We start from the raw sequence: 288,358 nt of genomic DNA on the forward strand, positions 1-288,358 counted from the left end.
TTTATATTTAATATCAAAACAGTCAAGGTTAATTAAAACCATCGATTGCAAATTGGAGTGAAAGCAAATATGAACACACACAAAAGTCTCTGTACACCTGTATAATCAGAGGTGCAGGCCAAGGTACTATGATATGCTAGTAACATACAGCCGGCAAAGAAATCATGAAGGGATTAAGAGATACCTGCAGTTAAAAGTTAGCTAGTTGAAGTTTATTTATTGCTCAGAAAGGAAGTCTTGAGCTGTTGCATTTAACAAAACAACATTTATATATTCCATGCATTACTACCATCCCTAGGCATGAAATGCTTACTGGTGACACCAACCAGTAGGTGAACCATGAGTCCCAGCGAAACTCATGCTGCTGCACCAATGCCACCCTTCCAGCCCCTAGAGAAGGTGCTTTGTGGCGTGGCCTGGAGATTTCCACCCCACCTCAAAGGGCAGGCAAGCTCTGTCTCACCTTGCATCCGTCAATATCTGAAACCAACCCAGGCATGGGAGGCAGGCTGTGCCTTTCAGCCTGCATCCTGCGACCAACTCTGACATTTTCACTATCGGCAATGTAGTAAAAATGTATCCTAAAAGCCATTGTATGTGTCTTAAGCAGCACATAGTACTGTAAGAGCTGCGCATGCCTGGAATGAGCAGACAGTAACCCTAAGATAAGGTTGATAAGCAAACCGCTGGCAACCAATCAAAAGTAACACGCTGGCTGAGGAATGCAAAGCTAAGTGATAAAACTGTAGCCTGAAGTTGACTCTCCTCTTTGGGGCAAATTGGACTAGCCTCCAGGGGGCGAAACTAGCATTTTGTGCAACAAACTGGCGAGCTGGCAGGAGTCCCTTGGACCACCCTGGGGTCAAACGACAGAACCGGCAAAGGTGCCTGTGGGGCGCGCCGGACCGCCTTTGAGGTCTGCCACGGCACCAGAGAACGGGGGTCGGGACACCCAGGAGGTTAAAGGCGTGGACTCCATTGATTGAGTCGACCAGGCTGAACGGGTCTGAAGAGACGGCACTAGGGTGCTGGGCAGAGTAAGTACTTGATTTCCCTTCTGTCTTTCTGTTTGAGTTGCCTTCGGAGCGTCTGAGGTTTGTCAGACTCTGTGTAAACGTCTGAGGTTTGTCAGACTCCGTGTAAGTATCGGAGGTTTGTCAGGCTCCGTGTATGGTTTCAAACAGAGGTAGGCACAATGGGGGCGGGTAGCTCCTGTTTAGAAAGCTCTGCCACTCCCTTGGGATGCATGCTAAAGAACTTTAGCAAAGTCAAGCGTCTGAGGTTTGTCAGACTCCGTGTACTAAGATGTCGAAAGGCAAGCTGGTTACGCTCTGTCAATTGGACTGGCCAGCATTTGGAATTAGTTGGCCAGACATAGGATCCTTTGGTGTAAATCCTGTAAATGCTGTATATAAAAATGTGGTGAATAATGGGCAATGGGATCAATTCGCCTATATTGATGGTTGGTTGAACTGGTGCGGAAAGAATCCCCCTTAGTTACAGAAGTGTAAATGTGTAAATGTGTTACTGGCAAAGGACCACAGGGGCAAGAGACCCCGGGTGGTGTCTGAATCAAGTAGTGAGAGATAAATTTGCCTCAGGGAAGGTGAGGTTATCAGCATTTGGATGAGTGCCAACCAAAATCCACTGAAGGCGAGAAAAGGTTGAATATAAAGTTCAATATTGTAGTCATGATGGTATGCTCCGAGGTGAAGCCCAAAGCCCCTGTTCCCCCCGATTCAAGCCCCACGGAAGGAGCTTGAAGACTGGGAGACCCTGCCCAAGGTGCCCTGAGCTCCCCCCGGTCTGATTCGGCCTGTTAGGTTGGGAGGAGAGGTTGTCGGGGGAGGGAGGGGGCCCTCCAGAGACAGTTTGTCTGCCACCGTATCCAAGTTTGTTAGAAGAAGCAAAAGCAGTTGAAAAAGTTGCAACTTCTGAAGAAAGAGATTTGTTTGATGACTTAAAGACTGTGGCAAAATCAAGAAACAAAGACAGAGCAAGTTCTTAAAATATCAGGGTCTGTGTGAGCTTATCTCTGTCAGCCTACTCAGAGCAGAGCCAAGGGGGACTTGCCTAACCCCCCTTCGCCGTGGCTGGTTTAGCCTTAGCAAGCAGAGAGGCTGGAAGGTGTCTGTGAGGACCTGACAAAAGAGTGAGATTTGCAAAAAAACAAACAAACAAGAAAAGCATCACAGCTGGAAAGCTGAGCAGCACTGCTCTGTTCTTATCTGTGGAGGAATCTAGAAGAGGTGGAAGGTTACACCTTCCCCATTCGAACTGATGAAGAGACACAGAGCTTTTGTTAAAAATATCCCTTCTTTATGGCCCAAAGCCTTCTTTGTTAGAGGCACTCTGCACATGGACTGGAACTTTAGACAGTTAAAGACTTGCCATAAAAAGTACGGTGAGGCTTGTCATAGCCTTAAACTCCCGTTGTTGTAGATTGTGTGTTTGTTTGTGATCAGCTCAGTGTACAGTTTGATTTGTAATTTCAACACTCAGATAAAAAGCTGCATTTGACTGAAAGAACTGGGTATATTTAGCCTTGAGAAGAGAAGACTGAGAGGAGATCTGATAGCACTCTTCAAGTACTTAAAAGGTTGTCCCAGAGAGGAAGGCCAGGATCTCTTCTCAATCATCCCAGAGTGCAGGACACGGAATAATGGGCTCAAGTGACAGGAAGCTAGATTCCAGCTGAACATCAGGAGAAACGTCCTAACTGTTAGAGCAATACGACAATGGAACCAATTACCTGGGGAGGTGGTGGGCTCTCCCACCCTGGAGGCATTCAAGACGAGGCTAGACAGCCATCTGTCAGGGATGCTCTGATTTAGATTCCTGCACTGGGCAAGGGGTTGGACTCGATGGCCTTGTAAGCCCCTTCCAACCCTACTATTCTATGATTCTATGATTTCCAAGGCTTTGATTTCATTTACCCTAATGAAGCATACAGATACAAATTTCTAGAGATTCATAGACTACAAAGGAAACAGCCTTCAAAAAGTTCAAAGAGAAACTACCAAAGTTAGTTTCCCTTTAAAAAGGGGGCAGCAAATTCTCTTAACTTAAGAGGTGAGAGAGAGAGAGTCCCCCACTCTCCCGTGATACTTCTAAGCCCAGCTGTGCTTCTGAAGCCTAAGAAAGTTCCTGCCCCATGTGTTCCAGCTCTTTCTCAAAATCTGAACTGTTCTGACGTTCCATTTGCTCAGAGGCAAACCTGACACGCTGCCAAAACTCATGCAGTGTGGAGTTGCCGATGCAAAAATGGTGGCTTGGAATTCTTTCCACATATAAGAACGCCCTTCCCTTGATTTTGATGGGCCCTGACCATGCAGTCAGAGGAGCAGTATAATGGTTAGATCTGCTCCACCATGCCCTACTATACAAAACAAATGTTTTCCAGTCATGGCGTTAGATTTTAATGATATGAAAAAGGTATAAAAGAAGGCAGAAGAAAGTAGCAGACAAAAAGGCTTAAAAAAGGAAGAAAGCTTATCCCAAATGTGTGTCGTTGAAGATCTAAGCAAGCGAGTCTCTGTCGAAGCAATGGCAAACAGCCTAACTTGCAGAGAAAACAAAGAGTTAAAACTGGTGCATGGCACAGAGAATTTGAAACATGATTTTAGGGATGGCGGAGAATTTCTCCCCGAAACTTCGGGGGGCCGAGCGCCAACGTGTTCGGCCCCCCAAACAAGTTTCGGGGAGAAATCCTCCGCCCCCCCCGCCCCCCGCACCCCCCCCGGGACGGGACTTACCTTCCCTGAATGTCCCTCCCGGCGGCGGGTCCGGCTGGCGGTTCGTCCGGTGTTCGAGCGGGGCGGGAGTGGCAGCCGGTCTTTCGACCGGCTGCCGCCCCCGCCATTGCAATGAAAGAAAAAAAAAAAAACGTCCCCTGATAGGCTACGTGACGATTCACGTAGCCTATCACGGCAAGATTTGCAAAGTCAGCCGTGATAGGCTACGTGAATCGTCATGTAGCCTATCACGGGTGACTTAAAAAAAAAAAGTGTGTACGGATAATGGCGGCCCCCATAGGGAGCCGCCATTCCCCTTCCTTATTTGGTCGCTGTAGTCTACGTCAATGTTGACATAGACTACGGCGAAAATAAGGGCAACGCTATTTGCGTTGCCCTTATTTTCGCCGTAGTCTACGTCAACATTGACGTAGACTACAGCAACTAAATAAGGAACGCGAATGGCGGCTCCCTATGGGGGCCGCCATTCGCGTACACGCTTTTTTTTTTTTTTTAAGTCACCCGTGATAGGCTATGTGACGATTCACGTAGCCTATCACGGCTGACTTTCCAGATCTAGCCGTGATAGGCTACGTGAATCATCACGTAGCCTATCAGGGGACGGGTTTTTGTTTTTTTTTTTACTTTCGTGTTCGCGGCCGGGCGAGGCGGGAAGCCTCCTCCCCGGCCTGAATTTTGGCCGGGCGAGGCGGGAAGCCTCCCCCCCCGGGCTGAATTTCGGCCGGGCGAGGCGGGAAGCCTCCCCGCCCGGCCTGAACTTCGCGGGGGGAGCAGCGAAGCGCTCCCCCCCACCGCGAAAAAGCTGCGAGAAAAGGTAAGTGACTTTCGTTCACCCCTACATGATTTGCAGAACAGGCAAGCCAAAAGATAAGTGTGCCTGTTACAAGAGGGAGGCTATAGTAGCCATAAAAAGGGGTGAAGCCCCCGTATGAAGCTTTAACAAAAATATTACCCACTAGAAGTGGACAATTAAAATAAAAAAGGCTTTTCTTAAATTGAAGCAAGCCTTAATATCACCGCCTGCTTTAGCCTTATCAGACCCCAGATCATGAAGTTTTTAGAGCTATGGTGCACATGAAAGCACAGAAAAAAGTGCCATTCCTGGACAAAGGAAAAGGCAATGCTGGCAGCCACCATGGGCGGAGATATAAACAGCAGCTTGAGAGCATAGAAGTGACCAGAGGGGGGGAGGCAGAAAAGGAAAGGGCCAACCGGGGCTCAATAAATGTGCGTATTGCCGAGAGAAGAGACATTGGAAGAAAGATTGTCCAGAGCTGAAAGAAAAGAGAAAAGAGACTCACCCTGAAGGCTGCCAAATGCTGGCAGGGTCCTCCAGTGGGGGGGAGTCTAGCTGAAGGGCCACCACCCTACGAACAAACGCTAGGGAGAATCCCAAGGTAAAAGTAAGGGTTGGTGGCGAGGACTGTAAAGCCCTAGTAGATACTGGAGCCACATTTTCTATGATCCCTGTGAAGCCCCCCGGCAAGAGAAAGTGGAAAGCATGTAACTATAGAAGAAATTAAAGGAAAAAAAAAACAAACTAAATTGCCCCTGTGTAAGCCCCTCCTCACGAAGACTGGAAATAACATACTGGAACATGCCTTCGTAGTTTCATCTGCATACCTGGTTGCCCTCTTGGGGCGGGACTTGTTAACAAAACTGCAAGCTAAAATCTTCTTCCGTGATAATCAGATTGTAGTACAGCTGCCAGCAATGCAGGGCTCAAATTATCGAATGGCCCTTCAAGCAATCAAGATTGTGTCAGAGGCCAAAGGGACTGAGATTTTAGAGAATGTTAATCCATGTGTGTGGGCAGACAGAACCCCTGCCCGACCAAATGCATAACACAAATTAAAATCTTCTTTAAAAAGGGAGAGCCCTGTGTGCGTGAGGCAGTATCCTCTGAAAAAAGCCACCTGTGCAGGCTTGAAGCCGCTCATTGAGAAGTTCAAAAATTATGGTTAGCTAATAAAGGGATCATCCCCCTTTAGCACCCCGATTTTGAGTGCGCCCGAGGCAGATAGCACCTCCTTCAGGTTGGACCAAGACCTGAGAACAGTGGCTGACTGCCCTTTGTGCCTCAAAAATGATTCAAAGATGCTTGAGCCCCCAGCTCAAATGAGAAGTCGCCCATGCGCTTACTATCCTTTTCAGAGATTTCAAATTGACTTTTCAGAGTTGCCCCAGACTCATGGCTATCGGTACCTGCTAGTAATAATAAAAGCAATTGACTGCACCGCTCAGACAGTAGCCAAGATCCTGTTCAAAAGTAATCCCTAAGCTCTTGTTACCTAAAGAGAGTGAATCAAATCAGGGGGCCCATTTTGTTGGACAAGTGACGCAAGTAGTGGCCCAGGCATAACAAACTAACTAGAAGCTACACCCCCCTTAGAAACCTCAATCTACAAGTCAAGTTGAGAAGATGAACCGCACCTTAAAGACAATGCTCATTAAAATTTGTTTAAAGATTAAGTTGAAAGGCCACAGGCCTTGCCAATCACCTTGACTCGAGTATGGTGCGCCCCCAAGGGAAGTATTAAATTGACACCTTTTAAACGTTCCACAAGTGCCCACCTCGGATATTACCTATGGCTGATAGCTTAAATGTGAATTTAAAAGTAAAAGTTTTAAGATTCAAGGTTATGTTACTGCTTTGCAGTCTGTTTTGTTTTCACAGGTTTGCGACACCGCACCAATCCTGGCCTTTAGATGCTCCAGTGCATAATCTCAATCCCAGCGATTGGGTGCTAATCCAGTCCTAGAAAGATGAACCACCTACCAAGAAGCAGAAGGGTCTGTTTCAGATCCTACTTACCACTCCCATTGCTATGAAAGTCGCCAAAGAAAAGAAGTGGATTCATCACACTGAATAAAGGCATCACCTGCACCAGAGAGGGTCACACCAGAAGCTGACCCACCTGAAGGTCACCGTTGGAATAATTAACCCCTGAAAGGACTCAAGTAGCTCTACAGAAAGAGGGTGCTCTCGTCTCAAGGGTTCCTGATGAATGGAACAATACTGAGTTCCAAAAGTTCAAAAAAAAAAGTGTTTTTGTTGTCAGCATTCTAGTAGCTAGAACAAAGGCGTCCCAGGCCTCACTTGCTGTTTAGAGAAAACCGTCAATGCCACAGCGATAATAGTTTGCGCCTTTAAGTGCGTAGTCCACCGCTGGACCAAAGAGAGTATAAATTTGAGAAAAGCCTTTTGAGGGGGGAATTGTAGTAAAAATGTAACCTAAAAGCCATTGTATGTGTCTTAAGCAGCACATAGTACTGTAAGAGCTGCGCATGCCTGGAATGAGCAGACAGTAACCCTAAGATAAGGTTGCTAAGCAAACCGCTGGCAACCAATCAAAAGTGACACGCTGGCTGAGGAATGCAAGCTAAGTGATAAAACTGTAGCGCGGAGGTTGCCCAGGGTCGACTCTGCTTTGAGCGTGAGCTCCTTTGTCGAACTGTTTGCAAACAATAAAATCGAGTTGGACCCAGCCTGAAGTTGACTCTCCTCTTTGGGGCAAATTGGACTAGCCTCCAGGGGGCGAAACTAGCATTTTGTGCAACACACACGCCATATAGATATAGCCAAATCTCCCTAACAACACGTCATAAACCAAAACCACCATCTAATCAGTGCGCTCTCTCTCTCTCTCTCTCTCTCTCTCTCTCTCCCTCCCTCCCTCCCTCTCTCTCTCTCTCACACACACACAGGCACACACACACACACACACAGGCACACACACACACACACTGTCACTGATTGGAGACTGCTGGGTTACACTCGGCCCTCATTTGGCGACTGGAGCTGTCATTCCCCAAGGCTCACCATTTCCCCCTCCCGCCTCCCCCTCCTCTCCCCATCCCATATCTTTTGTAAGTTGCTACAGTTTGGAAAAGGGCTATCTGCACTTCAGAAGGCATCAGAATGCCTCTGAAGATCCAAGTGGAACTGAGAAGCCTTGGCCATGAACTGCTTCACTTCGGGGCACCTCGGCGCTGTTCTGATCCACTTCGGATCATGGCGAGGCACCTCCAAAGCAGCCCACTTTGCTTCATTGTCAGGGTGGACACTGAGCCCATAGAATCCCAGAGTAGTTCTGATTCTGAGGTGGAGCAGCTGCTCCTGGGAGAGGAGCATGCTCATCTTTGTTAGGGCCAATAGCTGACAGAGATTCCTCTCACCGGCATTCCTGACATAGATAGCAGTCCCGGGAGTGAGAGAGTGTGGGAAGAAGACTTGCTGGACGCGCAATGCCGACGCAGGGAGCGGCGGCAAATGGAGGGCGTGGAATGGAGGCGTAGTGCCCGGTTGGCGCACAAACAACAGTTGCGCCTAGAGAATCTAAGGGAAAAGGGGAGGGACTCTCCCTGGCCCATAAGTTCAGGGTCTGCCAGTGATTCTCCTTTAAATGGGACCAACTGTTTCAACTTAGGCATAGGTACTCTGCTGCTCATAGTTAGTTGCTAACAGTAGAGTTGTTAAGTTGTAAAAGAGGAATAAAGCTTTGAAAAGAATCCCTTTGTCTGTGTCTGGAATTGGCTACTGGATTAGACTGAAAGAGGCCACCAAGGAGCCCTTGACAGTTATTTGGGATTCAGTCCAAAGATGTGCACAGCCTTATCCAAAACCATAGAGTCCAGACAATGCTTCAAAACAAATGAAGGCTCTCCCCCGGTCCACATAGTGTGTGCTGGTGTAGTGGGGTAGCTGAATGCGGAGGCAAGTTGCAGTGCTCAGAGGTCACTGACTGAGGAGGCACTTCACAGCAACCTATTTATTTTTATTTTATTATTAAATTTATTAATCGCCTATCTGGCTGGTCACCCAGCCACTCTGGGCGATGTACAGCATATAATAAAACAGTTTAAAACAAGAAAATTCTACAATAAAAACATTTTCTAAAATACCCTAACCCACCCCAAATGCCTGCCTGAACAACAATGTTTTTAATGCATGATGGAAGCTCATTAAAGAGGGGGCATGATGGAGTTCCCTAGAGAGGGAGTTCCACAGAGTGGGGGCCACCACAGAAAAGGCCCTCTCCCTCGTCCCCACCAGTCTAGCTGTCCTGGCTGATGGGACAGAGAGAAGGCCATCCAAGGCTGATCTTGTTAAGCGGCCTGTCTGGTGTTGCTGGAGGCACTCCTTAAGATAGGCTGGGCCGGAACCATATAAGGTTTTAAAGGTCAAAACCAACACCTTGAATTTGGCCTGGAAATCCACTGGTAACCAGTGCAACTCCTTCAGCACTGGAGTGATGTGATCTCACCGACTGCTGCCTTTAATCAGGCGAGCCACCGCGTTCTGTACCAGCTCCAGCTTCCGAACCATCTTCAAGGGTAACCCCACGTAAAGCTCATAACAGTAGTCTAAACGAGAGGAGACCAGGGCATGTACTACTGATGGGAGCAGATGGTCAGGAAGGAAGGGGAGCAGCCGCCGTATCAGATGGAGTTGATACAGTGCTGTCCGGCTCACAGCTGACCCCTGAACCTCCATGGACAGCTGGGAGTCCAAAATGACCCCCAGGCTGCGGACCTGGTCTTTCAAGGGTAGCCGTACCCCATTCAACACCAGGTCAACATCCGCTAGCCTCCTCTTGTCTCCCACCAAAAGTACCTCGGTCTTGTCAGGGTTCAGCTTCAGCTTATTCCTCCCCATCCAGACACTCACCATCTCCAGACATTTGGACAGGGATTCTATGGCCACCCTTGGTGAAGATTTGAATGAGAGGTAGAGCTGCGTGTCATCCGCATATTGATGACACTGCACCCCAAACCTCCTGATGATAGCCCCCAGCAGCTTCACATAGATGTTAAATAGCATCGGGGAGAGGATGGAACCCTGTGGCACCCCACAAGTAAGTGGCCACGGGTCCAAAACCTCCTCTCCCAGTGCTACCCTCTGGTACCTGCCGGAGAGGAAGGACCGGAACCACCGCAATACGGTGTCTCCAATGCCCAGCCCCTCCAGCCGGTCCAGGAGGGTACCGTGGTGAATGGTATCAAAAGCCGCTGAGAGGTCGAGGAGAACAAGGAAGGAGCATTCACCCCTATCCAGAGCCCTCCTCATATCATCTACCAAGGCGACCAAGGCCGTTTCTGTCCCATGCCCAAGCCTGAAGCCTGACTGAAATGGGTCTACATAATCAATTTCTTCCAAGTGTGCCTTCAACTTCACCACCACCACCCACTCAATCACTTTGCCCAAAAATGGCAGATTTGAGACTGGGCGAACGTTGTTCAGAACTTGAGGATCCAAGGAGGGCTTCTTTAAGAGCGGTCTTCTCACTGCCTCTTTGAGGGCTGATGGCATCACTCCCTCCTCAAGGGAGGCATTCACCACCACCTTGATCCCCTCACCCAGTCTCTCTCTGCAGCCCATAATGAGCCAAGATGGGCAAGGATCAAGTAAGCAGGTGGTCAGCCGTACAGATGAAAGCACCTTGTCCACTTCATCAGGAGGAAGAAGCTGGAACCGATCCCACAAAACCGGTTTGCCACAGGCTGCTTCTTGGTGAGGGCGTTTCGGAGCCACCTGATCTAATGCCCCAGTGATTGCGGCATTCCAGCCACCCACCAGGGTCTCGACCGAGTGGCCATTGGCATGCCCCAGAGAATCCCCAAGTGCGTTCAGGAATCCATTTGGATCCATAAGACGCCTGGGGCGGACCATTTTAATGGGTCCTCCACCCCTGCGGAGGGGTTGTGGAAGGGAGAAGTCCAACGTCACCAGATAGTGATCTGACCATGACAAGGGGGTAGTGGATATACCCCCGACTTCCAGATCACTCCCTGCTTCTCCAGAAACAAACACAAGGTCTAGTGCATGACCGGCTACATGGGTGGGTCCAGTTAGAATATGGTGCAGCTCCCAGGAGGCCATGGTCTCCATGAAGTCCCGAGGTGCTCCTGTGAGGATGGCCTCCGAATGTACGTTGAAGTCCCCCAACACCAATAAGTTAGGGGACTGTACACACACATCACCTCAAGCACCTTGGCCAAGGAGTCAGTCATGCAGCGGGGTGGACTGTACACGAGCAGAATCCCCAAACTGCCCTTCGGGCCCAACCTCCAGTACATGCACTCAGCAATCTTGGTCTCCCGGATAGGGGGTCTGGTGAAGACCAAGGACTCTCGGTAGATAACAGCCACTCCCCCTCCCCGATCCCCAGCCCTCAGCTGCTTTGCATACGAAAATCCAGCTGGACACATGGCTGCAAGGGTAGGAGCAGCAGCCTCGGCCAACCAGGTCTCCGTAACACAAGCCAGGTCTGCACCCTCATCCAGGAGAATGTCATGGATGAGGGAGGTTTTCTGGGTAACAGACCTGGCATTGCAGAGCAGCAAACGAAGGCCAGAAGATGGGGTCACGCCTCCCCCAACCATCCTTTGGCTTGGGACAGGCCCGGAGCAGGGGACAGATATTACACATCTCTCCCTTGTTCCCCTTACCTGGCATGGCCTGCCCCTAGCGCTCCGCCAGCGCCTGCCTCCCAGCCTCGGTATGTTCTGGCCCCCAACACTCCCCCCACTGCCTCCATCAGGTGGACACATGCCCCCTCGCTCCCGCCTATCAGGCAGGCTACCCACCCCTAAAAACACAACAAAATCCCCCAGAGAAAAACAAAACAAAACAGAACAAAAACAAAAACAAAATTAAAAATCCCCTTAAAAATAATGCCAGGCCAGAGTCCACAGGGAAGGCCTGGTGGTGGTGGTGGTGGTGGTGGCGGCGGCGGCGGCGGCGGCGGCGGCGGCGGCAGCAGCAGCAGCAGCAGCAGCAGCAGCAGGCCCGCCTCTTCCCCGGTGGTGGTGGTGGCCTCTCCTGCAGGCCCTGGCTCTCCCAGACCACCTCAGCCAGCCAGCTTATGTAGCCCCTCCAGGGAGGGGCAGGTGGAGCAGCACAGCTGGCTCAGTACCTGGGGGCCTGGTCCTGCAGGGACTGGCGGTCTGCCAGGCGGAAGTCTCCAGGGAAGGCCTGGTGGTGGCAGCGGTGGCGGTGGTAGCCCATCTAGCCCACAGTACCTCTGGTGAGGACAATCCCCCTCCCTGAAGCCCACCCCCTGTAGGATAGTGGAGAGAGGAATCCCTGCTGTTATCTCCAGTGATAGGAGATAACAGTGAGGATCCCCCTTAGCATGCAGTTTAGCCTCTCCTAAATCTGGTGCCATGGGAAGGGCCAGGGCCATCTGGGAAACTCTGGAGTGCCAAGCTGGGACCCCGGGTGGGATATATTTGGCCATGGTCCTGAGATTCAACAGCCCCTAACCTCCAGATCTGCCTTCCCAAACCTGCTGCCCTCCAGATGTGTTGGACTACAATTTTCATAATTCCCATGGCCATGCTGGCTAGGAATGATGGGAGTTGCTGTCCAACACATCTGGTTAGGGGGCTTCTGTGGGTTGGCATCTTAACCATCCTCCAGCCTCTAAGCCCATCTGCAACCTTTTCTGCTCCCATTCCCCGAGGAGGAATGTATGTGGCCAGAAGAGAGTTTGTGGTAGACACACTGATAACTTACTCATTACATTGTACCACCTCTGCATGGATTTTAATTACAGGCCATTTGGGGGACACCATCTTGGCTAAAGGCATGAATATCAGGAGCACAGGAGATATTTTATGCACCAAGGTTTTCAGGCACGGTGCAAGAGGGTTCCGGGAGCTGCCTTTCATTCTGATGTTGACATCGTTGGTCTCCAAGGAAAACTGAGAGCAAAACACCTCTTGAGCTTTGGCAAGACTCAGAATAGATCACTATGTTTATGATAATGATCAGGGGATGCTTCACAGCTGCAACTTCATGGATTCTCTGAGTGCCTCGAGGCGAGGTGCAGAACTGCAGAAAAACATGTTTTTGAGAAGTCACACAGGCAGCTCCATCTTCTGGTTGTCCAGGGGGAAAGGTGAGCCTGGCCTGGCCTGTATGCGAAAAACTCACACAAAAGAGCCAAGAGCAAGAACATCTCTTTGGATGAATACCAGTGCTTGGCAACACGTGGCCCTCCAGATATTCCTGGAATGCACGTTCATCAGCCCTAGCTGGCATAGCCCATGGGGAGGAATGATGGGAGTTGCAGTCCGAGAACATCAGGAGGGCCACATCTTCCCCATTCCTTACGCGCCAGAAATACAGTCAGGATTACCAGTAATCAAACAAGAAATGGTGGCCGCCATACAACTGAAGGATCTCCCCCTATTAGGGCTTCCAGTGAGCTCATCAGAACTGTGCATCATCTTGTTTGGGAAGAACTAAATTATATTCAACAAACTGGTTAGTTACAAACACAGTTTGCAGAGAATAATGAAATGTAAAGATAGGTTTAAGGTAACTAACTTTATTATTTGAAACATCCTGGGTGTTACATCTTTGATCTTTTCAAAACTTCCTTAAATACTGTGTTCTTGGTGTCGACTCCAGGGAAGCCACTGTAACGTCCTTTTTCTGGTCCATCAATCCCTTTATTCTTAAGGTTTACCAGTGAGCGCATGCTACCCACACCGAAGCAATTTCAGAGACATGGGCAACATTATGCATCTAGAGTAGGGATGTACGAATTCCTTACCTGGTTCCGGTGAGGGCATCCATTGGGGGTGGGAGGCAATCTTTTCCTCCCCCAGGAATCCTCGATGGGGGGAAGGGCGATCCAGTTCTCCCCACCGGAATCCTGCCTGGCCAGCTCCACTCCGCAGCCAGTCCGCAGAGCTGCTGGCTGGGGTGATCCACAGCGGGGCCTCCAGCCACTGCCAGGTTGGTGCGGACACAACTGGCGTCCTGCGTAGGGGACATCATTTGCGTCCCTACGGTAGCCCCCCTGCCCCCGGACCAAACTTACCTGGGGCGGGTCTTCCTGGCTCCGGCGGCTCCGGCAGTGGTTCAACGGCGGCGGCAGCGGTCGGTCGTCCAACCGGCTGCCGCCACCACCATTTCCAGTAAAATAAACAAAACAAAAACGTGATAGTACATCAAGATTTACGTAGCCTATCATGGCTAAGTTGTTTTTTAAAAAACAACGTGATAGGCTACGTAAATGTTTTAAAAAAACCAACAACAACGCGCGTACGCAAATGGCGGTGGCCACGGCCGCTGCCTTTTGCGTTCCTTATTTTGGCATGTCTTAGTCTATGTAAATCTTGACGTAGACTAAGGCGTGCCAAAATAAGGAATGCAAATGCCGGCGGCCATGGCCGCCGCCATTTGTGTACGCATGTTGTTGTTTTTTTTAAAGTCAGCCGTGATAGGCTATGCAAACATTTACGTAGCCTATCACAGCTGACTGCAGGGATGCAAACGGCAGCGGCTACAGCTGCCACCATTTGCGTCCCTGCTAGCCAATGGCTGGATGTCCGGCTGCTGGCGGAGCTGGCCGGTGGCTCCGCAGAATCCCTGCGGAGCACAGCCGGCCGGCCAGGATTCCGGGGGGGGGGACGGAGCGCCTCCCCCCCATCCAGGATTCTGGGGGGAGGGATGGAGCGCCTCCCCCCCACCATCAACATAATCCGTGAAAGGTAAGTGCCTTTCGTACATCCTTATATTCCGCGTGGTGGCGGGGTGGTGGGAGGCCATTCCGCCACGGATTCCAGGGGGCCGGATTCTTTAGAATCCAGCCTTACTTGAGTCTGTGGCAGAATTCTCTGACATCCCTAATCTAGAGTGAGCCATACTGCTCATCATTCTGCGGTCGTGATGGAAGCACAGAGGTACGTCCATTGGTGCATGCCCAGCAGCAAGTGCAGCCGCATTCTCGTGCTCGAGGATTTCACCCACGTGCCGGTACTCAGTAGCACATGGGCAAACATTGAATATCAGTTAGTGAGTGACTCCAGCAAGGTGCAGCCCAGTGTGCTTTTCTCTGCTCGTTCCAGGAGAGCCATTGTGGCCTCCTTGGTATCAATGATGAACAGTTGGCCGTAGCTTGGAGGCTCATCTGACCGCAAAGTGCTCATCAGAGTCTGTCCAGTCTTGAGTGGTGCATACCAGGAAGCAAAGCCTAGAACTGCGAAATCCAGAACTGTGAGTGGGGGTAGTGAAAACGTTCTGTCATGGCAGCTAGGAGGTGATGATTCAGCATTGAAAAGCCAGGCGTTGCAGTGCTCACAAACCTTAACGCCGTTGCCGATATTGGAACTGTGCATGTTGGTTGCAGGATGCAGGCTGGAAGGCACAGTCTGCTGCCTCCTATGCCTGGGCTAGTTTCAGATATTGATGGATGCATAGTGGGACAGTGCTTGGCTGTTGTCAAAAGGCCGAGGAGTTGCCTGCATATGCAGGCCCTTCCTGGTGGGGGTGGAAGCATCCAGGCTGGGCCACAAAGCGCCTTCTCTAGGGGCTGGAAGGGTGGAATTGGTGCAGCGGCATGAGTTGTGCTGGGACTCGTGGTTCACCTACTGGTTGCTGTCACCAGTAAGCATTTCATTCCTAGGGATGGTAGTAATGCGTGGAATATATAAATGTTGTTTTGTTAAATGCAACTGCTCAAGACTTCCTTTCTGAGCAATAAATAAAATTCACCTAGCTAACTTTTAACTGCAGGTATCTCTCAATCCCTTCATGATTTGTTTGCCGGCTGTATGTTACTGGCATATCATTGTACCTTGGCCTGCACCTCTGTTTATACAGGTGTCCAGAGACTTTTGTGTGTGTTCATATTAGCTTTCACTCCAATTTGCAATAGATGGTTTAATTAAACTTGACTTTTTGATATTAAATATAAACATTTATAGTACAGGATTAGAGAAAATAGCCTAATTCTTTTCTTCTTCTTCTGTTTAAGATTTATACAGAAACTCCTGACTTTGAATTATAGTGAAAATCGTTGTTATCCGTGGAATCCACATGTCAAGAGCCTTCCAATGATGTGTGTTTCAAGAGAATCTCTCAACAGGGAGGCAGTCGAAAACAGATGGCCAACCTACTCCCAACTTGCAAATGGAGACATACATACACACACACATGCACACACATGATTTTCTAGTTTTCAGAGCAGCTCTCTTCTGAGCTGGTGTCATGGGCAGTTGCCAGGTCCCCTGTGCCCTGTCATGGTACACTGCTGATATCCACCCTGAACCCCCTCAATTTCCCCCCTGTCCAGTGGTGGCCTCCACAATTGTATCTCTGTGTGTCATGCTCTCCCCACTCCTGACAAACACATTTTCTCTCGGGCACCCTGTGCTCTCTCAAGAGCATTTTTATGTATTTGTGCCCCCTCCTTGCCTCTCTGGTTGCCCTTTCACTCTCCCTCCCACTGACATTCCATTCTCTACCTTTGTGGCCCCTTTCTCTCCTATTGTGCCCTTTCTCTCTCTGGACCCCTGCACCACCCTTCTCTCTCTCCCATCAGCCTCTGATGCAGGGTGTTCTGCATTCTGAACTCTTCCCCCAGGTGCTGCCTGACCACCACAACTCCTGTTGCCAGGGAGGGAATTAGGGATTATGAAAAGCCTGCTCATTTTGCGGATTGTCAGGCACCTTCTATTCCATCATCCACCCATTGACAGAGTCTGATTTTTCTTAGTTTCATGACTCATGATAAGCTAGAGTTCTCCATGGCAGGAGAGAGGTGTAGGCAGACAACAGAGGAAAGCCATCCAAGCTATCACCACAAGAGCAATTTCAGAGACTTGGGGAACATAATGCATCTAGAGTAGGGATGTACGAATCCCTTACTTGGTTTCGGTCGGGGCATCCGCTGGGGGGGGGGAGGCAATCCACTCCTCCCCCTGGAATCCTCGCTGGGGGGAGACAATCTGGTCCTTTCCCCAGAATCCTCGACGGGGGGGAGGCGATCCGGTCTTCCCCGCCGGAGTCCTGCCCGGACAGCTCCGCTCTGTGGCCAGTCCCTGGATGCGCCGGCCAGGTGATCCTCAGCCGGGCCACCAGCTACTGCTGGGCTGGTGCAGACACGACTGGCGTCCTGCATAGGGGACACCATTTGCATCCCTACGGTAGCCGATGATAGGCTACGTAAAGATATACGTAGCCTATCACGGTAAAGGCAGCCATGCAAATGGCTGCTGCTACGTCACTGGCGGCCGCAGCAGCCCAGCAGCTGCCGGCCGGTAGACCAGCCGGAGCTGCTGCCTCTGCATTCACCTCAGGTAAGCTCTGTTCCAGGGGGATTCTGCATGATGGCAGGGAGTGGGAGGCCAATCCACCACGGATTCCGGGGTGCCGGATTCTAAAGAATCTGGCCTCACTCGAGTCCGTGGTGGAATTCTCTGACATCCCTAATCTAGAGTGAGCCACAGTGTTCATCATTCTGCGGTCGTGATGGAAGCACAGAGGTACATCCGTTGGTACACGCCCAGCAGCAAGTGCAGCAGTGTCCTCATGCTTGAGGATTTCACCCACCTGTCGGTACTCAGTAGCATATGGGAAAACATTGGGTAATCAGGTAGTGAGTGACTCCAGCAAGGTGCAGCCCAGTGTGCTGTTATCTGCTCGATCCAGGAGAGCCATAGTGGCCTCCTCACTGTCAAGGATGGCCGTAGCTTGGAGGCTCATCTGACCGCAAAGTGCTCATCAGAGGCTAAACTGAGCCTTGCACCCTGAAAACAAGTGCACTGGGGCCTTGCGGCTGTGCAGTCTTGAGTGGTGCAGACCAGGAAGCCCAGCCTAGAGGCCTGTTTTGCTTGCAAACGCCCTTCAGGAATTGCTTGCCCAGAAAGGAGCAATCAGTGCCAGTGTTGCGGGTGAAATCCGGACCTGTGAGTGGGGGTAGTGAAAACTTTCTGCCATGGCAGCTAGGAGTTGATGATTCGGCAGTCAAAAGCCAGGCGCTGGCATGCTCACAAACATTAACGCTGTTGCCAATAGGGAAACTGTCAATGTTGGTCGCAGGATGCAGGCTGAAAAGCACAGCCTGCCTCCCAGGCCTGGGCTGGTTTCAGATATTGACGGATGCAAGGCGGGACAGAGCTTGGCTGTTGTCAAAAGGCCGAGGGGTTGCCTGCATCTGCAGGCTGATTGAGGTGGGGTGGAAGCAACCAGGCTGGGCCACAAAGCGCCTTCTCTAGGGGCTGGAGGGGTAGAATTGGTGCAGCGGCATGAGTTGTGCTGGGACTCGTGGTTCACCTACTGGTTGCTGTTACCAGAAAGCATTTCATGCCTAGGGATGGTAGTAATGCGTGGAATATATAAATGTTGTTTTGTTAAATGCAACAGCTCAAGACTTCCGTTCTGAGCAATAAATAAACTTCAACTAGCTAACTTTTAACTGCAGGTATCTCTTAATCCCTTCATGATTTCTTTGCCGGCTGTATGTTACTGGCATATCATGGTACTTTGGCCTGCACCTCTGTTTATACAGGTGTCCAGAGACTTTTGTGTGTGTTCATATTTGCTTTCACTCCAATTTGCAATAGATGGTTTAATTAAACTTGACTTTTTGATATTAAATATAAACCTTTATAGTACAGTATTAGAGAAAATAGCCTAATTCTTTTCTTCTTCTTCTGTTTAAGATTTATACAGAACCTCCTGACTTTGAATTACAGTGAAATCGTGGTTATCTTTGGAATCCACATGTCAAGAGCCTTCCAATGAAGTGTGTTTCAAGAGAATCTCTCAACAGGAAGGAAGCCAAAAAGGGATGGCCAACCTACTCCCAACTAGCAAGTAGAGAGATACACACAAATGCGGACACAAACGCCCACACACAATTTTCTATTAATCAGAGCAGCCCTCTTCTGAGTCTACATGGTGTCCATGGGCAGTTGCCCAGTCCTTGTGCCCTGTCCTGGCCCACTGCTGATGTCCACCATGAACCTCCCTCAATTTCCCACCCTGTCCAGCGGCCGCATCCACAATTTCTGAGTGGATGGAGTAACCATGCAGAAAGGTAATAAAACGGGCAAAGGTGAAAGCACAGATAAGCAGACAGAGGTCAAAACACAGTTGGGCAGTCAGATATCTTACACAGCCCATAAGCAGAGTTAAGAAAAAAGCAAAGGTTCAGTAATACCAAGCATGCATCACAGGGCAAGGTCCACAATGCAGGACAGAAGCCACAGAACATGAAGGAACACCATTGTTTCTAGCACTGGCTAGGCAGACACTGAAGTCTTTTAACCCCAAAGCCTGCTGAGCCCCACCCAGAGCTTGGCTGCAGTACAGTAGAGCTCTCTGGTCAGAGCCCTACTCATGAGGAGGCACTTTCTCCTGAGGAGACCTTCCTTGTAGTTGGGCACTTCTTACAGGAGCCCTGCTGATTGCCCTCTTTAGGTGATGATACAAACTGTGACTGATGCTGGGGGGGGGTGTTGCTCAGCCTCTGTTTCCAAGCAGAGCTCCCCTCTTGCTGTGGGGATGGACCCATGGTCCTCTCCCCCGAGGGCCCAGGCTCCCCCAAGTCTCCTGATATACATGGTTCAAAGACATCACCCTGTCTCTGGGAGGTCTACATCTGAGGAGGAGAAGTCCAGCAGGGTCATGCCATCCCCCGACTTGGCCACCATGTGGAAAGACAAAGCTGAGCTGGGGGCAACTGGGGTGCTGACATGTGTAGGAGTAACTCGCACTGAACTCAATAAGACTTACTTCTGAGTAGACATGCACAAGATTAGTTCTCCTCTCCATTTTAGCCTCACAACGTCAACAACAACGCTGGATGTGGAACTATAAAGCTTAGCAGGGAGAATAATACCTCGTGCAGGGCTCCAGACCGGCATGGTCATTTTAAAAGGTGTTTTCTTTTTTTAAAACAGTGTTGCTTTAAACCAAGAGTGCATCGCTCAGGCACACCTAGGGCAGCCTTCTTTTGGGAAGCCCCTAGGAGGAGGAAATGTAATTACTGCATGTCTCAGGGCAGGGGAAAAAAATCATAAATAGCTACGAAAAATAGCCTTTCTTGCGGAAGTTCTGCAGATTCATGGAGATGGCTGGGCACTGGAATTACGGTTGTCAGTACGGATTTAAATTTCGTAATTTTCGGAGCAGGAAAGGAGAATTCCAGGGGCTTGTGAACGATGGAACGGAGCACTGGCCGCAAACTGTGGAAGTCAAGCAGCACGGAAGGTACACAATTCTTGTATCCCTAAACCTGTGCTCTCTCAAGAGCATTTTTCTGTATTTGTGCCTCTCCCACCCCTTGCCTCTCTGATTTCCCTTTCTCTCTCCCTCCCTCTGACATTCCATTCTCTACCTTTGTGGCCCCTTTGTCTCCTATTTTGCCCTTTCTCTCTCTTGAGCCCTGCACCACCCTTCTCTCTCTCCCATCAGCCTCGGATGCAGGTTGTTCTGCATTCTGAACTCTTCCCCCTGGCGCTGCCTGACCACCACAACTCCTGTTGCCAGGGAGGGAATTAGGGATTATGAAAAGCCTGCTCATTTTGCGGATAGTCAGCCACCTTCTATTGCATCATCCTCCCATTGACAGAGTCTGATTTTTCTTCGTTTCCTAACTTCTACGAATTTGCATGGGCAAAATGCCCCGCCACGCACAAATTCCCCCCAAATATGCATTTTAACTGCCTAGCCTATGGGGAAAATGTGCATTTTTAGGCAGGTTTTTTTTTTTAAAAAAATGTGACTTTTTTTACAACAAAATTTGGACAAAACAGTCGAAGATTAGAAACATGGTTCCCCAAATCTGCGGAATCGACCCTCCAGGGGAAAAGCCCATCCGCTGTAGGGTTCATTAAAATCTGAACTCATTTAGTTCTATTGCAGATTCCTCCAACATTCCTACTCACAAGTGTCTCTGCCAGCCTGTCAAAAAATGTTTTTAAAAAACAGCTGGGAAGGGGCAAGGATGGGAGATCATGATCATGAATGCAGGCTTGGGCAGTGGCCAGGGTCGAGGCTAGAGTACCAACTGCACCCATTCCAGAGATGTCAGATCTGATCAAGGTGAGACATGCCTAAGTTACACCCTGTTTGGGCTGCAGTAACATCCAGTATGTGGGGCTGCCTTTGGTAGAGACGGGTGAATGAGTGAGACTCGAGAGTGCTCAGATCTTCCAAATATTGTATCATCGATCATCACATTTCCTGTTCACGATGTCTGCTCACTCTGCAGGAACAGGAAAAATGCACAAATCAAGCAGCAACTGAATGTGAAATGTGTACACATTTCCCAAACTTTGTACCCATTTCCTGATTTGTGAAACTTTCCTCCATAGACTAAAGTGGGGCTGATTCAGTCTCCACAAAAATTTGCACAAATCGAACTGGGGAAGTTGCTCAAATTGAACATGAGCAGACATCTGCCATTTGCAAACATTTTTGCCAGACGTGGTTTCTGTCTGGAACCAAGGATGGGTTCACAGCTCCACTGAAATCAGAGCTGCCAGCCTCCACTGGCAGCTGCCCAAAATCTCAGACTGAGAATGTCAGGATCTAATGTTTAAATGTCCTGGGACCAAAAACTGAGCACAAGACTATCCCATGTCAAATCTCTCTCTGTTCAGGAGACTGTCCCCTTCGAAAAAAACAATTCCCTTCAATCAAATCATCATTTCTGTGGAGTAAATGTGTAATGACCATAGATGACAATGCGAAGCAAGGAAATGGAAGTACCAAATTAAACTCCTGCATTCTTTGAGAATAATTCTTAATGACAACAAGTGCATGAAACCGTCACAGCAAGCAGAGCAATCAGAGTACACTAACGGCAGTAACAAACATCCATTTAATGTCTTGCAGTCAGGGCTTTCCATGTGCACACAAGCTGCAAAATACTGGTACACTGCAGCTGTTAAGGGCCACTCCTTCAACAGATGCATTACTTGGACAATGTCAGTATGGTATAGTTCCAGTCTCAACACTACCTCAGATGTGGATGGCGGTCACTGGCAGAGTGATAGCCCCAAGGCTCAGCTTTGCCTGTCTCCTGTAACAGAAACACCGAAACTGTGCAACTGAATCTATAAGCACATCAAAAGGCTCTGATAACTAAGATCTCACCAAACCTGTATGTCCTCCAAACCTACATCAAATATTCTCCCACAAGTCTAGTTCTATGGATCAGATGCCCTAGTTTGTTTTGAACATGACATGCTCCTTCGTATTCAGATCAGGTCTCAGTACAATGATGTAGCACTTGGGAAGAAAGATGCAGCCCAACAGCCCAGCACTGGAGGCCAAGATTGAGAAGACCTGCACGGCCACCATGTATTTCCCCTTGGTGCTCAGGTAGGAGGGTACAAAGGACAGCCAAACACTGCAGAAGACCAGCATGCTGAAGGTGATCAGTTTGGCCTCATTGAAGGCCCCAGGCAGCTTCCTGGCGAGGAAAGCCACTGTGAAGCAGATGGCAGCCAAGAAGCCCATGTAGCTAAGGGCAGTATAAAAGAAGACAACAGATCCTTCGTTGCATTGCAAGATGTTCTGTCCAGGCTGGGAATGCATGTCAGAGTCAGGGAATGGGGCAGAGCTCCCCAGCCAGATGGTGCAGATGACAACTTGGACACTAGAACAAGAACTGACAATGGAGTTTGCAAAACTCTTCCCCAGCAATCTCTTCACTCTGTTTCCTGGTTTTGTGGCCAGGAAAGCCAACACCACCGTGATGGTTTTGGCCAACACCGAAGAAACGGCAACTGAGAAGATGATGCTGAAGGCTGTTTGTCGGAGAAGGCAAGTCACTTTCCTTGGCCGCCCCATGAACAGGAAGGAGGACAAGAAGGAAAGCATGATGAAGATGAGGAGAATGTAGGACAGGTCTCGGTTGTTGGCCTTGATTATTGGAGTTTCTTGGTATTTCATGAAGATTCTTAATACGAAGCCCGTGGATAAGGACAAGAATAGAGCAAAGGAAATCAGGACAATCCCCAAAGGTTCTTCATAGGTGAGGAAGGATATCTCCTTGGGGACACATTGATCTCTGTCTGTGTTTGGATGCTGATCTTCCGGACACTTGTTGCAATGGTTGGCATCTGAGAAGACGGAGAGTGAGTTCAGCAGGATTTACATCCACTGTACCTCCAGAAAAAATGTGCAGTTGGGCAAGGAGAGAGAAAAACATTCCCTCACAGAGGACCTGTTTTGTGACCAGACCAGTCTATGGCCTCATCACCAAGCGAGGACCTTAGTAGTCGCAGGGCCAGGAAAGGTACTGTAATATCTCTGTGTGGCATTAGAGAGTGTCAGTCAGAGAGGAACAGAGAAGAGTGGGATAGGTGGATTGATAGGATGACTTGGAATAAACACAGCTCCCTACCTGGTTTAAATATGGAAAAGTGAGGGTATTTATCCCAAAGTTGTTTGGGGTAAGGGAGTCTCTGTGAGGTTTTCCTGTTCTTATCTTCATAATAATCCTGTAAGGCATGTAAAGCTACCTGGTAGCTGAGTGGGTTGTGATTTATGTATTTACTCAACGTATGCCCCACCTTTCTAACACAAGTCGGTGCTTGAGGGAGGCCTGATGATGTTTGAAATCTGGAGTAGTAAACTTCCATAAAGCTTTCTTATTTTTTAATCAAGTTTTACTAAAGAGGTTCTTAAAAAATGGAAGACTGAATCAGCATTCAGCAGGGGAGTACTCTGATCACCAGAAAGTGGGGGTTGCACCATTTTCACATCCCCTTTTCTGCCAGGGCCCCCCTGCTTTCCTGCCAAAGGATTGCAGCACAGTGCAGAGAATTCTCTGAGTATAATGGAGAAAGCTCAACCATGTCTGTACAAGCTGCCCTGTTCCAATCATGGAAAAAGGAGAGATTTTTTCAGGGGGGGGGGATTTATACCGGGAACAGTGTGCACTAAGCATCCCCCCTGCTTTGCACCCCAGAGGTTCAGTCCCATCATCTTTTCTTTCTAGTCATTTCATGGGATTAATGGTGGAGATTAAGAATAAACTGAAGCCAAGTATGGGTCAAAGTTCAAAAAGTCTTTAGCATCTGTTCCAAAGATGTATGAATATTTAATGTGTTAATTAAAATGCTTTTGAGACTGCACATGAGAACAACGATCACAATGGCCGCCGCCATTTCCAGTAAAAAAAAAAACAACATGATAGGCTATGTTAATGTTTACGTAGTCTATCACGGCTGACTTAAAACAACAACAACAACAATGTGCCTATTACGTTCCTTATTTTGGCACGGCTTAGTCTACGTCAAGATTTACGTAGACTAAGACGGTGAAAATAAGGGGAACACAAATAGCATACAACCGTAGGCGTGTTGTTGTAGTTGTTGTTTTTTAAGTCAGCTGTGATAGGCTACGTAAACATTTACGTAGCCTATCACGGCTGACTGCAGGGAAGCAAATGGCGGCGGCTACGGCCGCCGCCATTTGCATCCCTGCTAGCCAGCGGCCGGATGTCCAGCTGCTGGCAGATCTGGACGGTGGCTCTGCAGAATCCCTGCGGAGCGCAGCCGGCCAGCCAGGATTCCGGGGAGGGGGGAGGCACGGAGTGCCTCCCCCCCCCCCGATCAACATAATCTGCGAAAGGTTAGTGCCTTTTGTACATCACTAGCCCTAGGGAACTCCCATTCTTCTGATCTTGCCTACCTTCCTGAATGGAGATGGTTCCTTCCGCACATGGAGCGCAAGCATAGCAGCATGATGGCTCTCCTTCTTGGACCTCCTTGTAGTATCCACGGCGACAGCTCTCAGTGCATCTGGAATGAGGCCTGGTCTAGCAACAAAGAGAAGGAGCATCCAGGAAAACAGTGTTATGAATATTTGTGCCTATGGAAATGAGTCCTCCAATTTAGACAGGACCCAACAGGGTTTCTAGCGCTTGTGTCCCTAAATGAAGTAGAAGGGATCCCAGGTCCTTGTTTCAGGGAAGCACTATTTATGCATCACAACATGGCACAGACGTTTTTGGTCTGTTTGTTTCAAAATGTTTATGCCACCTATACTATATATATACTCAAGCCAACATAAAAACTGGAGGGAAAAGGTACAACAATGAAATAAACTAAAAGACAATCCTAGAATCATAGAAATTACAAGCAACAGCAATAAATGGAAAAGCTTCAAAATGTGGGCATGCAATGAAGGTGAACAATGGGGGATGGAGATGAGCTTTTTCTGGTAGGATAGGCACCACCATTGGAAAGGCCCTCTCCTCTTCCGTGTTTTGATCTTCAGTGGCAGGGTAGAAGGCAAAGGAAGGATCGGAGGCCTCATGGCACAGCTGGAGACAGAGAGGCACTTTAAGGAGCGGGGTACCTGATGGATTTATATCCCCCAAATAGGGATGTACGAAAGTCACTTACCTTTCCACAGATTATGCTTATGGTGGGGGGGAGTCGTTCCGTCCCTCTCCCCAGAATCCTTGACAGGGGGGAGGTGATCCGGTCCTCTGCCCTGGAATCCTTGACGGCCGGCTGTGCTCCATGGCAGCTTTGTGGATCAGCCGGCCAGGCCCAGGCCAGAGCCGTCCGCAGCCGGATTTCTGGCCTCGGAGGGCTCTTGGTTAAAAAAAAAAATGTGTACGCAAATGGCGGCGACTACGGTCTATGTAAATAAAAACCAAAATGACAAGACTGCAAATGGCGGCGGCAGTTAATACTTAAATATGTAAGTATTTACGTAGGCTAAAATGGCGAAAAAGAGGGAACTCAAATGGTGGCCACCGTAGCCGCAGCCATTTCCGTTCGCTGTTTTGTTTTGGGGGGTTTTCTGACCTGGCATGGTAGTCTACGTAAATACTTACGTAGCCTATCATGGCAGCCTGGCTGGACATACCTTTCTTCAGATGTGGGAGATAATTTGCTCTTTCAGATTGCAGGGATGCTAAATTGTCCTGGAAGGGTCATATCAGCAAGTGGTGTTATCACCCACCCTTCCTACAATGGCATGAGATGCGTGTGAAAGGGGGGGCATTATTTTACTCGAACCCTGTGCTTTTTAGGAAGATTCAGGTCTGTTAATGTAGAATACTGCAGAGATCAACCCTGAACCAGAAAGCTTTCATAATATCCCTCTATGGCTCCCCAGAACAGATGGGAAGGATAGGCTTCTCCTCACAAAATCTCACCTTGAGTCTGGCTCCAATGTGTCTTTCCCCAAGGGGGCGTTGTGTTACTTCTTACAGTCTGCCCCTTGTCTTGGCAAGGGATGTATGAAAGACTTACCTGATTCCACACTGGGGGATCCGCGGTGGGGGGGAGGTGCTCCGTCCTTCCCCCTGGAATCCTCCGGAGTTCTGGCCACGGCTGGGCTGCTGCGGCAGCCTGCGGCAGCCTATCACAGCAGCCTGGAAGGAAGCAAATGGCGGGAGCTAAGACGGCCGCCATTTGCGGCCACAGCGTAATCCCATTCGAGGATTCCGCAGGATGCCAGGGGGTGGGAGGCCCTTCCGCCACGGGTTCCACCACTTCTTTAACTCAATCCAATTCTATCCATAGTGGGGCCATAATTCAGCAGTAGAGCACCTGATTTACCGGCACAAGGTCCCAGGTTCAATCCCTGGCATCTCCTGGTAGGGCTGCAATAACTCCTGCCTGAAACCCTGGAGCATTACCAGTCAGTGTCAGCAATACTGGGTTAGACGAGCCTATATTTTTGGAGGCAGCTGCCTAAGTCGACCCTAGAATTCAGTATGACTTCGGAGTAATGAATAACTGACTAGATAGACATGTAGCCTAACACATGTCTGTCCAGGGGGTCGGGGAGGTGCCAACATAACTATGGTCACAGGCAGGGGTAGGTATGGCATTGGCGGATTAACACGCCAGCTGAGGAGTAGAGGGGCTAGACACCTTACAGCTGTCCCCTCTTCTGGTTCTTCCCCCAACCTGATGGTTCCTGACGGCCTTAGCAGTCTACCCTTGGGTCTGATGGTGCTGATGCTGAATGCCTGGTGGGCCTCAAATAAAATCTCCCTCATCCATGATTTGATGGTGGATGAGCGGGCTGACCTGGTATGTATTACTGAGACTGGGGTGGGGGAACTGGGAGGGGTCACTCTCTCCCAGCTGTGCCCTCCTGGCTACTAAGTGCAGCACCAACACCGACTCGCGGGTCGGGGAGGGGGGGTTGCCCAGGTCTATAGGATTTCAATCTCCCTCTCTAGGCTTCCTGCTCATTCGAGTGCAGATCTTGAGTGTCTTTACCTTGTGTTGGGTACGCAGGACAGCTTAGGGATTCTGTTGGTGTACCGCCCACCCCGCTGCCCATCAGACTCCCTGCCTGAGCTGGCGGAGGTGGTGTCGGACTTGGTGTTGAGGTCCCCTCGGGTGATGGTCCTGAGGGATCTCAACTTCCATTCTGAGGCCGCTGTATCTGTGGTGGCTCCTGACTTCATGGCCACCATGACAACCATGGGGCTGTCCCAATATGTCATCGGCCCAACGCATATTAAAGGATACACACTTAATCTGGTTGTCTTGACTGGGCAGGATGATGGTGATCTGAAAGTGGAGGAATTAACATCTGTCCATTTGGCATGGTCAGATCACTTCCTGTTGAGGTTTAGACTCCTGGCAGCCTTTCACCTCTGCAAGGGTGGAGGAACTGTTAAAATGGTCCACCCACAGAGGCTAATGGATTCCGATTGATTCCAGAGGGCTCTGGGGGTTTTCCTGCTGGTATGTCTGGTGCTCCTGTCAAAGCCCAGGTCACTCTGTGGAATGCAGAGATGACTCGGGCGGTTGACATGATCATGCCCAAGCGCCCTCTCCATCTGAGCAGAGCCCAGCCAGCTCCTTGGTATTAGGGATGGCAGAGAATTCAGAGAATTCAGCCACGTATCTCAGTGAGGCTGAATGCCAATGCATGTGGCCCCCTGAAATCCGTCATGGAACGAAGCCCCCCCCACCCCCCACCCCACGAAAGGTACGCGAAACGGAGAACCTACTTGGTGCTGTTTGCGCTGCTTTGCGAATGGCGGCCAGGGCTGCGGCCGCCATTTGCTTCACCATTTTCCTTGTGATAGGCTACGTAAATACTTACATAGCCTATCTCAGTTAATGCCGGGAACCCATATGCATCCCTGCGGAGCCCATAATTGTCTATGTAAATATTTACGTATCCCATCATGGTGAGAAAGAGGGATGCAAATGGCGGCTGCTACAGCAACCGCCATTTGTGTCCCTGCGCAGGCCAGCAGCGGCCGGATTTCGCTGTGGGCAACCCCGGCCGGTGGCTCCGCAGATTCGTTGCGGAGTGGAGCCGGCCGGCAAAGATATCGGGGGGAGGGACAAAGTGCCTCCCCCCCCACAGATGTCATGAAATGAAACTGGTAAGTTGTTTCGTACATCCCTACTAGGTATACAACTGAGCTGAGGGCAGTGAAGCAAGTGGGGAGATGGCTAGAATGCAGGTGGAGGAAAACTCGTGCTGAGTCTGGCCGAACACAGGGAAGAGCTCACTATCGAGACTACCCTGTGGCGGTGCGGGTGGCAAAGAGACAGTGCTTTTCCACCACTATTGCATCTTCTCAGTGTCATCCAGAGGAGCTTTTCTGAGTGGTTTGTGGCCTGTTACATTTTTGGCCAGGGAGAGACATCCTGCCTGGCCGACTCCGCTCCACGGCCAAGCTGCGGAGCCACTGGCTGTCTCTGCCTGCCTGCCTGCAGGGACGCAAATGGTGGCTGTCGTGGCCGCCATCATTTGTGTCCCGATATTGAGCCGTGATAGGCTACGCAAATATTTACGTAGCCTATCATGGCAGGGGGGAAACCCCCAGTGTACGCAAATGGCAGCGGCTACTGCCATTTGCGTATGCTGGGATTTTTTTCCCCCTGCCATGATAGGCTACATAAATGCTTATGTAGCCTATTACGGCAAGGGGGAAAAAACCCCAGCCTATGCAAATATCGGTAGCCACCACCATTTGCATACGCTGGGTTCCCCCCAGCCTGCCATGATAGGCTACATAAACACTTGCATAGCCTATCACGGCCTCTGCAGGGACGCAAATGGCGTCCCTGCGTTAGTCGTGATAGGCTACGTAAGTATTTACATAGCCTATCAGAGCTTGAAGAGGAGGAAGCGAGTGGCGGCTGCAGGACGGCTGCCATTCACAAAGCAGCATGGACGGGAGCAGGTAAGTGCTCTGGTTTGCACGTGTTTCATGGGGTGGGGGCGGCGGGGACTTTGTCCCGTGTGCCTTTCATGGGTTGGGGGGTGTGGGGGCTTTGTTCCGCAATGGATGTCAGGGGGCGAAATGCACTGGCATTTGGCCTCACTGAGATCCATCTCAGAATTTTCTGACATCCCTAATGCAGACAAGGTGCTTGGCCAAGTCCGATCGACCACTTGTGTGCTTGACCCTTGCCCTTCATGGCTTATTAAATCAAACAAGGAGGGGATGTCCGGATGGGTCCAGGAGGGTGTATATTCCTTTTAAAGTGCTGGCTGCTTTAAAAGAGTCGGTAATCAGACCACACCTAAAAAAGCCGAACCTGGAGGATGTTAATAATTATTGGCCAGTGGCCAACATCCCCTTCCTGGGAAAGGTGCTTCAGCGGGTGGTTGCAGGACAGCTCCAGACACTGTTGAATTAAACGGATTATCTAGATCCATTTCAGTCGGGCTTCAGGTCTGGTTTAGGAATGGAAACTGCCTTCGTCGCCCTGTGGAATGGCCTCTGTCTTGAGAGGGACAGGGACAGTGGGATACCATCTCAGCAGCTTTTGATGCCATTGACTATGATTTCCTTCTGCATAGAGTGTCTGGGCTGGGAGTTGGAGGCACTGCACTGCAGTGGTTCTGCTGCTGCTTGGATGGCTGACCCCTGATGGTATTGCTGGGGGATTACCGCTCTGTGCCATGGCAATTGTGCAATGGGGTTCCACAGGGCCCTGTTTTATCCCCCATGCTGTTTAACATCTGCATGAAACCGCTGGGGGAGGTTATCCGGAGGTGTGGGCTGAGGCGCCTTCAATATGCGCATGACACCCAGCTCTACCTCTCTTTCTCATCAAACCCAGCTGAGGCAGTGGCTGTTCTGAATTGGGTCTGGGGACGGTAATGGGCTGGATGAGGGCCAATAAACTGAAACCCAAATCCAGACAAGATGGAGGTACCGCTGGTGGGTAGTTCATCTGCCTGGCTGGGTGATATTCAACCTGTTCTGGAGCGGGTTGCACTCCCCCCAAAGGATCACGTTCATAGTTTAGGGGTCCTCTTTGACCCAGAATTGTCACTTGAGGCACAGGTGAACTCAGTGGCATGGAGCACTTTTTATCAGCTTCGGCTGGTATCCCAACTACGCCCTTATCTGGACAGAGAGAGCCTAGCTACAGTTATCCATGGTCTGATAACCTGTCGCCTGGATTACTGCAATACGTTGTACGTGGGGCTGCCTTTGAAAGCGGTCCAGAAACTTCAGCTGGAGCAAAATAGGGCACCAAGATTGTTAACAGGGACTGGCCAGTGAGCTCATATTACGCCACTACTTTTCCAGCTGCACTGGCTGCCAGTCCATTTCCATCCCCGATTCAAAGTGCTGGTAGTAACGTTTAAAGCCCTTAATGGCTTGGGGCCAGGTTATCTGAAGGATCGCCTCCTCCCATGTGTTCCTTCCTGACCAGACCCTGAGATCATCCTCAGAGGCCATTCTCCATGCGCCCCTGCCAAGGAAGTGAGGCCAGTGGCTGGCGCGAAGGGAGCCCTTTCTGCGGTGGCTCCCCAGCTGTGGAATGAGCTGCCTAGGGAGGTTCGCCTGGCACCTACGTTGCACTCCTCCTGGCGCCAGGTGAAGACCTTTTTATTCTCCCGGTATTTCAGCCTTTTAGCTTCCTAGTCTTTCAGCTCCAGTGCTTTAAATCTGTATTGTAAAATCTCTGCATTGCTGAAAGATTTCATTCTGCTTGTAGTGTTCTGTTGTGGTTTCAAGCTTTCATATTTTGCACTGTTTCATGCTGCACTTTGTAGTTTTAATTTTTGGGAACCACCCAGAGAGCTTTGGCTATTGGGCAATATAGAAATGGAATAAATAAACAAATCAAAGGCTTCCAGCACTGGCATACGTAGTGAGCTGGTTTGTGAGCAGAAAATCTGAACTCCACAGAGCTGAGGGCGAGTTGTCCTGAGTATCACAGTAGGGTTGGGCAACTCTCCCAACCCCATCCCCAGGTCAATTACATTCCCAGGCCAAATGTTCTGAGCAACTGTTGGGTAAGGGAGAAGCCACCCTACTCTTGTGAGTGTGTCAGCCAGTTGGTGTGAGAGAGGAGGGGAGAGGCATTGCTCATGGGTAGAAGGAGGCATCTAACAGGGAAGCTTGTAAGATCCCACTTGCTGGCTCCTTTGGTCGTCTTCTAAGGAGAAATAGGCAAGCAACCAGCCTAGAGAAAATTGTGCTCCTGGGACCCTAATAGAGATTCACGGTGCAAACTGCTTTGTCACCTGAAGGGAGGTGTGGATCTTCTTTGTACATATTTATTCTACAACCATTTTCGATCCAGAAACTGCCATCTTTTGCACAATTGGCATATTTCAGCTTGATAACCAAAAGACTTGATGACTGGAACTGACAGGATCAGGACCGCAGGTCAATACAGCATAGAAACACGCATCCATGGACCTTAAGGTCATCCTCAGCAGTCCTTCTCCGTGGGCCCCTGCCAAAGGAAGTGAGGCGGGTGACTAGTAGGAGGAGGGCTTTTTCTGCTGTGGCACCCCGGCTGTGGCATGTGCTCCCCAGAGAGGTTCTCCTGGCACCTACATTGTATTCCTTTCTGTGCTAGGTGAAGACCTTTTTATTTTCCCAGGCATTTTAGCATTTTAGCTTTCTAGACTTTTAGCTTTGCTGTTTTAAACCTGTATTTTAACTTCCTACACTGCTGCTAGGTTTTATTGTGGTTGTATTGTTATATTGTGGTTTGGAAGTTCTATATATTTAAAATTGTTTTATTGCAGGCCATTTGGTCTTAAGTTTTGTGAACCACCCAGAGTGCTTCAGCTATTAGGCGTTATAGAAAAAAAAAAATGAAATAAATAAATAAATAAATGTTTAGAAGCTGGGGTTGAGAAGGGCACACACAAGACAGGGTGGATATTCTTAGAGTTTAGAGATGTCACAACCCAATAACAGGAAACAAATCCTTTCCCCTACCTCATTAAAATGGCTGGGCCAGGCAATAGCTTCCTGCTTAATGGTGAGTTTCATGTCTGGAGATGCCTGTCTCTCCACACTCCCAATAGTCACTCTACCACGAGACTCATTGGGAAACATCACCCAATTCACGATATCAAAGTCAGCTGCCAGTTCCAAAGTCTTATCCAGATACAGTCCGCCCATGGAAGCATTTGAAAACTGGATGTCTCGTAAGGAAGTGTGAAGCTAGAATGACAGAGAAAACAGCACGGATTTAGAAATCATGCAAATGTAGTCCATATCTTAGGCCTCATCACTTTGAGCTGTGAACTTCCATGTTCAGTGCACATCCCATCTGGGTTCACAATGCCATTCTTTGGCTGTTCACAGTCACAACTAGAGTTGTCAGAATAATCCGCAATCAATTCAAAAGTCGTCATATTTAAGAGATGGCTTCTCCCAAGTTGCACAGATTAGGGAAACTTGCAGGACTTTTTTGTTGTTGTTTTAAGCGGGTGCGGGAGGTGGAAGTGCAGGTTAGTAAAAAGTGCACCTTTGCAAATGACCAAAATCCTCGTACACAAAAGTGCATCCCCTCTATGAACAGAGGGCAGAAGTAAAGATGCCTGATCATCTGCAGAGATTTTAAAACACATCCTTCCCATTCCTACTCATAATGAAGATACCAGGCATGTTCAGACATCATGCTAAGCAGCAATGGTTAAGGAATGTCTGCTCACCTTGGTGGCTTAGCGTGTCACGTGGGGGAGAAATCCGCATTCCTCATGCTTAGTAAGCCACCCCAACTAACCACCTCTCTGCAAAAGTGTTAAGGGGCCTGAGGTGACTTATCTTGTCATCTGGCGTGCTCCCAAGGGTTTCAACACTCTCTAGAGAACTTCCAGACCGTGACCATAGAGTCTGCTGGATAGAGTCTCTTCCACTGTGGGCAATGCTCTAACTGCCATGGTCTTTCTCTATGGCCAAGTGCTATTTTGGACCCTGGAGAGGCCACCAGGAGTGAATGCCAGAAGCCCTTTCATGCCACAGAAGATGGGATGCTCATAAAACACATCCAGAAGTTAGCCAGATAACAATGGAGAGAGGATGGTTACCAAAATGAAAACAGCATTGGTGGAAAAGGTCATATACCATCTGGGATGCCACAGCTCCAGAGATCAGAGAATGATCACCAAATCTTAATTTCTGAAACCACCCTTTCAGGTAGCAGAACTGGAGTTCAGTGCCTCCACCACCAGTGTAGAAGGCCGAGAAGGTTACGAGCGTTGACGGTAGAATCTTTGAATCATAGAATAGTAGGAATGGAAGGGGGCTAAAGAGCACTGCATCCAACCCCCTGCTCAATGCAGGAATCCAAGTCAAAGAATACCTGACAGGTAGCTGTCCAGCCTCATCTTGAATGCCTCCAGTGTGGGAGAGCCCACCACCTCCCTAGGTCATTGGTTCCATTGTCATATTGCTCTAACCATCAGGAAGTTTCTCCTGATGTTCACCTGGAATCTGATTTCCTGTTACTTGAGCACATGATTCTGTGATAGTGTTCCACTTATTTCCACCGTAGTCTACGTAAATGTTTACGTAGACTACACATGCCAAAATAAGGAACGCAAATGGTGGCTCACATTGGCGCCCCCATTTGCATTAGCGCTTTTTTTTTTTTTTTTTACAGTCAGCCGTGATAGGCTACATAAACGTTTACGGAGCCTATCATGGCTGACTGCAGGGACGCAAACGGTGGCGGCTATGGCCACTGCCATTAATATCCCAGCAGGAGAGGAGGTTCCGCAGCTGGAGGGACAGGACGCCTCCCCCCCAGCCAGAATTTCAGGGGGAGGGACGGAGCGCCTCCCCTCTACCGCGAAGCAAGCTTCGGGATCAGGTAAGGGACTTTCGTCCATCCCTACTGTGAAGTGCCTCCTCTGTCAGTGACCTCTGAGCACTGCAACTTGCCTCCGCATTCAGCTGCCCCACTACACCAGCACTTACTGTCTGGACCGGGGGAAAGCCTGACTGCCGACTAGGGCTGTGAATCCCAGCCCCACCTCGTTGACCTCTGCTCTGCCCCTGCCAACAAGACCCTGAAGATGCCTCATATTGGGCTTGCTTGCTTTGCAACACAGGGTGGTTCTGAGTTATTCAAATGATAGATGTTAATGTGTGTAGTGCTTTGCCTACTGTTTTTTGAAATGTGGACTGTGTCCTACTTTGACACACACTGCTTGCTTGAGCACAACACAAACACAAACACAAAAATGAATACACAAGTAGAGAGAGTGAGCGAGGAGCAAAAGAAAAGCAAATGCTGGACTACCTACAAGCAAGGCAGGAGGACAACAGAAGACAACATGGTTTTTAACTGTTCTTGTTGTTGTTTAAGGGAAATGTGATCAAAAATGGGAAAGGAAGGAATATGGGAAAGGAGGAGGGGGGCAGGTGGGGAAGAGCCAAGAAAAAGGACAGGAGTGTAGTGTGTGTGTGTGTGTGTGTGTGTGTGTGAAAAATCTAGACAGAATGAAGGTAAGCGCAAAGAAATCGAGAAGGGTGTCGTGGAAGTGAAAGAAAGAGTCAAGGGAAGGAAAAGGAAAGTAGTTTTTATTGTATTTCTCCTTTTTGAAAAAAACAGTCAAGAAAAGAATGAAGTGTAAAATGTATTAGAGAAGGGGGAGGGGAGAGACAAAGAACCAGGAACAGAAAGAGGGAAACTCAAACTCCGTACTTTTCAAGTGTTGGGTTTGTCAAATAAAGGATCTACGAAAGAAAGAAAGAAAGAAAGAAAGACAGACAGACAGACAGAAAGACAGAAAGAAAAGAAAAGAAAAGAAAAGAAAAGAAAAGTTGGATTTGGAAGGAAGACGAAAGTACAAGCACGCACACCATGTACGCACAACACGCCGTAAACCAAAACCACCAACTAATCAGTGCTCTCTCTCTCTCTCTCTCTCTCTCTCTCTCTCTCACACACACACACACACACACACACACACACTGAAATGAAAGCAGACTGAAGTCTCCAATGAGTCCACTCCAATTCTGCCCCCCTCCTCCACCACTGTCACTGTTTGGAGACTGCTGGGTTAAACTCTGCCCTTATTTGGCAATTGGAGATGCCATTCACCAAGGCTCACAATTTCCCCCTCCCGCCTCCCCCTCCTCTCCCCCTCCCATATCTTTTGCAAGTTGCTACCTTTTGGAGATGGGCTGTCTGTGCTTCAGATTGCATCAGAATGCCTCTGAAGATCCAAGTGGAACAAGATCCAAGGACATCCAAGTGAGCTGCCCCACCCGCCTCCACAGGGGTTAACTGCTGGAGTCCTCAGCACACATGGGCCCAGCAAGTAAACCATCGTCTCTTCACAAGGAGAAGATGGCGAGAGTGGGTGGTGTGCTGAGGCCTCATCCAGACAATACCAGCTGGTAAGGGCTTCCTTGACAGCCGACAGGGCAAGATGAGGCCTCAGTGCTGTATATACCCCTGCCACACATGCCATCTCCCCCTTGCAAGGAGGAGAGAGTGAGAATGTTTGGGGTGCATGTGGTGAGAACTTGGAGCCATTCACAGCTGCTCAGCCCCCAGCTCTGTCAGCTTGGGATGTTAGATAATTCCACCATGGATCCCGGGGAGGGGTGAATTCCAGTGAATTCGGCCCCCTAGAATCCATGGTGGAACAGAGCCCCCCAGCCCTCCACCCCACGAAAGCCCTGTGAAACAGAGCCTACCTGGCTGCAGCTCCGGCTCCAGCAATGGCTCCGATGGCTGCCGGGCTGCTGCGGCCGCAAATGGCGGCTGTCTTGGCAACTGCCATTTGCGAACCTATGCAAGCCCGTGATAGGGAACATATATATTTACATAGCCTATCACGGCTAAGGCAGGGATGCAAATGTCTTCCCCTACACCATTTGCGTTCCCGGTTTAGCCGTCATAGGATACATAAATATTGATGTAACCTATCATGGCTAAAGCAGGGATGCAAATAGCATCCCCTACGCCATTTGCGCCCCTGCTTTAGCTGTGATAGGCTACATAAATATTTACGTAGCCTATCACGGGCTTTTGTAGGAATGCAAATGGCATCCCCTACACAGGACGCCATTTGCGTCCGCACCAGCCTGGCAACGGCTGGAGGCCCCACTGTGGGTTGTCTTGGCTGGTGGCTTCACAGCCTGGCCTCAGAGCAGAGCCAACCGGGCAGGATTCCAGGGGAAGGAATGGATCACCTCGCCCCCGTTGAGGATTCCGTGGGGAGAAACAGATCGCCTCCCCCCCACCTGTGGAACCCAGCGGAGCCAGGTAAGCGGGGTTTCGTACTCCCCTACTGTCAGCGCCACATGGCTTGGCGAGCGGAGTCCAAGGGGCTGGGTGGGGGGAGTCTGCTGGCCTCCCAGGTGAAGGTGGGTGCTGGTGACATCCCTATTTACCATAGGCTGCACCCACCTGGTCATACCCCATCCTCCACAGCTAGCTTAAATTCAGAGGACATGTAAGAGGGGGACATTGCTGCAAACTCCCTGGGCACTTCATAAGACCGTGATCAGAGAAATGGATCCCAATGGGTCTTCTACAACAAAAGCATTAAGTTGACTGCAAAGTCAGGAGATTGTAGCCTGATGGTGCTTCAGAAAACAACACCAATGCTTCTCGATGGGCCTGGGCCTTCATTTGTAAGGGATTTTGGGAGGAGGGAAGCTACTTGAGCATGTAACGGTGGCAGAAAACAGGGTCTACTGCCTGCCTGCACTGCCATGTAGAGGGAACAAATATCTGCTCTAACCCACGTTTAGTCATCTTATCATGCGTCTTTATGGAGGTGTTGCCAAAGGAAAAGGGAATACCTGCCAGGGCTGCAGCCTTTGATGTTCCCGCCTTTCTCCATCACCCACCATCAACATCCGCTTGGGTCGGGATGAATATGCAGCATGTAAGGCATGGGCCACAGCCTGGATGCTGCTATAAGTTACGTAGCTGTCCTGAGACAGGGCTCTTTCAATCTCCTCCTGGGGCAGCGTCGCCTGATTCTCTTTCTCTCTGCAACCTGTCCAAATTTTCATCGACAAAACATGCATTGAACGAAAACACTTAAAAGTTTCATCCCAAAACAGTTCCAGAGAAGAGGACAATGGCTCATAGTAGTCATATTTTGTCATAATTTTAGTCTTCATTATGAAGGACAAAGAACCGTGGAGGAAATGGAAGTGAGAAGGTTCAAGAGACAAGTTGATGTTAATGTCCTGAAAAGCTGGCGTGATCCAGAGTTTTGCCCCAGTTGATTTCTTTTCGAGTGTTCTTTGTAGCAAAATCAATGGAAAACAGCCATAGTGGGAGTCCGCATAGTAAACAATTACCTTCACTTCATTCCCCAAGAAAGAAACATCGATTTGGAATATGTAACTTAAGAAATGTCGTAGTAGTCTTTTAGAGAAAGCGACACAAATTCCACTTCTGATCATCAGGGGTGTCAAGGCACCTAGGAACCTCTCCCCATTCTCAGTGTCTGGAGCAAAGAGACCGACCCACGTCCATCGGAAGAACAGGAGCAGCTGGACGATCCCCGGGTACTGGGTTTCTTCCTTCGGGGCCATGCGGTAGACAAAAGGGAACTGACTTCTGTCATTAGCAAGAGGGGTAGTAATGCCATAACTGATCTAGGGAGCAAAGTAAAGTCAGAGACGGTAGTTTAGTATCAGTTTGTTTTCTGGATGAAGGTCAAATAATTTTGGCTAAAATAGAAGGGTGATTATGTGCCCCGCATTGGGTTCCATAAAGAGGAAAAAAGGCAGGATATAAATGAAATGAATGAATGAATGAATGAATGAATGAATAAATAAATAGTATCTGAATCAATGCCTGTCAGTATGAGGAAGAATATGTGGACAGGGAGTGCAAAAATATCTCAAGCTCCATTTGTGGTGCAGCCCAAGAGGAACACTGGGGTCCTTTTCACCCATTCGAAATATTGTGGAGTGATACACTTCAGGAACCAGTCAATGGAGGTTAGACCTGCTCGCTGCCTTGCGTTAGGGAACTGAAAAGGGTAGATTTACACTTGCCCCCAACTATGTTCTAGATTCTGTTTGGGGAGCACACAGGATCCTTATTCAAGAATTAAAGCAATGAAGGGGCCACATGAGAACCAAAGAAACCCACTTTGTGTTTTGACATTGTAACAGGACCGAATCAGCCTTGGTTGCTCTGCTGGATGATCTATATCAAGAGAGGGACAGGGGGAATGCCACTCTGCTAATTCTGCTCCATCTCGCATCGGCTTTGGGTACCATGGACCATGGTTTCCTGCTGGATCGACGCTGTGGGAAGGGCAGCGGAAGATGTGGCTTACAATGGTTTCACTCAAACGATGGGGCTGATTTGAGGGAGTAATGTTGGGTGTCCATTTCTTGACCCCTTGGCAGTTGAGTTACAGGCTTCCACAGGGCACCATCTTGTCCCCAATATTGCTCAACATCTGTATGAATTCACTGGGAGTAGTCATGAGGGGATTTGGAAGAGGACGGAAGGCCTGTGGGTCACTTGTTCCCAAGTCCAGGAGATAGGGCCGTTTCCTCTTCTGGATGGGGCTGCACTCCCCTTCAAAGATCAGGTTTGCAATCTGGGGGGAGTCCTACATCCATCATCCCTGCAGGCCAAGTGGCCCATGCAGCTTGGAGTGTCTTTTGCCAACTTCAGCTGGTTCGCCAGCTACAGCCGGTCCTGGATGTGGTAGCTTGTTTACTGTGGTACAGGTGCTAAAAACCTGAAGACTGGATTACTGCCATGCACTCTATGTGGGGATGACAGTTGTCGGTAGGGATGAACGAAAGTCACTTACCTTTTCGAAGATGATTCCCAGTGGGAGGGAGGTATGGAAATCCTAACACAACTGCCTTTGCTCTGCGGGGACTCGCAGAGCTGCCAGGCAGGTGCATTCGCAGGCATGCAGAGCCTGCGGATGCAAATGGTGGTGGCTATGGTGGCCGCCCTTTGCGTTCCTGTTTTTTTGCAGTGATAGGCTATGTCTAGTACAGCTTCCGTGGTCTCCTGCCATCCCTGCCCCCAGGGATGCCTGGCCTCCCATCCCAGAGCTCCACCACTGCCATGACTCATCTCCAACACACACTCCAGAGAACCATTATGCCCATGAGGCACAGGGACTGAAGAGCGATAGCTGAGCCCAAGCAGGGCTCAGCTCATCTTTCTATGCACCTGGCCTCCGGTCCGCTCCCCATTCACACCTGTGGGATTTTGTAGATGCTCGACATGGAGGAAATGTGGAGGGAGAGGTCAGATTCAGCCCCTTCAATGACGGCCAGCAGGTGATTCTTCCTCCCGCAGCTGTAATGTGGCATGTTGCTTTCACCCCCAGCAAGGAGCTGCAGCATGGCGTAGGAGGTGGCTCTTCCGTCGAAGAAGGACTTGTAGATGTTGTAGCCCAGGGTGATGTTGGGTAAGAGCCTGGGGTTCCGGTTGATCTCCTGAATGGCAAACATGAAATACAGGATGTGCCAGTGCCTTGTAGGGTGGAAACTGCAAAAAATAAACAAAATTTAAATGCAATGCCTTGTGCTGTCGTTCTCCATTGAACGAAAACAAATCTCAGTTTCTTTCTTTTGTACCCTCAAATCCTATTTCATGCTTTTTCAATCCCAGTAGAGCCGATCATCACATAATGTTTGGACATTCATAGGGAGCAGCAAACATACCTGTGTGGCAAGGTAATTCAATATCCATTTACCTGATGAAAGGAAAGATGGAGATATTTGTACCACATTCCTTGAGAGGGGATGTTGGCAGATTGCAAGGATCAAGGACATAAGTGTCTGTCTGACTATACTTAGATAGGTAATCTCTCTCTCTCTCTCTCTCTCTCTCACACACACACACACACACACACACACGTCTCTTTTGTTAAGGCTTATCAGTAAAAACAATCATTCTGTCATGTAGAATCCTAATAGGGGTGGGGTATCATTCAGAATGGGTTCACTAATGTTTTTGAAAGTTACAGGTGCTCGTAATTGCTTTGTTTTCATTTTCTTTTCTGCATCATGCCATATTTTCTGGTGTTTGAGAGGGAAATCAATAGGGCCACAGCCATTTAAAAAAAAAAGTCCAAAATGTCTCTCCATCCAACGTGACTTGGGGATTATGTTTCAGTGACCTTGTTTGGATCAGAATTTGTGAAGAAAAAAAACATTTTTTTAAAGTCTAAAACATTGATGATTTCTGATTCCTCCTGTGTTGGGGATGGTGGAATATATATATTTTTAAAAAAATAACCCTTTTTAACATGTATGCAAGTCAATAGCCATAATTGTAGGGCTTGTTTTCATTTTGTTTTCTGCATCGTGCCATGTTTTCTGGTGTTTGAGACGGAGATCAGAATGGCAACAGCCATTAAAAAGAAAGTTCCCCAATTTGGTGACCATGGGCGCCGCCATTTGCATACGCGCGTTTTTTTGTTATTCACTCAGCCATGATAGGCTACGTAAACATTTGCGTAGCCTATCACGGTATTTTTTTAAAATCTAGCCGTTATAGACTACATAAATCTTCACGTAGGCTATCATGTTTTTTTGCTTTTTTTTTTGATGGATGTACATGTACATGTAGTGGGTATGTACTGACCAATCAAATGATGGTAAAGTAGGCTGGCATATTTAAAAGTAAGTAAATGCTTTGAAGTATTGCTTATTTCAGGTCTTCTGTGTGCACCCGTGTGGGCATGGGCATGCACGGGTCCACGGGGCTCCTTCTTCCTGCCTTTATAGTTCTATGTGTTTCAAGGGATTTCACTTATGGTTTGAGTTCAGCTTCACTCTCTCCTTTCCCCAAAATGATCTTTAAATCACTTCTCTTTTAGCTTTGCAAGCTTTTGTTACTGAATATCACTCATAGAGACTTAAAAGTGAGTAATATGGGGAGGGGATGTCATAGATTAACTGTGCCCTCTTATCCATGCTGTTTAAGTATGTATAAATAAAAATAAAAATGTTTTTTATTATTACCTACATAGACCTTATAGTGTATACAGTATTTGAAGTGTTAAGGGCTCGGGAACGTTGCCTCAAAGAAAAGCTGTGTCCCACTCACTTTTACTCACTGGAAATAACATCAAAGCGGAAACTGAAAACGAAGCACTCTTTAACCCTTCGGGAAGGATCACCATTTTTCCAGTCGGTAGTCACACAACCTGTAGAACCTTAAAAGAAGGGTTACAGACACTTGCTTTTGCCATCTTAGCTCACTGCAGACAGGATATTCAAAAAACACAGCCCCTCAGCTCAGCTTGGTGCCCCCGAATGCTCAATCTGCCCCCCAGCACCCCCCCTTGCTACCTGAAGGATCGTATCCTCCCATCTACACTTGCCCAGACCCTGAGATCAGCTTTCGCATTCTGACTTCAGAAGCCCCCGCCAAAGGAAGCAAGGTGGGAGGCTAGTAAGACAAGCGCCTTTTTGCCTGTGCCACTCCAGTTGTGGAGGAGAAAACTGGGGTATCGTATTCTCTTATAACCAGAGGTTGGGGGTGGGGGAGTCGATTCTATTCCTTATGTTGAGAAAATGCCTCAACAGACCAGTCTGAATATTTGTAGTGGAGGAGAAGGGCATTTGAGGATGGCCTGTGGCAATTTTGAAGTAGAACTGGTCAGAAATAGCTTTTTTCTAGGAGGTTTAATTTTGATAGGCGAGCTTCTGCAGTTTGACAGATTTTGTCTGGATTGTTTTCCCACAAGAGTTACATGGGCTACTTTGGAGGATCATTTCTTCTGTTTGTACAGTGTCTCTTGTAAAACAGTTTGTCCTCTTAGGAAGGAAGAAGGTGTAGAATATACAATGCCTCAGAAAGCTATACGGCATTTCAAGGTTTTTACCCCATTTTAAGACTGCATTGAAATAGAAAATAATTTCCACACCAGCCACTCAGCCAGTCTGGGATATTAAGTAGTCCTTAATAGCACGAAGGATGTTAATAGTCTTAACCCACGTTATATTCAGCGGGAGGAGTGGGGGAAGAAGAAGAGATCTACATATTAATAATCCAAGAGGCGTAGCTCGGTGCCGATGATCTGCCACCGTATAATTGATATACATGGATATAGACGGACAGAATTTGGAGACACATTATACAGATTCTTAATTCTCCTATCTCTAATAACCTAAATGAACAGATCACCAAAAAGATAACCAAGGGCTTTGGTTCACTGCCATCCCAGAAGACTTTTCTCCATTATAAGGAATCTATGCACAGAACACAAAATGACCTCAACAGGTGTTTGGCTTGAATCTCTTCTAACGCAGGAGCAACCACAGGCTTCTGCAGTCTTGATTCAGAGACTTGATGATACTGAGTGACAGGAACTACTCTCCTGCCCAGCAGAACGTGTTCCCCCAGTGACCCTATGTGATGCTGCCTACATCTGGTACTTCACCCTCTTCTTTGATGTCTCTTCAGAATAAACAAGGCCATGAAGCACTCATTCATGCAAGACATAATCTTTGACCAGCGGCAGCATTTCACGGGAGGTTTTGGGAAACTCCATTCCAAAGCAGATCGTGTCTGTGTAAGGCAGGAGTCCCTGTAACTCTGACCCAAGGACTCTTTCATTGTAATTTTTATTCTGATTTGAGAGGCCATATGCTGTATGCTCTGCTGACTAACTTCCCAGGGCATTCTGAGGAAAGATTGGTCATTCACTGCCTTGGAAATGTCAGCTATCTCAACAAAGAGGTGGCTAATTATTTCCTAATCATCATGCGTATGAGCGCTAAGCTGATTGTACGAGCTAAACTGAAGAAACTGTATCCCTGTGTCCTGATATTATCTCTTGTGTTTTATCTTGAATGGGTCTAACACCCATTACAGAAACACACACACACACACACGTGGTTTCTTCAGAAGTAAATCCCTCTGAGTGCAGTAGGATTTACAGTCACGTACTGTGGTGGATGAGGAAGAAAGATGCCTAGCCTTAGAACTATGGCCCTGTAATTATTCCAGACAGGGAACCTCTGTGCGGACATTTGCATTTGGACCACTCCCAAGAAAGAACCTCCCCAGCTCCAGCCTTTTTCTTAGCACAACATTTACTTTCAAAGAGGCTGCTGGTTCTTTTGGCTGAAACAATGCAAGGGAACCGCATGGATCTAGTCATACATGAGCGTACTGAACTAAATGATGCTTTCACTTTAATGAAGCTCCGAATTCTTCTTCAAAAAGGACAGAGTGGCAAAAGTCAGGAGAGCAATTTATCAGGGATGACCAGAGATACCAGAAAAGATGGACAGTCTCCCGTAAATGGGGACAACCGGAGTGTGGGTTTGGAAGCAGTACATCATCAGCATCACTTACGTGACAACCCTGGTTAAAGGGGACTCAGAGAAAACGTATGGTTTGTTGCAAAAGAAATACTGTGAAGACAGGACTCCGCTGATGAGGTAGTCTCCTGGCCGGTAATAATAAGATCCTAATTCTTGCTCTTTGTTCAGAGTGGTCAAGCAGTCTGTCTCCTGCAGTTGACCGGCCGCATAAGGAAGCAGGAGCAACAACAGCAGCACCAAAGAGATCATTCTGGCTTTGCCTCCCTCCTGCTGTTCCTCCTTTGTGACTGTTCCTTTCACCTCCACAGCCAGCTAATCAGGAGATGTAAGAATAGTCTTGAGAGATCGAGGCTGCAGTGTCTTTACAATGACATCCAATTCTGAGCCATAGGCAGCGATGGGAGGTGCTGTACTAAACTACCCCACATGGATGGCCATCTCGGCCTGTCTAAATCTGAGCCCAGGCTCTCGGGAGCACAGGAGATCTTTTATGCACCAAGCTTTTCAGGCATGGTGCAAGAGGGTTCCTGGAGCTGCCTTTCATTCTGATGTTTACATCATTGGTCTCCAAGGAAAACAAAAGGCAAAACATCTCTTGAGCTTTGGCAAGACTCAGAATAGGTCACTATGTTTTTGATAATGATCAGGGGGAGGTTCACAGCTGCAACTTCATGAATTCTCTGAGTGCCTCGAGGCGAGGTGCAGAATTGGGGAAAAACAAGTTTGTGAGAAGTCACACAGGCAGTTCCATCTTCTGGTTGGCAAGGGGGAAAGTTGAGCCTGGCCTGGCCTGTATGCAAAAAACTCACACAAAAGAGCGAAGAGCAAGAGAATCTCTTTGGATGTATACCAGTGTTTGGGAATGTGCTGCCCTCCAGATAGCACTGGACTGCAGGTTCAGCAGCCCGAACTGGCCTAGCCCATGGGGAAAAATGATGGGCGTTGCAGTCCGAGAACATCAAGAGGGCCACATCTTCCCCATTCCTTATGCGCATGAAGGCGCACACGACGTGGGGGCGTTTCCCAGCCCTGCCCCCATTGCCAGCCCTCCCAATTGCACTTCTTGTGCTGGATAGGCCAGCATGACCAGTGATCCAAGAATGAATGGTGGTCGCCATACCACAGAAAGATCTCCCCCTACTAGTACTTCCAGTGAGCTCATTAGAACTGTGCAGAATCTTGTTTGGGACATAGTAAATCATATTCAACAAACTGGTTAGTTATGAACCCAGTTTGCAGAGAAAAATTTAATGTAAAGATAAATTTAAGGTAACTAACTTTATTATTTGAAACATTCCAAGTGTTACATCTTTGAACTTTTCAAAACTTCCTTAAATACAATGTTCTTGGTATCGACTCCAGGGATGCCCCTGTAACGTCCTTGTTCTGGTCCATCAGTCACTTGATTCTTAAGGTTTACCAATGATCGCACACAACTCATGACAACATAGTGTTGTCCATGGCAGAAGAGAGGTGTTTGCAGACAACCATCAGCAAGAGGAAAGCCATCCAAGCGAACAAAACAGAAGCAATTTCAGAGACATGGGGAACACTGAGCCATAAACTTCATTATTCTGCCATCGTGATGGAAGCACAATGATACGTCCATAGGTATAGCAGATGCAACAGAGTTCTCATGCTCAAGGACTTCATTGACATTCCAGTTCTCAGTAGCTCATGGGTAAACATTGAGTAGCAGGTTAGTGAGTGACTCCAGCAAGGTGCAGCCCAGTGTGCTGTAGAGCCATAGTGGCCTCATCGGTGTCAAGGATGTACAGCTGGCCAAAGCTTGGAGGCGCATCTGACCGCACAGTGCTCATTGGACGGCAAAGTGACCCTTGCACTCTGAACACAAATGGATTGGGAGATTGTGGATGTACAATCTTGAGGGGTGCATGCCAGGAAGCAAGGCCTAGAGTACTGCTGTACTTGTGAACGTCCTTCAGGAATTTCTTGCCCAGAATGGAGCCATCGGTGACAATGTTGCAGATGAGAATGGGAACCAAGGGTGGTGGTAGTGAAAACTTTCTTCCATGGCAGCAAAGAGTTGACAATTCACACTCGAAAAGGAAGGCATCGCAGTGCTCACAACCCTTAACACAGTTGCTGATATCAAACCTGTCGAGTTTGGTTACAGGACGCAGGACGAAAGGCGCAGTCTGCCTCCAATGCCTGGGCTGGTTTCAGATGTTGATGGATGCAAGGCTGGCCAGAGCTTTGTTGACTCCCAGAGCCAAGGGGCTGCCTGCATATGCAAGCTTCTTGAGGCGGGGGTGGAATCATCCTGGCTGGGCCACAAAGCTCCTTCTCTAGGGCTGGAGGGGTAGAATTGGTGCAGTGGCACGAGGTATGCTGGGACTCATGGTTCACCTACTGGTTGCTGTTACCAGTAAGCATTTGATGTCTAGGCATGGTAGTAATGTGTGGAGTGCCGTATATAAATAGGGATGTCAGAGAATTCCGCCACGGATCTCAGTGAGGCCGAATGCCAGTGCATTCAGCCGCCCGAACACCGTGGGGGAACGGCCTGCCACCCCACCGTGGATCCCCCCCGGTACGAGACTTACGTGGGGAGGATCTTCCGTGTGGCGGCTACTCCGACGGCAGCTGCGGCGGTGGCAGGGGCAGCCGGTCTTCCGACCGGCTGCCGCCGCCATTTCCACTCTTGTAAAAAAAAAAGAAAGAAAACGACGTGATGGGCTACATAAAACTTTACATAGCCTATCATGGCTGGGTGGGTTTTTAGAAAAGCAAGACTGCGTACGCAATTGGCCATTTGCATACACTTTTTTTTTTTTTTCCCCCAGGGCCCTCCGTGGCCAGAAATCCGGCTGCGGACGGCTCTGGCCTGGCTGGGCCTGGCCGGCTGCTCCGCGGAGCGGCTGCGGAGCACAGCCGGCCGCAGATGATTCCGGGGGGGAGGAATGGATTGCCTCCCCCACTGGTGAGGATTCTGCAGGGAGGGACGGAATGCCTCCCCCCACACCATCAGCATAATCCGCGAAAGGTAAGTGACTTTCGCACATCCCTAAAAGGCCATTTTCTGAGATGTGAGATGGTGTAGTGGCAAGAGTGTTGGACTGGGAGTTGGGAGACCCAGGTTCTAGGACCCACTCAGACATGGGACCTCACTGGGTGACTTTGTGCCAGTCACATCCTCTCAGCCCAACTCACCTCACAGGGTTGTTGTGAGGATAAATTGGAGAGGAGGAGGATAATGTAAGCCACCTTGGGTTCCTTGGAAGAGGAAAAAAGGCGGGGTATAAGTGCAATCAATCAATCAATCAATCAATCAATGAAATGTAACAGCTTGAGACTCCCTTTCTGAGCAACGAATAAACTTTGACTGGGTTACTTTTAACTGTTTGTTGTTTTTTCGGTCAGTCGCTTCCGACTCTTGGTTACTTAATGGACCATCCCACGCTGTCGGCCATCGCCACCCCCAGCTCCCCCAAGGTCGAGTTCGTCACCTCCAGAATAGCATCCATCCATCTTGCCCTTGGTTGGCCCCTCCTCCTTTTGTCTTCCACTTTCCCTAGCATCAGCATCTTCTCCAGGGCATTCTATCTTCTCATGATGTGGCCAAAGCACTTCACTTTTGCCTTTAATACCATTCCCTCAATGGAGCAGTCTGGCTTTAATTCCTGGAGTATGGACTGGTTTGATCTTCTAGCAGTCCAAGGCACTCTCAGGATTTTCCTCCAACACCACAGTTCAAAAGCATCTATCTTCCTTCGCTCAGCCTTCCTTATGGTCCAGCTCTCGCAGCCATAGGTTATTCATCATCATCATGGCGATCACTCGTGACCGAGTAAGATTGTCTTCCAAAGACAGAGTCTATATGGATAACTCTTTAAAAGGATTAGACATTCATAGAAGATAGGTCAATCAACACATTAATCTCTAGCAGTGGGTCTGCAGGTGGCTATGAAGGCCGATTCTGGATCTACGCAGCCTCCCACACCGAGGACATAGGTTTCCAGCTGGAAGGTGGTCACAGTGAGGGTTTGCTTGACATGCCTTCCGCTGAGCTCGTTTCTCCCTTTCGCTCTGTACTCGTGCTTCTTCAAAGTCTTTAGCACCTTTAATAGAGGCTGACCTACAGTTGGAATGCTCATGAGTTAGAGCTTCCCAGTTTTCAATGTTTACGTTACCTTTTTTACATTTTCTTAGATTAGCTTTAAGAACATCTTTAAATCTCTTTTGCTGTCCACCAATATTCCGTTTTCCATTCATAAGCTGGGAAAAGAGTAACTGCTTTGGAAGACGATAATCAGGCATTCGAACAACAAGGCCGATCCAGCAAAGTTGATGTTGGAGAATCATTGTTTCAATGCTGGTGGTCTTTGCTTCTTCCAGTATGCTCACATTAGTCCATCTGTCTTCCCAATTAATCTGCAGTATTTTTCGGAGCAGAGGCACCGTTGGTGGAATTTTTTGAGAAGTTGGGAGTAGCATTTATAGATGGTCCATGTTTCACAGGTATACAGTAAGGGTGATAGTACAATGGCTTTGTAAACAAGCTTTTTGGTCTCCCTGTGAATGTCCCGATCCTCAAACACTATGCTTCATTCGGGATAATGCTACAGTCGCAGAGCTTGGGCAATGCTGAATTTCAGCTTTTGTGGAGAGACGGCTGCCAAGATAAGACAGGTGGTCAACATTTTCCAGCATCAAACCGTTAAGCTGGATTGATGGCACTACAGAGGGGTTGGTTTGTGCTTGCTGGTAAAGCACTTCGGGTTTTTTTGATGTTAAGTGCCGACCTGTTCATATGCTTCTGTGAAGATGTTTAGGATAGTTTGGAGACCTTTCTCTGAATGTGTGCAGATTATGTTATCATCAGCATATTGATGTTCTATGACACAGGATGTAATTACCTTACTTTTTGCTTTCAGCCTACTGAGATTAAAAAGTTTTCCATCTGTTCGATACATGATTTCTACACCAGTGGGAACTTTCCCTTCAACAAGGTGTAGAATCATGGTGATGAAGATAGCGAATAAGATCGGCGCAATGACACTTCTATCAGGGTGGAAACTGAACTGATAGAACCCCAGAGCAGTTCTGATTCTGAGGAGGAACCGCAATCCATGGGAGAAGAGCTCGCTCATCTCTCACAGGCAGAGCAGCTGGTAGAAATTCCTCCTGCCAGCATTCCTGAGATAGATAGTGACCCTGGCAGCGAGAGAGTGCGGGGGGGGGGGGCTTGCTGGGCGCGCCACACCGATGGAGGACGCAGAAAGGAGGCATAGTGCTCGTTTTGTGCGCAAGCGACGGTCGTGTCCCGAGGACCCAAGGGAAAGAGGGAGGATCTCTCCCTAGCCCATAAGTTCAGGGTCTTCCCATGACGCTCCTTCAAACGCGGGCCAACTGCCTAACCTGGAGCGTAGGCTACTCTGCTATCTTTCCCCAGTGCTGTTCCTTCCTTTGTCACTGGTGATTAGTATCTGAAAGAGTCATTAAACTGTAAAAGGATTAAAGCCTTGAAAGCAATCCTTTTGTCTGTGTCTTGAGTTGGCTATTGGAGTAGACTTTAAGAGGCAGCTAGGGCCTGAATACAACAGTATGTCTTTAACTGACAAAATCTGTCATTTCCCATAGTTAAGAAGTAAATCTTTCCTAGTTGCATTCCTTGTGACTACTAGGGATGTTAGAGAATTCCACCACGGATCCCAGGGGGGCCGAATTCCAGTTAATTCAGCGCCCTGGAATCCGTGGCAGAACGGAGCCCCCCACCCCCCCACCCCGCGAAAGCCCCATGAAACGGAGCCTACCTGGCTGTGGCTCTGGCTCCGCCGGTGGCTCTGGCCGCTGCCAGGCTGCTGCGGCCACAAATGGCAGCCGTCATAGTGGCCGCCATTTGCGTCCCTACGCTGGCTTGTGATAGGCTACATATATATTACATATATAGGGCAGTTGTATTCAGCCGCCACTGCCGCACCGCCGCTGCACCGCCGCCAGAGCCGCTGCCGCCAGGGACATTCGCACAAGGTAAGTCCCGTCCCTGAGGGGGGGGGCAGACTGTCTCTCCACCAATTTCAGGGGGCGAATGCGCTGGCATTCGGCCTCCCCGATATTCATTGAGAAATTCTCTGACAACCCTACACCCTGTTCATGCATCATTAACAGATTTCAATCATTTTTTATGTCAGCTAATTCTTCTTCAATAAGTGAAAAATTCCTCATTGCAGTTGAAAGAAATGGATTTCTGATACAATCATTGTCTTGGATTTCAACATTTGGGAAGTAATGATGAATTTTCTCTCCAAGCAATGTTAAATGGTCAACAATTAGCGAGCTTTTATCACATTTTAGCCTGCACTCAGCAGTTTTGGAAAACATTTCAATATTTCCTTCTTTCACTTTCCTTTTCCAAATTGCTGTTTTGTCTCTCATAGCACAAATTTTATCTACCGCTGTTAAGATACTGCTGTTACCACTTTGAAAAAAAAAAAAAGCGCATATGGAAATGGGGGCGGCCCATGGGCGCTGCCATTTGCGTTCCTTATTTTGGCACGTCTAGTCCTTCAACAGATGCATTATTTTAAGGATGGATGAATGTCCCTTACCTGGTCCCTCAGCTTGCTTCGCGGTGGGGGGGAGGTGCTTTGGTTGTCCCCCCGAAGTTCTTTGAAAATCTAGCCATGATAGGCTACGGAAATCTTTACGTAGCCTATCATGTGTTTTGTTTTGTTTTTTTACTTTACTTTGTAATGGTGGCGGCGCTGCCTCCACCAAAGCACCGCCAAAAGACTGCTGGGACCTGCCGCCGGGAGGGACATTCGAAGGAGGTATGTCCCATCCAGGGGGTGCAGGGGGGAGGAGAATTTCACCACCAATTTCGGGGGCTGAATGCGTTGGCATTCAGCCTCCCGGAGATTCGTGGAGAAATTCTCCGCCATCCCTACATTATTTGGACAATGTCAGTATGGTATAGTTCCAGCCTCAACACTACCTCAGATGCGGATGGCGGTCACTGGCAGAGTGATAGCCCCAAGGATCAGCTTTGCCTGTCTCCTGTAACAGAAACACTGAAACTGTGCAACTGAAGAGATAAGCACATCAAAAGGCTCTGATAACTAAAATCTCACCAAAATTCTATCTCCTCCAAAGCTACACCAAATATTCTCCCACAACCCTACTTCTATGGATCAGATGCCCTAGTTAGTTTTGAACATGATATGCTCCTTTGTATTCAGATCAGGTCTCAGCACAATAATGTAGCACTTGGGAAGAAAGATGCAGCCCAACAGCCCAGCACTGGAGGCCAAGATCGAGAAGACCTGCACAGCCACCATGTATTTCCCCTTGGTGCTCAGGTAGGAGGGCACAAAGGACAGCCAAACACTGCAGAAGACCAGCATGCTGAAGGTGATCAGTTTGGCTTCATTGAAGGCCCCAGGCAGCTTCCTGGCGAGGAAAGCCACCGTGAAGCAGATGGCAGCCAGGAAGCCCATGTAGCCAAGGGCAGTATAGAAGAAGACAACAGATCCTTCGTTGCATTGCAGAATGTTCTGTCCAGGCTGGGAGTGCATGTCAGTGTCAGGGAATGGGGCAGAGCTCCCCAGCCAGATGGTGCAGATGAAAACTTGGACACCAGAACAACAACTGACAATGGAGTTTGCAAGACTCTTCCCCAGCCATCTCTTCACTTGATTCCCTGGTTTTGTGGCCAGGAAAGCCAAGACCACTGTGATGGTTTTGGCCAACACTGAAGAAACGGCAACTGAGAAGATGATGCTGAAGGCGGTTTGTCGGAGAAGGCAAGTCACTTTCCTTGGCCGCCCCATGAACAGGAAAGAGGACAAGAAGGAAAGCATGATGAAGAGGAGGAGAATGTAGGAGAGGTCCCGATTGTTGGCCTTGATTATTGGTGTTTCTTGGTATATAATGAACATTCCTAATACGAAGCATGTGGAGAGGGACAAAAATAGAGCAAAGGAAATCAGGACAATCCCCAAAGGTTCTTCATAGGTGAGGAAGGTTATCTCCTTGGGGACACATTGATCTCTGTCTGTGTTTGGATGCTGATCTTCCGGACACTTGTTGCAATGGTCGGCATCTGAGAAGACGGAGAGTGAGTTCAGCAAGATTTACATCCACTGTACCTCCAGAAAAATGTGCCGTTGGGCAAGGAGAGAGAGAAACATTCCCTCAAAGAGGACCTGTTTTGTGACCAGACCACTATGGCCTCATTACCAAGCAATTACCTTAGTAGTCGCAGGGCCAGGAAAGGTACTGTAATATCTCTTTGGGGCATTAGAGAGTGGTTGTGAGTCAGAGAAGAACAGAGAAGAGTGGGCTAGATGGATTGATGGGCTGACTTGGAATAAACACAGCTCCCTACCTCGTTTAAATATGGAAAAGTGAGGGTATTTATCCCAGCATTGTTCAGGGTAAGGGAGTGTCTGTGAGGTTATCCCGTTCTTATCTTCATAATAATCCTGTAAGGCATGTAAAGCTACTTGGTAGCTGAGTGGCTTGTGATTTATGTATTTACTCAACTTATGCCCCACATTTCTACCAAAAGACGGTGCTCAAGGGACTCCTGATTATTTCTGAATTCCAGAGTAGTAAACTTCCATAAAGGTTTCTTATTTTTGAGTCACGCTTTACTAAAGAAGTTTTAAAAAACAGAAGACTGAATCAGCATTGGGCAGGGAAGTACTCTGATCACCAGAAAGTGAGGGTTGCACCTTTTTCACATCACCTTTTCTGCCAGGGACCCCCTGCTTTCCTGTCACAGGATCACAGCGCAGTGCAGACAATTCTCTGTGTATAATGGAGAAAGGCCCACCATGTCTGTACGTGCTGCCCTGTCCCAATCAGCGAGCGAACAGAGCGAGCGAGCGAACAGAGCAAGCGAACAGGGGGAGCAAACAGGAGTTGGCCAGGGGAGTTGCAGGGGTTGAAGAGACAAAGGAGACAAAGGAGACAAGGCTAAGAGGTAAGTGGGTTGCAGGAAGCCCAGGGGGCTGCCCTTTATCCTTCTGATTGGCTGTGAGCTCACCAGGTGCTTCTGAGAGCTCCAACTGAATTGGAGGGGTGTGGCCTGAGTACTCCCAGCAGCTGACTGGGCGGGAAGCTTCAGTCTGTTTCCCTCCTCCCAGCTGAGCAGAGCAGAGCAGAGCAAGCCACTCCAGCTGGTCCAGGGACTACAGAAGCAGGCAAGCTCCCAGAGAGTGAGCGACCAGAGCAAGTGGACAGGGGGAGCAAACAGGAGTTGGCCAGGGGAGTTCGGCAGGGGAGGTCAAGGGGGAGGCCCCTAACATTTTTTTTAATTATTTTAAATTTTTATTTTAACTAACTTTTTTCCATTTATTTGTCTTGTAACACACACTTTCACACCAGTGGGACTCTGCTTTTAACCTCTACTGAGTAGAGGAGCAGGCACAGGCTAGTCTAGAACAATCACAAAGCTAGACACAAAAAGGGAAAAGAAGCTATGGAAGGACAGGACTCTCCAGTGGTGGTGACCTGCAAGGTGTGTGCAATGTTTGTTTTCTTGCTGGAGAACAACATGGCCTACACCTGCAACAAGTGCAAGTTGATCACGCTGCTGGAGGAAGAAGTAAGTGGACTGGAGCGGCGACTGTCGACCCTCCGGGGAATAAGAGAACACGAAGAGTTCTTGGACAGAATGGGGGAACTACAGCAGCAAAGGGCAGACCAGAAGCTTGAAGAGCAACAGCAAGATGAGGCAGTGGGAAATGCTGAGGGGAAGAAAAATGGAATAGAGGATACTCCTTGGAAAAGGGTGACAGTTAGGAGAAGACGAACTAGATGCCACTCTGCACCAGTGGAAGCAGTGGAGCTGTGGAACTGATTCCAGGTACTTGCGGATGAGACTGGAGGACAGCCTGCAGAGGAAGAATCACAGGGGAACCTGCATGAGAGTGAGCAAGAGGCTAAAGGTCAGTCAAACAGAGGCGATGAAACCCAGGCCTACAAGAAGAAGAAGAGAAGACTGGTAGTAGTGGGAGACTCCTTGCTGCGTGGGGTCGAGACCCAAGTATGTCGCGAAGAGCCATGGACTCGCCAGGTATGTTGTCTCCCGGGAGGACAGATTAGAGACGTGACTGAAAGGTTGCCTGCACTCATAAAGCCCACTGACAGGTATCCCTTTCTTCTCATCCATGTGGGAACAAATGATACTGCCAGGCGGAGCTACGAAGAGATCACGTCAGACTTTGAAGCTTTGGGAAGGAAACTCAAGAACTTTGGGCCCAGATAGTTTTCTCATCCATCCTTCCAGTAGTTAGAAGAGGGATAGAAAGGGAACGAAAAATACTCCGGGTGAATGACTGGCTACGAAGGTGGTGCCGACGAGAGAGATTTGGATTCTGGGACCACGGGCTATACTTCCTGGAAGATGGGCTGTTGGCTAGGGATGGGTTGCACCTCACAAAGGATGGGAAGAATGTGTTTGGCCACAGCATGAAGAACTTCATCAGGAGGGCTTTAAACTGAATCCTACGGGGAAGGGAGATGTAATGTTGGGGGTAACGATGGACATAGGCGCATGCACTGCAATGGAGAGAACAGCTCTGATAGCACCCAATAATAGTCTTCAGACACATGTAGGAAGAAAGCCAGACTATGAAGCACATGGTCTTCGATGTCTATATACTAATGACAAGAGTATGGGAAACAAACAGAACGAACTTGAACTCTTAATACAAGAGGGAAATTATGACCTGATAGGTATAACTGAGACTTGGTGGGATGACTCTCATGACTGGAATACAGCAATGGAAGGATATAACTTGTTCAAAAAGAACAGGAGGAACAGAAAGGGAGGTGGGGTTGCACTGTATGTGAAAAATACATATCTCTGCACAGAAATACAGGAGGAGGAGCTTGGTAGCCCCATCGAGAGCATCTGGGTTGAAATCAATGGAGCAAAGAATAAAAGGAACCTGGTGGTTGGAGTCTACTACCGGCCACCCAATCAAGGAGAAGACAAGGATGAAACTTTTGAAAAGCAAATAGCCAATGTATTAAGGAAGCATGATGCAGTAGTAATGGGGGACCAATTTCCCCGATATTTGTTGGGACACAAATTCTGCAAAACATGGCCCCTCCAAGAAATTCCTGACTTGTGTGGCAGATAACTTCCTCCTACAGAAAGTAGAGGAAGGAACTAGAGGATCGGCTATCCTTGACTTGATCCTAACCAACAGAGATGACTTAGTGGATAAAGTAGCAGTTACAGGAACTCTGGGGGAAAGCGACCATGTTGTACTTGATTTCTTGGTTCTAAGGGAAGCAAAAGCCGAGTGTAGTCAAACGCGTACCCTGGATTTTAGGAAAGCTGATTTTCATAAACTCAGAACAATGATCAGTAAGGTCCCATGGCAAGTGATGCTAGCGAGAAAAGGAGCCCAAGATGGGTGGGAGCTTTTAAAAAAGGAAATTCTCAAGGCACAATCACAAGCAATTCCAACAAGAAGAAAAGGTGGAAGACAACAGAAGAAGCCAATGTGGCTTCACAAAAAGCTTAGGGATGACCTGAAAACAAAAAAGGACACATATAGGAAGTGGAAAGAAGGCCAAGTAACAAAGGAAGAGTACAAGCAGATAGCACAGAATTGCAGGGATGGCGTCAGGAAGGCTAAAGCTGAGAATGAGCTGAGGTTAGCGAGGGATGTTAAAAACAACAAAAAGGCTTTCTTCAGCTACGTGCATAGTAAAAGGCAGAGGAAAGAAATGGTGGTTCAGCTATTAAATAAGGATGGCAAAATGATAACAGATGACAAAGAAAAGGCAGAGGTGCTCAATTCCTACTTTAGCTCAGTCTTCTCCCAAAAGAGGGTCTATGACCCCCCTGGCAAAGGCGAAGTACAGGCTGAAGGGGCAGGATTGCAGCTTGAGATCGACAGGCATATGGTCAAGGAACACCTCATTACTTTGAATGAGTTCAAATCTCCAGGGCCAGATAAACTGCATCCTAGAGTCATAAAGGAACTGGCAGAAGAACTCTCAGAACTGCTGTCTATTCTCTTTGAGAAATCATGGAGGACGGGGGAAGTGCCAGATGACTATCTTCAAAAAGGGTAAAAAGGAGGAACCTGGGAACTACAGACCAGTCAGTCTGACATCAATCCCTGGGAAAATTCTGGAGCAGATCATAAAGGAATCCATCTGGAAGCACCTTGACAACAATGCCGTGATTACTCGAAGCCAACATGGATTTGTCAAAAACAAGTCCTGCCAGACAAATCTGATCTCATTTTTTGATCAAGTCACCTCCCTTGTAGACCGTGGGAATGCTGTAGACATCATATACCTCGACTTCAGCAAAGCTTTCGACAAAGTGCCCCATGATCTCCTGATGAGCAAACTAGCTCAAAGTGGGCTAGATGAAACAACAATCCGGTGGATCCACAGTTGGCTACAGAATCGGACTCAAAGAGTGCTTCTCAATGGGACCTTCTCAAGCTGGGGAGAGGTAATGAGTGGGGTACCGCAGGGCTCAGTCCTGGGCCCAGTGCTCTTCAACATTTTTATTAATGACTTGGAGGAGGAGGTGCAAGGAATGCTGATCACATCTGCAGATGACACAAAATTGGGAGGGATAGCTAATACTTTGGAAGGCAGAAACAAAATTCAAAGTGATCTGGATAGACTGGAGCACTGGGCAGAAAACAACAGAAGGACATTTAATAGGGATAAATGCCAAGTTCTGCACCTAGGAAAAAGAAACCAAATGCAAAGTTCCAAGATGGGGGATACGTGGCTCAACCACACTACAAGCGAGAAGGATCTTGGAATTGTTGTCGATCACAAGCTGAATATGAGCCATCAATGTGATGTGGCTGCAAAAAAGGCAAATGCTGTTTTGGGCTGCATTAATAGAAGCATCACTTCCAAATCCCAGGAAGTACTAGTTCCTCCCACTCAGCACTGGTTAGGCCTCATCTGGAGTACTGTGTCCAGTTCTAGGAACCACACTTGAAGAAGGATGCAGACAAACTGGAGAGGGTTCAGAGGAGGGCAACAAAGATCATCAGGGGACAGGAAACAAAGCCCTATGAAGAGAGACTGAAAGAACTGGGCACGTTTAGCCTTGAGAAGAGAAGACTGAGGGGAGATATGATAGCACTCTTCAAGTACTTGAAAGGTTGTCACAGAGAAGAAGGCCAGGATCAATTCTTGATCAACCCAGAGTGCAGGACGCGGAATAATGGGCTCAAGTGACAGGAAGCCAGATTCCGGCTGAACATCAGGAAAACCTTCCTGACTGTAAGAGCAATACGAGAATGGAACCAATGACCTGGGGCGGTGGTGGGCTCTCCCACACTGGAGGCCTTCAAGACGAGGCTGGACAGCCATTTGTCAGGGATGCTCTGACTTGGATTCCTGCATTGAGCAGGGGGTTGGACTCGATGGCCTTGTAGGCCCCTTCCAGCCCTACTATTCTATGATTCTATGATTCTATGAATCATGGAAAAAGCAGAGTGTTTTTTTTGGGGGGGGGCTTGATTTATAACAGGAACAGTGTGCACTAAGCATCCCCCCTGCTTTGCACCCCAGAGATTCACTCCCATCATCTTTTCTTTCCACTCACTTCATGGGATTAGTGGTAGAGATTAAAAACAAACTGAAGCCAAGTAGGGGTCAGAGTTCAAAAAGTCTTTTGTATCTGTTCCAAAGATGTATGAATATTTAATGTGTTAATTAAAATGTTTTTGAGACTGCACATCAGAACAATGATCACAATGAAGTACAGACCAGAAGAGTAAAACCTTGTAGAAGAAGAGCAACTAATAAAAAATAAAATTAGCATTCAGTCAAATGGAACAAGTCCTCATTACAATCACGCTATGTAATAGAACGGTGTCATGAGGTATTTCAGACTGAGCAGTAGTGAATGGCCCATGACCATAAGGGATTCCCATGACGTTTTACACTAGGAGCAACAGTCATTCATGAAGCCTTCTTTTCTTACCTACTCATGGAATGTTTTGCTAAAGGGGTTTAAGAGAAAAGAAGAGGGAAGTAAAATAGGGCTGTGGAGACTATTTGGCATATTCAAGGAGTTGCCCTAGGGAACTCCCATTCTTCTGATCCTGCCTACCTTCCTGAATGGAGATGGTTCCTTCCGCACATGGAGTGCAAGCATAGCAGCAAGGTGGCTCTCCTTCTTGGACCTCCTTGTAGTATCCGCGGCGACAGCTCTCAGTGCATCTGGAATGAGGCCTGGTCTAGCAACAAAGAGAAGGAGCATCCAGGAAAACAGTGTTATGAATATTTGTGCCTATGGAAATGAGTCCTACAATTTAGGCAGGACCAAATAGGGTTTCTAGCGCTTGTGACCCTAAGTGATTTAGAAGTGATCCCAGGTCTTTGTTTCAGAGAAGCACTATTTATGCATCACAACATGGTATGGACGTTTTTGGTCTCTTTGTTTCAAAATGTTTATGCCACCTATACTATACATGTACTCAAGCCAATATAAAAACTGGAGGGGAAAAGGTACGACAATGAAATAAACTAAAAGACAATCCCAGAATAACAGAAGTTACAAGCAACAGCAATAAAAGGACAAGCTTCAAGACATGTGCATGCATGACGGTGAACGATGGGGGAGGGAGATGAGCTTTTTGCTGGAGGATAGGCACCACCATTGGAAAGGCCCTCTCCTCTTCCGTGTTTTGATCTTCAGTGGCAGGGCAGAAGGCAAAGGAAAGATTGGACGCCTCATGGCACAGCTGGAGACGGAATGGCTTTTTAAGGAGGGGGGGCACCTGGTGGATTGAGAGACAGGGAATGGGGTACATGATGGATTTATATCCCCCAAATATGCTCAGCACCTTGGATAACTCTTTTATAGTTCTGGATGGTTCTTACTAAAACCCAGAATGGATCCACAGCCCCGCCGAAATCAGAGCCACGAGTCTCCACTGTACCAAACCACAGAATACATCAAATTAAATGAATAAAACACTACGTAAAAACCAACCATTCAACACAAAAGGATCACAACATGAAAATCCCATTCAAATAATTGAAAGGCCTCTTGAAACAGAAAGCACTTCCTGCTTGAGACTCATGGCAGACCAACATCTCCAGGGATGTTGCCACACCACAAAAGGCCTTCCTGCCAATTGTCACCAGCCAAATCTCAGCTGGCCTTGCCACTTGGAGCAGGCCTCATCAGATGCTCTAAGAGAACATTTCCAAGAGTCATGTGGAAGATGCCATTTCTACTAGGACTGCTAACCACATCAGTCTGAAGCCTGAATCCCTAGCGTGTCTGGGTGCTGTGGTGCAAAGCGGTGCAATTCCACAGCAGGTCAGGATCAGGCCAAAGAACTCCAATATGGGTTGCATCACTCTGAAGAGCTTTGGTGGTGCTTCAGCCCAATGCGGACAGCAACCCCAACCTGCTGTGTGAGCCCCTCATTCCTTACCTGGTCTCCAGGGAATCACATGCAGCCATCACTCTCTGAGATGGAGTTACCATTTCATTTCAAAATGGTGACTCTTCTTCTTCCAGTAAGATGAAACACCATTTTAAAAAATAAATAAAATGTGACTCCCTTGCAGATGCCAATGGGGGCAGGCACTCCCAACAGATCAACTTAAGGATTGGGGGTTCTGTGGGAGTGGCAATGACATTGTGGGGGGGTCACTTTTGGTGGGGGTTTCCCCCCTTTTGCTTTGGGACTCTAGATGTTGCTTCAGAACTGGAGAAGTAGGTCAACCCAGCTTCAGGGGTGGTTGAGGCGAGTTCAGGCTGATTGGAGTCCTCTAATTTGATGTCTGAATTAGGTTGGCTTGGCTGTGCAGAACCCTCATTTTTGCTACCCTTATCTTAGAGGGATCCAAATGTATCAGCACCTTAATCTGCACCCTGAAGCTGAGTGTGAGCAAAAGAATCTCTTTTAAAACAGGTGTAGTGCTGTCTCTCCTCCCCGCCCCAGTTGTGAACTGAGGGGTCACCAGAACTCTCTCCACTGCCTTCAGAGGAAGGCCCACCTGGCACCTCCAAGCCTCCTTTCAGACCTCTGCACTTCTTGAGTATAGAGGAACGTCCATCTTCCTGGGCTATTACTCCCAATTTGCTCTAGGGATGTACAAAAGGTACTTACCTTTCGGGGATTATGCTGATGGTGCGGGGGGAGGCGTTCCGTCCCTCCCCCTGGAGTCCTTGCCGGGGGGGAGGTGCTCCGTTCCAACCCCCCCCCCCAGAATCCTGGCTGGCCGGCCGTGCTCCGCAGCGATTCTGCGGAGCCGCCGGCTGGCTCCGCCAGCAGCTGGACATCCGGCTGTTGGCTAGCAGGGACGCAAATGGCGGCGGCCGTAGCCACCGCCGTTTGTGTCCCTGCAGTCAGCCCACCGTGATAGGCTACGTAAATCTTTACGTAGCCTATCACGGCTGATTTAAAACAAAAACAAAAAACGCGCGTACACAAATGTACACATTTGCGTTCCTTATTTTGACACGTCTTAGTCTATGTAAACCTTTACGTAGACTAAGACGGCGAAAATAAGGGGAACACAAATAGCATAGACGCTAAGCTATTTGCGTTCCCCTGATTTTCACCATCTTAGTCTACGTAAATGTTTACGTAGACTAAGATGTGCCAAAACAAGGAATGCAAATGGCGGCGGCCATGGCCGCCACCATTTGGGTATGCGCGTTTTTTGTTTTTGTTTTAAATCAGCTGTGATAGGCTACGTAAAGATTTACGTAGCCTATCATGGTGTTTTTTAAAAATCTAGCCGTGATAGGCTATGTAAATCTTAACGTAGCCTATCACGATTTGTTTGTTTTTTTAAACATGGAAATGGCAGCGGCTGCAGCCGGTCGGAAAACCGGCCACCGCAGCCGCTGCTGCCGCCGAACCGCTGCCGCAGCCACCGCTGGAGCCGCCGCCACCAGGAAGATCCGCCCCATGTAAGTCCCGTCCTAGGGGGGTGGCGGGCCGTTCTGCCACCGATTTCGGGGGGCCGAATGCGCTGGCATTTGGCCTCCCCGAGATCCGTGACGGAACTTTCGTACATCCCTAATTTGCTCCATCCGAATAGGATGATGGCATTTTGCAAATGGGTGGGGGTGGGAGGCCAGGCACAAGCAATAAATCCAAGCCAGATTATCTGCTATATAAATGGGATAGGGGAGAGAGGCATGAGAGAGGCAGGGAAGAACAAGAGCTGGAAGTCCAAAGGGTAGAGATAGATAAGGAGAAAGGCAAACTGTTTCCTGATGACTGGTGGAGGTGACAGTCCTGGGATATCAATGCATTGAGCTGTGAAGGAAGTACAGTAAAAGCTTTGTCCTCTGTGATGGATTAGTCCTTCTTTGGCCAATTTCAGAACTGGGAGATATTTTCCTCTTTCAGAAAGCAGGGATGCTATATTGTCCTAGAGGGCTTTATCAGCAAGAGGGGTCCTCACCCACCCTTCCTACAACTGCATGAGATGTGTGGAGGGGAGTGGGAGGCCCTTCCGCCATGGGTTTCACCACCTCTTTAACTCAATCCAATTCTACCCATAGTGGGGCCATAATTCAGCACTAGAGCACCTGATTTACCGGCACAAGGTCCCAGGTTCAATCCCTGGCATCGCCTGGTAGGGCTGCAATAACTCCTGATTGAAACCCTGGAGTGTTGCCAGTCAGTGTCAGCAATACTGGGTTAGACGAGCCCATATTTTTGGAGGCAGCTGCCTAAGTTGACCCTTGAATTCAGTACGAATTGGGAGTAAAGAATAACTGACTGGATAGACATGTAGCCTAACACATGTCTGTCCAGGGGGTCCGGGAGGTGCCAAAATAACTGTGGTCACAGGCAGGGGGAGGTATGGCCTTGTCGGATTAACAGGCCAGCTGAGGAGAAGAGGGGCTAGACACCTTACAGCTGTCCCCTCTTCTGGTTCTTCCCCCAACCTGATGGTTCCTGACGGCCTTACCAGTCTGCCCTCGGGTCTGGTGGTGCTGATGCTGAATGCCTGGTGGGCCCCAAATAAAATGTCCCTCATCCATGATTTGATTGTGGATGAGGGGCTGACCTGGTATGTATTACTGAGACTGGGGTGGGGGAACTGGGAGGGGTCACTCTCTCCCAGCTGTGCCCTCCTGGCTACTCAGTGAAGCACCAACACCGACTTGAGGGTTGGGGAGGGGGGGTGGCCCTGGTCTATAGGAATTCAATCTCCCTCTCTAGGCTTCCTGCTCATTTGAGTGAAGATCTTGGGTGTCTTTACCTTGTGTTGGGCATGTGGGACAGCTTAGGGATTCTGTTGGTGTACCGCCCACCCCACTGCCCATCAGACTCCCTGCCTGAGCTGGCGGAGGTGGTGTCGGACGTGGTGTTGAGGACCCTCGGATGAAGGTCCTGGGGGATCTCAACTTCCATGCCAAGGCCGCTGTATCCGTGGCGGCTCCGGACTTCATGGCCACCATGACAACCATGGAGCTGTCCCAATATGTCATCAGCCCAATGCATATAAAAGGACACACGCTTAATCTGGTTGTCTTGGCTGGGCAGGAGGATGGTGATGTGAAAGTGGAGGAATTAACATCTGTCCATTTGTCATGGTCAGATCATCACCTGTTGAGGTTTAGACTCCTGGAAGCCTTTCCCCTCTGCAAGGGTGGGGGCCCTATTAAAATGGTCCACCCCCAGAGGCTAATGGATTCCGATGTATTCCAGAGGGCTCTGGGGGGTTTCCTGCTGGTATGGCTGGTGCTCCTGTTGAAGCCCAGGTCGCTCTGTGGAATGCAGAGATGACTCGGGCGGTTGACACGATCATGCCCAAGCGCCCTCTCCCTCTGAGCAGAGCCCGGCCAGCTCCTTGGTATACACCTGAGCTGAGGGCAATGAAGCAAGAGGGGAGACGGCTAGAATGCAATGAGGCCGAATGCCAGTGCATGGAGCCCCCTGAAATCTGTCACGGAACGAAGCCCCCCTGCCCCACCACCCTGCGAAAGGCACGGGAAATGGAGCACCTACCTGGTGCCATTCGCGCTGATTTGCAAATGGCAGCCAGGTCTGCGGCTGCCATTCGCTTCACCATTTTTCCTGTGATAGGCTACGTAAATACTTAGCATCTTGGCTAATGCAGGGACCCCATTTGCATCCCTGCAGATGCCATGATAGGCTATGTAAATATTTATGTAGCCTATCATGGGGAAAAAAAGGGATGCAAATGGCAGTGCCAACGGCGGCTCCCATTTTCGTCCCCGCGCAGGCCAGCAGCAGCTGGATGTCGCTGCGGGTGACCACGGCCAGTGGCTCTGTGGAGTCATCGACGAGTGGAGCCGGTTGGCAAGGATTTCTGGGGGAAGGACAGAGCGCCTCCCCACCACTGTGGATGTCATGAAACAAAACAGGTAAGTTGTTTTGTACATCCCTACTTGGTATAAAACTGAGCAGAGGGCAATGAAGCAAGGGGGGAGATGGCTAGAATGCAGGTGGAGGAAAACTCGTCCTGCGTCTGACCGAACACAGGTAAAAGCTCACTATCGAGCCTATTCTGTGGTGGTGAGGGTGGCAAAGAGGAAGCGGTGAGGGTGGCAAAGAGGCTTTTCTTCCAGTATTGCATCTTCTCAATGTCATCCAGAGGAGCTTTTCTGAGTGGTTTGTGGCCAGTTACACTCTTGGCCAGGGAGAGACAACTGTGGGACACTCAGTTGCACTCTGTAACGAGGTTGCACGGCACTTCAAAGATAAAGTCGCTCAGATTTGTCATGGATTAGACACCCCGATTAATGCAGATCCATTGGTAGAGGTGTTCAGAGCTCCATCTGGTCCAGTTTTATTGGCTGGGTTTCAGATATTGAGGCCTGAGGATGCAGAGAAGTTGCTTGGCCAAGTCCGATCGACCACTTGATGCTTGACCCTTGCCTAGGGATGTACGAAAGTGACTTACCATTCCATGGATTATGTTGATGGTAGGGGGGAGGCATTCCGTCCCTCCCTCCAGAATCCTGGGCAGGGGGGAGGCGCTCTGTTCCTCCCCCTCCCGGAATCCTAGCCGGCCGGCTGCGCTCCGCAGCAATTCTGCAGAGCCGCCAGCTGGCTCTGCCAGCAGCCGGACATCTGGCCGCTGGCTAGCAGAGATGCTGGCTAGCAGGGATGCAAGATCCACCCAAGGTAAGTCTCGTCCCGGGGGAGGGGGGGCAGGCCGTTCCGCCACAGATTTTGATAAATCTGTATTTTAAAATCTCTGCATTACTAAAAGTTTTCATTCTGGTTGTAGTGTTCTGTTGTGGTTTCAAATGTTTAGGATAAACATAAAATAGTGGGTGCTATTTGCGTTTCCTTTTTTCCCACCGTAATAGCTGACGTAAATATTTGTGTAGGGTAAAACGGGGGGGGGGGAAGAAACACAAATGGCACCCACTACGCCATTTGCATTCCCCTTTTCTTTGCTGTAATAGCCTACATAAATATTTATGTAGGCTATAACAGTGAAAAATACGGAATGCAAATGGCAGCCACCATAGCCGCCGCCATTTGCGTACACTTTTTTTTTTTGGCTTGCCGTGATAGGCTACGTAAATGCTTATGTAGCCTATCCCAGCAGCTTCACAGGATGCAAATGGGGGCCGCTACGGCGGCCCACATTTGCATCCGCAGCAGCCCGTCCGCAGCCGGAACTCCGGTTGCCGACAGCCCTGACCAGCAGCTCCACGGAGCCACCATGGAGTGGAGCCGGCCCACGGAAGATTACGGGGGGAGGGAGGGAGTGCTTTCCCCCCCAAATGAATCCAAGCTGCGAAAAGGTAAGTGACTTTCGTACATCCCTACTATCTCCCCTATCCCATTTATATAGCAGATAATCTGGCTTGGATGTATTGCTTGTCTCTGGCCTCCTGCCCCCAACCATTTGCAGAACGCCATCATCCTATTCAGATGGAGCAAATTGGGAGCAATAGCACAGGAAGACAGACGTTCCTCTAAACTCGAGAAGTACAGAGGTCGGAGAGGAGGCTTGGAGGTGCCAGGTTGGCCTTCCTCTGAAGGCAATGGAGAGAGGTCTGGTGACCCCACAGTTGACAACTGGGGCAGGGCCGAGAGACAGCACCACACCTGTTTTAAAAGAGATTCCTTGCCTAACACTCAGCTTCAGGGTGCAGATTAAGGTGCTGATCCATTTGAAGCCCTCTAAGATCAGGGTAGCAAAAATTAGGGCCATGCACAGCCCACCCAACTTAATTCAGAGCTCAGTTTAGAAGTCTCCAATCGGCATGAAATCACCTCAACTGCCCCTGAAGCTGGGTTGACCCACTTCTCCAGTTCTGAAGCAACATCTAGAGACCCAAAGCAGAAGGGGGGAAATCCCCACCGAGAGTGACCCCCACTGTCATTGCCACCCCCACAGAACCCCCACTCCTTACCTGGATCTGTCGCGAGGGCCTGCACCCATTGGCCTCTGCAAGGGGGTCACCTTTCATTTATTTTTTAAAATGGCATTTCGTATTACTGGAAGAAGAAGAGTCACCATTTTGAAAGGAAATGGCAACTCCATCTCAGAGAGTGATGGCTGCATGTGATTCCCTGGAGACCAGGTAAGGAGCGAGGGGCTCACACAGCGGGGTGGGGTTGCTGTCCACATCGGACTGAAGCACCCCCAATGCTCTTCAGAGTGATCCAACCCATATTGAAGATCTTTGGCCTGATCCTGACCTGCTCCGGAATTGCACTGCATTGCACCGCAACACCCAGACACGCTAGGGATTCAGGCTTCATACTGATGTGGCTAAGAGACCTAGTAAAAATGCCAACTTCCACATGACTCTTGGATATGTTGTCTTAGAGCATCTGATGAGGCCTCCTCCAAGTGGCAAGGCCAGCTGAGATTTGGCTGGTGACAATTGGCAGGAAGTCCTTTTGTGGTGTGGCAACATCCCTGGAGATGTTGGTCTGCCATGAGTCTCAAGCAGGAAGTCCTTTCTGTTTCAAGAGGGCTTTCTATTATTTGAATGGAATTTTCATGTTGTGATCCTTTTGTGTTGAATTGTTGGTTTTTAGGTAGTGCTTTTATTCATTCAATTCCATGTATTCTGTGGGTTGGTACTAGGGATGTATGATAATCCCCTTACCTGGTTCTGCCAAGTTCCGCTGGGGGGGGAGGTGCTCAGTCCCTCCCCCCGGAATCCTCACCAGATTCCAGACTCCCCCCGGAATCCTCAGGTATCCGCGGAGCCGCCGGCTGGCTCCGCCAGCAGCTAGACATCTGGCCGCTGGCTAGCAGGGACAGAAATGGCGGCGGCCATAGGGACCACGGTTTGCGTCCCCGTAGTCAGCTGTGATAGGCTACATAAAGACTTATGTAGCTTATCACGCCGACAAGACTGCAAATGGCGGCGGCAGTAGCCGGTCAGAAGACCCGCTGCCACAGCTGCTGCCGATGGAGCCACTGCCGGAGCCGCCGCCACCCGGAAGATCCGCCCCAGGTAAGTCTCATGCTGGAGGGGATCCGTGGGTGGCAGGGGGGTGGCAGGCCATTCCTCCACAGATTCCGGGGGGCTGAATGCACTGGCATTCGGCCTCACTGAGATCCGTGGCGGAATTCTCTGCCATCCCTAGTTGGTACAGTGGAGATGGATGGCTCTGATTATGACGGGGCTGTGTATCCCTTCTGGGTTTTAGTCAGAACCATCCAGAACTATACAACAGTTATCCAAGGTACTGAACGTATTTGGGGGATATAAATCCATCAGGTACCCCACTCCTTAAAATGCCTTTCCGTCTCCAGCTGTGCCATGAGGCCTCCAATCCTCCCTTTGCCTTCTTCCCTGCCAATGAAGATCAAAACAGGGAAAAGGAGAGGGCCTTTCCAATGGAGGTGCCTATCCTCCCGCCAAAAGCTCATCTCTCTCCCCCATCGTTCACCGTTATTGCATGCACATGTCTTGAAGCTTGTCCTTTTATTACTGTTGTTTGTAATTTCTGTTATTCTGGGATTGTCTTTTAGTTTATATCATTGTCGTACCTTTTCCCCTCCAGTTCTTATATTGGCTTGAGTACAAGTATGGTATAGGTGGCATAAACTATTTGAAACAAACAGACCAAAAATGTCCATGCCATGTTGTGATGCATAAATAGTGCTTCTCTGAAACAAAGACCGGGGATCACTTCTAAATCACTTAGGGTCACAAGCGCTAGAAACCCTGTTGGGTCCTGTCTAAATTGGAGGACTCATTTCCATAGGCACAAATATTCATAACACTGTTTTCCTGGATGCTCCTTCTCTTTGTTGCTAGACCGTGCCGCATTCCAGATGCACTGAGAGCTGTCGCCATGGATACTACAAGAAGGTCCAAGAAGGAGAGCCACCATGCTGCTATGCTTGCGCTCCATGTGCGGAAGGAACCATCTCCATTCAGGAAGGTAGGCAAGATCATAAGAATGGGAGTTACCTAGGGCAACTCCTTGAATATGCCGAATAGTCTTCACAGCCCTATTTTACTTCTCTCTTACTTTTCTCATAAACACCTTTAGCAAAACATTCCATGAGTAGGTAAGAGGAGAAGGCTTCTTAAGTTACTGTTGCTCCTAGTGTAAAACATCATGGGAATCCCTTATGGTCATTGGCCATTCACTACTGCTCAGCCTGAAATACCTCGTGATGCTAGGGATGTATGAATCCCTTACCTTGCTCTGCTGAGGGGCATCCAAGGTGGAGGGGAGATGCTCATTCCCTCCTGCCAGAATCCTCGACGGGCGGGGGGGAGGCACTCGGTACCTCCTCCTGGAACCTTGCCCGGCAGGCTCTGCTCCATGGCCAAGCTGCAGAGCCTCCGGCCACCTCCGGCCAGCTCCGACAACCTGCAACTGGACATCCGGCCGATGGGCAGCCCTGCAGGGATGCAAATGGTGGCTGTCGTGGCCGTTGCCATTTGCGTCCCTGTATTGAGCTGAGATAGGCTACATAAATATTTACGTAGCCGATCATGACAGAAGGAAAATGTCACGCTTTGAAGAGGAGGTAGCGAATGGCTGCCGCAGGACGACCGCCATTCGCAAAGCAGCGTGGACGGGAGCAGGTAAGTGCTCCATTTCACACGCCTTTTGTGGGGGGGGGCTTCGTTCCGCGACAGATTTCAGGGGGGCAAATGCACTGGCATTCTTCTAGTATGATCCTTCGCTGAATTCTCTGACATCCCTACATAATGCCCTTCTAGTACATAGCGTGATTTTAATGAAGACTTGTCCCATTCGACTGAATGCTAAATTTATTTGTTATTACTTGCTCTTCTACAAGGTTTTATTCTTCTGGTCTGCACATCGTTGTGATCATTGTTGTGATGCGCAGTCTCGAAAACATTTTAATTAACACATTAAATATTCATACACCTTTGGAACAGATGCTAAAGACTTTTGGAACTCTGACCCCTACTTGGCTTCAGTTTGTTTTTAATCTCTACCATTAATCCCATGAAGTGAGTGGAAAGAAAAGACGACGGGAGTGAATCTCTGGGGTGCAAAGCAAGGGGGAAGCTTAGTGCACACTCTTCCTGGTACAAATCATGTCCCACAAATAAAACCACTCTGTTTTTTCCATGATTGGGACAGGGCATCATGGACAGACGTGGTGGGCCTTTCTCCATTATACACAGGGAATTGTCTGCACTGTGCTGTGATCCTGTGGCAGGAAAGCTGGGGGTCCCTGAAAGAAAAGGGGATGTGAAAATGGTGCAACCCATACTTTCTGGTGATCAGAGAACTCCCCTGTCAAATGCTGATTCAATCTTCTGTTTTTTTTTAAACCTCTTTAGTAAAACTTGATTAAAAAATAAGAAAGCGTTATGGAAATTTCCTACTCTGGATTTCACAGGTAACCAGATGTCCCTTGAGCACCATCTTGTGGTAGAAATGTGGGGCATAAGTTGAGTAAATACATAAATTACAAGCCACTCAGCTACCAGGTAGCTTTACATGCCTTACAGGATTATTATGAAGATAAGAACAGGATAACCTCACAGACACTTCTTTAGCCCGAACAATGTTAGGATTAATACCCTCACTTTTCCAACCAGGTAGGGAGCTGTGTTTATTCCCAGTTAGCCCATCAATCCGTCTAGCCCACTCTTCTCTGTTCTTATCTGACTGACAACCACTCTGTAATGCCCCAAAGAGATATTACAGTACCTTCCTGGCCCTGCAACTACTAAGGTCCTAAAGGCTTGGTGATGAGGCCATAGACTGATCTGGTCACAAAACAAGTCCTCTGTAAGGGAATGTTTGTCTCTCTTCCTGCCCAACTGCACATTTTTTCTGGAGGTACAGTTGATGTGAATCCTGCTGAACTCACTCTCCGTCTTCTCAGATGCCGACCGTTGCATCAAGTGTCCGGAAGATCAGCATCCGAACAAGGACAGAGATCAATGTGTCCCCAAGGAGATAACCTTCCTCACCTATGAAGAACCTTTGGGGATTGTCCTGATTTCCTTTACTCTATTCTTGTCCTTATCCACGGGCTTCGTATTAGGAATCTTCATGAAATACCAAGAAACTCCAATAATCAAGGCCAACAACCGAGACCTGTCCTACATTCTCCTCATTTTCATCATGCTTTCCTTCTTGTCCTCCTTCCTGTTCATAGGGCGACCAAGGGAAGTGACTTGCCTTCTCCGTCAAACAGTCTTCAGCATCATCTTCTCAGTTGCCGTTTCTTCGGTGTTGGCCAAAACCATCACGGTGGTGTTGGCTTTCCTGGCCACCAAACCAGGGAACAGAGTGAAGAGATGGCTGGGGAAGAGTCTTGCAAACTCCACTGTCAGTTGTTGTTCTGGTGTCCAAGTTGTCATCTGCACCATCTGGCTGGGGAGCCCTGCCCCATTCCCTGACTCTGACATGCATTCCCAGCCTGGACAGAACATCCTGCAGTGCAACGAAGGATCTATTGTCTTCTTTTATACTGCCCTTGGGTACATGGGCTTCTTGGCTGCCATCTGCTTCACGGTGGCTTTCCTGGCCAGGAAGCTGCCTGGGGCCTTCAATGAAGCCAAACTGATCACCTTCAGCATGTTGGTCTTCTGCAGTGTTTGGCTTTCCTTTGTGCCCTCTTACCTGAGCACCAAGTAGGGGTGAACGAAAGTCACTTACCTTTTCTTGCAGCTTTTTCGCGGTGGGGGGGAGCGCTTCGCTGCTCCCCCCACGAAGTTCAGGCCGGGGGGGGAGGATTTCCGCCTCGCCCGGCCGAAATTCAGGCGGGGGAGGAGGCTTCCCGCCTCGCCCGGCCGAAATTCAGGCGGGGGAGGAGGCTTCCCGCCTTGCCCGGCCGTGAACACGAAAGTAAAAAAAAAAAAAAAAAGTCCCCTGATAGGCTACGTGACGATTCACGTAGCCTATCACGGCTAGATCTGGAAAGTCAGCCGTGATAGGCTACGTGAACCGTCACGTAGCCTATCACGGGTGACTTAAAAAAAAAATAGCGCGTACGCGAATGGCGGCCCCCATAGGGAGCCGCCATTTGCGTTCCTTATTGAGTCGCTGTAGTCTACGTCAATGTTTACGTAGACTACGGCGAAAATAAGAGCAACGCAAATAGCGTTGCCCTTATTTTTGCCGTAGTCTATGTAAACATTGACGTAGACTACAGCGACCAAATAAGGAAGGGGAATGGCGGCTCCCTATGGGGGCCGCCATTATCCGTACACACTTTTTTTTTTTTTTTTAAAGTCACCCGTGATAGGCTACGTGACGATTCACGTAGCCTATCATGGCTGACTTTGCAAATCTTGCCGTGATAGGCTACGTGAATCCTCACGTAGCCTATCAGGGGACTTTTTTTTTTTTTTTCTTTCATTGCAATGGCCGGGGCGGCAGCCGGTCGAAAGACCGGCTGCCGCTCCCCCCCCGCTCGAACACCGGACGAACCGCCAGCCGGACCCGCCGCCAGGAGGGACATTCAGGGAAGGTAAGTCCCGTCCGGGGGGGGGGGGCGGAGGATTTCTCCCCGAAACTTGTTCGGGGTGCCGAACACGTTGGCGCTCAGCCCCCCGATGTTTCGGGGAGAAATTCTCCGCCATCCCTAGCACCAAGGGCAAATACATGGTGGCCGTGCAGGTCTTCTCCATCTTGGCCTCCAGTGCTGGGCTGTTGGGCTGCATCTTTCTTCCCAAGAGCTACATCATTGTACTGACACCTGATCTGAATACGAAGGAGCATATCATGTTCAAAACAAACTAGGACATCTGATTCATAGAAGTAGAGTTGTAGGAGAATATTTGGTGTAGGTTTGGAAGAGATACAGGTTTGGTGAGATCTTAGTTATCAGTGCCTTGTTGGTGTGCTTATAGCTTCAGTTGCACAGTTTCGGTGTTTCTGTTACAGGAGACAGGCAAAGCTGAGCCTTGGGGCTATCACTCTGCCAGTGACCGCCATCCGCATCTGAGGTAGTGTTGGGGCTGGAACTATACCATACTGACATTGTCCAAATAATGCATCTGTTGAAGGTGTGGCCCTTAACGGCTGCAGTGTACCAGTATTTTGCAGCTTGCGTGCACATGGAAAGCCCTGAATGCAAGACATTAAATGGATGTTTGTTACTGGCATTAGTCTATTCTGATTGCTCTGCTTGCTGTGATGGTTTCATTCACTTGTTGTCATAAAGAATTATTCTCAAAGAATGCAGGAGTTTAATTCAGTACTTCCATTTCCTTGCTTCTCATTGTCATCTATGGTTGTCACACATTAACTGCACAGAAATGATCTTTTTGATTGAAGGGAATTGGGTTTTTTGGAAGGGGACAGTCTCCCAAACAGAGGGATATTTTACATGGGATAGTCTTGTGCTCAGTTTTTGGTCCTGGGTGATTTAAACTTTAGATCCTGACATTCTCATCCTGAGATTTGGGGCTCCTGTCAGTGGAGGCTGTCAGCTCTGATTTCATTGGAACTGTGAACCCTTCCTGGGTTTCAGACAGAAACCACGTCTTGCAAAAATGTTTGCAAATGGCCAGATGTGTGCTCGTGTTCAATTGGCACAACTTCCCCAGTTCGATTTGTGCAATTATCCCTGGAGACTGGATGATCCCCACTTTAGTTTATGGAGGAAAGTTTCACAAATCAGGAGATAGGTACAAAGTTTGGGAAATGTGCGCACATTTCACATTCAGTTGCTCTTTATTTGCGTGATTTTCCTGTTCCTGCAGAGTGAGCAGACATCATGAACAGGAAAAGTGACAAGCGGTGATACAATATTTGGAATATCCTAGGAGTCTCGAGTCTCACCCATTCACCCGTCCCTACCAAAGGCAGCCCCACGTACTGGATTTTACCGCAGGCCAAACAGGGTGTAACTTAGGCATGTGTCACCTCAATCAGATCTGGCATCTCTGTAATGGGTGCAGTTGGTACTCTGGCCACTGCCCAAACCTGCATTCATGACCATGATCTCCAATCCCTACTCCTTCACAGCAGTTTTATTTTCAAAAAAAATCTTTGACAGGCCGACAGAGAGTCTTGTGAGTAGGGATGTTGGAGGAATCTTCAATAGAACTAAGTGAGTTCAGATTTTTGTGAACCCTACCAGCGAATGGGCTTTTCCCCTGTAGGGTGGATTCCACAGATTTTTGTCAAACCCCTTGAATTACAGCTGAAAGTCCTGACTTTGCTCCCATCTGGTTGTGTTCCTTTTCAACTTCAATGTGGTGGTGTACAGAGGCCAACTGCCAAAACAGTTATCCTTGTTCCAATATTTCTGTCCCTTACTGTATGTTTCAATGGCTGAGAAGGTGGATGAAGGCTGCAGCAGATAACAGACCTCCAATTGTCATGATATCCATGCCGTTGGATTAGAGCCTTTTCTGTGAAGACTGTGTGTTGATCACTGTGCACTGATCTCCACACATAAAACACATTCACGCACAGGCGTCTTCCAATCTAAACCCAACCAACCAAAAGTCCCATGGTGATTGGTGAATGGCAATGGGGGCAGGACTGTGAAATCCAGAAGCCCCTAGTCATGGACTGGCACATGGGCGGCGGATACAGATTCAGTTGTGCTGACTCAAGGACCTAGGCAGTTGAGTAATTTGGCAGCTGTATCCATGCCTCAGCAGTCCTATTCAGGATCCACTCTGCTCACCCCGTATGGGGAGGGGGCTAGAAACGGTGCCCTAAACATCGTCTGCCTCATCTTCTCCCTGACTGGGTTACGGCATCCAGTGGGGTCAGCATTTAGCAGTTGCAAAAGACAAACTTTGGAACATGGAATATACTGACACTGCTGGACAATACAGATAGTGAACACCCTGAATGCAGGACTGCCATCACTGCAAGGGAGCTGAGTGTCAAGGGCTACTTGGAGGCCTCTTTCAGCCTAATCCAGTAGCCAAGTCCAGACACAGACAAAGGGATTCTTTTCAAAGCTTTATTCCTCTTTTACAACTTAACAACTCTACTGTTAGCAACTAGATATGAGCAGCAGAGTACCTATGCCCTAAGTTGGAACAGTTGGTCCCCATTTAAAGGGAATCACTGGGAGACCCTGAACATATGGGCTAGGGATAGTCCCTCCCCTTTTCCCTTGGATCCAGAGGGCACAACCGTTGTTTGTGCGCCAACCAGGCACTACACCTCCTTTCTGCGCCCTCCGTTTGGCTCCGTTCCCTGCCTCGGCGTCGCACGTCCAGCAAGTCTGTTTCCCATGCTCTGTCACTCCCAGGACTGCTATCTAAGCTAGGAATGCCGGTGGGAGGAATCTCTGTCAGCTGTTGGCCCTGGGAAGGATGAGCACGCTCCTCTCCCGGGAGCGGCTGCTCTTCCTCAGAATCGGAAGTACTCTGGGATTCTATGGGCTCAGTGTCCACCCTGACATCATCCCTGCTCCCATGAGGCCCCCCCTCATGCTCCTCCCCTGGGGCCCTGGTTTTGTGGGGGTACAGCTGGTGGAAGCGCCTCAGCAGCAATGGTGCATGCACATTTTCCGTGGGTTCCCAGGATCGCTCATCAGGCCCGTAGCCTTTCCAGTCCACCAGATATTGCAGGCAGCAGCGAGAAAGGCGGGAGTCCAGAATCTCCGCGACCTCAAACTCCTCCTCCCCCTCTACCATCACTGGTGGTGGTGGGGAGCCGACTGCCTGATGAGGGTTGCCAGAAACCGGGGGGACAGCAAGGACCGATGAAAATCAGGATGGATCTTCATGGAGGGGGTGAGAGCCAGGCAAAAAGCAACAGGGTTAATCTGGGCTGTAATCTGGAAAGGCCCCGTGCGGCGAGGCGCGAGCTTCCTTGCGGGCGAGTGAGAGGGGAGGTAGTGGGTGGACAAGCAAACCCAGTCCCCCGGTTGCAAAGATGGACCTGGCTGGTGCTGCCGGTCTGCAGAGGCCTTGTAGGCTGTCTTGGCTTGCTCGAGGGAGTCCCGTAAGAGGTGGTGTACCGCTCGCAACTCCTCTAAAAAGTCATGGGCTGCCGGCACCAAAGAGGGAGCTAGGGTGGACGGGAAAGCCTTGGGGTGGTAACCAAAATTGGCAAAAAAAGGAGTTTGGTGGGTGGAAGCATGGCAGGCATTGTTATAAGCACATTCTGTGAGTGGCAGCAAGGAAAACCAGTCATCTTCAGTCATCTTGCTGGTAATTGACATAACAGCACAGATGTTGCTCCAGAATTGCATTGGTGCACTCGGTCTGACTGTCCGTCTGTGGATGACAGACGGAGGAAAGACGGAGCGTCACATGGAGCAACGCAAGTAGCTCCCTCCAGAAATGGGCAGTGAATTGGGCCCCCCTATCTGAAATGAGACCCTCAGGCCATCCGTGGAGGCGGAAAACATGCGCCAAGAACAGCTCTGCCATCTCCCTGGCTGTGGGCAACCCAGAGCAGGGGATGAAATGGGCCATCTTAGAAAACAAATCCACCACCACCAGAATGGTGGTCTTGCCATGTGAGGGAGGCAAGTCAGTGATAAAGTCAAGGGAGAGCATTTTCCCTGGTCCTGAGAGGGTAGGCAGGGGGTGAAGTAAGCCTGTGTGCTTGCCTGAGGGGGCCTTTGCCCGCTGGCAGGTTGGGCAGGAGGCGACATAGGACTTGACGTCCCAACACACACAAGGCCACCAATAATCCCTTGTCACTCCATGCAGGGTCTTGGTGATGCCAAAATGCCCAGCTATGGGGGAGTCATGGCACTGATGGAGGACCTTCTCATGGAAGGGTCTAGAATGCACATAGATCTGGCGGGAATGGTAAAGCAGGCCACCTCGCAAAGAGAAGGGGGTAGAGTGGGGGGGGCAGAGGCTAGCCCCAATTCCTCCACCTTTGTGCGAACAAAAGCATCCTGAGGCTGTGCAGAGAGAAAGAGCTCCTCCAAGAATGAGGCACTGCAGCTGCCTCCAGGCCTTGGGGGGGAAGAATCAGAGAAGGGGGGGGGATTTTCCTCACTCCCTGGCTGGAGGTCAGGCTTATGAGAAAGAGCATCCGCTTGTAGGTTGTCGGAGGCTATCACATGGCAAATCTTAAGGTGGAACCGAGAAAAAAAAGCAACCACCTAATCTGCCTCTGGTTTAAGGCATGGGCTGTCTGAAGATGTTCCAGGTTGTGATGGTCGGTTCTAACTTCGACTGGGTGCTGTGCCCCCTCCAGGAGATGACGCCAGGTCTCCAAAGCGGACTTGATGGCCAATAGTTCCTTCTCCCAAATGGTATAATTCCTCTCAGACATGTAAAGCTTCCTGGAGTGGTAGGCGCAGGGTTGCAGCCCGCCACCCTCCTAGATCTGGCTGAAAGAGCACCACCCCCACCATAAAGTCAGAGGCATCAGTCTGCACTATAAAAGGCTTCCTTGGGTCGGGATGTAAGAGGATCGGCTCAGAACTAAAAAGCTTCTTAAGTTCCTCGAAAGCCTGTTGTGCCGATGCCATCCAATGAAAAGGAGATTTCTTGCCCTTAAGGAGGTCCTTGAGAGGAGAAGTCAGCTGAGAAAACCTGGGCAGGAACTTTCTGTAAAAATTGGCAAACTGCAGAAAACGTTGCAAGTCCTTCTTGGTGGATGGAGGCTGCCAGGAGAGGACAGCCTGGACCTTTGCAGGATCCATCCTGAAACTGTCAGGTGAAATAATGTAGCCAAGAAAGTCCAAAGAGATTAGGTCAAATGCACATTTCTCCAGCTTGGCATAAAGATGGTTCTTGCGGAGGCACTGGAGGATGGCGGAGACATGAAGCTGATGGGCGAGGGGATCCTCAGAAAATATAAGTAAATCATCATGATACACAATGAGGAAAGTGTCCAAATAGTCCCAGAAGATGGCATTAATAAAACGCGAAAAAGTGGGGAGAGGTGGGGGCGAGCCCAAAAGGCATCACTAGGTCTTCATACGCTCCCTACCTGGTCCCGAAAGAGGTCTTCTACTCATCCCCCTCCCGGATGCGAATGAGATTGTAGGTGCCACGCATGTCCAAGTTTGTGATAATCTTGGCACTCCAGCATCTCAGGTATGAGGGGGAGGGGGTACTTGTCAGGGATGGAGACCAAATTTAGATTTCTGAAATCATGCACCGGGCAGAGTTCTCCAGATCGTTTGGCCACAAAGAAGGTAGGAGCGCAGGTGGGGGAGGAAGACGGGTGAATGAAGTGCATTTGAGATCGTTGTCCAAAAACTCCCGCAGAGCTCGCAGTTCCGGCTCTGAAACTGAATACAGCCGGCCAGCAGGGATGGTTGCCCCAGGAACGAGGTTAATGGCACAGTCAAAAGGGCGGTGGGGGGGAAACTGGTAAGCCTCCTTCTTGTCAAACACATCCCGCAAAGCTGCATACTTCTCTGGGAGGATCACGGTAGCTGAAGAATTGCCAGAAGCAGACAAGGAGGGAGAGGAAAGGGTTAAGGCCTGGCCTTGGACTGGTGCCTCCTCTGGGAGGCAATGCTCCCGGCAGTAGGGAGACCCAAACTCCACTTGCTGAAGCCCCCAAGAAATCTGAGGGTTGTGCTTAGAGAGCCAGGAAACATCCAGCATGATTGGGTATAAGGGAACCTTGGCTAAGTGAAGCTGAATCTGCTCAACGTGGGACTGGGCGCGCAGAGTGAGTGGAGCTGTACTCGGGGTCATCGCACCCAAGTGAGAGGACGCATATCGATGGTGCAGGAAGGGGCAGGGTAGGAATCTTGTGGAAGAGGGCGAAGGTCTCATCCATAAAACTGGTCGTAGCCCCCGAGTCCACTAAAGCGAGGGCCTCCACCCCACCCCACTGGGAGGAGCGGAGGTGAACATGCAACAGCAGATGGGACGGTGGGGTGGGGTGGGGAAGGCACCCACCTGGTGGGGAACTGACCTCCACACTGGAGGCCCCCAACAAACTTGGGGGGCAGTCTAGTCAGGCCAGGGGATGAGGAGGGGGAGGCAGCGGAGCTGTGGATTTAACTCAGCAGGTCTTGGTGAAATGCCCCAGCTTTCCACATGGAAAGCATCGGCACTCAGCTCGCCGACGCTCAAGCTCCTCTGGCGGCAGTGGGGCTCGGGTAGCTCCCAGCTGTATCGGGGTCTCCTCCACCCCAAGCACTGGAGTGGGGGGTGGGGGAGGGGCAGGAAACATGGGGGAATGGGAGGAGGGAAATCCTGGCCCCCGGCACCCCGCCGGGTCTGCCGGAGCCCCTCAGCCGACTATCTATCTGAAGGCAGGTCTGGATGAGGACCTCCAAAGTAGGCGGGCTGGGCATGCGCGCCAACTCATCTAAGATCTCGTTGTTCAAAACATCCAAAAACTGAGCCACTAGCGCAGCATCATTCCACTGTAAATCCTGCATCAGTAAGCGAAAGGTTGTCGCGCATCTGGAAACTGAGTCCTTGCCCTGCCGGAGGCAGTGAATCTCCCGAGAAGCCGTCTGCATGTGCAGAGGGTCAACGAAAAAATGGGCCATGGCTGTCATAAAGCCTTGATAGTCCCCGAGCAGGGGGTCATTAGTGAGCAGGAGCCCCGAAGCCCATCTAGCCGCCATGTCTGACAGTAGTTTAATGATGAAACCCAAACGAACCTGTTCCGTCTGGAAATCCTCAGGCCAAAGACACAAGTACAGCTCTGATTGGGCCCTGAAAATCTGAAAAACTCCTTTCTCACCAGAAAACTTATCTGGCAAAGCCACCGGGCACTTGCAATGGGAGGGAATCAGAGGTGGAGGGGGTTGAACCGCAGCCTGTAGATTTTGCATGGCAGCCATCAGTTGAGCCATCTGATCATGGAGCATCTGGTTCCCTTGTGCTAGAGCTTGCACTGCCAGGTCCCCAGCACCCTCCATAAGGCAATAGGAGAAGAGAGAGAGAGAGAGAGAGAAAGAGGAACGGGGACCAAACTGTCAAGGGCACCTTGGAGGCCTCTCTCAGTCTAATCCAATAGCCAAGTCCAGACACAGACAAAGGGATTCATTTCAAAGCTTTATTCCTCTTTTACAACTTAACGCTACTGTTAGCAACTAGATCTGAGCAGCACAGTACCTATGCCCTACGTTGGAACAGTTGGTCCCCATTTGAAAGGGAATCACGGGCAGACCCTGAACTTATGGGCTAGGGATAGTACCTCCCCTTTTCCCTTGGATCCTCTGGGCGCAACTGTTGTTTGCACGCCAACCGGGCCTTACGCCTCCTTTCCCCACCCTCCATTTGGCACCGCTCCTTGCGTCGGAGTCACGCATCCAGCAAGTCTGCTTCCCGCGCTCTGTCACTCCCAGGACTGCTATCTAAGCTATGAATGCTGGTGGGAGGAATCTCCATCAGCTGTTGGCCCTGGGAAAGAGGAGCGCACTCCTCTCCCAGGAGCAGCTCCTCTACCTCAGAATCAGAAGTACTCTGGGATTCTATGGGCTCAGTGTCCACCCTGACACTGAGACGTTTTAAGATTGACATAGCAGCACTCCAAGAAACTCGAAGAGCAGGAGAAGGATAACTGAAGGAAGAAAAAGGAGGTTACACCTTCTTCTGGAAAGGACTGCCTGAACAAGAACAACGAATACATGGAGTAGGCTTTGATATTAAAAATGATCTTATGAAGCTCTTGTCAGAAGTTCCTACTGCTGGCATTAACGAACGACTCTCAACCCTTCGAATAAAACTCACCAAAAACCAGCAGGAAACTATTCTAAGTGCCTATGCACCATCATTAGATGCTGATGAAGACATCAAAGAAAAATGTTACTCCCAACTGTACACCATCTTATCAGAGATACCTAAGGAGGATAAAATCCTCCTCCTGGGCAATTTTAATGCAAGAGTTGGGCGTGGTTTTGATTTGTGGCCAGGGACCATTGGGAAAGAAGGAGTCAGCAATAGAAACCAGAATGGAATTCGACTTCTGACTAAATGTAGAGAGAATAATCTCATCATTGCCAACGCACTTTTTGGTCTGAAAAATAAATTTAAAACATCATCGAAGCACCCCTGGTCGAAGCACTGGAATCTTCTAGATTATGTAATTGTCCATGCCAGAGACCGCTGTGATGTACTCTTCACTAGAGCCATGATGAATGCGGACGACTGCTGGACAGACGACTGATTAATTTGTTCCAAGATGAACATGAAGATTGTCCCTCAACATAGGCTCCAGGGAAGAAAACCAAGGCGTAAAATGAACCCCCAAGCCCTTCAAGACCCTGTTAAGTGAGCCTGCTTTCAAACAACCCTCAAGGAACATCTGCCTATGGAAACCCCTGAAAATGTCAAGGAACACTGGAATAAACTGAAGACTTCCAATATCGCAGCCTGTGAACAAACTATCGGATACCAAACTAAGAAACATCAGGACTGGTTTGATGAGAATGGTAGGGCGATTGAACATATTATTGATAAGAAAAGGAAAGCTTTCCAAATATGGCAAAAAGACATCAACTATGCCGCTAAGAAAAAAACCTATGTCAGTGCAAAGGCTGCGGTCCAAAGAAGAACTAGAGAACATAAGAACACCTGGTAGGTAAAGAAAGCTCAAGAAATCCAGCATTTTGCAGATGCCCATGACTCACGGGGCTTTTTTCATGCCGCAAAGGCCACTTACAGACCAACAAACTAGCTGCCTCTTAAAGTCTACTCCTATAGCCAACTCAAGACACAGACAAAAGGATTCTTTTCAAGGCTTTAATCCTTTTACAATTTAATGACTCTTGCAGATGCTAATCACCAGTGACTAAGCAAGGAACAGCACTGTGCCTGAAAATCTGGGTGCATAAAATATCTCCTGTGCTCCCGAGAGCCTGGGCTCAGATTTAGACAGGCCAAGATGTCCATGCCTGTGGTGTAGTTTAGTAGACCACCTCCCACCGCTGCCTTCGGGTCAGAGAGGGATGTCGTTGTAAAGACACTGCAGCCTCGATCTTGCAAGACTTTTCTCACATCTCCTGATTAGCTGGCTGTGGAGGTGAAAGGAACCGTCACAAAGGAGGAGCAGCAGGAGGGAGGCAGAACCAGAATGACACCATTGCTGCTGCTGTTGTTGCTCCTGCTTCCTTATGCGGCCAGTCAGCTGGAGAAGACAGACTGCCTGACCACTCAGAAGAAAGAGCAAGAGTTAGGGTCCTATTATTATCGGCCAGGAGACTAGTGGAGTCCTGTCCTCACAGTATTTCTATTGCAACAAACCATACGTTTTCTCTGAGTCCCCTTTAACCAGGGTTGTCACGTAAGTGATGCTGATAATGTAATGCTTCCAAACCCGCACTCCGGTTGTCCCCATTTATGGGAGACTGTCCATCTTTTCTGGTATCTCTGGTCATCCTTGATAAACTGCTCTCCTGACTTTTCCCACTCTGCACTTTTTGAAGAAGAATTCGGAGCTTCATTAAAGTGAAGGCATCATTTAGTTCAGTACGCTCATGTATGACTGGATCCATGGGGTTCCCTTGCATTGTTTCAGCCAAAAGCACCAGCAGCATTTTTGATAGTAAATGCTGAGATAAGACACAGGCTGGAGCTGGGGAGGTTCTTTCTTGGGAGTGGTCCAAATGCAAATGTCCGCACAGAGGTTCTCTCTCCAGAATAATTACAAGACCATCGTTGTGGCCCTTTCATAAGGGTGAGCAACTTTCTTCCTCATCCACTACAGTACGTGCCTGTAAATCCTACTGCACTCTGTGGGATTTACTTCTGAAGAAGCCAAGTGTGTGTGTGTGTGTGTGTGTGTTTATGTAATGGGCGTTAGACCCATTCAAGATAAAACACAAGAGATAATATCAGGACATAGGGATACAGTTTCTTCAGTTTAGCTCATACGATCAGCTCAGTGTACATATGCATGATGATTAGAAAATAATTAGCCACATCTTTGGTGAGGTATCTGACTTTTCCCAGGACAGTGAATGACCAATCTTTCCTCAGAATGCCCTGGGAAGTTAGTCAGCAGAGTATACAGCATACGGACTCTCAAATCAGAATAAAATTACAATAAAAGAGTCCTTGGGTCAGAGTTTCAGGGACTCCTGCCTTACACAGACACGATCTGCTTTGGAAGGGAGTTTCCCCCAAACTCCCCTGAAATGCTGCTGCTGGTCAAAGATTAAGTCTTGCACGAATGAATGCTTGATGGCCCTGTTTATTCTGAGGAGACATCAAAGAAGAGGGTGAAGTACCAGAAGTAGGCAGCATCACATGGGGTCACGGGGGAACAGGTTCTGCTGGGCAGGAGTGTAGTTGCTGTCACTCAGTATCGTCAAATCTCTGAATCAAGACTGCAGAAGCCTGTGGTTTCTCCTGCGTTAGCAGAGATTCTAGCCAGCCACCACTTGAGTTCATTTTGTGTTCTGTGCATAGATTCCCTATAATGGAGAAAAGGCTTCTGGGATGGCAATGAACCAAAGCCCTTGGTTATCTTTTTGGTGATCTGTTCATTTAGGTTATTAGAAATAGGAGAATTAAGAATCTGTATAATGTATCTCCAATTTTTGTTCATCTATATCCGTTTATATCAAATATACGGTGGCAGATCATTGGCACCGAGCTAAGCCTCTTGCATTATGAATAGATATAGAATCATAGAATCATAGAATCATAGAATAGTAGGGTTGGAAGGGGCCTACAAGGCCATCGAGTCCAACCCCCTGCTCAGTGCAGGAATCCAAGTCAGAGCATCACTGAGAAATGGCTGTCCAGCCTCGTCTTGAAGGCCTCCAGTGTGGGAGAGCCCACCACCGCCCCAGGTCATTGGTTCCATTCTCGTATTGCTCTTACAGTCAGGAAGGTTTTCCTGATGTTCAGCCGGAATCTGGCTTCCTGTAACTTGAGCCCATGATTCCGTGTCCTGCACTCTAGGATGATCAAGAAGAGATCCTGGCCTTCTTCTCTGTGACAACCTTTCAAGTACTTGAAGAGTGCTATCATATCTCCCCTCAGTCTTCTCTTCTCAAGGCTAAACATGCCCAGTTCTTTCAGTCTCTCTTCACAGGGCTTTGTTTCCTGTCCCCTGATGATCTTTGTTGCCCTCCTCTGAACCCTCTCCAGTTTGTCTGCATCCTTCTTAAAGTGTGGTGCCCAGAACTGGACACAGTACTCCAGATGAGGCCTAACCAGTGCTGAGTGGGAGGAACTAGTACTTCCTGGGATTTGGAAGTGATGCTTCTATTAATGCAGCCCAAAACAGCATTTGCCTTTTTTGCAGCCACATCACATTGATGGCTCATATTCAGCTTGTGATCGACAACAATTCCAAGATCCTTCTCGTTTGTAGTGTGGTTCAGCCATGTATCCCACATCTTGTAACTGTGCATTTGCTTTCTTTTTCCTAGGTGCAGAACTTGGCATTTATCCCTATTAAATGTCATTCCGTTGTTTTCTGCCCAGAGCTCCACTCTATCCAGTCACTTTGAATTTTGTTTCTGTTTTCCAAAGTATTAGCTATCCCTCCCAATTTTGTGTCATCTGCAAATTTGATCAGCATTCCCTGCACCTCCTCCTCCAAGTTATTAATAAAAATGTTGAAGAGCACTGGGCCCAGGACTCAGCCCTGCGCTACCACACTCGTTACCTCTCCCCAGCTTGAGAAGGTCCCATTGATAAGCACTCTTTGAGTCCGATTCTGTAGCCAACTGTGGATCCACCGGATCGTTGTTTCATCTAGCCCACTTCGAGCAAGTTTGCTCATCAGGAGATCATGGGGCACTTTGTTGAAAGCTTTGCTGAAGTCGAGGTATATGATGTCTACAGCATTCCCACGGTCTACAAGGGAGGTGACTTGATCAAAAAATGAGATCAGATTTGTCTGGCAGAACTTGTTTTTGACAAATCCACGTTGGCTTCGAGTAATCACGGCATTGTTGTCAAGGTGCTTCCAGATGGATTCCTTTATGATCTGCTCCAGAATTTTCCCAGGTATTGATGTCAGACTGACTGGTCTGTAGTTCCCAGGTTCCTCCTTTTTACCCTTTTTGAAGATTGGAACAGTGTTAGCCCTCCTCCAGGCATCTGGCACTTCCCCGGTCCTCCATGATTTCTCAAAGAGAATAGACAGAGGTTCTGAGAGTTCTTCTGCCAGTTCCTTGATTACTCTAGGGTGCAGTTCATCTGGCCCTGGAGATTTGAACTCATTCAAAGGAATTAGGTGTTCCTTGACCATATGCCCATCGATCTCAAGCTGCAATCCTGCCCCTTCAGCCTGTACTTCGCCTTTGCCAGGGGGGTCATAGACCCTCTTTTGGGAGAAGACGGAGCCAAAGTAGGAATTGAGCACCTCTGCCTTTTCTTTGTCATCTGCTATCGTTTTGCCATCCTTATTTAATAGCTGAACCACCATTTCTTTCCTCTGCCCTTTACTATGCACATAGCTGAAGAAAGCCTTTTTGTTGTTTTTAGCATCCCTTGCTAACCTCAGCTCATTCTCAGCTTTAGCCTTCCTGACATCATCCCTGCAATTCTGTGCTATCTGCCTGTACTCTTCCTTTGCTACTTGGCCATCTTTCCACTTCCTATATGTGTCCTTTTTTTGTTTTCAGGTCATCCCTAAGCTTTTTGTGAAGCCACATTGGCTTCTTCTGTTGTCTTCCACCTTTTCTTCTTGTTGGAGTTGTTTGTGATTGTGCCTTGGGAATTTCCTTTTTTAAAAGCTCCCACCCATCTTGGACTCCTTTTGTCATTAGCGTCGCTTGCCATGGGACCTTACTGACCATTGTTCTGAGTTTATTAAAACCAGCTTTCCTAAAATCCGGGGCATGCATCTGACTACACTCAGCTTTTGCTTCCCTTAGAACCAAGAACTCAAGTACAACATAGTCACTTTCCCCCAGAGTTCCTGTAACTTCTGCTTTATCCACTAAGTCATCTCTGTTGGTTAGGATCAAGTCAAGGATAGCCAATCCTCTAGTTCCTTCCTCTACTTTCTGTAGGAGGACGTTATCCACCACTCTCTCTTTAGATTTCTTTTTCTTCACCCCTCCTCACCCCAAATATAATGTGGCTTAAGACTATTAACATCCTTCATGCTCTTAAGGACTATTTAATATTCCAGAAAGGCTGAGAGGTTGGTGTGTAAATTCTTTTCTATTTGAATGCTGTCTTAAAATGGGGTAAAAACCTTGAAATGCCTAATCATTTTCTGAGGCAGAGTATATTCTACACCTTCTTCCTTCCTAAGAGGACAAACTGTTTTCCAAGAGACACTGTACAAACAGGAGAAATCATCCTCCCAAGTAGCCCGTGTAACTCAAGTGGGAAAAAAATCCAGACAAGATCTGTCAAACTGCAGGAGCTTGCCTATCAAAATTAAACCTCCTAGAAAACAGCAATTTCTGACCAGTTCTACTTCAAACATGCCACAGGCCATCCTCAAATACACTTCTCCTCCACTATGAAGATTCAGCCTGGTCTGTTGAGGCATTTTCTGAATATAAGAAATAGAATCTACCCCCCCAACCGCTGGTTATAAGAGAATATGATACCCCAATTTTCTCCTCCACGACTGGGATGCCACAGGAGAAAAGGCTCTTGTCATAGTAGCCACCCACCTTGCTTCCTTTGGAGGGGGCTGTTAGATAAAAAGTTCTTGCTTCCAGTTTAGAAGAAAAGGCTGCCAGGGAGGCAGCAGTGGATCCAACACTATTTTATTGAAACGTTTTGCAAAACGGGTGCAGAGCAGTCTGGACCCCGGGACACGTGTGCAAAAGCTTTTTATACCATATCACTTCTATTGTTCTTGCCAGTAACCAATGAAACAGTCAGTACATCAGCTTACCAAGTCAATAGCCAATAAACAGTCAGTATCAGCTTACCAAGCCGTTAGTCATGAGCGCGTCACTGTGGTTCCCTTCTTGCTCCGCCTACATTTTTCCCGCCACTCGGGCTCCTACGTGACTGAGGCGCCAACGGTTATGGAGTCTCTTTTTCTAACAATTCCCTCCTTTAAGTCTTTACTCACGTCTTAAAGCGTTTAAAACGGAGTCTCTTTATTGGTACAATAAAGCAAGAGCATCTGTTTTGACAGAGCGGTTTCTATCCATCGCTGGGATTAGCCTCTGACGCAGGGGATAATGCAACAACTAAATAATACTGTCTCTCTTACCATCACTACAAGCGAGATAAGGATTGAGGCTGCTAGGTGTTTCTATTTTCCAAACCACTTTTCTAGCCAGGCAGTCAGGGGGTTGTTAATCCCTGAATTCTCGGCTAACTCCTCAGATAAGGTGGTGAGACCTTGTAATGCTTTTGTTACTGTGCCGTCTGGGGCGGTGTTGTTAGGGATGAAAGTGCAACACCGCCCACCTAACATAACGCATACCCCTCCTCTTTCTGCTAACATCATATCAAGAACACGCCGATTTTCTCAGGCCATTTGGCTACTTCTGACCAATTAAAGGGCAATACTTCATACAACTCTAGACCCCCGCAATACCACCAGAGATCAGCCCGTGGGATTGGGAGGGAGTCATTTTTAAAGCTAGTGGAATTAACACCTCTCCATTTGTTTGTCAGGTTCCCTACTGGCTCCCCTCCCCCTATAAGATTTTGGGATATACATCCAGTATGGTTTCTTTGTTGCACAAAAGCGACAGGGGGTATAACACGATTTTCTAATTTGAGGGGAGGGTACAACTTATTGAGAGTCTGGCACTCCTCCTCTCCCCATGCGTTAGGGTGCTGGAACAAACGGATCACACAGGTGAGGAGGGAGGGAGTGTCTCATCCCAGAGGAAAAGGCAGTACCCTTGCTACCGATTTCCCTGCAGCACAAATAAAACAGTCAGACTTATTTAAGGAATTCGCGGTGTACTTTACCCATTCTAGCCACACATTATCAGTTTCTTCTGTTATTGGCACCCCTAATCTGGCTTTCCAGGGGCACTTCTCTATCTCTGGGATCTTTATTAAGGGGGGCAGACGTGGGGCTACAGGGGTTAGCCTGGCTTGCTGTACAACTTGCTTAATGGTCTGATGGACCCGTGGCAGGCTCCATCGATCTAATCCCCACTGCCCTCCCTTAGTGAGGCAGACTTTGGCCCCTTGTGGTAATTGGCTTTTCCGAGTACCAGTATAATAGGTGTAGGGTTTGGTTAATTGTATCTCAAAAACCTTCTTTCCTAAGCAAGTGATAGACTTCATGGATTTGTAGTATTCTGTCCCTAGAGAAGTTCTGAAGACTGTGTTTCCCCCTTCTTGGCAACAAGATTGTTTTGATCCCATTACTCCATAGGTAAGCAATGTTAGGATCCACAGCCACTTCATTTTAGCAAGAGTAGCTATTCTATCAAGCCCGATTAAGTCGGATCTTGGCCTTTCTTAGGTTCTGGGATTCATAGACAAGAGGCAACTGTGGCTCCTGGGTGGCTTCTTCGCCTGTGTCCCTGGCAGCTTCCTGGGGGGTGCCAGGGAGCAGAGGACCGTTGCCCGTGTCCTCCTGTTCTCTCCGGGTGACAGGAGGAGGCGGGGTCATCTAAATGGCTTCAACCGGCTGCAATGTGTCCATTTGCTAGAACCTACAAGTTTTACACATGAATGACTGATTGGTCCCACTAGGTAGGGTCCTTCTCACCCCTCCTTTAAAGCTTCTTTATTCCACTTTTTCAGCAATACTTCATCTCCCCGTTGGAAAAGATGGATGGGAGCATCTAGCGGCAATCTCTGGAATGGGACAGAGTAGGCTCGTAGCTGTGAAAGAACAGACTGTAGAGAAGTTAACTGGCCCCTTAACTTTTGCTCTCCCATTTCCCATTTGACCTCTTCCCTCCTTCCACAGTGTACCCGAGGTGGGAATCCAAACATTAGCTTGAAGGGGGACAGCTTTATGTCTTTTCTTGGCATTTTTCGAAGCTTTGTCAAGGCTATTGGCAGAGCCTCAACCTCAGTGAGTTTTACCCCTTGCTGGAGCTCGGTTAGAGTCTCCTTAAGACTCCGATTGGTTCTTTCAACTTGCCCACTTGCCTGGGGTCTCTAGCGGCAGTGTAGGTGCCACTCTACCCCCAGGGCTCGTGCCAACCCTTGCATAACAGCTGAGGTGAAATGTGAGCCCTGGTCGGATTCTATAACTTCAGGCAAGGACAACCGGGGCACCACCTCCTGCAACAACTTAGCAACTACAGTTTTTGCCTGACAGTTCCTGCATGGGAACGCTTCTACCCACCCCGTCGTTTGACACACTATTACAAGCAAATACCTGTAACCCCTACACCGTGGCATTTCAGCAAAATCAATCTGTACCCTCTGGAAGGGATAGTACGCCCATGGTCGCCCTCCTTTTGGTGGAGGGGGTGCCCTGGGGGAGTTAGTTTTCTGGCAGACCTTGCAGGTTGCGGCTAGTCGATAGGCACGTACAGTTAGGCCAGGAGAGACAAATAGCCTCTTGCAATAGTCCATCATAGCTGATGCCCCAGGGTGTCTAAGAGAATGATGCACTTGTTCTAGGATAGCTCCCTGCAGGGTCTGTGGGAGAAGCAGTCTTTCATCCGTCATCTGGATCCATTCATCATCGCGGGGACTCACTTTGTGTTCTTGTGCCATTTGCAACTCAGAGGGGGAGTATGTGGGGCGCTCTCCCCTTCTGGGTAAGACAAGGGATGTCCCTTGGATTCCTTCCTTGGCTGCTCTCTTTTGCGGCCTCATCTGCCCTTTGATTTCTCCGCTTCCACTTTTCTTCTCTCTCCCTTCCATGGGCTCGGACGTGGATAACAGCTACTTGCAAGGGTAGTTGGAGAGCATCTAGAAGGTCCACTATTAAGCCGTCATTGGCTACTGGGGATCCATTTGCTGTAAGGAATCCCCTCTCTTTCTGCAGTTGCCTGTGAGCATGCACAACGGCAAAGGCGTTTTTGCTGTCGGTGTACTCGCTTCCCTTTGCCTGCCTGCAGGGCTCTTGTTAAGGCTACCAACTCAGCGGACTGGGCGGAGAAATGAGGAGGCAGTCGTTCTTCGTGTACACTCTCGTCTTGAGTAACGACAGCCGCTCCTGTGTAACACTTTCCACCTAACATGTAACTACTAGACCCGTCTACAAACAGATCTTCGGCTCCCTCGATTGGTTCATCTTCAAGATCTGGCTGGCCTTTGGTGTCTAGGTCTAGTACTTGGAGGCCATCATGATCTGGGAGCCCCGGTCTACTGGTGCCCTGTATTGTCAGCAGCAGTGTGGCGATATCGACTTGGATTTGGTATGGCCAGGGCAGGTGGCGACACAAGGGCAGCTTCGAGACTGAGGAAAGACTTATTTATTTCTTTTTAGTCCATTTTCATTTATTTCATGTATCTTTTTGCAGCGCCTCATACTGCGGTCGCGCCGTCTCCCCATCCATGTAGACAAGAGGGTGGGCATCTGGCTGGGGTTGAGGCACATGGAGATCCACCCAGGAGGAGATTTTACATCTCACAGAGTTGCATCAGGGCAGGGCCCCTAGAGGTCTTCATCACCAATGCCCTCAACGGCGTAGTTGCCATGGAAGCTGTTGGCCCCCATGTCAGCAGAAGAGCTGGAATGGCTGATGGCACGCAGACTGACGGAGCCCAGTTTGCTTGAGACCTTTGCAATAGACTCCCTGCTTGCATCAGGAGAATCCAAAAGAGGGGGAGCCTTTACTGCTTGCTGGCTGCTTAGTCAATAAGTCCCTTCTTAACAATGCCACCGGACAGGAGGGGGTACAGACAAACGCGTGTTTTAGGTGTGTTTTCCTAACCTTGGTGAGCAAGGGATGAGAAAGGGGCACTCGGGTTGCCCTTCTCTCGACCCCCATTATGGTGGTAGATCCCCCACTTCCCGTTGGTGGCCTGCTAAGGGGGAGGATGGACAAGGCGGCCCCTGTCTGCCCTAATCTCTTGTTCATACAATACTCTTTGCTAGTCCTCTCTACTTTCTTTCTCTTTCTGTTTTAGGGCTTCACAGTCTCGCTTCCAGTGTCTCATCTTTTTACAGAAGGCACTGATCTTTTCCTAAGGGAGGCCCTTTTCTGTTCCCCTTTCCACCCTTCTTAACCCCTCCTTGCTCTGGCCTGAGAGCGGCAGTGAGGAGTTTTGCTTGCCTCTTGTCTTTCATAAACTTCCTGAACTACCTCTAGTAAAACACTTAGGTCAGCTGCCAATCCTTTCTCAACCTTTTGCAACTTCTTTCTGATATCTTGGCAACTATTTCCCATGAACTGAGTTGTGAGAATCCTTAAATTATTTGGGTCATTCAAGTCAACATCAGTATACTTGACGAAGGCTTCCCTTAGCCTTCAGAGGAACACGGCAGGAGGCTCATTTTTGTCTTGTTTTAAAGTCAGAACTTTTTGCAAATTGGGGGCCCTCCGCGCGGCTTGTCTCATGCCGGCTAAAATGAGCTGAAAATACAGCATGCCTCTGCCTTTGTGCAGCGGTGGCTAGTCTCCGATCAGGCTGTCTTAAAGGCAACACCGCTGCTATCTCATCTTCGGTCACAAGGGGGAGCTCCTCCCTAAGTTTGGCGCGCGCGCCGGCAAGCATAGTCGGTTTCTGACTAAGGAAACAAGTGTTTAACAACTTCTGTGTGTCGTCCCAGGTAGGATTGTGTGTGAGCCTCACATTTTCCATTACGGACAACAATGGACCAGGGTCGTCCTCAAAGGGAGGATTGAACTGTTTCCAATTGTACAGATCAGACGTCGTAAAGGGGACGTAAACATACATTGTCCCCTGAGGGTGTTGGGCGGTAGGATCGGGGACCTCTCTAATAGGGAAGGTCAATTTTACTGGTGGCTGAGGGTCCTTTCGTAAATTGTAATTAGGCCCTCCTTTGGTTTCCCCCTCTTTATCAGGCGCCTTTTCTTGGGTTCGAAGCCCCCAAGCACCCTTCATCTCTTTAAAATCTTTCTCGAGGGTGTCCAAACAATCTTGGAGAGTGTCCTCGAACTCAGTCATAGACCCAATCTCGGGAATTTTTAATGGTTGCAACTCTTGGGCAGGCCCCCTTGGGGGAAATGGAGGCTGGGGCGGGTGTGGTCCCCTCCCGACAGCCGTCCCGTAGGGAGGAGGAAGCAACGGATCCTCGGGGGCCGTGGCTACCACCCTAGGTGTTCCCTTCCTCATCAATTTTTTTCTCAGTAATCACAGGGAGGGCCAAGGACATATATTTAAGTACCCACGGGGCGGGCCTGCCACCGAGGGGTATGCAAGTTGCCCATGAATCAATATAGGGGAACTGATCCCAACCTCCCCTCTGTGTTACTATTATACGCACAAAAGATACCAGGGTTGGGTCAAAAGACCCCTCGGGTGGCCATTTGTGTTCTAATACCAGCCATTCCCGGGCACAAAGAAGGTCAAGTCGATCCTTCATCATCTTAGTTCCATAATCCTGCTTAAAATGTGACCAGTTGCGCAAACAACACTCTAAGGGCGTATGGGACTCTTCCGTGAGCCTGGATTGGGACCCGCCCATGACGGTGGGATTTCACTCAACAAATCTCGCGCTTCGCCCTCCTCTGAACCAGCCCGTCGCGGAGACAAGGAAATGCAGATCGGGGCTCCTCACTCGCTTCGCCCGTAGGCGTCTCACACAATCACAAACACACCACCGTCCCGCATGTATCCCCTAAAGTAAGCTGTTTCACTTACCCCGAGGCCTCCTCTGCCCCACCCGCAGCCGCGTCCAGCTGCCTATTGATCCACTGCCGGTGCCAAAAAGGAGTGATCACGTCTCCTTCTCCGTCTGGCGTTGGTCCCCAAGCGCCTCCGCCGCCGCCGTCATGTGGAGAAGGCAGTGTAAAACAACCGCCTGTGGCCACTTCTCCTCCGCGGCCCCTCGGCTCAGCGTGAAGGGGACACGCCCTGAAGCAGGATCCGAGTCACGGCACCAAATTGTTAGATAAAAAGTTCTTGCTTCCAGTTTAGAAGAAAAGGATGCCAGGCAGGCAGCAGTGGATCCAACACTATTTTATTGAAACGTTTTGCAAAATGGGTGCAGAGCAATCTGGACCCCGAGACACGTGTGCCAAAGCTTTTTATACCATATCACTTCGATTGTTCTTGCCAGTAACCAATGAAACAGTCAGTACATCAGCTTACCAAGTCAATAGCCAATAAACAGTCAGTATCAGCTTACCAAGCCATTAGTCATGAGCGCGTCAGTATGGTTCCCTTCTTGCTCCGCCTACATTTTTCCCGCCACTCGGGCTCCTATGTAACTGAGGCGCCAACGGTTATGGAGTCTCTTTTTCTAACAGGGGCTTCTGCAGTCAGACTGCTAAAGCTGATCTCAGGGTCTGGGCAAATGTATATGGGACGAGATGATCCTTCAGGTAGCAAGGGGGGTGCTGGGGGGGCAGATTCAGCATTCGGGGCACCAAGCTGAGCTGAGGAGCTGTGTTTTTTGAATATCCTGTCTGCAGTGAGCTAAGATGGCAAAAGCAAGTGTCCGTAACCCTCCTTTCAAGGTTCTGCAGGCTGTGTGAGTACCAATGGAAAAATGCTCTTCCTTCAAGGAGCATTGAAGAGTGCTTCATTTTCAGTTTCCACTTTGATGTGATTTCCAGTGCGTAAAAGTGAGTGGGACACTGCTTTTCTTTGAGGCAATGTTCCCGAGCACGTAACACTTCAAATACTGTATACATTATAAGGACTATATAAGTAATAACAAAAGAATAGTTATTTTTATTCATACATACTGAAACAGCATGGATAAGAGGGCACAGTTAATCTATGACATCCCCTCCCCATATTATTCACATCTCTATGATACTCTGTGGGTGATACTCAGTAACAAAAGCTTGGAAAGCTAAAAGAGAAGTGATTTAAAGATAATTTTGGGCAAAGGAGAGAGTGAAGCTGAACTCAAACCAGAAGTGAAATCCCTTGAAACACATAGAACTATAAAGGCAGGAAGACGGAGACCCGGAGACCCGTTCATGCGCATGCCACACACACGGGCGCACACAGAAGACCTGAAATTAGCATTTCTTCAAAGCATTTAGTTACTTTTAAATATGCCAGCCTACTTTACTATCTTTTCATTGGTCAGTACATACTCGCTACGTGTCCCTCCAGCCATTTTTTAACAGTCAATATCCCTGGCAAATTGGGGAACTTATTTTTTTTTAATGGCTGTTGCCATTTTGATCTCCCTCTCAAACACCAGAAAACATGGCATGATGCAGAAAACAAAATGAAAACAAGGCCTACAATGGTGGCTAATGACTTGCATACATGTTAAAAAGGGTTATTAAAAAAAAAAAAATATTCCACCATTCCCAACACAGGAGGAAGAGGAAATCATCAATGTTTTAGACTTAAAAAAAAGTTGTTGTTTTTTTCTTCACAAACTCCGATCCAAACAAGGTCACTGAAACATACTTCCCAAGTCACTTTGGACAGAGAGAGGGGCTTGTTTGCTTGCTTGCTTTTTCTCTTTACAGCACTGTTTCTCTCTCCATAATTCACCAGTAGACCTGGAAATTTCATTGCATGTAAATGCAACACTTCTTCTGTCACCTGTAATTTTCAAAAACATTGGTGAAACCATTCTGAATAATACCCCACCCCTATTAGGATTCTACATGACAGAATGATTTTTTTTACTGAGAAGCCTTAACAAAAGAGACGTGTGTGTGTGTGTGTTTGTGTTTGTGTGTGTGTGTGAGAGAGAGAGAAAGAGAGGACAGAGAGAGAGAGATAGAGAGAGAGAGAGATTACCTATCTAAGTATAGTCAGACAGACACCTATCTCCTTGATCCTTGCAATCTGCCAACATCCCCTCTCAAGGAATGTGGTACAAATATCTCCATCTTTCCTTTCATCAGGTAAATGGACACTCAATTACCTTGCAACACAGGTATGCTTGCTGCCCCCTATGAATGTCCAAAGCATTATGTGATGATTGGCTCTTCTGGGATTGAAAAGGCATAAAAAAGAATTTGGGGGTATAAAAGAATGAAAGTGTGATTTGTTTTCGTTCAATGGAGAACGGCAATATGAGATGTTGAATTTATTTATTTATTTATTTATTTATTTTGCAGTTTCCAAACTACACGGTACTGGCACATCCTGTATTTCATGTTTGCCATTCAGGAGATCAACCGGAAACCCAGGCTCTTACCCAGCGTCACCCTGGGCTACAACATCTACAAGTCCTTCTTCAATGGAAGAACCACCTCCTACGCCATGCTGCAACTCCTTGCTGGGGGCGAAAGCGACATTACAGCTGCGGGAGGAAGGATCACCTGCTGGCTGTTCTTGAAGGGGCTGAATCGGACCTCTCCCTCCACATTTCCTCCATGTCGAGCATCTACAAAATCCCACAGGTGTGAATGGGGAGCGGACAGGAGGCCAGGTGCATAGAAAGGGGAGCTGAGCACTGCTTGGGCTCAGCTCTCGCTCTTCAGTCCCTGTGCCTCATGGGCATAATGGTTCCCTGGAGTGTGTGTTGGGGGTGAGTCATGGCAGTGGTGGAGCTCTGGGATGGGTGGCAAGGCAGCCCTGGGGGCAGGGATGGCAGGAGACCACGGAACCTGTACTGGACAGCTTTCCATGTGATCCCCAGACCAATTCCTGACCGTTCCCGAAGCGTCATGTAGAGACGTGAAAACTTGTGCTGTTTCTGCCCTGCATTGGATCGGACGTTGCCTCTGACTTCAGTGGAGGTCTGAGTGCCCATCTATCTGTATAGGATTGCACCTTTAAGCAGACGTTGCAGAAAACTGTAGTGGCTGACAGGAATGACAACCCTCCCCAGCAGTTTTTGCAGCCCCCACATGACCACGGCCATGATTCTGCCCCAGAAGTTATGATGTCACCCATCACTCTGTTGAAGGCACAGCCCCGTAGGGCATTATTTATTTATTTATTTATTTATTTATTTATTTATTTATTTCCATATTAATTTCTGTATTTATTCATTGACATCCATATTTCACTCCACATCTAGACAAAAACAATTACAATACAACTGGATTGTATTGGTGCTGGGGCAGGTATCCCGGTCACAAGTTGTTTAGCTCTCTGTACACTAGTAACCCCCCCACCCCAAATCTGACCTGGTATCAAATAGGCAGGTAGTGCAGTTCCCTCAGCAAAGGTAGCATGCTGAAGAGGGTCAGCTCCCGTCAACAGCCAAGCTCCTGAATTCTGAACTATCACCAGCTTTCGGAGCAGCCTTGAGGGCAGCCCCACATAGAGTTCTTGGTAGTAATCCGGTCTTCAGGTTAATAGCACCTGTACCATAGTGAGCAAGCTACCCCATCCAGGAAAGGCCGTAGCTGGCGAACCAGTTGAAGTTGGGAAAAGACACTCCAAGCTGCAAGGGCCACGTGGGCCTGCAGGGACGATGGATCTAGGACTCCCCCCAGATTACAAACCTGATCTTTGAAGGGGAGTTCAGCCCAACCAAAAGAGGCAACGAGCCTGTTTCCTGCACTGCAGAACCACTCATCCACATGGCTTCCATCCTGTTCCAAATCCCCTCATTACTGCTCCCAGTGAATTCATACAGATGTTGACCAATATTGGGGAGAAGGTGGTGCCCTGTGAAACCCTGTAGCTCAATTGCCAAGGGGTCAAGGAATGGACACCCTACATTACTCCCTCAAATCAGCCCCATAAGTAGGAGTGAAACCATTGTAAGACACTGCTTCCGATGCCCTTCCCACATAGTCGATCCATCAGGAAGCCATGGTCCATGGTACCCAAAGCTGATGAGAGATGGAGCAGAATCAGCAAGGGGGCACTCCCCCATCCCTCTCTTGATATAGATCATCCAGCAGGGCAACCAAGGCTGATTCGGTCTTGTAACCAAGTCAACACCAAAGTGGGTTTCTTTGGTTCTCATGTGGCCCCTTCATTGCTATAATTCTTGAATAAGGCTCCTGTCTGCTCCCCAAACAGAATTTTGCAGTTTGAGTGCACATGGAAAGCCCTGCATGCAAGACGTCAAATGGATTTTTGTTTGCTTGTTAATGGCATGTGTATTGAAATTGCTCTGCTTGCCATGACAGTTTCATGTGCTTGTTGTCATTAAGAATTATTCTCAAAGAATGAAGGAGTTTAATCCGGTACTTCCATTTCCTTGCTTCTCATTGTCATCTATGGTCATTACACATTTACTCCACAGCAATGATGATTTGATTGAAGGGAATTGTTTTTTGTTTTGTTTTTTCGAAGGGGACAGTCTCCTGAACAGAGAGAGATTTGACATGGGATAGTCATGTGCTCATTTTTTGGCCCCGGGCCATTTAAACTTTAGATCCTGACATTCTCAGCCTGAGATTTTGGGCAGCTGCCAGTGGAGGCTGGCAGCTCTGATTTCAGTGGAGCTGTCAACCATCCTGGGTTCCAGACAGAAATCACGTCTGGTGAAAATGTTTGCAAATGGCAGATGTGTGCTCATGTTCAATTTGAGCAACTTCCCCTGTTCAATTTTTGCAAATTTCCATGGAGACTGAATCAGCCCCACTTTAGTCTATGGAGGAAAGTTTCACAAATCAGGAAATGGGTACAAAGTTTGGGAAATGTATACACATTTCACATTCAGTTGCTGCTGGATTTGTGCATTTTTCCTGTTCCTGCAGAGTGAGCAGACATCGTGAACAGGAAATGTGATGAGCGATGATACAACATTTGGAAGTTCTGAGCAGTCTCGAGTCTCACTCATTCACCTGTCCCTACCAAAGGCAGCCCCACATACTGGATGTTACCGCAGCCCAAACAGGGTGTAACTTAGGCATGTGTCACCTTGATCAGATCTGACATCTCTGGAATGGGTGCAGTTGGTACTCTAGCCTCGACCCTGGCCACTGCCCAAGCCTGCATTCATGATCATGATCTCCCATCCTTGCCCCTTCCCAGCTGTTTTTTAAAAACATTTTTTGAAGGGCTGGCAGAGAGACTTGTGAGTAGGAATGTTGGTGGAATCTGCAATACAACTAAATGAGTTCAGATTTTTATGAACCCTACCAGTGGATGGGCTTTTCCCCTGGAGGGTGGATTCCGCAGATTTGGGGAACCATGTTTCTAACCTTCGACTGTTTTGCCCAAATTTTGTTATAAAAAAAGTCACAATTTTTTTTAAAAAAAACCCTGCCTAAAAATGTACATTTTCCCCATAGGCTAGGGAGTTAAAATACATATTTGGGCTGCATCTTGCTGGAGTCACTCACTACCTGATACCCTATGTTTTCCCATGTGCTACTGAGTACCTACACGTGGGTGAAATCCTCAAGCACGATGACACTGCTGCACTTGCTGCTGGGCATGTACCAATGGACAAACCTCTGTGTTTCCATCACGACTGCAGAATGATGAACACTATGGCTCACTCTAGATTAGGGACGTCAGAGAGTTCCGCCACGGACTCAAGTGAGGCAGGATTCTTTAGAATCCGGTAGGGATGTATGAAAGTGACTTACTTTTCGCGGATTATGTTGATGGTGGGGGGGCGGCGTTCCATTCCTCCCCCCGGAATCCTGGCGGGGGGGAGGCACTCCATTCCTCCCCCTGGAATCCTCGAATGGCTGGCTGTGCTCCGCGGCAGCTCTGCGGAGCAGCTGGCCAGGCCCAGCCCGGCCAGGCCAGAGCCATCCACAGCCGGATTTCCAGCTGCAGAGGGTTCTGGGTAAACAAAAAACAAAAAACCACATTTGCATTCCTTCTTTTTGGCCGTCTTAATCTATGTAAATATTGACGTAGACTGTGATGGCAAAAATGAAGAGGAATGCAAATAGCGTCGCGGGCGCTATATGCGTCCCATTTTGATTCACCGTTTTAGCCTCCGTAATTATTGACGTAGATTAAGACGGCAAAAATAAGGAACGCAAATGGGGGCGGCCATAGCACAGCTGGTCACGGAGGATTCCGGGGGGGGGGGACGGAATGCCTCCCCCCCATCAACATAATCCGCGAAAGGTAAGTGACTTTCGTACAATAGGGGGAGATCCTCCAGTTGTATGGCAGCCACCATTTGTTGTTTGATCACTGGTAATCCTGACTGTATTTCTTGCACATAAGGAATGGGGAAGATGTGGCCCTCCTGATGTTCTCGGATGGCAGCGCCCATCATTCCTCCCCGTGGGCTATGCCAGGTAGGGCTGATGAACGTGCATTCCAGGAATATCTGGAGGGCCACGTGTTGCCAAGCACTGGTATGCATCCAAAGAGAAGTTCTTGATCTTGGCCCTTTTGTGTAAGTTTTTCCCATACAGGCCAGGGCAGGCTCACCTTTCCCTGAGGACAACCAGAAGATGGAGCTGCCTGTGTGACTTCTCACAAACATGTTTTTCTCCAGTTCTGCACCTCACCTCGAGGCACTCAGAGAATCCATGAAGTTGCAGCTGTGAAGCTTCCCCTGATCATTATCAAAAACATAGTGATCTATTCTGAGCCTTGCCAAAGCTCAAGAGATGTTTTGCTTCCTGTTTTCCTTGGAGAACAATGATGTAAACATCAGAATGAAAGGCAGCTCCAGGAACCCTCTTGCACCATGCCTGAAAAGCGTGGTGCATAAAACATCTCCTGTGCTCCCGAGAGCCTGGGCTCAGATATAGACAGGCCGAGATGTCCATGCCTGTGGTGTAGTTTAGTACACCACCTCCCATTGCTGCCTATGGCTCAGAATTGGATGTTGTTGTAAAGACACTGCAGCCTCGATCTCGCAAGACTTTTCTCACATCTCCTGATTCCCTGGCTGTGGAAGTGAAAGGAACTGTCACGAAGGAGGAACTGCAAGAGGCAGGCAGACCCAGAATGATACCGTTGCTGCTGCTGTTGTTGCTCCTGCTTCCTTATGCAGCTGGTCAACTGCGGAAGACGGACTGCCTGAGGACTCAGAAGAAAGAGCAAGAGTTAGGATCCTATTATTACCAGCCAGGAGACTACCTCATCAGCGGAGTCCTGTCCTCACAGTATTTCTATTGCAACAAACCATACGTTTTCTCTGAGTCCCCTTTAACCAGGGTTGTGAAGTAAGTGATGCTGATGATCTAATGCTTCCAAACCCGCACTCCGGTTGTCCCCATTTGCGGGAAACTGTCCATCTTTTCTGGTATCTCTGGTCATCCCTGATAAATTGCTCTCCTGACTTTTGCCACTCTGCACATTCTGAAGAAGAATTCGGAGCTTCATTAAAGTGAAGGCATCATTTAGTTCAGTACGCTCATGTATGACTGGATCCATGGGGTTCCCTTGCATTGTTTCAGCCAAAAGAAACAGCAGCCTCTTTGATAGTAAATGTTGTGCTAAGACGCAGGCTGGAGCTGGGGAGGTTCTTTCTTGGGAGTGGTCCAAATGCAAATGTCCGCACAGAGGTTCCCTCTCCAGAATAATTACAAGACCATCGTTGTGGCCCTTTCATAAGGGTGAGCACCTTTCTTCCTCATCCACTACAGTTGTTGTTGTTCAGTTGTTCATTCGTGTCCAACTCTTGGTGACCCCCTGTACCATAGCACGCCAGGCCTTCCTGTCCTGCGTTCTCTCCCGGAGCATGCTCAAGTCCATCTTCATTGCATCAATGATGCAGTACGTGCCTGTAAATCCTACTGCACTGTGTGGGATTTACTTCTGAAGAAGCCAAGTGTGTGTATGTGTGTGTGTAATGGGCATTAGACCCATTCAAGATAAAACACAAGAGATAATATCAGGACACAGGGATACAGTTTCTTCAGTTTAGCTCGTACAATCAGCTGAGTGCTCATACGCATGATGATAAGAAAATAATTAGCCACCTCTTTGTTGAGATAGCTGACTTTTCACAGGACAGTGAATGACCAATCTTTCCTCAGAATGCCCTGGGAAGTTAGTCAGCAGAGCATACAGCATATGGCCTCTCAAATCAGAATAAAAATTACAATGAAATTGTCCTTGTGTCAGAGTTTCAGGGACTCTTGCCTTACACAGACACGATCTGCTTTGGAATGGAGTTTCCCAAAACCTCCCCTGAAATGCTGCTGGTCAAAGATTAAGTCTTGCATGAATGGATGCTTGATAGCCCTGTTTATTCTGAGGAGACATCAAAGAAGAGGGTGATGTACCAGAACTAGGCAGCATCACATTCACATGGGGTCACTGGGGGAACAGGTTCTGCTGGGCAGGAGTGTAGTTCCTGTCACTCAGTATCATCAAGTCAATGAATCAAGACTACAGAAGCCTGTGGTTGCTCCCGAGTTAGAAGAGATTCAACCCAAACACCAGTTTAGTTCATTTTGTGTTTTGTGCATAGATTCCCTATAATGGAGAAAAGGCTTCTGGGATGGTAATGAACCAGAGCCCGTGGTTACCTTTTTGGTGATCTGTTCATTTAGGTTATTAGTGATAGGAGAATTAAGAATCTGTTTAATGTGTATCCAAATTTGGTTCATCTATATCCGTGTATATCACATATACGGTTGCACACCATCAGCACCGAGCTCGGAGCTATGCCTCTTGTGTTATTAAGATGTAGATCTCATTTTCTCCCCCCTCCTCCCCCTGAATCTAACATGGATTAAGACTATTAACATCCTTCATGCTATTAAGGACTGGTTAATATTCCAGAATGGCTGAGTGGCTGGTGTGGAAATTCTTTTTTAATTGAATGCCAGCTTAAAATGGAATAAAAACCTTGAAATGACTTATCGTTTTCTGAGGCATATTATATTCTACACCATCTTCCTTCCTAACAGGACAAACTGTTTTGCAGACTGTTTTTGCTGAACAAACAGGAGAAATGATCCTCCAAAGTAGCCCATGTCACTCAAGTGCGAAAAAACAAGAACATACAAAATCTGTCAAATTGCAGGAGCTCACTTTTCAAAATTTAACCTCTTAGAAAGAAGCAATTTCTGACCAGTTCTACTTCAAAATTGCCCCAGGCCATCCTCAGATACACTTGTCCTCCACTAGGAAGATTCAGCCTGGTCTGCTGAGGCATTTTCTCAACATAAGAAATAGAATCTACTCTCCCTGCCCCCAACCTCTGGTTATAAGAGAATACGATTCACCCAAGTTTCTCCTCCACAACTGGGATGCCACAGGAGAAAAGCCCTTGTCTTAGTAGCTACCCACCTTGCTTCCTTTGGCAGGGGCTTCTGGAGCAAGATGGCTAAAGCTGATCTCAGGGTCTGGGCAAGTGTATATGGGAGAAGATGAAACTTCAGGTAGCAAGGGGGGTGCTGGGGGGGCAGATTGAGCATTCGGGGTCACCAAGCTGAGCTGAGGGGCTGTGTTTTCTGAATATCCTGTCTGCAGTGAGCTAAGATGGCAAAAGCAAGTGTCTGTAACCCTCATCGGCACTGAGCTACGCCTCTTGCATTATGAATAGAAGAAAATGCCCCACCCCAACTCTGATCCTTAACAAAAGGCACGTCTTTGTGTGTGTGTGTGTGTGTGTGTGTGCGCGCGTGCGTGTGTGTGTGTGTGTGAGAGAGAGAGAGAGAGGGAGAGAGAGAGGTTATCTAAATATAGACAGACAGACAGCTAGATCCTTGATCCCTGAAATCTGCCAACACCTTGCAGCACAGGTACATCTGCCGCTCCCTATGAATATCCAAAGCATTATGTGATGATCCGCTCTTCTGAGATTTCAATTGCATGAAAAAGAATTTGGGGGTATAAAAGAAGGAAACTGAGATTTGTTTTCGTTCAGTGGAGAATGACAGCATGAGGTATTGAATTTTGTTCTTATTTACTCTTTTGCAGTTTCCACGATACAAGGTACTGGCACATCCTGTCCTTCATGTTTGCCATTCAGGAGATCAACCTGAGCCCCAGGCTCTTACCCAACATCACCCTGGGCTACAACATCTACAAGTCCTTCTTCGACGGAAGAGCCACCTCCTACGCCATGCTGCAGCTCCTTGCTGGGGGTGAAAGCAACATGCCACACTACAGCTGTGGGAGGAAGAATCACCTGCTGGCCGTCCTTGAAGGGGCTGAATCGGACCTCTCCCTCCACATTTCCTCCATGTCGAGCATCTACAAAACCCCACAGGTGTGAATGGGGAGCGGACAGGAGGCCAGGTGCATAGAAAGGGGAGATGAGCCCTGGTTGGGCTGAGCTCTCGCTCTTCAGTCTCTGTGCCTCCTGGGCATAATGGATCTCTGGAGTGTGTGTTGGAGGTGAGTCATGGCAGTGGTGGAGCTCTGGGATGGGAGACCAGGCATCCCTGGGCACAGGGATGGCAGGAGACCACGGAAGCTGTACTAGACAACTTTCCATGTGATCCCCAGCCTGGTTCCTGCTCCTTCCCGAAGCCTCACATAGACACGTGGCAACGTCCATCTAAGACAAAATGCAGCACAGAGGGAATCCCCTTGTTTGCCCTGGTTCTGCCCTGCATTGTATCGGAAGTTGCCTCTGAATTCAGTGGAGGTCTGAGTGCCTGTCTATCTGTATAGGATTGCACCCTTAATCATGTCTTGAAAGGCTCTCCGATGCAGACGTTGCAGAAAACAGTAGTGGCTGACAGGAACGAGAACCCTCCCCAGCAGTTTTTGCAGCCCCTACGTGACTACTGCCATGATTCTGCCCCAGAAGGTATGATGTCACCCATCTCTCCGTTGAAGGCACAGCCCTGTAGGGCATTTATTATTTCTTTATTTATTTCTGTATTCATTTCTGTATTTATTCATTTACATCCATATTTCACTCCACATCTATACAGATTCCGGAGTGGTGAACAATAAAAGATACAAGATAAGGTAAAAGAATAAAACTCCATGTTAAAAATTATTTTTTAAGAAGAGAGAGAGAGTGGGAGAAAGAAAAATAATTACAATACAACTGTATTTTATTGATGCTGTGGCAGCGATCCTGGTCACAATTTGTTTAGCTCTTTGTACACTAGTAAATAACCCCTTAAATCGGACCTGGTATCAAATGGGCAGGTAGTGCAGTTCCCACAGCAAAGGTAGCAAGCTGAAGAGAGTCAGCTCCCGACAACAGCAAAGCTCCTGAATTCTGAACAATCTCCAGCTCTCAGAGCAGCTTTGAGGGCAGCCCAACATAGAGTGCATGGCAGTAATCCAGTCTTCAGGTTATTAGCACCTGTACCATGGTGAACAAGCTACCACATCCAGGAGAGGCCGTAGCTGGCGAACCATCTGAAGTTGGCAAAAGACACTCCAAGCTGCATGGGCCACATGGGCCTGCAGGGACGATGGATGTAGGACTCCCCCCAGATTACAAACCTGATCTTTGAAGAGGAGTGCAGCCCCATCCAGAAGAGGCAATGGCCCTGTCTTCTGGACTTGGGAACCAGTGACCCACAGGGCTTCCGACCTCTTCCAAATCCCCTCATGACTACTCCCAGTGAATTCATACAGATGTTGAGCAATATTGGGGACAAATTGGTGCCCTGTGGAACCCTGTAACTCAACTGCCAAGGGGTCAAGAAATGGACACCCAACATTACTCCCTCAAATCCGCCCCATAGTTTGAGTGAAAACATTGAAAGCCATGTCTTCCGCTGCCCTTCCCACAGCCTCGATCCAACAGGAAACCATGGTCCATGGTACCCAAAGCTGATGAGGGATGGAGCAGAATTAGCAAGGTGGCACTCCCCCATCCCTCTCTTGATATAGATCATCCAGCAGGGCTACCAAGGCTGATTCAGTCTTGTAACCAGATCAACACCCAAAGTGGGTTTCTTTGGTTCTCATGTGGCCCCTTGATTGCTTTAATTCCTGAATAAGACTCCTGTGTGCTCCCCAAAAAGAATCTAGAACATCGTTGGGGGCAGAGCTAAATCTATCCTTTTCCGTTGGCTCACACGAGGCAGCGAGCAGGTCTAACGTTCATTGATTGGTTCCTGAAGTGTATCACTCTACATTGTTTTGAATGCGTGTACAGGACCCCAGTGTTCCTCTTGGGCTGCACCACAAATGGAGCTTGAGATATGTTTGCACTCCCCGTCCACATATTGTGCCTCATACTGACAGGCATTGATTTAGATAATATTTATTTATTTATTGCATTTATACCCTGCCTTTTTTCCACTTTAAGGAACCCAGTGTGTGGCACATAATCGTCCTTCCATTTTAGCCAAAAATATTTCATTTTATCTAGAAAACAAACTGATACTAAACTACCATCTCTTACTGTACTTTGCTCCCTAGATCAGTTACGGCATTGCTGCTCCTGTTTCTAATGACAAAAGTCAGTTCCCTTTTGTCTACCGGATGGCCCCGAAGGAGGAAGCCCAGTACCCAGGGATCGTCCAGCTACTCCTGTTTTTCCGATGGACGTGGGTCGGTCTCTTTGCTCCAGACACTGAGAATGGGGAGAGGTTCCTGGGTGCCTTCACACCCCTGATGATCAGCAGTGGAATTTGTGTCGCTTTCTCCAAAAGACTACCACGAAATCTCTTATTTCAAATATTCCAGATGGACGTTTCTTTCCTGGGGAAAGAAGTGAAGGTAATTGTTTACTATGCCGACTCCCACTATGGCTATTTACCGTTGATGTTTATGCAAAAAACACTCGAAAAGCAACCAACTGGGTCAAAAGTCTGGATCACGCCAGCTTTTCAGGACATGGACTACAACTTGTCTCTTGCACCTTCTTACTTCCATTTCGTCCACGGATCTTTGTCCTTCAGAATGAAGACTAAAATAGTGACAAAATGTGACTACTATGAGCCAGTCTCCTCTTCTCTGGAACGGTTGTGGGATGAAACATTTGAGTGTTTCAGTTCAATGCATGTTTTGTCCATGAAAATTTGGACAGGTTGCAGGGAGAAAGAGAAACAGGCGATGCTTCCCCAGGAGGAGATTGAAAGAGCCCTGTCTCAGGACAGCTACATTACTTATAGCAGCATCCAAACTGTGGCCCATGCCTTACATGCTTCATATTCATCCCAACCCAAACGCATGTTGATGGTGGGTGAAGGAGAAAGGCGGGAACGTCAAAGGCTGCATCCCTGGCAGGTATTCCCATTTCCTTTGGCAACACCTCCATAAAGACTCATGATGAAGATAACCAAATATGGGTTAGAGCAGATAATTGTTCGTCCTGCATGGCACTAAAAAGTAAAGGTAAAGTTGTCCCCAACCAGTTGTGTCCGACTCTAGGGTGCAGTGTTCATCCCCGTTTCTAAGCCAAAGAGCCAATGCTGTCCGAAGACGCTTCCGTGGTCATGTGGCCAGCATGACTGAACACCGAGGTGCACGGAACACTGTTACCTTTCCCGCCGAAGTGGTACCTATTTATCTACTTGCAATTTCTTGCTTTTGAACTGCTAGTTTGGCAGAAGCTGGGACTGAAGACAGGAGCTCATACATCCCCAAATAGCTTCCTTCCTCCAAAAATCCCTTAGAAATGGAGCCCCAGACCCATCGAGAACCAGTTGTGTTTTTCTGCAGCACTGTAAGAATACAATTTCTTGACTTGGCAGTGAACATCTTGCTTTTCTTGTACAAGGTCAAGTGGGATCCATTTCAGTTATTGTGGTGTGACCAAGTGCACAAATGAAGCCCCATGACAAATGAGGTCCCTTACAATTGAAGCCCCAGACCCTTCGATAACCAGTTGTTGTTGGTTCGTGAAGCTCCATCAGGATACAATCTCTTGACTTTGCAGTCAACTTAATGTTTTTGTTGTAGAAGACCCATTGGGATCCATTTCTCTGATGGCGGTCTTATGAAGTGCACAGGGAGTTTGCAGCAATGTGCCTGATTACATGTCCTCCTAATAAAAGCTAGTTGTGGAGGATGGGGTATGACCAGGTGGGTGCAGCCTGTGGTAAATGGGGAAGTCACAAGCCCCACCTTCATCTGGGAGGCCAGCAGACTCCCCCCACCCAGCCCCCTTGAACCCAATTTGGGCAGAGTGTAACCCAGCAGTCTCCAATCAGTGACAGTGGAGGAGGAGGTGGGGCAGCATTGGAATGGACACATTGGAGAGATCAGTCTGCTTTCATTTCAATGTGTGTATGTGGGGGGGGGGGAGGAGACAGGGAAAGACAACGACGTGTTGTTAGGGAGATTTGGCTCCTTCCCCTTCTCTAATAGGTTTTACACTTCACTGTTTTCTTGATTGTTTATTTTAAAGACGACAAATACAATAAAAACTACTTTCCTTCTCCTTCCCTTGCCTCTTTCTTTCGCTTCCACAACACCCTTCTCAATTCTCAACAATTTGTTTGCCTTTACTTTGAGTCTGTCTGGATTTTACACACACAGTATCTCACACACACACACACACACACACACTATTCTCATGTCCTTTTTCCTGGCTCTCCTCCACCCACCCCACCCATCCTCCTTTCCCATATTCCTTCCTTTCCCATTTTTGAACATATTTCCCTTAAACAACAGCGAGAACAACAACAGATAAAACCCCTGTTGTCTTCTGTTGTCCTCCTGCCTTGCTTGTAGGTAGTCCAGCATTTGCTTCTCTTTTGATCCCCCCGTCTCTCAACTTGTGTGTTCATTTTTGTGTTTGTCATTGTGTTGTGCTCAAGCAAGCAGTGTGTGTCAAAGTACGACACAGGCCACATTTAAAAAAACAGTAAGCAAAGCACTACACACACATTAACATCTATTATTTGAATAACTCAGAACCACCCTGTGTGCAAAGCAAGCAAGCCCAATGTGGGGCAGCTTCAACGTCTTGTTGGCAGGGGCAGAGCAGAGGTGGACGAGGTGGGGCTGGGATTAGCTAGGGGTGGACGAAAGTCACTTACCTGTCCTCGAAGGCCGTTCGCGGTGGGGGGGAGGCGCTTCGCTGCTCCCCCAGCGAAGTTCAGGCCAGGGGGGGAGGCTTCCCGCCTCTCCCGGCCGAAATTCAGGCCGGGGAGGAGGCGCCTCGCCTTGCCCGGCCGCGAACGCGAAAGTTAAAAAAAAAACAAAAAAACGTCCCCTGATAGGCTACGAGACGATTCACGTAGCCTATCACGGCTAGATCTGCAAAGTCAGCCGTGATAGGCTACGTCAATCGTCACGTAGCCTATCACGGGTGACTTTAAAAAAAAAAAAAAGCGCGTACGCGAAAGGCGGCCCCCATAGGGAGCCACCTTTCGCGTTCCTTATTTAGTCGCTGTAGTCTACGTAAACATTTACGTAGACTACAGCGACCAAATAAGGAACGGGAATGGCGGCTCCCTATGGGGGCCGCCATTATCCGTACACTCTTTTTTTTTTAAGTCACCCGTGATAGGCTACGTGACGATTCATGTAGCCTATCACGGCTGACTTTGCAAATCTAGCCGTGATAGGCTACGTGAATCATCACGTAGCCTATCAGGGGGCGTTTTTTTTTTTTCTTTCATGGCAATGGCGGCGGCGGCGGCAGCCGGTCGAAAGACCGGCTGCCGCTCCCGCCTCGCTCGAACACCCACCGAACCGCCGGCCGGACTAGCCCCCGGGAGGGACATTCGGTGAAGGTAAGTCCCGTCCCGGGGGGGTTCGGGGGGCGGGGGGGTGCTGAGGATTTCTCCGCGAAACTTGTTCGGGGGGCCGAACACGTTGGCGCTTTGCCCCCCGAAGTTTCGGGGACAAATTCTCCGCCATCCCTAGGTTTGTATTTCTGAGAAAAGCACATTTAAGCAGTGCCTAGCACAACAACTACTTTGCCAGACTGTCTGACATTTGGCAAGTGGAATCCCTTCCATGGGGGATCCCAGGTTTCCAAATTTCATACGTTTAGCACAAAAACTGTAAACTTGACAGCCATTTCTATTTTTCAAACCAGTCAATGAGAACATGTCATATCAGAATGATTCAGATATCTAAATCTTGCTTTGGATTGGGGTCTGAAGAGAAGCAGAGGGGGTCAGAATCAGCCTGAAGCAAAGCAGGGCTGCTTCAGAAGGCCCAAAGTCGCATCCAAACCGTAATGGGGACTCTGTTCACAGGCCTGCCTTTGAATAACTGCTGCCAGCCCTAATACCCCCCTTTGGCTAGTGGTCTCAAGAGGGAGGGTGATGACAGCCCAGCTGCAGTTCCTTATTGTCTAGCTCCTTTCCATTTGGATTCCCTCTTTGGTTATGTGACTGAATCAGTCTTGGTCTCAGGAAGGATGACCATTAAAAGAAACAAGGGAAAATCCACGCTGTTGATTCTACTTGATCTCACATCTCCTTTGACAAGTCTGTTTCCTGTTTCCTACCTGAGCAGTGCAGAGGAAGCTGCTCCAGCTGGTCTCAGGACTACAGAAGCAAGCAAGCTCCCAGAGAGGGAACGATCACAGCAAGCGAACAGGGAGAGCAGACGGGAGTTGGCCAGGGGAGTTGCAGGGGAAGAGGCGATGAAGGCAAAGCAGTGAGTGGGCTGGAGTAAGGCCAAGGGGCTGTCCTTTCCCTTCTGAGTCTCTGTGTGCTCACCATGTGCTCCTGAGAGCTCCAATTGAATTGAGGGTGTGTGGCCGGAGTGATCCCTGCAGCTGTGTGGGCAGGAAGATTCGGTCTGTGTCTCACCTCCCAGGTGAGCAGAGCAGAGGAGGCTGCTCCAGCTGGTCTAATGACTATGCAAGGAAGCCAGCTCCCAAAGAGCGAGCCATCACAGGGAGTAAACAGGGAGAGAAAACAGGAGTTGGCCAGGGGAGTTTGGCAGGGGAAATCAAGGGGGAGTCAGCTAATGAGGGTTTTTTTTCATTTTTTTAATCCTTTTCTTGTAACACACACTTCCATACCAGTGGGGCTGTGTTTTTAACTTCCAGTGAACCTCGGACGAAGCACAGGCTATTCCAGTACAATCAGAAAGTGAGAAACATAAAGCTAGGTGACCCATGGACTCGCCAGGTATGCTGTCTCCCAGGAGGATGGACTAGAGATGTGTCTGAAGGTTTCCCTATGCTCATAAAGCCCAATGACAGGTATCCCTTTCTTCTCATCTATGTGGGAACAAATGACACCGACAAGCAGAGCTACAAAGAAATCATGTCAGACTTTGAAGCTTTGGTAAGGAAACTCAAGAACTTTGGGGCTCAGGTAGTTTTCTCATCCATCCTTCCAGTAGTTTGGAACCTAGGAACCTGGATGATGGACCAGTGGCAAGGGTCCATCAGGTGGATCCACAGTTGGCTACAGAATCGGACTCAAGGAGTGCTTATCAATGGGACCTTCTCAAACTGGGGATTGGTATTGAGTGATGTACCACAGGGCTCAGTCCTGGGCCAAGTGCTCTTCCACATTTTTACTAATGAGTTGGATGAGGAGATGAAGGGAATGTTGATCAAATGTGCAGATGACACAAAATTGGGCAGGATAGCTAATACCATGGAAGACAGTTACAGAATTCAAAGAATTCTTGAGAGGCTGGAGCTCTGGGCAGAAAACAACAGAATGAAATTTAGTAGGGATAAATGCCAAGTTCTGCACCGAGGAAAAAGAACAGTTACATGGTGGGGAATACTTGGCTCCAAAGGACAACAAGTGAGAAGGATCTTGGAATTGTTGTCGATCACAACCTGAATCTGAGACTTCCAAATCACATGAAGTACAAGCTGGCCTCTACTCTGCACTGCTTAGGCCTCATCTGGAGTACTGTGTCCAGTTCTGGGCACAACACTTTAAGAAGGATGCAGACAAACTGGAGCGGGTTCAGAGGAGGGCAGGAAAGATTATCACGTGACTGGAAACCAAGCCCTAATAGGAGAGGCTGAAAGAACTGGGCATCTTTAGCCTTGGGAAGAGAAGACTGAGGGGAGATACATCAGTGCTCTTCAAGTACTTGAAAGGTTGTCACAGAGAGGAAGGCCAGGATCTCTTCTCGATCATCCTAGAATGCAGGACACGGAATCATGGCCTCAAGTTACAGGAGGCCAGATTCCAGCTGAACATCAGGAAAAACTTCCAGACGGTTAGAGCAACATGAGAATGGAACCAATGACCTAGGGAGGTGGTGGGCTCTCCCACACTGGAGGCATTCAAGACGAGGCTGGACAGCCACCTCTCAGGGATTCTTTTTCTTGGATTCCTGCATTGAGCAGGGGGTTGGACGCAATGGTCTTATAGCCCCCAACCAATTCCTACTATTCTATGATTTTAAGATTTTACCACCAATGCTTGGAACCTTCTTGGCCTTCTATAGTGTTGTTGGAGGCATTGAACTCCAGTTCCCCTGCTACCTGAAAGGGTGGTTCCAGAAATTAAGATTCCGTGATCATTCTTTGATCTCTGGAGCTGTGGTATCCCAGACGGTATATGAGCTTTTCCACCAATGTTGTTTTCATTTTGGTAACCATCCTCTCTCCATTGTTATCTGGCCATCTTCTTGATGTGTTTTGTGAGCTCTTCTGTGGCATGAAAGGGCTCCTGGCATTCACTCCCAGTGGCCTCTCCAGGGTCCAAAATATCTCTTGGCCATAGAGAAAGCCCATGGCAGTTAAAGCATTGCCAGAGTGGAAGAGACTCTATCCAGCAGACTCTATGGTCATGGCCTGGAAGTCCTCTGGAGCCTGTTGAAACCCTGAGGAGTCCGCCAGATGACACGATAAGTCACCTCGGCCCCTTAACACTTTTGCCGAGGGGTGGTTAGTCAGGGTGGCTTACTCAGAATGGGGAATGTGGTTTTCTCCCCCACATGACACGCTAAGCCACCAAGGTGAGCAGAGATTCCTTAACCATTATGGCTTAGCATGATGTCTGAACATGCCTGGTATCTTCATTATGAGTAGGAATGGGCAGGATTTGTTTTAAAACCTCTGCAGATGATCAGGCCTCTTTACTTCTGACCTCTGTTCATTGATGGGATGCACTTTTGTGTATGAGGATTTTGGTCATTTGCAAAGGGGCACTTTGGTCATTTGCAAAAGCGCAAACGTACACTTGCACCTCCACCCCCCTGTAGAACAACAACAAAAAAGTCCTGCAAGTTTCCCTAATCTGTGCAACTTGGGAAAAGCCCTCTCTTAAATATGATCCCTTTTGAATTGATTGCGGATTATTCTGACAACTCTAATTGTGACTGTGAACAGCCAAAGAATGGCATTGTGAGCCCAGATGGGATGGGCACTGAACATTGACGATCACAGCTCAAAGTGATGAGGCCTAAGATATGGACTACATTTGCATGATTTCTAAATTGGGCCTGTTTTCTCTGTCATTCTAGCTTCACACTTCCTTACGAGACATCCAGTTTTCTAATGCTTCCATGGGTGGACTGTATCTGGATAAGACAGGGGAACTGGCAGCTGACTTTGATATCGTGAATTGGGTGATGTTTCCCAATGAGTCTCGTGCTAGAGAGACTATTGGGAGTGTGGAGAGACAGGCATCTCCAGACATGAAACTCACCATTAAGCAGGAAGCCATTGCCTGGCCTGGCCATTTTAATGAGGTAGGGGAAAGGATTTGTGTCCTATTATTGGCTTGTGACATCTCTTAATCTCTAAGAATATCCACCCTGTCTTGTGTGTCCCACTCCCAACACCAGCTTCTAAACATTTCGTTATTTATTTTTTTATTCATTCATTCATTCATTCATTTCATTTTGTTTTATTTCTATACCACCTAATAGCCGAAGCTCTCTGGGTGGTTCACAAAGTTAAGACCAAATGGCCCGCAATTCAACAATTTTAAATATATAGAACATCCAAACCACAATATAACAATACAACCACAATAAAACCTAGAAGCAGTGTAGGAATTTAAAATACAGGTTTTAAATAGCAAAGCTAAAAGTCTAGAAAGCTAAAATGCTATAACACCTTGGAAAATTAAAAGGTCTTCACCTGGCCCCGGAAGGAATACAATGTAGGTGCCAGGCGAACCTCACTAGGGAGCTCATTCCACAGCCGGGGTGCCACAGCAGAAAAAGCCCTCATCTCAGTAGTCACCTGCCTCACTTCCTTTGGCAGGGGCTCATGGAGAAGGACTGTTGAGGATGATCTTAAGGTCCATGGATGGGTGTTTCTATGCTGTATTGATCTGGGGTCCTGATCCGGTCAGTTCCAGTCTTCCAGTCTTTTGGTTATCAAGCTGAAACAAGCCAATTGTGCAAAAGGTGGCAGTTCCTGGATAGAAACTGGATGTAGAATAAATATGTACAAAGAAGATCCACACCTCCCTTCAGGTGACAAAGCAGTTTTGTCAGGGTCCCAGGAGCACAATTTTCTCTAGGCTGGTTGCTTGCCTATTTCTCCTTAGAGCACGACCAAAGGAGCCAGCAAGCGGGATCTTACAGGAGTCTCTGTTAGATGCCTCCTTCTACCTATGAGCAATGCCTCTCCCCTCCTCTCTCACACCAACCAGCTGAAATACTCACAAGAGTAGTGGGGCTTCTCCCTTACCCAACAGGTGCTTGAAACATTTAGCCTGGGAATCTAATTGACCTGGGGATGGGGTTGGGAGAGTCGCCCAACTCTACTGTGATACTCAGGACAACTCACCCTCAGGTCTATGAAGTTGATAATTTCTGCTCACAAACCAGCTCACTACGTATGCCAGTGCTGAAAGCCTTTGATTTGTTTATTTATTCCATTTCTATACTGCCCAATAGCCAATGCTCTCTGGGTGGGTCCCAAAAATTAAAACTACAAAGCACAGCATGAAACAATGTAAAATATGAAAGCTTGATACCACAACAGAACACTACAATCAGAATGAAACCTTTCAGCAATGCAGAGATCTTACAATACAGATTTAAAACACTGAAGCTAAAAGACTAGGAAGCTGAAATGCTGAAATACTGGGAGAATGAAAAGGTCTTCACCTGGCACCAGGAGGAGTACAACGTAGGTGCCAGGCGAACCTCCCTAGGGAGCTCATTCCACAGCTGGGGAGCACCGCAGAAAGGGCTCCCTTCGCGCCAGCCACCAGCCTCACTTCCTTGGCAGGGGCGCACGGAGAATGGCCTCTGAGGATGATCTCAGGGTCTGGGCAGGAACACATGGGAGGAGGCGATCCTTCATATAACCTGGACCCAAACCGTTAAGGGCTTTAAATGTTAGTACCAGCACTTTGAATGGGGGCCGGAAATGGATTGGCAGTAGGGATGGGGGAGAATTTCTCACCGAAACTTTGGGGGCCCGAGTAGGGTTGGCGGAGAATTTCTACCCGAAACTTTGGGGGGCCAAGCGCCAACGTGTTTGGCCCCCCGAACAAGTTTCGGGGAGAAATCCTCCACACACACCCCCACCCCCGCACCCCCCCGGGACGGGACTTACCTTCACCGAATGTCCCTCCCGGTGGCTGGTCCGGCCGGCGGTTCGGCGGGTGTTCGAGCGAGGCGGGAGTGGCAGCCGATCTTTTGACCGGCTGCCGCTGCTGCCGCCATTGCAATGAAAGAAAAAAAAAAACGCCCCCTGATAGGCTACGTGACGATTCACGTAGCCTATCACGGCTAGATCTGCAAAGTCAGCCGTGATAGGCTACGTGAATCGTCACGTAGCCTATCACGGGTGACTTAAAAAAAAAAAAAGTGTGTATGGATAATGGCGGCCCCCATAGGGAGCCGCCATTCCCGTTCCTTATTTGGTCGCTGTAGTCTACGTAAACATTTACGTAGACTACAGCGACTAAATAAGGAACGCGAATAGCGGCTCCCTATGGGGGCCGCCATTAGCGTACGCGCTTTTTTTTTTTTTTAAAGTCACCCGTGATAGGCTACGTGACGATTCACGTAGCCTATCACGGCTGACTTTGCAGATCTAGCCGTGATAGGCTACGTGAATCGTCACGTAGCCTATCAGGGGGCGTTTTTTTTTTTTTTTAACTTTCTCGTTCGCAGCCGGGCGAGGCGGGAAGCCTCCCCCCCGGCCTGAATTTCGGCCGGGCCGAGGCGGGAAGCCTCCCCCCCCGGCCTGAACTTCGCGGGGGGACCAGCGAAGCACCTCCCCCCCACCTCGAACGTCCTTCGAGGACAGGTAAGTGACTTTCGTCCACCCCTAGGGGCCGAGTGCCAACGCATTTGGTCCTCCGAAAGTTGTTCAGGGAGAAATTCTCTGCCCCCCTGCCCCCCCCCGGGATGGGACTTACCTTTCACGAATGTCCCGCCCGGTGGCGGGTCCCGGCGGTGGTTCGGCAGGTCTTCGTCAGGGGCGGGGCCAGGCAGCCAGTCTTTCGACCGGCTGCCGCCGCTGCCATTACAAGAAAAGTAAAAAAAAACAACAATGCCCCTGTGATAGGCTACGTGACGATTAAGATAGCCTATCACGGCTAGATTTGCAAAGTCAGCCATGATAGGCTACATTAATCGTCACAGGTGACTTAAAAAAAAAAAAAAGCGCGTACGGCTAATGGCAGCCCCCATAGGGAGCCGCCATTCACGTTCCTTATTTGGTTCCTGTACAGTACCTCCGTCTTCTCTGGATTGAGTTTCAGTTTATTAGCCCTCATCCAGTCCATTACCGTACCCAGGCACTGATTCAGAACAGCCACTGCTTCACCTCGGTTTGATGAGAAAGAGAGGTAGAGCTGGGTGTCATCTGCATATTGATGGCACCTCAGCCCACACCTCCAGATAACCTCCCCCAGTGGTTTCATGTAGATGTTAAACAGCATGGGGGATAAAATTGAGCCCTGTGGAACCCTATGGCACAATTGCCATGGCACAGAGCGGTAATCCCCCAGCACCACCTTCTGGAGTCGGCCATCCAAGTAGGAGCAGAACCACCGCAGTGCAGTGCCTCCAACGCCCAGCCCAGACAATCTATGCAGAAGGATACCATAGTCAATGGCATCGAAAGCTGCTGAGATGGTATCCCACTCCCCCTGCACTCTATGCAGAAGGATATCGGGGTGGCAGTACATTCAGCACCCCAAAATCCATCGCGGAACAAAGCCCCCACACCTCCCAACCCATGAAAGGCGCACGGGACAAAGTCCCCGCCGCCCTCCCCCATGAAAGACGTGCAAAACGGAGCACTTACCTGCTCCCATCCGCGCTGCTTTGCGAATGGCAGCCATCCTGCGGCCGCCATTCGCTTCCTCCTCTTCAAGCCCTGATAGGCTATGTAAATACTTGCGTAGCCTATCACGACTAATGCCGGGATGCCATTTGCATCCCTGCCGAGGCCGTGATAAGCTCCGTAAGTATTTACGTAGCCTATCACAGTGGGTGGGGGGGAACCCAGCGTATGCAAATGGTGGTGGCTTCCGACATTTGCATACACTGGGTTTTTTTCCCCCTTGCCGTGATAGGCTACATAAGTATTTACGTATCCTATCATGGCAGGGGGAAAAAAAAGGGACGGAGACAGCCAGCGGTGCCAGCTAGGCAGGATTCCGGGGGGAGGGACGGAGCGCCTCCCTCCCACTGCCGATGCCCCTCAGTGGAGCAAGGTAAGGGATTTGTACATCCCTAGTCTGCATCCTCCGGCCATTTGCGTATGCATTTTTCTTCTGTTACTTTGCCGTGATAGGCTACGTAAATACTTACGTAGCCTTTCATGGCAGCCTGGAAGGGCACAAATGGCAGCCGCTACGATGGCCGCCATTAGCAGCCACAGCAGCCCAGCCGTGGCCAGAACTCTGGAGGATTCCGGGGGGAAGGACGGAGTGCCTCCCCACACCGCGGATCCCCCAGTGTGGAATCAGGTAAGTCTTTCATACATCCCTAGCAGAGACAAGGGGCAGACTGTAAGAAGTAACACAATGCCCAGTTGGGGCAATACACATTGGAGCCAGACTCAAGGTGAGAGTTTGTGAGGAGATGCCTGTCCTTCCCATCTGTTCTGGGGAGCCACAGAGGGATATTATGAAATCATTCTGGTTCAGGGTAGATCTCTGCAGTTTTGTACATTAAGACCTCTCCAGGATAAGACCTAAAACTGCGGGGGTGGGGGAAGGAACATAAATGGTGTCCTCTATGCCATTTGCACTCCTCTTTTCTTTGACATGATAGCCTACGTAAATATTTACGTAAGCTGAAATGGCGAAAAATAGGGGACACAAATGGCAGCCGCCGTAGCCGTTGCCATTTGCCTATGCTTTTTTTTTTTTTTGGCTTGCTGTGATAGGCTACATAAATACTTACGTAGCCTATCATAGCAGCTTTGCGGGATGCAAATGGCGTCTGCTACAGCGGCCCCCATTTGCGTCCGCAGAGCCCGTCCAAGGCCAGAAGTCCTCCGGACTCATACACAGCGGAGCCGGCTGAGGGAGCATTTTGGGGGGAGGGACGGACTATCTTCCTTATCCCATTTATATAGCAGATAAAGATAGGGATTCAGGCTTCAGACTAAAGTGGTTAACAGCTCTAGTAAAAATGCCCTCTTCCACATGACTCTTGGAAATGTTCTTTTTGAGCTCTTATGAGGCCCCCTCATGCGCACGTTTCGAAGCTTGTCCATTTATTGCTGTTGCTTGTAATTTCTGTTATTCTGGCATTGTCTTTTAGTTTATTTCATTGTCATACCTTTTTCCCTCCAGTTTTTATGTTGGCTTGAGTACATATATAGTACAGGTGGCATAAACATTTTGAAACAAACAAACCAAAAACGTCCATGCCATGTTGTGATGCATAAATAGTGGTTCCCTGAAACAAGGACCTGGGATCTATTCTACTTCGTTTAGGGTCACAAGTGCTAGAAAACCTGTTGGGTCCTGTCTAAATTGTAGGACTCATTTCCATAGGTACAAACATTCATAACATTGTTTTCCTGGATGCTCCTTCTCTTTGTTGCTAGACCATACCTCATTCCAGATGCACTGAGAGCTGTCGCCGTGGATACTACAAGGAGGTCCAGGAAGGAGAGCCACCATGCTGCTATGCTTGCGCTCCATGTGCGGAAGGAACCATCTCCATTCAGGAAGGTAGGCAAGATCAGAAGAATGGGAGCTCCCAAGGGCTAGGAATGTACGAAAGGCACTTACCTTTCGCGGATTATGTTGATGGGGGAGGGGAGGCACTCCAATCCTCCTCACGCCCCGGAATCCTGGCCAGCCGACTGTGCTCCACAGGGATTCTGCGGAGCCACCGGCCGGATCCGCCAGCAGCTGGACATCCGGCCGCTGGCTAGCAGGGATGCAAAAGGCGGCAGCCTTAGCCACCACCGTTTCCTTCCCTGCAGTCAGCCGTGATAGGCTATGTAAATGTTTACGTAGCCTATCACAGCTGACTAAAAAAACAACTACAACAACACGCCTACGGTTGTATGCTATTTGCGTTCCCCTTATTTTCACCGTCTTAGTCTACATAAATCTTGATGTAGACTAAGACGTGCCTAAATAAAGAACGCAAATGGTGGCGGCCGTGGCACGTTGTTGTTGTTGTTTTAAGTCAGCTGTAATAGGCTACGTAAACATGTACGTAGCCTATCATGTTTGTTTGTTTTTTTTTTACTGGAAATGGCAGCGTCCATTGTGATCGTTGTTCTGATGTGCAGTCTCAAAAGCATTTTAATTAACACATTAAATATTCATACATCTTGGGAACAGATGCTAAAGACTTTTTGAGCCGCCACCATTTGCGTCCCTTCAGTCAGCCGTGATAGGCTACGTAAATGTTTATGTAGCCTATCACAGCTGACTTAAAACAACAACTACAACGCGCGTACGCTATTTGCGTTCCCTTTATTTTCACTGTCTTAGTCTACGTAAATCTTGATGTAGACTAAGACGTGCCAAAATAAGGAACGCGTGTTGTACGCGCGCTGTTGTTGCTGTTGTTTTTAAGTCAGCCGTGATAGGCTACATAAACATTTACGTAGCCTATCATGGTTTTTTTTTTTTAACTGGAAATGGCGGCGGCCAGGAAGATCCGCCCTAGGTAACATCCCTAACATCCCTACCTAGGGCAACTCCTTGAATATGCCAAATAGTCTCCACAGCTCTATTTTACGTCTCTCTTCTTTTCTCTTACACCCCTTTAGCAAAACATCCCATAAGTAGGTTAGAGAAGAAGTCTTCATGAATGACTGTTGCTCCAAGTGCAAAACATCATGGGAATCCCTTATGCTCATGGGCCATTCACTACTGCTCAGCCTGAAATACCTCATGATGCCCTTCTAGTACATTGCGTGATTTTAATGGAGACATGTTCCATTCGACTGAATGCTAATTTTACTTGTTATTAGTTGCTCTTCTTCTACATGGTTTTATTCTTCTGGTCTGTACATCATGGTGATCGTTGTTCTGATGTGCAGTCTCAAAAGCATTTTAATTAACACATTAAATATTCATACATCTTTGGAATAGATGCTAAAGACTTTTTTTGAACTCTGACCCCTACTTGGCTTCAGGTTATTTTTGATCCTCACCATCAATCCCATGAAGTGAGTGGAAAGAAAAGACGATAGGAGTGAATCTCTGGGGTGTAAAGCAGGGGGGATGTTTAGTGCACACTGTTACTGGTATAAATCATGCACCCCCCCAAAAAAAAAAACCACTCTGCCTTTTCCATGATTGGGACAGGGCAGCATGTACAGACATGGTGGGCCTTTCTCCATTATACACAAAGAATTGTCTGCACTGTGCTGTGATCCTGTGGCAGGAAAGCAGGCGGTCCCTGGAAGAAAAGGGGATGTGAAAATGGTGCAACCCCTACTTTCTGGTGATCAAAGTACTCCCCTGCTGAATGCTGATTCAGTCTCCCATTTTTTTAAAACCTCTTTAGTAAAACTTGATTAAAAAACAAGAAAGCTTTATGGAAGTTTACTACTCCGGATTTCAAACATCATCAGGACTCCCTTAAGCACCATGTTGTGATAGAAAGGTGGGGCATAAGTTAAATCACAAGCCACTCAGCGTCCAGGTAGCTTTACATGCCTTACAGGATTATTATGAAGATAAGAACAGGATAACCTCACAGACACTCCATTACACCGAACAACGTTAGGATAAATACCCTCACTTTTCCATATTTAAACCAGGTAGGAAGCTGTGTTTATTCCAAGTCAGCCCATCAATCCATCTATCCCACTCTTCTTCGTTCCTGTCTGACACTCTGTAATGCCCCACAGAGATATTACATTACCTTTCCTGGCCCTGCGACTACTACTACTCATCACTTGGTGATGAGGCCACAGACTGGTCTGGTCACAAAACAGGTCCTCTGTGAGGGAGTGTTTTTCTCTCTCCTTGCCCAACTGCACATTTTTTCTGGAGGAACAGTGGATGTAAATCCTGCTGAACTCACTTTCCATCTTCTCAGATGCCGACCATTGCATCAAGTGTCCGGAAGATCAGCATCCAAACACGGACAGAGATCAATGTGTCCCCAAGGAGATATCCTTCCTCACCTATGAAGAACCTCTGGGGATTGTCCTGATTTCCTTTGCTCTATTCTTGTCCTTATGCACGGGCTTCGTATTAGGAATCTTCATGAAATACCAAGAAACTCCAATAATCAAGGCCAACAACCGAGACCTGTCCTACATTCTCCTCATCTTCATCATGCTTTCCTTCTTGTCCTCCTTCCTGTTCATGGGGCAGCCAAGGAAAGTGACTTGCCTTCTCCGACAAACAGCCTTCAGCATCATCTTCTCAGTTGCTGTTTCTTCGGTGTTGGCCAAAACCATCATGGTGGTGTTGGCTTTCCTGGCCACAAAACCAGGGAACAGAGTGAAGAGATGGCTGGGGAAGAGTCTTGCAAACTCCGTTGTCAGTTCTTGTTCCGGTGTCCAAGTTGTCATCTGCACCATCTGGCTGGGGAGCTCTGCCCCATTCCCTGACTCTGACGTGCATTCCCAGCCTGGACAGAACATCTTGCAATGCAACGAAGGATCTGTTGTCTTCTTTTATACTGCCCTTGGCTACATGGGCTTCCTGGCTGCCATCTGCTTCACGGCTGCTTTCCTGGCCAGGAAGCTGCCTGGGGCCTTCAATGAAGCCAAACTGATCACCTTCAGCATGCTGGTCTTCTGCAGTGTTTGGCTGTCCTTTGTGCCCTCCTACCTGAGCACCAAGGGGAAATACATGGTGGCCATGCAGGTCTTCTCCATCTTGGCCTCCAGTGCTGGGCTGTTGGGCTGCATCTTTCTTCCCAAGTGCTACATCATTGTACTGAGACCTGATCTGAATACGAAGGAGCATATCATGTTCAAAACACACTAGGTCATCTGATCCATAGAAGTAGAGTTGTGGGAGAATATTTGGTGTAGGTTTGGAGGAGATACAGGTTTGGTGAGATCTTAGTTATCAGAGCCTGTTGATGTGCTTATAGCTTCAGTTGCACTGTTTCGTTGTTTCTGTTACAGGAGACAGGCAAAGCTGAGCCTTGGGGCTGTCACTCTGCCAGTGACCGCCATCCGCATCTGAGGTAGTGTTGAGGCTGGAACTATACCATACTGTCATTGTCCAAATAATGCCTCTGTTGGAGGTGTGGCCGTTAACAGCTGCAGTGTACCAATATTTTGCAGCTTGCGTGCACATGGAAAGCCCTGAATGCAAGACATTAAATTTTTGTTTGTTACTGGTGGTAGTATATTCTGATTGCTCTGCTTGCTGTGACCATTTCATGCACTTGTTGTCATAAAGAATTATTCTCAAAGAATGAAGGAGTTTAATTCGGTACTTCCATTTCCTTGCTTCTCATTGTCATCTATGGTCATTACACATTTACTCCACAGAAATGATGATTTGATTGAAGGGAATTGTTTTTTTCGAAGGGGACAGTCTCCAGAACAGAGAGATATTTGACATGGGATAGTCTTGTGCTCAATTTTTGGCCCCAAGTCATTTAAACTTTAGATTCTGACATTCTCAGCCTGAGATTTGGGGCAGCTGCCAGTGGAGGCTGGCAGCTCTGATTTCAGTGGAGCTGTGAACCCATCCTGGGTTCCAGACAGAAACCACATCTGGCAAAAATGTTTGCAAATGGCAGATGTTTGCTCATGTTCAATTTGAGCAACTTCCCCAGTTCAATTTGTGCAAATTTCCATGGAGACTGAATCAGCCCCACTTTAGTCTATGGAGGAAAGTTTCACAAATCAGGAAATGGGTACAAAGTTTGGGAAATGTGTGCACATTTCACATTCAGTTGCTGCTGGATTTGTGCATTTTTCCTGTTCCTGCAGAATGAGCAGACATCATGAACAGGAAATGGGATGAGCGATGATACAATATTTGGAAGATCTGAGCAGTCTCTAGTCTCACTCATTCACCCGTCTCTACCAAAGGCAGCCCCACATACTGGATGTTACTGCAACCCAAACAGGTTGTAACTTAGGCATGTGTCACCTTGGTCAGATCTGACATCTCTGGAATGGGTGCAGTTGGTACTCTAGCCTCGACCCTGGCCACTGCCCAAACCTGGATTCATGATCATGATCTCCCATCCTTGCCCCTTCCAAGCTGTTTTTTAAAAAAACATTTTTTGACTGGCTGGCAGAGAGACTTGTGAGTAGGGATGTTGGAGGAATCTGCAAGAGAACTAAATGTGTTCAGATTTTAATGAACCCTACCAGCGGATGGGCTTTTCCCCTGGAGGGTGGGTTCCGCAGATTTGGGGAACCATGTTTCTAACCTTCGACTGTTTTGTCCAAATTTTGTTGTAAAAAAAGTCAAAATTAAAAAAAAAAACCTGTCTGAAAATGCACATTTTCCCCATAGGCTAGGGAGTTTAAATGCATATTTGGGGGGAATTTGTGCATGGGGGGGGGCATTTTGCCCATGCAAATTTGCACAGGTTTAGGGATGTACGAATTGTGCACCTTCCGTGCCGCTTGACTGCCGCAGTTTGCGGCCAGTGCTCCGTACCATCATTCACAAGCCTCCGGAATTCTCCTCTTCTTTTCTGCTCTGAAAATTACAAATTTAAATCCGTACTGACAACCGTAATTCTGGTGCCCAGCCATCTCCATGAATCTGCATAACTTCTGAAAGAGAGGCTATTTTCATAGCTATTTATGAATTTTTTCCCCTGCCCTGAGACATGCAGTAATTACATTTCCTCCTCCTAGGGTCTTCCCAAAAGAAGGCTGTCCTAGGTGTGCCTGAGCGATGCACTCTTGGTTTAAAGCAATGCTGTTTTAAAGAAAGAAAAAACCTTTTAAAATGACCATGCCGGTCTGGAACCCTGCACGAGGTATTATTCTCCCTGCTAAACTTTATATTTCCACATCCTGCATTGTTGTTGACATTGTGAGGCTAAAATGGAGAGGAGAACCAAACAAGTGCAAACTTCTGTCTACTCAGAAGTAAGTCTTTTGAGTTCAATGCGAGTTACTCCTACACATGTCAGCCACACACTTGCCCCCAGCTCACCTTTGTCTTTCCACATGGTGGCCAAGTTGGGGGATGGCATGACCCTGCTGGACTTCTCCTCCTCAGATGTAGACATCCCAGAGACAGGGTGATGCCTTTGAACCATGTATGTCAGGAGACTTGGGGGAGCCTGGGCCCTCAGGGGAGAGGATCATGGATGCATCCCCACAGCAAGAGGGGAGCTCTGCTTAGAAACAGAGGCTGAACAACAACCCCCCCACACACACCCTCAGTCACAGGGCGTATCATCACCTAAAGAGGGCAATCAGCAGGGCTCCTGTAAGAAGTGCCCAACTGCAAGGAAGGTCTCCTCAGGAGAAAGTGCCTCTTCATGAGTAGGGCTCTGACCAGAGAGCTCTACTGTACTGCAGCCAAGCTCTAGGTGGGGCTCAGCAGGCTTTAGGGTTAAAAGACTTCAGTGTCTGCCTAGCCAGTGCTAGAAACAATGGTGTTCCTTCATGTTCTGTGGCTTCTGTCTTGCCTCATGGACCTTGCCCTGTGATGCATGCTTGGTGTTACTGAACCTTTGCTTTTTTCTTGACTCTGCTTTTGGGCTGTGTAAGATATCTGACTGCCCAACTGTTTAGCTAGTTGAAGTTTATTTATTGCTCAGAAAGGAAGTCTTGAGCTGTTGCATTTAACAAAACAATATTTATATATTCCATGCATTACTACCATCCCTAGGCATGAAATGCTTACTGGTAACAGGTCCGGATTTCACCCGCAACACTGACACTGATGGCTCCTTTCTGGGCAAACAATTCCTGAAGGGCGTTCGCAAGGACAATGGGCCTCTAGGCTGGGCTTCCCGGTCTGCACCACTCAAGACTGCACAGCCGCAAGGCCCCAGCGCACTTGTGTTCAGGGTGCAAGGCTCATTTCAGCCTCTGATGAGCACTTTGCGGTCAGATGAGCCTCCAAGCTACGGCCAGATGTGCATTCTGGACACCGAGGAGGCCACTATGGCTCTCCTGGATCGAGCAGAGAACAGCACTGGGCTGCACCTTGCTGGAGTCACTCACTAATTGATACTCAATGTTTGCCCATTTGCTACTGAGTACCCGCAGGTGGGTGAAATCCTCGAGTACGAGGACACTGCTGCACTTGCTTCTGGGTATGCACCAATGGACGTACCTCTGTGCTTCCATCGCGACCGCAGAATGATGAGCACTTTGGCTCACTCTGGATGCGATAATGTTCGCGGGGTCTCTTGAATTGCTTCTGTGTGGACCAGCTCAGATGGCTTTCCTTTGGCTCATCTATGTTTGGTAGTGTACCCTAAGGGGTGAGAGTGCTGCACGATCTCCGATACAGAGATGCTGATGCTGGGGAAAGTGGAAGGCAAGAGGAAGAGGGGCCGACCAAGGGCAATATGGAAGGATGATATTCTGGAGGTGAGGGACTCGACCTTGTGGGAGCTGGGGGTGGCGACAGATGACATGAAGCTCTGGCGTGGCTGGTCCATGAAGTCATGAAGAGTCGGAAGCGACTGACCGAATAAACAACACAATCCTGGCTAATCCAGCAGAAGGAGTGCAACTGGGAGTGTTGCAAAGGGAGCAGGGCTGGGAAACTCCCCCAAGTAGTGTGCACCTTCATGCGCATAAGGAATGGGGAAGATGTGCCCCTCCTGATGTTCTCGGACTGCAACTCGCATCGTTTTTCCCCATGGGCTAGGCCAGTTCAGGCTGCTGAATGTGCAGTCTAGTGCTATCTGGAGGGCCACACGTTCCCATTCACTGGTATACATCCTAACCTACTCTGCTGGATCGTCACCCTGCTGTGCTGAGTGGGCTTGTGTGTTCCAGTGAACTCCATGAGTAAAGCCATCGGGAGTTATGTACTCCCAGCAGGGTCACCCATGGCGGCAAGATCAAGGGGGAGGAGCCAGACAAAGAACGATCCAAGCAAGTCCTCAACAGCAGAACAGGCGGAAGATAGCAAGGTGTACAGTCAGGGCCAGAAATATTGGAGCAAGGATAACTGTTTTGGCAGTTGGCCTCTGTATGCCACTGGCTGTACTTCCTGAATGGTTAGTGCCCCACTTTTGTCAAACCGCTTGAATTTCAGCTGAAAGTCCTGACTTCGCTCCCATCTGGGTGTGTTTCCTTTAGGGATGGCAGAGAATTCTGCCATGGATCTCGGTGAGGACGAATGCCAGTTCATTCGGCCCCCTGAAATCTGTGGGAAAATGGTCTGCCCCCCTGCCCCCCCCCCCGCAGATCCTCCCCAGGATGAGACTTACCTGGGGCGGATCTTCCAACCGGCTGCCGCCGCCATTTGTAGTCTTGTTAAAAAAACAACAACAATGATGTGATAGCCTACGTAAAGATTTACGTAGCCTATCATGGCTGGGTTTAAAAACAACAACAACAACCACGTACACAAATGGGGGCGGCTACGTCCGCCGCCATATGCGTTCCTTATTTTGGGCCATCTTAGTCTACGTAAATATTTACGTAGACCAGAGCTTTCCAAACAGTGTGTCACGACACATTAGTGTGTTTCCGGCAGTGTGTAGGCGTGTCGTGCGAAAATTGTGCGGAAGGGCACCGCGGAGGTCCCTTACTCACGTTTGCTTCGCTTGGTCCCTCCCCTGGAACTTCCTAAAGCAGCTAATGTTAAAGCAGCTTAGCTGCTAAGGCTTAGGTGCTTTAACATTAGCTGCTTTAGGATCACATGGCGTCTTGACACAGGATGCACTTGATGGGCAGTGTTGGAGCGGTATGGCGAGGAGTGTGGTAATGCTGGCTGCACGAGGAGTGTGGAGAATTCGAAGTTAGCAGAGCAGTTAGTCGAGCAATTTGCAATCAGCTTGGGCGAGAGGCTTCCCCACGTCCTCGGTGTGGCTGCAGTGCAGCGGGGGAGAACAACGGCCCGCTGGACGCCCCCAGAGCAGGGAGGGCTGCGCCGGGCAGGTGAGGAGCTTCGAGCCTGCACTCCCCAGAAAGGTAGAGGCGCGGGGTGAAGAGAGGGGAAGGGAGGCACTGCCCTGGGAGCAGAGCTCGGCCGACACCGGCGCGAAGAAGTGGCAGCGGCCACCAGCCCTGCGTGGTTTCGAGTGTGCCCTTCACGGACTTCTTCACCGTGCTCCCGTGCGTCCAGGCCAAAGTAACACACAGGTGGAAACGCCACCTGGGACTGCACCGAGCGGGCTGTCTGCCATCTTGGCCAGTCGGAACGGAGCTCAGTTGATTTCTGCCATTTATTTTTATTTTTACTCTGCTGTAATTGTGGATTAACCACCCACTGGCAGTGTACCACTGGAGAGTGCTGGAACTGGACTCTGGACATAGGCATTGCAATATTTACAGCAGTATAGCCTTGTAGTCTATAAGGAAGCAGTCTGCATCATTCTATAAAGAGAATGAAGACATCAGAGAAAGCTCAAAAGGCAAGTTACTTGTTTGCTCAAATAATTGCCAAAAACAAGGACCAACACGCTATTGCCGAAACCACCATAAAGGAATCTTGCTGTGCTATTGTTTGAACAATGTTTGGGCCCAATTTTATTAACTTGGATAGAAGTTAATAAAATCCCTTTGGCAGATAACACAATCGGAAGACGTATTCAAGACATGTCTGATGACATTAAGCAGCAAGTGAAGGATATTTTTGAAGATGATAATATGATCTTTACATTGCAATTAGATGAAGCAACAGATGTCAGTGGGTTAGCACAATTATTGGTTTTTATACGCTTCATTCATACTGACAGAATTATTGAGCAATTCTTGAACTTCCAGTGAGTCTAGAACTTCCAATGAGAACTGGAGGTGAAGATATATTTAAAACTTTTGATTGCTTCATGAAGGAAAATAATTTGCAATGGTTAAATTGTGTAGGAAGATGCACAGATGGCACACCCTCAATGGTTGGTTCAACAAAAGGTTTTACAGCTTTAACAAAGAAAGAGAATGAAAATGTTATAATTACTCATTGCTTTTTACATCGCAAAGCACTAGTCATGCAAACCATTGGAAATGAATTAAGACACGTTTTGGACAAAGTGGTTCAAATGGTCAATTACATTAAAAGTAGACCTCTTCAATCAAGATTATTTGCTCATATTTGAGAAGACATGGGGGCAAAGTTTAAAAAGCTTCTACTACACACAGATGTTCATTGGCTCCCAAGAGGTCGAGTGCTTTGTCGTGTATATGAATTGAGGGAAACGATGCTTAAACTTTTTGAGGAAAATCAGCAAAACGAATTCTGCGATCTAATTCAAAGGAAACTTTGGTGCACAAAATTGGCATATCTTGCTGACATATTTGAACATTTGAATAAAATAAACAACAGTATGCAAAGAAAAGGAGAAAATATCTTAACAGCAATAGATAAAATTTATGCTATGAGACACAAAATAGCAATTTGGAAAAGGAAAGTGAAAGAAGGAAATTTTGAAATGTTTTCCAAAACTGCTGAGTGCAGGCTAAAATGTGATATCAGCTCGCTAATTGTTGACCATTTAACATTGCTTGGAGAGGAAGTTCATCATTCCTTCCCAAATGTTGAAATCCAAGACTATGATTGGATCAGAAATCCATTACTTTCAACTGCAATGAGGAATTTTTCACTTATTGAAGAAGAATTGTTGTTGTTGTTGTTAAGTTGTTCAGTCGTGTCTGACTCTTCATGACCCCATGGACCATAGCACGCCAGGCCTTCCTGTGCTGCGCTCTCTCCCGGAACGTGCTCAAGTTCATATTCATTGCATCGGTGATGCTATCTAGCCATCTCATCCTCTGCTGTCCCTTTCTCCTTTTGCCTTCAGTCTTTCCCAGCATCAGGGTCTTTTCCAGAGAGTTTTCTCTTCACATTAGGTGGCCAAAATATTTGAGCTTCAGCTTCAGGATCTGTCCTTCCAATGAGCACTCAGGGTTGATTTCCTTTAGGATGGACTGATTTGACCTCCTTGCAGTCCAGGGCACTCGTAAGAGTCTTCTCCAGCACCACAGTTCCAAAGCATCAATTCTTTGGCACTCAGCCTTCCTTATAGTCCAGCTCTCACAGCCATACATTACTACTGGGAAAACCATAGCTTTGATTAGATGGACCTTTGTTGGCAAGGTGATGTCTCTGCTTCTTACTATGCTGTCTAGGTTGGCCATAGCTTTCCTCCCAAGGAGCAAGCGTCTTTTAATTTCATGGCTACAGTCACCGTCTGCGGTGATCTTGGAGCCCAAGACAGTAAAATCTGTCACTGCTTCCATTTCTTCCCCTTCTATATGCCAGGAAGTGATGGGGCCAGATGCCGTGATATTCATTTTTGTAATGTTGAGTTTCAAACCAGCTTTTGCACTCTCCTCTTTCACCCTCAACAAGAGGCTCTTTAGATCCTTTTCGCTTTCTGCCATTAGGGTGGTATCGTCTGCATATCGGAGGTTATTGATAATTCTCCCAGCAATCTTAATTCCGATCTCTGATTCATCCAACCCGGCATTTCTCATGATGTACTCTGTATATAAGTTAAATAAGCAGGGTGACAATATGCAGCCTTGTCGTACTCCTTTCCCAATTTTGAACCACTCGGTTGTTCCATGTCTGGTTCTTACTGTTGCTTCTTGACCCTCGTACAGGTTTCTCAGGAGACAGGTAAGGTGGTCTGGTACTCCCATCACTTTAAGAATTTGCCACAGTTTGTTGTGATCCACACAATCAAAGGCTTTAGCATAGTCAATGAAGCAGAAATAGACGTTTTTCTGGAATTCTCTTGCTTTCTCCATGATGCAGCGAATGTTGGCGATTTGATCTCTAGTTCCTCTGCCTCTTCGAAACCCAGCTTGTACTTCTGGTAGTTCTCGATTCGCATACTGCTGAAGCCTAACTTGTAGGATTTTGAGCATCACCTTGCTGGCATGTGAAATGAGCACAATTGTGCGGTAGTTTGAAAACTCTTTGGCGTTGCCCTTCTTTGGAATTGGAATGTAAACTGACCTTTTCCAGTCTTGCGGCCACTGTTGAGTGCTCCAAATTTGTTGGCATATTGAATGCAGCACTTTAACAGCATCATCTTTTAGGATTTTAAATAGCTCAGCTGGAATACTGTCATCTCCGCTAGCTTTGTTGTTACTAATGCTTCCTAAGGACCACTTGACTTCACTCTCTAGGATGTCCGGCTCAAGTTCAGTGATTGCACTATCATGGCTATCAGGGACATTCAGATCTTTCTTGTATAGTTCTTCTGTGTATTCTTTCCACCTCTTCTTAATCTCATATGCTTCTCTGAGGTCCCTGCCTTCTTTGTCCTTTATCCTGCCCGTCTTTGCACAAACCGTACCCTTGAGATCTCCAATTTTCTTGAAGAGATCTCTAGTCTTTCCCATTCTGTTGTTTTCCTCGATTTCTTTGCATTGTTCATTTAAGAAGGCCTTCTTGTCTCTCCTTACTATTCTCTGGAACTCTGCATTCAGTTGGATATATCTTCCCCTTTCTCCCTTGCTTTTCGCTTCCCTTCTTTCCTCAGCTACTTGTAAATCCTCATCAGACAGCCACTTGGCTTTCTTGCATTTCTTTTTCTTTGGGATGGATTTCGTTGCTGCCTCCTGAACAACGTTACAGACCTCTGTCCATAGTTCCTCAGGCACTCTGTCTATCAGGTCTAATCCCTGAAATCTATTCCTCACCTCCACTGTATATTCATAAGGAATATGATTTAGGTCATATCTGAATGGTTTAGTGGTTTTCCCGACATTCCACAATTTAAGCCGAAATTTTGCAAGAAGCAGCTCATGATCTGAGCCACAGTCAGCTCCAGGTTGTGTTTTTACTGAGTGTATGGAGCTTCTCCATCTTTGGCTGCAAAGGACATAAACAATCTGATTTCGATATTGACCATCTGGTGATGTCCATGTGTAGAGTCGTCTCTTGTGCTGTTGGAAAAGAGTGTTTGCTGTGATCAGCGTGTTCTCTTGGCAAAACTCTATTAGCTTTTGTCCTGCTTCATTTTTTCACCAAGGCCATGCTTGCCTGTTATCCCGGTGATTTCTTGACTTCCTACTTTAGCATTCCAATCCCCTATGATGAAGAGGACATCTTTTTTGTGTGTTAGTTCTAGAAGGTGTTGTAGGTCTTCATAGAGCAGATCAACCTCAGCTTCTTCGGCCTCAGTGGTTGGGGCATAGACTTGAATTACTGTGATGTTGAATGGTTTGCCTTGGATTCGTACTGAGATCATTCTATCATTTTTGAGATTGTACCCCAGTACTGCTTTTCCCACCCTTTTGTTGACTATGAGTGCTACTCCATTTCTTCTAAGGGATTCTTGCCCACAACAGTAGACAAGATGGTCACCTGAATTAAATTCGCCCATGCCTATCCATTTTAGTTCGCTGATTCCCAAGATGCCGATGTTCAATATTGCCATCTCAGGTTTGACCACCTGCGGCTTACCTTGATTCATTGATCTGACATTCCAGGTTCCTAAACAATATTGTTCTTTACAGCATTGGATTTTCTTTTCACCACCAGACACATCCACAGCTGAGTGTCCTTTCGGGTTTGGCCCAGCCGCTTCACTCTTTCTGGCGCTACTTGGAAATACCCTCTGCTCTTCCCCAGTAGTATATTGGACACCTTCTGACCTGAGTGGCTCATCTTCTGGCGTCATATCTTTTAGCCTTGTGATACGTTCCATGGGGTTTTCTTGGCAAGAATACTGGAGTGGGTTGCCATTTCCTTCTCCAGTGGACCACATTTTGTCACAAATCTCCACCATGACCTGTCCATCTTGGGTGGCCCTGCATGGCATAGCTTACGGCTTCACTGAGTTACTCAATCCCCTTCGCCACAACAAGGCAGTGATCCATGAAGGGGATTAGCTTACATAAAAAAAGATCGAAATCTGTTAAAGATGCATGAAAAGGGTGTAGGGTTGTCAGAGAATTTCTCCACGAATCTCCCGAAATTGGTGGAGAAACGGTCTGCCCCCCCTCACTGGGACAGGACTTACCTTGTGCGAATGTCCCTGGTGGCAGCGGCTCCGGCGGCGGTGCGGCGGTGGTGCAGCGGTGGCGGCTGGCCTTCCAACCCGCTGCCGCCGATGCCATTTACAAGTTAAAAAAAAAAAAGTGATAGGCTACGTGAAGATTTACGTAGCCTACCATGGCTAGATTTTTAAAGAACACCGTGATAGGGTATGTAAATATTTATGTAGCCTATCACGGCTGAGTGAAAAAAAAAACAACACACGCGTACCATGGCTGACTGCAGGGACACCAACGGGTTTTGTTTTTTTTTTTCAATCAGCGGTTATAGGCTACGTAAACATTAAAGTAGCCTATAACAGCTGACTGCATGGATGCAAACGGCGGCGGCTATGGTCGCTGCCATTTGCGTCCCTGCAGGACAGGATTCTTGGCCGGAGGGACGGGGCGCCACCCCCCCGGCCAGAATTTGGGGGGGGAGGGACGGAACGCCTCCCCCCCAGCCAGAGTTTTGGGGGGGAGGGATGGGGCACCTCCACCCCGGCCAGAATTTCAGGGGGAGGGAGGGAGCACCTCCCCCCCACTGTGAATCAACCTCCGGGTTCAGGTAAGGGACTTTCGTACATCCCTAACAGGGTGACTTAGACCGCTTTTGGATTCACATTTCAGAAATGCATCCAAATATAGCTTAAAAAGCACTAAAAATTCTTCTGCAGTTTTGTACTACATACATTTGTGATGTATCCTTTTCAACGATGGCAAAGTTAAAGACACTGAAATGTGGAAGCTTAAAAATGCTTGTTGATGAAATGCGAGTGTCTTTATCTAATATTCCACCAAATATTGAAGAGCTGTGTTCATCCCATCAACCTCATACATCCCATTAAAATGGTAAGTAGTTATTGGTGTTATTCAACTTTTTTAAATTCTTGCACATATTTACATACTGTTACTCATAAATGACAACAATGTATGTTACTATCTTAGAAATCATATCTTTTTAAAAATATAAATGAATGGTTTTCATGAGATATGTTGCATCCCCATACATTTTGTTATCACAATTTATGTATGTGTCCATATCTCTTATAACGGGTTAGTTCAACCTCCGGGTTGCTAGTAAAACTGAGTTACCATGTCACGAAATGATGCTTGTCTAAAAAGTGTGTCACCAACACAAAAAGTTTGGAAAGCTCTGACGTAGACTAAGACGGCGAAAATAAGGGAAACGCAAATAGCGTGGTGGACACTATTTGCGTTCTCCCTTATTTTCACCATCTTAGTCTACGTACATATTTACGTAGAGTAAGATGGCCAAAAATAAGGAACACAAATGGCGGTGGCTGTAGCCGCCGCCATTTGCATACACGTGTTTTTTGGTGTGTTTTTTAAGCCAGACATGATAGGCTATGTAAGTCTTTACATAGCCTATCACGGCTGACTACAGGGACACAAATGGCGGCAGCTACGGCAACCGCCATTTGCGTCCCTGCTAGCCAGCGGCCGGATGTCCGGCTGCTGGTGGAACTGGCGGCTCTGCAGAATTCCCGTGAAGTGGAGCTGGCTGGCCAGGATTCTGGGGGGAGGGACGGAGTGCCACCCTCCCCCAGCGGAACCCGGCGGTGCCAGGTAAGGGTACATTCGTACATACCTAATTTCCTTTCAACTTCAATGTGGTGGTGTACAGAGGCCAACAGCCCAAACAGTTATCCTTGTTCCAATATTTCTGGCCCTGACTGTATGTTACAATGTCTGAGAAGGCGGATGAAGGCTGCAGCAGATAAAGGACCACCAATTGTCATGATATTCATGCCATTGGATTAGAGCCTTTTCTGTGAAGACTGTGTGTTGATCACTGTGCACTGATCTCCACATATAAAACAAATTCATGCACAGGCATCTTCCAATCTAAATCCAACCAACCAAAAGTCCCATGGCAATCTGCGAATGGCAACGGGGCAGGACTGTGAAATCCAGAAGCCCCTAGTCATGGACCGGTACATGGGCGGCGGATATAGATTCAGTCGTGCTGACTCAAGGACCGAGGCTGTTGAGTAGTTCGGAAGCTGTATCCATGCCTGAGCAGTCCTATTCAGGATCCGCTCTGCTCCACCCATATGGGAAGGGGGCCAGAAAAGGTGCCCTAAACATCGTCTGCCTCATCTTCTCCCTGACTGGATTACCGCATCCAGTGGGGTCACCATTTAGCGGTTGCAAAAGACAAATGAACTTTGGAACATGGAATATATGGACACTGCTGGACAATACAGATAGTGAACACCCTGAACGCAGGACTGCCATCATTGCAAGGGAGCTGAGACATTTTAACATTGACATAGCAGCACTCCCAGAAACTCGAAGAGCAGGAGAGGGAGAACTGAAGGAAGAAAAAGGAGGTTACACCTTCTTCTGGAAAGGACTGCCTGAACAAGAATGATGAATACATGGAGTAGGCTTTGATATTAAAATTGGTCTTATGAAGCTCTTGTCAGAAGTTCCTACTGGCATTAATGAATGACTCTCAACCCTTCGAATAAAACTCACCAAAAACCAGCAGGCAACTATTCTAAGTGCCTATGCACCAACATTAGATGCTGATGAAGATATCAAAGAAAAATGTTACTCCCAACTGGACACCATCTTATCAGAGATACCTAAGGAGGATAAAATCCTCCTCCTGGGTGATTTTAATGCAAGAGGTGGGCATGATTTTGATTTGTGGCCAGGGACCATTGGGAAAGAAGGAGTCAGCAATAGCAACCAGAATGGAATTCTACTTCTGACTAAATGTGCAGAGCATAATCTCATCATGGCCAACACACCTTTTGGTCTGAAAAATAAATTTAAAACATCATGGAAGCACCCCTGGTCGAAGCAATGGAATCTTCTAGATTATGTAATTGACCATGCCAGAGACCGCTGTGATGTTCTCTTCACTAGAGCCATGATGAATGCTGATGACTGTTGGACAGACCACCAATTAATTTGTTCCAAGATGAACATTAAGATTGTCCCTCAACATAGGCTCCAAGGAAGAAAACCAAGGCGTAAAATGAACACCCAAGCCCTTCAAGACCCTATTAAGTGAGCCTGCTTTCAAACAACCCTCAAGGAACATCTACCTATGGAAACCACTGAAAATGTCGAGGAACACTGGAATAAACTGAAGACTTCCAATATTGCAGCCTGTGAACAAACTATCAGATACAAAACCAAGAAACTTCAGGATTGGTTTGATGAGAATGATAGGGCGATTGAACATATTATTGATAAGAAAAGGAAAGCTTTCCAAATATGGCAGAAAGACATCAATTGTGCCGCTAAGAAAAAAACCTATGTCAGTGCAGAGGCTGAGGTCCAAAGAAGAACTAGAGAACTTAAGAACACCTGGTAGATAAAGAAAGAACAAGAAATCCAGCATTTTGAGATGCCCATGACTCATGGGGCTTTTTTAATGCCACAAAGGCCATTTCCAGACCAACAAACCATAGTACAAACCCCTTACACGCCGCCCGGGACACTTGCAAAAGATAAGTCCTGTCCTGGGGGGGGGAGCAGACCTTTCTGCCACCAATTTTGGAGGGCCGAATGTGCCGGCATTCGGCCTCCCTGAGATTCATGGCGAAATTCTCTGACATCCCTACCTTCGATACTGTAAATTGTACTGCTCTCTGGACCATCCTTCTGAAAACCAGATGCCCTAATAAGTTTGAGACCTTCTTGCGGCTCCTCCATGACAACATGATGGTGACAACCTTGGATAAGCATGGCTCTCAAAGTGATCCATTCAGAGTGGGATCAGGCATTAAACAGGGATGTGTCATTGTGCCCTAGCTGCCTCTTACGGTCTACTCCAGTAGCCAACTCAAGACACAGACAAAAAGATTCTTTTCAAGGCTTTAATCCTATTACAACTTAATGACTCTTTCAGATGCTAATCACCAGTGACTAAGCAAGGAACAGCACTGGGGAAAGATAGCAGAGTAGCCTACGCTCCAGGTTAGGCAGTGGTCCCCATTTGAAGGAGAATCACGGGAAGACCCTGAACTTATGGGCTAGGGAGAGATCCTCCCTCTTTCTCTTAGGTCCTTGGGACACGACCATTGCTTGCATGCAAAATGAGCGCTACACCTCCTTTCCACGCCCTCCATTTGTCATCGCTCCCTGCATCAGCGTTGAGCATCCAGCAAGCCCCCCTCCAGCACTCTCTCACTGCCAGGGTCACTATCTATCCCAGGAATGCTGGCAGGAGGAATCTTTGCCAGCTGCTGTGCCTGTGAGAGAGGAGCGAGCTCTTCTCCCACGGATTGCTGTTCCTCTTCAGAATCAGAACTGCTCTGGGGTTCTATCAGCTCAGTTTCCACCCTGACAGATGTGTCATTGCGCCGATCTTATTCGCTATCTTCATCGCCATGATTCTACACCTTGTTGAAGGGAAATTTCCCACTGGTGTAGAAATCATGTATTGAACAGATGGAAAACTTTTTAATCTCACTAGGCTGAAAGCAAAAAGTAAGGTAATTACATCCTGTGTCATAGAACATCAATATGCTGATGATAACATAATCTGCGCACATTCAGAGGAAGATCTCCAAACTATCCTAAACATCTTCACAGAAGCATATGAACAGCTCGGCACTTAACATCAAAAAAACCCAAAGTGCTTTACCAGCAAGCACAAACAAACCCCTTTGTAGTGCCATCAATCCAGCTTAATGTTGTGATGCTGGAAAATTTTGACCACCTGTCTTATCTTGGCAGCTGTCTCTCCACAAAAGCTGAAATTCAGCATCGCCAAAGCTCTGCGACTGTAGCATTATCCTGAATGAAGCATAGAGTGCTTGAGGATTGGGACATTCACAGGGAGACCAAAATGCTTGGTTACAAAGGCTTTGTTGTTGTTGTTCAGTCGTTCAGTCGTGTCCGACTCTTCGTGACCCCGTGGACCATAGCACGCCAGGCCTTGCTGTCCTGCGCTCTCTCCCGGAGCGTGCTCAAGTTCATATTCATTGCATCCGTGATGCTATCTAGCCATCTCATCCTCTGCCGTCCCCTTCTCCTTTTGCCTTCAGTCTTTCCCAGCATCAGGGTCTTTTCCAGGGAGTTTTCTCTTCGCATTAGGTGGCCAAAATATTGGAGCTTCATTATCTGTCCTTCCAATGAGCACTCAGGGTTGATTTCCTTTAGGATGGACTGATTTGACCTCCTTGCAGTCCAGGGCACTCGTAAGAGTCTTCTCCAGCACCACAGTTCGAAAGCATCAATTCTTCGGCGCTCAGCCTTCCTTATAGTCCAGCTCTCACAGCCATACATTACTACTGGGAAAACCATAGCTTTGATTAGACGGACCTTTGTCGGCAAGGGGATGTCTCTGCTTCTTACTATGCTGTCTAGGTTGGCCATAGCTTTCCTCCCAAGGAGCAAGCGTCTTTTAATTTCATGGCTACAGTCACCGTCTGCGGTGATCTTGGAGCCCAAGAAAATAAAATCTGTCACTGCTTCCATTTCTTCCCCTTCTATATGCCAGGAAGTGATGGGGCCAGATGCCATGATCTTAGTTTTTTTAATGTTGAGTTTCAAACCAGCTTTTGCACTCTCCTCTTTCACCCTCAACAAGAGGCTCTTGAGATCCTCTTCGCTTTCTGCCATTAGGGTGGTATCGTCTGCATATCGGAGGTTGTTGATAATTCTCCCAGCAATCTTAATTCCGACCTGTGATTCATCCAACCCGGCATTTCTCATGATGTACTCTGCATATAAGTTAAATAAGCAGGGTGACAATATGCAGCCTTGTCGTACTCCTTTCCCAATTTTGAACCACTCGGTTGTTCCATGTCTGGTTCTTACTGTTGCTTCTTGACCCTCGTACAGGTTTCTCAGGAGACAGGTAAGGTGGTCTGGTACTCCCATCACTTTAAGAATTTGCCACAGTTTGTTGTGATGCACACAATCAAAGGCTTTAGCATAGTCAATGAAGCAGAAATAGACGTTTTTCTGGAATTCTCTTGCTTTCTCCATGATGCATACAGCATATGGCCTCTCAAATCAGAATAAAACTTACAATAAAAGAGTCCATGGGTCAGAGTTGCAGGGACTCCTGCCTTACACGGACATGATCTGCTTTGGAGTGGAGTTTCCGAAAACCTCCCCTGAAATGCAGCTGCTGGTCAAAGATTAAGTCTTGCATGAATGGATGCTTGATGGCCCAGTTTATTCTGAAGAGACCTCAAAGATGAGGGCAAAGTACCAGAGGTAGGCAGCATCACATGGGGTCACTGGGGAACACGTTCTGCTGGGCAGGAGTGTAGTTCCTATCACTCAGTATCATCAAGTTTCAGAATCAAGACTACAGAAGCCTGTGGTTGCTCCTGCGTTAGAAGAGATTCAAACCGAACACCAGTTGAGTTCATTTTGTGTTTTGTGCATAGATTCCCTATAATGGAGAAAAGGCTTCTGGGTTGGTAATGAACCAGACCCCGTGGTTACCTTTGCGGTGATCTGTTCATTTAGGTTATCACAGATAGGAGAATTAAAAATCTGTATAACGTGTCTCCAAATTTTGTCCATCTATATCCGTGTTTATCAAATATACGGTGGCAGATCATCGGCACCGAGCTATGCCTCTTGGATTATTAATAGGTAGATCTCTTTTTCTCCCCCCTTCTCACTCCGAATATAACATGGCTTAAGACTATAACATCCTTTGTGCGATTAAAGACTGTTTAATAGTCCAGAATGGCTGAGTGGCTGGTGTGGAAATTATTTTTTATTTGAATGCTGGCTTAAAATGGAGTAAAAACCTTAAAATGCCTTATCGTTTTCTGAGGCATAGTATATTCTACACCTTCTTCCTTCCTAAGAGGACAAACTGTTTTGCAGACTGTTTTCACTGTACAAAAAGGAAAAATGATCCTCCAAAGTAGCCCATGTAACTCAACTGGGAAAAAACAAGAACAGACAAAATCTGTCAAATTGCAGGAGCTCACTTTTCAGAATGTAACCTCTTAGAAAGAAGCAATTTCTGACCAGTTCTACTTCAAAATTGCAACAGGCCATCCTTAGATACACTTCTCCTCCACTTGGAAGATTCAGCCTGGTCTGTTGAGGCATTTTCTCAATATAAGAAATAGAATCTACTCTCCCCGCCCCCAACCTCTGCTTATAAGAGAATACGATTCACCCAAGTTTCTCCTCCACAACTGGGATGCCACAGGAGAAAAGCCCTTGTCTTAGTAAATACCCACCTTGCTTCCTTTGGCAGGGGCTTCTGGAGCAAGATGGCTAACGCTGATCTCAGGGTCTGGGCAAGTGTATATGGGAGGAGATGAAACTTCAGGTAGCAAGGGCGGGTGCTGGGGGGGCAGATTGAGCATTCGGGGCACCAAGCTGAGCTGAGGGGCTGTGTTTTCTGAATATCCTGTCTGCAGTGAGCTAAGATGGCAAAAGCCAATGCCTGTAACCCTCCTTTCAAGGTACTACAGGTTGTGTGAGTACCAGCGGGAAAAAAGTTCTTCCTTCAAGAAGCGTTAATGTGTACTTCGTTTTCCGTTTCCACTTTGATGTGATTTCCGGTGAGTAAAAGTGAGACTCAGTTCTAAGTCTCTGTGGGTGATATTCAGTAACAAAAGTTGCAAAGCTAAAAGAGAATTGATTTAAAGGTAATTTGGGGGAAAGGAGAGAGTGAAGCTGAATTCAAACCAGAAGTAAAATCCCTTGAAACACTTAGAACTATAAAGGCAGGAAGAAGCAGACCTACAGGCCCGTGCATGCGCATGCCCAGACACAGGCACGCACACAGAAGATCTGAAATTAGCATTTCTTCAAAGCATTTACTTCCATTCAAATATGCCAGCCTACTTTACCATCATGTATATACCCACTACATGTCCCTCCAGACATTTTATTTTTTAGTGATATCCTTGGCACATTGGGGGACTTTTTTTTTTTAAATGGCTCTGGCCGTTTTGATTTCCCTCTCAAACAACAGAAAACATGGCATGATGTGGAAAACAAAATGAAAACAAGGCCTACAAGGGCTGCAGGTGACTTGCATACACGTTAAAAAGAGGTTTGTTTTTTTTAAAAAAAGTATTCCACCATCCCCAAAAGGTGAGGAATAGGAAATCATCAATGTTTTAGCCTTAAAAAAATCCCCCCCCAACTCTGATCCAAACAAGGTCGCTGATACATATTGCCCAAGTCACTTTGGGCAGAGAGAGGGGATTGTTTGCTTTTTCTCTTATACTGCTGTTTCTCTCCCCGTAGTTCACCAGTAGACCTGGAAATTTGATGGTATGTAAACGCAACACTTCTTCTGGCACCAGTAAATTTCAAAAATATTGTTTTTACTGATAATCCTTAACAAAAGGCACATGTGTCATGTGTGTGTGTGTGTGTGTGTGTGAGAGAGAGAGAGAGAGAGAGAGAGAATATCTATCTAAATATAGACAGACAGACAGACAGACAGACAGACAGCTAGATCCTTGATCCCTGCAATCTGCCAATGCCTTGAAGCACAGGTACATTTGCCGCTCCCTAAATGCCTCCCCCCATCAACATAATCCGCAGAAAGGTAAGTCACTTTCGTACATCTTTAGGCAAGGGTCAAGCACACAAGTGGTCAATTGGACTTGGCCAAGCAACTTCTCTTCATCCTCACACCTCAATAACTGAAGCCCAGCCAATAAAACTTGACCAGATGGAGGTCTGAACACCTCTACCAATGGATCTGCATTAGTCAGGGTGTCCAATCCATGACAAATCTGAGCAACTTTATCTTTGAAGTGCAGTGCAAACTCGTTTCAGAGTGCAACCGAGAGTCCCACAGTTGTCTCTCCCTGGCCAGGACAGTAACTGGCCACAAACCACTCAGAAAAGCTCCTCTGGATGACATTGAGAAGATGCAATACTGGTGGAAAAGCACTGCCTCTTTGCCACCCTCACCGCCACAGAATAGGCTCGATAGTGAGTTCCTACCTGTGTTGGGTCAGACTCAGCACGAGTTTTCCTCTACTTGCATTCTAGCCATCTCCCCAGTTGCTTCATTATTCTCTGCTCAGTTTTATACCAACTAGGGATAAACAAAACGACTTACCTGTTTCATTTCATGACATCCGCAGTGGTGGGGAGGTGCTCCGTCCCTCCCCCAGAAATCCTTGCCAACCGGCTCCACTCATCAATGACTCCACAGAGCTGCCGCCCGTGGCCAGCCGCAGCGACATCCAGCCGCTGCTGGCCTGCGCAGGGACAAAAATGGCAGCCACCGTAGGCGCCACCATTTGCGTCCCGTTTTTTCTCCATGATAGGCTACGTAAATATTTACGTAGCCTATCATGGCCTCCGCAGGGATGCAAATGGGGTCCCTGCATTAGCCGAGATAGGCTACGTAAGTATTTACGTAGCCTATCACAGCAAAAATGGTGAAGCGAATGGCAGCCGCAGACTTGGCAGCCATTCGCAAAGCAGCGCGAAAGGCACCAGGTAGGTGCTCCGTTTCATGTGCCATTCGTGGGGTTGTGGGGCAGGGGGGCTTCGTTCCACGACAGATTTTGGGGGGGCAAATGTACTGGCATTCAGCCTCACTGAGATCCATGGCAGAATTCTCTGCCATCCCTAATACCAAGGAACTGGCCGGGCTGTGCTCAGAGGGAGAGGGCACTTGGGCGCGATCATGTCAACCGCCCGAGTCATCTCTGCATTCCACAGAGCGACCTGGGCTTCAACAGGAGCACCAGCCATAACAGCAGGAAAACCCCCCAGAGGCCTCTGGAATCCATCGGAATCCATTAGCCTCTGAGGGTGAACCATTTTAATAGGGCCCCCACCCTTGCAGAGGGGAAAGGCTGCCAGGAGCCTAAACCTTAACAGGTGGTGATCTGACCATGACAAAGGGACAGATGTTAATTCCTCCACTTTCACATCACTGTCCTTCTGCCCAGTCAAGGCAACCAGATTAAGCGTGTGTCCCCTCCAGTTCCCCCACCTTGGTCTCAGTAATACATACCAGGTCAGCCCCCTCATCCACAACCAAATCATGGATGAGGGAGATTTTATTTGGGGCCCAGCAGGCATTCAGCAACAACAACACCAGCCCCGAGGGCAGACTGGTAAGGCGACAGGAACCAGCAGGTTGGCGGAAGAACCAGAATTGGGGACAGCTGTAAGGTTTCTAGCCCCTCTTCTCCTCAGCTGGCCTGTTAACCCCCCAATGCCATACCTCCCCCGCCCATGACCACAGTTATGGTTGCACCTCCGGGACCCCCTGGACAGACATGTTTTAGGCTACATGTGTATTCAGTCAGTTATTCATTACTCCCAATTCATACTGAATTCAAGGGTCAACATAGGTAGGGATGTCAGAAAATATCACCACGAATCTCGGGGAAGTCAAATGCCAGCGCACTCAGCCAACTGAAATTGGTGGAGAAACGGTCTGCCCCCCCTGTCCCGCCAGGGATGGGACTTACCTTGTGCAAATGTCCCTGGCGGCGGCGGCAGCTCCGGTGGCGGTTTGGCGGCGATTTGATGGCGGTGGCTGCGGCGGCCGGTCTTCTGACCGGCCACCGCCGCCCCCATTTTCAAGTAAAAACGAAACAAAACAAAAAACGTGATAAGCTACGTAAATATTTATGTAGCCTATCACGGCTAGATTTTTTAAAAAACAGCAGTTTAAAAAAATTGACAGGCTATGTAAATGTTCACGTAGCCTACCATGGCTGAGTGAAAAACAACAACCACAACCGTGCGTACGCAAATGCGTTCCTTATTTTGTCACGTGTAGTCTACATAAAGATTTATGTAGACTACACCGAAAATAAGGGGAACACAAATAGCATTCCCCTTCTTTTTGCCGTAGTCTATGTAAATGTTTACGTAGACTACACGTGCCAAAATAAGGAACGCAAATGGCGGCGCCCATGGGCGCCGCCATTTGCATACACGCGGTTTGTTTGTTTGTTTTTCACTCAGCTGTGATAGGCTACATAAACATTTACGTAGCCTATCATGGCTGACTGCAGGGACGCAAACGGCGGTGGCTAAGGCCGCCGCCATTTCCATCCCAGCAGGACAGGATTCGCGGCCGGAGGGATGCGGCACCTCCCCCCCAGCCAGAGGTTCGAGGGGAGGGACGGAGTGCCTCCCGCCCACCGTGAATCAACTTTCGGGTTCAGGTAAGTGACTTTTGCACATCCCTGAACTTAGGTAGCTGCGTCCAAAAATATGGGCTCATCTAACACAGTATTGTTGACACTGACTGGTAAAACTCCAGGGATTAAGGCAGGAGTTACAGCAGCCCTACCAGGAGATGCGAGGGTTTGAACCTGGGACCTTGTGCTTGGAAATCAGGTGCTCTACTCTTGAATTATGGCCCCACTATGGGTAGAATTGGATTGAGTTAAAGAGGTGGTGAAACCCGTAGCGGAAGAGCCTCCCACCCCCCTCCACACATCTCATGCAGTTGTAGGAAGGGTGGGTGATGACCCCTCTTGCTGATAAGAACCCTCCAGGACAATTTAGAATCCCTGCTATCCGAAAGAGGAAAATACCTCCCACTTCTGAAGTTGGCCAAAAAAGGACTAATCCATTACAGAGGACAAAGCTTTTACTGTACTTCACAGCTCAAAGCACTGATGTCCCAGGACTGTCACCTCCATCAGTCATCAGGAAACAGCTTGCCTTTGTCCTCATCTGTCTCTACCCTTTGGACTTCCAGGTCTTGTTCTTCCCTGCCTCTCTCACGCCTCTCTCCCCTATCCTATTTATATAGCAGATAATCTGGCTTGGATTTATTACTTGTCCATGGCCTCCCAACCCCACCCATTTGCAAAATGCCATCACACCCTATTCGGATGGAGCAAATTAGGGATGTACGAAAGTTCCGCCACGGATCTCGGGGAGGCTGACTGCCAGAGCATTCGGCCCCCCGAAATCGGTGGCAGAAAAGTCTGCCACCCCCCTAGGACAGGACTTACATAGGGTGGATTTTCCTGGGGGCGGCGGCTCCAGCGGCGACTCTGGTGTCGTGCAGCAGCGGCGGCTGCAGCAGCCGGTCTTCCGACCAGCTGCCACTACTGCCTTTTCCAGGTTTAAAAAAAAAAATTGTGATAGGCTACGTAAAAATTTATATAGCCTATCATGGCTGACTTAAAACAAAAAACAAAAATGCGCGTACGCAAATGGTGGCAGCCATGGCCGCCGCCATTTCCATTCCTTATTTTGGCACGTCTTAGTTTACGTAAACATTTACGTAGACTAAGATGGCGAAAATAAGGGGAACGCAAATAGCATAGCGTCTATGCTATTTGCGTTCCCTTTATTTTTGCCGTCTTAGTCTACCTAAATGTTTACGTAGACTAAGACGTGGCAAAATAAGGAATGCAAATAGCGGTGGCCGTTGCCGTCGCCATTTGCGTATGCGCGTTTGTTTGTTTTTTAAATCAGCCGTGATAGGCTATGTAAGGATTTACGATTTACATAGCCTATCACGGCTGACTACAGGGATGCAAACAGTGGCGGCTATGGCCGCCGCATTTGCTTCGCTGCTAGGCAGTGGCCGGATGTCCGGCTGCTGGCGGAGCCGGCCGGCGGCTCCGTGGAATCGCTGCAGAGCACAGCAGGCCGGCCAGGATTCTGGGGAGGGGTAGGAACGGAGCGCCTCCCCCCCCGGCAAGGACTTTGGGGGGAGGGACGGAACGCCTCCCCCTGCACCATCAGCATAATCCCTGAAAGGTAAGTACCTTTCGTACATCCCTAGATCAAATTGGAAGTAATAGCACAGGAAGATGGATGTTCCTCTAAACTCAAGAAGTACAGAGGTCTGAAAGGAGGCTTGGAGGTGCCAGGTGGGCCTTCCTCTGAAGGCAGTGGAGAGAGTTCTGGTGACCCCTCAGTGCACAACTGGGGCAGGGCGGAGAGACAGCACCCAGAAGAGATTCTTTCGCTCACAATCAGCTTCAGGGTGCAGATTAAGGTGCTGATACATTTGAATCCCTCTAAGATCAGGCTAGCAAAAATGAGGGTTGTGCACAGCCAACGCAACCTAATTCAGACGTCAATTTAGAGGACTCCTATCAGCCCGAATTAACCTCAACCACCCCTGAAGCTGGGTTGACCTACTTCTGCAGTTCTGAAGCAACATCTAGAGACCCGAAGCAAAAGGGGGGAAACCCCCACTGAGAGTGACCTCCCACTGTCATTGCCACCCCCACAGAACCCCCAATCCTTACCTTGATCTGTCGGGAGTGCCTGCCCCCATTGGCCTCTGCAAGGGAGTCACCTTTTATTTATTTTTTAAAATGGTATTTCATCTTAATGGAAGAAGAAGAGTCACCATTTTGAAAGGAAATGGCAACTCCATCTAAGAGAGTGATGGCTGCATGTGATTCCCTGGAGACCAGGTAAGGAGTGAGGGGCTGACACAGCAGGGTGGGGTTACTGTCCGCATCGGGCTGAAGCACCCCCAAAGCTCTTCTGAGTGATCCAACCCATATTGGAGTTCTTTGCCTGATCCTGACCTGCTCTGGAGTTGCACCGCTTTGCCCCGCAGCACCCAGAAACACTAGGGATTCAGGCTTCAGACTGACGTATTTAACAGTCCTAGTAAAAATAGCATCTTCCACATGACTCTTGGATATGTTGTCTTAGAGCATCTGATGAGGCCTGCTCCAAGTGGCAAGGCCAGCTGCGATTTGACTGGTGACAATTGGCAGGAAGGCCTTTTGTGGTGTGGCAACATCCCTGGAGATGTTGGTCTGCCATGAGTCTCAAGCAGGAAGTCCTTTCTGTTTCAAGAGGCCTTCCAGTTATTTGAATGGGATTTTCATGTTGTGATCCTTTTTTGTTAAATGGTTGGTTTTTACATAGTGCTTTTATTCATTTAATTCGATGTATTCTGTGTTTTGGTACAGTGGAGACTGGTGGCTCTGATTTTGGTGGGGCTGTGAATCCATTCTGGGTTTTAGTCAGAACCATCCAGAACAATAAAAGAGTTATCCAAGGTGCTGAACTTATTTGGGGGACATAAATCCATCATGTACCCCACTCCCTGTCTGTCAATCCACCAGGTGCCCCCCTCCCTAAAATGCCTTTCCATCTCCAGCTGTGCCATGAGGCCTCCGATCCTTCCTTTGCCTTCTGCCCTGCCACTGAAGATCAAAACAGGGAAGAGGAGAAGGCCTTTCCAATGGTGGTGCCCATCTTCCCGCAAAAAGCTCATCTCCCTCCTACATTGCTCACCATCATTGCATGCACATGTTTTGAAGATTTATTGCTGTTGCTAGTAATTTCTGTTATTCTAGGATTGTGTTTTAGTTTATTTCAATGTTGTACCTTTTCCCCTCCAGTTTTTATATTGACTTGAGTACATGTATAGTATAGGTGGCATAAACATTTTAAAACAAACACGCCAAAAACGTCCATGCCATGTTGTGATGGATAAATAGTGCTTCCCTGAAAAAAGGACCTGGGATCCCTTCTACTTCACTTAGAGTCACAAGTGCTAGAAACCCTGTTGGGTCCTGTCTAAATTGTAGGACTCATTTCCATAGGCACAAATATTCATAACACTGTTTTCCTGGATGCTCCTTCTCTTTGTTGCTAGACTGCGCCTCATTCCAGATGCACTGAGAGCTGTCGCCGTGGATACTACAAGGAGGTCCCAGAAGGAGAGCCACCATGCTGCTATGCTTGCGCTTTCGGGGGCTGAATGCATCAGCACTCGGCCTCCCAAAGATTCGTGGAGAAATTCTCCGCCATCCCTAATAAATATCCTCACTTTTCCTTATTTAAACCTACTTATGGGATTATTATGAAGATAAGAACAGGATAACCTCACAGACACTCCCGTCCCTGAACAACGTTGGGATAAATACCTTCACTTTTCCCTATTTAAACGAGGTAGGGAGCTGTGTTTATTCCAAGTCAGCCCATCAATCCATCTAGCCCACTCTTCTCTGTTCTTCTCTGACTGACAACCACTCTCTAATGCCCCACAGAGATACTACAGTACCTTTCCTAGCCCTGTGACTTCTACGGTCCTCGCTTGGTGATGAGGCCATAGTGGTCTGGTCACAAAACAGGTCCTCTTTGAGGGAATTTTTCCCTCTCTCCCTGCACAAATGCACATTTTTTCTGGAGGTACAGTGGATGTGAATCCTGCTGATCTCACTCTCCATCATCACTCTGCAACAAGTGTCCGGAAGATCAGTATTCAAACACGGACAGAGATCAATGTGTCCCCAAGGAGATAACCTTCCTCTCCTATGAAGAACCTTTGGGCATTTTCCTGACTTCCTTTGCTCTATTCTTGTCCTTGTCCACGGGCTTCATATTAGGAATCTTCATGAAATACCAAGAAACTCCCATATTCAAGGCCAACAACCATGACCTGTCCTACATTCTCCTCCTCTTCATCATGCTTTCCTTCTTGTCCTCCTTACTGTTCATGGGGCGGCCAAGGAAAGTGACTTGCCTTCTCCGACAAACAGCCTTCAGCATCATCTTCTCAGTTGCCGTTTCTTCGGTGTTGGCCAAAACCATCACGGTGGTGTTGGCTTTCCTGGCCACCAAACCAGGGAACAGAGTGAAGAGATGGCTGGGGAAGAGTCTTGCAAACTCCATTGTAAATTCTTGTTCCGGTGTCAAATTTGTCATCTGCACCATCTGGCTGGGGAGCTCTGCCCCATTCCCTGACTCTGACGTGCATTCCCAGCCTGGACAGAACATCCTGCAATACAACGAAGGGTCTGTTGTCTTCTTTTATACTGCCCTTGGCTACATGGGCTTCCTGGCTGCCATCTGCTTCACAGTGGCGTTCCTGGCCAGGAAGCTGCCAGAGGCCTTCAATGAAGCCAAACTGATCACCTTCAGCATGCTGGTCTTCTGCAGTGTTTGGCTGTCCTTTGTGCCCTCCTACCTGAGCACCAAAGGGAAATACATGGTGGGTGTGCAGGTCTTCTCCATCTTGGCCTCCAGTGCTGGGCTGTTGGGCTGCATCTTTCTTCCCAAGTGCTTCATTATTGTGCTGAGACCTGATCTGAATAAAAAGGAGCATATCATGTTCAAAACTAACTGGGGCATCTGATCCATAGAAGTAGAGTTGAGATCTTAGTTAACAACTTACTTTACAAGAACTATTTTATTCTATTTTATTCTATGATTCTAACAGAGCCTTTTGATGTGCTTATCTCTTCAGTTGCACAGTTTCAGTGTTTCTGTTACAGGAGACAGGCAAAGCTGAGCCTCTGCCAGTGATCGCCATCTGCATCTGAGGTAGTGGTGAGGCTGGAACTATACCATACTTAGGGATGTCAGAGAATTTCGCCACGAAACTCGGGGAGGCCGAATGCCAGCGCATTCATCCCCCCGAAATCAGTGGCAAAATGGTCTGCCCGCCCGCCTCCCCCAGGACGGGACTTACCTTGTGCGAATGTCCCTGGGCGACCTTGGGGGAGCTGGGGGTGGCGAGGGCCGACAGGAAGCTCTGGCGTGGGCTGGTCCATAAAGTCATGAAGAGTCGGAAGCGACTGACCGAATAAACAACACAATCCTGGCTAATCCAGCACAAGGAGTGCAACTGGGAGGGTTGCAAAGGGAGCAGGGCTGGGAAACTCCCCCAAGTAGTGTGCACCTTCATGCTCATAAGGAATGGGGAAGATGTGGCCCTCCTGATGTTCTCGGACTGCAACTCACATCGTTTTTCCCTATAGGCTAGGCCAGTTCAGGCTGCTGAATGTGCAGTCCAGTGCTATCTGGAGGGCCACACATTCCCATTCACTGGTATACATCTGAACCTACTCTGCTGGATCGTCACCCTGCTGTGGTGAGTGGGCTTGTGTGTTCCGGTGAACTCCGTGAGTGAAGCCATCAGGAGTTATGTACTCCCAGCAGAGTCACTCATGGCGGCAACATAAAGGGAGAGGAACCAGACAAAGAACGATCCAAGCAAGTCCTCAACAGCAGAACAGGCGGAAGATAGCAAGGTGTACAGTCAGGGCCAGAAATATTGGAACAAGGATAACTGTTTCGGCAGTTGGCCTCTGTATGCCACTGGCTGTACTTCCTGAATGGTTAGTGCCCCACTTTTGTCAAACCCCTTGAATTACAGCTGAAAGTCCTGACTTCGCTCCCATCTGCGTGTGTTTCCTTTCCAATCAGAAGACGTATTCAAGACATGTCTGTTGACATTAAGCAGCAAATGAACGATATTTTTCAAGACAGTAATATGATCTTTACATGGCAATTAGATGAAGCAACAGATGTCAGTGGGTTAGCACAATTATTGGTTTTTATATGCTTCATTCATACTGACAGAATTATTGAGCAATTCTTGAACTTCCAGTGAGTCTAGAACTTCCAATGAGAACTAGAGGTGAAGATATATTTAAAACTTTTGATTGCTTCATGAAGGAAAACAAATTGCAATGGTTAAATTGTGAAGGAATATGCACAGATGGCACACCCTCAATGGTTGGTTCAACAAAAGGTTTTATAGCTTTAACAAAGAAAGAGAATGAAAATATTATAATTACTCATTGCTTTTTACATCGCGAAGCACTAGTCGTGCAAACCATTGGTAATGAATTAAGAAAAGTTTCGGACAAAGTGGTTCAAATGGTCAATTACATTAAAACTAGACCTCTTCAATCAAGATTATTTGCTCATATTTGTGAAGACATGGGGGCAAAGTTTAAAAAGCTTCTACTAAACACAGAAGTTCGTTGGCTCTCAAGAGGTCAAGTGCTTTGTCGTGTATATGAATTGAGGGAAATGATGCTTAAACCTTTTTGAGGAAAATAAGCAATATGAATTCTGCAATCTAATTCAAAGCAAATTTTGGTGCAAAAAATTGGCATATCTTGCTGACATATTTGAACATTTGAATAAAATAAACACCAGTATTCAAGGAAAAGGAGAAAATATCTTAACAGCGGTAGATAAAATGTGTGCTATGAGAGACAAAATAGCAATTTGGAAAAGGAAAGTGAAAGAAGGAAATTTTGAAATGTTTTCCAAAACTGCTGAGTGCAGGCTAAAATGTGATATCAGCTCGCTAATTGTTGACCATTTAACATTGCTTGGAGAGAAAGTTCATCATTCCTTCCCAAATGTTGAAATCCAAGACTATGATTGGATCAGAAATCCATTTCTTTCAACTGCAATGAGGAATTTTTCACTTATTGAAGAATTAGCTGACATAAAAAATGATCGAAATCTGTTAATGATGCAGGAACAGGGTGTAGGGTTGTCAGAGAATTTCTCCACGAATCTCGGGGAGGCCGAATGCCAGCGCATTCGGCCCCCCGAAATTGGTGGAGAAACGGTCTGCCCCCCGCCACCGGGACGGGACTGACCTTATGCGAATGTCCCTGGCGGCAGCGGCTCCGGCGGCGGTGCGGCGGTAGTGCGGCGGCGGTGTCTGGTCTTCCGACCGGCTGCCGCCACCGCCATTTCCAAGTTAAAAAAAAAAAAGTGATAGGCTACGTAAAGATTTATGTAGCCAACCACAGCTAGATTTTTAAAAAAACACCGTGATAGGCTACGTAAATGTGTACGTAGCCAATCACGGCTGAGTGAAAAAAACACAGGCGTACGTAAAAACCCAGGCGTGTGTAAAACAAAAAGAAAAAAAACCAGGCGTACGTAAATGGCGGCGCCCATGGGCACCGCCATTTGCGTTCCGTATTTTGGCATGTGTAGTCTACGTAAACATTTACGTGGACTACGGCGAAAATAAGGGGAACGCAAATAGCGTAGCGTCTACACTGTTTGCGTTCCCCTTATTTTCGCCGTAGTCTACGTAAATGTTTACGTAGACTACACATGCCAAAATAAGGAACGCAAATGGCGGTGCCCATGGGCGCCTCCTTTTGCGTACGCGCGCATTTTTTTTTTCCCTCAGCCGTGATAGGCTACGTAAACATTTACGTAGCCTATCATGGCTGACTGCAGGGATGCAAACAGCGGCGGCTACGGCCGCCACCATTTGCGTCCCGGCAGGACAGGATTCGTGGCTGGAGGGACGAGGTGCCTCCCCCCCGGCCAGAATTTCAGGGGGAAGGGACGGGACACCTCCACCCTGGCCAGAATTTCAGGGGGAGGGACGGCGTGCCTCCCCCCCACCGCAAATCAACTTCTGGGTTCAGGTAATGGACTTTTGTACATCCCTAACAGGGTGACTTAGACCGCTTTTGGATTCACATTTCAAAAATGAATCCAAACATAACTAAAAAAGCATTGAAAATTCTTCTGCAGTTTTGTACTACATACATTTGTGAAGTATCCTTTTCAACGATGGCAAAGTTAAAGACACTGAAATGTGGAAGCTTAAAAATGCTTATTGACGAAATGCGAGTGTCTATATCTAATATTCCACCAAATATTGAAGAGCTGTGTTCATCCCATCAACCTCATACATCCCATTATAATGGTAAGTAGTTATTGGTGTTATTCAACTTTTTAAAATTCTTGCACATATTTACATACTGTTACTCATAAATGACAACAATGTATGTTACTATTTTACAAATCATATATTTTTAAAAATATAAATTTTTACATTTATATAAAACTACAGCCGCCATTTGCATGCACACGTTTTTTGGTGTGTTTTTTAAGCCAGATGTGATAGGCTACGTAAGCCAGATGTGATAGGCTATCACGGCTGACTACAGGGCCGCAAATGGCGGTGGCTACGGCCACCACCATTTGCATCCCTGCTAGCCAGCGGCCGGATGTCCGGCTGCTGGCGGAGCTCGCGGCTCTGCAGAATCCCCATGGAGCAGAGCTGGCTGGCCAAGATTCCGGGGGGAGGGACGGAGTGCCTCCCTCCCCTGGTGGAACCCGGCAGAGCCAGGTAAGGGTACATTCGTACATACCTAGTTTCCTTTCAACTTCAATGTGGTGGTGTACAGAGGCCAACAGACAAAACAGTTATCTTTGTTCCAATATTTCTAGCCCTTACTGTATGTTACAATGGCTGAGAAGGCAGATGAAGGCTGCAGCAGATAAAGGACCACCAATTGTCATGATATTCATGCCATTGGATTAGAGCCTTTTCTGTGAAGACTGTGTGTTGATCACTGTGCACTGATCTCCACATATAAAACAAATTCATGCACAGGCATCTTCCAATCTAAATCCAACCAACCAAAAGTCCCATGGCAATCAGCGAATGGCAACAGCGCAGGACTGTGAAATCCAGAAGCCCCTAGTCATGGACCGGCACATGGGCGGCGGATACAGATTCAGTCGTGCTGACTCAATGACTGAGGCTGTTGAGTAGTTCAGCAGCTGTATGCATGCCTGAGCAGTCCTATTCAGGATCCGCTCTGCTCAACCCATATGGGGAGGGGGCCAGAAAAGGTGCCCTAAACATCGTCTGCCTCATCTTCTCCCTGACTGGATTACCGCATCCAGTGGGGTCACCATTTATAGGGTTGGCGGAGAATTTCTCCCCGAAGCTTCAGGGGACCGAGGGCCAACATGTTCAGCCCCCCGAACAAGTTTCGGGAAGAAATTCTCCGCCCACACCCCCCCCCCCAGGACGGGGCTTACCTTTGGCGAATATCCCTCCTGGCGGCAGGTCCAGCCGGGAGTTCGGCGGGTGTTCGTCCGGGGCGGGAGCGGCAGCCGTTCTTTTGACCGGCTGCCGCTGCCGCCATTCCAATAAAAGAAAACAAAAACAGAAACACCCCCGTGATAGGCTACGTGACGATTAATGCCTATCATGTCTAGATTTGCAAAGTCAGCAGTGATAGGCTATGTAAATCATCACGTAGCCTATCACGGGTGACTTTAAAAAAAAAAAAAAGCGCGTACGGATAATGGCGGCCCCCATAGGGAGCCACCATTCCCGTTCCTTATTTGGTCACTGTAGTCTACGTAAAGATTTACGTAGACTACGGCGAAAATAAGGGCAACGCAAATAGCGGTTGCAAAAGACAAATGAACTTTGGAACATGGAATATACGGACACTGCTGGACAATACAGATAGTGAACACCCTGAACGCAGGACTGCCATCATTGCAAGGGAGCTGAGACGTTTTAACATTGACATAGCAGCACTCCAAGAAACTCAAAAAGCAGGAGAGGGACAACTGAAGGAAGAAAAAGATTACACCTTCTTCTGGAAAGGACTGCCTGAACAAGCACGACGAATACATGGAGTAGGCTTTGATATTAAAAATGATCTTATGAAGCTCTTGTCAGAAGTTCCTACTGGCATTAATGAACGACTCACAACTCTTCGAATAAAAATCACCAAAAACCACCAGGCAACTATTCCTATGCACCAACATTAGATGCTGATGAAGATATCAGAGAAAAATGTTACTCCCAACTGGACACCATCTTATCAGAGATACCTAAGGAGGATAAAATCCTCCTCCTGGGTGATTTTAATGCAAGAGTTGGGCGTGATTTTGATTTGTGGCCAGGCACCATTGGGAAAGAAGGAGTCAGCAATAGCAACCAGAATGGAATTCTACTTCTGACTAAATGTGCAGAGCATAATCTCATCATTACCAACACACTTTTTGGTCTGAAAAATAAATATAAAACATCATGGAAGCACCCCTGGTCGAAGCACTGGAATCTTCTAGATTATGTAATTGACCATGCCAGAGACCGCTGTGATGTTCTCTTCACTAGAGCCATGATGAATGCTGATGACTGCTGGACAGACCACCGATTAATTAATTCCACGATGAACATTAAGATTGTCCCTCAACATAGGCTCCAAGGAAGAAAACCAAGGTGTAAAATGAACACCCAAGCCCTTCAAGACCCTATTAAGTGAGCCTGCTTTCAAACAACCCTCAAGGAACATCTACCTATGGAAACCACTGAAAATGTCGAGGAACACTGGAATAAACTGAAGACTTCCAATATTGCAGCCTGTGAACAAACTATCAGATACCAAACCAAGAAACTTCGGGATTGATTTGATGAGAATGATAGGGCGATTGAACATATTGTTGGTAAGAAAAGGAAAGCTTTCCAAATATGGCAAAAAGACATCAACTGTGCCACTAAGAAAAAAACCTATGCCAGTGCAAAGGCTGAGGTCCACAGAAGAACTAGAGAACTTAAGAACACCTGGTAGATAAAGAAAGCACAAGAAATCCAGCATTTTGAGATGCCCATGACTCATAGGACTTTTTAAATTCCACAAAGGCCATTTACAGACCTACAAACCATAGTACAAACCTCTTACACGCCGCCAGGGACATTTGCACAAGAAAAGTCCCGTCCTGGGGCAGGGCAGACCTTTCCACCACCAATTTCGGGGGGCCTGCGTTCGGCTTCCCTGAGATTCGTAGTGAAATTCTCTGACATCCCTACCTTCGATACTGTAAATTGTACTGCTCTCTGGACCTTCTGAAAACCAGATGCCCTAATAAGTTTGAGAACTTCTTGTGGCTCCTCCATGACAACATGACAGTGACAACCTTGGATAAGCATGGCTCTCAAAGTGATCCATTCAGAGTGGGATCAGGCATTAAACAGGGATGTGTCACTGTGCCCTAGCTGCCTCTTATAGTCTACTCCAGGAGCCAACTCAAGACACAGACAAAAGGATTCTTTTCAAGGCTTTAATACTTTTACAACTTAATGACTCTTTCAGATGCTAATCACCAGTGACTAAGCAAGGAACAGCACTGGGGAAAGGTAGCAGAGTAGCCTACGCTCCAGGTTAGGCAGATGGTCCCCACTTGAAGGAGAATCACGGTAAGACCCTGAACTTATGGGCTAGGGAGAGATCCTCCCTCTTTCTCTTGGGTCCTTGGGACACGACCATTGCTTGCATGCAAAACGAGCGCTACGCCTACTTTCTGCGCCCTCCATCTGTCATCGCTCCCTGCATCAGCGTCGAGCATCCAGCAAGCCCCCCTCCAGCACTTTCTCACCACCAGGGTCACTATCTATCCCAGGAATGCTGGCAGGAGGAATCTCTGCCAGCTGCTGTGACTGTGAGAGAGGAGAGAGTTCTTCTCCCACAGATTGCGGTTCCTCCTCAGAATCAGAACTGCTCTGGGGTTCTATCGGCTCAGTTTCCACCCTGACAAATGTGTCATTGCGCCGATCTTATTCGCTATCTTCATCGCCATGATTCTACACCTTGTTGAAGGGAAATTTCCCACCGGTGTAGAAATCATATATCGAACAGATGGAAAACTTTTTAATCTCAGTCGGCTGAAAGCAAAAAGTAAGGTAATTACATCCTGTGTCATAGAACATCAATATGCTGATGATAACATAATCTGCGCACATTCAGAGGAAGATCTCCAAACTATCCTAAACATCTTCACAGAAACATCTTTTCCAGAAATGGAAAACGGAATATTGGTGGACAGCAAAAGAGCTTTAAAGATGTTCTTAAAGCTCATCAAGAAAAATGTAACGTAAGCATTGAAAACTGGGAAGCTCTAACTCATGAGTACTCCAACTGGAGGTCAGCCTATATTAAAGGTGCTATAGACTTTGAAGAAGCACGAGTACAGAGCGAAAGGGAGAAACGAGCTCAGCGGAAGGCATGTCAAGCAAACCCTCACTGTGACCGCCTTCCAGCTGGAAACCTATGTCCTCGCTGTGGGAGGCTGTGTAGATCCAGAATCCACCTTCATAGCCACCTGCAGACCCACTGCTAGAGATTAATGTGTTGATTGACCTATCTTCTATGAATATCTAATCCTTTTAAAGAGTTATCCATATAGACTCTATCTTTGGAAGACAATCTTACTCGGTCACGAGTGATCGCCATGATGATGATGAGTAACCTATGGCTGCGAGAGCTGGACCATAAGGAAGGCTGAGCGAAGAAAGATAGACACTTTTGAACTGTGATGCTGGAGGAAAATCCTGAGAGTGCCTTGGACCGCTAGAAGATCAAACCAGTCCATCCTCCAGGAAATAAAGCCAGACTGCTCCATTGAGGGAATGGTATTAAAGGCAAAAGTGAAGTCCTTTGGCCACATCATGAGAAGACAGAATGCCCTGGAGAAGATGCTGATGCTAGGGAAAGTGGAAGGCAAAAGGAAGAGGGGCTGACCAAGGGCAAGATGGATGGATGCTATTCTAGAGGTGACAAACTCGACCTTGGAGGAGCTGGGGGTGGTGAGGGCCGACAGGAAACTCTGGCATGGGCTGGTCCATGAAGTCACGCCGGAAGCGACTGACCGAATAAACAACAAACAAGTAAAAGTAACCCAGTCAAAATTTATTCGTTGCTCAGAAAGGAAGTCTCAAGCTGTCACAATTTATTTATTTATTTATTTATTTATTTATTGCACTTATACCCCGCTTTTTTTTCTCTTGCAAGTAACCCAAGGCGGCTTACATTATCCTCCTCCTCTCCAATTTATCCTCTCAACAACAACCCCGTGAGGTGGGTTGGGCTGAGAGCGTGTGACTGGCCCAAAGTCACCCAGTGAGCTTCCATTGCCTAGTGGGCCCTAGAACCTGGGTCTCCCAGCTCCTAGTCCAACACTCTTGCCGCTACACCACACTGTCACCACAAAATGGCCTTTTAGGGATGTACTAAAGTCACTTACCTTTCGCAGATTATGTTGATGGTGTGGGGGGAGGCATTCCGTCCCTCCCCCACAATCCTCACCAGGGGAGGAGGCGATCCATTCCTCCCCTCCGGATACCTCCGCGGCCGGATGTGGTGCACAGCCGCTCTGCGGAGCAATCGGCCAGGCCCAGCCAGGCCAGAGCCGTCCGCAGCCGGATTTCCGGCCACAGAGGGCCCTGGGGGGGGGGTGAAACGTGTACGCAAATGGCGGCAGTGATGGCCGCCGACTTTTGCATTCCTTATTTTTGCCCTTAATCTACGTAAATATTTACGTAGACTGTGATGGCGAAAATAAGGGGGAATGCAAATAACGTAGAGGGCACTATTTGCGTCCCTTTTTGATTCGCCGTTTTACCCTATGTAAAGATTTACATAGGCTAAAACGGTGAATCAAAAAGGGATGCAAATAGCGCCCACTATGCTATTTGCATTCCCCTTTATTTTTGCCATCACAGTCTACTTAAATATTTATGTAGATTAAGACAGCAAAAAGAAGGAACACAAATAGCGGCGGCCGTAGCCACCGCCAATTGTGTATGCAGTTTTGTTTTGTTTTAAACCCACACAGCCATGATAGGCTACATAAAGATTTATGTAGCCTATCACGTCGATTTTTTTTTTTTTTTTTTTTACAAGAGTGGAAATGGCGGCGCCATTTTCGGAGCTGCCACCGCCCTTAAGATCCGCCCCAGGTAAGTCTCGTCCTGGGGGGGATCCGCGGTGGGGCGGTGGGGTGGCAAGCCATTCTGCCACTGTGTTCGGGGGGCTGAATGCACTGGCATTCGGCCTCACTGAGATCTGTGGCGGAATTCTCTGACATCCCTACTTTATATACAATACTCCACATATTACTCCCATGCCTAGACATCAAATGCTTATTGGTAACAGCAACCAGTAGGTGAACCACGAGTCCCAGCATACCTCATGGCACCGCACCAATTCTACCCCTCCAGCCCTAGAGAAGAAGCTTTGTGGCCCAGCCAGGATGATTCCACCCCCACCTCAAGAAGCTTGCATATGCAGGCAGCCCCTTGGCTTTGGGAGTCAACAAAGCTCTGGCCAGCTTTGGATCCTTCAACATCTGAAACCAGCCCAGGCACGGGAGGCAGACTGCGCCTTTCATCCTGCGTCCTGCAACCAAACTCAACAGGTGCGATATCGGCAGCAGTGTTAAGGGTTGTGAGCACTGTGACGCCTTCCTTTTCAAGTGTGAATTGTGAACTCTTTGCTGCCATGGCAGAAAATTTTCACTACCACCACCCTTGGTTCCCATTTTCATCTGCAACATTGTCTCCGATGGCTCCATTCTGGGCAAGAAATTCCTGAAGAACGTTCACAAGGACAGCAGTACTTTGCTTCCTGGCATGCACCCCTCAAGATTCCACAGCCACAAGCTCCCAATCCAATTGTGTTCAGAGTGCAAGGGTCACTTTGCCATCCAATGAGCACTGTACGGTCAGATGCGCCTACAAGCTATGGCCAGCTGTACAACCTTGACACCGATGAGGCCACTATGGCTCAACAGCACACTGGGCTGCACCTTGCTGGAGTCACTCACTAACCTGTTACTCAATGTTTACCCATGCGCTAAAAGAACTGGCAGGTCAGTGAAGTCCTTGAGGATGAGAACTCTGCTGCATTTGCTATACCTATGGACGTATCATTGTGCTTCCATCACGATGGCAGAATGATGAAGTTTCTGGCTCAGTCAATAAGATCTAATGTTCCCCGTGTCTCTGAAATTGCTTCTGTGTTCTTAGCTTGGATGGCTTTCCTCTGGCTGATGGTTGTCATCCTACACCTCTCTTCTGCCATGGACAACGCTATGTTGTCATGAGTCACTTGCACTCATTGGTAAACCTTAAGAATCAAATGACTGATGGACCAGAACAAGGACGTTACAGGGGCATCCCTGGAGTCGACACCAAGAACACAGTATTTAAGGAAGTTTTGAAAAGATCAAAGATGTAACACTTGGAATGTTTCAAATAATAAAGTTAGTTACCTTAAACTTATCTTTACATTTCATTTTTCTCTGCTAACTGGGGTCATAACTAACCAATTTGTTGAATATAATTTAGTTCTTCCCGAACAAGATGATGCACAGTTCTGATGAGCTCACTGGAAGTACTAATAGGGGGAGATCCTTCCGTTGTATGGCAACCACCATTCGTTCGTTGATCACTGGTAATCCTGGCTGGGAAACTCCCCCAAGTAGTGTGCACCTTCATGCGAATAAGGAATGGGGAAGATGTGGCCCTCCTGATGTTCTCGGACTGCAACACCCATCATTTTTCCTCATGGGCTAGGCTAGTTTGGGCTGTTGAATGTGCAGTCCAGTCCAATCCACTGCTATCAGGAGGGCCACACGTTCCCAAACACTGGTATACATCCTGAGAGATTTTCATCTTGGCTCTTTTGTGTGAGTTTTTCGAATACAGGCCAGGCCAGGCTCACCTTTCCACCTGGACAACCAGAAGATGGAGCTGCCTGTGTGACTTCTCACAAACATGTTTTTCCCCAGTTCTGCAGCTCGCCTTGAGGCACTCAGAGAATCCATGAAGTTGCAGCTGTGAAGCTTCCCCTGATCATTATCAAAAACATAGTGATCTATTCTGAGTCTTGCCAAACCTCAAGAGATGTTTTGCTTCCTGTTTTCCTTGGAGACCAATGATGTAAACATCAGAATGGAAGGCAGCTCCAGGAACCCTCCTGCACCGTGCCTGAAAATCTTGGTGAATAAAAATCTCCTGTGCTCCCGAGAGCCTGGGCTCAGATTGAGACAGGCCAAGAAGTCCATGCCTGTGGTGTAGTTTAGTACACCACCTCCCACCGCTGCCTATGGCTCAGAATTGGATGTCGTTGTAAAGACACTGCAGCCTCGATCTCGCAAGTCTTTTCTCACATCTCCTGATTAGCTGGCTGTGGAGGTGAAAGGACACTCAGAAAGCAGGAACAGCAGGACGGAGGCAGACCCAGAATGATATCTTTGCTGCTACTGCTGTTGCTCCTGCTTCCTTATGCGGCTGGTCAACTGCAGGAGACAGACTGCCTGAGGACTCAGAAGAAAGAGCAAGAGTTAGGGTCCTATTATTACCAGCCAGGAGACTACCTCATCAGCGGAGTCCCGTCTTCACAGTATTTTGTTTGCAACAAACCATACGCTTTCTCTGAGTCCCCTTTAACCAGGGTTGCCACGTAAGTGGTGCTGATGATGTAATGCTTCCCAATCCGCACTCCGGTTGTCCCCATTTACAGGAGACTGTCCATCTTTTCTGGTATCTCTGGTCATCCCTGATAAATCGCTCTCCTGACTTTTGCCACTCTGTCCTTATTGAAGAAGAATTTGGAGCTTCATTAAAGTGAAAGCATCATTTAGTTCAGTACGCTCATGTATGACTGGATCCATGGGGCTCCCTTGCATTGTGTCAGCCAAAAGAACCAGCAGCCTCTTTGATAGTAAATGTTGTGCTAAGACACAGGCTGGAGCTAGGGAGGTTCTTTCTTGGGAGTGGTCCAAATGCAAGTGTCCACACAGAGGTTCCCTGTCTGCAATAATTACAGGGCCATAGTTCTAAGGCTGAGCATCTTTCTTCCTCATCCACCACAGTACATGACCGTAAATGCTACTGCACTCTGTGGGATTTACTCCTCAAGAAACCACGTGTGTGTGTGTATGTGTGTGTGTGTGTGTGTGTGTGTGTTTATGTAATGGGCGTTAGACCCAGTCAAGATAAAACACAAGAGATAATATCTGGACACAGGGAAACAGTTTCTTCAGTTTAGCTCGTACAATCAGCTGAGTGCTCATACGCATGATGATTAGAAAATTATTAGCCACCTCTTTGTTGAGATAGCTGACTTTTCCAAGGCAGTGAATGACCAATCTTTCCTCAGAATGCCCTGGGAAGTTAGTCAGCAGAGCATACAGCATATGGCCTCTCAAATCAGAATAAAAAATTACAATAAAAGAGTCCTTGGGTCAGAGTTTCAGGGACTCCTGCCTTACACAGACACGATCTGCTTTGGAAGGGAGTTCCCCAAAACCTCCCCTGAAATGCTGCCGCTGGTCAAAGATTTTGTCTTGCATGAATGAGTGTTCATGGCCTTGTTTATTCTGAAGAGACATCAAAGAAGAGGGTGAAGTACCAGAAGTAGGCAGCATCACATGGGGTCACTGGGGGAACACGTTCTGCTGGGCAGGAGAGTAGTTCCTGTCACTCAGTATCATCAAGTCTCTGAATCAAGACTGCAGAAGTCTGTGGTTGCTCCTGTGTTAGAAGAGATTCAAGCCAAACATCAGTTTAGTCATTTTGTGTTCTGTGCATAGATTCCCTATAATCTAGAAAAGGCTCCTGGGATGGCAATGAACCAAAGCTATTGGTTATCTTTTTGGTGATCTGTTCATTTAGGTTATTAGAGATAGGAGAATTAAGAATCTGTATAATGTGTCTCCAAATTCTGTCCGTCTATATCCGTGTATTTCAAATATACGGTGGCAGATCATCGGCACCGAGCTACGCCTCTTGGATTATTAATATGTAAATCTCTTCTTCTTCCCCCACTCCTCCCCCTGAATATAACGTGGCTTAAGACTATTAACATCCTTCGTGCTATTAAGGACAAGATAATATTCCAGACTGGCTGAGTGGCTGGTGTGGAAATTCTTTTCTATTAGAATGCTGTCTTAAAATGGGGTAAAAACCTTGAAATGCCTTACAGCTTTCTGAGGCATTGTATATTCTACACCTTCATCCTTCCTAAGAGGACAAACTGTTTTCCAAGGGACACAGTACAAACAGAAGAAATGATCCTCCAAAGTAGCCCATGTAACTCAAGTGGGAAAAAAATCCAGACAAAATCTGTTGAACTGCAGGAGCTCACCTATCAAAATTAAACCTCCTAGAAAACAGCAATTTCTGACCAGTTCTACTTCAAAATTGCCACAGGCCATCCTCAAATACACTTCTCCTCCACTATGAAGATTCAGACTGGTCCACTGAGGCATTTTTTTAATATAAGAAATAGAATCTACTTCCCCCCCAAACTCTGGTTGTAAGAGAATACGATACCCCAATTTTCTCCTCCACAACTGGAAAGCCACAGGAGAAAAGGCACTTGTCTTTCTAGCCACCCACCTTGCTTCATTTGGAGGGGGCTTCTGCAGGCAGACTGCTAAAGCTGATCTCAGGGTCTGGGCAAGTGTATATGGGAGGAGATGATCCTTCAGGTAGCAAGGGGGATGCTGGGGGGGGCAGGTTGAGCATTTGGGGTCACCAAGCTCGGCTGAGGGGCTGTGTTTTTTGGATATCCTGTCTGCGGTGAGCTAAGATGGCAAAAGCAAGTGTCCGTAACCCTCCTTTCAAGGTTCTGGAGGTTGTGTGACTACCGACTGGAAAAATGGTGATCCTTCCAGAAGCGTTAAAGAGTGCCTTGTTTTCAGTTTCCACTTTGATGTGATTTCCAGTGAGTAAAAGTGAGTGGGACACAGTTTTTCTTTGAGGCAACGTTCCCGAGCACTTAACACTTCACATATTGTATACATTATAAGGACTATGTAGGTAATAATAAAATAATTGCTATTTTTATTTCCGCATACTGAAACAGCATGGATAAGAGGGCACAGTTAATCTATGACATCCCCTCCCCATATTACTCACTTTTAAGCCTCTGTGGGTGATATTCAGTAACAAAAGCTGCAAAGCTAAAAGAGAAGTGATTTAAAGAGAATTTTGGGGAAAGGAGAGAGTGAAGCTGAACTCAAACCAGAAGTGAAATCCCTTGAAACACATAGAATGATAAAGGCAGGAAGGCGGAGACCCGTAGACCCGTGCACGCCCATGCCCACACATACGGGCACACAGAGAAGACCTGAAATCAGCATTTCTTCAAAGCATTTACTTACTTTTAATTACACCAGCCTACTTTACTATCATTTCACTGGCCAGTACATACCCACTACATCTCCCTCCAGACATTTTTTTCCAGTCGATATCCCTGGCAAATTGTGGAACTTTTTTTTTTTCCTTTAATGGCTGTGGCTGTTTTCATTTCCCTCTCAAACACCAGAAAACATGACATGATGCAGAAAACAAAATGAAAACAGGGCCTACAATGGCAGCTGATGACTTGCATACACGTTAAAAAGGGTTATTTAAAAAAAAAAAAATACACCATCCCCAACACAGGAGGAATAGGAAATCATCAATGTTTTAAACTTTAAAAAAGTTTGTTTTTCTTCTTCAGAAACTCTGATCCAAACAATGTCACTGAAACATACTCCCCAAGTCACTTTGGACAGAAAAAAGGGGTTTGCTTGCTTGCTTGCTTGCTTTTTCTCTTTATAACGCTGTTTCTCTCCCCATAGTTCACCAGTAGACCTGGAAATGTCATGACATGTAAACGTAACACTTCTTCTGGCACCTGTAATTTTCAATAACATTGGTGAAACCATTCTGAATGATACCCCGCCCCTATTATGATTTTACATGACAGAATGATAGTTTTTACTGATAAGCCTTAACAAAAGGCACGTGTGTGTGTGTGTGTGTGTGTGTGTGTGTGAGAGAGAGAGAGAGAGAGATTACCTATCTAAATATAGACAGACAGAAAGACAGACAGACACATATATCCTTAATCCTTGCAATCTTCCAACATCGCCTCTTAAGGAATGTGGTACAAATATCTCCATCTTTCCTTTCATCAGGTAAATAGATACTCAATTACCTTGCAACACAGGTATGCTTGCTGCCCCCTATGAATATCCAAAGCATTATGTGATGATCGGCTTTTCTGGGATTGAAAACACATGAAAAAGAATTTGGGGGTATAAAAGAAAGAACCTGAGATATGTTTTCATTCAGTGGAGAACGACAACATGAGGTGTTGCATTTAATTTTTGTTTATTTTTTGCAGTTTCCACACTACAAGGCACTGGCACATTCTGTCCTTCATGTTTGCCATTCAGGAGATCAACCGGAACCCCAGGCCCTTACCCAACATCACCCTGGGCTACAACATCTACAAGTCCTTCTTTGATGGAAGATCTGCCTCCTACGCCATGCTGCAGCTCCTTGCTGGGGGCGAAAGCGACACTCCACATTACAGCTGCGGGAGGAAGCATCACCTGCTGGCCGTCCTTGAAGGAGCTGAATCCGACCTCTCCCTCCACATTTCCTCCATGTAGAGCAACTACAAAATCCCACAGGTGTGAATGGGGAGCGGACAGGAGGCCAGGTGCACAGAAAGGGGAGCTGAGCACTGCTTGGGCTGAGCTCTCGCTCTTCAGTCCCTGTGCCTCATGGGCATATTGGTTCTCTGGAGTGTGTGGAGGTGAGTCATGGCAGTGGTGGAGCTCTGGGATGGGAGCCTGGGCATCCCTGGGGGCACAGATGGCAGGAGACCACAGAAGCTGTACTATACAGCTTTCCATATGATCCCCAGCTCGGTTCCTGCCCCTTCCCGAAGCCACACACAGAGACAAAAGGAATACAATGTAGGTGCCAGGCGACCCTCACCAGGGAGCTCATTCCAGACCCGGGGTGCCACAGCAGAAAAAGCCGTCCTCCTAGTAGCCACCCGCCTCACTTCCTTTGGCAGGGGCTCACAGAGGAGGGCCGCTGAGGATGATCTTAAGGTTTGGGCAGGCACATATGGGAGGAGGCAATAAAAAGATACAAGATAAGGTTAAAGAATATAACTCCATGTTAAAAATTATTTTTTAAAGAACATAGAGAGAGAGGGAGAAAGAAAAATATTTTCAATAGAACTGGATTGTATTGGTGCTCTGGCAGGTATCCTGTTCCAAAGTTTTTTAGCTCTTTGTACACTAGTAAAAAATATATATATGTATGTATGTATTTTATATCCTGCCCTTTTTCCTCTTTATGGAACCCAAGATAGGGTACATAATCGTCCTTCCATTTTAGCCAAAAATATTTGACCTTCATCCAGAAAACAAACTGATACTAAACTACCGTCTCTGACTTTACTTTGCTCCCTAGATCAGGTACGGCATTGCTACTCCTGTTTCTAATGACAAAAGTCAATTCCCTTTTGTCTACCGCATGGCCCCGAAGGAGGAAGCCCAGTACCCTGGGATCGTCCAGCTGCTCTTGTTCTTCCGATGGACGTGGGTCGGTCTCTTTGCTCCAGACACTGAGAATGGGGAGAGGTTCCTGGGTGCCTTGACACCCCTGATGATCAGCAGTGGAATTTGTGTCGCTTTCTCCAAAAGGCTACCACGAAAGATCATACATCAAATATTCCAGATCAACCTGTCTTTCTTGGGGAAAGAAGTGAAGGTAATTGTTTACTATGCAGACTCCCACTATGGCTGTTTCCCGTTGTTGTTTATTCAAAGAACACTCAAAAAGAACCCAACATGGGCAAAACTGGATCACACCAGCTTTTCCGGACATTGACATCAACTTGTCTCTTGCACCTTCTTACTTCCATTTCCTCCATGGTTCTTTGTCCTTCATAATGAAGAGTAAAATAATGACAAAATATTTGCCCGATTATATGTCCTCCTAGTAAAAGCTAGCTGTGGAGGATGGGGTATGACCAGGTGGGTGCAGGCTGTGGTAAATGGGGATGTCACAAGCACCCACCTTCATCTGGGAGGCCAGCAGACTCCCCTCACACAGCCCCTTTGACTCCGCTCGCCGAGCCATGTGGCTCTGACAGTAGGGGTCTATGGCAGCCATTGGCGCCATTGCGGGAGCCGGAGCTGCAGCCAGGTAGGCTCTGTTTCACGGGGCTTTCGTGGGGTGGAGGGGTGGGGGGCTCCGTTCCACCATGGATTCTAGGAGGCCAAAGTCACTGGAATTCGCCCCCCCTGGGATCCATGGTGGAATTCTGTAACATCCCTAGCTGACAGAGCTGGGCACTGAGCAGCTGGGAACGGCCCCGACTTCTCACCACACGCACCCCAACCATTCTCACTCTCTCCTCCTTGCAAGGGGGAGGTGGCATGTGTGGCTGGGGTATATACAGCACTGAGGCCTCATCTTGCCTTGTTGGCTGTCAAGGAAGCCCTTACCAGCTGGCATTGTCTGGATGAGGCCTCAGCACACCACCCTCTCTAGCCATCTTCTCCTTGCAAAGAGACGATGGTAATTAGGGATGTACGAAAGTCACTTACCTGTTTGTGGATTATGCTGTTGCTGGGGGGGAGGCGCTCCATCCCTCCCCTCCCCCGAATCCTGGCCAGCCGGCTGGCTCTCTCCGCGTTCCCCTTATTTTTGCCGTAGTCTACATAAATGTTTACGGAGACTAAGATGAGCCAAAATAAGGAATGCAAATCGTGGCGCCCATGGGCGCCGCCATTTGCGTATGCGAGTGTTTTTTTTTTCATCAGCTGTGATAGGCTATGTAAACATTTACATAACCTATCACAGTGTTTTGTAAAATTTAGCTGGGATAGGCTACGTAAATGTTTACATAGCCTATCATGTTTTTGTTGTTTTTTTAACTTGGAAATGGTGGCAGTGGGGGCAGCCGGTCAGAAGACTGGCCTCCGCAGCTGCCGCCGCCGCACCGCCACCGGAGTCGCCATCGCCAGGGAGATCCGCCCCAGGTAAGTCCCATCCCAGGGGGAGGTGGGGGGCTGTTCCGCCACTGATTTCAGGGGGCCGAATGCGCTGGCATTCAGCCTTCCGTGATCCGTGGCGGAACTTTCGCACAACCCTAGGATGGTTTGCTTGCTGGGCCCATGTGTGCTGAGGACTCCAGCAGTTAACCCCTGTGGAGGCAGGTGGGGCAGCTCACTTGGATGACCTTGTGAGGCAAGCTGGGAGGCTGGGTGGGGGCCCTTTGGACCTCCCCCATGCCTTGGACAGAGGTGAGTCCATCCATCCCTAGTGGAGAATGCATCCCGATGTGAGGGGGTAGTGCCTGCTGTTCCTAAGGGAGCAGTAGTGTGACCATTTATTTGGAAACATTTTCTGGACTCTCTGGTTTTGGATAAGGCTGTGCACATCTTCGGACTGAATCCCGAATAACTAAGGAAAGTGGGCTGCTTTGGAGGTGCCTTGTTGTGATCTGAAGTGGATCAGAACAGCGCCAAAGCACCCCGAAGCGAAGCAGCTCGTCGCCAAGGGTCCTCAGTTCCACTTGGATCTTCAGAGGCATTCTGATGCCTTCTGAAGCACAGACAGCCCATCCCCAAAAGGTTGCAACTTGCAAAAGATATGGGAGGGGGAGAGGAGGGGGAGGCGGGAGGGGGAAATGGTGAGCCTTGGTGAATGGCATCTCCAATTGCCAAATAAGGGCAGAGTTTAACCCAGCAGTCTCCAAACAGTGAGAGTGGTGGAGGAGGGGGGCAGAATTGGAGTGGACTCATTGGAGAGTTCAGTCTGCTTTCATTTCAGTGTGTGTGTGTGTGTGTGTGTGTGTGTGAGAGAGAGAGAGAGAGAGAGAGAGAGAGAGCACTGATTAGTTGGCGGTTTTGGTTTACGGCGTGTTGTACGTACATGGTGTGCGTGCTTGTAATTTCTTCTTCCTTCCAAACCCAACTTTTCTTTTCTTTCTTTCTTTCTTTCTTTCTTTCTTTCTTTCTTTCTTTCATTTGTAGATCTTTTATTTGACAAACCCAACACTTGAGAAGTACAGAGTTTGAGTTTCCCTCTTTCTGTTCCTAGTTCTTTGTCTCTCCCCTCCCCCTTCTCTAATACGTTTTACCCTTCATTCTTTTCTTGACTGTTTTTTCTTGTTCTTTTAATCAGCCGTGATAGGCTATGTAAACATTTATGTAGCCTATCACGGTGTTTTGTAAAATTTAGCCATGATAGGCTACGTAAATCTTTTTTTTTAATTTTTAATGTGGAAATGGCGGTGGTGGCAGCAGCACGTCGGAAGACTGGCCTCCGCAGCTGCCGCCGCCGGAGCCACCATTGCCAGGAAGTTCTGCCCCTGGCAGGAAGTTCTGGCAGTTCTGACAGAGAGAGAGACAGAGGGAGATGGGGAGAGGGAGAGGGAGAGAGCGAGCACTGATTAGTTGGTGGTTTTGGTTTACGGCAAGTTGTGCGTACATGGTGTGCGTGCTTGTACTTTCTTCTTCCTTACAAATCCAACTTTTCTTTTCTTTTCTTTTCTTTTCTTTTCTTTTCTTTTCTTTCCTTCCTTCCTTCCTTCCTTCCTTCCTTCCTTCCTTCCTTCCTTCCATTTGTAGATCCTTTATTTGAAAAACCAAACACTTGAGAAGTATGGAGTGTGAGTTTCCCTTCTTCTGTTCCTGGTTCTTTGTCTCTCCCATCCCCCTTGTCTAATAGGTTTTACACTTCATTCTTTTCTTGACTGTTTATTTCAAAAAGGAGAAATACAATAAAAACTACTTTCCCTTCCCTTGCCTCTTTCTTTCACCTCCACGACACCCTTCTCAATTTCTTTTCCCTTACTTTCATTCTGTCTAGATTTTTCACATACACACACACACACACGCACACACGCACACACAAACACTACTCTCCTGTCCTTTTTCTTGGCTCTCCTCCACCTGCCCCCCTCCTCCTTTCCCATATTCCTTCCTTTCCCATTTTTGATCACATTTCCCTTAAACAACAGCAAGAACAAGAACAGTTAGAAACCACATTGTCTTCTGTTTTCCTCCTGCCTTGCTTGTAGGTAGTCCAGCATTTACTTTTCTTCTGATCCCCCCCTCTCTCCGTCCTTGTGTGTTCGTTTTTGTGTTTGTGTTTGTGTTGTGCTCAAGCAAGCAGTGTGTGTCAAAATACGACACAGTCCACATTTCAAAAAGCAGTAGACAAAGCACTACACAGACACTAACATCTATCATTTGAATAACTCAAAACCACGCTGTGTTGCACAGCAAGCAAGCCCAATATGGGGCAGTCAGCTGCTCCCCCGGTCCAGATAGTGAGTGCTGGTGTAGTGGGGCAGCTGAATGGAGAGGCAAGTTGCAGTGCTCAGAGGTCACTGACCGAGGAGGCACTTCACAGCAACCTACAGCAGAGATCAGGGACAGTGACCTCCTCCACTCCAACAACTAATTTCTCACATTATTATCCCTTCTGAGTTTGGTTTGTATTTCTGAGAAAAGCACATTTTAGCAGTGCCTAGTGCAACAACTCCTTTGCCAGACTGTCTGAATTTTGGCAGGTGGAATCTCCTCCATGGGGGATGCCAGGTTCCCAAATTTCATACGTTTAGCAGAAAAACTGTAAACCTGACAGCCATTTCTAATTTTCAATGCCAGTCAATGAGAACATGTCATATCAGAATGATTCGGATATCCAAATCTTGCTTTGGATTGGGGTCTGAAGAGAAGCGGAGGGGTCAGAATCAGCCTGAAGCAAAGCAGGGCTGCTTCAGATGGTCCAAAGTCACATCCAAACCGTGATGGGGACTCTGTTCACAGCCCTGGTTTTGGATAACCGCTGCCAGCCCTAATACCCCCCTTTGGCTAGTGGTCTCAAGAGGGAGGGCGGTGGCAGCCCAGCTGCAGTTCCTGATTGTCCAGCCCCTTTCCATTTGGATTCCCTGTCTGGTTATGTGACTGAATCAGTCTTGGTCTCAGGAAGGATGACCATTGAAAGAAACAAGGGGAAATCCACGCTGCTGATTCTACTCAATCTCACATCTCCTTTGACATGTCTGTTTCCTGTTTCCCACCTCAGCAGTGCAGAGGAAGCTGCTCCAGCTGGTCTCTGGACTATAGAAGCAAGCAAGCTCCCAGAGAGGGCACGATCACAGCAAGCGAACAGGGAGAGCAGACGGGAGTTGGCCAGGGGAGTTGCAGGGGAAGAGGCGATGAAAGCAAACAAGGAGTGGGCTGGAGTAAGCCCAGGGCCTGTCCTTTCCCTTCCGAGTCTCCGTGTGTTCCCCATGTGCTCCTGAGAGCTCCAATTGAATTGAGGGGGTGTGGCCAGTGTGATTCCTGCAGCTGTGTGGGCAGGAAATTTTAGTCTGTGCCCCACCTCCCAGGTGAGCAGAGCAGAAGAAGTTGCTCCGGATGGTCTAGGGACTATGCACGGAAGCCAGCTCCCAAACAGCAAGCCATCAGAGGGAGTGAACAGGGAGGGAAAACAGGAGTTGGCCTGGGGAGTTCGGCAGGGGAGGTCAAGGGGGAGGCAGCTATTGATGGTTTTTTTTTTTTTTTAATCATTTCCTTGTAACCCACACTTCCATACCAGTGGGGCTGTGTTTTTCACTTCCAGTGAATAGAGGATGAAGCACAGGCTATTCCAGTACAATCAGAAAGCGAGAAACATAAAGCTAGAAGAGCAACAGCAAGCTCAGACAGAATAGGAAACTGCTGAGGTGAGGAAAAATGAAGGATACTTCTTGGAAAAGCATGACAATTAGGAGCAGAACAACTGGAAGCCACTCTAGACCAGTGGAAGCATTGGAACTACAGAATCATTTCCAGGTACTTGAGGATGAGACTGGAAGAAACCGTGCAGAGGAAGAATTACAGGGGACCCCGCATGAGAGCAAGCAAGAGGCTGAAGGTCAGTCAAACAGAGGCAATGAAAGCAAGGCCTACAACAGGAAGAAGAGATGACTAGTAGTAGTGGGAGAGTCCTTGCTGTGTGGGATCGAAACCTAAGTATGTTGTGAAGACCCATGGACTCGCCAGGTAAGCTGTCTCCTAGGAGGATGGGCTAGAGATGTGTCTGAAGGGTTCCCAGTGCTCATAAAGCCCAATGACAGGTATCCCTTTCTTCTCATCTATGTGGGAACAAATGACACTGACAAGCAGAGCTACAAAGAACTCACATCAGACTTTGAAGCTTTGGGAAGGAAACTCAAGAACTTGGGGCCCAGGTAGTTTTATCATCCATCCTTCTACTAGTTGGAAGAGGGATAAAAAGTGAAAGAAAAACACTCCAGGTGAATGACTGGCTATGAAGGTGGTGTAGCATGAGAAATTTGGAGGCCAGGATGGCGGGCTACATTTCCTGGAAGATGGACCAGTGGCAAGGGTCCATCAGGTGGATCCACAGTTGGCTACAGAATCGGACTCAAGGAGTGCTTATCAATGGGACCTTCTCAAACTGGGGAGAGGTATCAAGCGAGGTACCACAGGGCTCAGTCCTGGGCCAAGTGCTCTTCCACATTTTTATTAATGAGTTGGATGACGAGATGCAGGGAATGCTGATTAGGGATGGGGGAGAATTTCTCCCCGAATCTTTGGGGGGCCGAGCGTCAACACATTCGGTCCTCCGAAGGTTGTTCGGGGAGAACTTCTCCGCCCCCCTGCACCCCGCACCCCCCCAGGATGGGACTTACCTTTCACGATTGTCCCTCCCGGAGGCGGGTCCCGGTGGCTGTTCGGCAGGTCTTCGTCAGGGGTGGGGCGGCAGCCATTACAAGGACAGTAAAAAAAAAAAACAACGCCCCTGTGATAGGCTACGTAATGATTAACATAGCCTATCACGGCTAGATCTGCAAAGTCAGCCGTGATAGGCTACATTAATCATCACGTAGCCTATCACGGGTGACTTAAAAAAAAAAAAAGCCCGTACGGCTAATGGCAGCCCCCATAGGGAGCCACCATTCGCGTTCCTTATTTGGTCCCTGTAGTCTACGTAAATCTTTACGTAGACTACGGCGAAAATAAGGGCAACTGTTAATGTTAATAATACTGTTAATGTAGAATACTGCAGTGATCAATCCTGAATCCAGGAATTTTCCAGGGGAGGTCAAGGGGGAGGCAGCTAATGATAGGTTTTTTTCATTTTTTTAATCCTTTTCTTGTAACCCACACTTCCATACCAGTGGGGCTGTGTTTTTCACTTCCAGTGAATAGAGGATGAAGCACAGGCTATTCCAGTACAATCAGAAAGCGAGAAACATAAAGCTAGAAGAACAACAGCAAGCTGAGGCGGAATGGGAAACTGCTGAGGAGAGGGAAAATGAAGTAAAGGATACTCCTTGGAAAAGCGTGACAATTAGGAGCAGAACAACTGGAAGCCACTCTAGACCAGTGGAAGCATTGGAACTATGGAATCGTTTCCAGGTACTTGAGGATAAGACTGGAAGACACCGTGCAGAGGAAGAATTACAGGGGACCCCGCATGAGAGCAAGCAAGAGGCTGAAGGTCAGTCAAACAGTGGCAATGAAAGCAAGGCTTACAACAGGAAGAAGACATGACTAGTAGTAGTGGGAGACTCCTTGCTGTTTGGGATTGAAATCTAAGTATGTCATGAAGACCCAAGGACTCACCAGGTAAGCAGTCTCCTAGGAGGATGGACTAGAGATGTGTCTGAAGGGTTCTCTATGCTCATAATGCCCAATGACAGGTATCCTTTCCTTCTCATCTATGTGGGAACAAATGATACCGACAAGCAGAGCTACAAAGAAATCATGTCAGACTTTGAAGCTTTGTGAAGGAAGCTCAAGAACTTTGGGGCCCAGGTAGTTTTCTCATCCATCCTTCCAATAGTTTGAAGAGGGATAAAAAGGGAAAGATAAAATACTCCAGGCGAATGACTGGCTATGAAGGTGGTGCTAGCATGAGAAATTTGGAATCTAGGACCACGGGCTATATTTCCTGGCAGATGGACCAGTGGCAAGGGTCCATCAAGTGGATCCACAGTTGGCTACAGAATCGGAATCAAGGAGTGCTTATCAATGGGAACTTCTCAAACTGGGGATTGGTATCGAGCGAGGTACCACAGGGCTCAGTCCTGGGCCAAGTGCTCTTCGACATTTTTAGTAATGAGTTGGATGAGGAGATGCCGAGAATGTTGATCAAATGTGCAGATGACACAAAATTGGGCAGGATAGCTAATACCATGGAAGACAGTTACAGAATTCAAAGTGATCTTGAGAGGCTGGATCTCTGGGCAGAAAACAACAGAATTCAGTTTAGTAGGGATAAATGCCAAGTTCTGCACTGAGGAAAAAGAACCCAAATGCACAGTTACATGGTGGGGAATACTTGGCTCCAAAGGACAACAAGCAAGAAGGATCTTGGAATTGTTGTCAATCACAACCTGAATCTGAGACTTCCAAATCACATGAAGTACAAGTTGGCCTCTACTCAGCACTGGTTAGGCCTCATCTGGAGTACTGTGTCCAGTTCTGGGCACCACACTTTAAGAAGGATGCAGACAAACTGGAGAGGATTCAGAGGAGGGCAGGAAAGATCATCAGGTGACTGGAAACGAAGCCCTAATAGGAGAGGCTGAAAGAACTGGGCATCTTTAACCTTGGGAAGAGAAGACTGAGGGGAGATACAACAGTGCTCTTCAAGTACTTGAATGGTTGTCACAGAGAGGAAGTCCAGGATCTCTTCTCGATCATCCTAGAATGCAGGACATGGAATCATGGCCTCAAGTTACAGGACACCGGATTCCAGCTGAACATCAGGGAAAACTTCCTGACAGTTAGAGCAATATGACAATGGAACCAATGACCTAGGGAGGTGGTGGGCTCTCCCACACTGGAGGCATTCAAGATGAGGCTAGACAGCCACCTGTCAGGGATCCTTTGACTTGTATTCCTGCATTGAGCAGGGGGTTGGACACAATTTTCTTATAGCCCCCTTCCATTCCTACTATTCTATGTTTCTATGATTTTACCATCAAAACTCATATCCTTCTGAGCCTATTACACTGGTGTTGGAGGCACTGAACTCCAGTTCCCCTGCTACTGGAAAGGGTGGTTTCAGAAATTAAGATTCAGTGATCATTCTTTGATCTCTGGAGCTGTGGCATCCCAGACGGTATATGACATTGTCCACCAACTTTGTTTTCATTTTGGTAACCATCCTCTCTCCGTTGTTATCTGGCTATCATCTTGATGTGTTTTGTGAGCATCCCATCTTCTGTGGCATGAAGCAGCTCCTGGCAGTCACTCCTGGTGGCTTCTCCAGGGTCCAAAATAGCACTTGGCCATAGAGAAAGCCCATGGTAGTTAGAGCATTCCCAGAGTGGAAGAGACTCTATCCAGTAGACTCTATGGTAATGGCCTGGAAGTCCTCTGGAACCTTTTGAAACCCTGGGGAGCCCGCCACATGACACGATAATTCACCTCAGGACCCTTAACAATTTTGCAGAGGGGTGGTTAGTTGGGGTGGCTTACTAAGCATGGGGAATGTGGTTTTCTGCCCCACATGACCCGCTTAGCCACCAAGGTGAACTAAGATTCCTTAACCATTACAGCTTAGCATGATGTCTGAACATGCCTGGTATCTTCATTATGAGTAGAAATGGGCAGGTTTTGTTTTAAAATCTCTGCAAATGATCAGGCCACTTTACTTCTGCCCTCTGTTCATTGATGGGATGCACTTTTTTGTACGAGGATTTTGGTCATGTGCCAAGACGCACTTTGTACTAACGTGCCCTTGCACCTCCCCCCCCCCCCCGTAAAACACCCACAAAATGTCCTGCAGGTTTTCCTAATATGTGCAACTTGGGAAAAGCCCTCTCTTAAATATGATCACTTTTGAATTGATTGCGGATCATTCTGACAACTATAGTTGTGACTGTGAACAGCCAAAGAATGGCATTGTGAGCCCAGATGGGAGGTGCATTGAACATGGACGATCACAGCTCAAAGTGATGAGGCCCAAGATATGGTCTACATTTTCATGATTTCTAAATACAGGCTGTTTTGTCTGTCATTCTAGCTTCACACTTCCTTACGAGACAACCAGTTTTCTAATGCTTCCATGGTCGGACTGTATCTGGATAAGACTGGGGAACTGGCAGCTGACTTTGATATCGTGAATTGGGTGATGTTTCCCAATGAGTCTCGTGCTAGAGTGATTATTGGGAGTGTGAAGAGACAGGCATCTCCAGAACTGAAACTCACCATTAAGCAGAAAGCCATTGCCTGGCCCAGCCATTTTAATGAGGTAGGGGAAAGGATTTGTGTCCTATTAATGCCCTTATCTCTTAAGCTCTAAGAATATCCATCCTGTCTTGTGTGTCCCACCCCCACCCCCAGCTTCAAAACATTTATTTATTTATTTATTTCTATACTGACCAATAGCCAAAGCTCTCTGAATGGTTCACAGAAATTAAAACTACAAAGCGCAGCATGAAACAATGCAAAATATGAAAGCTTGAAACCACAACAGAACACTACAACCAGAATGAAACCTTTCAGCAATGCAGAGATTTTACAATACAGATTTAAAACACTGAAGCTAAAAGACTAGGAAGCTAAAACGTTGAAATACTGGGAGAATAAAAAGGCCTTCACTTGGCGCCAGAAGGAGTACAATGTAGGTGCCAGGCGAACCTCCCTAGGGAGCTCATTCCACAGCTGGGGAGCCACCACAGAAAGGGCTCCCTTTGTGCCAGGAACGGCCTGACTTCCTAGGCAGGGGCGCACGGAGAAAGGCCTCTAAGGATGATCTCAGGGTCTGAGCAGGAACACATGGGAGGAGGCGATCCTTCAGATAACCTGGACCCAAACCCTTAAGGGCTTTAAATGTTACTATCAGCGCTTTGAATCGGGGCCAGAAATGGATTGGCAGCCAGTGCAGCTGGTAAAGTACTGGCATAATATGAGCTCAAAGGTCAGTCCCTGTTAACAATCTTGCTGCCCCATTTTGCACCAGCTGAAGATTCTGGACCGCTTTCAAAGGCGGCCCCATGTATAACGCATTGCAGTAATCCAGGCGAGAGGTTACCAGAGCATGGATAACTGTAGCTAGGCTCTCTCTGTACAGATAAGGGCGTAGTTGGGTTACCAGCCACAGCTGATAAAAGTGCTCTGTGCCACTGAGTTCACCTGTGCCTCAAGTGACAGTTCTGGATCCAAGAGCACCCCCAAACTATGAACGTGATCCTTTGGGGGGAGTGCAACTTCCTCCAGAACAGGTTGAATGTCACCTAGCCGGGCAGATGAATCACCCACCAGCAGCACCTCCATCTTGTCTGGATTGAGTTTCAGTTTATTGGCCCTCATCCAGTCCATTACTGTGCCCAGGCCCTTATTCAAAACAGCCACTGCCTCAGCTGGGTTTGATGAGAAAGTGACGTAGAGCTGGGTGTCATCCGCATATTGATGGCGCCTCAGCCCACACCTCTGGATAAACTCCCCCAGCGGTTTCATGCAGAAGTTAAACAGCACAGGGGATAAAATAGAGCCCTGTGGAACCCCATGGCACAATTGCCATGGCGCAGAGCAGTAATCCCCCAGCACCACCTTCTGGAGTCGGCCATCCATGTAGGAGCAGAACCACTGCAGTGCAGTGCCTCCAACGCCCAGCCCAGACAATGTGTGCAGAAGGATATCATAGTCAATGGCATTGAACGCTGCTGAGATGGTATCTCACTCCCCCGTCCCTCTCAAAGCAGAGGTCATCCGACTGGGTGACCAAGGCAGTTTCCATTCCAAAACCAGTCCTGAAGCCCAGATTTAGATAATCTGTTTCATTCAACAGAGCCTGGAGCTGTCCTGCAACCCCCCGCTCGAGCGCCTTGCCCACAAAGGGGATGTTGGCCACTGGACTATAATTGTTAACATCCTCCAGGTTCAGCGTTTTTAGGAGTGGTCTGATTACCACCTCTTTTAAAGTGGCCAGCACCACTCCCTCTCTCAAGGAGGAATTTATAAACTCCTGGAACCAGCTGGACATCCCCTCCTTGTTTGATTTAATAAGCCATGAAGGGCAAGGGTCAAGCACACAAGTGGTTGATCGGACTTGGCGAGGGATGGATGGAACACTTACCTTCCATTCCATTGTGTTTTTGCTGGGGCGGAGGCGCTCCGTCCCTTCCCCCCGAAATCCTGCCTGGCTGGCTCCGCTCTGCGGCCAAGCCACAGAGCCAGCAGACGGCTCTGGCCGCCCGCAGCTGGCCATCCATAGCCGCCGCCATTTGCGTTCCTTATTTTTGCCATCTTAGTCTACGGCAATATTTATGTCAATTATTACGGCAAAAAGAAAGGGGAACACAAATAGTTTGCTAGTGGGCTCTTACCTGTGTTCGGTCAGAGTCAGCATGAGTTTTCCTCCACCTGCATTCTAGCCATCTCCCCACTTGCTTCACTGCCCTCAGCTCAGTTGTATACCAAGTAGGGATGTAGGAAACAACTTACCAGTTTCATTTCATGACATCCGTGGTGGGGGGGAGGCGCTTCGTCCCTCCCCTCGATATCTTTGCCGGCCGGCTCCACTCTGCAACGAATCTGCGGAGCCATTTTAACAGGTCCCCCACCCTTGCAGAGGGAAAAGGCTCCCAGGAGTCTAAACGTCAAAAGGAAGTTATCTGACCATGACAAATGGACAGATGTTAATTCCTCCACTTTCACATCACCATCCTCCTGCCCAGTCATGAGGTTTCAGGCAAGAGTTATTGCAGCCCTACCAGGAGATGCCAGGGATTGAACCTGGGACCTTGTGCAAGTAAAAAAGGTGCTGTACTGATGAATTATGGCCCCACTGTGGGTAGAATAGGATTGAGTTAAAGAGGTGGTGAAACCCGTGGCGGAATGGCCTCCCACTCCCCTCCACCCAACGGAATCCCCCTGAGACAAAGCTTACCTGGGACGGAGGCAGAGGCGGCGGCTCCGGTGGCGGCGGCTGGTCTCTCGGCCGGATGCTGTGGCGGCAAATGGCGGACGTTGTAGTGGCCACCATTTGCGTCCTTCCAGGCTGCCATAATAGGCTAGGTAAGTATTCGCCGTTTTAACCTACGTAAATATTTACGTAGGCTGTCACGGCGAAAAAAAAAGGGAACGCAAGCCATTTGCATTCCCCTTTTCTTTTCCGTAATAGCCTACGTATTTGCGTACACTTTTTTTTTTTGGCTTGCCATGATAGGTTACAGAAATACTTACATAGCCTATCACAGCAGCTTCGCTACGGCGGCCCCCATTTGCATCCGCAGCAGCCTGTCCGCGGCCATAACTCTGGCTGCCGACAGCCCTGGCCGGCAGCTCCGCAGAGCCACCGTGGAGCCGAGCCGGCCCACGGAGGATTCCGGGGGGAGGGAGGGAGCGCCTCCCCCCCCACACGAATCCAAGCTGTGAAAAGGTAAGTGACTTTCGTGCATCCCTACTATCTCCCCTATCCCATTTATATAGCAGATAATCTGGCTTGGATTTATTGCTGGTCCCTGGCCTCCCACACCCAACCATTTGCAGAACACCATCATCCTATTCAGATGGAGCAAATTGGGAGCAATAGCACAGGAAGAGGGACGTTCCTCTAAACTCGAGAAGTACAAAGGTCAGAGAGGATTCTTGGAGGTGCCAGGTGGGCCTTCCTCTGAAGGCAGTGGAGAGAGGTCTGGTGACCCCTCAGTTGACAACTGGGGCAGGGTGGAGAGACAGCACCACACCTGTTTTAAAACAGATTCCATGCCTAACACTCAGCTTCAGGGTGCAGATTAAGGTGCTGATCCATTTGAAGCCCTCTAAGATCAGGCTAGCAAAAATTAGGGCCATGCACAGCCCACCTAACCCAATCAGTCTGAACTCGCCTCAGCCGCCCCTGAAGCTGGGTTGACCCACTTCTCGAGTTCTGAAGCAACATCTAGAGACCTGAAGCAGAAGGGGGGAAACCCACACCGAAAGTGACCCCCCCACTGTCAATGCCACCGCCAAAGAACCCCCATTCCTTACCTGGATCTGTCGGGAGGGCCTGCACCCATTGGCCTCTGCAAGGGGGTCACCTTTCATTTATTTTTTAAAATGCCATTTTGTCTTACTGGAAGAAGAAGAGTCATCATTTTGAAAGGAAATGGCAACTCCATCTCAGAGAGTGATGGCTGCATGTGATTCCCTGGAGACCAGGTAAGGAGTGAGGGGCTCACACAGCGGGGTGGGGTTGCTGTCCGCATCGGGTTGAAGCACCCCCAATGCTCTTCAGAGTGATCCAACCCATATTGGAGTTCTTTGGCCTGATCTGGACCTGCTCCAGAATTGCACCGCTTTGCACCGCAGCACCCAGATACACTAGGGATTCAGGCTTCAGACTGACGTGGCTAAGAGCCCTACTAAAAATGCCCTCTTCCACATAACTCTTGGATATGTTGTCTTAGAGCATCTGATGAGGCCTGATCCAAGTGGCAAGGCCAGCTGAGATTTGGCTGGTGACAATTGGCAGGAAGACCTTTTGTGGTATGGCAACATCCCTGGAGATGTTGGTCTGCCCTGAGTCTCAAGCAGGAAGTCCTTTCTGTTTCAAGAGGCCTTTGTATTATTTGAATGTTGGGATGGACAAAAGGGACTTACCTGGTCCCACAGCTTGCTTCGTGGTGGGGGGGAGGCGCTTCAGTTCTCCCCCCGAAGTTCAGGCGAGGGGGGGGAGGCGCCCTGCCCCGCCCGGCCGAAATTCAGGCCGGGGAGGAGCGCCCCGTCTCCCCGGCCGCGAAAAAAAAAGTAAAGTAAAAAAAAAACACACACAACAGTGATAGTCTACGTGACGATTTACGTAGCCTATCACGGCTAGATTTCCAAAGTCAGCCATGATAGGCTATGTAAATCGTCACGTAGCCTATCCCGGGTGACTTTGAAAAAAAAAGAAAAGCGCATACGCAAATAGCGGCTCCGATGGGCCGCCGCCATTTGCGTACGTGCTTTTTTTTGGGTTTTTTTCAAAGTCACCCATGATAGGCTACGTGACGATTTACAAAGCCTATCATGGCTGACTTTGGAAATCTAGCCATGATAGGCTACGTAAATCGTTAAGTAGCCTATCACGGGTGTGTGTGTGTGTGTGTGTGTGTGTGTTTTACTTTTTGTTCGCGGCCAGGTAGACGGGGTGCTTCTACCCCGCCTGAATTTCACCGGTGAGGGATGGGGCGCCTCCCCCCCAGCCTGAATTTCGGCCGAGCAATGCGGGGCACCTCCCCCCCTTGCCTGAACTTCAGGGGGAGAACCGAAGCGCCTCCCCCCCACTGCGAAGCAAGTTTCGAGAACAGGTAAGGGACTTTCGTCCATCCTTAAATTCACGGCTGACTTTGGAAATCTAGCCGTGATAGGCTACGTAAATCGTTCCGTAGCCTATCACGGGTGTGTGTGTGTGTTTTATCTTTACTTTTTTATTTTGCAATGGCGGTGGCGGCAGCCGGTCAGAAGACCGTCCGCCGCCCCCGCCCCCGCTGAACCGCAGCCGAACTGCCGCCGGGACCCGTCGCCGAGAGAGACATTCGCACAAGGTAAGTCCCATCCTGGGAGGGGGGCGGGGGCTGGCAGAGAATTTCCCCACCATTTTCAGGGGGCCGAATGCATTGGCATTCGGCCTCCCGGAGATTCGTGGAGAAATTCTCCACCATCACTATTTGAATTGGATTTTCATGTTGTGATGCTTTTGTGTTGAATTTATGGTTTTTGTGTAGTGCTTTTATTCATTCAGTTCAATGTATTCTGTGTGTTGGTACTAGGGATGTACGATACTCCCCTTACTTGGTTCCGCTGGGTTCCACTGGAGGGGGAGGCACTCCGTCCCTCCCCCCAGAATCCTGGCCAGCCAGCTCTGCTCCGCTGGGATCCGCGGAGCAACCGGCTGGCTCCTCCAGCAGCCGGAAATCTGGCCGCTTGCTAGCAGGGATGCAAACGTTTGCGTCCCTGTAGTCAGCTGTGATAGGCTACATAAAGACTTACGTAGCATATCACGTCTTGTAAAAAAAGGGGATCCGAGGGTGGCAGGGGGGTGGCAGGCCGTTCCTTCACAGATTTTGGCTCTGATGGCTCTGATTATGGCGGGGCTGTGTATCCCTTCTGGGTTTTAGTCAGAACCATCCAGAACTATACAACAGTTATCCAAGGTACTGAACTTATTTGGGGGATATAAATCCATGAAGGAACCCCGGTCCTCAAAATGCCTTTCCGTCTCCAGCTGTGCCATGAGGCCTCCAATCCTTCCTTTGCCTTCTGCCCTGCCACTGAAGATCAAAACACGGAAGAGGAGAGGGCCTTTCCAATGGTGGTGCCTATCCTCCCGCAAAAAGCTCATCTCCCTCCCCCATCGTTCACCGTTATTGCATGCACATGTCTTGAAGTTTGTCCTTTTATTGCTGTTGCTTGTAATTTCTGTTATTCTGGGATTGTCTTTTAGTTTATTTCATTGTTGTACCTTTTCCCCTCCAGTTTTTATATTGGCTTGAGTACATGTATAGTATAGATGGTGTAAACATTTTGAAACAGACCAAAAACATCCATGCCATGTTGTGATGCATAAATAGTGCTTCCCTGAAACAAGGACCTGGGATCACTTCTAAATCACTTAGGGTCACAAGCGCTAGAAACCTAGTTGGTTCCTGTCTAAATTGGAGGACTCATTTCCATAGGCACAAATATTCATAACACTGTTTTCCTGGATGCTCCTTCTCTTTGTTGCTAGACAGTGCCTCATTCCAGATGCACTGAGAGCTGTCGACGTGGGTACTACAAGGAGGTCCAAGAAGGAGAGCCACCATGCTGCTATGCTTGCGCTCCATGTGCGGAAGGAACCATCTCCATTCAGGAAGGTAGGCAATATCAGAAGAATGGGAGTTCCCTAGGGCAACTCCTTGAATATGCCGAATAGTCCTCACAGCCCTATTTTACTTCACTCTTTTTTTCTCATAAACACCTTTAGCAAAACATTCCATGAGTAGGTAACAGGAGAAGGCTTCTTAAATGACTGTTGCTCCTAGTGTAAAACATCATGGGAAATCCTTATGGTCATGGGCCATTCACCACTGCTCAGCCTGAAATACCTCATGATGCTTGGGATGTACGAATCCCTTACCTTGCTCTGCTGAGGGGCATCCGCGGTGGAGGGGAGATGCTCCTTCCCTCAATGGGAGGGGAGGCGCTCAGCCCCCCCCCCCGGAATCTTCTCCGGCCAGCTCTGGCAACCCGCAACCAGACATCCAGCCGCTGGGCAGCCCTGCAGGGACGCAAATGGCAGCTGTCGTAGCCACCGCCATTTGCGTCCCTGTATTGAGCCATGATCGGCTACATAAATATTTACGTAGCCGATCACGACAGGGGGAAAGAATCACGGCTTGAAGAGGAGGTAGCGAATGGCTGCCGCAGGACGACTGCCATTCGCAAAGCAGCGTGGATGGGAGCAGGTAAGTGCTCCGTTCCGCATGCATTTTGTGGGGTGGGGGGGCGGGGGCGTCGTTCCGCGATGGATTTCGGGGGGCCGAATGCACTGGTATTCTTCTAGTATGATACTTTGTGGAATTCTGTGACATCCCTACATAAGGCCCTTCTAGTACATAGTGTGATTTTAATGAAGACTTGTTCCATTTGACTGAATACTAATTTTATTTGTTATTACTTGCTCTTCTACAAGGTTTTATTCTTCTGGTCTGTACATCGTTGTGATCATTGTTGTGATGTGCAGTCTCAAAAGCATTTTAATTATCATATTAAATATTCATACATCTTTGGAACAGATGCTAAAGACTTCTGGAACTCTGACCCCTACTTGGCTTCAGTTTATTTTTAATCTCCACCATTAATCCCATGAAGTGAGTGGAAAGAAAAGACGATGGGAGTGAATCTCTGGTGTGCAAAGCAGGGGGGAAGCTTAGTGCACACTGTTCCTGGTACAAATCATGCCCCCCCAAAAAAAAACCACTCTGCTTTTTCCATGATTGGGACAGGGCAGCACGTACAGACATGGTGGGCCTTTCTCCATTATCCGCAAAGAATTGTCTGCACTGTGCTGTGATCCTGTGGTAGGAAAGCAGGGGGTCCCTGACAGAAAAGGGGATGTGAAAAAGGTACCAAATGCTGATTCAATCTTCTGGTTTTTTTAAACCTCTTTAGTAAAACTTGATTAAAAAATAAGAAAGCTTTATCGAAGTTTCATACTCCAGATTTCACACATAACCAGGAGTCCCTTGAGCACCGTCTTGTGGTGGAAAGGTGGGGCATAAGGTGAGTAAATACATAAATCACAAGCCACTCAGCTACCAGGTAGCTTTACATGCCTTACAGGAATATTATGAAGATAAGAACAGGATAACCTCACAGACACTCCCTTACCCTGAACAACGTTAGGATTAATACCCTCACTTTTCCATATTTAAACCAGGTAGGGAGCTGTGTTTATTCCAAGTCAGCTTTTCAATCCATCTAGCCCAGTCTTCTCTGTTCTTATCTGACTGACAAGCACTCTGTAATGCCCAGCAGAGATATTACGGTACCTTTCCTGGCCCTGATACTACTAAGGTCCTCGCCTGGTGATGAGGCCATAGACTGTCTGGTCACAAAACAGGTCCTCTGTGAGGGAATGTTTGTCTCTCTCCCTGCCCAACTGCACATTTTTTCTGGAGGTACAGTTGATGTGAATCCTGCTGAACTCACTCTCCATCTTCTCAGATGCCGACCATTGCATGAAGTGTCCGGAAGATCAGCATCCAAACAAGGACAGAGATCAATGTGTCCCCAAGAAGATAACCTTCCTCTCCTATGAAGAAACTTTGGGCATTGTCCTGATTTCATTTAGTCTATTCTTGTCCTTATCCACGGGCTTCATATTAGGAATCTTAATGAAATACCAAGAAACTCCAATAATCAAGGCCAACAACCGAGACCTGTCCTACATTCTCCTCATCTTCATCATGCTTTCCTTCTTGTCCTCCTTCCTGTTCATGGGGCGGCCAAGGAAAGTGACTTGCCTTCTCCGACAAACAGCCTTCAGCATCATCTTCTCTTTTGCCGTTTCTTCGGTGTTGGCCGAAACCATCACGGTGGTGTTGGCTTTCCTGGCCACCAAACCAGGGAACACAGTGAAGAGATGGCTGGGGAAGAGTCTTGCAAACTCCATTGTCAGTTCTTGTTCCGGTGTCCAAGTTGTCATCTGCACCATCTGGCTGGGGAGCTCTGCCCCATTCCCTGACTCTGACATGCATTCCCAGCCTGGACAGAACATCCTGCAGTGCAACGAAGGATCTGTTGTTTTCTTTTATACTGCCCTTGGCTACATGGGCTTCTTGGCTGCCATCTGCTTCACGGTGGCTTTCCTCGCCAGGAAGCTGCCTGGGACCTTCAATGAAGCCAAACTGATCACCTTCAGCATGCTGGTCTTCTGCAGTGTTTGGCTGTCTTTTGTGCCCTCCTACCTGAGCACCAAGGGGAAATACATGGTGGCCATGCAGGTCTTCTCGATCTTGGCCTCCAGTGCTGGGCTGTTGGGCTGCATCTTTCTTCCCAAGTGCTACATCATTGTACTGAGACCTGATCTGAATATCAAGGAGCATATCATGTTCAAAACAAACTAGGTCATCTGATCCACAGAAGTAGAGTTGTGGGAGAATATTTGGCGTAGGTTTGGAAGAGATACAGGTTTGGTGAGATCTTAGTTATCAGAGCCTTTTGATGTGCTTATAGCTTCAGTTCCACAGTTTCGGTGTTTCTGTTACAGGAGACAGGCAAAGCTCAGCCTTGGGGCTATCACTCTGCCAGTGACCGCTATCCACATCTGAGGTATTGTTGATGCTGGAAGAATTCCATACTGACATTCTCCAAGTAATGCACCGTTGAAGGTGTAGCCCTTAACAGCTGCAGTGTACCAGTATTTTGCAGCTTGCGTCCTAGGGATGGCATGAATTCCACCATGGATGCACTGGCATTCGCCCCCCCCCAAAACCCGTGGCGGAACAGCCTCCCCCCCCACCACCTGGCAGAAAACCCCGGAAAGAAACTTACCTGGGGCTCGAGAGGCAGCGGCAGCAGCGGCGGAAGCGGCGGCTGCTCTTTTGACCACCTGCTTTGGCCGCCATTTGCGAGGCTGCCATGATAGACTACGTAAGTATTTACGTAGCCTATCATGGCAAGCCCCCCCCCCAAAAAAACAGCGTTTTTGTTGTTAGAAAATGTCAGAATTAAAAAAAAAGCTGCCTGAAAATGCATATTTTCCCCATAGGCTAGGGAGTTAAAATGCATATTTGGGGGAATTTGTGCACGGGGGGGGGGGGCATTTTGCCATGCAAATTTTCAGAAGTTTGGAAACTAAGAAAAATCAGACTCTGTCAATAGGAGGATGATGGAAAAGAAGGTGGCTGAGGTTTTTCACAATCCCTAATTCCCTACCTGGGAACAGGAGTTGTGGTGGTCAGGCAGCACCTGGCGGAGTCCAGAATGCAGAACAACCTGCATCAGAGGCTGATTGGAGAGAGAGAAGGGTGGTGCAGGAGTCAAGAGAGAGAAAGGGCACAATAAGAGAGAAAGGGGCCACAAAGGTAGAGAATGGAATGTCAGAGGGAGGGAGAGAGAAAGGGAAACCAGAGAGGCAAGGGGTGGGAGAGGCACAAGTACAGAAAAGTGCTCTTGAGAGAGCACAGGTTTAGGGAATTATAAATTGTGTACCTTCCAGGCTGTTTGACTTCCACAGTTTGCAGCCAGTGTTCCCTACCATCCTTCACAAGCCCCTGGAATTCTCCTCTTTTTTTCCCCTCCGAAAATTACCAAGATAAATCTATACCGACAACGGTAATTCCAGTGCCCCGCCATCTCCCTGAGTCTGCATAAATTCCATAAGAAAGGCTATTTTTTTGTAGATATTTACATACTTTTTCGCCTGCCCTGAGATGTGCAGTAATTACTTTCAGCCAAAACACTTCCTCTCCCTAGGGGCTTCCCAAAACAAGGCTGCCCTAGGTGTGCCTGAGCGAGGCACTCTTTGTTTAAAGCAACGCTGTTTGAAAGAAAGAAAAAACCTTTTAAAATGACTATGCCGGTCTAGACCCTGCATGAGGTATTATTCCCCCTGCTAAGCTTTATATTTCCACATCCAGCGTTGTTGTTGACGTTGTGAGGCTAAAATAGAGAGGAGAACCAACCTTGTGCATGTCTACTCAGAAGTAAAGCTTATTGAGTTCAATGCGACTTACTCCTACACATGTCAGCACCCCACTTGCCCCCAGCTCAGCTTTGTATTTCCACATCCAGCTCATGATCAAAGGTCATGGATGTCATGACCCTGCTGGACTTCTCCTCCTCCTCCTCAGACGTAGACCTCCCAGAGACAGGGTGATGCCTTTGAACCATGTATATCAGGAGACTTGGGGGAGCCTGGGCCCTTCGGGGAGAGGACCATGGGTCCATCCCCACAGCAAGAGCGGAGCTCTGCTTAGAAACAGAGGCTGAGCAACAACACATACAGAAGCAAGGCTCCTGTAAGAAGTGCCCAACTGCAAGGAAGGTCTCCTTGGGAGAAAGTGCCTCCTCATGAGTAGGGCTCTGACCAGAGAGCTCTAATGTACTGCAGCTGTGCTCTGGGTGGGGCTCAGCAGGCTTTGGGGTTAAAAGACTTCAGTGTCTGCCTAGCCAGGGCTAGAAATAGTGGTGTTCCTTCAGGTACTGTGACCTCTGTCTTGCCTCGTGGACCTTGCCCTGTGATGGATGCTCTGTGGTACTGAGCCTTTGCTTTTTTTCTTGACTGCTTATGGACTGTGTAATATATCTGACTGCCCAACTGTTTTGACTTCTGTCTGCTTATCTGTGCTTTCACTTTTGCCCGTTTCATTACCTTTCATCACCTTGCATCATGGTTACTCCATCCACTCAGAAAATGTGGAGGCGGCCACTGGACAAGGGGGAAATTGAGTGGCGCTCAGGGTGGGCATCAGCAGTAGACCATTACAGGGCACAGGGACTGGGTGACTGCCATGGGCACCATGTACTGACACCAGCTCAGAAGGGAGCTGCTCTGATTACTGGAAAATCGGGTGTGCGTGTGCATGTATCTCTCCATTGGCAAGTTGGGAGTAGGGTGGCCACCCCTTTTTGACTGCCTTCCTGTTGACAGATTCTCTTGAAACACACTTCATTGGAAAGCTCTTGACATGTGGATTCCACGGATAACAACGATTTTCACTCTAATTCAAAGTCAGGAGTTCCTTTATAAATCTTTAAAAAAAGAAGAAAAGAATTAGCCTATTTTCTCTAATACTCTACTATAAAGGTTTATATTTAATATCAAAACAGTCAAGTTTAATTAAACCATCTATTGCAAATTAGAGTGAAACCAAATATGAACAACACAAAAGTCTCTGTACACCTGTATAATCAGAGGTGCAGGCCAAAGTACCATGATATGCCAGTAACATGCAGCCGGCAAAGAAATCATGAAGGGATTGAGAGATACCTGCAGTTAAAAGTTAGCTAGTTGAAGTTTATTTATTGCTCAGAAAGGAAGTCTTCAGCTGTTGCATTTCACAAAACAACATTTATATATTCCACACATTACTACCATCCCTAGGCATGAAATGCTTTCTGGTAACAGCAACCAGTAGGTGAACCATGAGTCCCAGCACAACTCATGCCACTGCACCAATTCTACTCCTCGAGCCCCTAGAGAAGGCACTTTGTGGCCCAGCACGGATCCTTCCACCCCCACCTGGAGAAGTTTGCATATGCAGGCAGCCCCTCGGCCTTTTGACAACAGCCAAGCTCTGTCCCGCCTTGCATCTGTCAATATCTGAAACCAGCCCAGGCATGGGAGGCAGGCTGTGCCTTTCAGCCAGCATCCTGCAACCAACATCGAGAGTTTCCCTATCGGCAACAGCGTTAAGGTTTGTGAGCACTGCAACGCCTGGCTTTTCAATGCTGAATCATCAACTCCTAGCTGCCATGGCAGAAAGTTTTCACTACCCCCACTGACAGTACCGGATTTCACCCGCAACACTGACACTGATGGCTCCTTTCTGGGCAAGCAATTCCTGAAGGGTGTTTGCAAGCAAAACAGGCCTCTAGGCTGGGCTTCCTGGTCGGCACCACTCAAGACTGCACAGCCGCAAGGCCCTAGCGCACTTGTGTTCAGGGTCCAAAAGTCAGTTCAGCCTCGGATGAGCACTTTGCGGTCAGATGAGCCTCCAAGCTACGGCCAGCTGTGCATTCTGGACACCGAGGAGGCCACTATGGCTCTCCTGGATCGAGCAGAGGACAGCACTGGGCTGCACCTTGCTGGAGTCACTCACTAACTGATACTCAATGTTTGCCCATCCGCTACTGAGTACCGGCAGGTCGGTGAAATCCTCGAGCATGAGGACGCAGCTGCACTTGCTGCTGGGCATGCACCAATGGACATACCTCTCTGCTTCCATCATGACCGCAGAATGATGAGCACTATGGCTCATGCTGGATGCGATAATGTTCCCGGGGTCTCTTGGATTGCTTCTGTGTGGACCAGCTCAGATGGCTTTCCTTTGGCTCATCTCTTTTTGGTAGTGTACCCTAAGGGGTGAGAGTGCTGCACAATCTCCTATACGGAGATGCTGATGCTAGGGAAAGTGGGAGGCAAGAGGAAGAGGGGCCAACCAAGGGCAAGATGGATGGATGATATTCTGGAGATGACGGACCCGACCTTGGGGGAGCTGGGAGTAGGGATGTACGAAAGTCAATTACCTTGCCCGAAATTTGATTTGCGGTTGGTGGGAGGCGCTCCGTCCCTCCCCATGAAATTCTGGTGGGGGGGAGGTGCTCCATCCCTCCCCCCCTGAAGTTCTAGCCGGGGGGAGAGGCGCTCCGTCCCTCCACCCCGAAATTCTGGCCGGGGGGGAGGCGCTCTGTCCCTCCACCCCCGAATCCTGGCCGGCCGGGCCGCAAATTTGCGTCCCTGCAGTCAGCCGTGATAGGCTCTGAAAATGTTTACGTAGCCTATCACGGCTGAGTAAAAAATCAAACAAACAAACCGCGTGTACACAAATGGCGGCGCTCATGGGCACCGCCATTTGCATTCTTTATTTTGGCACATCTAGCCTACGTAAACATTAACGTAGACTATGGCAAAAATAAGGGGAACGCAAATAGCGTAGTGTCTACACTATTTGCGTTCCCCTTATTTTCACCGTAGTCTACATAAATGTTTACGTAGACGAGACATGCCAAAATAAGGAATGCAAATGGTGGCGCTGATGGGCACCGCCATTTGCGTATGCGCGGGTTTTTTGTTTTTTGTTTTACTCAGCCGTGATAGGCTACGTAAACATTTGCGTAGCCTATCACGGTATTTTTTTTTTTTAAATCTAGCAATGATAGGCTACGTAAATCTTTACGTAGCCTATCACGTTTTTTTGTTTTTTGTTTACAGGAAATGGCAGCTGCAGCAGCCGGTCCGAAGACCGGCTGCTGCCGCCGCCGCGCCGAACCACCGCCAGAGCCACCGCCACCAGGAGGATTCGCCCAGCTCTGGCGTGGGCTGGTCCGTGAAGTCATGAAGAGTCGGAAGCAACTGACCGAATAAACAACAAAATCCTGGCTAATCTAGCACAAGGAGTGCAACTGGGAGGGTTGCAAAGGGAGCAGGGCTGGGAAATGACCCCAAGTAGTGTGCACCTTCATGCGCATAAGGAATGGGGAAGATGTGGCCCTCCTGAAGTTCTCGGACTGCAACTCCCATCGCTTTTCCCCATGGGCTCGGCCAGTTAGGGTTGCTGAATGTGCAGTCCAGTTCTATCTGGAGGGCCACACGTTCCCAATCACTTGCATACATCCTAACATACTCTAATGGATCGTCACCTTTCTGTGGTGCGTGGGCTTGTGTGTTCCCATGAACCCCGTGAGTGAAGCTGTCGGAAGTTATGTACTCCCAGCAGGGTTACCCTTGGCAGCAAGGACAAGGGGGTGGAACCAGACAAAGAATGATCCAAGCAAGTCCTCAACAGCAGAACAGGCAGAAGATAGCAAGGTGTACACTAAGGGCCAGAAATATTGGAAGAAGGATAACTGTTTTGGCAGCTGGCCTATGTATGCCACTGGCTGTAGTTCCTGAATGATTAGTGCCCCACTTTTGTCAAACCCCTTGAATTACAGCTGAAAGTCCTGACTTCACTCCCATCTGGGTGTGTTTCCTTTAGAGAAGGCAGAGAATTCCGCCACGGATCTCTGTGAGGCCGAATGCCAGTGCATTCGGCCTGCCGAACTCCGTGGCAGAACGGCCTGCCCCCCCCCCCAGATTTATGTAGCCTATCATGGCTGGGTTTAAAAAAAAAAAAAAAAAACCGCGTACGCAAATGGTGGCGGCTACAGCTGCCGCCATTTGCATTCCTTATTTTTGGCCCTCTTAGTAGAAAATTTACGTAGTCCACATAAATATTTATGTATTTACTTAGTCTACATAAATATTCACGTAGACTAAGACTGCTAAAATAAGGGGAATGCAAATAGCATGGCGGACGCTATTTGTGTCCCCCCTTATTTTTGCCGTCTTAGTCTACATAAATATTTATGTAGACTAAGACGGCCAAATATAAGGAACGCAAATGGTGGCAGCCGTAGCAGCCACCACCGTTTGCGTACGCGCGTTTGTTTTTTGTTTTTTTAAGCCAGATGTTTTAGGCTATGTAAGTCTTTACATAGCCTATCACGGCTAACTACAGGGACACAAACGGCGGTGGCTATGGCCGTCGCCATTTGCGTCCCTGCTAGCCAGCGTCCGGATGTCCGGCTGCTGGCAGAGCCGGCAGGCGGCTCTGCGGAATCCCTGCGAAGCGGAGCTGGCCTGCCAGGATTCCGGGGGAAATCCTGGTGTGGATTCCGGGGGGAGGGATGGAGTGCCTCCCCCCCCCCAGCGGAACTTGGCGGAGACAGGTAAGGCTACATTCGTACATCTCTAGTTTCCTTTCAACTTCAGTGTGGTGGTTTACAGAGGCCAACAGACAAAACAGTTATCCTTGTTCCAATATTTCTGGCCCTGACTGTATGTTACAATGGCTGAGAAGGCGGATGAAGGCTGCAGCAGGTAAAGGACCACCAATTGTCAGGATATTCATGCCATTGGATTAGAGCCTTTTCTGTGAAGACTGTGTGTTGATCACTGTGCACTGATCTCCACACATAAAAGAAATTCACGCCCAGGCGTCTTCCAATCTAAATCCACCAACCAAAAGTCCCATGGTGATCGTCGAATGGCAATGGGGCAGGACTTTGAAATCCAGAAGCTCCTAGTCATGGACCAGGGCATGGGCGGCAGATACAGATTCAGTAGTGCTGACTCAAGGACCGAGGCTGTGGAATAGTTCGGGAGCTGTATCCACGCATGAGTAGTCCTATTCAGGATCCACTCTGCTCACCCCATATGGGGAGGGGGCTAGAAACGGTGCCCTAAACATCGTCTGCCTCATCTTCTCCCTGACTGGATTACGGCATCCAGTGGAGTCACCATTTAGCAGTTGCAAAAGACAAATGAACTTTGGAACATGGAATATACGGACACTGATGGACAATACAGATAGTGAACACCCTGAACGCAGGACTGCCATCATTGCAAGGGAGCTGAGACATTTTATCATTGACATAGCAGCACTCCAAGAAACTCGAAGAGCAGGAGAGGGAGAACTCAAGGAAGAAAAAGGGGGTTACCCCTTCTTCCGGAAAGGACTGCCTGAACAAGAACAACAAATACATGGAGTAGGCTTTATTATTAAAAATGATCTTATGAAGCTCTTGTCAGAAGTTCCTACTGGCATTAATGAACGACTCTCAATCCTTCGAAAAAAACCAGCAGGTAACTATTCTAAGTGCCTATGCACCAACATTAGATGTGATGAAGACATCAAAGAAAAATGTTACTCCCAACTGGACACCATCTTATCAGAGATACCTAAGGAGGATAAAATTCTCCTCCTGGGTGATTTTATTGTAAGAGTTGGGCATGATTTTGATTTGTGGCCAGGGACCATTGCGAAAGGAATCAGCAATAGCAACCAGAATGGAATTCTACTTCTGACTAAATGTGCAGAGCATAATCTCATCATTGCCAACACACTTTTTGGTCAGAAAAATAAATTTAAAACATCATGGAAGCACCCGTGGTCGAAGCACTGGAATCATCCAGATTATGTAATTGTCCATGCCAGAGACCACTGTGATGTACTCTTCACTAGAGCCATGATGAATGCTGATGACTGCTGGACAGACCACCGATTAATTCATTCCACGATGAACATTAAGATTGTCCCTCAACATAGGCTCCAAGGAAGAAAACCAAGGCGTAAAATGAACACCCAAGCCCTTCAAGACCCTATTAAGTGAGCCTGCTTTCAAACATCCCTCAAGGAACATCTACCTATGGAAACCCCTGAAAATATCGAGGAACACTGGAATAAACTGAAGACTTCCATTTTCGCAGCTTGTGAACAAACTGTCTGATACCAAATTAAGAAACATCAGGACTGGTTTGATGAGAATAATAGGGTGATTGAACATATTATTGATAAGAAAAGGAAAGCTTTCCAAATATGGCAAAAAGACATCAACTGTGCCGCTAAGAAAAAAACCTATGCCAGTGCAAAGGCTGTGGTCCAAAGAAGAACTAGAGAATGTAAGAACACCTGGTAGATAAAGAAAGCTCAAGAAATCCAGCATTTTGCAGATGCCCATGACTCACGGGGCTTTTTTTAATGCCGCAAAGGCCATTTACAGACCAACAAAGCATGGTACAAACCCCTTATGCTCCATAGATGGTGCCGAACTTCTAATGGACAAAGAGTCTATTGCACTGTGTTGGAAAGAGTATTACAATAACCTCCTTAACCATAACTCTATTGTGGCTGATGAAGTTTTCTCACAAATCCCACAAAAACAAACCAGAGATGAGCTTGCAGTATCCCCTATTTTGCAGGAAGTCAGTAAAGCCATTAACCAAATAATAAAAAAAAAAGCTAGTGGACCCGATGGGATCCCTGTTGAGGTCTTTAAAGAAGGTGGCCCTGGAGCTACACAACAGCTTCACAAGCTCATGGAAAAAATCTGGATGAGGGAGGAGATCCCAGCTTTTGTCAGGGATGCCGTAATTATCACTCTCTTTAAAAAGGGTGATAGAACAGATTGTGGAAACTATCGAGGTATCTCCCTTCTAGCTATGGCAGGCAAAATCCTGGCAAGGGTCCTCACAAACTGCCTTCTTCATATCTCAGGAGACATCCTCCCTGAATCCCAAAATGGCTTCTGCCCTTCCAGGGGGACAGTGGATATGATCTTCACCGCATGACAGCTCCAAGAAAAATGCAGGGAGCAAAACCAACCCCTGTGCATGGCGTTTATTGATCTGACTAAGGTCTTCGAACCTCTAAATCGTACTGCTCTCTGGACCACTCTTCTGAAAACCAGATGCCCTAATGAATTTGAGAACATCGTGCAGCTCCTCCATGATGACATAACGGTGACAACCTTGGATAACAATGGCTCTCAAAGTGATCCATTCAGAGTGGCATCAGGCATTAAACAGGGATGTGTCATTGTGCCCTAGATGCCTCTTACAGTCTACTCCAGTAGCCAACTCAAGACATGGCCAAAATGATTATTTTCAAGGCTTTAATCCTTTTACAATTTAATGACTCTTTCAGATGCTAATCCCCAGTGACTAAGCAAGGAACAGCAGTGGGGAAAGATAGCAGAGTAGCCTACGCTCCAGGTTAGGCAGTTGGCCCCCGTTTGAAGGAGAATCATGGGAAGACCCTGAACTTATGGGCTAGGGAGAGATCCTCCCTCTTTCCCTTGGGTCCTTGGGACACGACCATTGCTTGCGTGCAAAAAGAGCGCTACGCCTCCTATTTGCGCCCTCCATCTGTCGTCGCTCCCTGCGTCAGCGTCGAGCATCCAGCAAGCCCCCTTCCAGCACTCTCTCACTGCCAGGGTCACTATCTATCCCAGGAATGCTGGCAGAAGGAATCTCCGCCAGCTGCTGTGCCTGTGAAAGATGAGCGAGCTCTTCTCGCATGGATTGTGGTTCCTCCTCAGAATCAGAACTGCTCTGGGGTTCTATCGGCTCAGTTTCCACCCTGACAGATGTGTCATTGCACCGATCTTATTTGCTGTCTTCATCACCATGATTCTACACCTTGTTGAAGGGAAATTTCCCACCAGTGTAGAAATCATATATCGAACAAATGGAAAACTTTTTAATCTCAGTAGGCTGAAAGCAAAAAGTAAGGTAATTACATCCTGTGTCATAGAACATCAATATGCTGATGATAACATAATCTGTGCACATTCAGAGGAAGATCTCCAAACTATCCTAAACATCTTCACAGAAGCATATGAACAGCTCGGCACTTAACATCAAAAAACCCCAAAGTGCTTTACCAGCCAGCACAAACCAACCGCTCTGTAGTGCCATCAATCCAGCTTAACGGTGTGATGCTGGAAAATGTTGGCCACCTGTCTAATCTTGGCAGCCATCACTCCATGAAAGCTGAAATTCAGCATCGCCCAAGCTCTGTGACTGTAGCATTATCCCGAATGAAGCATAGAGTGCTTGAGGATCGGGACAGTCACAGGGAGACCAAAAAGCTTGTTTACAAAGCCACTGTACTACCAGCCTTACTGTGTTGCAGAAATCACAGTCAGAGAGACCACGGAGTGAAGGAAAAATGAGTACTCCTTTAATTAACGCATGGGCTTAAAGCTGGAATCACTTCCAAAGTTCCAAAAGCCCGGAGGCATAGCAACACATTACTTTTATAGAGATGATGACACACATGCGACCCTTTCTCCCACCCCCTCTCTTGAGGTTTTACAGTTGGTACAGTTGTTTACAGTACAGGAAATGGGTCACAGGACATTCTTTCTTAAGAACAAGAGTTCAGTCTGCAATAAGCAAAAACCCAAATCATGACTATGTTGTGCAATTCAGCTTGCTGACAGGGGAAGTTTCTACATTACTTTTCTTACCAAACTATGCTAGCTCAGCAAGAACAGGAGACCACTTAGTCTGACCCCAATATGGCTGCTACAACTGTATGCCTGTGAAACATGGACCATCTATAAATGCCACTCCCAACTTCTCAAAAAATTACACCAACGCTGCCTCTGCTCCGAAAAATTCTGCAAATTACTTGGGAAGATGGACTAATGTGAACGTACTGGAAGAAGCAAAGACCACCAGCATTGAAACAATGATGCTCCAACATCAACTTCACTGGATCAGCCATGTTGTTCGATTGCCTGATTATTGTCTTCCAAAGCCGTTACTCTATTCCCAGCTTAGAATGGGAAATGGAATATTGGTGGACAGCAAACGAGATTTAAAGATGTTCTTAAAGCTAATCTAGAAAAATGTGACGTAAGCATTGAAAACTGGGAAGCTCTAACTCATGAGCATTCCAACTAGAGGTGAGCCTATATTAAAGGTGCTACAGACTTTGAAGAAGCACGAGTACAGAGCGAAAGGGCAAAACGAGCTCAGCGGAAGGCATGTCAAGCAAACCCTCACTGTGACCGCCTTCCAGCTGGAAACCTACGTCCTCGCTGTGGGAGGCTGTGTAGATCCAGAATCGGCCTTCATAGCCACCTGCAGACCCACTGCTAGAGATTAATGTGTTGATTGACCTATCTTCTATGAATGTCTAATCCTTTTAAAGAGTTATCCACATAGACTCTGTCTTTGGAAGACAATCTTACCCGGACACGAGTGATTGCCATGATGATGATGAGTAACCTATGGCTGCGAGAGCTGGACCATAAGGAAGGCTGAGCGAAGGAAGATAGATGCTTTTGAACTGTGATGTTGGAGGAAAATCCTGAGAGTGCCTTGGACTGCTAGAAGATCAAACCAGTCCATCCTCCAGGAAATAAAGCCAGACTGCTCCATTGAGGGAATGGTATTAAAGGCAAAAGTGAAGTACTTTGGCCACATCATGAGAAGACAGAATGCCCTGGAGAAGATGGTGATGCTAGGGAAAGTGGAAGGCAAAAGGAAGAGGGGCCGACCAAGGGCAAGATGGATGGATGCTATTCTGGAGGTGACGGACTCAACCTTGGGGGAGCTGGGGGTGGTGAGGGCTGACAGGAAACTCTGGCATGGGCTGGTCCATGAAGTCACGAAGAGTCGGAAGTGACTGACCGAATAAACAACAAACAGTTTAAAGTAGCCCAGTCAAAATTTATTAATTGTTCAGACAGGAAGTCTCAAGCTGTTACATTTTATTTATTTATTTATTTATTTATTTATTTATTTATTTATTTATTGCATTTATACCCCACCTTTTTTCCTCTTGCAAGGAACCCAAGGGGGCTTACATTATCCTCCTCCTCTCCAATTTATCCTCACGACAACAACCCTGTGAGGTGGGTTGGGCTGAGAGCGTGTGACTGGCCCAAAGTCACCCAGTGAGCTTCCATGGCCGAATGGGCCCTAGAACCTGGATCTCCCAGCTACTAGTCCAACACTCTTGCCGCTACACCACACTGGCTCTCACAAAATGGCCTTTTAGGGACGTACGAAAGCCACTTACCTTTCGCAAATTATGTTGATGGTGTGGGGGGAGGCATTCCATCCCTCCCCCAAGAATCCTTGCCAGGCGGGGAGGCAATCCGTTCCTCCCCCCCAGAATCCTCCACGGCCGGCTGTGCTCTGCAGCCACTCCGCAGAGCAGCTGGCCAGGCCCAGCCAGGCCAGAGCCGTCCACAGCCGGATTTCCAGCCACGGAGGGTCCTGGGGGAAAAAAAAAAACGTGTACGCAAATGGCAGCAGCGATGGCCGCCGACTTTTGCGTTCCTTATTTTTGCCCCTAATCTCCGTAAATATTTACGTAGACTGTGACAGCGAAAATAAAGGGGAACGCAAATAATGTAGCGGTCGCTATTTGCGTCCCTTTTTGATTCGTCGTTTTAGCCTATGTAAAAATTTATGTAGGCTAAAATGGTGAATCAAAAAAGAATGCAAATAGCGCCTGCTATGATATTTGTGTTCCCCTTTATTTTCGCCATCACAGTCTACGTAAATATTTATGTAGATTAAGAAGGCAAAAAAAAGGAACGCAAATGGCGGCGTCCGAAGCCACCGCCAATTGCGTACGCAGTTTTGTTTTTTTTAAAAGCCACCCAGCCATGATAGGCTACGTAAAGATTTATGTAGCCTATCACGTCGTTTTCTTTTCTTTTTTTTTTTTACAAGAGTGGAAATGGCAGCGGCCGCAGCTGGTCGAAAGACCAGCCGCCCTAGCCGCCACTGCAGCTGCCGTCGGAGCTGCCGCCGCCCGGAAGATCCGCCCCAGCATACCTCGTGCCAACGCACCAATTCTACCCCTCCAGCCCTAGAGAAGAAGCTTTGTGGCCCAGCCAGGATGATTCCACCCACGCCTCAAGAAGCTCGCGTATGCAGGCAGCCCCTTGGATTTGGGAGTCAACAAAGCTCTGGCCAGCCTTGCATCCATCAACATCTGAAACCAGCCCAGGCACAGGAGGCAGACTGCGCCTTTTGCCCTGCGTCCTGCAACCAACCTCGACAGGTTTGATATCGGCAACTGTGTTAAGGGTTATGAGCACTGTGACGCCTTCCTTTTCAAGTGTGAATTGTCAACTCTTTGCTGCCATGGCAGAAAGTTTTCACTACCACCACCCTTGGTTCCCATTCTCATCTGCAACATTGTCACCGATGGCTCCATTCTGGGCAAGAGATTCCTGAAGGACGTTTGCAAGGACAGCAGTACTCTAGGCCTTGCTTCCTGGCATGCACCCCTCAAGATTGTACAGCCACAAGATCCTAATCCATTTATGTTCAGAGTGCAAGGGTCACTTTGCCGTCCAATGAGCACTGTACGGTCAGATGCGCCTCCAAGCTATGGCCATACTGGTACATCCTTGACACCGATGAGGCCGCTATGGCTCAACAGCACATTGGGCTGCACCTTGCTGGAGCCCCTCACTAACCTGCTACTCAATGTTTACCCATGCGCTACTGAGAACTGGCAGGTCAGTGAAGTCCTTGAGCATGAGAACTCTGCTGCATTTGCTATACCTATGGACGTATCATTGTGCTTCCATCACGATGGCAGAATGATGAAGTTTCTGGCTCAGTCTGTAAGATCTAATGTTCCCCATGTCTCTGAAATTGCTTCTGTGTTCTTAGCTTGGATGGCTTTCCTCTGGCTGATGGTTGTCTGCCTACACCTCTCTTCTGCCATGGACAATGCTATGTTGTCATGAGTCACATGCACTCATTGGTAAACCTTAAGAATCAAATGACTGATGGACCAGAACAAGGACGTTACAGGGGCATCCCTGGAGTCGACACCAAGAACACAGTATTTAAGGAAGTTTTGAAAAGATCAAAGATGTAACACTTGGAATGTTTCAAATAATAAAGTTAGTTACCTTAAACTTATCTTTACATTTAATTTTCTCTGCTAACTGGGGTCATAACTAACCAATTTGTTGAATATAATTTAGTTCTTCCCGAACAAGATGATGCACAGTTCTGATGAGCTCACTGGAAGTACTAATAGGGGGAGATCCTTCCGTTGTATGGCAACCACCATTCGTTCTTTGATCACTGGTAATCCTGGCTGGGAAACACCCCCAAGTAGTGTGCACCTTCTTACGCATAAGGAATGGGGAAGATGTGGCCCTCCTGATGTTCTCAGACCGCAACACCCATCATTTTTCCCCATGGGCTAGGCTAGTTAGGGCTGTTGAATGTGCAGTCCAGTGCAGTCTACGACTATCTGGAGGGCCACCTGTTCCCAATCACTGGTATATATCCTTAGAGATTTTCATCTTGGCTCTTTTGTGTGAGGTTTTAGCATACAGGCCAGTGCAGGCTCACCTTTCCCCCTGGACAACCAGAAGATGGAGCTGCCTGTGTGACTTCTCACAAACATGTTTTTCCCCAATTCTGCACCTCGCCTCGAGTTACTCAGAGAATCCATGAAGTTGCAGCTGTGAAGCTTCCCCTGATCATTATCAAAAACATAGTGATCTATTCTGAGTCTTGCCAAAGCTCAAGAGAGGTTTTGCTTCCTGTTTTCCTTGGAGACCAATGATGTCAACATCAGAATGGAAGGCAGCTCCAGGAACCCTCCTGCACCGTGCCTGAAAATCTTGGTGAATAAAAATCTCCTGTGCACCCGAGGGCGTGGGCTCAGATTTAGACAGGCCGAGATGTCCATGCCTGTGGTGTAGTTTAGTACAGCACCTCCCACCAGTGCCTATGGCTCAGAATTGGATGTCGTTGTAAAGACACTGCAGCCTCGATCTCGCAAGACTTTTCTCACGTCTCCTGATTAGCTGGCTGTTGAGGTGAAAGGAAACTCAGAAAGGAGGAACAGCAGGAGGGAGGCAGAGCCAGAATGATATCATTGCTGCTGCTGCTGTTGCTCCTGCTTCCTTATGCGGCCGGTCAACTGCAGGAGACAGACTGCCTGAGGACTCAGGAGAAGGAGCAAAAGTTAGGGTCCTATTATTACCGCCCAGGAGACTACCTCATCAGCGGAGTCCTGTCTTCACAGTATTTCTTTTGCAACAAACCATACGTTTTCTCTGAGTCCCCTTTAACCAGGGTTGTCACGTAAGTGATGCTGATTATGTAATGCTTCCAAATTCGCACTCCAGTTGTCCCCATTTACTCTCCTGACTTTTGCCACTCTGTCCTTTTTGAAGAAGACTTCAGAGCTTCATTAAAGGGAAAGTATCATTTAGTTCAGTACGCTCATGTATGACTGGATCCATGGGGTTCCCTTGCATTGTTTCAGCCAAAAGAACCAGCAGCCTCTTTGATAGTAGATGTTGTGCTAAGACACAGGCTGGAGCTGGGGAGGTTCTTTCTTGGGAGTGGTCCAAATGCAAGTGTCCGCACAGAGGTACCCTGTCTGGAATAATTACAGGGCCATAGTTCTAAGGCTGAGCATATTTCTTCCTCATCCACCACAGTACGTGACTGTAAATCCTACTGCACTCTGTGGGATTTACTTCTGAAGAAACCACATGTGTGTGTTTGTATGTGTGTGTGTTTATGTAATGGGCATTAGACCCATTCAAGAAAAAACACAAGAGATAATATCAGGACACAGGGATACAGTTTCTTCAGTTTAGCTCGTAAAATGCGCTGAGTGCTCATACGCATGATGATTAGAAAATAATTGGCCACCTCTTTGTTGAGATATCTGACTTTTCCAAGGCAGTGAATGACCAATCTTTCCTCAGAATGCCCTGGGAAGTTAGTCAGCAGGGGTTCTATATGTACTGAGTGAGCATTTGTGAGATCCAGAAAAAATGTCTGTGTGGAAAGTAATGCCCATAGCCTGCCTTTCACTTTTAACAGCTACAAAAGAGGAAGAAACCATACCGTCGCCCACTGTGTACCTTCTTCAAACCCATAGGCCACCTTTCAATGCTCTTCCCCCCTCCAGCCACAAAGTGGGGACAAATGAGTGTTCTCCTTTGTTTCAGCTGGTGGGAGGGGAGCATGAAAGATGGGAATTAGGAGGAGAACCAGATGCTGCATTCTATTTCATGGCTGCCAAATCATTAAAGAGAGCATGAGCTCCAAGTTACGAACTGGAAACCTTATTCAGGAACATCCTAAATTCACCACTGGTTGTGGTACTGGATTCTAAGCTATTAAGGAACTGCAAATCCAGAGGAGAAGAAAACTCAATGCGAAGGGTTTTTAAATCAGCAGCAACTCATTAATAATGCAGGTCCAGAGCTGCAAAGTGCTAAGAGCCTTGGAAACCACTTTGTTGCTTGGTTGTCATGCCAAGACATATGTCTAATCAATCTTCCATTCTGAAAGTTATTAAAGAACAATGAGGCAGGAGCTCGCCTATCAAAATTAAACCTCCTAGAAAACAGCAATTTCTGACCAGTTCTACTTCAAAATTGCCACAGGCCATCCTCAAATACACTTCTCCTCCACTATGAAGATTCAGCCTGGTCTGTTGAGGCATTTTCTCAGTATAAGAAATAGAATCTACTCTCCCCGCCCCCAACCTCTGGTTATAAGAGAATACGATACCCCAGTTTTCTCCTCCACAACTGGAGTGGCACAGGCAAAAAGGCGCTTGTCTTACTAGACATCAACCTTGCTTCCTTTGGCGGGGGCTTCTGAAGTCAGACTGCTAAAGCTGATCTCAGGGTCCAGGCAAGGGTAGATGGGAGGATACGATCCTTCAGGTAGCAAGGGGGGTGCTGGGGGGGCAGATTGAGCATTCGGGGGCACCAAGCTGAGCTGAGGGGCTGTGCTTTTTGAATATCCTGTCTGCAGTGAGCTAAGATGGCAAAAGCAAGTGTCTGTAACCCTCCCTTTAAGGTTCTACAGGTTGTGTGACTACCGACTGGAAAAATGGTGATCCTTCCAGAAGCGTTAAAGAGAGCTTCATTTTCACTTTCCACTTTGATGTTATTTCCAGTGAGTAAAAGTGAGTGGGACACAGCTTTTCTTTGAGGCAACGTTCCCGAGCCCTTAACACTTCAAATACTGTATACACTATACGGTCTGTGTGTTGTTGTTGTTGTTCAGTCGTTCAGTCGTGTCCGACTCTTCATGACCCCATGGACCATAGCACGCCAGGCCTTCCTGTCCTATAAGGTCTGTGTAGGTAATAATAAAAAACATGGTTATTTTTATTTTTACATACTGAAACAGCATGGATAAGAGGGCACAGTTAATCTATGACTTCCCCTCCCCATATTACTCACTTTTAAGTCTCTATGGGTGATATTCAGTAACAAAAGCTTGAAAAGCTAAAAGAGAAGTGATTTAAAGATAATTTCGGGCAAAGGAGAGAGTGAAGCTGAACTCAAACCGTAAGTGAAATCCCTTGAAACACATAAAACTATAAAGGCAGGAAGAAGGAGACCCGTGGACCCGTGCATGCCCATGCCCATGCCCACACGGGTGCACACAGAAGACCTGAAATTAGCATTTCTTCAAAGCATTTACTTACTTTTAAATATGCCAGCCTACTTTACCATCATTTGATTGGTCAGTACATACCCACTACATGTCCCTCCAGACATTTTTCATAGGGATGTCAGAGAATTTTGCCACGAATCTCGGGGAGGCTGAATGCCAGCGCATTCGGCCCCCTGAAATCGGTGGCAAAATGGTCTGCCCCCCCGCCCCCCTGGGACGGGACTTATCTTTGGCGAATGTCCGTGGCAGTCGTGGCTCTGGCCACGGTTCGGTGGTGGTTCGGCGGCGGCGGCTGCCGGATTTCCGACCAGCAACCGCCACCGCCATTTCCAGTAAAAAAAAAAAGCAAATGGCGGTGGCCATATTGATTTCTCTCTGAAACAACAGGAAACATGGCATGATGCAGAAAAGAAAATGAAAACAAAGCCTACAATGGCTGCCGGTTTTCTCCCCTTCCTCCTCAACATCCAAAATCAAAAAGTGATAGGAGATCCTATTGACTTGCATACAAATTAAAAGGATTATTTAAAAAAAAAAGTTTTCCACCATCCCCACTACATAAGGAATAGGAAAGCATCAATGTTTTATACTTAAACAAACAAAAGTTTTGTTTTTTCTCCACAAACTCAGATCCAAAAAAGATTGTTGGTACAAACTCTCAAAGTCGCTCTGGACAGAGAGAGGGGTTTCTTTGCTTGCTTGCTTGCTTGCTTTTTCTCTTTATCCTGCTGTTTCTCTGCCCATAATTCATCAATAGACCTGGAAATTTCATGGCATGTAAATGCAACACTTCTTCTGGCACCTGTAATTTTCAAAAACATTGGTGAAACCATTCTGAATGATACCCCACCCCTATGAGGATTCTACATGACAGAATGATTGTTTTTACTGATAAGCCTTAACAAAAGAGACGTGTGTGTGTGTGTGTGTGTGTGTTTGTGTGTGTGTGTGTGAGAGAGAGAGAAAGAGAGGAGAGAGAGAGAGAGAGAGAGAGAGAGAGAGAGAGGGATTACCTATCTAGGTCTAGTCAGACAGACACACTTATGTCCTTGATCCTTGCAATCTGCCAACATCCCCGCTTAATGAATGTGGTACAAATATCTCCATCTTTCCTTTCATCAGGTAAATGGATGCTCAATTACCTTGCAACACAGGTATGTTTGCTGCTCCCTATGAATGTCCAAAGCATTATGTGATGATCGGCTCTACTGAGATTGAAAAAGCATGAAAAAGAATTTGAGGGTATAAAAAAAGAAACTGAGATTTGTTTTTGTTCAATGGAGAACGACAGCACAAGGCATTGCATTAAATTTTTGTTTATTTTTTGCAGTTTCCATGCTACAAGGCACTGGCACATACTGTATTTCATATTTGCCATTCAGGAGATCAACCAGAACCCCAGGCTCTTACCCAACATCACCCTGGGCTACAACATCTACAAGTCCTTCTTCGACGGAAGAGCCACCTCCTACGCCATGCTGCAGCTCCTTGCTGGGGGTGAAAGCAACATGCCACATTACAGCTGCGGGAGGAAGAATCACCTGCTGGCTGTCCTTGAAGGGGCTGAATCAGACCTCTCCCTCCACATTTCCTCCATGTCGAGCATCTACAAAATCCCACAGGTGTGAATGGGGAGCGGACAGGAGGCCAGGTGCATAGAAAGGGGAGCTGAGCACTGCTTGGGATCAGCTCTTGCTCTTCAGTCCCTGTGCCTCCTGGGCATAATGGTTCTCTGGAGTGTGTGTTGGAGGTGAGTCATGGCAGTGGTGGAGCTCTGGCATGGGAGGCCAGGCATCCCTGGGGGGAGGGATGGCAGGAGAACACGGAAGCTGTACTAGACATAGCGTATCATGGCAAAAAAACAGGAACGCAAAGGGCGGCCACCATAGCCACCACCATTTGCATCCGCAGGCTCTGCATGCCTGCGAATGCACCTGGCTGGCAGCTCTGCCGAGTCGCCGCAGAGCAAAGCCAGCTGTGTTAGGATTTCCATACCTCCCTCCCACTGGGAATCATCTTCGAAAAGGTAAGTGACTTTCGTACATCCCTACCGACAACTGCCAAGCTCCTGAATTCTGAACTATCCCAGCTTTCAGAGGAACCTTGAGGGCAGCCCCACATAGAGTGCATGGCAGTAATCCAGTCTTCAGGTTATTAGCACCTGTACCATGGTGAACAAGCTACCCCATCTAGGAGAGGCCGTAGCTGGCGAACCAGCTGAAGTTGGCAAAAGACACTCCAAGCTGCATGGGCCACGTGGGCCTGCAGGGACGATGGATGTAGGACTCCCCCCAGATTACAAACCTGATCTTTGAAGGGGAGTGCAGCCCCATCCAGAAGAGGCAATGGCCCTATCTCCTGGACTTGGGAACCAGTGACCCACAGGGCTTCCGTCCTCTTCCAAATCCCCTCATGACTACTCCCAGTGAATTCATACAGATGTTGAGCAATATTGGGGACAAGATGGTGCCCTGTGGAACCCTGTAACTCAACTGCCAAGGGGTCAAGAAATGGACACCCAACATTACTCCCTCAAAACATCCCCATAGTTGGAGTGTAACCATTGTAAGCCACTTCTTCTGCTGCCCTTCCCACAGCATCGATCCAGCAGGAAACCATGCTCCATGGTACCCAAAGCTGATGAGAGATGGAGCAGAATTAGCAGAGTGGCATTCTCCCATCCCTCTCTTGATATAGATCATCCAGCAGAGCAACCAAGGCTGATTCGGTCCTGTAACCAGGTCAAAACACAAAGTGGGTTTCTTTGGTTCTCATGTGGCCCCTTCATTGCTTTAATTCTTGAATAAGGCTTCTGTGTGCTCCCCAAACAGAATCTAGAACATAGTTGGGGGCGAGGGTAAATCTACCCTTTTCAGTTTCCTCACGCAAGGCAGCGAGCAGGTCATTGATTGGTTCCTGAAGTGTATCACTCTACAGTGTTTTGAATGCGTGTACAGGACCCCAGTGTTCCTCTTGGGCTGCACCACAAATGGAGCTTGAGATATTTTTGCACTCCCTGTCCACATATTCTGCCTCATACTGACAGGCATTGATTTAGATACTATTTATTCATTCATTCATTCATTCATTCATTTCATTTATATCCTGCCTTTTTTCCTCTTTATGGAACCCAATGCGGGGCACATAATCATCTTTCTCTTTTAGCCAAAATTATTTGACCTTCATCTAGAAAACAAACTGATACTAAACTACCATCTCTGACTTTACTTTGCTCCCTAGATCAGTTATGGCATTGCTACTCCTGTTGCTAATGAAAGAAGTCAGTTCCCTTTTGTCTACCGCATGGCCCCGAAGGAAGAAACCCAGTACCCGGGGATTGTCCAGCTGCTCCTGTTCTTCCGATGGACGTGGGTCGGTCTCTTTGCTCCAGACACTGAGAATGGGGAGAGGTTCCTAGGTGCCTTGACACCCCTGATGATCAGAAGTGGAATTTGTGTCGCGTTCTCCAAAAGGCTACCACGACATTTCTTAAATTACATACTCCAAATGGACCTTTCTTTCTTGGGGAAAGAAGTGAAGGTAATTGTTTACTATGCGGACTCCCACTATGGCTGTTTACCGTTGATGCTTATACAAGAAACACTTGAACAGAACCCAAATGGGGCAAAACTCTGGATCACACCAGCTTTTCAGGACATTAACATCAACTTGTCTCTTCCAGCTTCTTACTTCCATTTCCTCCACGGTTCTTTGTCCTTCATAATGAAGACTAAAATTATGACAAAATATGACTACTATGAGCCATTCTCCTCTTCTCTGGAACTGTTTTGGGATGAAACTTTTAAGTGTTTCCATTCAATGCATGTTTTGTCCATGAAAATTTGGACAGGTTGCAGAGAGAAAGAGAAACAGGCAACGCTGCCCCAGGAGGAGATTGAAAGAGCCCTGTCTCAGGACAGCTACGTAACTTATAGCAGCATCCAAGCTGTGGCCCATGCCTTACATGCTGCATATTCATCCCGACCCAAGCGGATGTTGATGGTGGGTGATGGAGAAAGGCGGGAACATCAAAGGCTGCAGCCCTGGCAGGTATTCCCTTTTCCTTGGGCAACACCTCCATAAAGACGCATGATGAAGATGACCAAATGTGGGATAGAGCAGATAATTGTTCCCTCTGCATGGCAGTGCAGGCAGGCAGTAGACCCTGTTTTCTGCCAGTGTTACATGCTCAAGTAGCTTCCCTCCTCCAAAAATCCCTTACAAATGAAGCCCCAGGCCCATCAAGAACCAGTTGTTGTTGTTTTCTGAACCACCATCAGGATACAATCTCTTGACTTTGCAGTCAACTTAATGTTTTTGTTGTAGAAGACCCATAGGGATCGATTTCTCTGATCATGGTCTTATGAAGTGCCCAGGGAGTTTGCAGCAGTGTGCCCCCTCTTACATGTCCTCCGAATATCAGCTAACTGTGGAGGATGGGGTATGACCAGGTGGGTGCACGCTGTGGTAAATAGGGATGTAAAAGCACCCACCTTCATCTGGAGGCCAGGAGACTCCCCCCCCCAGCCGTTTTGACTCTGCTCGCCGAGCCATGTGGCACTGACAGGGGAGTACGAAACCCTGCTTACCTGGCTCCGCTGGGTTCCACAGGTGGGGAGAGGCAATCTGTTTCTCCCCACGGAATCCTCGACGGGGGCGAGGTGATCCATTCCTTCCCCTGGAATCCTGCCAGGTTGGCTCCGCTCTGCGGCCAGGCTGCGAAGCCACCAGCCAGGCCAACCCACAGCGGGGCCTCCAGCCGCTGCCAGGCTGGTGCGGACGCAAATGGCGTCCTGCGTAGGGGATGCCATTTGCGTTCCTACACAAGCCCGTGATAGTCTACGTAAATATTTATTAGCCTATCACAGCTAAAGCAGGGGCGCAAATGGCGTAGGGGATGCTATTTGCATCCCTGCTTTAGCCATGACAGGTTACTCAATATTTACATATCCTATGACGGCTAAAGCCGGAACGCAAATGGTGTAGGGGAAGACATTCGAAGACCTATTGGGAAATATATATGTTCGCAATCATGGGCTGGCATAGGGACGCAAATGGCAGCTGCCACGACGACGCCATTTTCGGCCACAGCAGCCCGGCAGCCATCGGAGCCATCGCCGGAGCAGCAGCCAAGTAGGCTCTGTTTCACGGGGCTTTCGTGGGGTGGAGCGGTGGGGGGCTCCGTTCCACCATGGCTTCTAGGGGGACAAAGTCACTGGAATTCACCCCCCCTGGGATCCATGGTGGAATTCTCTAACATCCCTAGCTGACAGAGCTGGGCGCTGAGCAGCTGGGAACCGCCCCGACTTCTCATTCAACGAACCCCAACCATTCTCACTCTCTTCTCCTTGCAAGGGGGAGGTGGCATGTGTGGCTGGGTTATATACAGCACTGAGGCCTCATCTTGCCCTGTCGGCTGTCAAGGAAGCTCTCACCAGCTGGCATTGTCTGGATGAGGCCTCAGCACACCACCCTCTCTAGCCATCTTCTCCTTGCAAAGAGACGATGGTAATTAGGGATGTACGAAAGTCACTTACCTGTTTGCGGATTATGCTGTTGCTGGGGGGGAGGCGCTCCGTCCCTCCCCCCGAAATTCTGGCTGGGGGGGAGGCGCTCCATCCCTCCCCTCCCCCAGATCCTGGCCAGCCGGCTGGCTCTCTCCGCGTTCCCCTCATTTTTGCCGTAGTATACATAAATGTTTACGTAGACTAAGATGAGCCAAAATAAGGAACACAAATATTGGCACGTGATAGGTTTTTTTATCACATTTTTTTTTAACTTGGAAATGGCAGTGGCAGCCGGTCGGAAGACTGGCCTCCGCAGCCATCACTGCCAGGAAGTTCTGCCCCAGGCAAGTCCCATCCCGGGAGGGGGGCGGGGGGCCGTTCTGCCACTGACTACGGGGGGCCAAATGCGCTGGCATTTGGCCTCCCGAGATCCGTGGTGGAAATTTCGTACATCCCTAGGATGGTTTGCTTGCTGGGCCCATGTGTGCTGAGGACTCCAGCAGTTAACCCCTGTGGAGGCAGGTGGGGCAGCTCACTTGGATGACCTTGCGAGGCAAGCTGGGAGGCTGGGTGGGGGGGGCCTTTGGACATCCCCCATGCCTTGGACAGAGGTGAGTCCATCCATCCCTAGTGGAGAATGCATCCCGATGTGAGGGGGTAGTGCCTGCTGTTCCTAAGGGAGCAGTAGTGTGACCATTTATTTGGAAACATTGTCTGGACTCTCTGGTTTTGGATAAGGCTGTGCACATCTTCGGACGGAATCCCGAATAACTAAGCAAAGTGGGCTGCTTTGGAGGTGCCTTGTCATGATCCAAAGTGGATCAGAACAGCGTCAAGGCACCCCAAAGCGAAGTAGCTCGTTGCAAAGGCTCCTCAGTTCCACTTGGATCTTCAGAGGCATTCTGATGCCTTCTGAAGCACAGACAGCCCATCTCCAAAGGTAGCAATTTGCAAATGATAAGGGAGGGGGAGAGGAGGGGGAGGAGGGAGGGGGAAATGGTGAGCCTTGGTGAATGGCATCTCCAATTGCCAAATAAGGGCAGAGTTTAACCCAGCAGTCTCCAAACAGTGACAGTGGTGGAGGAGGGGAGCAGAATTGGAGTGGACTCATTGGAGACTTCAGTCTGCTTTCATTTCAGTGTGTGTGTGTGTGTGTGTGAGAGAGAGAGAGAGAGATTGAGAGAGAGAGAGAGAGAGAGAGAGAGAGATTTGGAGAGAGATTTGGAGAGAGGGAGAGAGAGAGGGAGAGGGAGAGAGTGAGCACTGATTAGTTGGTGGTTTTGATTTATGGCGTTTTGTGCATACATGGTGTGCGTGCTTGTACTTTCTTCTTCCTTCCAAATCCAACATTTCTTTTCTTTTCTTTTCTTTTCTTTTCTTTTCTTTAATGTTCTTTCTTTCTTTCTTTCTTTCTTTCTTTCTTTTGTAGATCCTTTATTTGAAAAACCAAACACTCGAAAAGTAAGGAGCTTGAGTTTCCCTCTTTCTGTTCCTGGTTCTTTGTATCTCCCCTTCCCCTCCCACAATAGGTTTTACACTTCATTCTTTTATTGACTCTTTATTTTAAGAAGGAGAAATACAATAAAAACTACTTTCCTTTTCCTTCCTTGCCTCTTTCTTTCACTTCCATGACACCCTTCTCAATTTCTTTGCCCTTACTTTCATTCTGTCTAGATTTTTCACACACACACACACACACACACACACACAACTCTCCTGTCCTTTTTCTTGGCTCTCCTCCACCTGCCCCCCTCCTCCTTTCCCATGTTCCTTCCTTTCCCATTTTTGATCACATTTCCCTTAAACAACAGCAAGAACAAGAACAGTTAAAAACCACGTTGTCTTCTGTTGTCCTCCTGCCTTGCTTGTAGGTGGTCCAGCATTTGCTTTTCTTTTGATCCTCTCTCTCCCTCTCTCCTTGTGTGTTGGTTTTTGTGTTTGTGTTTGTGTTGTGCTCAACCAAGCAGTGTGTGTCACAGTACGACACAGTCCACATTTCAAAAAACAGTAGGCAAAGCACTAAACACACATTAACCTCTATTATTTGAATAACTGAAAACCACCCTGTGTTGCAAAGCAAGCAAGCCCAATATGGAGCAGCTTCAGCGCCTTGTTGGCAGGTGGACGAGGTGGGGCTGGGATTAGCAGTCCTGGTCGGCGGTCAGGCTCTCCCCCGGTCCAGATCGTGAGTGCTGGTGTAGTGCGGCAGCTGAATGTGGAGGCAAGATGCAGTGCTTAGAGGTCAATGACCGAGGAGGCATTTCACAGCAACCGACAGCAGAGATCAGGGACAGTGACCTCCTCCACTCCAGTGACTAACTTCTTGGATTATTATCCCTCCTGAGTTTGGTTTGTAATTCTGAGAAAAGCACATTTTAGCAGTGCCTAGAGCAACGACTCCTTTGCCAGACTGTCTGAAATTTGGCAGGTGGAATCACCTCCATGGGGGATGCCAGGTTCCCAAATTTCATGTGTTTAGCACAAAAACTGTAAACCTGACAGCCATTTCTATTTTTCAATGCCAGTCAATGAGAACATGTCATATCAGAATGATTCAGATATCCAAATCTAGCTTTGGATTGGGGTCTGAAGAGAAGCGGATGGGGTCAGAATCAGCCTGAAGCAAAGCAGGGCTGCTTCAGATGGTGCAAAGTCACATCCAAACTGTGATGGGGACTCTGTTCACAGCCCTGGTTTTGGATAACTGCTGCCAGCCCTAATACCCCCCTTTGGCTAGTGGTCTCAAGAGGGAGGGCGGTGGCAGCCCAGATGCCGTTCCTGATTGTCTAGCCTCTTTCCATTTGGATTCCCTCTCTGGTTATGTGACTGAATCAGTCTTGGTCTCAGGAAGGATGACCATTAAAAGAAGCAAGGGGAAATCCACGCTGCTGATTCTACTCAATCTCACATCTCCTTTGACATGTCTGTTTCCTGTTTCCCACCTGAGCAGTGCAGAGGAAGCTGCTCCAGCTGGTCTCGGGACTATGCAAGGAAGCCAGCTCCCAAAGAGTGAGATATCAGAGGGAGTGAACAGGGAGAGAAAGCAGGAGTTTGCCAGGGGAGTTCGGCAGGGGAGGTCAAGGGGGAGGCAGCTAATGATGGGGTTTTTTATTTGTTTTTTTTTAATCATTCCCTTGTAACACACACTTCCATACCAGTGGGGCTGTGTTTTTCACTTCCAGTGAATAGAGGACGAAGCACAGGCTATTCCAGTACAATCAGAAAGCGAGAAACATAAAGCTAGAAGAGCAACAGCAAGCTGAGGCAGAATAGGAAACTGCTGAGGCGAGGAAAAATGAAGTAAAGGATAATCCTTCGAAAAGCATGACAATTAGTAGAAGAACAACTAGAAGCCATTCTAGACCAGTGGAAGCATTGGAACTACAGAATCATTTCCAGGTATGAGGATGAGACTGGAAGACAATGTGCAGAGGAAGAATTACAGGGGACCCCGCATGAGAGCAAGCAAGAGGCTGAAGGTCAGTCAAACAGAGGCGATGAAAGCAAGGCTTACAACAGGAAGAAGAGATGACTGGTAGTAGCGGCAGACTCCTTGCTGTTTGGGATCGCAACCTAAGTATGTCGTGAAGACCCATGGATTCACCAGGTAAGCTGTCTCCCAGGAGGATGGCCTAGAGATGTGTCTGAAGGGTTCCCAATGCTCATAAAGCCCAATGACAGGTATCCCTTTCTTCTCATCTATATGGGAACAAATGACACTGACAAGCAGAGCTACAAAGAACTCACATCAGACGTTCATGCTTTGGGAAGGAAACTCAAGAACTTTGAGGCCCAGGTAGTTTTCTCATCCATCCTTCCAGTAGTTGGAAGAGGGATAAAAAGGGAAAGAAAAATACTCCAGGTGAATGACTGGCTATGAAGGTGGTTCTGGCATGAGAAATTTGGAGTCCAGGATGGCGGGCTACATTTCCTGGAAGATGGACCAGTGGCAAGGGTCCATCAGGTGGATCCACAGTTGGCTACAGAATCGGACTCAAGGAGTGCTTATCAATGGGACCTTCTCAAACTGGGGAGAGGTATCAAGCGAGGTACCACAGCGCTCAGTCCTGGGCCAAGTGCTCTTCCACATTTTTATTAATGAGTTGGATGACGAGATGCAGGGAATGCTGATCAAATCTGCAGATGACACAAAATTGGGCAGGATAGCTAATACCATGGAAGAAGTTACAGAATTCAAAGTGATCTTGAGAGGGCAGAAAACAACAGAATGAAATTTAGTAGGGATAAATGCCAAGTTCTGCACCAAGGAAAAAGAACCCAAATGCACAGTTACAAGGTGGGGAATACTTGGCTCCAAAGCACAACAAGCAAGAAGGATCATGGAATTGTTGTCGATCACAACCTGAATCTGAGACTTCCAAATCACATGAAGTACAAGTTGCCCTCTACTCAGCACTGGTTAGGCCTCATCTGGAGTGCTGTGTCCAGTTCTGGGAACCACACTTTAAGAAGGATGCAGACAAACTGGAGAGGGTTCAGAGGAGGGCAGGAAAGATCATTGGGCGATTCGAAACAAAGCCCTAATAGGAGAGGCTGAAAGAACTGGGCATCTTTAGGCTTGGGAAGAGAAGACTGAGGGGAGATGCAACAGTGCTGTTCAAGTACTTGAAAGGTTGTCACAGATAGTAAGGCCAGGATCTCTTCTCGGTCTTCACAGAATGCAGGACACGGAATCATGGGCTCAATTAACACGAAGCCAGATTCCAGCTGAACATCAGGAGAAACGTCCTGACGGTTAGAGCAATATGACAATGGAACCAATGACCTAGGGAGGTGGTGATCTCTCCCACACTGGAAGCATTGAAGATGAGGCTGGACAGCCACCTCTCAGGGATTGTGTGACTTGGATTCCTGTACTGAGCAGGGGGTTGGACACAATTTTCTTATAGCCCCCTTCCATTCCTACTATTCTATGATTCTAAGATTTTACCATCAAAACTCATATCCTTCTGGGCCTTCTGCACTGGTGTTGGAGGCACTGAAATCCAGTTCCCCTGCTAACTGAAAGGGTGGTTTCAGAAATTAAGATTCAGTGATCATTCTTTGATCTCTGGAGCTCTGGCATCCCAGACGGTATATGACTTTGTCCACCAGTTTTGTTTTCATTTTGGTAACCATCCTCTCTCCGTTGTTATCTGGCTATCATCTTGATGTGTTTTGTGAGCATCCCATCTTCTGTGGCATGAAGCAGCTCCTGGCATTCACTCCTGGTGGCTTCTCCAGGGTCCAAAATAGCACTTGGCCATAGAGAAAGCCCATGGCACTTAGAGCATTACCCACAGTGGAAGAGACTCTATCCAGCAGACTCTATGGTCATGGCCTGGAAATCCTCTGGAACCTGTTGAAACCCTGGGGAGCCCTCCAGATGACACGATAAGTCACCTCGGGACCCTTAACACTTTTGCAGAGGGATGGTTAGTTGGGGTGGCTTACTAAGCACGGGGAATGTGGTTTTCTGCCCCACATGACATGCTTAGCCACCAAGGTGAACTAAGATTCCTTAACCATTATGGCTTAGCATGATGTCTGAACATGCCTGTTATTTTCATTATGAGTAGAAATGGGCAGGTTTTGTTTTAAAATCTCTGCAACTGATCAGGCATCTTTACTTTTGCCCCCTGTCCATAGATGGGATGCACTTTTGTGTATGAGGATTTTGGTCATGTGCCCAGGTGCACTTTCTACTAATGTGCACTTGCACCTCCCCCCCCCCCGTAAAACAACAACAAAAAGTCCTGCAGGTTTTCCTTATCTGTGCAATTTGGGAAAAGCCCTCTCTTAAATATGATCACTTTTGAATTTGTTGCGGATCATTCTGACAACTCTAGGTGTGACTGTGAACAGCCAAAGAATGGCATTGTGAGCCCAGATGGGATGTGCATTGAACATGGACGATCACAGCTCAAAGTGATGAGGCCCAAGATATGTCCTACATTTTCCTGATTTCTAAGTCGGAGCTGTTTTCTCTATCATTCTAGCTTCACACTTCCTTACGAGACATCCAGTTTTCTAATGCTTCCATGGGCGGACTGTATCTGGATAAGACTGGGGAACTGGCAGCTGACTTTGATATCGTGAATTGGGTGATGTTTCCCAATGAGTCTCGTGCTAGAGAGACTATTGGGAGCGTGGAGAGACAGGCATCTCCAGACATGAAACTCACCATTAAGCAGGAAGCCATTGCATGGCCCAGCCATTTTAATGAGGTAGGGAAAAGGATTTGTGTCCTATTATTGGCCTTATCTCTTAAGCTCTAAGAATATCCATCCGGTCTTGCGTGTCCTACCCCCACCCCCAGCTTCAAAACCTTTATTTATTTATTTATTTATTTTATTTCTATACCGACCAATAGCCAAAGCTCTTTGTGTGGTTCACAAAAATTAAAACCAAACTGCCCGCAATAAAACAAATTTAAATATATAGAACATCCAAACCACATTATAACAATACAACCGCAATAAAACCTAGTGACAATGCAGAAATTTAAAATACAGGTTTTGAACAGCAAAGCTAAAAGTCTAGAAAGCTAAAATACTAAAATGCCTTGGAAAATAAAAAGGTCTTCAACTGGCACCGGTAGAGCTGGGTGTCATGCGCATATTGAAGGCGCACCAGCCCACACCTCCAGATAACCTCCCCCAGCAGTTTCATGCAGATGTTAAACAGCATAGGGGATAAAATAGAGCCCTGTGGAACCCCATGGCACAATTGCCATGGCGCAGAGTGGTAATCCCACAGCACCACCTTCTGGAGTTGGCCATCCATGTAGGAGCAGAACCATTGCAGTGCAGTGCCTCCAACGCCCAGCCCAGACAATGTGTGCAGAAGGATATCATAGTCAATGGCATCGAACGCTGCTGAGATGGTATCTCACTCCGCCGTCCCTCTCAAAGCAGAGGTCATCCGACTAGGTGACCGAGGCAGTTTCCATTCCAAAACCAGGCCTGAAGCCCGGATCTAGATAATTCATTTCATTCAACAGAGCCTGGAGCTCTCCTGCAACCACCCGCTCGAGCACCTTGCCCAGGAAGGGGATGTTGGCCACTGGCCTATATTTGTTAACATCCTCCAGGTTCAGCGTTTTTAGGAGTGGTCTGATTACCACCTCTTTTAAAGTGGCCAGCACCACTCCCTCTCTCAAGGAGGAATTTACAAACTCCTGGAGCCAGCTGGACATCCCCTCCTTAATAAGCCATGAAGGGCAAGGGTCAAGCACACAAGTGGTTGATCGGACTTGGCTAGGGATGGATGGAACACTTACCTTCCATTCCATTGTGTTTCTGCTGGGGGGGGAGGTGCTCCATCCCTCCCCCCTGGAATCCTGTCTGGCCGGCTCCGCTCTGTGGCCAAGCCGCGGAGCCGCCCGGAGGCTCCAGCCGCCCGCAGCAGGCCATCCATAGCCGCTGCCATTTGCGTTCCTTATTTTTGCCATCTTAGTCTACGGCAATATTTACGTCAATTATTACAGCAAAAAGAAAGGGGAACACAAATAGCTTGCTAGTGGGCTCTTACCTGTGTTCGGTCAAAGCCGGCACGAGCTTTCCTCCACCTGCTTTCTAGCCGTCTCCCCACTTGCTTCACTGCCCTCAGCTCAACTGTATACCAAGTAGGGATGTAGGAAACAACTTAGCAGTTTCATTTCATGACATCCGTGGTGGGGGGGAGGCACTTTGTCCCTCCCCCCGATATCCTTGCCGGCTGGCTCCACTCCACAACGAATCTGCGGAGCCACCAGCCGGGGCTGCCCACAGCGAAATCCGGCCGCTCCTGGCCTGCGCAGGGACGCAAATGGCGGTTGCTGTAGCAGCCGCCATTTGCATCCCTTTTTCTCACCATGATGTAATACGTAAATATGTACATAGACAGTCATGGGCTCCGCAGGGATGCATATGGGTTCCCGGAGTTAACCGAGATAGGGTGACTGGTCTCTCGGCTGGCTGCTGTGGCGGCAAATGGCGGACGTTGTAGCGGCCACCATTTGCGTCCTTCCAGGCTGCCGTGATAGGGTTCCAGCTGCGGCCGGAACTCAGGAGGATTCTGGGGGAAGGGACGGAGCACCTCCCCCCCACTGCAGATGCCCCAGTGCAGAACCAGGTAAGTGTTTCGTACATCCCTAGCAGAGACAAGGGGCAGACTGTAAGAAGTAACACAATGCCAAGTTGGGGCAATACACATTGGAGCCAGAATCAAGTGAGATTTTGTGAGGAGACTCCCATCCTCCCCATCTGTTCTGGGGAGCCATAGAGGGATATTCTGAAAGCATTCTGGTTCAGGGTTGATCCCTGCAGAATTCTACATTAACAGACCTGAATCTTCCTAAAAAGCAAAGGGTTGGAGTAAAATAATGCCCCCCTTTCACACGCATCTCATGCAGTTGTAGGAAGGGTGGGTGATGACCCCACTTGCTGATAAGACCCTTCCAAGACAATTTAGCATCCATGCAATCTGAAAGAGCAAAATATCGCCCACATCTGAAGATAGGGATGTACTGAAGTCCCTTACCTTTTCGTGGATGTGATTCACGGTTGGTGGGGGGGAGCTCTGTCCCTCTCCCTGGAATCCTCGATGGGGGGGTAGGCGATCCGGTACTGCCCCTGGAATCCTGCCCGGCCAGTTTCGCTCTGCGGTGGCTCCGCGGAGCAGCCAGCCAGAGCGGTGCACAGCCGGAGTTCCAGCCACGGACAGGCTGCTGCAGATGCAAATGGCGGCCGCCATAGCCGCCGCCATTTACGTCCACCCAGGCTGCCATGATAGGCTACATAAGTATTTATGTAGCCTATCACTCCAGGTCAAAAAAACTCAAAACAAAACAGTGTACGCAAATGGCTGCAGCTATGGCGGCTGCCATTTGGGTTCTCTCTTTTTTGCCGTTTTAGCCTACGTAAATAATTATGTAGGCTGTCACGGCGAAAAAAAGGGGAACGCAAGTAGCGTAGTGGGCACTATTTGCATTTCTTTTTTTTTTACTGTAATAGCTGACGTAAATATTTACGTAGGCTAAAATGGTGGGGGGGGGAAGAAACACAAATGGCACCCACTACGCAATTTGCATTCCCCTTTCCCTTGCCGTAATAGCCTACGTAAATATTTACGTAAGCTAAAACAGCGAAAAATAGGGAACGCAAATGGCAGCCGCCATAGCCGCCACCATTTGCGTACACTTTTTTTTCTTGGCTTGCCATGATAGGTTACGTAAATACTTACGTAGACTATCACAGCAGCTTCACAGGATGCAAATGGAGGCCGCTACGGTGGCCCCCATTTGCATCCACTGCAGCCCGTCCACGGCCGGACCGCTGGCTGCCGATGGCCCTGGCCGGCAGCTCCGCAGAGCCGCCGTGGAGGGGATCCAGGCGACGGAGGATTCCGGGGGGAGGGACGGAGCGCCTCCCCCCCAGCACGAATCGAAGCTGCGAAAAGGTAAGTGACTTTCTTACATCCCTACTATCTCCCCTATCCCATTTATATAGCAGATAATCTGGCTTGGATTTATTTAGGGATGGCGGAGAATTTCTCCCCGAAACTTCGGGGGGCCGAGCGCCAACGTGTTCGGCCCCCCGAACAAGTTTCGGGGAGAAATCCTCCGCACCCCCCCGCCCCCCCCCCAGGACGGGACTTACCTTCCCTGAATGTCCCTCCCGGCAGCGGGTCCGGCTGGCGGTTCGTCCGGTGTTCGAGCGGGGCGGGAGCGGCAGCTGGTCTTTCAACCGGCTGCCGCCCCCGCAATTGCAATGAAAGAAAAAAAAAAAATCACGTCCCCTGATAGGCTACGTGACGATTCACGTAGCCTATCACGGCAAGATTTGCAAAGTCAGCTGTGATAGGCTACGTGAATCGTCACGTAGCCTATCACGGGTGACTTAAAAAAAAAAAAAAAGCGCGTACGCGAATGGCGGCCCCCACAGGGAGCCGCCATTCCCCTTCCTTATTTGGTCGCTGTAGTCTATGTCAATGTTTACGTAGACTACGGCGAAAATAAGGACAACGCAAATAGCATTGCCCTTATTTTCGCCGTAGTCTACGTAAACATTTACGTAGACTACAGCAACTAAATAAGGAACGCGAATGGCGGCTCCCTATGGGGGCCGCCATTCACGTACGCGCTTTTTTTTTTTTTAAAGTCACCCGTGATAGGCTACGTGACGATTCACGTAGCCTATCATGGCTGACTTTCCAGATCTAGCCGTGATAGGCTACGTGAATCGTCACGTAGCCTATCAGGGGACGTTGTTTTTGTTTTTTTTTTACTTTCGTGTTTGCGGCCGGGCGAGGCGGGAAGCCTCCTCCCCGGCCTGAATTTCGGCCGGGCGAGGCAGGAAGCCTCCCCCCCCGGCCTGAATTTCGGCCGGGCGAGGCGGGAAGCCCCCCACCCATGAATCCAGAGCGTCTCCCCCCACCCATGAATCCAAGCTGCGAAAAGGTAAGTGTCTTTTGTACATCCCTACTATCTCCCCTATCCCATTTATATAGCAGATAATCTGGCTTGGATTTATTGCTGGTCCCTGGCCTCCCGCCCCCAACCATTTGCAGAATGCCATCATCCTATTCAGATGGAGCAAATTGGGAGCAATAGCACAGGAAGACAGATGTTCCTCTAAACTCGAGAAGTAAAGAGGTCAGAGAGGAGGCTTGGATGTGCCATGTGGGCCTTCCTCTGAAGGCAATGGAGAGAGGTCTGGTGACCCCTCAGTTGACAACTGGGGCAGGGTGGAGAGACAGCACCACACCTGTTTTAAAAGAGATTCCTTGCCTAACACTCAGCTTCAGAGTGCAGATTAAGGTGCTGATCCATTTGAAGCCCTCTAAGATCAGGGTAGCAAAAATTAGGGCCATGCACAGCCCACCCAACCTAATTCAGAGCTCAGTTTAGAAGACTCCAATCGGCCTGAACTCACCTCACCCGCCCCTGAAGCTGGTTGACCCACTTCTCCAGTTCTGAAGCAACATCTAGAGACACGAAGCAGAAGGGGGGGAAACCCGCACTGAAAGTGACCCCCACACTTCCAATGCCACTGCCACAGAACGCCCACTCCTTACCTGGATCTGTCGGGAGTAGGGATGGATGAAAGGGACTTATCACGTCACACTGCTTGCTTTGCAGTGGGGGGGAGGCGCTTCGCTTCTCCCCCCGAAGTCCAGGCGAGAGGGGGAAGCGCCCCGCTGCGCCCGGCCGAAATTCAGGCTGGGGGGATGCACCCCATCCCTCGCCGCCGAAATTCAGGCCGGCGAGGAGCGCCCCGTGTACCCAGCCGCGAAAAAAAAAAGGAAAGTAAAAAAACACACACACACAACCGTGATAGGCTATGTAACGATTTGCGAAGCCTATCACGGCTAGATTTCCAAAGTCAGACGTGATAGGCACCACGTTTTGTGGTGTGGCAACATCCCTGGAGATGTTAGTCTGCCATGAGTCTCAAGCAGGAAGTCCTTTCTGTTTCAAGAGGCCTTTCTATTATTTGAATGGGATTTTCATGTTGTGATCCTTTGTGTTGAATTGTTGGTGTTTACGTAGTGCTTTTATTCATTCAATTCGATGTATTCTGTGTGTTGGTACTAGGGATGTATGATACTCCCCTTACTTGGTTCCGCTGGGTTCCGCTGGAGGTGGAGGCCCTCCTCCCAGAATCCTGGCCAGCCAGCTCTGCCCCGCGGAGCCATCTGCTGGCTCCTCCAGCAGCCGGAAATCTGGCTGCTTGCTAGCAGGGACGCAAACGGCGGCGGCCATAGCCGTTTGCTTCCCTGTAGTCAGCTGTGATAGGCTACATAAAGACTAACATAGCCTATCACGTCTTGTAAAAAAAGGGGATCCGGGGGTGGCAGGGGGGTGGCAGGCTGATCCTCCACAGATTTTGGGGGGCCGAATGCAATAGCATTTGGCCTCACCAAGATCCGTGGCGGAATTCTCTGCCATCCCTAGTTGGTACAGTGGAGACTGATAGCTCTGATTATGGCGGGGCTGTGGATCCCTTCTGGGTTTTAGTCAGAACCATCCAGAACTATACAACAGCAATCCAAGGTACTGAACTTATTTGGGGGATATAAATCCATCAGGTACCCCGCTCCTTAAAATGCCTTTCCATCTCCAGCTGGGCCATGAGGCCTCCGATCCTCCCTTTGCCTTCTGCCCTGCCACTGAAGATCAAAAGAGGAAGAGGAGAGGGCCTTTCCAATGGTGGTGCCTATCCTCCCGCAAAAAGCTCATCTCCCTCCCCCATTGTTCACCGTCATTGCATGCACATGTCTTGAAGCTTGTCCTTTTATTGCTGTTGCTTGTAATTTCAGTTATTCTGGGATTGTCTTTTAGTTTATTTCATTGTCGTACCTTTTCCCCTCCAGTTAGTATATTGGCTTGAGTACTTATATTGTATAGGTGGCATAAACATTTTGAAACAAACAGACCAAAAACGTCCATGCCATGTTGTGATGCATAAATAGTGCTTCCCTGAAACAAAGACCTGGGATCCCTTCTACTGCATTTAGGGTCACAAGCACTAGAAACCCTGTTTGGTCCTGTCTAAATTGGAGGACTCATTTCCATAGGCACAAATATTCATAACACTGTTTTCCTGGATGCTCCTTCTCTTTGTTGCTAGACAGTGCCTCATTCCAGATGCACTGAGAGCTGTCAGCATGGATACTACAAGGAGGTCCAAGAAGGAGAGCCATCATGCTGCTATGCTTGCGCTCCATGTGCGGAAGGAACCATCTCCATTCAGGAAGGTAGGCAAGATCAGAAGAATGGGAGTTCCCTAGGGCAACTCCTTGAATATGCCGAATAGTCCTCACAGCCCTATTTTACTTCTCTCTTTTTTTTCTCATAAACACCTGTAGCAAAACATTCCATGATTAGGTAAGAGGAGAAGGCTTCCTAAATGACTGTTGCTCCTAGTGTAAATCATCATGGGAATCCCTTATGGTCATGGCCGATTCACTACTGCTCAGCCTGAAATACCTCATGAAGCTAGGGATGTACGAATCCCTTACCTTGCTCTGCTGAGGGGCATCCGTGGTGGAGGGGAGATGCTCCTTCCCTCAATGGGGGGGAGGCGCTCAGCCCCTCCCCCCGGAATCTTGCCCGCCTGGCTCCGCTCCACAGCCAAGCCAGCTCCGGCCAACTCTGGCAACCAGCAACTGGACATCCAGCCGCTGGGCAGCCTGTAGGGACGCAAATGGCGGCTGTTGTAGTTGCCGCCATTTGCGTCCCTGTATTGAGCCGTGACAGGCTACAAAAATATTTACGTCGCCGATCACGACAGGGGGAAAGTATCACGGCTTGAAGAGGAGGTAGCGAATGGCTGACGCAGGATGACAGACATTCGCAAAGCTGCGCGGATGGGAGCAGGTAAGTGCTCCATTTCGCACAACTTTTGAGGGGTGGGGGGGCGGGGGCTTCGTTCCGTGATGGATTTCGGGGGGCCGAATGCACTGGCATTCTTCTAGTATGATACTTTGTGGAATTCTCTGACATCCCTACATAATGCCCTTCTAGTACATAGCGTCATTTTAATGAAGACTTGTCCCATTCGACTGAATGCTAATTTTAATTGTTATTGCTTGCTCTTCTACAAGGTTTTATTCTTCTGGTCTGTAAATCGTTGTGATCATTGCTGTGATGTGCAGTCTCAAAAACATTTTAATTAACACATTAAATATATATACACCTTTGGAACAGATGCTAAAGACTTTTGGAACTCTGACCCCTACTTGGCTTCAGTCTATTTTTAATCTCCACCATTAATCCCATGAAGTGAGTGGAAAGAAAAGATGATGGGAGTGAATCTCTGGTGTGCAAAGCAGTGGGGAAGCTTAGTGCACACTGTTCCTGGTACAAATCATGCTCCCCCCCAAAAAAACCGCTCTGCTTTTTCCATGATTGGGGCAGGGCAGCATGAACAGACATGGTGGGCCTTTCTCCATTATCCACAAAGAATTGTCTGCACTGTGCTGTGATCCTGTGGTAGGAAAGCAGAGGGTCCCTGACAGAAAAGGGGATGTGAAAATGGTGCCGAAAGCTGATTCAATCTTCTGTTTTTTTAAAACCTCTTTAGTAAAACTTGATTAAAAAATAAGAAAGCTTTATCGAAGTTTCCTACTCCAGATTTCACACGTAACCAGGAGTCCTTTGAGCACCGTCTTGTGGTAGAAAGGTGGGGCATAAGTTGAGTAAATACATAAATCACAAGCCACTCAGCTACCAGGTAGCTTTACATGCCTTACAGGGATATTATGAAGATAAGAACAGGATAACCTCACAGACACTCCCTTACCCCAAACAATGTTAGGATTAATACCCTCACTTTTCCATATTTAGACCAGGTAGGGAGCTGTGTGTATTCCAAGTCAGCCCATCAATCCGTCTAGATCATTCTTCTCTGTACTTATCTGATTGACAACCACTCTGTAATGCCCAGCAGAGATATTACGGTACCTTTCCTGGCCCTGCTACTACTAAGGTCCTTGCCTGGTGATGAGGCCATAGACTGGTCTGGTCACAAAACAGGTCCTCTGTGAGGGAATGTTTGTCTCTCTCCCTGCCCAACTGCACATTTTTTCTGGAGGTACAGTTGATGTGAATCCTGCTGAACTCACTCTCCGTCTTCTCAGATGCCGACCATTGCATCAAGTGTCCGGAAGATCAGCATCCAAACAAGGACAGAGATCAATGTGTCCCCAAGGAGATAACCTTCCTCTCCTATGAAGAACCTTTGGGCACTGTCCTGATTTCCTTTAGTCTATTCTTGTCCTTATCCACGGGCTTCGTATTAGGGATCTTCATGAAATACCAAGAAACTCCAATAATCAAGGCCAACAACCGAGACCTGTCCTACATTCTCCTCATCTTCATCATGCTTTCCTTCTTGTCCTCCCTCCTGTTCATAGGGCGGCCAAGGAAAGTGACTTGCCTTCTCCGTCAAACAGTCTTCAGCATAATCTTTTCAGTTGCCGTTTCTTCAGTGTTGGCCAAAACCATCACGGTGGTGTTGGCTTTCCTGGCCACAAAACCAGGGAACAGAGTGAAGAGATGGCTGGGGAAGAGTCTTGCAAACTCCATTGTCACTTCTTGTTCTGGTGTCCAAGTTGTCATCTGCACCATCTGGCTGGGGGGCTCTGCCCCATTCCCTGACTCTGACATGCATTCCCAGCCTGGACAGAACATCCTGCAGTGCAACGAAGGATCTGTTGTCTTCTTTTATACTGCCCTTGGCTACATGGGCTTCTTGGCTGCCATCTGCTTCATGGTGGCTTTCCTGGCCAGGAAGCTGCCCGGGGCCTTCAATGAAGCCAAACTGATCACCTTCAGCATGCTGGTCTTCTGCAGTGTTTGGCTGTCCTTTGTGCCCTCCTACCTGAGCACCAAGGGGAAATACATGGTGGCCGTGCAGGTCTTCTCCATCTTGGCCTCCAGTGCTGGGCTGTTGGGCTGCATCTTTCTTCCCAAGTGCTACATCATTGTACTGAGACCTGATCTGAATACCAAGGAGCATATCATGTTCAAAACAAACTAGGGCATCTGATCCATAGAAGTAGAGTTGTGGGAGAATATTTGGCATAGGTTTGGAGGACATACAAGTTTGGTGAGATCTGAGTTAACAGAGCCTTTTGATGTGTTTATCGCTTCAGTTGCACAGTTTCGGTGTTTCCGTTACAGGACACAGGCAAAGCTGAGCCTTGGGGCTATCACTCTGCCAGTGACCGCCATCCACATCTGAGGTAGTGTTGAGGCTGGAACTATACCATACTGACATTGTCCAAGTAATGCCTCTGTTGAAGGTGTGGCCCTTAACAGCTGCAGTGTACCAGTATTTTGCAGCTTGCGTGCACATGGAAAGCCCTGAATACAAGACATTAAATGGATGTTTGTTACTGGCATTAGTATATTCTGCTTGCTCTGCTTGCTATGACAGTTTCATGCACTTGTTGTCATTAAGAATTATTCTCAAAGAATGCAGAAGTTTAATTCGGTACTTCCATTTCCTTGCTTCTCATTGTCATCTATGGTCGTCACACATTTACTGCACAGAAATGATGTTTTCGATTGAAGGGAATTGGTTTTTTTGAAGGGGAGAGTCTCCCAAACAGAGAGATATTACATGGGATAGCGTTGTGTTCAGTTTTTGGGCCTGGGTGATTTAAACTTTAGATCCTGACATTCTCAGCCTGAGATTTGGGGCTGCTGCCAGTGGAGGCCGGCAGCTCTGATTTCAGTGGAGCTGTGCACCCATCCTGGGTTTCAGACAGAAAACACGTCTGGTGAAAATGTCTGCAAATGGCCAGATGTGTGCTCGTGGTCAATTTGCACAACTTCCCCAGTTCGATTTGTGCAAATATCCCTGGAGCCTGGATCATCCCCACTTTAGTTTATGGAGGAACGTTTCACGAATCAGGAGATGGGTACAAAGTTTGGGAAATGTGCGGACATTTCACATTCAGTTGCTCCTTGATTCGCATGATTTTCCTGTTCCTGCAGAGTGAGCAGACATCATGAACAGGAAATGTGCCAAGCGGTGATACAATATTTGGAAGATCCTAGCAGTCTCGAATCTCACTCATTCACCCGTCCCTACCAAAGGCAGCCCCACATACTGGAAGTTACCACAACCCAAACAGGGTGTAACTTAGGCATGTGTCACCTTGATCAGTTCTGGGATCTCTGTAATGGGTGCAGTTGGTACTCTTGCCTCACTCCTGGCCACTGCCCAAACCTGCATTCATGATCATGATCTCCAATCCCTGCCCCTTTCCAGCAGTTATTTTTTTAAAAAAACTTTGACAGCCCGGCAGAGAGACTTGTGAATAGGGATGTTGGACTCTGTAATCTGCAAGAGAACTAAGTGAGTTCAGATTTTTCTGAACCCTACCAGCGAATGGGCTTTTCCCGTGGAGGGTGGATTCTGCAGATTTGGGGAACCATGTTTCTAACCTTCGACTGTTTTGCACTAATTAGGAGGCGTTAAAATGCATATATGGGGGGAATTTGGCCCATGCAAATTTGCAGAAGTTCAGAAACTAAGAAAAATCAGACTCTGAGGACGATGGAATAGAAGGTGCCTGACAATCCGGGAAATGAACACGTTTTTCACTATCCCTAATTCCCTACCTGGGAGCTGGAGTGGCAATGGTCAGGCCTTTTGCAGGGTGGGGGGGGTGGAGGGGCTTCGTTCTGCCATGGATTTTGGGGGATCGAATGCACTGGCATTCGGCCTCACCAAGATCCATGGCGGAATTCTCTGACATCCCTAATCTCCCCCTATTAGTACTTCCAGTGAGCTCATCAGAACTAGGGATGTACGGATTCTGTACCTTCCGTGCTGCTTGACTTCAGCAGTTTGTGGCCAGTGCTCCGTACCATCATTCACAAGCCCTTGGAATTCTCCTCTTTTTTTCTGCTCCGAAAATCAGGAAGATAAATCCGTACCGAAAGCCGTAATTCTGCATAACTTCTGTAAGTAAGGCTATTTTTCATAGATATTTACGTATTTTTCCCCTGCCCTGAGACGTGCAGTAATTACTTTCAGCCAAAACCCTTCCTCCTCCTCAGGGCTTCCCAAAACAAAGCTGCCCTATGTGTGCCTGAGCGATGCACTCTTTGTTTAAAGCAACGCTGTTTGAAAGAAAGAAAGAAAGAAAGAAAGAAAGAAAGAAAGAAAGAAAGAAAGAAAGAAAGAACCTTTTAAAATGACCATGCCATTCTGGAGCTCTGCACGAGGTATTATTCTCCCTGCTAAGCTTTATATTTCCACATCCAGTGTTGTTGTTGATGTTGTGAAGCTAAAATGGAGAGGAGAACCAACCTTGTGCATGTCTACTCAGAAGTAAGGCTTATTGAGTTCAATGCGACTTACTCCTACACATGTCAGCACCCCACTTGCCCCCAGCTCAGCTTTGTATTTCCACATCCAGCTCATGATCAAACCTCCTGTTAGTTATCTCACTGACTGGGTGACTTTGGGCTGGACTCTAACTACTACACCATACTTCTGTTATGAAACTCAAGAAGAAAAAGAGACAGTATAATGGAAAGTTCTTTCTGAAGCAGTCACACTTGTACAAATGCAGCATGAAGGGAAAGATCAGCAACCTTCTCTTTGTTTGAATAAAAAGCACACTCTGCACATGCTCAGAGAATGGACAAAATGAGGAATTTGAGGAATATTAGAAGAATCATGGAATATGAAGAACGATATTCTTCCATTCTGTTTGTGCATGCGAAATCTCCCTCAATCCAGCTGTTCCCTGGAACCCCTCCCCCCTTCACCCAAGGGTCTTCTGAGATCCTGACCTCGGGGTGCTGTTCCGCAGAGGATTCCGGGGCACGGACTGAAGGGAATTCGATCCCATTTCAGTCTGTGGTGGAATTCTCTGACATCCCTAAAATATTCCACGAATTACTAACATGCTTAGACATCAAAAACTTATTCGTAACAGCAACCAGTAGGTGAACCATGAGTCCCAGCACAACTCATGCTGCTGGGCAGCCACTAGAGAAGGAGCTTTACACTTCAGCCTGGTTGGTTCCACCCCACCTCAATCAGCCTGCATCTGCAGGCAGCTCCTCGGCCTTTTGACAACAGCCAAGCTCTGCCCGCCTTGCATCCGTCAATATCTGAAACCAGCCCAGGCATGGGAGGCAGGCTGTGCCTTTCAGCCTGCATCCTGCGACCAACATCGACAGTTTCCCTATCGGCAACGGCCTTAAGGTTTGTGAGCACTGCAACGCCTGGCTTTTCAATGCTGAATCATCACCTCCTAGCTGCCACAGCAGAAAGTTTTCACTACCCCCACTCGAAGGTCCGGATTTCACCCGCAACACTAACACTGATGGCTGCTTTCCGGACAAGCAATTCATGAAGGGCGTTCACAAGGACAACGGGCCTCTAGGCTGGGCTTCCTGGTCTGCACCACTCAAGACTGCACAGCCGCAAGGCCCCAGCGCACTTGTGTTCGGGGTGCAAGGCTCAGTTCAGCCTCTGATGAGCACTTTGCGGTCAGATGAGCCTCCAAGCTATGGCCAGCTGTGCATCCTGGACACCGAGGAGGCCACTATGGCTTTCCTGGACTGAGCAGAGAACAGCACTGGGCTACACCTTGCTGGAGACACTCACTAACTGATACTCAATGTTTGCCCATGCGCTACTGAGTACCGGCAGGTGGGTGAAATCCTCGAGCACGAGGACGCTGCTGCACTTGCTGCTGGGCATGCACCAATGCACGTACCTCTGTGCTTCCATCGCGACTGCAGAATGATGAGCACTATGGCTCACTCTGGACGCGATAATGTTTCCGGGGTCTCTTGAAGTGCTTCTGTGTGGACCAGCTCAGATGGCTTTCCTTTGGCTAATCGTTGTTTGGTAGTGTGCCCTCAGGGTTGAGAGTGCGGCACAGTCTCCTATATGGAGATGCTGATGCTAGGGAAAGTGGAAGGCAAGAGGAAGAGGGGCCGACCAAGGGCAAGATGGATGGATGATATTCTGGAAGTGACGGACTTGACCTTGGGGGAGCTGGGGGTAGGGATGTACGAAACTCACTTACCTTTTCGACGGGGAATTCGCGGTGAGGGGGAGGCACACTGCACCTCCCACCGAAATCCTGACCCGGGCGACTCCACTTCGCGGAGATTCCGCAGAGCTGCCGGCTGGCCTGCCTGCAGCTGGAAATCGGGCCGCTGGGAAGCCTTCTGAAAAAAAAACAACCCGAGTACGCAAATGGCGGCAGCTACAGCCGCCGCCATTTGTGTTCCCTTTTTTTCACTGTTTTAGCCTTTGTAAATATTTACCTAACCTATTACGGTGGGGAAAAAAGTGGAACGCAAATAGCGTAGTGGGCGCCATATGCATTCCTTTTCTCCCATGCCGTTTTAGCCTACGTGAATATTTACGTAAGCTATTACAGCAGGGAAAAGAAGGAAGGCAAATGGCAGCCGCCATAGCAGCTGCCATTTGAGTACGTGGGTTTGGGGTTTTTTTGCTTGCCGTGATAGGCTACCTAAATACTTACGTAGCCTATCACAGCAAAGTGCAGGATGGAAATGGCAGCCGCAGCAGCTGGTTCAAAGTCAAGCCTCCGCAGCCACCAGAACCCCAGGTAAGTTTCGTTCTGGGGGGATTCTGCAGGACGGTGGGGGGTGGGAGGCCGTTCCACCACGGATTTCTGGGGGCCGAATGCCAGTGCATTCAGCCTCACTGAAATCCATGGCGGAATTTATTTATTTATTTATTGCATTTATATCCCGCCTTTTTTCCTCTTTCTAGGAACCCAAGGCGGCGTACATAATCCTCCTCCTCTCCCTTTTATCCTCACAACAACAACCCTGTGAGGTAGGTTGGGCTGAGAGTCTGTGACTGGCCCAAAGTCACCCAGTGAGCTTCCATGGCTAAGTGGGGACTAGAACCCGGATCTCTGGGCTCCCAGTCCAACACTCTAGCCAATACACCACACTGAAATCTCCACCATCCCTAAGTGGGGGTGGTGATGGCTGACAGGAAGCTCTGGCGTGGGCTGGTCCATGATGTCACGAAGAGTTGGAAGCGACTGACCGAATAAACAACAAAATCCTGGCTAATCCAGCACAAGGAGTGCAACTGGGAGGGTTGCAAAGGGAGCAAGGCTGGGAAATTCCCCCAAGTAGTATGCACCTTCGTGCGCATAAGGAATGGGGAAGATGTGGCCCTCCTGATGGTCTCGGACTGCAACTCCCATCGTTTTTCCCCATGGGCTAGGCCAGTTAGGGCTGCTGAATGTGCAGTCCAGTGCTATCTGGAGGGCCACACGTTCCCATTCACTGGTATACATCCTAACCTACTCTGCTGGATCATCACCTTGCTGTGGTGAGTGGGCTTGTGTGTTCCAATGGACCCTGTGAGTGAAGCCGTTGGGAGTTCTGTACTCCCAGCAGGGTCACCCATGGCGGCAAGGTCAAGGGCGAGGAGCCAGACAAAAAACGATCCAAGCAAGTCCTCAACAGCAGAACAGGCGGAAGATATCAAGGTGTACAGTCAGGGCCAGAAATATTGGAACAAGGATAACTGTTTTGGCAGTTGGCCTCTGTATGCCACTGGCTGTAATTCCTGAATGCTTTTTTTTTGTAAAAAAAAACCCCTTTTTCTGTCAAACCCTTGAATTACAGCTGAAAGTCCTGGCTTCGCTCCCATCTGGGTGTGTTTCCTTTCAACTTCAATGTGGTTGTGTACAGAGGCCAACAGCCAAAACAGTTATCCTTGTTCCAATATTTCTGCCCTGACTGTATGTTACAAAGGCTGAGAAGGCGGATGAAGGCTGCAGCAGATAATGGACCACCAATTGTCACGATATCCATGACATTGGATTAGAGCCTTTTCTGTGAAGACTTTGTGTTGATCACTGTGCACTGATCTCCACACAAAAAAACACATTTACGCACAGGCGTCTTCTAATCTAAACCCAACCAACCAAAAGTCCCATGGCGATTGGCAAATGGCACCGGGGGCAGGACTGTGAAATCCAGCAGACCCTAGTCATGGACTGGCACATGGGCAGCGGATACAGATTCAGTCGTGCTGACTCAAGGACCGAGGCAGTTGAGTAGTTCAGCAGCTGTATCCATGCCTCAGCAGTCCTATTCAGGATCCACTCTGCTCACCCCGTATGGGGAGGGGGCTAGAAACGGTGCCCTAAACATCGTCTGCCTCATCTTCTCCCTGACTGGATTACCGCATCCAGTGGGGTCACCACTTAGCTGTTGCAAAAGACAAATGAACTTTGGAACATGGAATATGCGGACACTGCTGGACAATACACATAGTGAACACCCTGAATGCAGGACTGCCATCATTGCAAGAGAGCTGAGTGTCAAGGGCTCCTTGGAGGCAAAATAATGTAGCCAAGAAAGTCCAAACAGGTTAGGTCAAATGCACATTTCTCCAGCTTGGCATAAAGATGGTTCTCGCGGAGGTGCTGGAGGATGGCGGAGACATGACACTGATGGGTGTGGGTGTCCTCAGAAAATATAAGTAAATCATCAAGATACACAATGAGGAAAGTGTCCAAATAGTCCCGGAAGATGGCATTCATAAAACACGAAAAAGTGGGGTGGGTGGGCGAGCCCCAAAGGCATCACTAGGTCTTCATACACTCCATATCGGGTCCTGAAAGAGGTCTTCCATTCATCCCCCTCCCGGATGTGAATGAGATTGTACATGCTATGCAGGTCCAACTTGTGAAAATCTTCGCTCGCCCCAGGCGCTCCAGCATCTCAGGTATGAGTGGGAGGGGGTACTTGTCAGGGATGGAGACCAAATCTAGATTTCTGAAATCATGTACCGGGCGGAGATCTCCAGATCATTTGGCCACAAAGAAGGTAGGAGTGCAGGCGGGGGAGGAAGACGGGCGAATGAAGCCACATTTGAGATTCTTATCCAAAAACTCCCGCAGAGCTCGAAGTTCCAGCTCCGACAGTAGGGAGAGGCAAACTCCACTTGCTGAAGCCCCCAAGAAATCTGAGGGTTGTGCTTAGAGAGCCAGGAAACACGCAGCACGAATGGGTATAAAGGAACCTTGGCCAAGTGAAACTGAATCTATTCAACGTGAGACTGGGCACGCAAAGTGAGTGGAGCTGTAATCTGGGTCACCACGCCCGAAGCGAGAGGATGCCTATTGATGGTCTCCACTGCCAAAGGGGCAAGAAGGGGCAGGGTAGGAATCTTGTGGAAGAGGGCAAAGGTCTCATCCATGAAACTGGCCATAGCCCCCGAGTCCACTAAAGCTAGGGCCTCCACCCCAACCCACTGGGAGGAGTGGAGGTGAACATGCAACAGCAGATGGGAGAGTGGAGGGGTTGGGGAAGGCACCCACCTGGTGGGGAACTGACCCCCACACTGGAGGCCCCCAACAAGCTTGGGGGGCAGTCTAGTCAGACCTTGGGATGAGGAGGAGGAGGGGGGAAAGAGAGGAGGGGGAGGCAGTGGAGCTGTGGATTTAACTCAGCAGGTCTTGGCGAAATGCCCCAGCTTTCCACATCGAAAACATCGGCGCTCAGCTCGCCGGCGCTCAAGTTCCTCTGGTGGCAGTGGGGCTCGGGTAGCTCCCAGCTGCATCGGGGTATCCTCCACACCCAGCACCGGAGTGGGGGGTGGGGGAGGGGGAAGGAAACATGGGGGAATGGGAGGAGGGAAATCCCAGCCCCCGGCGCTCCACCAGGTCTGCTGGCGCCCCTCAGCCGACTATCTATCTGAAGGCAGGTCTGGATGAGGTCCTCCAAACAAGGCGGGCTGGGCATGCACGCCAACTCATCTAAAATCTCATCGTTCAAACCATCCAAAAACTGAGCCACCAGCACGGCATCATTCCACTGTAAATCCTGCATCAGCAAGCGAAAGGTTGTCGCGTAGCTGGAAACTGAGTCCTTGCCCTGCCAGAGGCAGTGAATCTCCTGAGAAACCATCTGCATGTGCAGGGGGTCACCGAAAAAATGGGCCATGGCTGTCATGAAACCTCGATAGTCTCCGAGCAGGGGGTCATTAGCGAGCAGGAGCCCCAAAGCCCATCTAGCTGCCATGCCTGACAGTAGTTTAATGGTGAAACCCACACGAACCTGTTCCGTCTGGAAATCCTCAGGCCGAAGATGCATGTACAGCTCCGATTGGGCCCTGGAAATCTGAAAAAGTCCTTTCTCACCAGAAAACTTCTCTGGCAAAGCCACCGGGCACTTGCGGCGGGGGGGAATCGAAGGTGGAGGGGGTTGAACCGCAGCCTGTAGATTTTGAATGGCAGCTGTCATTTGAGCCACCTGATCACGGAGCATCTGGTCCTTTTGCACTAGAGCTTGCACCGCCGGGTCCCCGGCACCCTCCATAAGGCAATAGGAGAAAAGAGAGAGAGAGAAAGAGGAACGGGGACCAAGCTGTCAAGGGCACCTTGGAGGCCTCTCTCAGTCTAATCCAGTAGCCAAGTCCAGACACAGACAAAAGGATTCTTTTCAGTTTTATTCCTCTTTTACAACTTAACGACTCTACTGTTAGCAACTAGATATGAGCAGCAGAGTACCTATGCCCTAAGTTGGAACAGTTGGTCCCTGTTTGAAAGGGAATCATGGGCAGACCCTGAACTTATGGGCTAGGGAGAGTCCCTCCCCTTTTCCCTTGGATCCTCTGGGCACAACCGTTGTTTGCGCACCAACTGGGCACTACGCCTCTTTTCTGCACCCTCCATTTGGCACCACTCTCTGCGTCGGCGTCACGTGTCCAGCAAGTCTGCTTCCCACACTCTGTCACTCCCGGGAATGCTATCTAAGCTAGGAATGTCGGTGGGAGGAATCTCTGTCAGCTGTTGGCCCTGGGAAAGATGAGCGCGCTCTTCTCCCAGGAGCGGCTCCTCTACCTCAGAATCAGAACTACTCTGGGATTCTATGGGTTCAATGTCCACCCTGACACTGAGACATTTTAAGATTGACATAGCAGCACTCCAAAAAACTCGAAGAGCAGGAGAGGGACAACTGAAGGAAGAAAAAGGAGGTTACACCTTCTTCTGGAAAGGACTGCCTGAACAAGAACAATGAATACATGGAGTAGGCTTTGATATTACAAATGATCTTATGAAGCTCTTGTCAGAAGTTCTGACTGGCATTAACGAACGACTCTCAACCCTTCAAATAAAACTCACCAAAAACCAGCAGGCAAGTATTCTAAGTGCATATGCACCATCATTAGATGCTGATGAAGACATCAAAGAAAAATGTTACTCCCAACTGGACACCATCTTATCAGAGATACCTAAGGAGGATAAAATCCTCCTCCTGGGCAATTTAATGCAAGAGTTGGGCATGGTTTTGATTTATGGCCGGGGACCATTGGGAAAGAAGGAGTCGGCAATAGCAACCGGAATGGAATTCTACTTCTGACTAAATTTGCAGAGCATAATCTCATCATTGCCAACACACTTTTTGGTCTGAAAAATAAATTTAAAACATCACGGAAGCGCCCGTGGTCGAAGCACTGGTATCTTCTAGATTATGTAATTGTCCATGCCAGAGACCGCTGTGATGTTCTCTTCACTAGAGCCATGACGAATGCTGATGACTGCTGGACAGACCACTGATTAATTTGTTTCACGATGAACATTAAGATTGTCCCTCAACATAGGCTCCAAGGAAGAAAACCAAGGCGTAAAATGAACACCCAAGCCCTTCAAGACCCTATTAAGTGAGCCTGCTTTCAAACAACCCTCAATAACATCTGCCTATGCAAACCCCTGAAAATGTCGAGGAACACTGGAATAAACTGAAGACTTCCATTATCGCAGCCTGTGAACAAACTATCGGATACCAAACTAAGAAACATCAGGACTGGTTTGATGAGAATGATAGGGAGATTGAACATATTATCGATAAGAAAAGGAAAGCTTTCCAAATATGGCAAAAAGACATCAACTGTGCCACTAAGAAAAAAACCTATGCCAGTGCAAAGGCTGAGGTCCAAAGAAGAACTAGAGAACTTAAGAACACCTGTTAGATAAAGAAAGCTCAAGAAATCCAGCATTTTGCAGATGCCCATGACTCACAGGGCTTTTTTAATTCCGCAAAGGACATTTACAGACCAACAAACCATGGTACAAACCCCTTACGCTCCATAGATGGTGCCGAACTTCTAAAGGACAAAGAGTCTATTGCACTGCATTGGAAAGAGCATTACAACAACCTCCTTAACCATAATTCTATTGAGGCTGGTGAGGTTTTCTCTCAAATCCCACAATAACAAACCAGAGATGAGCTTGCAGTATCCCCTATTTTGGAGGAGGTAGGTAAAGCCATTAACCGAGTAAAAAAAAAAATAAAGCTAGTAGACCCAATGGGATCCCTGTTGAGGTCTTTAAAGAAGGTGGCCCTGGAGCTACACAACAGCTTCACAAGCTCATGGAAAAAATCTGGATGAGGGAGGAGATCCCAGCATTCTTCAGTGATGCCGTAATTATCACTCTCTTTAAAAACTGTGATAGAACAGATTGTGGAAACTATCGAGGCATATCCCTTCTAGCTACGGCAGGCAAAATCCTGGCAAGGATCCTCGCAAACTGCCATCTTCCTATCTCAGAAGACATCCTCCCCGAATCCCAAAATGGCTTCTGCCCTTCCAGGGGGACAGTGGATATGATCTTCACCGCACGACAGCTCTAAGAAAAATGCAGGGAGCAAAACCAACCCCTGTGCATGGCGTTCATTGAACTGACTAAGGCCTTTGACACTGTAAATCGTACTGCTCTCTGGACCATCCTTCTGAAAATCAGATGCCCTAATAAATTTGAGAACTTCTTGCAGCTCCTCCATGACGACATGACGGTGACATCCTTGGATAATAATGACTCTCAAAGTGATCCATTCAGAGTGGGATCAGGCATTAAACAGGGATGCGTCATTGCGCCCTAGCTGCCTCTTAGTCTACTCCAATAGCCAACTCAAGACACAGACAAAAGGATTCTTTTCAAGGCTTTAATCCTTTTACAGTTTAATGACTCTTTCAGATGCTAATCACCAGTGACTAAGCAAGGAACAGCAGTGGGGAAAGATAGCAGAGTAGCCTACGCTCCAGGTTAGCAGTTGGCCCCGTTTGAAGGAGAATCACGGGAAGACCCTGAACTTATGGGCTAGGGAGAGATCCTCCCTATTTCCCTTGGGTCCTCGGGACACGACCGTTGCTTGCGCGCAAAACGAGCGCTATGTAGGGATGGCGGAGAATTTCTCCCCGAAACTTCGGGGGATCGAGCGCCAACGTGTTTGGCCCCCCGAACAAGTTTCGGGGAGAAATCCTCCGCCCCCCCCGCCCCACGCCCCCCCCCGGGACGGGACTTACCTTCCCTGAATGTCCCTCCCGGCGGCGGGTCCGGCTGGCGGTTCGTCGGGTGTTCGAGCGGGGCGGGAGCGGCAGCCAGTCTTTCGACCGGCTGCCGCCCCCGCCATTGCAATGAAAGAAAAAAAAAAAAACGTCCCCTGATAGGCTACGTGACGATTCACGTAGCCTATCACGGCAAGATTTGCAAAGTCAGCCGTGATAGGCTACGTGAATCGTCACGTAGCCTATCACGGGTGACTTTAAAAAAAAAAAAGTGTGTACGGATAATGGCGGCCCCCATAGGGAGCCGCCATTCCCGTTCCTTATTTGGTGGCTGTAGTCTACGTCAATGTTTACATAGACTACGGCGAAAATAAGGGCAACGCTATTTGCGTTGCCCTTATTTTCGCCGTAGTCTACGTAAACATTGACGTAGACTACAGCAACTAAATAAGGAACGCGAATGGCGGCTCCCTATGGGGGCCGCCATTCGCGTACGCGCTTTTTTTTTTTTTTTTTAAAGTCACCCGTTATAGGCTACGTGACGATTCACGTAGCCTATCATGGCTGACTTTCCAGATCTAGCCGTGATAGGCTACGTGAATCGTCACGTAGCCTATCAGGGGACGTGTTTGTTTTTTTTTTTTTAGTTTCGTGTTCGCGGCCGGGCGAGGCGGGAAGCCTCCCCCCCGGCCTGAATTTCGGCCGGGCGAGGCGGGAAGCCTCCCCCCCCTGGCCTGAACTTCGCGGGGGGAGGAGCGAAGCGCTCCCCCCCACCGCGAAAAAGCTGCGAGAAAAGGTAAGTGACTTTCGTTCACCCCTAGCGCTATGCCTCCTTTCTGCATCCTCCATCAGCATCGCGCGCCCAGCAAGCCCCCCCCCCAGCACTCTCTCACTGCCAGGTTCACTATCTATCCCAGGAATGCTGGCAGGAGGAATCTCTGCCAGCTGCTGTGCCTGTGAGAGATGAGCGAGCTTCTTTCCCACGTATTGCGGTTCCTCCTCAGCATCAGAACTGCTCTGGGGTTCTATCGGCTCAGTTTCCATCCTGACAGATGTGTCATTGCGCCGATCTTACTCGCTATCTTCATCGCTATGATTCTACACCTTGTTGAAGGGAAATTTCCCACTGGTGTAGAAATCATACATAGAACAGATGGAAAACTTTTTAATTTCAGTAGGCTAAAAGCAAAAAGTAAGGTAATTACATCCTGTGTCATAGAACATCAATATGCTGATGATAACATAATCTGCGCACATTCAAAGGAAGATCTCCAAACTATCCTAAACGACTTTGCAGAAGCATATGAACAGCTCGGCCTCTCGCTTAACATCAAAAAAACCCAAAGTGCATTACCAGCAAGCACAAACCAACCCCTCTGTAGAGCCATCAATCCAGGTTAACAGTGGGATGCTGGAAAATGTTGACCACCTTTCTTATCTTGGCAGTCATCTCTCCACAAAAGCTGACATCGACGCGGAAATTCAGCATCTCCCGAGCTCTGTGACTGTACCATTCTCCCGAATGAAGCGCTGAGTGTTCGAGGATCGGTACATTCGCAGGGAGACCAAAATACTTGTTTACAAAGCCATTGTACTACCAACCTTACTGTATGCCTGTGAAATACGGACCATCTATAAATGCCACTCCCAACTTCTCAAAAAATTCCACCAACGCTGCCTCCGCTCCGAAAGATTCTGCAAATTACTTGGGAAGACAGACGGACTAATGCGAGTGAACTGGAAGAAGCAAAGACCACCAGCATTGAAAGAATGATTCTCCAACATCAACTTCGTTGGATCGGCCATGTTGTTCGAATGCCTGATTATCGTCTTCCAAAGCCGTTACTCTATTCCCAGCTTATGAATGGAAAACGGAATGTTGGTGGACAGCAAACAAGATTTAAAGATGTTCTTAAAGCTAATCTAAAAAAATGTAACATAAGCATTGAAAACTGGGAAGCTCTAACACATGAGTACTCCAACTGCAGGTCAGCCTATATTAAAGGTGCTATAGACTTTGAAGAAGCACGAGTACAGAGCGAAAGGGAAAAACGAGCTCAGCGGAAGGCATGTCAAGCAAACCCTCACTGTGACCGCCTTCCAGCTGGAAACCTATGTCCTCGCTGTGGGAGGCTGCGTAGATCCACAATCGGCCTTCATTGCCACCTGCAGACCCACTGCTAGGGATTAATGTGTTGATTGACCTATCTTCTATGAATGTCTAATCCTTTTAAAGATTTATCCACATAGACTCTATCTTTGGAAGACAATCTTACTCGGTCACGAGTGATCGCCATGATGATGATGTGTAACCTATGGCTGCGAGAGCTGGACCATAAGGAAGGCTGAGCGAAGCAAGATAGACACTTTTGAACTGTGATGTTGGAGGAAAATCCTGAGAGTGCCTTGGACCGCTAGAAGATCAAACCAGTCCATACTCCAGGAAATAAAGCCAGACTGCTCCATTGAGGGAATGGTATTAAAAGCAAAACTGAAGTACTTTGGCCACATCATGAGAAGACAGAATGCCCTGGAGAAGATGCTGATGCTAGGGAAAGTGGAAGGCAAAAGGAAGAGGGGCCGACCGAGGGCAAGATGGATGGATGCTTTTCTGAAGGTGACGGACACAACCTTGGAGGAGCTGGGGGTGGTGAGGGCCAACAGGAAACTCTGGCATGGGCTGGTCTATGAAGTCACAAAGAGTCGGAAGCGACTGACCAAATAAACAACAAACAGTTAAAAGTAACCCAGTCAAAATTATTTGTTGCTCAGAAAGGAAGTCTCAAGATGTTACATTTTATTTATTTATTTATTTATTTATTTATTTATTTATTTCACTTATACCCCACCTTTTTTCCTCTTGCAAGGAACCCAAGGCAGCTTACATTATCCTCCTCCTCTCCAATTTATCCTCACAACAACAACCCTGTGAGGTGGGTTGAGCTGAGAGCGTGTGACTGGCCCAAAGTCACCCAGTGAGCTTCCATGTCTGAGTGGGCCCTAGAACCTGGGTCTCCCAGCTCCTAGTCCAACACTCTTGCCACTACACCACACTGGCTCTCACAAAATGGCCTTTTAGGGATGTACGAAAGTCACTTACCTTTCGTGGATTATGTTGATGGTGTGGGGGGAGGCATTCCATCCCTCCCCCAGAATCCTCGCTGGGGGGGTAGGCGATCCATTCCTCCCCCCCCCCCGGAATTCTCCACGGCCGGGTGTGCTCCGCAGCCGCTCCGCGGAATAGCCGGCCAGGCCCAGCCAGGCCAGAGCCGTCTGCAGCTGGATTTCTGGCCACGGAGGCCCCTGGGGGGGGAACCGTGTACACAAATGTTGGCTGCGATGGCCGCCGACTTTTGCATCCCTTATTTTTGCCCTTAATCTACGTAAATATTTACGTAGACTGTGATGGCGAAAATAAAGGGGAACACAAATAACGTAAATTAAGGGTTGTGAGCACTGTGACGCCTTCCTTTTCAAGTGTGAATTGTCAACTCTTTGCTGCCATGGCAGAAAGTTTTCACTACCACCACCCTTGGTTCCATTTTCAGCTGCAACATTGTCACCGATGGCTCCATTCTGGGCAAGAAATTCCTGAAGGACTTTCGCAAGGACAGCAGTACTCTAGGCTTTGCTTCCTGGCATGTACCCCTCAAGATTGCACAGCCACAAGGTCCTAATCCATTTATGTTCAGAGTGCAAGGGTCAGTTTGCCGTCCATAGAGAACTTTGCGATCAGATGCGCCTTCAAGTTATGGCGAGCTGTACATCCTTGACACTGATGACGCCACTACGGCTCAACAGCACACTGGAATGCACCTTGTTGGAGCCACTCACTAACCTGCTACTCAATGTTTACCCATGCGTTATTGAGAACTGGCAGGTCAGTGAAGTCCTTGAGCATGAGAACTCTGCTGCATTTGCTATACCTATGGACGTATCATTGTGCTTCCATCACGATGGCAGAATGATGAAGTTTCTGGCTCAGTCTGTAAGATCTAATGTTCCCTGTGTCTCTGAAATTGCTTTTGTCTTCTTAGCTTGGATGGCTTTCCTCTGGCTGATGGTTGTCTGCCTACACCTCTCTTCTGCCATGGACAATGCTATGTTGTCATGAGTCACATGCACTCATTGATAAACCTTAAGAATCAAATGACTGATGGACCAGAACAAGGACGTTACAGGGGCATCCCTGGAGTTGACACCAAGAACACAGTTTTTAAGGAAGTTTTGAAAAGATCAAAGATGTAACACTTGGAATGTTTCAAATAATAAAGTTAGTTACCTTAAACTTATCTTTACATTTCATATTTCTCTGCTAACTGGGGTCATAGCTAACCAATTTGTTGAATATAATTTAGTTCTTCCCGAACAAGATGAAGAACAGTTCTGATGAGCTCACTGGAAGTACTAATAGGGGGAGATCCTTCCGTTGTATGCAAACCACCATTCGTTCTTTGATCACTGGTAATCCTGGCTGGGAAACTCCCCCAAGTAGTGTGCACCTACATGCGAATAAGGAATGGGGAAGATGTGGCCCTCCTGATGTTCTCGGACTGCAACACCCATCATTTTTCCCCATGGGCTAGGCTAGTTTGGGCTGTTGAATGTGCAGTCCAGTGCAGTCCACTGCTATCTGGAGGGCCACACGTTCCCAAACACTGGTATACATCCTGAGAGATTTTCTTGATCTTGGCTCTTTTGTGCGAGTTTTTTTAATACAGGCCAGTGCAGGCTCACCTTTCCCCCGGGACAAGCAGAAGATGGAGCTGCCTGTGTGACTTCTCACAAACATGTTTTTCCCCAGTTCTGCAGCTCGCCTCGAGGCACTTAGAGAATCCATGAAGTTGCAGCTGTGAAGCTTCCCCTGATCATTATCAAAAACATAGTGATCTATTCTGAGTCTTGCCAAAGCTCAAGAGATGTTTTGCTTTCTGTTTTCCTTGGAGACCAATGATTAAAACATCAGAATGTAAGGCAGCTCCAGGAACCCTCTTGCATTCACTGTGCCTGAAAAGTTTGGTGCATAAAAGATCTCCTGTGCTCCCGACAGCCTGGGCTCAGTTTTCGGACAGGCTGAGATGACCATGCTGTGGTACAGTTTAGTACACTGCTTCCCTCTGCTGCCTCTAGCTCAGAATTTGATGTTGTTGTAAAGACACTGCAGCCTCAATCTCGCAAGACTTTTCTCACGTCTCCTGATTAGCTGGCTGTTGAGGTGAAAGGAAACTCAGAAAGCAGGAACAGCAGGAGGGAGGCAGAGCCAGAATGATATCATTGCTGCTGCTGCTGTTGCTCCTGCTTCCTTATGCGGCTGGTCAACTGCAGGAGACAGACTGCCTGAGAACTCAGAAGAAAGAGCAAGAGTTGGGGTCCTATTATTACCAGCCAGGAGACTACCTCATCAGTGGAGTCCTGTCTTCACAGTATTTCTATTGCAACAAACCATACGTTTTCTCTGAGTCCCCTTTAACCAGGGTTGTCACGTAAGTGATGCTGATGATGTAATGCTTCCAAATCTGCACTCCGGTTGTCCCCATTTAAGGGAGACTGTCCATCTTTTCTGGTATCTCTGGTCATCCCTGATAAATTGCTCTCCTGACTTTTGCCACTCTGTCCTTATTGAAGAAGAATTCGGAGCTTCATTAAAGTGAAGGCATCATTTAGTTCAGTACGCTCATGTATGACTGGATCCATGGGGTTCCCTTGCATGGTTTCAGCCAAAAGAACCAGCAGCCTCTTTGATAGTAAATGTTGTGTTAAGACACAGGCTGCAGCTGGGGAGGTTCTTTCTTGGGAGTGGTCCAAATGCAAATGTCCGCACAGAGGTTCCCTGTCTGGAATAATTACAGGGCCATAGTTCTAAGGCTGAGCATCTTTCTTCCTCCTCCACCACAATACGTTACTGTAAATCCTACTGCACTCAGAGGGATTTACTTCTGAAGAAACCACGTGTGTGTGTGTGTGTGTGTGTGTGTTTATGTAATGGGCGTTAGACCCATTCAAGATAAAACACAAGAGATAATATCTGGACACAGGGAAACAGTTTCTTCAGTTTAGCTCGTACAATCAGCTGAGTGCTCATACGCATGATGATTAGAAAATTATTAGCCACCTCTTTGTTGAGATAGCTGACTTTTCCAAGGCAGTGAATGACCAGTCTTTCCTCAGAATGCCCCTTGGAATTAGTCAGCAGAACATACAGCATATGGCCTCTCAAATCAGAATAAAAATTACAATGAAAGAGTCCTTGGCTCAGAGTTGCAGGGACTCCTGCCTTACACAGAAACGATCAGCTTTGGAATGGAGTTTCCCCAAACCTCCCCTGAAATGCTGCCGCTGGTCAAAGATTATGTCTTGCATGAATGAATCCTTCATGGCCCTGTTTATTCTGAAGAGACATCAAAGAAGAGGGTGAAGTACCAGAAGTAGGCAGCATCACATGGGGTCACTGGGGGAACACTTTCTGCTGGGCAGGAGAGTAGTTCCTGTCGTTCAGTATCATAAAGTCTCTGAATCAACACTGCAGAAGCCTGGGGTTGCTCCTGCGTTAGAAGAGATTCAAACCAAACACCAGTTTAGTCATTTTGTGTTCTGTGCATAGATTCCCTATAATGGAGAAAAGGCTTCTGGGATGGCAATGAACCAAACCCCTTGGTTATGTTTTTGCTGATCTGTTCATTTAGGTTATAAGAGATAGGAGAATTAAGAATCTGTATAATGTGTCTCCAAATTTTGTCCATCTATATCCATGTATATCAAATATACGGTGGCAGATCATCGGCACCGAGCTACGCCTCTTGGATTATTAATATGTAGATCTCTTCTTCTTCCCCCACTCCTCCCCCTGAATATAACATCGCTTAAGACTATTAACATCCTTCATGCTATTAAGGACAAGTTAATATGCCAGACTGGCTGAGTGGCTGGTGTGGAAATTCTTTTCTATTTGAATGCCGTCTGAAAATGGGGTAAAAACCTTGAAATGCCTTATAGCTTTCTGAGGCATTGTATATTCTACACCTTCTTCCCTCCTAAGAGGACAAACTGTTTTCCAAGAGACACTGTACAAACAGGAGAAATGATCCTACAAAGTAGCCCAAGTAACTCAAGTTGGAAAAAAAATCCAGACAAAATCTGTCAAACTGCAGGAGCTAGCCCATCAAAATTAAACCTCCTAGAAAACAGCAATTTCTGACCAGTTCTACTTCAAAATTGCCACAACAAAGCTAGCGGAGATGACAGTATTCCAGCCGAGCAATTTAAAATCCTAAAAGATGATGCTGTTAAAGTGCTGCATTCAATATGCCAACAAATCTGGAACACTCAACAGTGGCCACAAGACTGGAAAAGGTCAGTTTACATTCCAATTCCAAAGAAGGGCAACGCCAAAGAGTGTTCAAACTACCGCACAATTGCGCTCATTTCACATGCCAGCAAGGTGATGCTCAAAATCCTACAAGCTAGGCTTCAGCAGTATGTGAACCGAGAACTACCGGAAGTACAAGCTGGGTTTAGAAGAGGCAGAGGAACTAGAGATCAAATCGCCAACATTCGCTGCATCATGGAGAAAGCAAGAGAATTCCAGAAAAACGTCTATTTCTGCTTCATTGACTACGCTAAAGCCTTTGATTGTGTGGATCACAACAAACTGTGGCAAATTCTGAAAGTGATGGGAGTACCAGACCACCTTACCTGTCTCCTGAGAAACCTGTACGAGGGTCAAGAAGCAACAGTAAGAACCAGACATGGAACAACCGAGTGGTTCAAAATTGGGAAAGGAGTACGACAAGGCTGCATATTGTCACCCTGCTTATTTAACTTATATGCAGAGTACATCATGAGAAATGCCGGGTTGGATGAATCAGGGGTCGGAATTAAGATTGCCGGGAGAATTATCAACAACCTCCGATATGCAGACGATACCACCCTAATGGCAGAAAACGAAGAGGATCTCAAGAGCCTCTTGTTGAGGGTGAAAGAGGAGAGTGCAAAAGCTGGTTTGAAACTCAACATTAAAAAAACGAAGATCATGGCATCTGGCCCCATCACTTCCTGGCATATAGAAGGGGAAGAAATGGAAGCAGTGACAGATTTTACTTTCTTGGGCTCCAAGATCACCACAGACGGTGACTGTAGCCATGAAATTAAAAGACGCTTGCTCCTTGGGAGGAAAGCTATGGCCAACCTAGACAGCATAGTAAGAAGCAGAGACATCACCTTGCCAACAAAGGTCCGTCTAATCAAAGCTATGGTTTTCCCAGTAGTAATGTATGGCTGTGAGAGCTGGACTATAAGGAAGGCTGAGCGCCGAAGAATTGATGCTTTCGAACTGTGGTGCTGGAGAAGACTCTTACGAGTGCACTGGACTGCAAGGAGGTCAAATCAGTCCATCCTAAAGGAAATCAACCCTGACTGCTCATTGGAAGGACAGATCCTGAAGCTGAAGCTCCAATATTTTGGCCACCTAATGCGAAGAGAAAACTCCCTGGAAAAGACCCTGATGCTGGGAAAGACTGAAGGCAAATGGAGAAGGGGACGGCAGAGGATGAGATGGCTAGATAGCATCACGGATGCAACGAATATGAACTTGAGCACGCTCCGGGAGAGAGCGCAGGACAGGAAGGCCTGGCGTGCTATGGTCCATGGGGTCACGAAGAGTCGGACACGACTGAACGACTGAACAACAACAACAACAACAATCCTCAAATACACTTCTCCTCCACTGTGAAGATTCAGACTGGTCTGTTGAGCCATTTTCTCAATATAAGAAATAGAATCTACCCCCCCCACCTTCTGTTTATAAGAGAATTTGATACCCCAATTTTCTCCTCCACAACTGGGATGCCACAGGAGAAAAGGCCCTTGTCATAGTACCCACCCATCTTGCTTCCTTTGGCGGGGGCTTCTGAAGTCAGAATGCGAAAGCTGATCTCAGGGTCTGGGCCAGGGTAGATGGGAGGATACGATCCTTCAGGTAGCAAGAGGGGGTGCTGGGGGGGCAGATTGAGCATTCGGGGGCACCAAGCTGAGCTGAGGGGCTGTGTTTTTTGAATATCCTGTCCGCAGTGAGCTAAGATGGCAAAAGCAAGTGTCTGTAACCCTCCTTTTAAGGTTCTACAGGTTGTGTGACTACCGACTGAAAAAAATGGTGATCCTTCCAGAAGCGTTAAAGAGTGCTTCGTTTTCAGTTTCCACTTTGATGTTATCTCCAGTGAGTAAAAGTGAGTGGGACACAGCTTTTCTTTGAGGCGACGTTCCCGAGCCCTTAACACTTCAAATACTGTATACACTATAAGGTCTATGTAGGTAATAATAAAAAACATTGTTATTTTTATTTATACATACTGAAACAGCATGGATAAGAGGAAACAGTTAGTCTTTGACATCCCCTCCCCATATTACTCACTTTTAAGTCTCTATGGGTGATATTCAGTAGTAAAAGCTTGCAAAGATAAAAGAGAAGTGATTTAAGGATCATTTTGGGGAAAGAGAGAGTGAAGCTGAACTCAAACCATAAGTGAAATCCCTTGAAACTTATAGAACTATAAAGGCAGGAAGAAGGAGACCTGTGGACCCGTGCAGGCCCATGCCCACATGGGTGCACACAGAAGACCTGAAGTTAGCATTTCTTCAAAGCATTTACTTACTTTTAAATATGCCAGCCTACTTTACCATCATTTCATTTGTCAGTACATACCCAGTACATTTCCCTACAGACATTTTTCAAAGGGATGTCAGAGAATTTCGCCACAAGTCTCGGAGAGGCTTAATGCCAGCGCATTCGGCCCCCCGAAATCAGTGGCGAAATGGTCTGCCCCCCCGCCCCCCCGGGACAGGACATACCTTTAGCGAATCTCCCTGGTGGCAGCGGCTCCGGCCACGGTACGGCAGCTGTTCGGCGGCGGCAGCCGCCGGTCTTCCGACCGGCAGCTGCCGCCACCATTTCCAGTAAAAAAAAAAAAAAGCAAAAAAACGTGATAGGCTATGTGAAGATTTATGTAGCCTATCACAGCTAGGTTTTTAAAAAATACAGTGATAGGCTACGCAAATGTTTATGTAGACTATTACGGCTGAGTGAAAAACAAAAACAAAAAACCGCGCGTACACAAATGGCGAACGCTGCAGGTTTTCTCCCCTTCCTCCTCAACATCCAAAATCAAAAAGTGACAGGAGATCCTATTGACTTGCATACAAATTAAAAGGATTGTTTTTTTAAAAAAGTTTTCCACCATCCCCACTACATGAGGAATAGGAAAGCATCAATGTTTTATACTTAAAACAAACAAAAAGAAGTTTTGTTTTTTCTCCACAAACTCAGATCCAAAAAAAGGTTGTTGGTACAAACTCTCAAAGTCGCTCTGGACAGAGAGAGGGGTTTGTTCGTTTGCTTGCTTGCTTTTTCTCTTTATCCTGCTGTTTCTCTCCCCATAGTTCACCAATAGACCTGGAAATTTCATGGTATGTAAACTCAAGCCAGTGTAGTGTAGTGGTGAGAGTGACGGACTGGGAGCCGGGAGATCCGGGTTCTAGTCCCCACTTGGCCATGGAAGCTCACTGGGTGACTTTGGGCCAGTCACAGACTCTCAGCCCAACCTACCTCACAGGGTTGTTGTTGTGAGGATACAACGGTGAGGAGGAGGTTAATGTAAGCCGCCTTGAGTTCCTTGCGAGAGGGAGAAAGGCGGGGTACAAATGCAATAAATAAATAAATAAATAAAAACACTTCTTCTGGCACCTGTAATTTTCAAAAACAATGGTGAAAACATTCTAAATGATACCCCACCCCTATTAGGATTCTACATGACAGAATGATTGTTTTTACTGATAAGCCTTAACAAAAGACACGTGTGTGTGTGTCTGTGTGTGTGTGTGTGTGTGAGAGAGAGAGAGAGAGAGACATGGAGAGAGAGAGGGAGAGGGAGAGGGAGAGGGAGAGAGCAACTAAATAGGGAACGCGAATGGCGCCTCCCTATGGGGGCCGCCATTTGCGCAACTGCTTTTTTTTTTTTTTTAAGTCACCTGTGATAGGCTACGTGACGATTAACATAGCCTATCATGGATGACTTTGCGGATCTAGCCGTGATAGGCTACGTGAATCGTCACATAGCCTATCAGGGGGCATTTTTTTTTACTTTTCTTTTGAAGTTCGCGGCTGGGGAGACGGGGCGCTTCTCCCCGGCCTGAATTTCGGCCGGGGGAGAGGCGCGAAGCCTCCCCCCCGGCCAGAATTTCAGCCGGACGAGGCGGGAAGACAACCCCCACTCACATGAACTTCGGGGGGAGAAGCGAAGTGCCTCCCCCCCACCGCGAAAAAAGCTGCGGGACAAGGTAAGTCCATTTCGTACATCCCTAGTAAATGGATATTGAATTACCTTGCAAAACAGGTAAGTTTGCTGCTCCCTATGAATGTCCAAAGCATTATGTGATGATTGGCTCTACTGGGATTGAAAAAGCATGAAAAAGAATTTGAGGGTATAAAAGAAAGAAACTGAGATTTGTTTTCGTTCAATGGAGAACGACAGCACAAGGCATTGCATTTAATTTTTGTTTATTTTTTGCAGGTTCCACGCTACAAGGCACTGGCACATCCTGTATTTCATCTTTGCCATTCAGGAGATCAACCGGAACCCCAGGCTCTTACCCAACATCACCCTGGGCTACAACATCTACAAGTCCTTCTTCGACGGAAGAGCCACCTCCTACGCCATGCTGCAGCTCATTGCTGGGGGTGAAAGCAACATGCCCCATTACAGCTGCGGGAGGAAGAATCACCTGCTGGCCGTCCTTGAAGGGGCTGAATCGGACATCTCCCGCCACATTTCCTCCATGTCGAGCATCTACAAGATCCCACAGGTGTGAATGGGGAGCAGACAGGAGGCCAGGTGCATAGAAAGGAGAGCTGAGCACTGCTTGGGCTCAGCTCTCGCTCTTCAGTCCCTGCGCCTCCTGAGCATAATGGTTCTCTGGAGTGTGTGTTGGAGATGGGTCATGGCAGTGGTGGAGCTCTGGGATGGGAGGCCAGGCATCCCTGGGGGCAGGGATGGCAGGAGACCATGGAAGCTGTACTAGACATAGCCTATCACGGCAAAAAAACAGGAACGCAAAGGGCGGCCACCATAGCCACCACCATTTGCATCCGCAGGCTCTGCAGGCCTGCGAATGCACCTGGCTGGCGGCTCTGCCGAGTCACCACAGAGCAAAGCCAGCTGTGTTAGGATTTCCATACCTCCCTCCCACTGGGAATCATCTTCGAAAAGATAAGTGACTTTCGTACATCCCTGCCGACAACTGCCGAGCTCCTGATTTCTGAAGTATCGGCAGCTTTCAGAGGAGCCTTGAGGGCAGCCCCACATAGAGTGCATGGCAGTAATCCAGTCTTTAGGTTATTAGCACCTGTACCATGGTGAACAAGCTACCCCATCCAGGAGAGGCCGTAGCTGGCAAACCAGCTGAAGTTGGCAAAAGACACTCCAAGCTGCATGGGCCTCGTGGGCCTGCAGGGACGATGGATGTAGGACTTCCCCCAGATTACAAACCTGATCTTTGAAGGGGAGTGCAGCCCCATCCAGAAGAGGCAATGGCCCTATCTCTTGGACTTGGGAACCAGTGACCCACAGGGCTTCCGTCCTCTTCCAAATCCCCTCATGACTACTCCCAGTGAATTCATACAGATGTTGAGCAATATTGGGGACAAGATGGTGCCCTGTGGAACCCTGTAACTCAACTGCCAGGGCGTCAAGAAATGGACACCCAACATTACTCCCTCAAATCAGCCCCATAGTTTGAGTGAAACCATTGTAAGCCACGTCTTCCGCTGCCCTTCGCACAGGGTCGATCCAGCAGGAGCCATGGTCCATGGTATCCAAAGCTGATGAGAGCTGGAGCAGAATTAGCAGAGTGGCATTCCCCCTGTCCCTCTCTTGATATAGATCATCCAGCAGAGCAACCAAGGCTTTTTCGGTTCTCTAACCAGGACAAAACACAAAGTGGGTTTCTTTGGTTCTCATGTGGCCCCTTGATTGCTTTAATTCTTGAATAAGGCTCCTGTGTGCTCCCCAAACAGAATCTAGAACATAGTTGGGGGTGAGGGTAAATCTACCCTTTTCAGTTTCCTCACGCAAGGCAGCGAGCAGGTCTAACCTCCATTGACTGGTTCCTGATGTGTATCACTCTACAGTGTTTTGAATGCATGTACAGGACCTCAGTGTTCCTCTTGGGCTGCACCACAAATGAAGCTTGAGATATTTTTGCACTCCCTGTCCACATATTCTGCCTCATTCTGACAGGCATTGATTTAGATATCATTCATTCATTCATTCATTTCATTTATATCCTGCCTTTTTTCCTCTTTATGGAACCCAATGCAGGGCACATAATCATCCTTCTATTTTAGCCAAAATTATTTGACCTTCATCCAGAAAACAAACTGATACTAAACTACCGTCTCTGACTTTACATTGCTCCCTAGATCAGTAATGGCATTGCTACTCTTGTTTCTAATGACAGAAGTCAGTTCCCTTTTGTCTACCGCATGGCCCCGAAGGAAGAAACCCAGTACCCGGGGATCGTCCAGCTGCTCCTGTTCTTCCGATGGACGTGGGTCGGTCTCTTTGCTCCAGACACTGAGAATGGGGAGAGGTTCCTAGGTGCCTTGACACCCCTGATGATCAGCAGTGGAATTTGTGTCGCTTTCTCCAAAAGATTACGACGACATTTCTTAAATTACATATTGCAGATCGACCTTTCTTTCTTGGGGAAAGAAGTGAAGGTAATTGTTTACTATGCGGACTCCCACTATGGCTGTTTTCTGTTGATTTTGCTACAAAGAACACTCGGAAAGAAACCAACTGGGGCAAAACTCTGGATCACGCCAGCTTTTCAGGACATTAACTTCAAATTGTCTCTTGAACCTTCTAACTTCCTTTTCCTCCACGGTTCTTTGTCCTTCATAATGAAGACTAAAATAATGACAAAATATGACTACTACGAGCCATTCTCCTCTTCTCTGGCACTGTTTTGGGATGAAACTTTTAAGTGTTTCAGTTCAATGCATGTTTTGTCGATGAAAATTTGGATAGAGTGCAGGGAGAAAGAGAAACAGGCAACGCTGCCCCAGGAGGAGATTGAAAGAGCCCTGTCTCAGGACAGCTACGTAACTTATAGCAGCATCCAAGCTGTGGCCCATGCCTTACATGCTGCATATTCATCTCGACCCAAGCGGATGTTGATGGTGGGTGATGGAGAAAGGCGGGAACATCAAAGGCTGCAGCCCTGGCAGGTATTCCCTTTACATTTGGCAACACCTCCATAAAGACACATGATAATGATGACCAAACGTGGGTTAGAGCAGATAATTGTTCCCTCTGCATGGCAGTGCAGGCAGGCAGTAGACCCTGTTTTCTGCCACCCTTACATGCTCAAGTAGCTTCCCTCCTCCCAAAATCCCTTACAAATGAAGCCCCAGGCCCATCGAGAACCAGTTGTTGTTGTTTTCTGAAGCACCATCAGGATACAATCTCTTGACATTGCAGTCAACTTAATGTTTTTGTTGTAGAAGACCCATAGGGATCGATTTCTCTGATCATGGTCTTATGAAGTGCCCAGGGAGTTTGCAGCAATGTGCCCCCTCTTACATGTCCTCCGAATATGAGCTAACTGTGGAGGATGGGGTATGACCAGGTGGGTGAAGCCTGTGGTAAATAGGGATGTGAAAGCACCCACCTTCATCTGGAGGCCAGGAGACTCCCCCCACCCAGCCCCTTTGACTCTGCTCGCCGAGCCATGTGGCACTGACAGGGGAGTACGAAACCCTGCTTACCTGGCTCCGCTGGGTTCCACAGGCTGGGAGAGGCAATCTGTTTCTCCCCACGGAATCCTCGACGGGGGCGAGGTGATCCATTCCCTCCCCTGGAATCCTGCCCGGTTGGCTCGGCTCTGCGGCCAGGCTGCGAAGCCACCAGCCAGGCCAACCCACAGCGGGGCCTCCAGCCGCTGCCAGGCTGGAGCGGACGCAAAGGGCGTCCTGCGTAGGGGATGCCATTTGCGTTCCTACACAAGCCCGTGACAGGCTACGTAAATATTTATGTAGCCTATCACAGCTAAAGCAGGGGCGCAAATGCTGTAGGGGAAGACATTCGAAGACCTATTGGGAAATATATATGTTCGCAATCATGGGCTGGCATAGGGACGCAAATGGCAGCTGCCACGACAGCCGCCATTTTCGGCCACAGCAGCCCGGCAGCCATCGGAGCAATTGCAAGAGCTGCAGCCAGGTAGGCTCTGTTTCACGGGGCTTTCATGGGGTGGAGGGTTGGGGGGCTCCGTTCCACCATGGATTCTAGGAGGCCAAAGTCACTGGAATTCACCCCCCCTGGGATCCATGGTGGAATTCTCTAACATCCCTAGCTGACAGAGCTGGGCGCTGAGCAGCTGGGAACCACCCCGACTTCTCACCACACGCACCCCAACCATTCTCACTCTCTCCTCCTTGCAAGGGGGAGGTGGCATGTGTGGCTGGGGTATATACAGCACTGAGGCCTCATCTTGCCCTGTCGGCTGTCAAGGAAGCCCTTACCAGCTGGCATTGTCTGGATGAGGCCTCAGCACACCACCCTCTCTAGCCATCTTCTCCTTGCAAAGAGAAGATGGTAATTAGGGATGTACGAAAGTCACTTACCTGTTTGCGGATTATGCTGTTGCTGGGGGGGAGGCGCTCCGTCCCTCCCCCCGAAATTCTGTCCGGGGGGGAGGCGCTCCATCCCTCCCCTCCCCCGAATCCTGGCCAGCCGGCTGGCTCTCTCCGCGTTCCCCTCATTTTTGCCGTAGTCTACATAAATGTTTACGTAGACTAAGATGAGCCAAAATAAGGAACACAAATATTGGCGCGTGATAGGTTTTTTTTATCACATTTTTTTTTAAACTTGGAAATGGCGGTGGCAGCCGGTCGGAAGACTGGCCTCCGCAGCCACCACCGCCAGGAAGATCTGGACCAGGCAAGTCCCATCCTGGGAGGGGGGCGGGGGGCCGTTCTGCCACTGACTTCGGGGAGCCAAATGCGCTGGCATTCGGACTCCCGAGATCCGTGGTGGAAATTTCGTACATCCCTAGGATGGTTTGCTTGCTGGGCCCATGTGTGCTGAGGACTCCAGCAGTTAACCCCTGTGGAGGCGGGTGGGGCAGCTCACTTGGATGACCTTGCGAGGCAAGCTGAGAGGCTGGGTGGGGGGCCTTTGGACATCCCCCATGCCTTGGACAGAGGTGAGTCCATCCATCCCTAGTGGATAATGCACATTCCGAGAGGGTATATGATCTGTGGCATTACGAGAGGGTATATGAGCTTTTCCACCAATGTTATCTTCATTTTGGTCACCATCCTTTCTCCATTGTTATCTGGCTATCTTCTTGATGTGTTTTGTGAGCATCCCATCTTCTGTGGCACGAAAAGGGCTCCTGGTGTCCTCCCCAGGGTCCAAAATAGCACTTGGCCATAGAGAAAACCCATGGCAGTTAAAGCATTGCCACAGTGGAAGAGACTCTATCCAGCAGACTCTATGGTCATGGCCTGGAAGTCCTCTGGAACCTGTTGAAACACTGGGGAGTCCGCCAGATGACACGATAAGTCACCTCGGGACCCTTAACACTTTTGCAGAGTGGTGGTTAGTCGGGGTGCCTTACTACGTATGGGGAATGTGGTTTTCTGCCCCACATGACATGCTTAACCACCAAGGTGAGCAGAGATTCCTTAACCATTACGGCTTAGCATGATGTCTGAACATGCCTGGTATCTTCATTATGAGTAGGAATGGGCAGGTTTTGTTTTAAAACCTCTGCAAATGATCAGGCATCTTTACTTCTGACCTCTGTTCATTGATGGGATGCACTTTTGCATACGAGGATTTTGGTCATGTGCCAAGGCGCACTTTGAACTAATGTGCACTTGCACCTACCCCCCCCCCCCCGTAAAACAACAACAAAAAAGTCCAGCAAGTTTCCCTAATCTGTGCAACTTGGGAAAAGTCATCTCTTAAATATGATCCCTTTTGATTTGAATTGATTGCGGATTATTCTGACAACTGCAGTTGTGACTGTGAACAGTCAAAGAATGGCATTGTGAGCTCAGATGGGATGTGCCCTGACCATGGAAGATCACAGCTCAAAGTGATGGGCCTAAGATATGGACTACATTTTCTTGATTTCTATATGTGGGCTGTTTTGTCTGTCATTCTAGCTTCACACTTCCTTACGAGACATCCAGTTTTCTAATGCTTCAATGGGCGGACTGTATCTGGATAAGACTGGGGAACTGGCAGCTGACTTTGATATCGTGAATTGGGTGATGTTTCCCAATGAGTCTCATGCTAGAGTGACTATTGGGAATGTGGAGAGACAGGCATCTCCAGACCTGAAACTCACCATTAAGCAGGAAGCCATTGCCTGGCCCGGCCATTTTAATGAGGTAGGGAAAAGGATTTGTGTCCTGTTATTGGCCTTATCCCTTAAACTCTAAGAATATCCATCTTGTCTTGTGTGTGTCCCCCCCCACCGCCAGCTTCTAAACATCTATTTATTTATTTATTTATTTCATTTTATTTCTATACTGACCAATAGCCAAAGCCCTCTGGGTGGTTCAGAAAAATGAAAATCAAACAGCCTGCAATACAACAATTTTAAATATATAGAACATCCAAACCACAATATAACAATACAACCACAGTAAAACCTAGCAACCTAGCAACAGTGCAGGAATTTAAAATACAGGTTTATAACAGCAAAGCTAAAAGTCTAGAAAGCGAAAATGCTAAAATGCCTGGGAAAATAAAAAGGTCTTCACCTGGCACCAGCAGTTATACAATGTAGGCGCCAGGAGAACCTCACTAGGGAGCTCATTCCACAGCTGGGGTGCCACAGCAGAAAAAGCCCTCCTCCTAGTAGTCACCTGCCTCACTTCCTTTGGCAGGGGCTCACGGAGAATGGCCTTTGAGGATGATCTCAGGGTCTGGGCAGGAACACATGGGAGGAGGCGATCCTTCAGATAACCTGGCCCCAATCCCTTAAGGGCTTTAAATGGTACTACCAGCACTTTGAATCGGGGCCGGAAATGGACTGGCAGCCAGTGCAGCTGGTAAAGTACTGGAGTAATATGAGCTCAACGGCCAGTAACAATCTTGCTGCCCTATTTTGGACCAGCTGAAGTTTCTGGACTGCTTTCAAAGGCAGCCCCACGTAGAGCTCATTGCAGTAATCCAGGTGAGAGGTTATCAGAGCATGGATAACTGTAGCTAGGCTCTCTCTGTCCAGATAAGGGCATAGTTGGGATACCAGCCGAAGCTGATAAAAAGTGCTCCATGCCACTGAGTTCACCTGTGCCTCAAGTGACAGTTCTGGATCCAAGAGCACCCCAAGCTATGAACATGATCCTTTGGGGGGAGTGCAACCCCCTCCAGAACAGGTTGAATATCACCTAGCCGGGCAGATGAACCACCCACCAGCAGTACCTCCATCTTGTCTGGATTGAGTTTCAGTTTATTGGCCCTCATCCAGTCCATTACCGTGCCCAGGCCCCGATTCAGAACAGCCACTGCCTCAGCTGGGTTTGATGAGAAAGAGAGGTAGAGCTGGTTGTCATCCACATATTGATGGCACCTCTGCCCACACCTCCGGATAAGCTCCCCCAGCACTTTCGTACAGATGTTAAACAGCATAGGGGATAAAATAGAACCCTGTGGAACCCCATGACACAATTGCCATGGCGCAGAGCGGTAATCCCCCAGCACCACCTTCTGGAGTCGGCCATCCAAGTAGGAGCAGAACCACTGCAGTGCAGTGCCTCCAACACCCAGCCCAGACAATATGTGCAGAAGGATATCATAGTCAATGGCATCGAACGCTTCTGAGATGGTATCTCACTCCCCCATCCCTCTCAAAGCAGAGGTCATCCCACAGGGTGACCAAGGCAGTTTCCATTCCAAAACCAGGCCTGAAGCCCGGATCTAGATAATCCGTTTCATTCAACAGTGCCTGGAGCTGTCCTGCAACCACCCGCTTGAGCACCTTGCCCAGGAAGGGATGTTGGCCACTGGCCTATAATTGTTAACATCCTCCAGGTTCGGCTTTTTTAGGAGGGGTCTGTCTACCGCCTTTTTTAAAGTGGCCGGCACCACTCCCTCTCTCAAGGAGGAATTTACAAACTCCTGGAGCCAGCTGGACATGCCCTCCTTGTTTGATTTAATAAGCCATGAAGGGAACGGGTCAAGCACACAAATGGTCCATCGGACTTGGCTAGGGATGGATGGAAAACTTACCTTCCGTTCCGTTGTGTTTCTGCTGGGGGGGAGGCGCTCCGTCCCTTCCCCCTGGAATCCTGCCTGGCCGGCTCCGCTCTGTGGCCAAGCTGCGGAGCCGCCGTCCAGCTCCGGCTGCCCATAGCAGGACATCCAGCCGCTGGGTAGACTGCAGGGATGCAAATGGTGGCTGCCGTAGCAGCCACCATTTTCATCCCTGTATTTAGCTGTGATAGACCACGCTAGTATGCAAAAAAAGCGTATGAAAATGGCAGCGGCTACGGCCACCGCCATTTGCGTTCCTTATTTTTTGCCGTCTTCGTCTACGGCAATATTTACGTCGACTATTACGGCAAAAAGAAAGGGGAACACAAATAGCTTACTAGTGGGCTCTTACCTGTGTTCGGTCAGACTCAGCACTAGTTTTCCTCCACCTGCATTCTACCATCTCCCTACTTGCTCCACTGCCCTCAGCTCAGTTGTATACCAAGTAGGGATTTACGAAACAACTTTCCAGTTTCGTTTCATGACATCCGTGGGGGGGGAGGCGCTTCGTCCCTCCCCCCGATATCCTTGCCAGCTGACTCCACTCCTCAACGAATCTGTGGAACCACCAGCCGGGGCCGCCCACAGCGACATCCGGCCTCTGCTGGCCTGCGCAGGGACGCAAATGGTGGTTGCTGTAGCCACCGCCATTTGCATCCCTGTTTCTCACCATGAAGGGATACGTAAATATTTACGTAGACTATCATGGGCTCCGCAGGGATACATATAGGGTCCCAGCATTAACCGAGATAGGCTATGTAAGTATTTACGTAGCCTATCACGCCAGGTCAAAAAAACTCAAAACAAAACAGTGTACGTAGGCTGTCACGGCAAAAAGAAGGGGAACCCAAATAGCGTAGTGGGTGCTATTTGCGTTTCCTTTTTTCCCACCGTAATAGCTGACATAAATATTTGTGTAGGGTAAAACAGCGGGGGGAAAAAGAAACACAAATGGCACCCACTACGCCATTTGCATTCCCCTTTTCTTTGCTGTAATAGCCTACATAAATATTTACGTAGGCTATAACAGTGAAAAATACGGAATGCAAATGGCAGCCGCCATAGCCGCCGCGATTTGCGTACACTTTATTTTTGGCTTGCCGTGATAGGCTACGTAAATGCTTAGGTAGCCTATCACAGCAGCTTCACAGGATGCAAATGGGGGCCGCTACGGCGGCCCCCATTTGCATCCGCAGCAGCCCGTCTGCAGCCAGAACTCCGGCTGCCGACAGTCCTGACCAGCAGCTCCACGGAGCCACCATGGAGTGGAGCCGGCCCACGGAGGATTCCGGGGGGAGGGAGGGAGTGCTTCCCCCCCCAAACGAATCCAAGCTGTGAAAAGGTAAGTGACTTTCGTACATCCCTACTATCTCCCCTATCCCATTTATATAGCAGATAATCTGGCTTGGATGTATTGCTTGTCCCTGGCCTCCTGCCCCCAACCATTTGCAGAATGCCATCATCCTATTCAGATGGAGCAAATTGGGAGCAATAGCACAGGAAGACAGACGTTCCTCTAAACTCGAGAAGTACAGAGGTCGGAGAGGAGGCTTGGAGGTGCCAGGTGGGCCTTCCTCTGAAGGCAGTGGAGAGAGTTCTGGTGACCCCACAGTTGACAACTGGGGCAGGGCCGAGAGACAGCACCACACCTGTTTTAAAAGAGATTCCATGCCTAACACTGAGCTTCAGGGTGCAGATTAAGGTGCTGATCCATTTGAAGCCCTCTAAGATCAGGGTAGCAAAAATTAGCACCATGCACAGCCCACCCAACCTAATTCAGAGCTCAGTTTAGAAGTCTCCAATCGGCATGAACTCTCCTCAACCGCCCCTGAAGCTGGGTTGACCCACTTCTCCAGTTCTGAAGCAACATCTAGAGACCCGAAGCAGAAGGGGGGAAATCCCCACCGAGAGTGACCCCCACTGTCATTGCCACCCCCACAGAACCCCCACTCCTTACCTGGATCTGTCGCGAGGGCCTGCACCCATTGGCCTCTGCAAGGGGGTCACCTTTCATTTATTTTTTAAAATGGCATTTCGTATTACTGGAAGAAGAAGAGTCACCATTTTGAAAGGAAATGGCAACTCCATCTCAAAGAGTGATGGCTGCATGTGATTCCCTGGAGACCAGGTAAGGAGCGAGGGGCTCACACAGCGGGGTGGGGTTGCTGTCCACATCGGACTGAAGCACCCCCAATGCTCTTCAGAGTGATCCAACCCATATTGGAGTTCTTTGGCCTGATCCTGACCTGCTCCGGAATTGCACTGCATTGCACCGCAACACCCAGACACGCTAGGGATTCAGGCTTCAGACTGACGTGGCTAACAGACCTAGTAAAAATGCCAACTTCCACATGACTCTTGGATATGTTGTCTTAGAGCATCTGATGAGGTCTCCTCCAAGTGGCAAGGCCAGCTGCGATTTGGCTGGTGAGAATTGGCAGGAAGTCCTTTTGTGGTGTGGCAACATCCCTGGAGATGTTGGTCTGCCATGAGTCTCAAGCAGGAAGTCCTTTCTGTTTCAAGAGGGCTTTCTATTATTTGAATGGGATTTTCATGTTGTGATCCTTTTGTGTTGAATTGTTGGTTTTTAGGTAGTGCTTTTATTCATTCAATTCCATGTATTCTGTGGGTTGGTACTAGGGATGTATGATACTCCCCTTACCTGGTTCCGCCAAGTTCTGCTGGGGGGGGGAGGTGCTCCGTCCCTCCCCCCGGAATCCTCGCCAGATTCCAGACTCCCCCCGGAACCCTCAGGTATCCGCGGAGCCGCCGGCTGGCTCCGCCAGCAGCTGGACATCTGGCCGCTGGCTAGCAGGGACGGAAATGGCGGCGGCCATAGGCACCACGGTTTGCGTCCCCGTAGTCAGCTGTGATAGGCTACATAAAGACTTATGTAGGTTATCACGCCGACAAGACTGCAAATGGCGGCGGCGGTAGCCGGTCAGAAGACCCGCTGCCGCAGCTGCTGCCGCTGGAGCCACTGCCGGAGCCGCCGCCACCTGGAAGATCCGCCCCAAGTAAGTCTCATGCTGGAGGGGATCCGTGGGTGGCAGGGGGGTGGCAGGCCATTCCTCCACAGATTCCGGGGGGCTGAATGCACTGGCATTCGGCCTCACTGAGATCCGTGGCGGAATTCTCTGCCATCCCTAGTTGGTACAGTGGAGACTGATGGCTCTGATTATGGCGGGGCTGTGTATCCCTTCTGGGTTTTAGTCAGAACCATCCAGAACTATACAACAGTTATCCAAGGTACTGAACGTATTTGGGGGATATAAATCCATCAGGTACCCCACTCCTTAAAATGCCTTTCCGTCTCCAGCTGTGCCATGAGGCCTCCAATCCTTCCTTTGCCTTCTGCCCTGCCAGTGAAGATCAAAACAGGGAAAAGGAGAGGGCCTTTCCAATGGTGGTGCCTATCCTCCCGCAAAAAGCTCATCTCTCTCCCCCATCGTTCACCGTTATTGCATGCACATGTCTTGAAGCTCATCCTTTTATTACTGTTGTTTGTAATTTCTGTTATTCTGGGATTGTCTTTTAGTTTATATCATTGTCGTACCTTTTCCCCTCCAGTTCTTATATTGGCTTTAGTACATGTATGGTATAGGTGGCATAAACTATTTGAAACAAACAGACCAAAAATGTCCATGCCATGTTGTGATGCATAAATAGTGCTTCTCTGAAACAAAGACCGGGGATCACTTCTAAATCACTTAGGGTCACAAGCGCTAGAAACCCTGTTGGGTCCTGTCCAAATTGGAGGACTCATTTCCATAGGCACAAATATTCATAACACTGTTTTCCTGGATGCTCCTTCTCTTTGTTGCTAGACCGTGCCGCATTCCAGATGCACTGAGAGCTGTCACCATGGATACTACAAGAAGGTCCAAGAAGGAGAGCCACCATGCTGCTATGCTTGTGCTCCATGTGCGGAAGGAACCACCTCCATTCAGGAAGGTAGGCAAGATCAGAAGAATGGGAGTTCCCTAGGGCAACTCCTTGAATATGCCGAATAGTCTTCACAGCCCTATTTTACTTCTCTTTTACTTTTCTCATTAACACCTTTAGCAAAACTTTCCATGAGTAGGTAAGAGGAGAAGGCTTCTTAAGTTACTGTTGCTTCTAGTGTAAAACATCATGGGAATCCCTTATGGTCATTGGCCATTCACTACTGCTCAGCCTGAAATACCTCATGATGCTAGGGATGTATGAATCCCTTACCTTGCTCTGCTGAGGGGCATCGGAGGTGGAGGGGAGATGCTCATTCCCTCCTGCCAGAATCCTCGACGGGGGGGAGGCACTCGGTACCTCCTCCTGGCATCTTGCCCGGCAGGCTCTGCTCCGTGGCCAAGCCGCAGAGCCTCCAGCCACCTCCGGCCAGCTCCGACAACCTGCAACCGGACATCCGGCCGCTGGGCAGCCCTGCAGGGATGCAAATGGTGGCTGTCGTAGCCACTGCCATTTGCGTCCCTGTATTGAGCTGAGATAGGCTACATAAATATTTACGTAGCCGATCATGACAGAAGGAAAATATCACGGTTTGAAGAGGAGGTAGCGAATGGCTGCCGCAGGACGACAGCCATTCGCAAAGCAGCGTGGACGGGAGCAGGTAAGTGCTCTGTTTCACACGCCTTTTGTGGGGGGGGGCTCGTTCCGCGATGGATTTCGGGGGGCCGAATGCACTGGCATTCTTCTAGTATGATCCTTCGCTAAAATCTCTGACATCCCTACATAATGCCCTTCTAGTACATAGCGTGATTTTAATGAAGATTGTCCCATTCGACTGAATGCTAATTTTATTTGTTATTACTTGCTCTTCTACAAGGTTTTATTCTTCTGGTCTGTACATCGTTGTGATCATTGTTGTGATGTGCAGTCTCAAAAACATTTTAATTAACACATTAAATATTCATACACCTTTGGAACAGATGCTAAAGACTTTTGGAACTCTGACCCCTACTTGGCTTCAGTTTGTTTTTAATCTCTACCATTAATCCCATGAAGTGAGTGGAAAGAAAAGATGATGGGAGTGAATCTCTGTGGAGCAAAGCAGGGGGGATGCTTAGTGCACACTGTTCCTGGTATAAATCATGCCCCACCCAAAAAATACCCACTCTGCTTTTTCCATGATTGGGACAGGGCAGCACGTACAGACATGTTGGGCCTTTCTCCATTATACGCAGAGAATTGTCTGCACTGTGCTGTGATCCTGTGATAGGAAAGCAGGGGGTCCCTGGCAGACAAGTGGATGTGAAAATGGTGCAACCCCTACTTTCTGGTGATCAGAGAACTCCCCTGTCAAATGCTGATTCAATCTTCTGGTTTTTTTTTAAACATCTTTAGTAAAACTTGATTAAAAAATAAGAAAGCGTTATGGAAGTTTCCTACTCCGGATTTCACAGGTAACCAGAAGTCCCTTGAGCACCATCTTGTGGTAGAAATGTGGGGCATACGCTGAGTAAATACATAAATCACAAGCCACTCAGCTACCAGGTAGCTTTACATGCCTTACAGGATTATTATGAAGATAAGAACAGGATAACCACACAGACACTCCTTTAGCCCGAACAATGTTAGGATTAATACCCTCACTTTTCCAACCAGGTAGGGAGCTGTGTGGTAGGGAGCCCATCAATCCATCTAGCCCACTCTTCTCTGTTCTTATCTGACTGACAACCACTCTGTAATGCCCAGCAGAGATATTACAGTACCTTTCCTGGCCCTGATACTACTAAGGTCCTCGCCTGGTGATGAGGCCATAGACTGATCTGGTCACAAAACAAGTCCTCTGTGAGGGAATGTTTGTCTCTCTTCCTGCCCAACTGCACATTTTTTCTGGAAGTACAGTTGATGTGAATCCTTCTGAACTCACTCTCCGTCTTCTCAGATGCCGACCATTGCATCAAGTGTCCGGAAGATCAGCATCCGAACAAGGACAGAGATCAATGTGTCCCCAAGGAGATAACCTTCCTCACCTATGAAGAACCTTTGGGGATTGTCCTGATTTCCTTTAGTCTATTCTTGTCCTTATCCACGGGCTTCATATTAGGAATCTTCATGAAATACCAAGAAACTCCAATAATCAAGGCCAACAACCGAGACCTGTCCTACATTCTCCTCATTTTCATCATGCTTTCCTTCTTGTCCTCCTTCCTGTTCATAGGGCGGCCAAGGAAAGTGACTTGCCTTCTCCGTCAAACAGTCTTCAGCATAATCTTTTCAGTTGCCGTTTCTTCGTTGTTGGCCAAAACCATCACGGTGGTGTTGGCTTTCCTGGCCACAAAACCAGGGAACAGAGTGAAGAGATGGCTGGGGAAGAGTCTTGCAATCTCCATTGTCAGTTCTTGTTCTGGTGTCCAAGTTGTCATCTGCACCATCTGGCTGGGGAGCTCTGCCCCATTCCCTGACTCTGACATGCATTCCCAGCCAGGACAGAACATCCTGCAGTGCAATGAAGGATCTGTTGTCTTCTTCTATACTGCCCTTGGCTACATGGGCTTCTTGGCTGCCATCTGCTTCACCGTGGCTTTCCTGGCCAGGAAGCTGCCTGGGGCCTTCAATGAGGCCAAACTGATCACCTTCAGCATGTTGGTCTTCTGCAGTGTTTGGCTTTCCTTTGTGCCCTCTTACCTGAGCACCAAGGGGAAATACATGGTGGCCGTGCAGGTCTTCTCCATCTTGGCCTCCAGTGCTGGGCTGTTGGGCTGCATCTTTCTTCCCAAGTGCTACATCATTGTACTGAGACCTGATCTGAATACGAAGGAGCATATCATGTTCAAAACAAACTAGGACATCTGATCCATAGAAGTAGAGTTGTAGGAGAATATTTGGCAGAATAAGGGAGCAGTAGTGTGACCATTTATTTTGAAACATTGTCTGGACTCTCTGGTTTTGGATAAGCTGTGCACATCTTCGGACTGAATCCTGAATAACTAAGCAAAGTGGGCTGCTTTGGAGGTGCCTTGTCATGATCCAAAGTGGATCAGAACAGCGCCAAGGTGCTCCGAAGTGAAGTAGCTCATTGCCAAGGCTCATCAGTTCCACTTGGATCTTCAGAGGCATTCTGGTGCCTTCTCAAGCACAGACAGCCCATCTCCAAAGGTAGCAATTTGCAATTGATAAGGGAGGGGGAGAGGAGGGGGAGGCAGGAGGGGGAAATGGTGAGCCTTGGTGAATGGCATCTCCAATTGCCAAATAAGGGCAGAGTTTAACCCAGCAGTCTCCAAAAAGTGACAGTGGTGGAGGAGGGGAGCAGAATTGGAGTGGACTCAGACTTCAGTCTGCTTTCATTTCAGTGTGTGTGTCTGTGTGTGTGTGAGAGAGAGAGAGAGAGAGAGAGAGAGAGATTTGGAGAGAGATTTGGAGAGAGGGAGAGAGAGGGGGAGAGAGAGAGGGAGAGGGAGAGAGTGAGCACTGATTAGTTGGTGGTTTTGATTTATGGCGTTTTGTGCATACATGGTGTGTGTGCTTGTACTTTCTTCTTCCTTCCAAATCCAACTTTTCTTTTCTTTTCTTTTCTTTTCTTTATGTTCTTTCTTTCTTTCTTTCTTTCTTTCGTAGATCCTTTATTTGAAAAACCAAACACTCGAAAAGTAAGGAGTTTGAGTTTCCCTCTTTCTGTTCCTGGTTCTTTGTATCTCCCCTTCCCCTCCTACAATAGGTTTTACACTTCATTATTTTATTGACTCTTTATTTTAAAAAGGAGAAATACAGTAAAAGCTACTTTCCTTTTCCTTCCCTTGCCTCTTTCTTTCACTTCCACGACACCCTTCTCAATTTCTTTGCCCTTACTTTCATTCTGTCTAGATTTTTCACACACACACACACACACACACACACACACTACTCTCCTGTCCTTTTTCTTGGCTCTCCTCCACCTGCCCCCCTCCTCCTTTCCCATGTTCCTTCCTTTCCCATTTTTGATCACATTTCCCTTAAACAACAGCAAGAACAAGAACAGTTAAAAACCACGTTGTCTTCTGTTGTCCTCCTCCCTTGCTTGTAGGTGGTCCAGCATTTGCTTTTCTTTTGATCCTCTCTCTCCCTCTCTCCTTGTGTGTTGGTTTTTGTGTTTGTGTTTGTGTTGTGCTCGACCAAGCAGTGTGTGTCACAGTACGACACAGTCCACAATTCAAAAAATAGTAGGCAAAGCACTAAACACACATTAACATCTATTATTTGAATAACTGAAAACCACCCTGTGTTGCAAAGCAAGCAAGCCCAATATGGGGCAGCTTCAGCGTCTTGTTGGCAGGTGGAGGAGGTGGGGCTGGGATTAGCAGTCCTGGTCGGCGGTCAGGCTCTCCCCCGGTCCAGATCGTGAGTGCTGGTGTAGTGGGGCAGCTGAATGTGGAGGCAAGATGCAGTGCTTAGAGGTCAATGACCGAGGAGGCATTTCACAGCAACCGACAGCAGAGATCAGGGACAGTGACTTCCTCCACTCCAACGACTAACTTCTCGGATTATTATCCCTCCTGAGTTTGGTTTGTAATTCTGAGAAAAGCACATTGTAGCAGTGCCTAGTGCAACAACTCCTTTGCCAGACTGTCTGAAATTTGGCAGGTGGAATCACCTCCATGGGGGATGCCAGGTTCCCAAATTTCATGTGTTTAGCACAAAAACTGTAAATCTCACAGCCATTTCTATTTTTCAATGCCAGTTAATGAGAACATGTCATATCAGAATGATTCAGATATCCAAATCTAGCTTTGGATTGGGGTCTGAAGAGAAGCGGAGGGGTCAGAATCAGCCTGAAGCAAAGCAGGGCTGCTTCAGATGGTCCAAAGTCACTTCCAAACTGTGATGGGGACTCTGTTCACAGCCCTGGTTTTGGATAACTGCTGCCAGCCCTAATACCCCCCTTTGGCTAGTGGTCTCAAGAGGGAGGGCGGTGGCAGCCCAGCTGCAGTTCCTGATTGTCTAGCCTCTTTCCATTTGGATTCCCTCTCTGGTTATGTGACTGAATCAGTCTTGGTCTCAGGAAGGATGACCATTAAAAGAAACAAGGGGAAATCCACGCTGCTGATTCTACTCAATCTCACATCTCCTTTGACATGTCTGTTTCCTGTTTCCCACCTGAGCAGTGCAGAGGAAGCTGCTCCAGCTGGTCTCGGGACTATGCAAGGAAGCCAGCTCCCAAAGGGTGAGATATCAGAGGGAGTGAACAGGGAGAGAAAGCAGGAGTTTGCCAGGGGAGTTCGGCAGGGGAGGTCAAGGGGAACTGGTCAACTGGTCAAGAGGTCAACTGGTCTAGACCAGTGGAAGCATTGGAACTACAGAATCATTTCCAGGTATGAGGATGAGACTGGAAGACAACGTGCAGAGGAAGAATTACAGGGGACCCCGCATGAGAGCAAGCAAGAGGCTGAAGGTCAGTCAAACAGAGGCGATGAAAGCAAGGCTTACAACAGGAAGAAGAGATGACTGGTAGTAGTGGGAGACTCCTTGCTGTTTGGGATTGAAACCTAAGTATGTCGTGAAGACCCATGGACTCACCAGGTAAGCTGTCTCCCAGGAGGATGGCCAAGAGATGTGTCTGAAGGGTTCCCTATGCTCATAAAGCCCAATGACAGGTAACCCTTTCTTCTCACCTATGTGGGAACAAATGACACCGACAAGCAGAGCTACAAAGAACTCACATCAGACATTCAAGCTTTGGGAAGGAAACTCAAGAACTTTGAGGCCCAGGTAGTTTTCTCATCCATCCTTCCAGTAGTTGGAAGAGGGATAAAAAGGGAAAGAAAAATACTCCAGGTGAATGACTGGCTATGAAGGTGGTGCTTGCATGAGAAATTTGGAGGCCAGGATGGCGGGCTACATTTCCTGGCAGATGGACCAGTGGCAAGTCTCTATCAGGTGGATCCACAGTTGGCTACAGAATTGGAATCAAGGAGTGCTTATCAATGGGACCTTCTCAAACTGGGGAGAGGTATCAAGCAAGGTACCACAGGGCTCAGTCCTGGGCCAAGTCCTCTTCCACATTTTTATTAATGAGTTGGATGACGAGATGCAGGGAATGCTGATCAAATCTGCAGATGACACAAAATTGGGCAGGATAGCTAATACCATGGAAGAAGTTACAGAATTCAAAGTGATCTTGGGAGGGCAGAAAACAACAGAATGAAATTTAGTAGGGATAAATGCCAAGTTCTGCACCAAGGAAAAAGAACCCAAATGCACAGTTACAAGGTGGGGAATACTTGGTTCCAAAGGACAACAAGCAAGAAGGATCATGGAATTGTTGTCGATCACAACCTGAATCTGAGACTCCCAAATCACATGAAGTACAAGTTGCCCTCTACTCAGCACTGGTTAGGCCTCATCTGGAGTGCTGTGTCCAGTTCTGGGCACCACACTTTAAGAAGGATGCAGACAAACTGGAGAGGGTTCAGAGGAGGGCAGGAAAGATCATTGGGCGATTCGAAACAAAGCCCTAATAGGAGAGGCAGAAAGAACTGGGCATCTTTAGGCTTGGGAAGAGAAGACTGAGGGGAGATACAACAGTGCTGTTCAAGTACTTGAAAGGTTGTCACAGAGAGGAAGGCCAGGATCTCTTCTCGGTCTTCCCAGAATGCAGGACACGGAATCATGGGCTCAATTAACACGAAGCCAGATTCCAGCTGAACATCAGGAGAAACTTCCTGACGGTTAGAGCAATATGACAATGGAACCAATGACCTAGGGAGGTGGTGATCTCTCCCACACTGGAAGCATTGAAGATGAGGCTGGACAGCCACCTGTCAGGGATTGTGTGACTTGGATTCCTGTATTGAGCTGGGGGTTGGACACAATTTTCTTATAGCCCCCTTCCATTCCTACTATTCTATGATTCTAAGATTTTACCATCAAAGCTCATATCCTTCTGGGCCTTCTGCACTGGTGTTGGAGGCACTGAACTCCAGTTCCCCTGCTACCTGAAAGGGTGGTTTCAGAAATTAAGATTCAGTGATCATTCTTTGATCTCTGGAGCTGTGGCATCCCAGACGGTATATGACTTTGTCCACCAATTTTGTTTTCATTTTGGTAACCATCCTCTCTCCGTTGTTATCTGGCTATCATCTTGATGTGTTTTGTGAGCATCCCATCTTCTGTGGCATGAAGCAGCTCCTGGCATTCACTCCTGGTGGCTTCTCCAGGGTCCAAAATAGCACTTGGCCATAGAGAAAGCCCATGGCACTTAGAGCATTACCCACAGAGGAAGAGACTCTACCCAGCAGACTCTATGGTCATGGCCTGGAAGTCCTCTGGAACCTGTTGAAACCCTGGGGAGCCCTCCAGATGACACGATACGTCACCTCGTGACCCTTAACACTTTTGCAGAAGGATGGTTAGTTGGGGTGGCTTACTAAGCACGGGGAATGTGGTTTTCTGCCCCACATGACATGCTTAGCCACCAAGGTGAACAAAGATTCCTTAACCATTATGGCTTAGCATGATGTCTGAACATGCCTGGTATCTTCATTATGAGTAGAAATGGGCAGGTTTTGTTTTAAAATCTCTGCAAATGATTAGGCATCTTTACTTCTGCCCCCTGTTCATAGATGGGATGCACTTTTGTGTGTGAGGATTTTGGTCATGTGCCCAGGTGCACTTTCTACTAATGTGCACTTGCACCTCCCCCCCCCCCCCGTAAAACAACCACAAAAAGTCCTGCAGGTTTTCCTTATCTGTGCAATTTGGGAAAAGCCCTCTCTTAAATATGATCACTTTTGAATTGATTGCGGATCATTCTGACAACTCTAGTTGTGACTGTGAACAGCCAAAGAATGGCATTGTGAGCCCAGATGGGATGTGCATTGAACATGGACGATCACAGCTCAAAGTGATGAGGCCCAAGATATGTCCTACATTTTCCTGATTTCTAAGTCGGAGCTGTTTTCTCTATCATTCTAGCTTCACACTTCCTTACGAGACATCCAGTTTTCTAATGCTTCCATGGGCGGACTGTATCTGGATAAGACTGGGGAACTGGCAGCTGACTTTGATATCGTGAATTGGGTGATGTTTCCCAATGAGTCTCGTGCTAGAGAGACTATTGGGAGCGTGGAGAGACAGGCATCTCCAGACATGAAACTCACCATTAAGCAGGAAGCCATTGCATGGCCCAGCCATTTTAATGAGGTAGGGAAAAGGATTTGTGTCCTATTATTGGCCTTATCTCTTAAGCTCTAAGAATATCCATCCGGTCTTGCGTGTCCTACCCCCACCCCCAGCTTCAAAACCTTTATTTATTTATTTATTTTATTTCTATACCGACCAATAGCCAAAGCTCTTTGTGTGGTTCACAAAAATTAAAACCAAACTGCCCGCAATAAAACAAATTTAAATATATAGAACATCCAAACCACGATATAACAATACAACCGCAATAAAACCTAGTGACAATGCAGAAATTTAAAATACAGGTTTAAAACAGCAAAGCTAAAAGTCTAGAAAGCTAAAATACTAAAACGCCTTGGAAAATAAAAAGGTCTTCAACTGGCACCGGTAGAGCTGGGTGTCATGCGCATATTGAAGGCGCACCAGCCCACACCTCCAGATAACCTCCCCCAGCAGTTTCATGCAGATGTTAAACAGCATAGGGGATAAAATAGAGCCCTGTGGAACCCCATGGCACAATTGCCATGGCGCAGAGCGGTAATCCCACAGCACCACCTTCTGGAGTCGGCCATCCATGTAGGAGCAGAACCATTGCAGTACAGTGCCTCCAACGCCCAGCCCAGACAATGTGTGCAGAAGGATATCATAGTCAATGGCATCGAACGCTGCTGAGATGGTATCTCACTCCCCCATCCCTCTCAAAGCAGAGATCATCCGACTAGGTGACCAAGGCAGTTTCCATTCCAAAACCAGGCCTGAAGCCCAGATCTAGATAATTCGTTTCATTCAATAGAGCCTGGAGCTCTCCTGCAACCACCCGCTCGAGCACCTTGCCCAGGATGGGGATGTTGGCCACTGGCCTATATTTGTTAACATCCTCCAGGTTCAGCGTTTTTAGGAGTTGTCTGATTACCGCCTCTTTTAAAGTGGCCAGCACCACTCCCTCTCTCAAGGAGGAATTTACAAACTCCTGGAGCCAGCTGGACATCCCCTCCTTAATAAGCCATGAAGGGCAAGGGTCAAGCACACAAGTGGTTGATCGGACTTGGCTAGGGATGGATGGAACACTTACCTTCCATTCCATTGTGTTTCTGCTGTGGGGGGAGGTGCTCCATCCCTCCCCCCGGAATCCTCGTCGGGGGGGGAGGCGCTCCATCCCTTCCCCCTGGAATCCTGCCTGGCTGGGTCCGCTCTGCGGCCAAGCCGCGGAGCCGCCCGGAGGCTCCGGCCGCCTGCAGCTGGCCATCCATAGCCACTGCCATTTGCGTTCCTTATTTTTGCCATCTTAGTCTACGGCAATATTTACGTCGATTATTATGGCGAAAAGAAAGGGGAACACAAATAGCTTGCTAGTGGGCTCTTACCTGTGTTCGGTCAGAGCCGGCACGAGCTTTCCTCCACCTGCTTTCTAGCCGTCTCCCCACTTGCTTCACTGCCCTCAGCTCAATTGTATACCAAGTAGGGATGTAGGAAACAACTTAGCAGTTTCATTTCTTGACATCCGTGGGGGGGGGAGGCACTTTGTCCCTCCCCCTGATATCCTTGCCGGCCGACTCCACTCCACAACGAATCTGCGGAGCCACCAGCCGGGGCTGCCCACAGCGAAATCCGGCCGCTCCTGGCCTGCGCAGGGACGCAAATGGCGGTTGCTGTAGCAGCCGCCATTTGCATCCCTTTTTCTCACCATGATGTAATACGTAAATATGTACATAGACAGTCATGGGCTCCGCAGGGATGCATATGGGTTCCCGGAGTTAACCGAGATAGGGTGACTGGTCTCTCGGCTGGCTGCTGTGGCGGCAAATGGCGGACGTTGTAGCGGCCACCATTTGCGTCCTTCCAGGCTGCCGTGATAGGGTTCCAGCTGCGGCCGGAACTCAGGAGGATTCTGGGGGAAGGGACGGAGCAGCTCCCCCCCACTGCAGATGCCCCAGTGCGGAACCAGGTGTTTCGTACATCCCTAGCAGAGACAAGGGGCAGACTGTAAGAAGTAACACAATGCCAAGTTGGGGCAATACACATTGGAGCCAGAATCAAGTGAGATTTTGTGAGGAGACTCCCATCCTCCCCATCTGTTCTGGGGAGCCATAGAGGGATATTCTGAAAGCATTCTGGTTCAGGGTTGATCCCTGCAGAATTCTACATTAACAGACCTGAATCTTCCTAAAAAGCAAAGGGTTGGAGTAAAATAATGCCCCCCTTTCACACGCATCTCATGCAGTTGTAGGAAGGGTGGGTGATGACCCCACTTGCTGATAAGACCCTTCCAAGACAATTTAGCATCCATGCAATCTGAAAGAGCAAAATATCGCCCACATCTGAAGATAGGGATGTACTGAAGTCCCTTACCTTTTCGTGGATGTGATTCACGGTTGGTGGGGGGGAGCTCTGTCCCTCTCCCTGGAATCCTCGATGGGGGGGTAGGCGATCCGGTACTGCCCCTGGAATCCTGCCCGGCCAGTTTCGCTCTCCGGCGGCTCAGCGGAGCAGCCAGCCAGAGCGGTGCGCAGCCGGATTTCCAGCCACGGACAGGCTGCTGCGGACGCAAATGGCAGCCGCCATAGCCGCCGCGATTTGCGTCCAGCCAGGCTGCCATGATAGGCTACATAAGTATTTATGTAGCCTATCACTCCAGGTCAAAAAAACTCAAAACAAAACAGTGTACGCAAATGGCTGCAGCTACGGCGGCTGCCATTTGGGTTCTCTCTTTTTGCCGTTTTAGCATACGTAAATAATTATGTAGGCTCTCACGGCAAAAAAAAGGGGAACGCAAGTAGCGTAGTGGGCACTATTTGCGTTTCCTTTTTTCCCACCGTAATAGCTGACAGAAATATTTGTGTAGGGTAAAACGGCAGGGAAAAAAGAAACACAAATGGCATCCACTACGCCATTTGCATTCCCCTTTTCTTTGCTGTAATAGCCTACATAAATAATTACGTAAGCTAAACCGGCAAAAAATACGGAATGAAAATGGCAGCCACCATAGCCGCCGCCATTTGCGTACACTTTATTTTTTTGGCTTGCCGTGATAGGCTACGTAAATACTCACGTAGCCTATCACAGCAGCTTCACAGGATGCAAATGGCAGCTGCAACGGTGGCCTCCATTTGCATCCGCAGCAGCCTGTCCGTGGCCAGAACTCTGGCTGCCGACGGCCCTGGCTGGCAGCTGCGCGGAGCCACCGTGGAGCGGAGCCGGCCAATGGAGGATTCCGGGGGGAGAAACGGAGCGTCTCCCCCCACCCATGAATCCAAGCTGCGAAAAGGTAAGTGTCTTTTGTACATCCCTACTATCTCCCCTATCCCATTTATATAGCAGATAATCTGGCTTGGATTTATTGCTGGTCCCTGGCCTCCCGCCCCCAACCATTTGCAGAACGCCATCATCATATTCAGATGGAGCAAATTGGGAGCAATAGCACAGGAAGACAGGCGTTCCTCTAAACTCGAGAAGTACAGACGTCAGAGAGGAGGCTTGGAGGTGCCATGTGGGCCTTCCTCTGAAGGCAGTGGAGAGAGATCTGGTGACCCCTCAGTTGACAAATGGGGCAGGGAGGAGAGACAGCACCACACCTGTTTTAAAAGAGATTCCTTGCCTAACACTCAGCTTCAGGGTGCAGATTAAGGTGCTGATCCATTTGAAGCCCTCTAAGATCAGGGTAGCAAAAATTAGCACCATGCACAGCCCACCCAACCTAATTCAGAGCTCAGTTTAGAAGACTCCAATCGGCATGAACTCGCCTCATCCGCCCCTGAAGCTGGGTTGACCCAGTTCTCCAGTTCTGAAGCAACATCTAGAGACCCAAAGCAGAAGGGGGGAAACCCCCACCGAGAGTGACCCCCCACTGTCATTGCCACCCCCACAGAACCCCCACTCCTTACCTGGATCTGTCGGGAGTGCCTGCCCCCATTGGCCTCTGCAGCAAAGCCACCTTTTATTTATTTCTTTAAATGGCATTTTGTCTTACTGGAAGAAGAAGAGTCACCATTTTGAAAGGAAATGGCAACTCCATCTAAGAGAGTGATGGCTGCATGTGATTCCCTGGAGACCAGGTAAGGTGCGAGGGGCTCACACAGTGGGGTGGGGTTGCTGTCCGCATCAGGCTGAAGCACCCCCAATGATCTTCAGAGTGATCCAACCCATATTGGAGTTCTTTGGCCTGATCTGGACCTGCTCTGGAATTGCACCGCGTTGCACCGCAGCACCCAGACATGCTAGGGATTCAGGCTTCAGACTGACGTGGCTAACAGACCTAGTAAAAATGCCCACTTCCACATGACTCTTGGATATCTTGTCTTAGAGCATCTGATGAGGCCTCCTCCAAGTGGCAAGGCCAGCTGAGATTTGGCTGGTGACAATTGGCAGGAAGTCCTTTTGTGGTGTGGCAACATCCCTGGAGATGTTGGTCTGCCATGAGTCTCAAGCAGGGAGTGCTTTCTGTTTCAAGAGGCCCTTCAATTATTTAGGATTTTCATGTTGTGATCCTTTTCTGTTAAATGGTTGGTTTTAACGTAGTGCTTTTATTCATTTAATTCGATGTATTCTGTGGTTTGGTACAGTGGAGACTCGTGGCTCTGATTTCGGCAGGGCTGTGGATCCATTCTGGGTTTTAGTGAGAACCATCCAGAGCTATAGAAGAGTTATCCAAGGTGCTGAACATATTTGGGGGATATAAATCCATCATGTACCCCATTCCCTGTCTCTCAATCCACCAGGTGCCTCCCCTCCTTAAAAAGCCATTCCGTCTCCAGCTGTGCCATGAGGCCTCCAATCTTTCCTTTGCCTTCTGCCCTGCCACAGAAGAGGAAAACACTGAAGAGGAGAGGGCCTTTCCAATGGTGGTGCCTATCCTCCTGCAAAAAGCTCATCTCCCTCCCACATTGCTCACCATCATTGCATGCACATGTTTTGAAGCATGTGCATTTACTGCTGTTGCTTGTAATTTCTGTTATTCTGGGATTGTGTTTTAGTTTATTTCATTGTCCTACCTTTTCCCCTCCAGTTTTGATATTGACTTGAGTACATGTATAGTATAGGTGGCATAAACATTTTGAAACAAACAGACCAAAAACGTCCTTGCCATGTTGTGATGCATAAATAGTGCTTCCCTGAAAAAAGGACCTGGATCACTTCTAAATCACTTAGGGTCACAAGCGCTAGAAACCCTGTTGGGTCTTGTCTAAATTGTAGGACTCATTTCCGTAGGCACAAATATTCAAAACACTGTTTTTCTTGATACTCCTTCTCTTTGTTGCTAGACAGTGCCTCATTCCAGATGCACTGACAGCTGTCACCGTGGATACTACAAGGAGGTCCAAGAAGGAGAGCCACCATGCTGCTATGCTTGCGCTCCATGTGCGGAAGGAACCATCTCCATTCAGGAAGGTAGGCAAGATCAGAAGAATGGGAGTTCCCTAGGGGAACTCCTTGAATATGCCAAATAGTCTCCACAGCCCTATTTTACTTCTCTCTTCTTTTCTCTTAAACACCTTTAGCAAAACATTCCATGAGTAGGTAGGAGAAGAAGGCTTCATGAATGACTGTTGCTCCTAGTGTAAAACATCATGGGAATCCCTTATGGTCATGGGCCATTTATTACTGCTCAGCATGAAATACCTCATGATGCCTTTCTAGTACATAGCGTGATTTTAATGGAGACATGTTCCATTTGACTGAATGCTAATTTTATTGGTTATTAGTTGCTCTTCTTCTACAAGGTTTTACTCTTCTGGTCTGTACATCATTGTGATCATTGTTCTGATGTGCAGTCTCAAAAACCTTTTAATTAGCACAATAAATATTCATACATCTTTGGAACAGATGCAAAAGACTTTTTGAACTCTGACCCCTACTTGGCTTCAGTTTGTTTTTAATCTCTACCATTAATCCCATGAAGTGAGTGGAAAGAAAAGATGATGGGAGTGAATCTGTGGGGAGCAAAGCAGGGGGGATGCTTAGTGCACACTGTTCCTGGTATAAATCATGCCCCCCCCAAAAAAACCCACTCTGCTTTTTCCATGATTGGGACAGGGCAGCACGTACAGACATGTTGGGCTTTTCTCCATTATACGCAGAGAATTGTCTGCACTGTGCTGTGATCCTGTGATAGGAAAGCAGGGGGTCCCTGGCAGAAAAGGCGATGTGAAAATGGTGCAACCCTCACTTTCTGGTGATCAGAGTACTCCCCTGCTGAACGCTGATTCAGTCTTCTGTTTTTTAAAACTTCTTTAGTAAAACGTGACTCAAAAATAAGAAACGTTTATGAAAGTTTCCTTCTCTGGATTTCAAACATAATCAGGAATCCCTTCAGCACCGTCTTGTGGTAGAAAGGTGACGCATAAGTTGAGTATATAAATAAATCACAAGCCACTCAGCTACCAGGTAGCTTTACATGCCTTACAGGATTATTATGAAGATAAGAACAGGATAACCTCACAGACACTCCTTTACCCCGAACAATGTTAGGATTAATACCCTCACTTTTCCAACCAGGTAGGGAGCTGCGTTTATTCCAAGTCAGCACATCAATCTGTCTAGCCCACTCTTCTCTGTTCTTATCTGACTGACAACTACTCTGTAATGCCCAGCATTACATTACCTATCCCTGGCCCTGATACTACTAAGGTCCTCGCCTGGTGATGAGGCCATAGACTGGTCTGGTCACAAAACAAGTCCTCTGTGAGGGAATGTTTGTCTCTCTTCCTGCCCAACTGCACATTTTTTCTGGAGGTACAGTTGATGTGAATCCTGCTGAACTCACTCTACGTCTTCTCAGATGCCGACCATTGCCTCAAGTGTCCGGAAGATCAACATCCGAACAAGGACAGAGATCAATGTGTCCCCAAGGAGATAACCTTCCTCACCTATGAAGAACCTTTGGGGATTGTCCTGGTTTCCTTTGCTCTATTCTTGTCCTTATCCACAGGCTTCGTATTAGGAATCTTCATGAAATACCAAGAAACTCCAATAATCAAGGCCAACAACCGAGACCTCTCCTACATTCTCCTCATCTTCATCATGCTTTCCTTCTTGTCCTCCTTCCTGTTCATAGGGCGGCCAAGGAAAGTGACTTGCCTTCTCCGACAAACGGTCTTCAGCATCATCTTCTCAGTTGCCGTTTCTTCGGTGTTGGCCAAAACCATCACGGTGGTGTTGGCTTTCCTGGCCACCAAACCAGGGAACAGAGTGAAGAGATGGCTGTGGAAGAGTCTTGCAATCTCCATTGTCAGTTCTTGTTCTGGTGTCCAAGTTGTCATCTGCACCATCTGGCTGGGGAGCTCTGCCCCATTCCCTGACTCTGACATGCATTCTCAGCCGCGACACAACATCCTGCAGTGCAATGAAGGTTCTGTTGTCTTCCTTTATACTGCCCTGGGGTACATGGGCTTCTTGGCTGCCGTCTGCTTCACGGTGGCTATCCTGGCCAGGAAGCTGCCTGGGGCCTTCAATGAAGCCAAACTGATCACCTTCAGCATGCTGGTCTTCTGCAGTGTTTGGCTGTCCTTTGTGCCCTCCTACCTGAGCACCAAGGGCAAATACATGGTGGCCGTGCAGGTCTTCTCCATCTTGGCCTCCAGTGCTGGGCTGTTGGGCTGCATCTTTCTTCCCAAGTGCTACATCATTGTACTGAGACCTGACCTGAATACCAAGGAGCATATCATGTTCAAAACAAATTAGTGCATCTGATCCATAGAGGTAGAGTTGTGGGAGAATATTTGGCATAGATTTGGAGGAGATATAAGTTTGCTGAGATCTTATTTAACAGAGCCTTTTGATGTGTTTATCGCTTCAGTTGCACAGTTTTGGTGTTTCTGTTACAGGAGACAGGCAAAGCTGAGCCTTGGGGCTATCACTCTGCCAGTGACCGCCATACACACCAGAGGTAGTGTTGAGGCTGGAACTATACCATACTGACATTGTCCAAGTAATGCATCTGTTGAAGGTGTGGCCCTTATCACATGCAGTGTACCAGTATTTTGCAGCTTGCCTGCACATGGAAAGCCTGAATGCAAGACATTAAATGGATGTTTGTTACTGGCATTAGTGTATTCTGCTTGCTCTGCTTGCTATGACAGTTTCATGCACTTGTTGTCACTAAGAATTTTTCTCAAAGAATGCAGGAGTTTAATTCGGTACTTGCATTTCCTTGCTTCTCATTGTCATCTATGGTCGTCACACATTTACTGCACAGAAATGATGTTTTTGATTGAAGGGAATTGGGTTTTTTTTGAAGGGGACAGTGTCCTGAACAGAGAGATATTAGACATGGGACAGTCTTGTGCTCAGATTTTGGTCCTGGGTGATCTAAACTTTAGATCCTGACATTCTCACCCTGAGATGTGGGGCTGCTGCCAGTGGAGGCAGCTCTCATTTCAGTGGAGCTGTGAACCCATCCTGGGTTTCAGACAGAAACCACGTCTGGCGAAAATGTTTGCAAATGGCCAGATGTGTGCCCATGTTCAATGTGCACAACTTCCCCCGTTCGATTTGTGCAAATATCCCTGGAGACTGGATCATCCCTTTCCTGGTCCCGCAGCTTTTTTCGGGGTGGGGGGGAGGCACTCCGTTTCTCCCCCCAAAAATTCTTGGCAGGTGGGGAGGCTCCCCATCCCTTCCCACCAAAGTTCTGGCTGGGGGGGGAGCGCACCGTCTCCCCGGCTGCGAAAGAAAAAAGTAAAGTGTAAAAAAAAAAGTGATAGCCTACGTAAAGATTTACCTAGCCTATCACGGCTAGATTTTCAAAGTCAGCCATGATAGGCTATGTAAAGATTTAAGTAGCCTATCACGGCTGACTTTGAAAAAAAAAATAGCATTGCCCTTATTTTCGCGGTAGTCTATGTAAATCTTTACGTAGATTACCCGTGCCCAAATAAGGAACGCAAATAGCGGCGCGCATGGGCGCCACCATTTGTGTACGCGCTTTTTTTTTTTCAAAGTCAGCCGTGATAGGCTACATAAATCTTTACGTAGCCTATCACTTTTTTTTTTTTTAACACTTTACTTGGAAATGGCGGCAGCGGCTGCTGGTCACAAGACCGGCTGCCGCCACCGAACCGCTGCCGAACCGCTGCAGGGACCTGCCGCTGCGAGGGACATTCGGCCATAGTAAGACCCATCCCGAGGGGGGGGGTGTCGGAGAATTTCCCCACAAATTTTGGTGGGCCGAATGCATTGGCATTCAGCCTCCCGGAGATTCGTGGAGAAATTCTCCGACATCCCAAGATTTCACCCGCAACACTGACACTGATGGCTCCTTTCTGGACAAGCAATTCCTGACGGGCTCTTGCAAGGACAACAGGCCTCTACGCTGAGCTTTCTGGTCTGCACCACTCAAGACTGCACAGCCGCAAGGCCCCAGTGCACTTGTGTTCAGGGTGCAAGGCTCGGTTTAGCCTCTGATGAGCACTTTGCAGTCAGATGAGCCTCCAAGCTATGGCCAGCTGTGCATCCTGGACACCGAGGAGGCCACTACGGCTCTCCTGGATCGAGTAGAGAACAGCACTGGGCTGCACCTTGCTGGAGTCACTCACTAACTGATACTCAATGTTTGCCCATGCTCTACTGAGTACCGGTAGGTGGGTGAAATCCTCGAGCACGGGGATGATGTTGCAGTTGCTGCTGGGCATGCACCAATGGACGTACCTCTGTGCTTCCATCGCGACCGCAGAATGATGAGCACTATGGCTCACTCTAGATGCGATAATGTTTCCGGGGTCTCTTGAACTGCTTCTGTGTGGACCAGCTCAGATGGCTTTCCTGTGGCTAATCGTTGTTTGGTAGTGAACCCTCAGGGTTGAGAGTGCTCCACAGTCTCCTATATGGAGATGCTGATGCTAAAGAAAGTGGAAGGCAAGAGGAAGAGGGGCCGACCAAGGGAAAGATGGATGGATGATATTCTGGTGGTGACCGACTCGACCTTAGGGGAGCTGGGGGTAGGGATGTACGAAACTCACTTATGTTTTCGATGGGGCGATTCACGGTGGCGCACCGCACCTCCCCCCAAAATCCTGACCCGGGCAGCTCCGCTCTGCGGATATTCTGCAGAGCCGCTGGCTGGGCATGCCTGCAGCTGGAAATCTGGCTGCGGGGCAGCCTTCTGAAAAAAAAACACCTACGTACGCAAATGGCGGCGGCTATGGCCGCCGCCATTTGCGTTCCCTTTTTTTCACTGTGTTAGCCTTCGTGAATATTTACGTAACCTATTATGGTGGGGAAAAAAAGTGGAATGCAAATAGCGTAGTGGGAGCCATTTGCGTTCCTTCCCCCCCTGCCGTTTTAGCCTACGTGAATATTTAAGTAAGCTATTATGGCAGGGAAAAGAAGGAAGGCAAACGGCAGCCGCCGTAGCAGCCGCCATTTGAGTACGTGGGGTTTTTTTGCTTGCCGTGATAGGCTACATAAATACTCACGTAGCCTATCACAGCAAAGCGCAGGATGGAAATGGCGGCCGCAGAAGCTGGTCTAAAGACAAGCCGCCGCCACAGCATCCACCAGAGCCCCAGGTAAGTTTCGTTCTGGGGGGATTCTGCAGGACGGTGGGGGGTGGGAGGCCATTCCGCCACGGATTTCTGGGGGTCGAATGCCAGTGCATTCAGCCTCACTGAAATCCGTGGCGGAATTTATTTATTTATTTATTTATTTATTTATATCCTGCCTTTTTTGCTCTTGCTAGGAACCCAAGGCGGCTTACATGATCCTCCTCCTCTCCCTTTTATCCTCACAACAACAACCCTGTGAGGTAGGTTGGGCTGAGAGTCTGTGACTGGCCCAAAGTCACCCAGTGAGCTTCCATGGCTGAGTGGGGACTAGAACCCGGATCTCTGGGCTCCCAGTCCAACACTCTAGCCACTACGCCACACTGAATTTTCCACCATCCCTAAGTGGGGGTGGCTATGGCTGACAGGAATCTCTGGTGTGGGCTGGTCCATGAAGTCACGAAGATTCGGAAGTTACTTATTTTTGCCGTAGTCTAAGTAAATCTTTACGTAGACTACCGGGACCAAATAAGGAACACAAATGGTGACGCACACAGGGCACCGCCATTTGCGTACGCGCTTTTTTTTTTCAAAGTCACCTGTGATAGGCTACGTAATGATTAACGTAGCCTATCACGGCTGACTTTGCAAATCTAGCCATAATAGGCTGCATAAATCGTTACGTATCCTATCAAGGGGACTTTTTTTTTTTTTTTACTTTCGTAGTTTGTGCCTGGGGAGATGGGGCTCTTCTCCCCAGCCTGAATTTTGGCTGGGCGAGGTGGGACAGCTCCCCCCCCCTCACCTGAACTTCGGGGGGAGAAGTGAAGCAAGCTGCGAGACCAGGTAAGTCTTTTGTATATCCCTATTAGCAACTAGATATGAGCAGCAGAGTACCTATGCCCTAAGTTCGAACAGTTGGTCCTAGGGATGGGGGAGAATTTCTCCCCGAAACTTTGGGGGGCCAAGTGCCGATGTGTTTGGCCCCCCGAAGTAGTTTCAGGGAGAAATTCACCGCCCCCCCCCGGGATGAGACTTACCTTTCCCGAATGTCGCTCCCGGTGGCGGGTCGCAGCAGCGGTTCGGCAGGGCTTCGACAGGAGCAGGGGCGGCATCCGGTCTTTTGACTGGCTGCTGCCACCGCCATTCCAAGCAAAGTAAAAAACAGAAAATGCCCCCATGATAGGCTACGTGACGATTAACGTAGCCTATCACGGGGGCGTTGTTTTTTTTTTTACTTTTTATTTTGCGGCTGGGCGAGGCGAGGTAAGTGACCAGGTAAGTGACTTTCGTGCACCCCTAGTTGGTCCCCCTTTGAAAGGGAATCACTGGCAGACCCTGAACTTAAGGGCTAGGGAGAGTCCCTCCCATTTTCTCTTGGATCCTCTGGGCGCAACCATTGTTTGCGTGCCAACCGGGCACTACGCCTCCTTTCCGCGCCCACCATTTGGCGCCGCTCCCTGCGTTGGCGTCGCACGTCCAGCAAGTCTGCTTCCCGCGTTCTATCACTCCCAGGACTGCTATCTATGTCAGGAATGCCGGTGAGAGGAATCTCTGCCAGCTATTGGCCCTAAGAAAGATGAGTGTGCTCCTCTCCCAGGAGCGGCTGCTCTTCCTCAGAATCAGAACTACTCTGGGATTCTATGGGCTCAGTGACCACCCTGACATAATCCCCACTGCCATGATGCCCCCCCTCGTGCTCCTTTCCTGGGGCCCTGGGTTTGTGGGGGTACAGCTGGTGGAAGTGCCTCAGCAGCAACGGAACATGCACATTTTCTGCGGGTTCCCAGGATTGCTCATCAGTCCCGTACCCCTTCCAGTCCACCAGATATTGCAGGCATCTGCGAGAAAGGCGGGAGTCCAGAATCTCCACAACCTCAAACTCCTCCTCCCCCTACACCAGCACTGGTGGGGGGGAGCCGACTGCCTGATGAGGGTTGCCAGAAACCAGGGGGGACAGCAAGGACTGATGAAAAACAGGATGGATCTTCATGGAGGGGGGAGAGCCAGGCGAAAAGCAACAGGGTTAACCTGGGCCGTAATCTGGAAAGTCCCTGTGAGGTGAAGCTCAAGCTTCCTTGTGGGTGAGTGAGAGGGGAGGTAGTGGGTGGACAACCAAACCCAGTCCCCCAGTTGCAAAGATGGACCTGGCTGGTGCTACCGGTCTGCAGAGGCCTTGTAGGCTGTCTTGGCTTGCTCGAGGGAGTCCCGTAAGAGGTGGTGTACCACTCACAACTCTTCTAAAAAGTCATGGGCCGCCGGCACCAAAGAGGGAGCTAGGGTGGATGGGAAAGCCTTGGGGTGGTAACCAAAATTGGCAAAAAATGGAGTTTGCAGGTAGAAGCATGGCAGGCATTGTTATAAGCAAATTCTGCGAGAGGCAGCAAGGAAAACCAGTCATCTTGCTGGTAACTGACATAACAGTGCAGATATTGCTCCAGAGTCGCATTCGTGTGCTCATTCTGACCGTCCGTCTGTGGATGGTGGGCGGAGGAAAGACGGAGCATCACATGGAGCAATGCCAGTAGCTCCCTCCAGAAATAGGCAGTGAATTGGGCCCCCCATCAGAAATGAGACCGTCGGGCCATCCGTGGAGTTGGAAAACATGCGTCAAAAACAGCTCTGCCATCTCCCTGGCTGTGGGCAACCCAGAGCATGGGATGAAATGGGCCATCTTAGAAAACAAATCCACCACCACCAGAATGGTGCTCTTACCGTGTGAGTGAGGCAAGTCAGTGATGAAGTCAAGGGAGAGCAGTTTCTAAGGTCCTGAAGGGGTAGGGCTTGCCTGAGGGGGCCTTCGCCCGCTGGCAGGTTGGGCAGGAGGCGACATAGGACTTGACGTCCCAACACACACGAGGCCACCAAAAATCCCTTGTCGCTCCATGCAGGGTCTTGGCGATGCCAAAATGCCCAGCTGTGGAGGAGTCGTGGCACTGATAGAGGACCTTCTCGTGGAGGGTTCTAGAAGGCACATAGACCTGGCTGGAATGGTAAAGCAGGCCACCTCGCAAAGAGAAGGGGGTAGAGTCGGGGGGCAGAGGCTAGCTCCAATTCCTCCACGTTTGTGCAAACAAAAGCATCCTGAGCCTGTGCAAAGAGAAGCAGCTCCTCCCAAGAACGAGGTACCACAGCTGCTGCCAGGCCTTGGGGGGGGGAAGAATCAGAGGGGGTGGATTTTCCTCACTCCCTGGCTGAAAGTCAGGCTTACGGGAAAGAGCATCCACTTGTAGGTTGTCGGAGGCTTTCACATGGCAAATCTTAAGGTGGAACCGAGAAAAAAAAAGCACCCAACTAATTTGCCTCTGGTTTAAGGCACGGGCTGTCTGAAGATGTTTCTGGTTGTGATGGTCAATTCTAACTTCGACTGGGTGCCGTGCCCCCTCCAGGAGATGACGCCAGGTCTCCAAAGCAGACTTGATGGCCAACAGTTCCTTCTCCCAAATGGTATAATTCCTCTCAGACATGTTCAGCTTCCTGGAGTGGTAGGCGCAGGGTTGCAGCCCGCCGCCCTCCCGATCTGGCTGAAAGAGCACCGCCCCCACCGCAAAGTCAGAGGCATCAATCTGCACTAAAAAGGCTTCCTTGGGTCGGGATGTAACAGGATCGGCTCAGAACTAAAAAGCTTCTTAAGTTCCTCAAAAGCCTGTTGGGCTGATGCCGTCCAATGAAAAGGAGATTTCCTGCCCTTAAGGAGGTCCATGAGAAGAGAAGTCAGCTGAGCAAAATGGGGCAGGAACTTTCTGGAAAAATGTGCAAACCCCAGAAAACGTTGCAAGTCCTTCTTGGTGGATGGAGGCTGCCAGGAGAGGACAGCCTGGACCTCTACAGGATCCATCCTGAAACTGTCAGGCGAAATAATGTAGCCAAGAAAGTCCAAAGAGGTTAGGTCAAACATACATTTCTCCAGCTTGGCATGAAGATGGTTCTCGCGGAGGTGCTGGAGGATGGCAGAGACATGACACTGATGGGCATGGGGGTCCTCAGAAAATATAAGTAAATCATCGAGATACACAATGAAGAAAGTGTCCAAATAGTCCCAGAAGATGGCATTCATAAAACGCGAAAAGGTGGGGGGGCGAGCCCAAAAGGCATCACTAGGTCTTCATACGCTCTGTACTGGGTCCTGAAAGAGGTCTTCTACTCATCCCCCTCCCGGATGCAAATGAGATTGTACGCGCTACGCAGGTCCAACTTTGTGAAAATCTTGGCTCGCCCCAGGCGCTCCAGCATCTCAGGTATGAGCGGAAGGGGGTACTTGTCAGGGATGGAGACCAAATTTAGATTTCTGAAATCATGCACCGGGCAGAGTTCTCCAGATCGTTTGGCCACTAGGGTTGGTGGAGAATCTCTCGATGAATCTCCGGGAGGCCGAATGCCAATGCATTTGGCTCCCTGAAGTTGGTTGGGACATTCTCTGCCAGCCCCCTGCCCCCCCTGGGATGGGACTTACCTCGCGCGATTATCCCTCTCGGCGGCGCGTCCCGGCGGGGTTTTGGAGGCGTTTCGGCAGGGGCGGGCGTGGCAGCCAGTCTTCTGACCGGCTGCCGCCGCTGCCATTGCAAAATGAAAAAGGAAAGTTAAAACACACACACACACACCTGTGATAGGCTATGTAACGATTTACATAACCTATCACGGCTCGATTTCCATAGTCAGCCATGATAGGCTATGTAAATCGTTACATAGCCTATCACGGGTGTGCTTTTTTTTTTAATTTACTTTTTTATTCATGGCCGGGGAGACTGGGCGCTCCTCCGCAGCCTGAATTTCGGAGGCGAGGGATGGGGCACCTCCCCCCCGGCCTGAATTTTGGCCAGGTGGGGTGGGGCGCCTCCCCCCCTCACCTGAACTTAGGGGGGAAGGACTGGGCGCCTCCCCCCCACTGCAAAGCAAGCTGCGGGACGAGGTAAGTCCCTTTTGTCCATTCCTATTGGCCACAAAGAAGGTAGGAGCGCAGGTGGGGGAGGAAGACGGGCGAATGAAGCCACGTTTGAGATTCTGGTCGAAAAACTCCCGCAGAGCTCAAAGTTCCAGCTCCGACATTGAATACAGCTGGCCAGTGGGGATGGTTGCCCCAGGAATGAGGTTAATGGCACAGTCAAAAGGGCAGTGGGGGGGAAGCCGGTCACCTCCTTCTTGTCAAACACATCCCGAAAAGCTGCATACTTCTCTGAGAGGATCACGGTCGCTGAAGAATTGGCAGAAGCAGACGAGGAGGGGGAGGAAAGGGTTAAGGCCTGGGCGGGGACTGGCGCCTCCTCCCAAAGGCAATGCTCCTGGCAGTAGGGAGACGCAAACTCCACTAGTTGAAGCCCCAAAGAAATCTGAGGGTTGTGCTTAGAGAGCCAGGAAACACCCAGCACGATTGGGTATAAGGGAACCATGGCCAAGTGAAACTGAATCTGCTCAACGTGGGACTGGGCATGCAGAGTGAGTGCAGCTGTAATCTGGGTCACCGTGCCCGAAGCGAGAGGACGCCCATCGATGGTCTCCACTGCCAAGGGTGCAGGAAGGGGCAGGGTAAAAATCTTGTGGAAGAGGGCGAAGGTCTCATCCATGAAACTGGTTGTAGCCCCCAAGTCCACTAAAGCTAGGGCCTCCACCCCACCCCACTGGGAGGAGTGGAGGTGAACATGCAACAGCAGATGGGAGGGTGGGGAGGGTTGGGGAAGACACCCACATGGTGAGGAACTGAACCCCACACTGGAGGCCCCCAAGAAGCTTGGGGGGCAGTCTAATCAGGCCTGGGGACGAGGAGGAGGAGGGGGGAAGGAGAAGAGGGGGAGGCAGTGAAGCTGTGGATTTAACTCGGCAGGTCTTGGTGAAATGCCCCAGCTTTCCACATCGAAAACATCGGTGGTCAGCTCGCCGACGCTCAAGTTCCTCTGGCGGCAGTGGGGCTCGGGTAGCTCCCAGCTGAATCGGGGTCTCCTCCACCCCCAGCACTGGAGTGCGGAGTGGGGGAGGGGCAGGAAATGTGGGGGAATGGGAGGAGGGAAATCCTAGCCCCCGGCGCCCCACCGGGTCTGCCGGCACCCCTCAGACGACTATCTATCTGAAGGCAGGTGTGGATGAGGTCCTCCAAACTAGGCGGGCTAGGCGTGCGCGCCAACTCATCGAAGATCTCGTCGTTCAAACCATCCAAACACTGAGCCACCAGCATGGCATTATTCCACTGTAAATCCTGCATCAGCAAGCGAAAGGTTGTAGCGTAGCTGGAAACTGAGTCCTTGCCCTGCCGGAGGCAGGGAATCTCCCGAGAAGCTGCATGCGCAGGGGGTCACAGAAAAAATGGGCCATGGCTGTCATGAAGCCTTGATAGTCCCTGAGCAGGGGGTCAATAGTGAGCAGGAGCCCTGAAGCGCATCTTGCTGCCATGCCTGACAGTAGTTTAATGATGAAACCCACACGAACCTGTTCCGTCTGGAAATCCTCAGGCCAAAGATGCATGTACAGCTCTGATTGGGCCCTGAAAATCTGAAAAACTCCTTTCTCACCAGAAAAGTTCTCTGGCAAAGCCACCAGGCACTTGCAGCAGGGGGGAATCGGAGGTGGAGGGGGTTGAACTGCAGCCTGTAGATTTTTCATGGCAGCTGTCAGTTAAGCCATCTGATCATGGAGCATCTGGTTCTCTTGCGCTAGAGCTTGCACTGCCATGCCCCTGGCACCCTCCATAAGGCAATCGGAGAAGAGAGAGAGAGATTAAAAAAAAAAAGAGGAACGGGGACCAAGCTGTCAAGGGCACCTTGGAGGCCTCTCTCAGTCTAATCCAGTAGCCAAGTCCAGACACAGACAAAAGGAATCTTTTCAAAGCTTTATTCCTCTTTTACAACTTAACAACTCTACTCTTAGCAACTAGATATGAGCAGCAGAGTACCTATGCCCTAAGTTGGAACAGTTGGTCCCCATTTGAAAGGGAATCACTGGCAGAGCCTGAACTTATGGGCTAGGGAGAGTCCCTCCCCTTTTCTCTTGGATCCTCTGGGCGCAACCATTGTTTGTGCACCAACAGGGCACTACGCCTCCTTTCCGCGCCCTCCATTTGCCTATGAACCATCATTACATGCTGATGAAGACATCAAAGAAAAATGTTACTCCCAACTGGACACCATCTTATCAGTGATACCTAAGGAGGATAAAATCCTCCTCCTGGGCAAGTTTAATGCAAGAGTTGGGCGTGGTTTTGATTTGTGGCCAGGGACCATTGGGAAAGAAGGAGTCAGCAATAGCAACCAGAATGGAATTCTACTTCTGACTGAATGTGCAGAGCATAATCTCATCATTGCCATCACACTTTTTGGTCTGAAAAATAAATTTAAAACATCATGGAAGCACCCCTGGCTGAAGCACTGGTATCTTCTAGATTATGTAATTGTCCATGCCAGAGACCGCTGTGATGTACTCTTCACTAGAGCCATGATGAGTGCTGACGACTGCTGAACAGACCACTGATTAATTTGTTCCACAATGAACATTAAGATTGTCCCTCAACATAGACTCCAAGGAAGAAAACCAAGGTGTAAAATGAACACTGAAGACCCTACTAAGTGAGCCTGCTTTCAAACAACCCTCAAGGAACATCTGCCTATGGAAACCCCTGAAAATGTCGAGGAACACTGGAATAAACCGAAGACTTCCATTATCGCAGCCTGTGAACAAACTATCGGATACCAAACTAAGAAACATCAGGACTGGTTTGATGAGAATGATAGGGAGATTGAACATATTATTGATAAGAAAAGGAAAGCTTTCCAAACATGGCAAAAAGACATCAACTGTGCTGCTAAGAAAAAAACCTATGTCAGTGCAAAGGCTGAGGTCCAAAGAAGAACTACAGAACTTAAGAACACCTTGTATATAAAGAAAGCTCAAGAAATCCAGCATTTTGCAGATGCCTATGACTCACAGGGCTTTTTTAATTCCGCAAAGCTCATTTACAGACCAACAAACCATGGTACAAACCCCTTACGCTCCATAGATGGTGCCAAACTTCTAAAGGGCAAAGAGTCTGTTGCACTGCATTGAAAGAGCATTACAACAACCTCCTCAACCATAATTCTATTGAGGCTGATGAGGTTTTCTCTCAAATCCCACAAAAACAAACCAGAGATGAGCTTGCAGTATCCCCTAGTTAGGAGGAAGTCAGTAAAGCTAGTAGTAAAGTCAGTAAAGTCAGAGGAAGTCAGTAAAGCTAGTAGTAGTAGCCATTAACCAAATAAAAAAAATAAAGCTAGTAGAACCGATGGGATCCCTGTTGAGGTCTTTAAAGAAGGTAGCCCTGGAGCTACACAACAGCTTCTCAAGCTCATGGAAAAAAATCTGGATGAGGGAGGAGATCCCAGCATTCTTCAGGGATGCTGTAATTATCACTCTCTTTAAAAATGGTGATGGAACAGATTGTGGAAACCATCGAGGCATCTCCCTTCTAGCTACGGCAGGCAAAATCCTGGCAAGGATCCTCGCAAACCGCCTTTTTTCCTATCTCAGAAGACATCCTCCCTGAATCCCAAAATGGCTTCTGCCCTTCCAGGGGGACAGTAGGTATGATCTTCACCGCACGACAGCTCCAAGAAAAATGCAGGGAGCAAAACCAACCCCTGTGCATGGCGTTCATTGAACTGACTAAGGCCTTCGACACTGTAAATCGTACTGCTCTCTGGATCATCCTTCTGAAAACCAGATGCCCTAATAAATTTGAGAACTTCTTGCAGCTCCTCCATGACGACATGACGGCGACATCCTTGGATAACCATGGCTCTCAAAGTGGTCCATTCAGAGTGGGATCAGGCGTTAAACAGGGATGCGTCATTGCGCCCTAGCTGCCTCTTAAAGGCTACTCCAACAGCCAACTCAAGATACAGACAAAAGGATTCTTTTCAAGGCTTTAATCCTTTTACAATTTAATGACTCTTTCAGATGCTAATCACCAGTGACTAAGCAAGGAACAGCACTGGGGAAAGATAGCAGAGTAGCCTACGCTCCAGGTTAGGAAGTTGGCCCCCGTTTGAAGGAGAATCATGGGAAGACCCTGAACTTATGGGCTAGGGAGAGATCCTCCCTCTTTCCCTTGGGTCCTCGGGACACGACCATTGCTTGTGCACAAAACGAGCGCTACGCCGCCTTTCTGCGTCCTCCATCGGCATCACGCGCCCAGCAAGCCCCCCCCCCAGCACTCTCTCACTGCCAGGTTCACTATCTATCCCAGGAATGCTGGCAGAAGGAATCTCTGAGTGAGCTCCTTTCCCATGGATTGCAGTTCCTCCTCAGAATCAGAACTGCTCTGGGGTTCTATCGGCTCAGTTTCCACCCTGACAGATGCGTCATTGCGCCGATCTTATTCGCTATCTTCATTGCTATGATTCTACACCTTGTTGAAGGGAAATTTCCCACTGGTGTAGAAATCATACATAGAACAGATGGAAAACTCTATAATCTCAGTAGGCGGAAAGCAAAAAGTAGGGTAATTACATCCTGTGTCATAGAACGTCGATATGCTGATGATAACATAATCTGCGCACATTCAAAGGAAGATCTCCAAACTATCCTAAACATCTTTGCAGAAGCATATGAACAGCTCGGCCTCTCGCTTAACATCAAAAAAACCCTAAAGTGCTTTACCAGCAAGCACAAACCAACCCCTCTGTAGCGCCATCAATCCAGCTTAACACTGTAATGCTGGAAAATGTTGACCACCTTTCTTATCTTGGCAGCCATCTCTCCACAAAAGCCGACATCGATGCTGAAATTCAGCATTGCCCGAGCTCTGCGACTGTAGCATTCTCCCCAGTGAAGCGCAGAGTGTTCGAGGATTGGGACATTCGCAGGGAGACCAAAATGCTTGTTTACAAAGCCATTGTACTACCAACCTTACTGTATGCCTGTGAAACACAGACCATCTATAAATGCCACTCCCAACTTCTCAAAATATTCCACGAATGCTGCCTCTGCTCCGAAAAATTCTGCAAATTACTTGGGAAGACAGACGGACTAATGTCAGCATACTGGAAGAAGCAAGACCACCAGCATTGAAACAGTGATTCTCCAACATCAACTTTTCTGGATCGGCCATGTTGTTCGATTGCCTGATTATTGGCTTCCAAAGCCGTTACTCTATTCCCAGCTTATGAATGGAAAATGGAATATTGGTGGACAGCAAAAGAGCTTTAAACATGTTCTTAAAGCTAATCTAGAAAAATGCAACATAAGCATTGAAAACTGGGAAGCTCTAACTCATGAGTATTCCAACTGGAGGTCAGCCTATATTAAAGGTGCTATAGACTTTGAAGACACATGAGTACAGAGCGAAAGGGAGAAATGAGCTCAGAGGAAGGAATGTCAAGCAAACCCTCACTGTGACCGCCTTCCAGCTGGAAACCTATGTCCTCGCTGTGGGAGGCTGTGTAGATCCAGACTCAGCCTTCATAGCCACCTGCAGACCCACTGCTAGAGATTAATGTGTTGATTGACCTATCTTCTATGAATGTCTAATCCTTCTAAAGAGTTATACACATAGACTCTATCTTTGGAAGACAATCTTACTCGGTCACGAGTGATCACCATGATGATGATGAGTAGCCTATGGCTGCGAGAGCGGGACCATAAGGAAGGCTGAGCGAAGGAAGGTAGATGCTTTTGAACTGTGGTGTTGGAGGAGAATCCTGAGAGGGCCTTGGAGTGCAAGAAGATCAAACCAGTCCATACTCCAGGAAATAAAATGTTCACTGGAGGGAATGATATTAAACGCGAAACTGAAGTGCTTTGGCCACATAATGAGAAGACAGAATGCCCTGGAGAAGATGCTGATGCTAGGGAAAGTGGAAGGCAAAAGGAAGAGGGGCTGACCAAGGGCAAGATGGATGGATGCTATTCTGGAGGTGACGGACTCTACCTTGGGGAAGCTGGTGGTGGCGAAGGCCAACAGGAAACTCTGGCGTGGGCTGGTCAATGAATTCACGAAGAGTCGGAAGCGACTGACCGAATAGACAACAAACAGTTAAAAGTAACCCAGTCAAAGTTTATTCGTTGCTCAGAAAGGAAGTCTCAAGCTGTTACATTTTATTTATTTATTTATTGCACTTATATCCTGCCTTTTTTCCTCTTGCAAGGAACCCAAGGTGGGTTGGGCTAAGAGCGTGTGACTGGACCAAAGTCACCCAGTGAGCTTCCTTGGCCGAGTGGGCCCTAGAACCCGTATCTCCCAGCTCCTAGTCCAGCACTTTTGCCACTACACCACACTGTCTCTCACAAAATGGCCTTTATATACAGTACTCCACACATTACTACCATGCCTAGACATCAAATGCTTACTGGTAGCAGCAACCAGTAGGAGAACCATGAGTCCCAGTATACCTCCTGCCACCGCACCAATTCTACCCCTCCAGCCCCTTGAGAAGAAGCTTTGTGGCCCAGCCAGGGTGATTCCACCCCTGCCTCAAGAAGCTTGCATATGCAGGCAATCCCTCGGCTTTGGGAGTCAACAAAGCTCTGGCCAGCCTTGCATCCGTCAACATCTGCAACCAGCCCAAGCACAGGAGGCAGACTGTGCCTTTCGTCCTTCGTCCTGCAACCACCCTCGACAGGTTTGATATCGGCAACTGTGGTAAGGGTTGTGAGCACTGTGACGCCTTCCTTTTCAAGTGTGAATTGTCAACTCTTTGCTGCCATGGCAGAAAGTTTTCACTATCACCACCCTTGGTTCCAATTTTCATCTGCAACATTGTCACTGATGGCTCCATGCTGGGCAAGAAATTTCTGAAGGATGTTTGCAAGGACAGCAGTACTCTAGGCTTTGCTTCCTGGTATGCACCTGTCAGGAGCTCCTGGGAGGCTTCTTTCAGTAGATCCCAGTCGCCAACTCAAGAAACAGATGAAAGGATTTCTTTCAAAGCTTTAATCCTTTTACAACTTAATGACTCTTTCAGATGCTCATCACCAGTGACTAAAGCAAGGAACAGCAGAGTAGCCTAAGCTTCAAGAAGGCAGTTGATCCCCGTTTGAAAGGGAGCCCCTTGAAGACCCAGAACCTATGGGCTAGGGAGAAATCTGCCCTCTTTCCCTTGAGTCCATGGGAGGCGGCCGTTGGGCACTATGCCTCCTTTTCATGCCCTCCATCGCTCATCACTCTTTGCATCTGCGTTGAGAATCTAAGAAGCCCCTCCCACACTCCCTCTCTACCAGGGTCACTATCTAATTCAGGAATGCAGGAAGGAGGAATCTCTGCCAGGTGCTGAGCCTGTGAGGGATGAGCTGGCTCCTCTCCCATGGATTGCTGTTCCTCCTCAGATTCAGAACTGCTCTGGGGCTCTCTGGGCTCAGTTTCTACCCTGACAGCACCCCTCAAGATAGCACAGTCACAAGCTTCCAATCCATTTGTGTTCAGAGTGCAAGGGCCACTTTGCCATCCGATGAGCACTGTGCGGTCAGATGCGCCTCCAAGCTGTGGCCAGCTGTACATCCTTGACACCGATGAGGCCACTATGGCTCACCTTGAGCAAGTGGAGAACAGCACACTGGGCTGCACCTTGCTGGAGTCACTCACTAACCTGCTACTCAATGATTACCCATGTGCTACTGAGAACTGGCATGTCAATGAAGTCCTTGAGCATGAGAACTCTGTTGCATTTGCTATACCTATGGACGTATCATTGTGCTTCCATCATGATGGCAGAATGATGAAGTTTATGGCTCAATGTTCCCCAAGTCTCTGAAATGGCTTCTGTGTTGTTCGCTTGGATGGCTTTCCTCTTGCTGATGGTTGTCTGCCAACACCTCTCTTCTGCCATGGACAACACTGTGTTGTCATGAGTTGCGTGCACTCATTGGTAAACCTTAACAATCAAGTGACTGATGGACCAGAACAAGGACGTTACAGGGGCATCCCTGGAGTCGACATCAGGAACATTGTATTTAAGGAAGTTTTGAAAAGTTCGAAGATGTAACACTTGAAATTTTTCAAATAATAAAGTTAGTTACCTTAAATTTATCTTTACATTACATTTTTCTCTGCAAACTGGGTTCATAACTAACCAGTTTGCTGAATATGATTTACTACATCCCAAACAAGATTCTGCACAGTTCTGATGAGCTCACTGGAAGTACTAGTAGGGGGAGATCTTTCCGTTGTATGGCGACCACCATTCGTTCTTGGATCACTGGTCATGCTGGCCTATCCAGCACAAGAAGTGCGATTGGAAGGGCTGGCAATGGGGGCAGGGCTGCGAAATGCCCCCACGTAGTGTGCGCCTTCATGCGCATAAGGAATGGGGAAGATGTGGCCCTCCTGATGTTCTCGGACTGCAACGCCCATCATTTTTCCCCATGGGCTAGGCCAGTTCGGGCTGCTGAACGTGCAATCCAGTGCTATCTGGAGGGCAGCATATTCCCAAACACCGGTATACATCCGAAGAGATTTTCTTGCTCTTCGCTCTTTTGTGTGAGTTTTTCGCATACAGGCCAGTGCAGGCTCACCTTTCCCCGTTGCCAACCAGAAGATGGAACTGCCTGTGTGACTTCTCACAAACTTGTTTTTCCCCAATTCTGCACCTCGCCTCGAGGCACTCAGAGAATCCAGGAAGTTGCAGCTGTGAACCTCCCCCTGATCGTTATCAAAAACATAGTGATTTATTCTGAGTCTTGCCAAAGCTCAAGAGGTGTTTTGCTTTCTGTTTTCCTTGGAGACCAATGATGTAAACATCAGAATGAAAGGCAGCTCCAGGAACCCTCTTGCATTCACTGTGCCTGAAAAGCTTGGTGCATAAAAGATCTCCTGTGCTCCCGAGAGCCTGGGCTCAGATTTCGGACAGGCTGAGATGACCATGCTGTGGTACAGTTTAGTACACTGCTTCCCTCTGCTGCCTCCGGCTCAGAATTTGATGTTGTTGTAAAGACACTGGAGCCTCAATCTTGCAAGACTTTTCTCACGTCTTCTGATTAGCTGGCTGTGGAGGTGAAAGGACACTCAGAAAGCAGGAACAGCAGGAGGGAGGCAGACCCAGAATGATATCATTGCTGCTGCTGCTGTTGCTCCTGCTTCCTTATGTGGCCGGTCAAGTGCAGATGACAGACTGCTTGACCACTCTGAACAAAGAGCAAGAGTTAGGGTCCTATTATTACCGCCCACGAGACTACCTCATCAGCGGAGTCCTGTCTTCACAGTATTTCTATTGCAACAAACCATACGTTTTCTCTGAGTCCCCTTTAACCAGGGTTGTCATGTAAGTGATGCTGATGATGTAATGCTTCCAAACCCGCACTCCGGTTGTCCCCATTTACGGGAGACTGTCCATCTTTTCTGGTATCTCTGGTCATCCCTGATAAATTGCTCTCCTGACTTTTGCCACTCTGTCCTTTTTGAAGAAGAATTCAGAGCTCCATTAAAGTGAAGGCACCATTTAGTTCAGTACGCTCACATATGACTGGATCCATGGGGTTCCCTTGCATTGTTTCAGCCAAAAGAACCAGCAGCCTCCTTGATAGTAAAGGTTGTGATAAGACACAAGCTGGAGCTGGGGAGGTTCTTTCTTGGGAGTGGTCCAAATGCAAATGTCCGCACAGAGGTTCCCTCTCCAGAATAATTACAGGGCCTTAAGGCTGAGCACCTTTCTTCCTCATTCACTACAGTACTTCACTGTAAATCCCACTGCACTCTCTGGGATTTACTTCTAAAGAAGCTGTGTGTGTGTGTGTGTGTGTTTGTGTGTGTGTGTGTGTGTGTGTGTGTGTGTAATGGGAGTTAGACCCATTCAAGATAAAATACAAGACATTATATTGGAATACTGGGATACAGTTTCTTCAGTTTAGCTCATACAATCAGCTGAGTGCTCATACGCATGATGATTAGAAAATAATTAGCCACCTCTTTGTTGAGATAGCTGACTTTTCCCAGGACAGTGAGTAACCAATCTTTCCTCAGAATGCCCTGGGAAGTTAGTCAGCAGAACATACAGCATACAACCTCTCAAATCAGAATAAAAATTACAATGAAAGAGTCCTTGGGTCAGAGTTTTAGGGGCTCCTGCCTTACACAGACATGATCTGCTTTGGAAGGGAGTTTCCCCAAACCTCCCCTAAAATGCTGCTGCTGGTCCTAGATTATTTCCTGCATGAACGGATGCTTCATGGCCCTATTTATTCTGAGGAGACATCAAAGAAGAGGGTGAAGTACCAGAACTAGGCAGCATCACATGGGGTCACCGGGAAACAGGTTCTGCTGGGCAGGAGTGTAGTTCCTGTCACTCAGTATCATCAAGTCTCTGAATCAAGACTGCAGAAGCCTGTGGTTGCTCCTGCGTTAGAAGAGATTCAAGCCAAACACCAGTTGAGTTCGTTTTGAGTTCTGTGCATAGATTCCCTATAATGGAGAAAAGGCTTCTGGGATGGCAATGAACCAAAGCTCTTGGTTATCTTTTTGGTGATCTGTTCATTTAGGTTATTAGAAATAGGAGAATTAAGAACCTGTATAATGTGTCTCCAAATTTTGTTCATCTATATGCGTGTATATGAAATATACGGGGGCAGATCATCGGCACCGAGCTATTCCTCTTGCATTATGAATAGGTATAGAATCATAGAATCATTGAATCATAGAATCATAGAATAGTAGGGTTCAAAGGGGCCTACACAGCCATCGAGTCCAACCCCCTGCTCAATGCAGGAATCCAAGTCAGAGCATCCCTGACCAATGGCTGTGCAGCCAGGTCTTGAAGGCCTCCAGTGTGGGAGAGCCCTCCACCTCCCCAAGTAATTGGTTCCATTCTCGTATTGCTCTTACAGTCAGGAATGTTTTCCTGATGTTCAGCCGGAATCTGGCTTCCTGTCACTTGAGCCCATTATTCCGCGTCCTGCACTCTGGGGTGATCAAGAATTGATCCTGGCCTTCTTCTCTGTGAAAACCTTTCAAGAACTTGAAGAGTGCTATCATATCTCCCCTCAGTCTTCTCTTCTCAAGGCTAAACATGCCCAGGTCTTTCAGTCTCTCTTCATAGGGCTTTGTTTCCAGTCCCCTGATCATCTTTGTTGCCCTCCTCTGAACCCTCTCCAGTTTGTCTGCATCCTTCTTCAAGTGTGGTGCCCAGAACTGGACACAGTACTCCAGATGAGGCCTAAAAAGTGCTGAGTAGAGGGGAACTAGTACTTCCCGGGATTTGGAAGCGATGCTTCTATGAATGCAGCCCAAAAGAGCATTTGCCTTTTTTGCAGCCACATCACATTGTTGGCTCATATTCAGCTTGTGATCGACAACAATTCCAAGATCCTTCTCACCATGCTTGTAGTGTGGTTGAGCCACGTATCCCCTATCTTGTAACTGTGCATTTGCTTTCTTTTTCCTAGGTGCAGAACTTGGCATTGATCCCTATTAAATGCCATTCTGTTGTTTTCTGCCCAGCACTCCAGTCTATCCAGATCACTTTGAATTTTGTTTCTGTTTTCCAAAGTATTAGCTATCCCTCCCAATTTTGTGTCACCTGCAAATGTGATCAGCATTCCCTGCACCTCCTCCTCCAAGTCATTCATCAAAATGTTGAAGAGCACCGGGACCAGGACTGAGCCCTGTGGTACCCCACTCATTACGTCTCCCCAGTTGGAGAAAGTCCCATTGATAAGCACTCTTTGAGTCCGATTCTGTAGCCAACTGTGGATCCACCGGATCGTTGTTTCATCTAGCCCATTTTGAGCTAGTTTGCTCATCAGGAGATCATGGGGCACTTTGTCGAAAGCTTTGCTGACGTCGAGGTATATGATGTCTACAGCATTC

This window comes from Heloderma suspectum, chromosome 2 (assembly GCF_057233095.1).
Source record: "Heloderma suspectum isolate Gila_16-S chromosome 2, 16-S_ref, whole genome shotgun sequence".
In the NCBI taxonomy this organism is placed as follows: Eukaryota; Metazoa; Chordata; class Lepidosauria; order Squamata; family Helodermatidae; genus Heloderma; species Heloderma suspectum.